Raw genomic sequence first — 288,358 nt, forward strand, 5'->3', positions numbered from 1 at the left:
GAGATTTAATCAATTCATTTGTTAGAATGTCTCATCAATGATCTTGTGATTAATACTCTGTTGCTTGATGTCAGATCGCCTCTATATTGATGTGTACTTGATCCTTCTTGATCAGATGTCTCTCTATTATTCACTATTTCCTTCCTTTGTTCTCCTTTTACTGATTCTACAATGTAATTCAGATCATAATACCTTGGTCACCATGAATGTCTTGTTTGTTCGTGCAAACTCTCCTTCTCTCTCTAATCATTCATAAAAAGTTTAGGGTTTGTCCTCCTTAAGAAGACCTAGGTGACTTAGGGTTAGGTATGAATCAATGGCTGTGATTGACTCATATTGCTGCCTAAACCTTCCCTTTACCTAATTGGATGCATGTAATACATAGGGATTCCCACTTAAGATTTTCCCTATCAAAAAAAGATCATAATCCAATCCTTAAGTCAGCTCAAAAATGGTTTACATAGTAGTTTGTGCCAATACAAACAACTATGTCAAAATTGTGTTACTTGGCATTTGAAATCCTTGGTGATTTGCACTAACTATGACTTCAATTCTATCACTCAATAACTAAATGACTCAGCATGCACTGCTTACTCGATACTTGAATCACTTGGCACATACTATTTCCTTAGCACTTGAATGACTTGGCATATGAGTGACTCTGCACTCACTGTGTACTAGGCATGCTCTAACTTAGATGTTGTGCTTGGCATATGTTACTTGTTCAACATGAACTAAGTAATATAACTTAAGTGTATAGACACTCACTTGTCACAACCAATATGAGATTAACAGTTTTTAGTTTTGAACTTATGCTAGGCTTCTTTCTCCTAATAGGATTGTGTCATCCACAAATTGTTGGTGGGTGATATGGGGCAAACCTTTTGAGACCTCCACACCTTTAAGCTTATTATCTATTTGGGCTTGTTTTATTGCTCTACCAAATGATTCTTCCATAATAATGAATAGTAATGGGGAGATGGGGTCCCCTTGTTTGATGCCCCTAGATATACTAAAGAAGTCTTCATAAATGCCATTAATTAATAATGAAAATTTGGGTGTATAAACACAATTAGTTATGAGATTAATCCATTGATGAGAGAAACCAAAAGGCTCTAGTGTTTTGCATTAGAATCTCTAATAAACTTTTTCATATGCCTTTTGTATGTCAAATTTCATAAGCATACATGATTCCTTTTTGGTTTGGGCTGAATGTACTAATTCTTGAATGATGATGATGCCATCTAATATTGATCTATTAGGGATGAAAATTGTTTGTTCTTCCAAAATTAATTTAGGTAATACTACTTTGAGCCTATTAGCTAGTGCTTTGGTCAATATTTTAAATATAGTATTGCAAAGTGTTGTTGGGCGGAAATCTCTTGGGTTTTCAAGGTTTGATTTTTTAGGTATGAGGGATATTAAAGTTTTATTAATTTCTACCAAAAGTGAGCTCAATTTTTTGGTGGTTTCAATAGATTTTCAAAAAGTCTTCTCCTAATATAAGCCAACATTTCTAAAAGAAAAAGGCTTGGAAACCATTAGGTCCGAGTGATTTTTTAAGATTGATGTTGAGGAGGGCCTCTTTAATTTCTTGTAGCATGAATGCCTTATTGAGGAAATGATTTTCCTCTTTCGTGATAATCTTAGGGATTGTCCTGAGCATCATTTTCTATGTTGCTAAGTTCAAGTAATCATAGTTGTTTAGGGTGTTGGTAAAGTAATTTACAAAAACCTCTGCAATTTGTGTAGGGTCTTCTATAACACTTCCTATCTCTTTTTTTTTTTGATATCCTATTAATGTTTTTGTTGTTTATAGAGTTGTTACGGAAACACTTTGTGTTTCAATCCTCTTCTAGGAGCCATGTTTATCATGATTTTTGTTTCCAATTAAACATTCTTCTTTAGTGAGGATATTTTAGAGTTTTAGCATGAGCTATTTTCTTTGAGATGTTTGTGGTTATCTAGTCCATGTGTTATGATTTCTTCATTTAGTATTTTGAGTTCATCCATTTCTATTTTTTCCTTGAAGATGTTGTTGAATTGGTTCTTGTTCCATTTTAATATATTTTCCTTGAGAAGTTTGAGTTTTGAGATAAAGTAGAACATCCTAGATCCTTTGAAATCACCTTCCTGCCACCACTGTTTTATTTTATCCATGAAATTTTCATCCAAGAACCACATCTTTTCAAATTTAAAAGGGTTCCACAAGGGTTTTTCCTCTTCTAAAATGTCAAGACTAACCGGGAAGTGATTAGATACTACATTGGGAAGGATGGAAGAGTAGACTATATAATTAAAGGAGCATAGGTCTCCCTTAAAGATGAATCTATCCAATCTCTCTACTATCTGACAAAATTCCTTCCTTATGTTATACCAGGTAAATGTCCCATGGGTGAGTGGGATATCAATCAAATCATCTCGTGTAAACCGATCTCTAAAGTCTACCATTTTTTGGGAGACTGTCTATATTTCTCCACTTTTTTCTTCTAGTTCCATAATTGCATTGAAGTCACTCACAATCCAGAAATTTTTAGTTTGGTATGATTTCATGAAGGAGCTTAAATAATTCTAGAGTGCCCTTTTTTGGCTATTTGAATTGGACTGTAAATGTTGATTAATATGAATTGTAGGCCTAGTTTGTAGCATTTGATTTCCCCTCTATCCAATTATAGCTTGAGGTTAAATTGTTATACTCTATCTTCTTGGGATCCCAGATAACACCAATACCTCCTACAACACTATTGGATTATATCATAACCAATTTCTAAATTCCAAGTTTTTTTCCTAATTTTTCATGTTCTATTTTTCTTAGCTTGGTTTCTTCGATCATAATGATTTCCTTAATTGAATAGATTCAAATTATGCTTAAGTAAGTGCTTCTTGTTAAGGGCATTAAGACCCCTAACATTCCAGGTAGTTAGCCTCATTGTGTCTTGGGAGTGACCTTCCCCTTCTCTATTCTAAAGATGTCTTAAATCTTTTGTTGGTTTTATGCTCTATATGTGGCTTCCTCTAAAGGGTTCTCATTTTCCAGTCTAATTTCTTGCAAGATTTTCTCACCAATGTTAACTTCTTTTCTATCTAGTTTTGTTGTGATTATCTTGATTCTTTTGGTATGATTTTCCTTATCTAAGATCCAGATCCCTTCCATGAGTTCCCATACTCCAAATTCTTCATAGTTTACTTTATTGGATTTTTCCTTTGTTACCAGTTGACTAACCTCTTGAAATTCTGATGTCCCTATCTCAATGAGAAGGGATTCTACCTCCATTGGAATTTTATTAGCAACTTGCTTGTTGGGGTTTTCATGATCATTTGTATTAGTATCAAATGGGTCCTTCTCATTCACCGGTGTTTGTCAAAACCTGTATGACCTTCTTCTTCTTTTTCTTCTGATGGTGATGTTCTCTATTTTGTCAGAAATAGCTAGAGGCATGGAACTAAATTCTAGTACTACAAGGTTAGAATCATTTTCTCTGCCTAGATGTGGAGCTTTCCTTGAAAATATTATGATTTATTTCTCATGTCTTCTCATGCTCTAGTTCTTGAGAGATGTGAGTAGGGGCTTCCTTATCTACTAATTATCTACTTCTTTTGATTATCTACTGACACTTCTCCTATATCCCATTTTGGATTCACTATACTTTCCTCCTCATAATATTCAGTTTGCTAGTTGTTAAGTGTGTTAGATGTAGTTGGGGGCAAGTTGTTGACTTCTCTTTGGTCTTCCAGTACTATGTTTGATTTGTAGTTACCTTGATGCTCTATCTCCTTTTCCAAGAATGTGAGGTGGTGGCTCTTGTGGGTTGCTTCACATAGAGCTAGATGGTCACTAATGCCACTTTTTGTGAGCATGATGTCATGTGTGAGTTTTTCAATGTTGGATAAGTTTCTTTTTAAGTCCTTAACAATATCCTTTTGTTGGTTACAAAAGACACGGTTTTGAAACTTTGCAATTCTTTTTTTCAATGTTTGCTTTGTCTGTGCTTATTGTTTTTGTCATTTTTTTGAACATCTACTATCAATTAAAGAGTCCTATCTTTCTTGGGAGTTTTGAGTCTTTTAAATTTCCTTATTTTAGTTATCTTTCACTCTTGTTGGACTTGATCTGAGGCTTTCTCTGTTGTCCTCCCTATCTTCATTCATTGTCTGTGACTGCTATCTATTTATAATTATCTTCCCTTTGATTTTGTTCATGGTCTGAATATGTGCTAAGGGGAATATTTCTTTCAGGGATGAGATCTTCTTAATAAAAATATGGTTAATGGATCTTAAAGGTCTTGCTTTGATAATTTCCTTGATATGTCCCTCGAAACTTGTTATCTTAAGTTCATAGATTGATTTATTGGTGATTAGTTTAAGTGGTTTATATTCCTTTAAACCTATTTTTTTGCTAATTAGGAAGTTTATATCATTTGAGTTTTCGAATCTGCAATTTATGCAAATTAGTTTCCTATGTTTGAACCAATGCAACATAGGCTATTAATTTGGTTGAGTTCTGATGGTAATGATTTAATTGAGACCCCATGTTGGTACTTGGATTTCCTTAACCCTAGTTTCATTAAAATTTGGTTCCCAATTTAGGAAAGTTACTAAAAAACCTTTGTAAAAGTATTGATCTACTAAGAGAAAATCCTCTTTAATAAATTTATTAAATCAATGTATGTAAATCACCTATTCTAAAACTGTAGAGATACTTACCCAATCTCCCCATAAGTGCTTTAGCCATTTGATAAGTTTGGGGATTATTGCTTTGGGACCATTCTAGAGGGTGAATATGTCCTATTCTTGGCATTCCTTCCATCGACTTTCGCTATGGGGGTCGCTGATAATTACAATGTTATGGAATGTTGTTGTATACCTAAAAAGGGAGGATCGAGATAGAAGGCGACAAAGTTGAAGGGACAAAAAGGAGGGGGACCATTGGAGGCTCCTAACATCCCATTGTGGATAGGGTTGAAGAGAGTTGGCTTTCTCGAAGAGCTAGATAAAAAAGAAGCAAGTCTATGAGGAGGAATATAAACATTGGTTAAAGGGTTGTTGTTGAGGGGTTTAGGTTTGGGAAAATTTGGAGCTAGGGTTATCAGAACCACATGGATTTTTATGAGGAATCACAATGTTAATGGATCTAATCCAATTTTTTCTAGGGTTAGAAAGGGGGCAATACTTATTAGCGATTTGGGAGGTGGAATTGAAGATTTGAGACATTCTTTCTTATTTTTCACCACTTTCTAGCCTTCCACTACTTGGTGATTTTTAACTCTCGACTTCTCTATTTTTCTACTTGCAAAAACTTTTTTTGGGTGATCAACCTTAACCTTCCAGCTTGGTAATGCATATTTAGTTTTCAGATAGTGTTCATTTTGTTGATCAGATGGGTTTTTAGCCAAGGCTATCCTTGTGTTTAGATTTAACATTTTTTCTTTTTGTAAGGAGTCTTTTTTAGGGCTCTACAGATTGCTTGATGATTCTTTTAGAGGATCAAAGCAATTATATAGCTCTATTGGAGTTGCCAGTGAATATTTCATTTTCTAAAAATAGTTTATCAGATCATAAAGTCCTACTGTTGAATTCAAAACCCTTGCGAAAGTCACATAGTCTAGCATTGCGCAAGAATAATTTTTAAGCGATTTTTGAATTATTATTTTTATAGTTATAATTATTAAGTTAAATAAATAAGAAAAACAAAAGAGTTAACAATGTAGATAATAGCTAATTAAATAAAGTAAATAAAACAAAAGTTAAAAGTGGAGTGAGATGAAAATCTGTCATAAAAGAATTAATGATGGGGCTGACAATTTTTCAGCCAAAGGTTGACAACTATGCAACCAAAAAAGTAGATTTACAAAGTTCCTACACATAGCCTATTGGCTAAACTAGCAGTTACGCATTTATCTACGTGCAATGAAGAGATGATAGAAGTATATTATTTTGTACAATGAAAATAATTGGTAATAAATTTATCAGAAAAATAAGCAATAATGAAAAATATATCACAAAGTTGTCTTCCATATGTAAATGTATTGTAGATTAAATGTGAATAACATGAAGAAACATATGTGCAAATCATGCAAAGTTGTAAAGATGAACAATGACTACCTTATTATTAAAATCAATTATTATGATATTATATTTACAATAAGTGTGTAGTTTTTAATTCAAAAAATAAAATAAAATATTATGATATTGTTTTTCATAGTAAGTGTGTATTTTTAAATTTTTTTAATAAAAGAAAAGCAATCCATATTAGTTACTTGAGCTAAAAAATAAGAAAAGCCATAATATATATATATATATATATATATATATATATATATATATATATATATATATATATATATATATATATATATATATATATATATATATATATATATATATAAGTTTGTAGTTTTTTCCTTCTTCTAATTTTAAAGCAATCTATAACTAGTTATACAAAAAGAAGATTAAAAAATAGGAAAACTCACAAAATAAGATTAAAAATAAGATAAACTATAGTTAAAAGGGGATTGACATAACAAATGACTAGAAAATAAAATCCTATTAATTATACACACATAGCCCATGGGCTAAAATATATAAACAAAGCTAATAAAATATAAAGTTGTAATAAGATATTTATATTTATATTATTATTATTATTATTTCTTAATTATATATATTTTTAGAAGTAAAATTGTAGTGAATAATAAGATATTTTTTAGTAAGTATGATGTGTAAAATTATTATTAAATAATTCAAATATAATACTTATAAATTGAATTAAATAAATATTTTCAATTTTTAATCAAATATTTAAGAAAAATATTATTTTTATACATTATATATAGTTCATAAAATTTCTTTAGAGGAATAGTTTTATTATTATAGGTAATTGGTTGAAGCCTAGACTATTTATTATTCATTTATTATTATTGTTAAGATTAATTATTATTATGTGTTAATCTCGAGTAGACTCAAACACAAGACCTCTCAGATGAGAGGCTCCCAATTTATTGATGTGTTCTAGGCTCTTGCCTTCTTTAGAGCAATAATTGTATATGTAATAATTAAAACATTTTTATTTCTACTATTTCGTTTTTGTTATATAGTTATTAACCTATATTCTTTGTAAAATCTAACATGATTGAAATCTATGCATAACTTTTACATATCTTCTTTTGTGGCTTTAAATTAAAGTATTTCAACTTCATTGCATAGGACCATGGATCTTATTTAATATATCTTTAACTAAAGGCCTTAGACTAAGAGTTTACTATTCCACCAAAGTTATATAGGGATAGATTCCAACTCTATCTATGATTTATTACACTTTTAGAAGTTTTTTTTTTGATGGAGGGTTCAGACTTGCGAGGCATGAGGCTTGCGAGCTAGCAACTAGTGAAGGCCACCACTGGAAGATTTTGGAACCTAATACGAGCCCACACGTGCCTGAAACCTCTTCGACTTAGAGCCAAGGACTAAGAGGCATCCATGCCATCAAAATCACCTAAGGCACAATCCTGACCTCATCCCTTATGGTGTCAGAGCCTTGCACTCAACAAGACTTGATCCCTGGTGGGCTCTTTGTGAGTCATTCAACTTCACTAGTAGACCAAGGACCCATTGACACACACCTTTAGAAGTTTCATCCTTGGTGGATGACAATATCAATGAGCTTACCATCATGCTCTATTCACCTAATCAAACTAAAACAAATAAAAAGATAAAAGATAAATTACTCTATGAAAACATGTGAAGAAATTGTCAATATTTTATAAGTGTATGACTTCATGTATTAACAATATTTTGATACTTTGTAGCCATGAATTCTTCTCCAAATACTCACTATTTAACATAAAATAATATACATGCTATGTTTTCATCTTTTCTCCAAATACTCACTTTAACATAAAACACTATACATGCTATCTTTTCATCTCTTCTCCAAAATATTAGCTAGGAAAGCCATCTTTGGGTGAATCACACAATCTTTGATCTAATAGTGAATAGTTTTCTTCTATTTGATTTTCTATCTACATATTTGACTTGGTCAATTCTTAGAGTTGTCTTAATACTCTCACTACCTTTTCTTGGTCCAATAATATATTTTAATTAAGAATAAATCTATCCTCTACTTTTTGACAAGAGGTGAGAACTCTAACTCGATCAACCTTGTTAAATTATAAGTATCGTAATTTAGCCGATAGGCTATTATAGGTGGACATTTCATATCAAACCTGTCTAACACTTTGAAACAACTAGTTGTTTTTTGGAGGTAGATCACAGTTTTTAATCATGTGCCAATTTTCTACTTTGATCTGATGATGAAATAAGATTTACAAATTCTCATAATCAAGTTAGATTTGCAAATCAATACAATATCTAAGAATTTTTTTTGGAATCAAATTAGATTTGCAAATTGATATAATATCTAAGCGATCTACTCTCATTCTAGAAAGACCTCATCTTAGATTAGAACCGAAGAGAGAAGCACCTGGTTGTTAAGCATCTTCTAGAGAGTAAGTGTATTGTCAGACCTATGGTGCTAGATGGCGCTCTTTAAGACTTCTATTGCATAACTGATGGCTCGTGGTTGAACAATTAATCCTTTGTTACTACTATGAATAGATAAATTTAGAAGGGCAGTCACTGCATGCTCCTAAATCTTTGCATCAGTTGATGATAACAATTTCACCAAGTGTGGAATAGTTCCTGCCTCTGCAATTAAAATCTTCTTATCTGAATTCATTTTTGCAAGTAATTGAATTTCTTCTCCAGCAGCTCTTTGTATATCGTCTCTCTGCAAGAAAGTTTTTGAGCCAAAATGGGGATACCTCTTTGATCTTCAAAACAAACAACAGAGTTGTTACTGCATGCACTGGAGCCACTGGGACCATCTTTTCTTGGTACTTCAACACCATTGAGAAACCAAGCTTCGAAGTATATAATTTGGTGTCAAAATTATGTGAGGTGGGACTTGTTGAGTCTTGGGGCATGTTTTGTGGCCTGAATCAAACCGTTTCTGAATGTATAATCAGTCACACATATCACTGCTACTACTCCCATCTTCGCCATTTGCAACTATTAGTTGATCTCTCTCTTTGTTCTTTCTGCCCTCAACAAGATCTGAAAACCCAATGAAGAGGAAAAGCCAATGCGATACAAGTGTAGGAGAATTTGTGTTATATGGAGGGATTCACCGGGTCCGATGAACTGGAAAAGATTACATTTCACATGAAGCTTATCTATACCCAATTCAATTCCTAATTTTAATTAGTATTCCCATTTATTCACAGTTGTCCTGATTTATAGGTAATCTTAGAGAGTGATTTATCTATGTTACATCGTTGAGGTAAGACTTTAAGAATATGAAATGTATATATTAGAATAAGGTTTTAGTGTTGAATGTGATAATGATGGAGCGAATTTGATGGGAGTTGTGTTGAAGGATTCAATTTGATATTTTGTGTTCTTATAGAGAATTGTATAATTTTAATATAAGATTTTGGTAAGTGATGTTTGTTTTTATATTAAAGTTGTCAAAATGAGGGGATTGTCTCAAAATTATAGGGCATAGATAAATATTACAACGTGAACAATAAGAAACAATAACAATTTATAAATAATATATTGACAACAGACTATCGGCCTATCTCCCCTTTCCTTTCAATACCAAAAGCTCATCCCACGAGCTAATGGAAAATAAAATTAGCATAATCTCATCTCGTCCCATGACATCCACAACCAGATAGTAAAATATGAAGTGATCATAATAAATCATCTATATAAGTCTTGATCAGAATAATAAGCATAAACATAAAGCCATAAGGTTGGTCATAGAGAAATCAATTCAAAAACTAATAACTAAACTATATATAATATCACATAGGGTAAAGCTATAAAAGAGATCTCTAAGGGTCCACCAAAGTCTACTAAAGATAAGAAAACAAAACCTAAAACTAGAGAAAGCCTAAAAAACTTGGAAAATCAAGCCACAAAATGCCCTACACAAAAATGTGTAACCTTATTGTTAATTGTTCTTTTCATCTTCCTTCAACTTTGTCAACATCAATCATGTCCAATCATATGAAAAATTTGTTGTAGTCAAAGAGTGCATAACTTTAGTGCAAAGTTGTCCATCGTGGAGAAGCTTTTATCGAAAATATCCAACTCCTTTTTTAATTTCATGATTTCCTCACCATCAACATCACAACCCCCATAACTACCAGTATTGGATTTCTTACCACCAACATCTTCATTAATCTTACCACCAATAGAAACTTGTATACTTCCATCCAAGGTATTAGGCAAGGAAGTAGCAGTCATAGGAGAGACATTTTTTCTTTCCTCCACATATTTGTTGATGGTGAGATATGAGATTTCGATCTTTATACTCGCAGTGACATGTGCAGAGTTGGTGTTGTTATGTGTGATATCTTTGTCAAATAAAGACTTGTCACTACCCTCAGAATTAGTCAAGTCCTTATCCTCCATGACAAATCCATCTCTCACCATCATCTCCTTCATTTCTTAGTTTAAGCAAAATCTTAATAAATTAGTAAGGGGTTTCACTAGCCTTGATTTCAAAATCCACCATATGGACTTTGGGCTCACTTTTAGGTTTCTTAAGAGTCTTGAACTCAGAGGGCCCTGCAAGAACATTTTTTTCTTTTTGTTGTTTCTCATAGGGGACTCAGACAAAGGAGAATCACAGGGGAACTAGTGAGGACTTTTAGGCTTTTTAAAGTCTTCTTCTTCTTCCCTAGATGATCAACAATGACACCTTAGGGATGGGATGGGGAGGAAGGAACACCATGGATAGAAATGGATCTTAATGGACATAGGGCATATTGGAAGTTACACAAACAAAGTGTAAGGCATTAGTTTAGAATAGCAAATTTCTTGCCTTTGTCATACACTACCTGACATCCTTAACTATAAACTCAAGAGAGTGGAGCAAATAGAATGGAAAGGAGATTAAATCAAGGTGAGAAAAGTGATTCAATAGAGGAAAGTGGTAGTAGTAATAAATGCCAAAATAGCCTTCTAGAGTAAAGTATTCCATATTAATAGTACAAAATTCATCCCAAGGCTCTAGAAGCTCCTCCATGTTGAATGTGTTGCACAATTTCACATGTTCCTTCCCCTTATGAAAGAAGCAGTTCAAGCTAGCCTTAGTGGTGACTCTAATAGTCTTATCCCATTTTTTCCCTTCTATAGAAAATCATATAGCTAGGGCGATAACTTCCTCATTCACTTTATGAGTAATGTCGCCCATTCTCACTTTATTTTCTTCCTAACTATTCTCAAAATTAAGAGAGAGGCTTTCATCAAACTCTATCATGGCTTTAATGAATGAGACAATGCCACCTTTGTCAATAGCCATCCACACCCTAGGAAACTATATATAGTTAACTAGATTAAAGGTCAAATCATTTTCAATAGTTATCCAAATACTATGATCAACTAGATAGGAATCCCTACTCTTTTCTTCACATTTAGTGCCGCAAATACTAAATGGCCTGAATTACAACAAATCTTTCCAAATGGTCTTCCATCGATGCTTCAAACCAACAAAAAAAGCACAAACAACATTATCAATAACCCACATATGACTTCTCTATTCTTGCATGAAAGGTTCACAATATTTTATGAAGAAGTAATAGAAAAACTCTTTCATGTGACAAATTACTGGTATAGATATGAATGCTAACATCGAGGATTGGGACATATACATGGATTCATTTGGATTCCTGGTGCACCTAACATGGAAAAACTTGACTATCATAATCATGAGGAGGTAGAACAAGCAAGGTCATTCTTTGACAAATATGTGAGTGTATGAAATCCCTGCACTCCATCTTGTAGAAACAACACACAACATCGATCATTGCAAGAAGATTCCTTCTTGTTGGAAACAAATATTATCTTCTTTAGAGGTATGTGTGTTAACTATGAGGAATTAATTAGTCATGTTTAATGACACACACAATGTACTGAAGCAACATGCTTACAGAAATGAGGTAATATTTTAGAGTGTTGCTACAGATCCCCTTGGTTAGAAAGTGTTAATTCATCTTTGGCTTGTGATGAGTTTGGAAAAAAAAACTTATGCTCTAGCTTAGAATGATGATAGGTTGAATATACACAACCCATCTATGATTTCAATATGGAGGGCCAATATGGATTGCCAATCAATTTTATCAAAGTTGCTTGTTCTTAAATATACAGCAAAATACAAATCAAAGGAAAAAAGGAAATAAGAGAGTTGTATTGATATGCTAACATGCATATGCAAGCAACAAGTGGGTGAAGACCATGCACTATTAACATACCATAGATTTATGTCTAAGATTATTGTAGATCGTGATATTGGAGCGCAAGAGACATGACATATGCAACAAAAGCTACAACTTTTTGTTAGTAGTTGCTCTTTTATAACACTAAATGTTGGATGTAAATTTTTGCATTAGATTAACAAAAATCCAGGTGATAATACATTACTAGAGAGTTATCTACACTCCTATATAGAATGACTTGTTGATATAGAACTAATGTCATTGATTAAAACTGCTAGATCATTCTCATTTTTGTCTATTCACAAAGGGTGCAAGTGGAAGGTTAGAAACATAAGGCAATTGTCAATGTTTTTCCTCATTTCTATAGTCCCTTGACGAGGAATCTGAATAGTTTGAGACATTTTTTTGGAGTGAGCTACTTTTGTACAAGCATTATTGTAGCATCACTATAGATATTGGTCTCACTAAAGATGACATTGTTACAAATTGAAAACAAATAAATTTAAATAACTACCATGTGTGGCATGTGGACCGCCTGATAGTTATAGAGCCTGACCATGAAGAGGATTTAAATGATACAAGTGAGGTGGATCCAAGAAATACAAGTTCCCTAGATGAATGGGAGTTGTTATCATAGATGGGACTTGCTGGTGGCAAGAAATTGAATGCCCTTGAAATACTTGGTCGATGTGACTTTGATAATATCAATAATTGGGATGAATGTTCTATACCTCCCCACTTGCACAACATTGCAGAGCATTTCATAAGTACAAACAAGACATCCCAGATGGATGACTACTTCATATTACAAGAGCATGCTCCACTATATCTATTATCTCCCAAACAAGAACTAGCACTTGCAACTATAAAAGAACATTTTAATGATAGTTCCTCAACACAACCCCTCTGCATGATTATACAAGGAACAACTAGCACAAAAAAATCATACTTGATAAATTGCATTAGACATGCACTTTGGGTTTTAGCATCTAAAAATAATAGTCCACTCCTTACTGTAGCACCTACAGGAGTTGCGAAATTTAACATACATGCCTCAACCATACATGCTACCCTTAGAATACTAATAAGAGAAATGTACCCACTGCATTTACAATCACTGCTAGTCTTTCAGGAAGAGATGAGACATATGAAATACCTCCTTATTGATGAATTTAGCTTCATAGGGCCAAAAGTGCTTTTGAAAATAAATAGTAGATTGTGTAAGGCTTTCCCCCATCAACAAAAAAATGCTTCAATTGTACATCTATAATTCTTGTTCGTGACTTAGCACAACTACCCCCTCTCATGGATAAACCAATATATGCATCACACTCAAATGTCAAATACCTTTGGGATAAATTTACAAAGGCTATCACATTGACAACCATATTTTGCAAGCAAGGTGACACTCAAGCTCAAATTGACTTTCGTCGCATGTTGTACAACATGCAAAATACAAATCTGACTGAAAAAGATTAGGTATTACTTATGCAACGTACAAATAAAACAATATATGTTTCTAAACAAAGAGCATTTGATCAGTCAATGCACCTTTACTCTACAAACAATTTAGTCAGGATACACAACCAAAAAATGCTTAAATTACTCAATCTTCTTGTTGTACTTAGTATTGCAGTAAAAACACACTTACAACCAAACCTCGATAGTGATGTTGATCGACTTCCAAAAGAGCTATTGCTATGTAAAGGCCAACAAAAAATGTTAATGACAAACCTTTGGATTCAAATGGGCCTTGTAAATGGATCACTTGGGGAGGTGATAGATATTGTGTACACACCTGGTTATAAGCCACCTGACCTACCTCTATATGTGGTTGTCAGATTTGATAATTATAATGACCCACCATGGGACCAAGGTGACCCAAATAATTTACTTATAACCTTAGGTAATTATAGACATATCCCACTATCTATGTCATGGGCACTAACCATACACAAATCCCAAGGATTGACACTTCAAAGAACAATAGTTGATATTGGTACAGTAGAATGACAAGATTTGACTTTTATAGCTATATCAAGAGTTAAAACACTCGACAACCTGTGTATAGAGCCACCATTCTCCTTTGGTTGATATGCAAGAATGAAAGATAATCCATATACCGTTATTAGAAAAAAAGAAGAGTCTCGATTGCAAAAACTCTCCCTATAGAGTGGATAGCTAACAAATATAGTACTTTTCTCTAATTTATATGACTATGTGTGTGTTTACTTCATCAATTTTTCAATTGGCTATATTTATGCATTTCAATAAAATCATTCGCTAATATAGCAAGTTGTTGTGTTATAGGTATGGTGAAAAGATGCCATATATTGTTACTTGTATTCCCTACTCATAACTCACTTTGTAATTTCAAATACTGTAGTTTATTTATGTGATTTGCTAAGAACTCCAAAGGAAGCACACTGGCCCTGTATTCAGTTGCATAGTGAAGACTGAGGAGGCACATTGGCTGTGGCAGCTAGGAAAATATGTCATCTTTGGATAGGTCATTGATGACATATTCTACTCTAGCGGATGCACCTCCAAGCCTGTTATTTTCAATAATTACAAGAACACCACAATTCTCTAGCCTCCATGTGTATTACACTCTCGACATCTATTATGTTTATGTATGATGAAATTGAATAATAAATATGTGTTCTTTGTGGAGAAACTATTGGTATCATTCTTTGGCTATACAACTTTAATTACATAAATGTTACTTGTATCCCCTATTCATAACTTATGTTGTAATTACAAATATTGTCATTTATTTATGTGATATTTTTAATGTTGTACTTTAATATTTTATCTTCACATGTACATTTTTGGGTATGCTCATGTCTAAGAATCTAGTTGATGAATAAAAAAATGACCGTCAAACTCAAAGAAGTGATCTTTATGCAATGTCTATACACATACTATCATTCATCATAATTTTTAATTAATAAAAAAAATAAAAATAATTGTATTCTAATTTATTTTGATTTATAAGATATTAAACAAATGCTCATGAACATGCAAATTTTGAAATAAAGTAACTAATTCCTTGAGTTTTTTTGGGTTTTTGTCTTCAATGGTTCTCATACAAGTATAATTGGATGGATGTAACTATATTAGATTTAATTGTTAGTTATGTCAAAATAACAACGTTTAACCTGGTTTGTTGTTGTTTATATTCCTTTTCTATCTTATTATATGTTTGGAAAATAATAGACGCGAGCATGCATCTTATATAGACTATCAATACCACAAGTCGATGACAGCCAAACTATAAACTAGCACTTGCACCCGAAGGAGCAAGGGGTATGTTGACAGTGAAAAAAGATGGTAGACTTTTACATCTATATCAAGAGTTAAATCACTAGATAACCTTCGTATAGAGCCACCATTATCCTTTGATTGATATTCAAGAATAATTACAAATCCATATGCATTTTTTCAGAAAAAAAAGGAAGAGTCTTGATTGCAACAACTCTCACTATAGTGCTAAGAGGTACTAAATATTGTACTTTCCCCTAATATATATGACTCTATGTGTGTTTACTTCATCAAATTTTTAATTGGCTACATTTCTGCATTTCAACATCATCATTCCCGAATGTATGAATTTTTTGTAATATAGTTATGGTGAAAAAATACCCCTTGTGGTGATGCAATGCAATTTATCGATTTATGCATATTTGCATATATCCAATATGTTGAATGAAACTGATTATTAAATACATGTTTTGTGGAAACTATTGGTAACATGATATGTCTACACAACTTGAATTACATATATATGTTAATTTTAACATGATGAAACTTGGTAATCTTTAATGACGAATTAAAACATCCTTCTAACCTTTTACAAAACCAAGCAAAAACTTTCTAAAGAACCTAGTTGACGAAACTACAAGGAATGTCAACTTGAAAGGTGTAAACTTTAGGCAATGTCTATGCAAGGATCACCATTTCATCAGAATTTTTAATTAATACAAAATAAAGGAAAATAAGTGAATTATGATTTTTAAATTATTAAAAAAATTCTAGTGAACATGCAAAGTTTGACCAAGCAATAAAAAACCACTTGCATAAATGTACATGGCAATGTGCTATAATTTCATCCACAACATGATGAGACTATTAACTTAAAATCTAGAAAATGTCAAGTTTTAGGTAAATATTAGAAATTAAACAAGATTAAAAGATTTACCAAGTATGATGGCTTGTCTTAAAGCGCTTTGTAATGAGTGCACATGGCAATTCAATTATGGTAGTAAAAGTAATTGACAACTGAAAGTTTACTCATTGTAACAATAGACATGCTCCCTCATAATACACATGTTCCCTCATCCAAATAAGAAGCCACTCTAAACAAGATTCATTAGACTAAAAATTAATTATAATTACTCATTGTGACAATAGACATGTTCCCTCATCCAAATAAGAAGCCACTCTAAACAAGACTCTTAGGACTAAAAATTAATTATAAAGCAACCCATGCAATGGATGGATAATTTTCAAACATTGTGATTTCTATCTTGGATTTTTGTTTTCCTTTTCTACATTTTTTATATGAATTTAAGAATATGAATATAACTATATTGGATTTAATTATTGACTATGTCAAAATAACAATGTTTAATTTATTTTTTGTTATTTACATTCCTTTCATATCGTATTAAATGTCTAAAAATATATATAAGAGAAACTATCTTATATAGACTTTCACCTTTGTCACTATTGGCGTGCTAGTCTACTCTAAATATAGAACGAATTGAATGGAGGAACACCTAAAGTCCTTTTCCATTTGAAATGCGGGCACACAACGGTCTACATCTTGTCGTTTTTTACATACTTTTCATAAAAAGCAAAAAGCACGTTTTTGTGATCACCATCCAGCAGTGTTACCGTTACCACCTCATATCTGCCCATATCTATATACACATTGACAAACAGCCTTAATTTCAAGCGTTCTGAAACCTCTCTCTGTTGTCACAGGCTTGATTGTCTCTCGACAATGCGCTCGACTATGGATGTTATGTTTCGTTAGCTGCATAAGCTTCAAACTTCGCATCGTATCCAGGTTAGTAGCTCATCTGTTCGTTTGTTTTCAAAGGGCACTTCCAACTGCAATACTGAATCAATCGTATTTTTAGAGATGCATGTTTAGCTTCCATATTTTTCCAGTGTTTAGCTTATGCCTGTGCTTTATCGTGGTGTTTGTTAAAAAGACGCTGCGGCTAAGGATTTCCCGAATAGTCATGACCCTCTTGACTTACTTTTCAGGTGTTTCTCGAGTCGTCGCTTGCGTGGTTTTGAAAAGAACATTTAAATAGAGCCCCAATTTTTGAATTTTAATGTCTTAAACAATCAATAAACACGGAAAGATACATGGATTCGTTTGGGCTGATTTTTGGGATGGGAGTTGCAATATTTGGAAGTATTTGGTCTGCCCTGTTTCTTTTACACATTTTGCTTTAGATCACTTGGCGCAAAGGAGGTAGAAAAGATGCAAACAAAATCTGCAAACAGAATGCACTGCCTTTTCTAGCAGTTTTCTCAACAGATCACTAACAATAAGAATTTGGGTGGGGGGGTGGGGGAGGGTGGGATGCTAAACTTAACGGTACTGAACCACAATCTAGGCATTCATTAATCTGGAAATATTTTCAAAATACAGCTGGCTTGACAGCAGTATTCTCCCTATGTTTGCCAACACTTTTTAAAGCACCTTCACGGTAGTTCCTAACGATGTGTACTCGTGTCGTAAAAAGAACTCTCTAAATACATCTTCTAAGCTAATCTTCTAAAACCGAATCCTATATTTAGACAACCTGCGTACATTGGGGAGCCATGCCTCCAAAATTACTGTTGGGGAGCCATGCCTCCAAAATTACTGCTCCAACACCCTACTACGAGAAATATACATTTAATATTTACACATCTCAGCATTTTTTTATTAACAGGAAAAAGATCAAATACTCCTAATTTCCTATAGGTTGACCTACCCGGGTCCCACAAAGAGTGGGCTGCATCATAACTGCTATGATATGCCTCTTGGGGGCTAGACCCAGACTGTAAGGGTTGAAATTCTCCTATTGCAACACGAGACAACTGATTTTAGATTTTGTGTTGAGGATGCTTTAAATAGACTCTTTTTGATACCTAGGTTCTGGTTTGATCGGATCAGTGGCATGGGTTCGATTCTCACTCTCCTGGCTCAAAGTTTTAAAGGCTGCATTCAAAATCCATGAAGAGTACATGAATGCGCAAGCCATTGCAATTTGCCTCAGCCCTAAGTATTTGGTTTGAATGTGTCCTTGCTAAACAAATGGGAACACCCAATTGTGCAGTTTAGAGCTTGAAGGGTATGTGGGGGTGGGACTTCTAAAGTCAAGGGCAATCCTTGGTTCACCATAATTACTTGGCCTTCACAATTGGCGGCTATCCTCTTTCAGAGTACATCTCTGTAGCCGATATTTGAAATTGGACAGAAAAATAAGCACATGGTTATCCCTGTCATGGAGTGCTCACTTTACCACATAAAATAAAATAAAATAATGCATAGATCATTTAGATGCTGATTTATGTTTTAAACTAGGGCATAAAGTGTGGTTCTGTTAATCATCTATAGATCTATAAATATGTTAAATTGTGCCTGGATTTGTTTCCAATGGAATGAACCATGATGTAAAAGATGCTGTAAATGCAGGAATTACAACTTTATTTTTTTTGTAATGTTAGATTGTTGGGCACATTATTACCTATATAAGAATCTGGCCTTATCAAGGGAATTTATCTTTGCATTAATTTTCCTAAGTACTAACAAGGGAGTGAAAAAGTAAAGAGCAGAGAGAGCATATGACAATGTTTATTACATGTTGATTGCTTTTTAGTTATGGAGGGGACACATGATGATATGCTTATTTTTCTGATAGGAATGCTAGTAGTGTTCCTTTCTATAAATTCACAAAATGGAGCCATTTGAGATAACATTGCAGTTGAAGGTCTGGGCATAGGTCATTTGTAACTGAATACGCACAAAGGAGAATTTAGAAATTATCTGTATAACTAATAATGGTGTATTTCTTTCAAAGTGAATACTTGATTAGGCATGTGAGGAGTACACAACTGTGTTGTTTTTTCTATTCAACCCATTCATCATATTCTATCTCAATGCTGTTTATTCTGCTGTTACAATTCCATCTCATATCTCCCACTGTCACTCTATCTCTAATCAATCCGAAGATATTGTTGCTGATATGATTCATCTACTGTATCTTTTCTAATTTTATTGAAAGAAAATGTCGTGCAGCAAATCTGTTAGTGTAGTTCTTTCAATGGTTGTCTCAAAGAGTTGTTGCTGCAATACTTGACTCCACGTTTGGTGTGCCTAATGCATAGATACATTGTCTTGGAATCAATATTACCTCCTGCTACCTTTTCATTAGTCTCACCTTTAAAATATTTTGTGTGGGTTTGTAACTTATTAGAGCAGCTTGGGTTTGATACCTTTGAGGATAGATGGACAAGTGATTTCTGTTTGTTGGGGTGAGATTGTCAAAATAATTGTCAAAGAACAAACTCTTACATGAGGATTCTTGCAAAATAAAGGGGTTTAATTGTCACGGTGACCTACAACTTGATTATGTAAGATTGGTTTGTGAAATAGCCTTTTGTTGCCTTTCGTATTTGGGTTGACATGGATCTAATTGGAAGCATGAACAAGAGGCTGGTTGAAAATAAGTATATTATGCTATTATATTTGGAGGCAAGGTTGAAATATGTCCATGTCATCATTTTCTATGATAACAGGCTTTTTTGCTTTGCCAACTTGGCCAATCTATAAACTTGAAGCTTTTGAGTTTTGATGGATAAATGAATTTCAACATCTTATTTTTATTGCTTTGTTTGATCGATTTGTTTAAATTTTAAATGAAATGAAATTTACCCTCGATCTTATCACCCCTCACCTTTTATATAGCCTTGTCATGATAGTTATTATGACATTTTGATTAGATTAAAGTTAACCTAGTTTTTGCACCCATACCTTTCTTTTTATGAGCCTCCCATGCATATGATCCTTGAAATTCTTTTTTGCTTCACTATGAAGAAAGTATAAGAAGGTAATTGAAGAGGACATGCAATGCATGGGGTGGAATTTAACACTACACCTATAGAAGGTGAGTATTGATGTAATATCATTCCCTACATGGTATGTGAAGTTGTTAATTTGCATTCCCACTTGAACCATAGTCATAGAGGCATTTTGGGGCTGCTTTCAATCTGTATGGTCTGCTTTGGCACATTTAAGGCAATAAATTGTTGTGTGGTGTAGCAATTCCAATATAAACAGAATAAAATTTTCAACAAATAAAAATGCAAACTTTAAATTGAAACACTTACTCACTTCCAATAGAACAAAAAGAAGATTGCATAAACTCAATAAATTGAGACCAATGTGCAATATCTCTTGTCAAATAGATATGCTCTGCAATTGACAAAATGCTTGTTATTCACTTGGACAACCTTTGCTTGCTCCAAATCGGGAAGATGAAATGACAGATTTGATCTGAGTTTCTATATTTTTGATAAGATTGATGAATGTACAGTGTTTGATCTTGGATCGTGAGTTTAACTCCATTGATGGTGGAATAATGGATGCAGAGTGGTGGTAGCTATTAGCTGTTCACAATTTGCATTGAGGTAATTAGCTAGTTATCTCATTTAATTGATTGGTTATGTATTTCAATCAATTAGTTAACTATATTTTTTGGTGAGTTAATTGATTTTATTGATTCGAATGGAGGGTTTGAACTTGGTCATGAGTTTACCTCCATTGATGGGACAGGATGTGGAGTGGTGGCAGCTATTAGCCGTTACCCATTTGCATGGAGGTAATTAGCTAATGATCTCATATAATTGAGTTTTATCTATTTCAATCAATTAGTTGACCATATTGATTGTTGGATTGATCAATTTGATCGATTTTTTCACTAAATAGGTTGATTAGATAATTAATGCTGACTGATCTGTTAACTAAATAAATTGCTTCGTTGATTGATGTTTATTGATTAGTTAGCCAGATTGATTATTTAGTTAATTATGTGGTGTAATTTTCTTTTTAGTAAGTTATTGTGGATAATAGATCTATTTTAATATATTTGTGTAAAGTTGATTTATTGAAGTTAACTAAATAATAAAGATTACATTGTTCACTATCGAGATGGGGATGGTGGTATTGAGATGAGAAAAAGTAAGACTTTAGTACTTATAACGTCCTTTGCCAAGTGGCAGTCCTTGAGAGTTAAAGACGTCAATTGATGGCTTTAACTAATGCTAAGGTCAAACCATGCTCATGCGTGATTGGATGTCAACTAGAAGAGCATGTAAATCTACTATCTTGCAAAACAAGACACACACAAAAATGCCCAAAATTGAAACTCAAAATCTTGCAGCTAAATAAAAACGCATTGGTTCCCATATGCCCAACAACACACTTTAAAATAAAATTCATGTTTCAACCAACCATGAAAATTTGAGCAACATAAAATTACTTTTCCCATTTTTTTTGAAATAAAATCGCACGAGCCCAATTAGGCAACTAAAAGTAATGAAATTGTGGAAGAACACTAGTTCTCAACCCACGAACTAATAAAGATCAGGAATGATTCAACCTATGACACAAAAAGAAAGATCCGGAAGCCCCACCTTACCAAACAATGAAACCATTGAAGCAGAGAGAAGAAATAAAATACTCCCCAATACTCGATAAGCCTTCATGTAAAATGGAGCAATCATGATCTGAATCCAATGAGCCACAATGCACAAAAATCTGATGGAGCAATCACTCCTGATCAGTAAAAGACCAATTGCTCACCAAGAGCATTAGAACAAATTTTGCTCTCCAAAATGCCAAAGAAAATGAAGTCTAATTCTTCATTGTAAGTCACAATTTGGCCAACACCTCAAATGACTAAAATAAAAATCAGTTAAGTCAATAAATTAAAACCCCCACAAAACTAACCCAAACTCAACATGGATAAAATTAACCAATTCCAATTAAATGGAATAACGCTACGACAAAATTGCTAGTAAATGTAAGATAGCTATTTAATTATAAAAGTCAACATGCATAAAGATCTAACCCAACTGTGACAATTACGATAACTATAATGCACAAACACATATACTAGTCCAACGCAATATGTAAATCAAGTCTTTACCCATATGGTACCAGAGGTATAATTATATCAATTACAGATACATTGTCCATATAGGGACAATGTTGGCTCAATATACAAAATGACAGATGTAACTATTTTCAATGCCCCAACATGCCATTATTGGTAGGGATAAAGACACGTTCAAACTTGTAGCTTAGGTAGAATGATGTTTGAAACTTGTTCACTGAAACATGCACACATCAAGTGCAACTGCACACAATATATATAGCCGAAACACATGCATATAATAATCAACGATAGACCTAATGGAACATTGACGCTCTAATGACACAATTGGTTGTATGTATTAGAATATCGTGACACTAGTCATTCCATATTTAATCCTCAATGTACACTATAAATAAACATTTTATTTAAATTGAACATTAAATAATCATTTTACTTCTTCTAGTCATTTATTAATGAAAACTCTAAACAATATATCCATTAACCTGATACTGCAGATAAACAATAATAACATTAGGATAACGTCTAAACATGATAGATAATTATAATTTGGTAATCGCAGACACATACATCAGTGAGACCATCAAATCACATCATAAGCCATATAATTCTCAATGTCTCATAAATCGAATAAATTAGATACCATCATAACCTTAGAAGGTCTAGCATCCCAAATCAGGTATTCAACAAGCCACAAGACAATGGTTCTCACAACTAGGCATAAGTACATAAGCAACTTGTTGATACAATGACATAAGTCGGATTAAGTTGATGATAACAACCTCTCAATGTGTCCAACATGATCACACAATACGAGCATATTTCCATTTAAGCATAAGGTGAGCTCAACCAATTACTTGAAACAACAAGAAACATCCAGAGCCAAGCAAGGCATCATATGAGATCTTATCCAACTGCACATAAGCACTAACACACATTAAGCCGAAGCCACATCCATTAGAATGGGAGAGGCACTACATATATAGTTTCCTAATTCATTTGTCATAGTAATTCCTAATTTCCTAATTCATGATTTATCTATGGAAATATCATATTTGGGTTCTATTGGCCATGGAGCATAGTTCCAGTTCACCCAGTTTTATTGGTCCACTTTGTCCCTACTTGTGGTTCAACCACTACCACTAGGTTTCAAACTTTATATATAATAGGCGCTTCTTTAATAGTATGGGCTTTGATCTGTTTGTTGAATCTGGTAACACAAGTTATGATGATTGATTGATTGATCCTGCTGATGAATGCCTTCTTTCTGTTTGTGGTTTCCCTTCCAGCCTTAGGTATACAACATTTTTATGGATCCCACTGCACATACATAGTCTGTACTTGAGCAATTCTTCACTTGTTGCCTTTCCCATTGCTCCAGCTGCAGTACACAAGTCTCTTTGGACCTCTAATGCTAATTAACTTATTCTTGTATTTGAAATGTGCCTAGGTCTTGAATGTTTCGGTCTTTTTGTGTATGAAAAAGTCATAGTAACTGATGTCCTTAATTTTCTTTTGGGTTCTTGCAAGACTTGCAGCTCTGAATTGACCACAATTGTTGTGAAAACCATGTCTATTAACAATCTTTATTTGTAGTTTAAGTGGTTGAGTTTTCCAATGTATTGGTACATCGTCTTTGATTTGGGCTGCTGCTTTCCACCATTGAGTGATATTGGATATGAAATTTGGTTGGTCAGCTACATACTTCTGAACATAAATTTGTTTTGCTTGGTTTTCCAAACCTTTTGGAGTATATTAGTGGCATGTTCATAGGTCTAACAAGGTATGGTAATTTGCCTTTATATTAGAAAATTGTTTGGGGAAAATCCCATTTGTTTGTCTGTCTTACCTCTTAACCACAATGTGGGTTTCACATTTCCCCCCAGCCATTTGATCTGGCAAAGTGACCATGATTAAAATCAAGATGTGATGTTGGTTGTGGTTATTAGACTCATGATGGACTAATTTGATTCTAATTTGTGTTTTAGACATAACTAATGTAGTGTGGCTTCTATTTTTTTTATTGGCCGGGGAAGTTACAAGGTGGTCATAAATTAATTTTCAGTTATGTTGTAGACATTATTACTGCGTTGTTTTTCAATAAGATAAAATGGTAAACTAGTGTTACAGCATTTTTGCATAGCAAGCCTTTTAGTTTAGAAGAGCAAATTCCAAAATACGAGTAAACAGAAATAACCAACAGCAAAAAGCATAAACAAACAACACATAGACAACCCAAATAAAAAACATAGAGTTATGTCATGTCTTTGGGAGGAGATATATTTCCCATCTTTCAAATGAAAAACAAAAATGATCTTCCATAATGTCCTCTTTAACTCTCTTACGAGCAGGGCTATCACGATTGTCATCACTCCTTTTTTCTGAAATCCTAAACAGCATAATGGAGCAAATGAATAGTACGTGCATAACCTAATATAAAACTTAGAACATTATTAATCTTCACTTCCATTGCTGCATAGAATGGAGAAGATCATGGACACATTTAGACCAAGAGTGCACATAATCAGTTTTGCTATACTCCTTGATTCCATTACCCTTGAAATCTTATTTAGCCTCTATGTTATGCCTATAAGCTATAAGTGTCATATTCCTCAACCTCTGTTTCATACCAGAATTGGAAGTCTTAGTATTGTAAGGTGCATTCATTTCAATTTTCTTCAAAGAAACTGGTTCCAGTGATACCTCTTTGCCATTGTTAATATGATCAATATCTTTTGGCTCAGCAGAGTCCTTGTAACTTGAAGCCATCACATTCGCTTTAGCAAGAGGTGTAGAGATTCACATAAACAAACACATGTTTGTCTGTCTTAACTCTTAACCACAATTTGCTTTTCACATTTCCCTCCAGCTATTTGATTTGGCAAAGTGACCATGATTAAAATAAAGATCTGATGTAGGTTGTGGTTATTGGACTCATGATGGACTAAATTGATTCTAATTTGTGTTTTAGACATAAATAACGTAGTGTAGCTTCTATCTTTTTATTGGCTGGGGAAGTTACAATGTGGTTATAACTTAATTTTCAGTTATGGTTACAATTTTCGGTTAACTTAAAGTCCAAAATACGACTAAAATTTAGAACATTCCCTTTAACTTAGTAGGCTGTGGAAGTTACAAGGTGGTTGTAACTTGAAGCCAACACATTCACTTTAGGAAGAGGAGTAGAGATTCTAAGCAGCCAGTCTATAAGATCTACTCTCATATTTCCCAACTAAGTAATTTTCTTAATAGCCATTTGTTAGTTTGTATTTTCTTTGGGAGAGTCGCCTTTTTGTTTTGGTTTTCATTTCTCTTGGAACCATTGGCTTTGATCTCACCCTCGGTTTCAATCCTACCAGTTTTAGTGTTTATGAAAGGATTTTCCAATTTTAGTCTTCACTTTATTCTTTACCAAGTTGTGGTCCTTCTATCTTAGCGGGGTGTGAACCGTTGAACTTTGTGAATTGTTGAACTCTTTGAACCACTTGTACCGGTTGAACCACTTTGAACCGGTTGAACCATTTTGGGCCTGCTGAACCATACCAAGTTCAAATTGGTTCAACAAGTTCGGCTCTTTAAAAACTATCTTGGAAAAATCAAGGTGGGACTCGACACCAATACATGCCAAAATCAAAGGACAGGATGTCATGAATTTGAAGATGGGATTTGGGCATATCTTGATGACATGAGCGAAGAAATAGGCGGTGCATGAGTCCTCGAGAAAAGAAAGGTAATTATGATGGAGCCTTGTGTGTTCTAAAATCATTTAATGAAGAGCTTTTGTAGATTGAGGCCCACAAAATCAAGCAAGCTGAGCATGTGTCGAGGCAATCATGACAAGGTAAATGAGAAGGGATGAAAAAATGCCTATTCATGGAAAATATTGCTTTGAACCTCGCTGTACCTTCTTGTAAGGCGGACAAATCTGGCTAGTATCCCTCCACTCGTATTAATTACCTATAAGTTTCTTTAAACTAGACTCATTTTGGATTGTAAGTCTGCTGAAAAATTAGCTGCGGAGAAAAGTAGAATAGTGAGTTTAGGAGGTTTGACATAGTCACTACCGCGAGTTAAAGGTAATTTTTCCATACCTTTTCTGTTCAAGTCCTAGTTCTCAGAAAATTTGTCATTTGGGGTTGGTTGAATCTTGTGCTTCCGTCACTTGAATTGAGAAATGAAGTCATCTCTGCATTTTTTTGGAAATTTCGCTAATATGGGTTGCAAGGGTCCTTTGCTACCTGATATAGACCCAGTGGGGGTCAATATAAATGAGGTATACAAAAAAATCTAGTCAAATGGGGTGAAATCATGGATAGTGGGATACTGCAAGACACAACTTTTCCTCAGGTTGTAATCAGCCTTGAACTAGTTCAGGAATGTGCTAATCTTTATGACATTAGGTCCTGCTGTATTAGGAGGAATGATGGAAGCATTTTACTTTCAGTTAACCGAGACACCATTGCCTTTGTATTTAAAATCCCACATGAAACCTTTGCTGACTTTACCCCCACTCAATCCCTTGCTAAGTTTAGTGAAAACTTTGAGAAGAATCACTCAATTATAGCCCGACATTGGATGGAAAAATTCTATAAAGGGGGTTTGAGGCCTCCTTATGAAATCCCATATACATGATTTAGTATTTATGTTGTATAGAGTTAGAGGTTTACCCGAGGCATATCTTTTCAATAGTGGATGTACCATTTCATAGATATCATTTTAGATGGGAAGCAATATCTAGATTTGGTCGAGATTATAGCAGGGTCCCTAAGGAACTAGCTTAAATTAACATAGACCATTAAGAAAGACTTCTTCATGTCCTCGTACCTCATCTATTGTCTGGCATGTACCCAAAATCTTACTTACCTGCCACATGAACGTTGGACCAACAAAGTTTCATATATAATTACTGTCCTTTATTATAGAAGAACCAAGTGTTAGATGATTATAGGAACGTAATGATGTTTTTCTCACCAAATTGTGTTTTGAATTAGCAGATAGAAAGAAAGAAAGAGGCTCACAAGAAGATTTGCAACTTGTACAAATATATGGTAGCTTGTTTACCGAATTCCCTAGATTCACATATCTAAGAGTGGGAGGATTTAATGAAGAACCCCTGAGGTTGCCCAAATATACTCTAGATTAGTTTGTTCTGGCCAAAGTTTGTCGACAACTAGTAGTGGTAAAAGTGAAATTTTGCCTGAGGATAAGAAAGACAACCTATTTCCGGTAAAAATGGGTAACCTTTCTTGCAAAACTTTAGATGATGCTTTGAATATCAGTTTTGATCTGTGTGCATTTGATTTCAAGTTTTACTTACCTAGACACGGGTTTGATAGCAAGAGATTTACAGAAAGGATCCTCGAAATGGGAGAACAATTCTCACCCAGACCCCACTTGAAAGATTATTGGGAGGATTGTTTGGACAAAATGGAAATTCAAAGAAAAAGCCACTCTAGGTTGGTATTGCCGCAGATCTCAACCTTTAAGCTGAAAGTGAACTTCAAAGGAGTCCAAGAAGATGATTCAGACCTTATTGAATTTGGAAACTTGAATCCGCAAGATCTTCCTTTACCTCCGATCAACTAGTCTGAACTAGAAATGGATGATATAATGCAAAGAACCTAAGGCGTTCTTGATTACACCAAAGCATGTCTTAAGCAAAAGAAGAAGGAAGGAGCACCCCAACCCCAAGTTGAAAGTACTAGTCAGGGATTCCCTTCTTCCCCTAGCACTATTTTGATCCTTTCTACTAATTCTGTAGGTAACAAGAAGGGTTCAAAAGGAGTAATTGGTCAACTAGTTCAAGACCAACCTATAGTCCAAAGGACTAGATCCAAGTCTAGGTTCAAGAGACAAAACATCATGGCAGCGCCACAACAAACTAGGATAGATTTGGACCAAGAGCAAGGTGAAGATTCAACAAGTAGCAAACAACAAGTTCAAGCTACTCTTAACAATGTGTCATAGGTCCTAGATTCCTTGTGTACACTCGGGAAGGATCAGACTAGGATTGAACTTTCTTCAACTGTAACCAATTGGCTTACCATCTCAGTGTGCAGAATGAGGAGTTTGATTCCAGTCTCAGTTCCTGTGAGGGTACACAGTTCCTAAAAGAGGGAAAGTAATAGCTGAAGTTGCCTTGTATAAACCTAAAGATCCTTTTGCAGACCTAGATTTCAGAGACTTTGATATCACTAGAGTAGAGTTGGGGGTGTTAAATAGAGAAACTAAGGAACATTGGCTGAACGAGTCTACTCAACATATGCTAGTTCAATCCTAGAAGGATGCCAGAGAAAATAAATAACTGAAACGAATAATCAACGCTATGGCGGAATATATTGACTCATTGGATGGTTCAGACGTTTTACCTCTTAGTTCAAGAACCCCAAGGTTTCGACCTAACATCTTTTGGTAGCAAGAGATTGTTGAGTCAAGTGCAAGGTGGCAAAGCCCTAGTGGCAGATGAGTGGATAGATGAGGTGATTCAAAAGGGGAACGATTTATTTTAGTAGTATGTAGCGATCTTTAATGAAACCGAAGCCCTGTTAAATGAAATAAGGGCATAACTACTTGCCTAGGAAATAGAGGAGAATAAGTGGCAGCAATAATCACACAAATCTATGGCATGGAGAAATTCTTCACCGAGAATTCCTTCAAAACAGTAGCATTGGCTGGCATACTATATGTGATTAAGGGAAACATGATTTGGAGATGCTAAATTTTCAGGGATGCCATTACCAATTCCCTCAACATTGAAGCCAAGATTAAGCACATGTACACGGGGTCACAAAGGATATGAAAGTAATCAGCCTTGGCAATTTGGTTCAATTTGATGCAGGGATCCCAGAAATTGAATCTTTGTTCAAACCTTTTGAAGCCCACCTAAAAGCGATCTAGGAAACAACCAGTTTCACATCTGTAGATCTTGCGAAGGTAGCACATATTGCTTTTGTGCCAACTCTTTGTATGGACCACCTACTCGAGTATACAGTCTAGCTCAACATAATGAAGTGGGATTGCAACATGTGGAAAACATGGATTTTGAGCTTAAGGACTGCTAATTCAAGTGCACTTCATGAATTTGTAGGTGTCTACTATAGCTTGAAGCTGACTAGAGATGCAAGTGGCAACAAGGAGCAAGCTGGAAATGCAAGTGAAAGTCGTGGTTCACGGCCTAGTAGGCCCTTATCTTTTATGTTTCAATATCTTTGAACACAGAGACCCCATGTCTCTTTTTGAACCTTTCCATTTTATGAATTGTTTTTGCTTAACTGTCGAGGGTGGTTGGGTTTTTAGGGAGACCCCCTCTGGCGTAACCTATTTAAGATATCTTTGAACACTGATTAAAGGTTAGGAAAAGATAGGAGGGAGAAAGAAAAACATACTAGTTTTTTTTGCTCTTTGATAGCATATAACTGAATGTTAACTTTCTTTTTGAGATGGTTAATAGAATCAAATAGTACTTAGCATTTGATAAATCTTTGCTGTTGAAATTTGAATCTTGGTGGATTGAATAGATCATTTAGTCAAATATGAATCTATGTATTTTGATTTGTATCAAGAAATGTTTCTTTGCAAACACACTTTTGAATGCTTATTGATCAAATTCTGATTTTTGCTGAAGAAAGTTATTTGATTTAGTTGCCATTATCATTCTTTGATCAATTCATAATAATTGTACAAGGAAAACTATGCGTTTCTTTGATCAGTTAATTATTCTTTATAATCTGTCATCGTTACTCGCTTGTCGAAGAACAAGTCGCGTGCCTTCAATTTGTTTTCTTGTTAAAAATGAAGTTGTGTATTTAGTTTAGGGATTCAAATCCTATGGAGAGCTATACCTTGTATGAATTTAGAGGAAATGTGGTTATGTGAACCTTTTCCAACTATTGTGGCTGATTGTTGTCTTCTTATCAAGGGGATGGAGTTATTTGTGAGACATAAATTTTGGAGACAAATCTGTTTGCCAACAGATTTTTGGTGACTCTGCTGGGGACCAAATAGTGGATAACCTGGTATACTAAAAATAAGTGTTTAGATAATGATTAATCATGGTTTGCCACATGATGCTTTTCCTGTGCTTAAGCCAAATCTAGGTTTTCATGATACCCAAGAAGACATCATGTCAGATTTATATATAGTCACATGGAATTTCTAAACTAGTGACCGTCAATATCAACAAATATTGAGATTGCTGCAAGGAGAAGAAGAACGAGTAGAAAGATTAAGAGGCATCCCCATTGCCCAAGAAAGACTGGCGGTAGATAGGGTGGCTCAAAATCCTTGGAGAAATTGAATTTTGGAGTGTCAAGTTGTTAAAATCTGGCTGAACTTAAATATACCAAGGCTAGGAGGCACGACGGGCTTACAGATCAAGATTTTGAAGCAATCCGGAACTTGAACTTTTGCCCCTGATAACACCCAAAGGAGGAGAAAGAAGGTAAAATTTGTCTGTAAACCTACCTCTCCACCTCCTGTTCATTAGCTTTCTTTAGCATTTCAAGCTCTCACCTATCCTAGAACCGTCGTACCTCTTTTCATAAATATTCAACCCCTCAACTTCAAATTACCCACCATGGCCCAAAATCCATGGGGGCAAACTAGAGGTCCTTTACACTTGGGGGGAAATCCTGTAGCCTTACCTAAAGGGGCCTAAGATATCCTACTTGTTTTTAGAGGTGATGGTAGAATATCCTCAGAAGACCATCTAAGTGCATTTGATTCAGCCTACAAAATTTTGGATGTACCTACAAAAGATGTCGTTGTTCGTCTTTTTGTCAGGACTCTTGCCGACGCCGCTGTTGATTGGTTTCATCACTTACCTCAGGTGTCCATTACTTCTTGGGATCAAATGGTAGCTGCTTTCGAGTCTAGGTTCAAGACACTCGAAGATGAACATACTTTGGTTCTTCAGCTAGCACAATTGAAAAAGGAAATACATCAATCAATGTGAGAATTTGTAGCAAGGTTCAATGAGGTTGTGCAAAAAATTCCCATGGCCTCTAGACCTAATGCCGAAAATTAGAAGGGATTCTTCCTCAATTCTATGTCATTGGATGTGCTTCCACTTGCGAAAAGATGGGGTTCAAGATTCAGCTATAGCACAAAAATCGGTTATCCAACTGGAGGACGTGCTAATTACCGTTGGTAAATGGAAGTGTGATGCTCAGCAACAAGGTTCATCATCATGAGCCTCCAGAGGTTAGTAAATGATGTTCTCACTCTAAAGAGGTAGAGACAACCTAATTCTCCTTACCAGAACCCCTACCAAGATTTAGGACGTAAGCAACATAATGCTCCTCAGGTGAAGGATTTAACATACCCCCAACCTCATCTGTAGATTGAAGCCACCCTAGGGAAGAAAACAATGTGTACCTTTCATTTGACCACAGATCACGATGGAACCACTTGCTTGGATTGGTTGAGATATTTGCAGCTAAATGCCATGAAGGATGAACTCAGAGAAAAATTGACAGAGGAAGAGGACTTGGGACCATCTGGGATTGCTGGTTCATTTTATGTGGAATATGAGTCTAACGGAGAGGACAGGAGGGATACTCTGGCTACTCTCAACAACCTTGCCTGTGTAGTCATGACAAGGAATCAAAGGTCTCCTAAATTCTCACCAGCTGGAAGTACATTAACAAGTACACCTAAGGGAAAATAACAAACTAAAGGTACTCTAGACTTGAAGGTAGGAACTGATATCAAAATCCATCAAAAGAATATAGTGAGTTTGACTCTTCTCCTTCTTTTGATATTGTAGATTTCTGTAAAACATTTACAATTACCATTTCCACTCCGGATTATTGGAAGTCTAATCCCAAAGAACTAGACATGATTAGATATGTCAAAGCTGATGTACAACCAAAATCCCAAACCAACCATTTTGAAGAAACACCACTGGTTCAATCCCCTATTTTTGTATATGAAGATGTCCCTAAAACACCATTAGGCCCTAAACCCTTACATATACTAGAAATTGACAGAGGAGACAACAAACCTAATCCTTTCTACGTGTCTCTGCTACTGAATGGTAGAAAGTTGAGTAATTGTATTATAGATTTAGGTGCTTCTGAAAATATTTTGCCTGCCCCAGTTGCAAGAGCCTTAGTTCTTATCCTCAAAAAAACCTTTGGAAAATGTTATTCAATGGATGGTAAACAGGTCCCTTTAATGAGCCAAGTAAAAGACGCCCAAGCTGTCTTAGCTGCTTGCCCGGATAAGAGGGTCATATTAACCATTTTAGTCATGGATATCTACACAAGCTACTTATTAGAACCTTTTGTAAAGACATAGGGGGAGAAATAAAGGTGGACTAGTTAGAAGCCATCATACTAGTTGGGAAAAACACAATTAATTTGGAACCTGAGTCAAAAAACAAGTTCTCTGTTTTTCCTTTCGATGACCCTAAAGCCCAAGTTTTGTATCATGAGTGCTAGTTCGGAAACTATGTTGTTCTATCGGGAGATGAACCTAAACCCTTAATAACACCTGTTGGAGAAGGATCCGTTATTTGGAAGATGGAGTTCGATGGGAGTGCCTCTAGTACCGATTCTGGCGCTGGGGTGGTGTTAATTTCTTGTTCTGGAGAATGCTTTCCTTTCTCTTTCAAGTTAGATTTTAAAAATACTAATAATATTGCAAAGTATGAGGCTTTATTGCTTCGATTACAAGAAGCTAGGTTCAGGGAAATCAAATGCCTAATGGTAAAAGGAGATGGTGAACTCATTGTAAATCAAGTGAGAAAGTTGTATGTTGTGAAAAATGCTAGGCTTAAACATAATAGAAATAGGGTCTGGGATGAACTGGAGTTTTTTGAAGCTTTTTCAATTGAAGCCATACCTAGAAGTTTCAATACTCGTTTGATTCATTAGTGGTATCTGCATCTCTACTGCTTCCTTACCTTGATTTTAAGATTGATACCTATATAATTGAGATGATTTATCGGCCAAGTGTCCTTGACAATTGACAAATTTTCAATAATGATACACAAATTGAGGAGTTTCTCACTTGTGATGGGTGTTTTGCTGACCTATATTTTAAATGTTTTGACAATTGTTGTAAGGAAACGTGTGTAGATTCAAGTAATGATGAAGATGTAATTCAGTTGAAAGGAAACAAGATCCCAAAGGGTTTGGTTTCTCTAGAACACCTGTTCTCCAACAGGGATGATAGCTTGAACAATAGAGGATTGATAAATCCTGAAGTTGCAAGGGAATATGACAAAGTCAATGTTGGGAGCGACCTTGAACCAAGATGGATAATAGTTGGTAAATTCTGTTCTCCATATGAGAGGGACAAGCTAAAAGACTTACTGCTCGAATACAAAGATGTTTTTGCCTGGGGATATGAAGATCTAAAAAAATTCAGAGATGGCCGTTTCAGACACCACATCTTGTTGAAATTGGATGCTGTACCCTTTTGACAAAAAATGAGGAATTACAACCCTAAAGTCTCTGAGGCCATCATGAAGGAACGCGACAAAATGCTAATGGCATGAATTATTTACTCAATTCATCATTCAACCTGGATAGCCAACATTGTGCCGGTAAGGAAGAAGAATTGTGAAATCCAAATTTGTGTGGATTTTCGCAATCTAAATCAAGCAAGTCTTAAAGATAATTAAAGATAATTATGCTCTATAAGCCATGGAGCATGTCCTTCAAACTGTAGTTGGTTCTAAGATGATGTCTATGTTGGATGACTTTTTCAGTTATAATTAGATAAGTATGGCTGAGGAATATTAGCATAAAACAACCTTCATTTCCCCTTGGGGAACGTATGCTTACAAGAGGATGTTGTTCGGTCTGATAAATGTAGGAGCGACGTTCTAGAAAGCTATGAATTTATCATTCCAGGACCTGAGAAATAAGATTATAGTGGTATATCTAGATGATTTCACCATGTTCTCAAGGTGAATAAAACATCACCTAAGAGATCTTCGAGTGGTGCTACAGAGATGCAGAGAACACAATATATCTCTCAACTCGAAGAAGTCAATCTGCTATATTGAAGAAGGAAAACTTCTGGGACACATTGTCTCAAAGGAAGGAATTAAAATAGATCCAAAATGGGCATGGCTAAGGAATATCAGCACAAAACGACCTTCATAACCCCTTGGGGAATGTATGCTTACAAAAGGATACCGTTTGGTCTGATTAATGCAGGAGTGACGTTCCAAAGAGCTATGAATGCATCAGTTCGAGACTTGAGAAATAAGATTATAGTGGTATATTTAGATGATCTCATCGTGTTCTTGAGACGAAGAAAACATCACTTGAGAGATCTTCGAGTGGTGCTATAGAGATGTAGAGAACACAATATATCTCTCAGCCCAAAGAAGGAAAACTTCTAGGACACATTGTCTCAAAGGAAGGAATTAAAATAGATCCAAAAAGGGTAAGGCCATTCAACAATTAAGGTTACCGGCAAACAGGAATGGAGTGAAATCTTTTTTTGGTCAAGCAAACTTCTTGAGAGCTTTTGTCCTTGATTTCTTAGAAATAACCAAACATAGTATTGATATGATGAGTGAAAAGGAGCATTTTAGATGGAATGAGGAAGGAAAAAGGGCTTTTGAGGAGATCATGATTGCCATAGCTAATGCACCTATGCTGACTAGTCCTGACTATAGGGAGGATTTTATTATATACTGCTATGCTTCAGAACATACTCTCTCTAGGATCCTTACCAAGAAAAATGATCAAGAAATAGAAGCCCCTATTGCGTTCATGAGTGTCTCGCTAAAGAAGCATGAACACAAATACTCCTTGATCGAAAAGTAAACATATGCCCTAGTTAAAGCTGTTAAAGATTTTAGGTATTATATCCTGCATTCTCACTCAATAGTACATGTTCGGGATCTAGTTTTCAAAAGTATCCTCACTCAACAAGAAGCAAGAGTGAATAAAAGGGAAACCTGGATAGCAAAGATACAAGAGTATGATCTTACCTTGAAACCCACGAAGTTGGTCAAAGGTAGAGGACTTGCAATTTGATGGCAGAAAATTAAAACTCGCTCCGGAATGAGGTTGACCAAGAACCCAAAGTATTGCTAGTAAGTCTTAGTGACCCATGGTTTTCTAATATTGCACACTACTTAACCTATGGAGAATGCCTTGAACATTTAACTTCTTGAGAAAAAAGGGATTTGAGACTGAAGGCAAACAAGCACGTAATTGCTCAAGGTGTCCTATATAAAAAAGGTTTAGATGGAACTTTCTTGAGACGCGTGGATAAAGTTCAACAATGGGAGCTCTTGAAATATTTACATGACGAGTCCTGTGGAGGACATATCTCATCTATTATAACAACATTCAAAATCTTAAGGAATTGTTTTTACTAGCCTGGTATGTTTCAAGACAACTATGCATATGTAAAAAATTGTGAAAACTGCAAACTTTTTATGGGTAGACCTCAATTAGTTGCTTTACATTTAAAACTGGTTGTGGTTAAAGAACCTTTTAAGCAATGGGTTTTGGACTTTATAGGTCCAATAAACCCAGCCTCAAGTGCGGGTCATTCTTACATTCTAACAACTATCGATTACTTTACTAAATGGGTTAAGGCCATCCCCACCAAGAAAAACAATTCTCAAGTAGTGTGTTATTTCCTAAAGGAACATATCTTGGCTCGTTTTGGTGTACCCCAGAAAGTGGTCGTTGATAATGCTACTTACTTTTCATCTCAAGAGTTGACTTCGTTCTGTTATGACCATGATATCCTCTTGGCTCATTCTTTAGATTAATTTCCTCAGGGGAATGGACAGGTGGTATCAAGCAATAAAAAATTGATATCTATCATGAAGAAATTATTAAATGAAAATGCTAAGGACTGACACAAGAAACTCCTCGAAGTGCTTTGGGCTGATAGGACCACCCTGAAAAGAGCAATAGGGATGGCACCATTTGAGATAGTCTATGGTATAGGTGCTTAAGTGTCATTACCTTTGGAACTAGCATTAGCAAAATTACAGTTGGTGGTCGAAGACAAAACAATTCCAGAGTTCATTAGAGAAAAGGATTATGTACTTGACTAAATTGGAGGAAGAAAGGGACAAATTAATTGATCATATTTCAAAACATCAAAGGAGGGTTAAACAAATATTTGACAATAAAGCAAAAACCAAGGAAGTTCATGCAAGGTGACGAAGTCTTACTATGAGACAAGCGTAGGGAGCCCAAAGGAGCTCATGGAAAATTTGAGTCGTTCTGGAAGTTGCCCTTTGTGATACAAGAAGAAATTGGTATCAATGCATTCAAATTAGCATATCCAGATGGAGAGATCTTACCGTTTACTTGTAATGGACAGGATCTCAAACTTTACAAGATCTGATTTAATATATTGTCTTCCTTGTACATACTTTCTTTTTCTGTTTCCTTGCTTTTGGTTTTTGGTCCCTTTTTGCTTTCTTATGTTTCCCCCTCTCTTTTCCTTCTTTTCCTCCCCATTCCCTTGTGTCAACCAAAGTCTTGAATTCTTTGTGTTTTGTAAAACCTAGTCCCTAATCAGAATCAATGTTAGTTCGTGTTTTCTTTGGGAAAGTCACCTTCTTGTTTTGGTTTCCATTTCTCTTGGAACCATTGGCTTTGATCGCACCCTAGGTCCAATCCTACTAGTTTTAGTGTTTATGAAAGGATTTTCCAGTTTTAGTCTTCACTTTGTTCTTTACCAAGTCATGGTCCTCCTATCTTAGCGGGGTGTGAACTGTTGAACTTTGTGAATTGTTGAACTCTTTGAACTACTTGTACTGGTTGAACCCCTTTGAACCATTTTGTACCAAGTTCAAATCAGTTCAAGAGGTTCGAAACTTTAAAAATTATCTTGGAAAAATAAAGGTGGGACCCAACGCCAATACACGTCAAAATCAAAAGATAGAATATCATGAATTTAAAGATGGGATTTGGGCATATCTTGATGCCATGAGCGAAGAAATAGGCGGCGTGTGCATACTTGAGAAAAGAAAGGTAATTATGATGGAGCCTTGTGTGTTCTAAAATAATTAAATGAAGAGGTTCCGTAGATTGAGGCCCACGAAATCAAGCAAGATGAGCACGTGTCGAGGCAATCATGGCAAGGTAAATGATGAAGGGATGAAAAGACGCCTATTCATGCAAGTTACTGCTTTGAACCTTGTTGTACTCTCTTGTAAGGCAGACAAATTTGGCCAGCATCACTCCACTCGTATTAATTACCTTTAAATTTCTTTAAATTGGACTCATTCTGGATGGTAAGTCTGCTAAAAAATTAGCTGTGGAGAAATGTAGAATAGTGAGTTCAGGAGGTTCGACAAAGTCACTACTCTGCGAGTTAAAGGTAATTTTCCCATACCTTTTCAGTTCAAGTTTCAGTTCTCAACAAATTTTTCATTTGGGGTTTGTTGAATCTTGTGGTTCTGTTCCTTGAATCGAGAAATGAAGTCAACTCTGCATTTTTTTGGAATTTTTTCTAGTATGGATTGCAAGGGTCGTTTGCTAACTAATACAGACCTAGTGGGGGTCGATATATATGTGGTTTACGAAAAAATCTAGTCAAATGTAGAGGCCGAGTATATAGGTGAAATCATGGATAGTAGGATATTGCAAGCCGTAACTTTTCCTCAAGCTATAATTAGTCCTAAAATATTTCAAGAATGTGCTAATCATTATGACATTAGGTTTTGTTGTATTGGGAGGAATGATGGAAGCGTTTTACTTTCACTTAACTGAGACACTATTGCCTCTGTATTCAAAATCCCACATCAAACCTTTTGCTAACTTTACCACCACTCAATCCCTTGCTAAGTTTTCTGAGGAGAATCACTCCATTATAGCCCGACGTTGGACGAAAAAATTCTATAAAAGGGGTTCGAGGCTTCCTAAGACCCTGAACAAGGATCACATGAAATCCCATATACATGATTTAGTAGTCATGTTGCATAGAGTCAGACGTTCACCTGAGGCATATCTTTTCAAAGATTGGATGTACCATTTCATTGATATCATTTTAGATGGGAAGCAGTATCTGGATTGGGTTGAGATAGTAATAGGGTCCCTAAGGAACTAGCTTATATTAACACAGACCATTAAGAATGACTTCTTCATGTCCTCGTACCTCATCTATTCTCTGGCCTGTACCCAAAGTCTTACTTACCTGCCACATGAACCTTGGATAGACAAAGCTTTCATATATAATTACTGTCCTCTCTTACAGAAGAACCAAGTGCTAGATGATTACAGGAAGGTTCATGACATTTTCCTTGACAAATTGTGTTTTAAACTAGCAGATAGAAAGAAAGAAAGAGTCTCACGAGAAGCTTTGCAACTAGTAAAAATATATGGTAGCTTGTTTATTGAATTCCTCAGATTCATATATCTAAGAGTGGAAGAATTTGATGAACCCTTGAGGTTCCTCAGATATGCTTTAGATTGTTTTGTTCTGGCCGAAGTTTGTCGAAAGCTAGCAATAGTAATAGTGAAATTCATATTTGAGGATAAGAAAGATAGTCAACACCATAGGTCACAAGTCCTAGATTCCTTGAGTACTCCCAGGAAGGATCAGACTAGGATCGAACATTCTTCAACCGTACCTAATTGGTTAACCAACTTAGTGAGCAGAAAGAGGAGTTTGATATGGCGAAGAAATATGCTTCTAAAACCCCAAAACCAAAGAGGATGGAAAACTTTGCCCACTTTCTAACATATGCTATAACAGGGAAGTAACAGCTGAAGTTGCTCTGTATAAACGTAAAGATCCTTTTGTGGACCTAGATGTTGGAGACTTTGAGATCACCAGAGTAAGGTTGGCAGTGTTAAATAGATAAACTAAGGAACATTGACTGAATGAGTCTACTTAGCATATGCTAATTCAATCCTAGAAGGATACTAGAGAAAAGAAATTTCTAAAACAGATAATCAATGTTATGGCAGAATATATTGACTCATTGCATGGTTCAGATGCATTACCTTTTGGTTCAAACACCCCAGGGTTTTGACCTAACATCTTCTGATAGCAAGAGATTGTTGAGTCAAATGCAATGTGGAAAAGCCCTAGTGATAGTAGCAGATGAGTGGATAGATGAGGTGATTCAAAAGGGGAAGGATTTATTTTTAGTAGTATGTAGTGAACTTTAACGAAATTGATGCCCTGCTAAAAAAAATAAAGACAATACTACTTGCCTAGGAAATAGAGGAGAATAAGTGGGCAACAATAATCACACAAATCTACAGCATGGAGAAATTCTTCGCTGAGAATTCCTTCAAAGCAGTAGATACCAGCTTACTATATGTGATTAAGGGAAACATGATTTGGAGATACTCAATTTTCAGGGATGCAATTACCAATTCCCTCCAAATTGAAGCTAAGATCAAGCGCATGTACATAGGGTTCACAAAGGATTTGAAAGTAATCAACCCGACAATTTTGTTCAATTTGATGCAAGGATCCCAAAAATTGAACCTTTGTTCAAACCTTTTGAAGCCCAGCTAAAAGCGAGCAAGCAAACAACCAATTTCACATTGTAGATCTTGCGAAGGTAACACATATGGATTCTATGCTTATTCTTTGTATGGACCATCTTTCCGAGTATACAATCCAACTCAAGATAATGAAGTGGGAGATTTTGAGCTTAAGGACTGCCAATTCAAGTGCACTTCATGAATTTGTAAGTGTCTATTGCAGCTAGAAGTTGACTAGAGATGCAAGTGGCAACGACGAGCAAGCTGGAAATGTGAGCAAAAGTCATTGTTCATCGGCCTAGTGGGCCCTTATCTTTTTATGTTTCAATATCTTTGAACTCAGAGACCGTGTGTGCCTCTTGTTGATCCTTTCCGTTTTATTAACTTATTTTATTTAACCGTCGAGGGTGGTTGGGTTTTCAGGGAGACCCCCTCTACATAACCTATTTAAGATATATGTTAGGAAAATATATCAGGGAGAAAGAAAAACATACTAGTTTTTTTGCTCTTTGATAGTGTTATTCCATATAGGATCTCTGATAGAAATACTGGTAAAGATAATTATAGTCTTACCTTTCTTAATGCTGATGCATAAATCTTCAAATTCAATCTTCAATGGCCAATGCTGACAATGTGTACTTTGAAACTGCAGGTTAAAGAACGATCTTGGGACTGCAAATATTTAGTACTTGATATTGCATTGTCTCCAAGTTCGGTGAGCATACATATCATATAGAAGAGACATGTAGTCATGACCCTACATGGTCATGATTCATACTGTAAGCTCTGATTAGTTAAGGATAACAAGCCCGATACTTGTCGAGTGTTATACACAACAATACAGCAAGCTCGATACTTATAGGGTGTGATACAAACATTGTATATATCCAAAATGCACAGCGATTATAATCATACTTTGTGTAAGAGCATATGCAGCCCAATTCATTATCGGATGCTTGCATGAAGTTAAGACATAGCAAGATCAGTGATAAGAACCCAATCCCAAATTGGTGTAATAGTAAGTGTCATCAGCCAACCCAATATGAATCGGAGGCAATCATAAAACTTAGATACTTATATATATATATATATATATATATATATATATATATATATATATATATATATATATATATATATATATATATATATATATATATATATATATATATATATATATATGCACAGGTACGTATAATTTGATGATTACTTTGATAGATACTAAACTTAAACACTCCTCTTTAGCAAGGGAGAAGTAATAATCCAAATATTAGAATATCTAATCTTAACACATTATTTGACACTACCACTCTAATAATAGAGACTCGTCAAATAATTTAAGTTTTCATGTAACGAATACTATCAAGCATAAGATAGGCCACGTAGAGTCATGACCTTACTTGGTCATGATTCATACTATAAACTCTGATTAGTTAAGGATAACAAGCTTGATACTTATCGAGTGTGATACACAACAATACAGCAACCCCGATACTTATCGGGTGTGATACAAACATTGTATATATCCAAAATGCACAACAATTATAATCATACTTTGTGTAAGATCATATGCAGCCCAATTCATTATCAGATGCTTGCATGAAGTTAAGACATAGCAAGATCAGTGATAAGAACCCGATCCCAGATCAGTGTAATAGTAAGTGTCATTAGCCAACTCGATATGAATTGGAGGCAATCATAAACTCAAATACTTATATATATCTGTGTATATGTATATATATGCATATGCTCATATATATATATACATATATATATATATATATATATATATATATATATATACATATGTATATATATACATATATATGTATATATATATACATATATATGTATATATATATATATATATACATATGTATATATATATACATATGTATATATATATATATATATATATATATATATATATATATATATATATATATATATATGCACAGGTACGTATAATTTGATGATTACTTTGACGGATGCTAAACTTCAACACTCCCCCTTTAGCAAGGGAGAAGTAATAATCCAATTATTAGAATATCTAATCTTAACACATTATTTGACACTACCACTCTAAGAATAGAGACTCGTCAAATAATTTAAGTTTTCATGCGATGAACACTATCAAGCATAAGATATGATCTCTAATTGTTTGAAACAATATCTAGAGTAATCATAACTTGTTTTGTTATTCACAACTTCTGACAAAATTAGAACACTGTCATAATAATAGGCCTATCATTTGTAAGATCTCACCTTACAAAGATTACCTTTTGAATGCATATGTCAATGAAAAATCGTCACTTTTCATTACATATCTGAATCAAAACTATACAAGTTCAAAACACACACACACACAGATATATATATATATATATATATATTGAAATTAAAACAATATTCAATATTGCAAATAAATCATACCAAGTTTTCCTCTAAAGTATTCCAACTTTATCTTTACCAGAGGCTTGGTAAATATATGAGTGGATTGTTCATTATATATATATATATATTGAAATTAAAACAATATTCAATATTGCAAATAAATCATACCAAGTTTTCCTCTAAAGTATTCCAACTTTATCTTTACCAGAGGCTTGGTAAATATATCAGTAGATTGTTCATTATATATATATATATTGAAATTAAAACAATATTCAATATTGCAAATAAATCATACCAAGTTTTCCTCTAAAGTATTCCAACTTTATCTTTACCAGAGGCTTGGTAAATATATCAGTAGATTGTTCATTAGTACTGATGTACTCTAATCTGATAATATTTCGATCCACCATGTTCCTGATGTAGTGACAGGGAACTTCAATGTGCTTGGAACTGTTATGAAAAACTGGATTAATAGAGAGTTTAATACAACTTTGATTATTACAATAGATAATAGCAGGCTTCAAAGGCTTCTTGAATAAATCAAATATGAGCTTTCGTAACCACACAACTTCTCTGGCTCCTAAAGAAGCAGCAATGTACTTTGCTTCAGTAGAACTTAGTGCAACTGAGGATTTTTTTCTGCTAAACCAGGAGATCATTCCGGAACCAAGACCAAAGCAACATCTAGAAGTACTCTTATGATTAATAGAGCTGTGTGCCCAATCAGAATCTGTAAAACCATGAAGACTGATTTCCACTTGATCATATCTGATACCCAAACCAATAGTTCCCCATAGATACCTTAAAATATGTTTGGTTGCCATCAGATGAATCTTCTTTGGAGCACACATGTATTGACTCAAGGTGTTAGTAGCATAACAAATATCTGGACAAGTATTCACCAAATACATTAAAGAGCCAATTATCTATCTATAGAGAGTGGGATCAGCAGTTTCAAATTCAATCATATCATCTTTTAATTTATGTAGTTTTAGTTCCATAGGAGTAGAAACAGGCCTGCAATCCATCATACCAAACTTCGTAAGAAGATCAATAGTATATTTCCCTTGATTCAGGAAGATGTAGTTTTCCTTTTGCCAGACATCCAATCCTAGGAAATAGTGAAGAATACCCAAGTCTTTCATATCGAACTTAGCTGTCAACTCTTGTTTACATTTGCTTATTAGATGATCTTCACTTGTAATTAACAAATCATCAACATATAATACTAGCATAAGTATATCATCTTTATCTATTTTGAAGTATAGATTGGGATCAGCTTCATTTTTAGAATACCCTAACTTCATAAGGTAGTTGTCAATTCTTTCGCACCAAGCTTGAGGAGCTTGCTTGGGCCCATATAATGCTTTCTTTAACTCACACACATGAGTATCTTTGTTGTGAGTGGTGCACCCATCTGGTTGCTCAATATACACTTCTTCAATTTCACCATTTAGAAATGTCGTTTTAACATTCAATTTATGAACTTTCCACTTTTTTGATGTAGCAATAGCTAGGATGGTTCTGACAGATGTGTATCTTGCAACTGGAGCGAAAGTTTCCTCATAATCTATACCTTCCTTTTTGAGAGAATCTGCGTGCCACAAACCTTGCCTTGTATTTCTCAATACTACCATCAGGTGCATGCTTGATTTTGAAAAGCCATCCGGAAGAGACTACTGATTTGTCTTTAGGTCAAGGTACAACATCCCATACATCATTCTTCAATATAGAATTGTATTCTTCAATCGTGGCCTCTTTCCAAGGTTGGCTTGCTAATGCATCTGTAGAGTTAGAAGGTTCTATTTTGTTAAGTTCTGTTATTAGGGCAACATAACAAGACCGAGTTCTTGTCTTCTTACTTTCTTTTAACACTTCATTAGGTTCAATATTATTTTCCTCTATAAACTTTCTGGCCCAAAGTGGTCTCTTCTTATATTTGTTACTTTCAACTTCTTTAGGATTTGATGTAGAAGGTTCATAATTATACTCCCTCTCATTCTCTGTAAGGTGACCTTCGCTTAAATCTGAGATATGTTCTGAGATTGACTCATCATTGTATTTAGACAGATTGAAGGCAGTATCTTCTTCAAATTTAACATCTCTACTGATCTCAATTGTTTTCTGTCCTGGAATATAGATTCTATAACCTTTGGAATTTTCATTGTAACTAATGAGAACTCCTTTCTTCCGAGATGCTTCTAGCTTTGTTCTTTTCTCTTTAGGAATGTGAACATAGACTGGACATCCAAATATCTTGAGATGGCTGAGGTCTAGTTTGATTCCTATAAAAACTTCTTCTGGAGTAATGTTATCCAATACTGAGTGAGGACAACGGTTTTGAATATAAACAGTAGCGTTAGATGCTTTTGCCCAAAATGAAGTATGAAGGTTTTGATCATGAATCATGGCTTTGGCTGACTCTATGATTGACCTATTTTTACGTTCTGCAACTTCATTCTATTGAGGATTATAAGGTACAAAAAAGTCCCTCTTAATCCCAACAAAAATGCAAAAGTCTTTAAAAATATCAGAAATGTATTCACCTCCATTGTCAGATCAAAGAATTTTGATTTTCTACCAGGGCTTTGAATTCTTTGAATTTAGAAAGAACTTCACTAGACTCTTTTTGTTTTAGAAAGTAAATCCAGGTTCTCTTAGAGTAGTCATCAACAAATATTATATAGTAGAGACACCCATTTATAGAAAGTGTGGACATAGGACCACATAGGTCAGTGTGAACAAGTTCAAGAATAGATTTTGATTGTGAACACTTTTAGGATAGGACTATTTGAAATTTTTGCCTAGAGCACACCCTTTACAAATTCCTGCATGGTCAGATTTAAGACTGGGTAAGCCTTTTACAATTTTACTTATAGATGGTAAGGTTCGGAAATGGAGATGGCCTAGTCTTCTATGCCAAATCTCTGCTGTCTTAGAGGTTTCATGAGATAGGGCAAAGTTTTGAAGGTTACAAAGTCTATATTGACTCCCATCTCTAATTCCAATGGGGACAACTTTCTTGATATTAGCCTTTTTAGGCCAAGACAAAACTTTGTCTTCTTGGAAAGCAATTTGATATCCTTGATCAGAGAGACCGGATACAGAGACAAGGTTTCTTTTAATTCTAGGTGCATATAATACATTATCAAGCTGAAGAGTGATCCTGAAATTTAGTTGAATTGAGCAGGTTCCGATTCCCTTGATTGGATGGGTGGAGTTATCTCCTATGGTTACTTCTTCTACCATGCATTTCTAGAAGTTTTCAATTTTGCCTTTGAAGCCTGTTATATGTCGAGATGCTCCACTGTCAATAATCCATGTGTTTTTTTTTGAGTTTAATTCACTTGATAATGCTAGATAGAATGCATGTTACTCCTTTACTAACTACTTTTATTCTTTTATCTCTGCTAGGGTTGCTTGAATTCTTTTTCGTTCAAGACAGACATTAAGTGAGTGATTAAGTTTGTCACATTTAAAAAATTGCACTTTAGACCAATATCTTTTCTTATATGGTTTATTTGAGCCTCTTTTATTTCATTTAATTGACCTTTTCTTATTTGTACTTACTTGAAGTGCTTGAATATCTCCCTCTTGGTTTAGACTTAACCCCCTAGAAATTAACCTTGACTCTTCTTGAGTACACTCATTTTTGAGAGATTCAAACTTAGGAAGCTTAGGTCGGGATCTTAGACCTCGGATAAAATTTTCCCAAGATATGGGAAGACTGTTAGGACAATCATGGACAATTCTTTTTCATCAACTTGATTACCAATAGTCGCAAGTTGATCTTTTAGGTTAGATATTCTCAAAAAATATGACGTTATAGATTCTCCATTGTTCATTTTAATGTATAACAAATCTTGTTTTAATGTCAGCAGTCTGCTAGTATTGTTAATCTCAATAGTATCTTTAATTTTAGAGAACATTTCAAATGTTGTATTAAGATTTGAGATTGAAGGGAGAATATGATCTTTCACAGAATCTATAATTATTTTCATAGCTTTTTTATTATGTCTTTGCCATGTAGTTTTCTCTTTCTCATTGTTAGGAATGACTTTATTTGTTTCTATATATTCTTCTAATTCCATTTCTCTTAAAATAATCATAACACGAGTTTTTCATGAAGAAAAATTTGTTGCCCCTTCCAACCTATCTTCTAACCTTACGTGGTTGGTCATTTTGATTTGAGAAGATTGAAGATCTTTTTTTGAGTTTTCTAAATAAATATGTGCAATTTCTGAATAATTACTTCTTATCAAAAGGACTGTAATTAATGAGTAATAATTTCCTATCAGAATGGCTCTGATACCATGTTATTGCATACAGGATCTCTGATAGAAATACTGGTAAAGATAATTACAGTCTTACCTTTCTTAATGCTGATGTATAAATCTTCAGATTCAATCTTCAATGGTCAATGCTGACAATGTGTACTTTGAAACTGCTTGGGATTGCAAATATTTAGTACTTGATATTGCATTGTCTCCAAGTTCGGTGAGCATATATATCATATAGAAGAGACATGCCCCCTTAGGAGTCATGACCCTATGTGGTCATGATTAGTTAAGGATAACAAGCCCGACACTTATCCGGTTTTATACACAACAATACAACAAGGTGTGATACAAACATTGTATATATCCAAAATGCACAAATATTATAATCAAACTTTGTCTAAGATCATATACAACTTGATTCATTATCGGATGCTTGCATGAAGTTAAGATATAGCAAGATCAATGATAAGAACCTGATCCCTGATCAGTGTAACAGTAAGTGTCATCAGCCAACCCGATATGAATCAGAGGCAATCATAAAACTCAGATACTTATATATATCTGTGTATATGTATATATATGCATATGCTTGTGTATGTGTATGTGTGTGTGTGTGTGTGTGTGTGTGTGTGTGTGTGTGTGTGTATGCACAGGTACATATAATTTGATGATTACTTTGACAGATGCTAAACTTCAACAGATAGTATATAATTGAGTGTTACCTTTCTGTTTGAGATGGTTAATAGAATCAAATTGTACTTAGTGTTTGATAAATCTTTGCTGTTGAACTGTGAATCATGGTGGATTGAATTGATCATTAAGTCAAATCTGAATCTACATATTTTGATTTGTATTAGGAAATGTTTCATTGAAACTTTTGAATGCTTATTGATCAAATTCTGATTTTTTTTGAAGAAAGTTATTTGATTTAGTTGCCATTATCAATCTCTGATTAACTCATAATAATTTTAATACAAGGAAAACTATGCGTTTCTTTGATTAGTTGATTATTCTTTATAATTTGTCGTTGTTAATCGCTTGTCCAAGAACAAGTCGTGTGCCTTCAATTTGTTTTCTTGTTAAAAATCGAAGTTGTGTATTTAGTTAAGGGATTTATTGCAAATCCTATGGGGATCTGTACCCTGTATGAATTTAGAGGAAAGGTAGTTATGTGAACCTTTTCCAACTGTTGTGGCTGATTGTTGTCTTCTTATCAAGCAGATAGAGTTATTTGTGAGACATAAATTTTTGAGACAAATCTGTTCGCCAACACCATTCAATTAACTGTATCAACTGTAGGAACAACATTAGCTTTTATTTTTATCCCACAGATTACAAGTGGAAGCAGCAGGGTAGTCAGAGTATGGAATCTTAACCTTTGTCTTTCACCATTATCAGTGAAACCTTAGGGATTTGAGAAATAGCCATCAAGAGGGAATCAATGGCAGAATAAATAGGACTACCTTATCACCATTTCCCAAAACTTGTTACCCAAGCTCGTCATAAAAAAAATATACTAAAAATATTAAGCCTGCAATTGATACCCCCTAATCACCCTGTCAGCTCACGGGGGTCACCACAATGAACTGATTCAATCATCCAAAGAAGCTCACCAAAAATGAGGACATTGCATGTTGAGCGGCCTCTATGGTGGTATAGAGGGAATGTCACCCAATGAAACTCTTGGAATAGTTATAGTCCGTGAGATAGAGATGTATAAGAAAGCACAAGGAGACCTATTTGCACGAGACTTAGGCAAGAAAAACCGGACAAAATTGATGGTTGTTAAAAATCTACGATTCCAAATCTTAATTTCTAATTTTATTACCACTTTAGAATATAGAATCTAGATTAATTAAGTCAAAGTTATAGAATTGATTAAAAATTTTCTTGTTTGAGATGTATGGTGGGAGATCTTTGGAACTAAGGTGCCAAATCTATAGAGGTTTGTAGTTTGCACCTTGAGCCAACCATCTAGTGCTTCAACACGTGAATGCAGTTGGAGCATATTTGCACATATACCCTCAAAGTGGCCCAATAGGTTGGTAGCAAAAAAGTTGAATGATCTTGTTCTTGTTCACTATAGCCTTTGCTTCCGTCACAAAATAGATTTTGGGCATTGGTACATCTCCTATTGTATTAGAGAAGGTTGATATGCAAGTAGGGTGGAACACAGAGGTTGATGATCCCGTTTTAATAATGAAGACTTGGAGTGGGTTGATCAGGTGGATTGAGAGGCAGAGGAAATGATGAATGGTAGTGGAGTAGGCTAGAGCATGAGGAGACTTAGTGCAGGACCCTGAGGCCCAGAGTGATGGATCAAACTTTGATGATGAGGATGAGTATGAGGACGAGGAGCATGAACATGTCACTGAGGTTCAACCTTAGACACAAGGAGAGAGGATGGATCTAGAGTCTTTCATGACCTATGTGAGGTGTATTCTTAGGAAGACTAGGACATAACCTACTATGAGCCTTTCTTTTGATATATGTTTTGAACTTTGGATTCCATGGATTGCATATTCCATGAATATTGTTGACATTTGACAATTACTCTATATTTTTAATTTCTATTATGTTATTCAATTTAAGTAATTTCTTTCAAAATTAGCATTTATACTCATGTGATAAATGAAAAGTTGTGCATGTGTGCAAAGTGGCTTCTATTTATGTCAAGTATTGTGTATTTGATGTTAATTAGCTCAATGATGCATGAAAAACACTTGAAATCCTAAAAAATCTTTGAATTTCATGGGTTTTTAATTTGCCGAGTTCGATTGCCGAGTTCAAGTCTAATTTGAGTTTGTCGAGCCCGAGGCTGGTAACATTGGGTAAGGATAACAATGTCGTTCCCCTCTTAGCAATGGTGACCATCATCTAAGGTGCATCGAGAAGTTTCTTAGCCTCTTTTTGTTTGGCCAGCTTACTTTGTGAACGCATTATGAATGTGTTTGCTTGTGCAATATCTATCTTATGATCTTCATCATCATAGTGAGCGTACCTAATGATGGAGTCGTCACCTGCTTGATGATCTTTGTTAAAGCTGTAACTTTGATTATCGTGCTGATCTGATCGTACAGATCACACAAATGTGATCTAGCATTAAATATATATATCTTCCTTTATAGGCATCATCGGCGTCTCTTTAGGGATAGTGGTTATTGAGGATAACCTTAACTAAAGTTAGTTAATGTCTTTACAAATCATATTCTTCATTGAGCGCTGATTATGGGAGTTATATTATAGGGCCAACCTAGCTAGGGTCATGTCTCTTCAAGGGACATGCCCTTTGGTTACTTTATATATATGAGATAGAAATGTGGATAATGAAGTACAAAGAAGTCTGTTCATTAGCATTCTCTGTCTCATTTGAATTAGTAGCAGAGTATACTTTATTGTAGAATTATCATATCAAAGGAAGGACTAATACTCATCTGCAATTGATCAAGACCATCTCCAACACTATATAGGTTATAAATCAGTTTGATTTGAAAGCAGAAACTGCAGAAACTTTACATGCTATCAGAGCCTCGTTCCTTCTATAAAGTCTAACATCTTGAAGGCAGATCAACACAAGGCAACAAAATTAAGAGGGTGAGAATATATGTTTCAAAGTAATATATTGTACTCTCAATATGCTGTGGAGGGACCAGGTCTGCAAGTTTTCCATGTGGGATTTTCTGCAATAACAGAGAAAGACATAAGTAAGGCCATGAATAATATTGTTGAACCAAATAAAAATGAAACACCAGGCTGTTGATGCACGTCAAGAGATTGATCTAAAGGTTGGAGTTGCATTTACACGATTTCAGACATGTTATAACCTTGACTCCGGTGTTATTTCTTATGGGCCCTGTCAAAAACCAACACTTGGGTTTTGTGTACAACGACATCTAGAAATTGCCACATTTAAACTAGAGCCATTTTGGATTGTTTGACCACATATTAAAAAGAGTGGTTATCAACTTCAGTTATTATTATGGGATCGAAACAAAGTATTTGACCAAGATGTATGCAAAGTCTTTCTAAAATTGGTGATTAATTCTGGCTCAGCCAAGGTTGTAGATGTTTCACAAAAGGAAGAACACAAAAGTCATCCATTTGGTTTGAATACTGTAAATTTGCTCAAGTTGCTTCGAGTGCCCTATACCTGGGGCCTCATCATGCTATGCAAATAGTTGAGCGATTGTACACACAAGGTTACATAAGTTACCCTGAATGGAGAGCACAACTTACCCAACAACATTTGATTTTGAAGGCACCCTTTCTCTCCAATGCAAGAATCCAAATTGGGGCGATTATGTGAAAGTAATTATGCACATGTACATGCAGGAATGCGGCTTATTCCTACAGTTTTAGGAATCACACTAATCATATGATATTAGTCCATTGATGCAGATCTGTGCTTGCCAGAAATTCAGAGCTTTATATAGAAGCAAATTACCTTGATTGCAAAAGGCCAAGTTGACCATGGTCGTATGGTTTAGCATGCACTACAACAATTTAGTGCCAAGTATATATATTTTGTTAATCAGTTGCACCAAATTTATGGTAGTGAGTTTGAGGTTGCAAATGAGAGGTGTATGTCTTCTATAGTTGGTGCTCGAATACATTTGAGATGACATGAAAGACACAATAGTATCAGGAGCTTGATATATCTGATCTATCTTAACCAAGAAGCTAGTATTTGGTGGAACCTTAAAAGCATCGATAATTTGCATTGTGGGGATGTGTATGTCTAGCGAAAAACTATTCCATTTGTCATTGGGAGTATTGATCAATAGAGAAAGTGAAAACATATTTGAGGCAAATAACCAAGAAGATCTAATTTTATGGCTGCACCTTGTTATTATTTAAAGAAAAGAGAGAGCATTGGAAAGTTCATTGCAGGCCTTTAGCTTTATGCAAAAGGTGTGCAAAGGTGCACAGAGGAAGTCGCCAAATGTCAAAGGGAATCATTTTGCAAGAGCATTCAAACATTTCCAGGTGCACCCTAATCATAGCAGAATATTTTTCTATTTAAGATTGAATGTCAATAGGGATATTACATTATATTCATTTCTAAATATGAGTCAAAAAATTAAAGCTGGTCGTATAAACCATTAAATTCTAAGATAAATCTAGAATAAGTGACATAAATAGAAAACTCTCATGATTTGATTATGACTCGCAACCCCTTGAGAAGTTATCTGTAAACTTGAGCTAGATAACAGGAGGGGATCTTTCAGTGTACACATTGAGAGGGAGTCTTACCAAAAGTAGTTCAACCTAAACTTCAGAGGGAGCAGATAGGAAACTTGTAAACTCTTCAGTAAGGGAGTAGATCACATTAAGTGTCATGGACTCCAGTTACTTCAATTTGGCTTGACTTAAAATAGTCATGGATAAATTGAGAACTTGCGTACATGGATTGAATCCACCTTAGAGATGCTTGAACTTAAGAGGGAGTTTATATATGGGCCTATTTTCACTTAGTTTTGCATTATAAACTCCTTTGGGGATTCATATGTATAAGCATTTCTTTTTCAAGACTAATTTTAGCCTAGGCTGCATTATTGGTTGCATTTGTTATAATCATTGGCTATAGCAAAGACTAAACCTCTTTTATATAGTTGAGTCTATAATTGGATATTTTGCATAATCATGTATTTGATATGTGAATATAGCATAGACCATATTGGTTGCATATTTGGCTAAATTTATCTATGTGATTATATTTTTTTATGATTTGTGGATAGTGGCGATCCATGGTTTGAGTCTTCTCGACTCAAGGATTGAGTACTTGGTGGACTTAATGTCCGGATACTAGTACTCAGAGCACTTGGTGAATATCATGTATTTGATATTCGGATACCGATGTAGGTGACATCATGGATTTGATATCCAATTTAGTACTTGGTGGACTTAATGTCTGGGTACCAGTACAAGTGACATCATGGATTCGATGTCGGATTTAGTACTTGGTGGACTTAATGTCCGGATACCAGTACAAGTGACATCATGGATTTGGTGTCGGATTTAGTACTATCTAACTAGAACCAAAATAAGTGATTTATCTAAATTAGAACCACCAATGTTTCAAATGCTATTAAACTTACAGCTTGGAAGGTTGCTATGACAGAAGGATACCATTCCATTATTGAGAATGATGTTTTGGCAATTGTTCAAAGGCCTGAAAGGAAATGTATTGTTTCTTCTAAATGGATATTTAAAATCAAGCATGCTACAGACAGTAGCATTAAACTAGATTCGTAGCCAAAAAATTCTCTTAGAAGGAGGGAATTGTTTATGAAGAAACCTTTGCTCCAAATTGCTAGATACACCTCTATAAGAACAGTCCTAGCTATTGTAGCATCAAAGGGATTGTCGAGAATGATGTTTGGGAAATTGTTCCAAGGCCTGAAGGAAATCTGTTGTTCCTTCTAAATGGATATTTAAAATCAAGCATGTTGTTGACAGTGACATTAAATCAAATTCGTAGCTGGAGGATTCTCTCAGAAGGAGGGAATTGTTTATGAAGAAACCTTTGCTCCAAGTTGCTAGATACACCTCTATAAGAACAGTCCTAGCTATTGCAGCATCAAAGGGACCTCTGTAAGAACAATCCTGGCTATTGCAACATCAAAGGGATGGAAAGTACATCAGATGGAAAGATTACAAAAGAGGTATATTTGGAACAACATGAAGGATTTGAAACTCATAACCCTAAAATCTTTGTTTGCAGGCTCAAGTATGAGAGAATTGACTTGGACCTTCATGAGTACACAGACTCAGATTGGGCTGGAGGTGTTACTGATAGGTAAAACACTTCAGGATGCTATTTCAGCAATGATATCTTGGATATGTAGAAAGTAGGCATCAGTAGCACAGAGTTCCACAAATGATGAATACATTGCTGCATCAATGGTCTCTCAGGAGGCAGTTTGGCTCAGAAAGTTCTTGTGGGATTATTTGGTCAACCTGTGAATCCTACTATTATTCATTGTGATAATCAGAGTTCCATTAAGCTTTCTATGAATCCAGTTTTCATGACAGGTCCAAGCATATTGAAATTCCTTACCATCATATAAGAGATATGGTAGATAGGAATTCTATAAAATTAGAATACATTTGCACTGCAGATCAGACAACAAATATTCTTACCAAACCTCGCTCTAGAGTGAAGATAGATCACTTCAGGAAAAGACTTGGTATGGTTGAATTATTATACATTTGTATTCTTTAATTCTTAATGAAATAATTTTTAAAAATTATTATTGTCAGGCTATTGACTGGTATGGGCTTCACCATTTTGTGTTCATTATTTAGGAGGTGGCGATCTTTAAGATAATGAACACTTTTATTAAAGGCATTATGAGAGATGACGATCTCTTAGATAATGTACTAAATAGTAGAGATTTACTGTCAGATCTAGATGAGTTCAAGATCACATTGTGATGTAGACATTGTTATGCCTATGAGTCACAATTTGGATAAAGAAAGAATTTTATTATTCTCCAGAGTTTATCCTATGTTCTGGTAGATCTTAACTCAGGATCATGTTTGTGATATAGGAATGCCAGTACCTATGAGTCACAACTTGGATAAATGAAGAATTTAATTATTCTCCGGATTTTATCTTGTATATTGTATTTTTTGTAGTACTGTTATCACTAGTATAACTGATATGTCATATCAGAGGTATAGTAATATGACATAGTATCATGTGTTCAATGATACCACATGCTAAGAAGCTTCAAACAGATATAGAGTATCATTCTATGCTTATTCATCGTAATTGATGATGCTAGATATGTTCTCTCAATATGATTATCAAGTTAAGAGGGAGTGTTAAAATTGTAACTTTGATTGTCATGCTGATCTAATTGTACAGATCACACAGATTTGATCTAGCATTATATATATATATATATATATATCTTCCTTTATAGGCATTATTAGTGTCTCTTTAGGGATAGTGGTTATTGAGGATAACCTTAACTAAAGTTAGTTAATGTCTTTACAAATCATATTCTTCGTTGAGCACCGTTTATGGGAGTTATATTATAGGGCCAACCTAGATAGGGTCATGTCCCTTCAAGGGACATGCCCTTTGGTTACCTTATATATATGAGATAGAAATGTGGATGATGAACGCACAAGTACAAAGAAGTCTATTCATTAGCATTCTCTACCTCATTCGAATTAGTAGCAAAATATACTTTATTGTAGAAGTATCATATCAAAGGAAGGACTAATATTCATCTACAATTGATCAAGACCATCTCCAACACTATATAGGTTATACATCAGTTTGATTTGAAAGCAAAAACTGCATAAACTTTACAATCTTCAAGATATTCAGCAGCAATATCCTCAAAAGGATAATCTTCTTGGGCATCACTAGTAGAACAGATTCATAGTAACCAGTAGCTGAGTTAGTAGGTGGTGCTTCAAGTGCAAGCCTCTCTGGAGGAGGGTGAAGTTCGTTTTGATTCTTAGCTACATAATTATTCGCTACATTAGGATATGATCTTTTTATATATCCTTGTATGGAACAACAAAGGATCCCTGAGTAATTTTCTTCTTGAGAGCGAAAAGTTCAATTGAGCTTGACGAAAAAGATTCCATAAAGGAATTGTTCTTTTTTCGGTTGAAATCCTTTCAAATTTTTCCTATGAGTATCAAGTCATCTTCAATCTCCGTTTGTGAAAGATTTTGCAAGAGCTAGGTTTGCAGGAGCAACCCTTCTCAACAAGAAACTAACTTCTGGAATTTGAGTGTTTATGGGGAAACAATTCAGATTTTCAGTACTAGATTGAGAAGCAATTGGAATCCGGTTGGCCAGCTTATTGAATTTTGCAATGAACTCTCACATTACTTCTTGTGCCTCCTTAATTTGGGCGATTTGTGCTAGCAAAGCATGCTTATCCTTTGTCAGCTTGAATCTTTATAGAAAGTTGGTCCTCAAAGAAGTCTGATCAGTAATAGAATTGGGTTCCAAATTGTAGAAACAATCAACTGCTATTTCTTGTGAAGTCTCAATAAAGAGCCTAACAGAGACATCTTCGTATTCAATGCCTAGAACTCCTACAACAATATAGAAGGCTTTGACATGTTCATCTGGATGTTGCTTTCCGTCCCTACAGAGTTTGGGAAAATTCTCATGGGAACCTTGAGAGAGGGCATGTAAAGGTGCTGCAAGATTTAATGGGCCAAAGATGCTCCTCATGAACTAGTGCAACTATAGTGATAATAGCTGGTCTATGAATAGCAAGGATAAGAGGTTGGAGAAAAAATTGGAAATTCTCATTGGGAATAGATAACCTCTTTTGGAAGGAGGAAAATTGGTAGTTCGGGAAAGAGAAGGGATTTTAGTGAGCAAATCGAATCTAGCTTGTTAAGCCCAACTTGATCCTGTAGAACTTGTAGAATTTTCAGCATTCTTTCTCTGAGTATAGAATTGTTCAAAACTCTCCAGTGTGATAGCCTATAATACTCAAACACAAATCAGCAAAGGGTATAAGACTTCAAACAAAAGCAAGAGGTTGTTGAATGCATTCGCTTCTCAGCAGAGTCACCAAAAATTGTTTGGTGGATTTTTTGCAATGGATAGTTTGTATAAATTCCATTGCAAAATAGGAGTACTAGGTATAATGTGTAAGACAAGCCTCTCCTACCTTAAAGGGAAGGCTCCCCCTTCTCACTATTCCTTGGATCAACTCAAGATAAGCAAAATGTTTAGAGATACTTAAAAAGGGTGTTACCAATACTTTTTCCTCTTGTTTCAGGAAAGAATCCACTTACTTGCAGAGCCGGTAATGGGCAAGATGGATCTCTTAAGTGCACTTTTATCTTAGTGATACCGATAAACTTGCATCAACTCATAGGCTTAGATCTGTCTATTTTTTCTATTCTATGAAAGTAAATCACTACTAGTGGGGCACACAAACTTTCAAAAGTAGACGATTTCTAAACTCTAAGCCTATAAGTTATTCCAGTTCATGGACATGAAGTAGCTCAATTCTAATAATGTGTGAATATAAGACAAAAATACAAACTATTGTCAAAGCTTTTAATTTTGTATAACCACAATTGCTCAAGAGACACATTCAAAACAAATTATTTCTCCTATTCACTTTGCTTCAAATACAAACAAGATTAACATGAACTAAAGATAACAACACAAATTGTAGTCATAGCTTCCAATTTGTACTACCACAATTGTTTCTAGAGAGAACTTCATAACAAATTGTTTTTCCTATTCCCTTCTTTTTCAAAGTTGTACTAAAAATCACATTTATGCTTGCATAAATTTTGCAGAGCTTTCTTGCATATAAAAGGATGATTATTTACAATGAAGGACACTCCTTTATTTAGGCAAAAGAGTGAGAGGAAGAAGGAGAAAAAGGTGAGGGAAACTTAGCCACCTTGACTAAGTCAAACAAAGAAAGAAGATTTATTTACATGTAGTTACATGCAGATGGATTACACAACATATCTTCTAAATTTGCAAAGCTGAAATACACTTAAGCAAACTTTGGAGAAAAATGTTGAAAATGCTGAATCAATCTTGAAGATTGTCAACAGAAGCCTTGTACTTTGTAATGCAATCACAAAGAACCGAAGGATTTGGAATTCTCGTGTTTCGTGCAATTGTGTTTACCTTGATTGTTGTGGCATTGTACTTCTTGATGGCTTGGTAGTTCTCTTCAATAAACTGCCACAAGTGTTTTGCTGAAAACTTGTAGGTTGAGATCCTGTTCATCACATGCACTCCAAAATCATCTGCTTCAAATTCAGCATGGACCTTATCAGTGAATTCTCAAGTGCTGGCTTCATCTTCCAGCAAATCAATGCTTTCAATGAACATTTTGCACCTCATCTACTTTAGATCATCCATGGTGTCAGTTTCCACAACTTTGCAACTTGTAAAGGCTTCTTGTACCACTACCACTAGTGTAACAAACGAATTTTCTTAACTAAAAAGAATGAAACTATTATCTATTTTCAATTAAATATGAAAGTAACATTTCAATTAAATTACTGAACATAACATCTTAAAATCCATTTCATGAGATATTAACTCAAATAACTTTCAACTGAATTAACTACCAACTGTATTAATTGCTTTCTAACATTTTTATATAAAAGTAAAGTAAATCTTTACTATTCGTACTGAGATTCAAAATAAAGTAAATGCATTGAGAGAGTGGATAAAACATACCAAAGTAATCAAAGAGTCTTGAACTGGTTGTGCAAGCCTCGGCTTTCGGATAAGAGGAGAAGCATTGGCTTAGGCTTAACCTCCCAACCGTAGACCATATCCATCCCCACACAATCTTTTAAAAAGAAAGATCCACCCTACCCTGGGGCTAGGCTTGGAGCACTACTAGTCCAACCATTCGAGCAATACTAGTGTTTAGAATGTCCACAGAGTTATGGACAGACATGTTTGAATAACCGGCACTACTGACATCATGTGATCTTTAGAAGGCAAACATGCCTTTAACGACCTTGGCCAAGGTTCTTGGATGGGTTTCTATTACCCAATCACCACCGCTCGACTTGACAACATGATAGATTAGGTGGACATGCATGAGCTATTTAATAATTCTTTTAAAATTTAATAAATTCATTGAATCGCTTCTGATTTTGGTTTCTTGTTCTTGCAGATTTTCTCTCACCTCTTCACCCTCTTTCTTGGCCATCCAGATAGGTGAGTTGTAGGTGTCAATTCTTAAAATAATTCAATTCTTTTGCTGAACCTCAGCTAGTGTAAAGAAAAATATAATTTCAGTACTGTCATAGTACAACTTTTTTATGACCCGAGAACCTCTCTTTAAGGACTTACAAGAAATAGTTTAATGTTGGAATCTGACTGCAACAAGAGACGTCTGGACATAGCATATATAATTGATTTCAACTTAACATGGAAAGGATGGACTCATTGAATATTCTATTCGATATAGCAATTTGAATAATGATACATTGAATTCAATGACACAATTCTTACTGTTGTATTATCGCATGCAAATATATATATAACATTTATGAATTGAAATGGCTGACCACATAACCTGATTAGGAAGACGTGGAGCTTGGCTTGACTCTATACAACTGGCTATTCTTGACATGCGTATTCCAATGTGAAGAGCTCAAATAAATAACGACTACGATTTGTCCTCCAACATTCGCAGCAATAAAAGATGAAAGAGTAATAAGAGAGCAATGGTATATATGCAGAACTCTCGACTTACATATAAAAGAAGACATTCGAGAAATATAAAGGCTTCCAAGACGCCGTGACTCTTTGAGTAGTTATAAAAAGGAAGAAGAAACAACTTCTTGAATCACCGATAAAAGATGCCAAGTGTACATTCTTGCCTCTTATAAAGATAAATAATTATGACAAAGAATTCGAAGGTGGCTTATTCAAAAGGAATAAATCATAATTTATATTTATATATACATATTTTCACATATATATATTATTTAGAAAGGTGGCATCATATTATTATTTGTATGCATATCTAAGTACATGTATCACTTTGGAAGATTATTTTATCTCCACATCTGCTCAAGGTATACGCATATATAGGTATACGTATTTTAATAGATATGAGCTTGTATAAATTAATACTATGGTGAAGGTCAACATAAACCATTAAAGGTATGTGCTTTGATTAAATTAAAATGCTTAATGTTTTAATTATTGTCTAATAGCTCATGCGTGTTGAATGATTGTATCCTGTTATGCAAGTCATTAGGTCCTTACCAAGATAGTTAGAGGTCAACCTCTCGATCAGATAAATGGACTAAGGCAGTACCCCATTCCATAGATCCCGTTAAACAATGCTTCTCCCCTTCGTCTGTTTTGCAATCACCCATACAAAATTTTCCACAATAATAACGAGTTTCCATGATAAATCCATAATAACAATTTACATAGATAATAATAAGGAAATTAGTTAATAACCATAATTCTGAAACCAAGCAACTGATAACTACTATCATCAACATATGACATGTAATGGATAATGACCATCATCATTAAACAATTATACATAATAATTCATGACAACCAATTTCATAGGATACAACGGTTACATTTAACTACCCTCTTCACATGAACAGGAAAGAAAGATCCATTCAACTCAACGACTATAATAATTTTAATTAGGTCAAAATTTGGGATGTAACAATTAGTCCTTCTTATACTTGTACATTGTTGACCACAAGTCTTTGATATTCATAGAATATCTTTGAGGATGGGATGATCTCATATGTGATCAAGACATCTAGGTTTGTTCTTGGTATTTTGTCCCAGATGCTCAAATCTTTGTCCAAGGTTTTTAGTTCTTGGTTGAAGGAAGAGTGTATATCCTTGAGCTTTGAAACAATACCTTTGAGATGTCCAAGAACTTTATGCACATTTCTTGTGGCCTAAATTCGCTTTGTGAGAATTTGTTCAAACCAAGCCTTTGTTGCTTCAGCTCTCTGATTTATCTACTCTGAATGTGATGTGGTAACAAGGGTTTGCGAAAATTATTGGCAAATGATCTCATGAAGGTGAATTTTCTCCAACTTGAGCTAGTTCTTCTTTTCAAGTTCATCATTATGCCAGGAAAGGGTAGAAACTACATCCTGAGCATCGTGTTCACATGGTCTTCCAAGTTCAATTTTGTGAACTTGTAGTCTGAACGATGAAGTTGTTCAGGCGGTTTGTCCACTAAGGGTTTTGTGATTTCAACATACGTAGTTTGGTTGTTAGAATCAACTAGGATTTGTTAGACAACCTTTGCTATGCATTGGAAGTTTTGATTTGTTCTTTGGAAAAAGATCATTAGGTGGTAACTCAATCTTCCTCCTCTTCATAGTAATACTGCTTAACCATACTAGTAAGTTGAAATCTTCCTCGTTTGAGACTGAGATGGTGGCTATGGCAAACATTGATCCTGATTGTATTTCTATTGTCATGGTACATGCCTTTGTCTGCATAGTTCGGGTCGTAGGTACCGTTTGTGATGATTCTAACATAAACACTTCAGACTTGGTGGCTGAGATATCAATTCAGAAAACTTGACCCTTTGTGAGAGTCAAAAAAGTAGAAGTCTCAAACACATTTTTGAGACTTTCACACTATTCCACTGTGAGAGAATAAGGAGGCGCAAAAGAGATAGGCATTGCTGAAATGGTCACTTCTGAAATAGGAATGGTGGGTACAAACACTGTAGAAAAGGAATCCACATCAGTATCCAATATAGACAAAAATGCTTCACCAGGGATAGATGGTTCTTCATTTCTTGGTCGTTGTGGAGGAGAAAGGATCACTACTTCTTCCTCATCTGATTCTTGTGCCTTGAGGGAGGCTGAAGAAGAATGTAATGTTTGAGTAATAACCTTTCCTCCTTTGATCTTTAGTTTGAAACATTTTCTTGGCTCTAAAGTGGATGAACCGCCTTTCTTTTTACATACAACTTGAGATTTTTCGCCCAATGAACCAAAATGATTGCAATCAATTTGATTCTCTTTAGACCCCTTCCTTTTAACCATGTATTTGTGTTCATTAGTATGGCTTGCAATTGGTCAAATATTGAAGTTGATTCCTTATGCTGCCATTGGATGGGGGTGGGAAGAAGCTTTACAACCTAACTATTGTGATATTTTGGGTCCAAGATCATGTTATCATCCTCAACCTCTTCTAAGATAGTGACTAAGTTAAGATCAATGATCTGTTGTAATGTAAGTCGACAATAATCCATTTTGGTCACCTTTCACTTTGAAGATCTATCCAGATATCCTCTATGCGATGAACATGGGTGAATGTTCTCTTCATCTCAGATTTTATCCCTCTATAGTCAAAATCTACCTTGGTTTGAGCTTCTTCAATGTGATTCACTAAAGCTCGAATTCCATAGACTTGGCCTTGTTCATTGTGGTCAATGCATACTTGCCAACCTATAGAGGATTTTGTAAAATCCTGAATCTTGGCTTGTGTTGCGTGGTTTGATATGTTCGTATGACCATGAGCTGTCTTGCCAATTCCACGAGGATAATCTTTTTAGTAGGATACCTTGGTAGAGTATAGGGTTCTCCTTCAAAGCAACCAACTCTCATTTATGTGAAAATTGGGAATTGTAGGATCAAGCACCCATACTGGTTTACTTTCTTCAAACACTCTCTTCTCTGCCAATTCTTTGTCAAAGCGACACTTAAAATGCCCATCAAAGGCATTTTGTACCCTTTTGTAGTGGTACTTACTTTGTGTGAGAGTGAGTTGTTCATAGTAGTTCCACATTGGAACTAAGGCTCTGTCTCCCTTGGTAGAGTCCTGAGAATGTCCCCATTGTTTAACAATGTAAACAAGATAGGCATTCATGTGAAAAGAGAGGGAGCTCTTCACATGAACCAATTGCTCACATATGGTGGTACTTATGATTTCCCCCCAATAGACATGCTCTCTTCTTTCAAGGATTTGGTACAGAGTCCTGAGAATTCCCTTATGGTTGCAACAATGTAAACAAGATAGGAATTAATGTGAAAAGAGAGGGAGCTTCACATTAACCAATTGGTCACATATGGCGGTACTTAGGATTTCACCCCAATAAATGTGTACTCAAAATGAGTGGATTCTTTAAGGCTACAAACTCTGCTAAGAAGAGTAATCAAGCCATTGACTTCTTGAGAAAAATCAGTCCTATGCATTACCTTTGGCCATCTAGAGAAATTTACCCTCTTATTGATTAACCGTTTATCGCTAGAATACTTGATATAATCATGTTTGTTTTCATTCCATAGCTGTAAAGAACTTCTCCTTGGTCAGGTCCACACAATCCGGACTATTTGGAACTTTGAAAGCCTTTTCTTTTCCATCTCCATCTTTGACTGATCTGGTTTTGCCATCAAAATGACTTGCACATTTCCATACAAATTCATGCTCAAGGGCTGCCATAGGGAAAGTAGAGACCAAGTGGATATTACTTCTCTTGACAAGAGGTCAAATCCTTTGCGAGAAATTTGTCATGTCAACATGCCCAATTTATGTGTCCGTGATCCCATCTAATGAGGATGAATCCTGAGATGGGGCACTATGCACCAATTCCTTGTCATACGGGTATTTCATCTTGCCTTTTCCTTTTGAATGTGTGGATTCTTTGGACATGTCGTGAGCTATAACATGAAAGTTTTGAAGAGTGAAAACGTCTAGTAATGGATTGGATCCATGAACGCTTTTGATATTTGAATCACAATGATTGATCTATGAGGGATAAGTGTTCAAAGTATGATTTAGATACTTTTTGAACACTTTGGAAGGCTGGAAATGGTTGGAGCAGCTTCTTTTTTGGGCAATAATGGCCAAAATCGAGTTTTTTAGAGTGGAATACATGTAGGTAAAATTTTGGATTTTGCTTTGAATGGTTAAGAATGCAAGTTGGGAGTATATGGATAAGAGTTTTGTGTTTTTAAATATACGAGATTCTCCCAAAATCAGGTTTTAGGATTGCATTTACATGTGAAAAACTCACTATTTTAAACTTGTGCAAATATGCAATTGGGTTTAAAAGTCTGATTACACATTTGTAAAATGTGGAGCTGGGCAAATTTGGAAAGGGATTGGATGTGAAAGCTGGAAATATGGAAAGATACTTGCATTCTTTGGAGGAAATTCCAACATTTTTCTTCACTACCAACCTAAAACAAGTAACCATCAAGCACACAAAGTATTTACAAAAACAAAGAAATGAAAATGAAGAACATACCTCTTGCTTTGACTCAACTTGATAACTTTCAGCACTTCACTCTTTATGCAAATTCGTTTTTGGATGAAGAACCTTTGCATTACAAAGAATGAGAGTCTTGAACTTATTTATCAACTTACAACAAAAAATCTAGGGCTGCAACTAAACAAATGGAAAGCAAAGAGCAAAAGAATGCATCAAATAAGCAAAATGATCAAGAAATGCAAACAAAACCCAAACCTTACGCTTACTTTGAGAACAAAGAGAAAAACTTGGAGCAAGAAGAAATTGGAATGAAACTGTCTTCTCCAAAATCGGGTTTTAGGAATGCGTTTGCATATGATGATCAAATGCCTTTGAAAAACTCTGGACTCTAGCCCTAAATCACACTTTTCATGTGCAAATGCATATTGTATCTGATGCAAATGTGCCTTCAATGTGCCAATTGCACTTCTTGGACTTGTTTACACGTTGGAAATGCCCTCTCAAAGGCAGATCACGGTTTTTGGAAGCATTTGCATATATTAATAAAAATGTGGCAAATACAAAGAGCATGAGGGTACAACTTCAAACACGTAAGAGAATCACACTTTTTAGAATGCTTTGCATATGCAAGATGAGAGTCTTGGGACAAGTCAGGCTTTTTCAGCCTCTTTGCATGTCACATTTCTCCTTCAAATACCCAAAATCGAGGTTTATATGAGCATTTGTATATTTAAAAATGCAATATCAAGAGCATATAAGTCAAACACCCAAGGAAATCGGATTTTTTTATGAGCATTGCACGTTGGGGCTTTTTATGAAAATTGGGCTTTTCCAGCCACACTTCATATTACTCATTTGCCTTATAATGCCAAATCGTGTTGGAATACATGTATGGTTATTTACATGTTTCATTTGGGCCTTCTAAGTGCAGATCACACTTTTTCCTTGCAAATGTATACTACTTTGAAGGGAAGATGCAAATCAAACTTTTGACTTTGCATTTGCATGTCACTTTGTTGCAAAAAAACCCTCATATGGAGTTGGTTGCTCTTTTTGAGGAGGATTACATATTGCATTTACATGCAAGTAAGAAAATCAGGGTTTTCACAATGAAATGCATATTTAAAATGCTATGCAAAACGACCCAGCCAAGTTGTTTTGGTAGAAAACAAGTAGATTTTGCAAGCCAATCATGTTTTTTGAAGAGAAATACAAATTGCATATTTAAAATGTCATATGCAATATGCAGCTTGCTCCAAAAAGTGTGATTTGCCTCTTGGAGTGAAAAATACAAGCAAAATCAGGCTTTATGGGTGCAACTACATGTGTAAATGACTTGCCCATAATTTTTGTTTCTATTTTGCACATGTTTAATTGATTCACTTAAGTAAATCTCAGTTTTTGGGGTCCATTACATATTACACATAACATTTTTATGTGTCATGTGTAAATGGATAGAAAAAGTGAGATTTTCTCTCAACTGATTTAAATTATAACAATAAAGTGCAACATAGCATCAAACTAGATTAAAAAGTGCACTTGATAACTTAAATGACTTAAGTTATAACTTAAAACATCAAAAGTGCAACTTTATAACTTAAAAACATATTGTAAAGTGATTCTAAGTTATAAATTTGAAAAAGTGCAACATAACATCAAAATATAAGGTCTAATATTTAAAATATGCAACCAGGGTTCTAAAGTTGGATCACACATGTACATAAACATAAACCTTAATAACTCTTGATTGACAACTCCAATTAAGTCCCAAGATATCTCGAAACAAGGGCATGATTGAGAGCAATATATTGAAGGAAACAATAGAACAAAAGCAATCCAAACAAACACGCTAAAATGGCAAAAAGGACTTTGAAGACCTCAAAAATCAAGTATAGGTTATCAAACTTAAAAACAAAAACCACTTGACGAGAACCTTTAGTAAAAGGACTCGCTATATGGATTGGGGAAGATTAACTGATCTGTTTTTGCCATTCATATAGTGAGTTATCTTAGAGAAATATGAAGCTTTAAAGGAAAAGTTTCATAGTGCCGCCTTTATTTTGTGATGATAAAATGAAGGACAACACTCTCTAAACAACATTTTGTGGGCAGTTAAACTATGCCTTTGGATGCAATGACTCACAAGTTCCTTATATCTAGGCATAAGCATCGTGGTTCATCATTGGAAATCATATTTGAACCCTTTTATTAGTTATGATAGCTACTATTTATCTGTAGTTTTGAGATGGCTCTTAGGCTTTGGAACATTTTTGAATACTCATGATCATTTTTATCGTAAAGAGAGACACAACCCTTAGAGGCATTGAAAACACCCCTGTGATTGTTGTGGTTGAAAGATGACAAGCTCCTATAAGCTTTCGGTTACATGATCATGAAGGAAAATCTTCTGTGACTTTACAAGCTATGATAAAATGATCAAGAATTGAGTATGCCTTTGTTTCTTCTCTTGGATTTTCTTGTCGTCCATTCACACGGAGAAGGTCTTTTGTATCCTCATGTAATGACCCCCAAGAATCAGGGTAAACAATTGATGGTGTTTCTCAATTTTAAATAGATAATAAATTTATTTTTGTTTTGACAATTATTGATCAATATAATAGTGTCTAAACTTCTTATTTTTAATCATGAAATAATTGTTATTTTTGGTATCACAAATTTATTGTTAATATCTACATATAAATAAAAAATAATAATTATATATATATATCAAACAATTATTATACAAAACAATCAAATATAAATATTAAGATATATACTTTTATCAAACTATTGGATAACCACACTTAATATTTGAACTGAATACAAGGTTGAGAAGTCACGACCCGTACAATTGGTCGTGACTCCCAAATACCCAAACATCTTATTTAATCGAAATCAAAACTACGGCAAAGGCATGAGAGGGAAAGGAACATATTCGACTAAGCTTCAAAGAATCTCGCTCAGCCAATGTAGTGATATCAGATTAGAAAGCAACCACATCTGACAGAGAGACTCAAACTCTGACATGGCAATACATGCCCGACTCACATCTCAGTATGCAAACCTAGGGAAAGACTCAGCAACATATCAATTAAACTCCATCTTTAGACTTGGCAAGGAGAAATATACAACTGTCATTGAAATAGAAAAGTCAGAGTGCAAATGGTCAAGGTGAACAACAAATTAGGAAATAGACAAATTCAAGCCTTACAAAGGAAACCTTTCTCTACGTCAATCAAGAGATAGTAGAACTCGGAGGGGGAAACAAGAGTCCATTGCTGTCAATCGAAGATAGTAAAGGAAATCACTGTCATCTACACAGCAGTAACTAGTAACACAATAAACACTTGAAGTCAAGTTCAAGCTACCGGGTTAAGCCAATTAAGAGAAGAATAAGGGAAACTGTGATCATTCCATCAATAAACATAAATATCCAGGGGTCTCCAATTGTGTAAATAACCAGAACCAAGGAAACATCAGAAGTAAATGAATAAGGTCAAAATAACACCAACACAAAAATTATCCATCAGAGTAAGAACAAACTCAATTCATTACAAGACCCTTGAGAGGAAGCAAGAGTAGATCTAAGTTGGAAAAGCCATTCGTATTAAGAATTAAAGGCAAAGATTAAACATCTCTGAAGGTAAGTAATACTAAAGATTAGACATATGCATATGATAGGATGAACATATCCATGGTTGTCCATAAGGCTTAGGTTGAGAGTAATCGCTCCTAAGAAGGATGGATGGATATGATTAATCATCCATAGGGCTTATCAAGAGGAAAGTCTGTGAGATGATAACACTTAGTGGAGAGCCATTCCAATATAGGAACCCTAGGAGGCACTCCCCCAGGAGCTAAGTGTTGGATCACGACCTTTCCTTAAGAAGGAAGTACCAAATAGGAAATATGATCTATGTTAAATTTCTAATATATATATATATAATGCTTAGATAACGATTCTTATCATAATTATTGGAGAACTAACATGTTTGCAGGTTCATTAGTCAGGAGATTGCGGAATCTTTTCAACAGTGACCCAGGGACATTATAGTGGTATCAGAGCCTCGATCTTGCCATCCTGAGAACAACGTTTGATGCAAACCTACAAGAGAAGAACTACGAAAACTACCATGAATGAAATGACCAATAAATTAAGAGCTTTCATGGAACAAACCAATCTATTTCTCATGAGTCAAAATGAAAGATTTCAACCAAGCCCTTCTAAAAAGCTTTGCAAAATATGGAGAATTCTATCTTTCTCCTTAGGAATAATTCTTCCCATGGAAGAGATATAAGTTCAAATGAACCGGCAATTAATGAGTCATCATCATCTAGAATTCCGAGACCCCCCTTCTTACGAAGAGAAGAAATACCAATGGAAGAGGAAGGAATAGACCAAGTCACCAACCCGCCAATAACACAATAGAAAGTGCAAGAGCCTATGCAAGCCTTGAACCCAAAATTAGGGTACTCATAACATTTGCAGAATTTTGTGAGGGACAAAAACACGAGGCCTCTAAAAGAACCAAAAAACATCTAAACAAAGAGCTTAAACATAAGGTGAACAAAGTAATACTACCAAATTTTGATGGACCAAGAAAAATAACAGCCCATGCATGGCACCAAAAGTTAAACAACTACTTTACTCTTAGCCCAATGACTAAAGAAGACACACTTCAATTTGCTATACTTCACTTAGAGGGAACAACGCATGAATGGTGGCACTATGGGCTTCTCTCTTTAGGCCATCAAAACATAACTTCTTACCAAGAATTCTCTCAAAAGCTTATCAAACGATTCGACCAAATTGAACCTGAATGGTACTTCAAAGAACTAACCCACTTAAAACAACATGGAATCGTAGAAGAATTTTCTAACGAGTTCCATAAACTTTTGGTCATGGTCCTCAACTTATCCCAAAGAAGGCTTACATACTTATTTGTTGAAGGACTAAAAGACTATCAAAAACATAGTTAACCCTTTTAAAACCTCAAACAGTGGAAGAAGGCATCTAAAAGACCAGAAAAGTGGAGTCTAATGTATCCAAAGAAAGATTTAGAACTTGCCCCCCTAAAAAGCCAAACAAGCAAAGAAGGATCAAGAAAGGAAAATAAAGATAAAACATGTTACTTTTGGGAAGAACAATGGAATCTAGGGCATCGATGTCAAGGTAAAGAAGCGGTGAAGAATAGAGATGAATTAGTTAAGAAAGGTTTGTGTTTCAAGTGCAAAGAACCATGGGCTCGAGATCACCAATGTAAGAGGGGACAACTTCATAGAATGGAAGAAATAAGCAAGGATAAGACACCAAAAAAAAAAGGTGGATGAGAAGGAATTTGGAACACTAGCCGTGGTCACCCAAGAGAGTGGGAAGAGACCTTTTCTTGTAAAAGGAACATTAAAGGGCCAAAAGGTGATTGCGTTAATGGATTCAAGAGCCTCTCATAGCTTCATCAACAAAGACCTAGTAGAAAAGAGAAGGTAAAAAACCCAAAAATTTAAAGGCTTCATGGTGATAATGGGTGATGATACCATTGATCAATGCATGGAAATCATTCCCCAATTAGAAATTACTCTAAGTAACCACACCCTTAAAACATATTTTTGTTGTTGTGAAACTACAAAATGACATCATCCTCAGAATGCCTTGGATTGACTCCTTAGAGCGCTTCACTATCGATAACCCTAACTTGAAGGTGTGTTTCAAGCATGAAGGAAAAGATATAATGTTAAGAGGATTACCTGATGGATCCTCCAGAATAGTGTCTTGTAATAGGATAGAACGCATCCTTAGACATGGTCAAGGAGAATGGATAGCAGAATGTATGATTATGGATAAAACACCCACCAAAGAACTTATGATACATGCAGATATACGTCCCATCCTAAAAAAATACAAAAAGATCTTTGAAGATATTCCCCTAGGTTTACCACCAAAAGGGGGTTTTGAAGATTCCATAGATTTAGAAGGAGCCAAACAAGTCATAACAACTCCTTACTGCCATCCACATAAATACAAAGGCAAAATTGAAAGGACTATTAAGGAATTACTAGAAATGGGGCACATTCAACCAAGTACTAGTCCATTTGCCTCTTTAGTAATACAAGTCAAGAAAAAAGATGGAACTATGAAGATGTGCATTGATTATAGAGCCTTAAACAAGAAAGCTATCAAGAATAGATATCCAATCCCAATAATAGATGAATTGATGGACAAATTACATGGTTCTCGATATTTTTCAAAAATTGATTTAAGATCTAGATATCAACAAATCAAAATGAGGAAGGAAGACATCCCAAAAACAACATTTAGATGTCATTATGGGCATTTTAAATTCCTTGTACTTCCCTTTGGCCTCACAAATGCCCCGACCACTTTTGAATCATGCATGAATCATATTTTTGGGAAGCAATTAAGGAAGTTTATTCTTATATTTTTTGATGATATACTCATTTATAGTAAAACTTGGGAAGAACACTTGCAACATATCGAAGAAGTCCTAAATATTTTAGAAACAGAGTCATTATATGCCAAGCTTTAAAAATGTGAGTTTGAATTAAATGAGATTCTTTACCTGGGACATAAGATCAATTTGGAAAGGGTAAGTGTAGATGAGGAGAAAATCAAAGCTATCAAGGAATGACAAAAACCAAAAACCCTAACTCAGCTTAGGGGATTTGTTGGTTTTTGCAGTTATTATAGACGGTTTGTAAAAGGTTTTTCCGAGATTGCTGCCGCCCTTATTGACTTAACTAAGAAAGGAGCTTTCATATGGAATCAAAAGGCGCAAGAAGCATTCGAAAAATTAAAAGAAGCTATGAGCTCCTATCCTATTTTAGCCATACCTGATTTTACAATACCCTTCGAGTTACAGTGCGATACCTTAGGAGAAGGAAATGATGTAGTCCTCATGCAAAAGAAACACCCAATTGCATTTGAGAGTCAAACTCATAGAATCAGAAAATCATTACTCTGTGTATGACATAGAAATGTTGGCCATTATGCATGCCTTAACCAAATTACGACAGTACCTAGTTTGTGGGAAATTGATTTTTAAGACAGACCATAACAATCTATGTTTCTTCTTGGGCCAAAAAGATCTCAACGATCGGCAAAATAAATGGGTAAGCAAGATTCAAGCATATGATTTTGATATAGAATATGTTGAAGGGTGAACAATGTAGTGGCAAAAACTCTATCCAGATGTCCCCATCTCAACATGGTCACTAGTATTTTAAGAGATTGGAAAGGGGATATTATTTTCGAGTATGCAAAGGACCCTGTAGCTAGTGAAATGTTAGAAGGAAAAACGCCAAAGGAAGACTTCAAAATTCGGAATGATGTTATGTTATACAAGGGAAGAGCATTCTTGATCCCTTAGTCATGGATAGAGAACAATGTCTTAAAGGAGTATCATGATAATCCCTTGTTCAGATTTTAAAACATATAAACAGATAAGAGAGAAATTTTCATGGAAAGGGTTGAAGAAAGATGTCCAGAAATATACATAACAATGTATGACATGTTAGCAAAATAAGTTCGAACAAACACATCCTGCAAGTTTATTACAATCTCTATCCATTCCTAATAAAAAATGGGAGAGCATTTCAATGGATTTCGTAACCGGCCTACCTAAGGTACAAGGGAAGAACATTTATGTGGTAGTAGATAGACTCAGCAAATATACTCATCTTTCTCTAGTTAGTTGTGAATCATCAGCATGTCAGATAGCATAACTATTTTTCAGAGAAGTATTTAGACTTCATGGACTTCCACAAAACATAATTAGTGATAGAGATAGCAAATTCATTAGTCAATTTTGGCAAGAGCTATTCAAACTAGTAGTAACTGGTTTAACTCCCAACACGAGTTATCACCCACAAATAGATAGGCAAACTGAAATAGTAAATAAGTGGTTAGAAGGATATTTGAGGAACTATGTAACTGGACAGCATAAAGCATGGATCAAATGGCTGCATTTAGGTGAAATTTCTATAATACTACCTATCACATGTCCATTGGAATGACTCCTTTCAAAGCTCTATATATAGTTATGACGCACCAACATTTACTGACTTGAGTCCACAAGAAAGTCGGGTGCCAAGCGCACAAGAATTTATTCAACAGAATGCAAATAATTTAAAAACTCTTAACGAAAACTTACAACAAGCCCATAATCAACAAAAGATCTACGCTGTTAGGAAGTGCATTGAGAGAACGCTTGATATTGGGGACCTAGTGTTCCTTAGATTACAACCATATAATAAACATCAATAAAAAAAGTGCAGTAGAAAAATTAAAACCACGATTGTATGGACCATATCGGGTAATGAGAAGACCTGGAGAGGTAGCATACAAACTACAACTACTCGAGGGAAGTAGAATCCACAATATATTTCATGTCTCAAGGCTTAAGAAAGTATTGAGAAGACAAATATAACCTTGCATAGAATTACCTCCACTGGATGACAAAGGTTAGCTTATCCTAGAATGCGAGGTTATTTTGGACACGGAAGAAGAAGCTGAGAAATAGAACTACTACTGAGTATCTAGTCCTATGTAAAAATGTACCTAAGGAAGACATCACTTGGGAGAAGGAAGAAACTATCAAATTGCTTGAGGACAAACAAAAATTGAGCGGGAGGGACTGTAATGACCCCAAGAATCATTGTAAACAATTGATGGTGTTTTTGAATTTTAAATAAATAATAATTTTTTTTTTGTTTTGACAATTACTGATCAATATAATAGTGTTTAAACTCCCTACTTTTAATCATGAAATAATTGTTATGTTTGTTATCACAAACTATTGTTAATGTCTACATATATATATATATATATAATCAAATTAGACAATTATTATAAAAATTATTATACAAAACAATCAAATATAAATATTAAGATATATACTTTTATCTCAGATATCGATTCGTCTCTCAGTGGCCTGGCTTCCGCATCCGATGCGGATGGATGCGTGGAGCGCCCGGATGCCCTGCAGGTGCTGGCCGAAAGCCATCCGCAGGCATCCAGCTTCCACGTGCATCCGGATGCCTGCGAATGGCTTCTGGCCAGCACTCGCAAGGCATCCAGGCGCATCCGCGGGCCTAGTGCCGGCTAAGCCCTAAAAAGCAATAAAATATCATTTATTTTAACTTAAACTTCCATAACAACATGTGATGAAAAGCATTTTTTAAAGTGTTTTGTCACAATAAAACCCTAAAACGACCCTAGAAGTCAACATAGAAGCATTCACAAGAGTCATTTTAGAATTTTGTTTGCACCTACAGCCACTCCTTCATTGTGAAGCTAAGTTCAGCATTTTCGAAGAGGATCGATCGAAGAGGGAGAGATAGCTTTCTCAAAGCATTTTAAACCATTCAAGGTAAGTAATCAATCCTTTCTTGAGTATTTAGATGAATTTTTTTTAGTTTTTGATGATTTTTTTCAAGTTCTTGAAGATTTTTCTAAAGTTTTTTTTCAATTTTTTTTTTTTGAAAGATATGTAGAAGCAACTTTGGGTATCTATTTTAGTAGTTTTTTTCACTTCTTTCCACTTGTATGCATGATCATTGATGTTCATAGTTGTTAGGAACTAATTAAAATTTATTTATTTTCTTATAAAATAGGTTGCAAAAAACTAGGCAAGAATGGATACCGGTGGTAGTGCTAGTCAAAGTTCAGTGGGGGGCCAAGGAGGGGAAGGGATTGATAATTTCAAAATTGATGTAGGCTCTCCTTTGTGGAGACATACAACACGGATATCACAGGTTTCAGGAGGTGGCTCATACTATTGGAAGTGCAATAATTATTGTCAAAGTAACAAAGGAAAACCTTTCAATAGCTCATATTTCCGAGTGAAGCTTCATTTTATGGGTCCTGCTGGCAAAGGATTTGGAATGTGCAAAGGCAAAAATGGTACTGGGATGACTAGTGCGTAAATACTTTCATTTGTAAGAGAACAAGAAGCTGCTGATGCATTGATCAATAGATAAAAAAAAAAGCTACTATCAAGGTCCTTCCTCAAAGAGCAAGCCACAGACACCCATTGAACCAATTGCATCCTCCCAACACCCATTCTTGTAGGTACCTGTGTCAGGAGAGGATGAGGAAGAAGTGGAAATTTCAACCTGCAAAAGAGGCCCATTGGACACTGCATTTAAAATGGGGGCAAGAGACCGCGTTGATGAAGCTATTGCACGTTGCCTCTATGCGAATGGGCTTTCTTTCAACTTGGTGAGATCACCATATTGGAAGGAAATGGTGGCGGCAATCAAAGAATCACCAGCTGACTACACAAGCCGGGGCTATGAAAAGGTGTGTACAACTTTATTGCAACAAGAGAGGGCACATATAGAGAGAGACCTTTAACCAATCAAAAAATCTTGGAAAACTATTGTGTCAGATGGTTGGAAGGATACAAGAAACTGGCCACTAATTAATGTGATTGCAATTTCCCCCAAAGGGCCAATGTTTTTGAAGGCCATTGATTGTGAGGGGCAAGTGAAGGATTCAGAATTCATTTCTAGAATTCTCATTGAGGCCATCGAGATGGTGGGTAGTGAGAATGTGGTACAGGTGGTCACTGACAATGCCAAAAATTGCAGGGGTGCGGGTGCTTTAGTTGAAAGTTGGTATGACTATATTTTTTGGACTCCATGCACTGTTCACTCCCTTACCTTGATCTTGCAGAGGATTGGCACTAAAGTAGATTGGGTGAAGAAAATATATGAAGAGGGGGAGGACATACAGATGTTTGTGACCAACCACCACATGTCACTATCCATTTTTAGAACATACTCCAAATTGGACTTGCTGAAGGTAAATTAATTTTTTTAAATTACTAAGTTTCATGGTTTTGTAATTTAGTTAAAAATTAAAATTTATATTTATATTGTCAATTGACATATTGTTAACTTGCTTAGGTTGCTGAGACCTGTTTTGCATCTCATAGAATCGTTTTGAGACGACTCCTCAAGGTAAAAGATGCATTAAGTCAAATGGTCATCGGTCATCAATGGGGTGTATGGAAGATCTCAAATTCAGAAAGAGCACAAAGGATTAGGGATTTGATCTTGAATGAGAGTTGGTGGGCTCGTGTGGCATATGTATTGGATTTCACTGAGCCCATCATGACTATGCTCCGTTTTGCTAATACAGATACACCTTGCTTAGGGGATGTGTATGATGGCATGGACACCATGGTTGAGAAGGTAAAACATATTATACAAGCACATGAGAGTGACCCCACACAATGTGAAGCCTTATGCAAACAAGTGCAAGCAATTATCAACCATCGCTGGAATTAGATGACTACCCCATTGCACCTCCTTGCATATGCCTTATCTCCTAGGTACTATAGTGAGGAGATAGCTGGTATGCCGGGTAGAGTTGCACCATTTGCGGATGCACCATTTGCGGATGAGGAGGTTGCTGAGGGGTGCCACAAAGCCCCTACAAGACTCTTCCCACTAGAAGAAATGCATGAAAAAGTGAGGGAAGAATTTGGGTTGTTTGCTTCGGGGTTAAAGCATTCTCCATTTGCACTAAAGGACCAAAATAGAATGGGAGCTATACATGTATGGTCAACCTTTCAAGCATCTTCAACCTCTTGCAATCAAAGTCCTATCACAAGTAAGTTTTTTATTTTGTTTTTAAATTTTATGTTTACACTTGCATTGTAGAATTTAGTGTTTCACACATTCTATAAAATTAATTTGCTTTTCATTTGTATGTTTTGTGACAACTATATAGGTTGCTAGTTCTTTTGCTGCTGAAAGGAATTGGAGTACACACTCCTTTATCCATTCGGTGAAGCGCAATTGGTTAGGCTCCAAGAAAGCTGAGGACTTGGTCTTTTTCCACACCAACTTGCGTCTTTTGTCATGCAAGAATGATCATTACAAGGAAGGGGCAACAAAGCTTTGGGATTTAGCCCCTGAGTGTGCAAATTTGGATGCAACACTTCATGATCTTGTTACAGTTGGAGACGGTGATGATGATAGTGTGGCACGTGGTGCATCTAGCATAAGTGGAACCATGCTTGGTTCAAATGATCTTTCAGCGGTTAGAGATGACAATGAGAATGTGGATTTTCTTGCGAATCCCTATGATTTAGAGTCAGACTCTGATTGATTGAATCTTCAGACTTCAATCATTTACCATGTTTTTAAATTTTATTTTGTTGGAATCTTGAACATGACCTATTTGAACTTAGTTTAAGAGTCAAGACTAAACGCTAATGTTGGACAAACACATATTGATATTGATATATGAATATCATATGAATTTTGAAATATCTTGAAATTTTGTTTAAGGGTTCTAGTTAACTGTTAAGTATCATAGATTCATAGTCATATTATGATTTATCAAATGATTTGTTTTTGTATATTTCTTGCATTTCTTTGCATATGTTAATATTATAATTTATATATATATGTGTGTGTGTGTATACGTTTCCTCCCGCATCCGCATCCAAAAAAAATGAAAATCCCCGCATCTTGTATCCGCTTCTGGAATCTGCATCCGAATTGGTAACTTAGACTTTTATCAAACTATTGGATAACCACACTTAATAATTGGACCAACTATAAAGTTGGGAAGTCATGACTCGTACAATTGGTCGTGACTCCGGGCTACCCAAACATCGTATTTAATCGAAATGAAAACTACGACAAAGGCATGAGAGGGAAAGGAACATACCTGACTTAACTTCAAAGAATCCCGCTTAGCCAACGTAGTGAGATCATAATAGAAAGCAACCGCCTCTGACGGAGAGACTCAAACTCAGATGTAGCAATACATGCCTGATTCACATCTCGGTATGAAAACCTAGGGAAACACTTAGCAACATATCAATTAAACTCCATTGTCAGATCCGACAAGGAGAAACATACAATTGTCATCAAAATAGAAAATTTAGAGTGCAAACGGTCAAGGTGAATAGCAAATGAGAAAATCGAGAAATTTGAGCCTTACAAAGGAAACCACTCTACATCAATCAAGGGATAGTGGAACCTAGAGGGGGAACAAGAGTCCATTGCCGTCAATTGAAGATAGTAAAGGAAATCACCGTCATCTGCAAATCAGTGACCAACAACATAATAAACACTTGAAGTCAAGTTCAAGCTATCAGGTTAAGCCAATTAAGAGAAGAATAAGGGAAACTGTGATCATTCCATCAATCAACATAAATATCCAGGGGTCTCCAATTGTGTAAATAACCAGAGCTAAGGAAACATCAAAAGTAAATAAATAAGGTCAAAATAACACCAACATAGGAATTATCCATCAAAGTAAGAACAAACTCAATTCGTTACAAGACCCTTGAGAGGAAGCAAGAATAGATCCAAGTCGGAAAATCCATTCCTATTAAGAATCAAAGGCAAAGATCGAACATCTTTGAAGGTCAGTAATACTGAAGCCTAGACATATGCATATGATAGGATGAACATACCCATGGTTGTTCATAAGGCTTAGGTTGAGAGTAATCTCTCCTAAGAAGGATGGATGGATATGATTAATCATCCATAAGGCTTGTCGAGAGGAAAGTCTGTGAGATGATGACACTTAGTGGAGAGGCGTTTCAATATAGGAACCCTAGGAGGCACTCCCCAAGAGCTAAGTGTCGGATCATGACCTCTCCTTAAGAAGGAAGTACCAAATAGGAAATATGATCTATGTTAAATTTCATATATATATATATAATGCTTAGATAACAATTTTAATCATAATTATTGGAGAACTAACATGTTTATAGGTTCATTAGTCAGGAGATTGAATCTTTTCAACCAGTGACCTAGGGACATTACGGTGGTATCAGAGCGTCGATCTTGCCATCTTGAGAACAATGTTTTATGCAAATCTATGAGAGAAGAACTAGGAAAACTACCATCTTATTGTGCCAGCCAGCCATTTTGAAACCAAGTCCCGCAGATCCAAATGCTGCTGGAACAAGATGAAGCAATCTCGGAGCCCTACTATTCATAGGCAAGCAACTGAACCCACCTATACTCGATCACGCTCTAGTAATGCAATACTGATCTCTCCTGAGCCATCAAGAAAATTCCAACATGCCACATGTATGTTGATGCCATCAACCCATGTCGATGTTTCCATCCATCCGATCCAACCAAATCACTGCCATGCGAGCAGCCTGCAACACATGTGACCTATAGATGCGATGAGTTCGGGCCAGGGAAATGTTGCCCCGACTAGAGTTCTATACTGTAGGGCCTATGCGGGGGGAGTGGGGGGGCCCCCAAGTGCCATATAGTAGAGTTCCTCTGCACGATGACGAGACACGTCTATAATGGATGCATCCGACTGCAGACACTAGCTAGTACGGAATGGACTGCATTAAGATAGTTTGGACTGCATTAAGATAGTCGAATCTAGTCTGGTAGTCTAGTCTGGTAGTCTAGTCCGGTAGTCTAGTCTGGTAGTCTAGTCCGGCTGCATCACTGGTTTGGAACAGTGAGCGCTATATCCACCCACCACTACCTGAAGCCGTAGGGGCTAGCTATGCAGGGGGGGAGGCCCCTACTATTCTATGGCCGGGGGTGCATGCACAGGAACTTTACTATGGAACTCTGCACGCACCTTCATGGAACAAACGAATCAAACTCTCATGATTCAAAACGAAAGATTAGATCAATCCAAACAAGCCTTTATAAAATCTTTGCAAAATATGGGGAATTCTATTAATAACCTTAGAAATAATTCTTCCCACGGAAGAGATATAAGTTCAAATGAACCGGATATTAATGAGTCATTATCATCTAGATTCCTGAGACCCCCCTTCTTACCAAGAGAAGAAACACCAATGGAAGAGGAAGGAATAAACCAACCCATCAATAACACAGTAGGAAATGCAAGAGCCTAAGCAAGCCTTGAACCCGTAATTAGGGAACCCATAAAATTTGCCGAATTTTGTGAGGGACAAAAACACAAGACCTCTAAAAGAACCAGAAGGCATCTAAACAAAGAGCTTAAACATAAGGTGAACAAATTAATGCTACCAAATTTTGATGGATCAAGTAAAATAACAGCCCATGCATGGCTCCAAAACTTAAACACCTACTTTACTCTTAGCCCAATGATTGAAGAAGACACTTCAATTTGCTATACTCCACTTAGAGGGAACAACACATGAATGGTGGCACAATGGGCTTCTCTCTTTAGGCCATCAAAACATAACTTCTTACAAGGAATTCTCTCAAAAGCTTATTAAACGATTTAACCAAATTTTAACTTGAATGGTACTTCAAAGAATTAACCCACTTTAAACAACATGGAACCGTAGAAATTTTTTCTAACGAGTTACAAAAACTTTCGGTCATGGTCCCTGACTTATCCCAAAGAAGGCTTACATACTTATTTCTTGAAGGTCTAAAAGACTCTGTCAAAAAGATAGTTAATCCATTAGAACCTCAAACAGTGGAAGAAGCCATGCAAAAGGCTAGAAAAGTGGAGTCCAATATATCCGAAGAAAGATTTAGAACTTATCCCCCTTAAAATCCAAACAAGCAAGAAGGATCAAGAAAGGAAAATAAAGATAAAACATGTTACTTTTGCAAAGAACAATGGAATCTAGGGCATCAATGTCAAGGTAAAGAAGTGATGAAGAATAGGGATGAATTATCTAAGAAAGGTTTGTGTTTCAAGTGCAAAGAAGCATGGGCTTGAGATCACCAATGTAAGAGGGGACAACTTCATAGAATGGAAGAAATAATTAAGGATGAGACACCAAACAGAAGAATAAAGGTGGATGAGAAGGAATCTGGAACACTAGTTGTGGTCACCCAAGAGAGTGGGAAGAGACCTTTTCGTGTAAAAGGAACATTAAAGGTCCAAAAGGTGATTGCGTTAACAGATTCAGGAGCCTCTCATAACTTCATAAGAAAAGACCTAGTAGAAAAAAGAAGGTTAAAAACCCAAAAATTTAAAGGCTTCAATGTGATAATGGGTAACCGTACCATTGATCAAAGCATGGAAATCATTCCCCAATTATAAATTACTCTAAGTAACCACACCCTTAAAATATATTTTTTTGTTTGAAACTACAAAATGACATCATCCTTGGAATGCCTTGGATTGACTCCTTAGGGCGCTTCACTATCAACAACCCTAACCTAGAGGTGTGTTCCAAGCATGAAGGAAAATATATAATTACTTGATGGATCCCCCATAATAGTGTCTTGCAATAGGATAGAACGTATCCTTAGACATGTTCAACGAGAAAGCAATTGACTCCATGGAGCACCATTCAAGTGATGGAGAACATCCCCCTCAGTATTCCAGACTTTGATTCAATATTCAAAGCATTAGACGCACCAAAATAGAGAGTGGTGACTAGGAGAAATAACGTCGGAACTTGTGATTGCAGAACATCCTTAGAGGAGATTCCTAGAACCAATGAATTGGGAATCACCGTCAGCATCCTAATCTTTCCAATAGCCAGTAGCAAAGATATGATGAATTCAATATAGAGATTAAGTCCAATCAGCACCAAAGACATTCACATTTGATAACAGAGAAACCAAAATCTAGCTAGCATAGGAGGTCATCAGGCTTAAAAGAATTTATTTTCAGTGATCCTTCAATCCATCTAGTAACATTTAAGAATCAACAATCAAAATAGAAAATTATCCTATATGCTTCATACCTAGTATTGGATCATTCAGATGGAACTATAGCCATACTAAGGATTGGATGCATATATTCAGTGATATAGATCAAAACCAGCACCAAAGGAGTTTATTATTACAAAATATTTACATCAGATACAGTATTATACTAATTTGAGGGATATATATAAGAAGGATAAGAAAAATGTGCAAGTGAAAGACATTTGCAATAAGTATTAGAAGAACAAAAATTTGAAGGATAACAACTGACATACAAACTCAGCATAAGGGGGATTCAGGAGTATTAAAAAAATTCAATTCTATGAAAAATCTAACCAAACAGTTTTACAATTTTAAAGACGTACCAAAGAACATTGTACCTGATAACAGTAGCATCATTGGTCTGATCAGGACAACCACCATAATGGCATTCCTAAACTCATTGTCCATTCAATCCTTACATGTTTGGATCACTATGGGTCCCTAAGTCCCTCTGTAGTTGCAGATCAATTTATCACAACAAAGGATCAAAGACTTATCAAATTAAGGACACAACAGATTTGTTATTTTTATTGGTTGCTATATCAAGTCCTTCTTATAAGCTTATATCATCGGAGAATAGGCCCTAAAATGTTTAAATAAATTTAAAGAGCAATTGAGTAAATTGTGTACAAATTTGGATAGAAATAAGTCTTTCTCGATTGAATTAATCTCAAAATCCAAAGAGTGAATGAGGGACATTACAAGTAGACTTTGTCCTTTGCGGGCCAATAAGTGGATTTACCATTAGTTGTTTTTCAAGTTTCTTCTTTGTTTCTTCAATCAACACTCTACCATTTTATGCTAGTTCCAATAGCTAGCCACTTATCATTTTTTTTTTCTCAATTGGCACCTTGGTTACTTTAATAGGCTCAACCAATTTGCATATGCTCCTTTTTTTCAGATAGAAGCTTAGACAATTACTGGATTATCAGAACATGATGGAGTTTAGATCTCCGTACCTGTTTTCTGGATGCTCTTCTAAGATGAAAAGTCTCAAAATTGAAACTTCAAAAGATGCGGGGAACTACCGCAGACCTAGCCATACCCACCACTTCTCATAGAAACAAGAGGAACTTTAGGAGATAGGAGCTAGAATTACTATGATTACTAAACCAAAAGGTCCAAGCAAACAAAAAGGAAGGGAGGTCCCATTTCCAATGGTCATGTTTGAAAAGTTCACAACACTACCATACACTCATGTGATCCCATTACTTAGCATCACAATGGGGAACTATATAGTGACAAATGACCATTTTTTGTGGATTTGGATGACGGATGTGATTTTGGGCATTCAATGAATGGAGACCTTTGACAAGTACACCCAAAGTTTCAAGAAGATGGAATTCTCATTTAAGGTGGATGGCAAGGTGGTTTTGTGAGGAATATCCAATGGGGGTCCAATAGAGACTTCATCAAAGAGGATGGAAGCAATTTGTAGAAATGATGAGGTCTAGGAAAAAATGTTGGTTTGGGTTTGAAGAACCAGTTTGCCAGTATGAGCCTATAAGTATGAATTAATAAGTTTATAATGTCACATAATATCATATAATATAAACAACAAAAACACCATAAACTTGTAATCATGGCATCATGATCATACCATCACAATATCATATACTTATTAGCTCAACATAAAAAAAACTAACAAATTAAAATAATAATATCAAGTATCAAAACTAACAAATTAAAATAATAATATCAAGTATCATTGTTTCAATTGATAACAATTACAACTTTATAATAATTTCCAATCATCTAATGGATTCTTGTTCTCCTCCATCTTCTTTTTCAATGCCAATGGCATTAGTTGACTCACAAATAGTGCCGAGGCCAATGGAGCAGCTGCTCCAATAACATTATCACTGTCCAAGTCCTCCAATTCAGCAATTGCAAGTTGAGAAGTGGAAGCATCCAAGGTTGTATGGTCTGCATTTATATCCCACATCTTCAACTCCCCTTCTTTGTATCCATTCTTCTTGTGTGATAGGAGACACAAATTAAAATGTGCATATATTAAGTTCTCTGCTCTTTTTGATTGCAACCTATTGCACTTCATTGAGTGGATGAAAAACTATGTGTTCCATTTTCTTTCTGATGTAGATGCACTTGCAGCCTATGAAGAAAATACGAAGTAAGCAATTACAATAAAATTATTGAAGTTATAAAATTACTAGCAACCTATGGGGACAAAGTAAATTAAAATTATAAATAAAATGTGGTATAATGTTGATTGAAAGGGGCTGCAACGATTGTATTTGTTGGTCATGGAGGTGCTGTTGTGACTTTTTCACACCATCATGCCACTGCAAATGGGCACCCCCCTCTTTTTGCTTTCCTAAACTAGTTTGATAGCACTCCTAAGGTTTTCAAGTCAATGTGACGAGCTTTAGTAACTTTAGTTGCAAGTCCTAGCTGAGTTCTGAGTCTGAATTATAGAGGGAATAAGGATGTTAAATAAGAATCCAACTCCCAGTGAAAGTCTTGACTTGCCAAAGAATGGAATTCCTTTTTATTTGAATGATCCATTCCCCTTGGCCAAACTAAAATCTGCACCATGATGAAGTGTTAATCCTGGCTTAGTAGACTTCAATTACCCATCCAACCAACATTGTCCAAATTTTGGGTGAAATTGAGTCTTAGTTGAAATCTGACGTGACAGAGGCAAATCTGATTGGAAGTTCAAATTTTCATGAGAATGAAATTGAGATGTAATGAGGAGACAAGTTCTAAGCATGAAACCATGAGACCTTTACAAATAGATCCGAAAATGAACAAGCCTGAAAATCACTAAAGAGGAGTCAATTTACAAGAAAGTGCAAGAGGGAAGTCAATGTTTGAACAGGTCACGACTTGGGACAACTTTTGGAAAGCTGTCCAATGAGAGGTTGGTATCTGTCCTCAAGAATCCGTCCTTACCTTGGATAAGCATGTCCAAAACCCCCCATTTATCCACCCTCCAGTCTAGATTCAGTTCCAACTAGACATTTCAAGGTATAACTAAGCCTCTCCATGAAAAAACAATCCGAGACAAATTTGTAAAGAGATTGACCTCTTCATAAAAGATACAGGTAGGAGAAAACTTCATAATCAGATCCCAAACTTTAGAGTGAATCAACAGAGACCATTTGATTTCAGTCAAGAGGAACTTTTGAGTTTGAAAATGAGATAGGCAATGTGAAATAAAGGAGTTTTGAAGACAAGAAAGCACAAAAATGTTTGGGGGTGGCCTGATGCTGTCTGAGGGGAGGTTGGAATCCAACCTCACGATGGACACCCATATCCAGACCTCCTAAATTCCATCCTTCATACTTGCAATTGGGCCTTGGAACTGACTGTGCCCCCCTCCCTGTCACCACAAAATGCAGTAGTCAATTTCAACAACTTGATCTTAGGATTTGAGGGTGGAATTACATTGATGTTTAGAGATCATTTGAGTTAGACAACACAAGGTTTTTAATGAGTTTTCATCTATCCATTTCACATGTTTAGCAGGATTATTTCTTGTTTGCAAGGTGAAATTGTAATCATGCTTAGTTCTGATTTCTGTACTATATATAACAAATTAATGATTAGTTAATGATATCTAATCAATTGTATCAGTCAGTCAAGATTATTTTCTGTCATAGTTATTGTTATCATACTAGAAATATTTATATACAAATTTGGAACTAGATTGCATTGAACTAAATCATATAAATTTTAAACAAGAAAGACAACCCAGCTAATGCTTCACTGCAGCTATTTGACAAGAACTCCTTCAGTATATGCAGACACTTGCTTGGTTGATCAATTCATGAGGAAATATTGGAGTTAATGTGTGTACAGCAGTTTCAGGACATTCAACATGGACTCATTGCTAGGTCAGAAAATTGTTATCACGCTCAATTCTGATTTCTGTACTTTAAATAAGAGAATGATTTTGAGTTAATGATCTGTAATCAATTGTAACAGTCAGTCGAGATTATTTTCTGTCATAGTTACTTTGTCATTATACCATAAACCTTCATTTGCATGTTTGGAACTATGATTGCATTGAACAAATTCATATAAATGGCAAAGACCACCCAGCCAATCCTTCATTGCAGCTGTTTGGTGAGAACTCCTTCATTAGACTATGAAGAAGCATGAAAATTGGTGTAAAAGTTGGTTAAAGATTTGGTAGGGAACCCTTTGCTTTGTTATCACAACATGAGTTTTCTTAAAGAAGAAAAAGTATTAAAGAATGACTTGAGATATGGTCAGAGTGGAAGGGAGAAGACCTAGCTCTTTGTTAGTAGTCATGGCTATATGAGGAAATGCTTTATACAGAAATACGATGAAAAGGGAGCATTTTTCAGTACTTTAGACACACTGCTATGCTAGAAAGATGATGTTTGAACAGCTTTGAGAGATGCGTGATGGAGGTAATGAATAAGTGCAATATGCACAATAGAGGGTCGCAGGTGGTAATAATGAAAGTACCGGAGAGAAAGGTACAAGAATAGGGGATGGCCTATCTATATGCCATAGGAAAGCTATGCTAGAAAGATGATGTTTGCACAGCTTTGAGAGATGCATGATGGAGGTAATGAATAAGTGCAATATGCACAATAGAGGGTTGCAGGTGGTAATAATCAAAGTACCCTAGGAGAGAAAGGTACAAGAATAGAGGATGGCCTATCTATATGCCATAGGAAAGGTCAAAACACCATGTGGGAAACATGAATGCAAGCTTATAAAAGGTATCGTGGAGATACAAAGTCAAGGATGACAGTAACAGGATAGGGACAGTCGCAGTAAGAGGTGACAGAGCATACTTCAAGAAGACTAAGATCCTAGAAGATTTCAAAGCTCGAGAACAATCCTGTACAATCAAGAGACAAGACAGTACAATGGTGGAGGGTCAAATAATAAATGGTCATCAATGGTGTGGGTGTCTAGTACCAGAGAGAAGTCATTATGCAGGGAGATTGAGCTAAGACATTATAATAGAATCTATGGATTATAGTATAAAAGACAGAATACAGTGGACAAGTAAAATGAAGATCTTGTGAAAAAACAATACTTTTTGATAGTGTTGTAAGAACATGATTGTGATTATGCTGTATCATGGGGATCACCCAGTTCAGGCATTCTTGGAGAAGTGATAATAAAACTTGACTATTTGAGTTCAAAACTTCTAGTTTCCTTCTTAGCCATTGAAAAAGTGAAACCAGGGAACCACTTTGCATATCAAGATTCAGCCCCTAAGTTCGAGAGTAGAATCTAGTGTCAAAGAAATCTGAGAGAGAGCACCACTGAACAAAATGACCAGAATTCTGTTCCAGATGATACTGATAAGAAGTCTGAAGGTTCTGATCATGTTGTTACAGGAAGGGATAAAGTTATAGAAGCTATACAATTCATAAGGTACATAACATTTGATATACAATTCATATGTACATAACATTTGATAATGAACAAGGAACGAAAGATAGTTTGAAAGAACTGTCATAAAGTTTATCATGGCAAATGGTAGTGGTGAAGACATGAAAAAGATAACTTTAGAGGCCACAAGAAATGCCAACAAGGTGACAGTGAAGACATGAAAAAGATAACTTTATGGTGTCAAAGGTGTAATAATCACTCCCTTATTTTTTCTTTTTAAAATTATGTGCCAACAATAGAAACATGCACTCATACATGAAGGTTAGTGTTACATGGCCTGTTATAGTTTTTGCATTTGTACTCTTCTTCTGACCCAGTTCGAAGCTATTTTATGTATTTCAAGAGAATGTTACTTTTCACCCAAGAGACATGCAATGGAGTTGCCAACTGAAATATGTTGAATTCTCAGATTGAAGGTGATGAACATACAAAACTCCCTTTTCTGTTATAAATTTCTTCTATTGAGTTTCATGGGTCTTTTCATCCAATTTCACATTTTCTTTAGTCGATAGGCTTCTCCTCTGACCAACGGATTGTTGGCCGGCTTGCAGAGGAGGATGGTTTGTTGATCGCAATTTTGAGATCATGGTTTTCGGTGACTGAACTCCTTACAAAATCATATTTCAGTGCAAGCTTCACTCCTTCACACATTAGTTCTCTGTTTTATCACTTCTCTGTGATAGATTTTCCATTTTATGATCTCCTGCAATGCTGGCAAGAAACAACCATGAAGGAATGCTTCAACTGTTGAAAAGATGCAGACATTTTAATTTGCCAGATTTGGGGAAATGACATAGGTGGTAGAACTTGGCGAAGCAAATGTTACATTTGCTATGAGAATTATGACTTCTTCCAAGCACTGGCTACAAATACCAGAATTGCTTATGATACAGGAAAGGTCACAGATTTACCTGATGTGTTCAGTGCGGCAGTTAAGGCACTTTTCACAAATCTGTCCCATGAAGCCGTTTGATCTCCTTTGCGATATTTTTCTGGAAAACGACTACATCTACATTTGATCAAATATTCAGTATGGTTCAGTCTTGGAGCAATTTGGCCTCTGTTTAGGACTGCCGAATATTTTAACATTTGCAATTCATAATCTCTTGGATTGGATGGGGAATGGAATTCTAGCAGAAGGTGTTGATGCCTCCGAAGTTATTTCCCTCACAAATAATTTCTCCTCGACCAATCAACAACCATTATTATCACATCTCCCACTGAGTAATTTGCATATCATAATTTTGAATTTTAAGCAATTTTCATCACCGTAGAGAATGTGATGAAGAAACCTTAGCCCGTATTGTCACTTCAGTTGAGATCAGAGTCCCATTGAACAATGTAGTAACAAACCCAATCAGTTTAACCTTGTCTAGATTAGTCTTGGCTATTTTGTTTCGAGTGAGGAGAGAGAAGATCAGTCCATGGCTTCTAAAGGGACTTGACATTTTGCAGCCAGAATTGAAAGGTACGAATTGAAGGTATCCACTTAAAAGGCTCTGTTATTTGCATTTTTTTTTCATTTTCATTTTTGTATAATTATAATTTCCATTGTCACATAAGAAGCATGCATTTTATATTGGTCGTAGACACTAAATTTCAGGTTTTTGAATCATTATTTTAGAGGTTTCATCACTGTGTTAGGTTGCGTTGGTATTAAGCTAAGTTACTAGGTCAAATCCAGATGAGAATGCTGGCACAAGAACCTGGTACGTTGATGCTTGAATTTTGTTTTTGGGGTTTGGATGCATTTGTGTACACACAAATATCTATCTATCTATCTATCTATCTATTTAACATGATATTTTTCTGGAAAAATGACTACATCTACATTTGATCAAATATTTGGTATGGTTCAATCTTGGAGCAATTTGGCCTCTGTTTAGGACTGCCGAATATGTTTAACATGTGCAATTCATAATCTCTTGGATTGGATGGGGAATGGAACTCTAGTAGAAGGTGTCGACGCCTCCGAAGTTGTTTCCCCTACAAATAATTTCTCCTCGACCAATCAACAACCATTATTATCACATCTCCCACTGAGTAATTCGCATATCATAATTTTCAATTTAAAGCAATTTTCATCACCGTAGAGAATGTGATGAAGAAACCCTAACCCGTATTGTCACTTTAGTTGAGATCAGAGTCCCTTTGAACAATATAGTAACAAACCCAATCAGTTTAACCTTGTCTAGATTAGTCTTGGCTATTTTGTTTCGAGTGAGGAGAGAGAAGATCAGTCCATGGCTTCTAAAGGGACTTGACATTTTGCAGCTAGAATTGAAGGTACGAATTGAAGGTACCCACTTAAAAGGCTCTGTTATTTGCATTTTTTTTTTCATTTTCATTTTTGTATAATTATAATTTCCATTGTCACATAAGAAGCATGCATTTTATATTGGTCGTAGACACTAAATTTCAGGTTTTTGAATCATTATTTTAGAGGTTTCATCACTGTGTTAGGTTGCGTTGGTATTAAGCTAAGTTACTAGGTCGAATCCAGATGAGAATGCGGGCACGAGAACCCGGTACATTGATGCTTGAATTTTGTTTTTGGGGTTTTTATGCATTTGTGTACACACAAATATCTATCTATCTATCTATCTATCTATATACAATAAAAAATGCAAGAAATATATAGAATCAAATCATTTGATAGTGTGATACTTCGTCATTGATGAATGTCAAATGACAAAGATAAATATTAAATGCCAATGGATAGTTCACAAATATTCAAATAAGCCATATCATACATGTCTATGTTCACAATTCCAATGATGCTCAGAAAATCATTACAATTATAAAATGTAGTTCATGATTCATCCAACAGAATCATAAGGATTATAAAAAAGTAATCTTCATCTTCAACTCCTACATGTTTAGGATCCTTGAACCCAAAGTAGTTCCACTTGCACTAGATGCACCATGTGTCAAGATGTAATCATCATCATCATAAGCCATAGTGATTCTAGTAAAATCTTCAATGGTTGCATCCAAGTTGGCATACTTAGGGGCTACATCTCAAAGCTCAGTGCCCCATCCTTGTAGTTGGATTCTTACACTAGTAGAATTGGCCTCTGTTTTTGACGAAAATTGGTCAAATTTTCTACCCAAATTGGTCGAATGATCCATAAATGGCCTTGTTGGTATTTTTCTCGTCAAAATTTTGACGAATTCTTGTTCACGTTGAACTTTCCATGAAAATATTGGTCGAAATCGGCGCCTACCTTTGGTCATTGTGGTCGTTGAAAATTTGATCATTGTTGGTCGAAATGAGTGTGTTTCCGACTAGGATGCCAAACCCTCGACGGTATCCTAGTCGGTCATTTCGTCGAAATCTCGACAAAGGTTGTTTGAAAGCTCGACCAACCTTGGTTAAGGTTTACAAATTGGTATTTACATTTTTCCATATGTGGTTGTCGAAATTTTGGCAAATGTTGGTCGAAAAGCTTGGCCAATCCGACTAGGATGCCAAACCCGTGGTGGTCCCCTTGTCGGTGAGTTGGTCGAAATTTCGACTAAGCTTGGTTAGGTTTCGACCAAGTTTGGTCGAAAGTTTGACGAAAATAGAAGGTTTAAAAAAAATCACACTTGAAGATAAATATCTAGACTAATCACCAACGACATCCTGGTTAGTGATTAGTCTGGATATTTATCTTCAGGTGTTACTTTGCATTCTTAATACCCAATCTATGTGAAGCCAGTACACGTATGACTGTGGAACAACCCTGGGCTAGAGAGAATGTTAGCTATCTTAGGGTGACATAGCAATGCCAATTTGAGGCACTTCAGTAGCAACAAGTAGCAGCAACAACATATGCTCAACAACAAGCCTCAACTTCCATGGCTAGTGGGATTCACCTGAATAATTCCATGGGTGCACCTCAGTTGAGTTTGAAGAAAGTGATTGAAACATATGCACAAGAACTGGACATCCAATTTTTCCCTAAAGTGGGACGCACACGTGATGGTCTTTAGGTTTATGGCTTTGGAATTGTCAGTATCTATCTCAACTCTTTAAAACAACTAGTGCTTTCACAATTTGGAGATAGATGGGTGATTGCATCATTGGAGCAGCTAGTTGAGATTCACCGTAATCGAATTCGAGGAAATCATTGATAAACCAAACATATAATGAAGAGAATACTTGAAAACTTGAATGCTGAAATGAAAGCTATAGATGATCAAACAGCTATGCCAGAGTTACAACACAATGTGAAGTTGATTTTAGATATGGTAGAGGTAGATATTCAGAAGTTTGATTAGAATTTAAGGCATGAGAGAGAGTTTGTGGCAATATACCAAAAGGAGAAACTGGAGTAGATTCAAAAAGAGACTGCACGATAGAAACAATAACTAGACAACATAGAGGATATTATGGGAGTACTGGATAGAATCCAGGGAAGTGTTGTTGTAGGTACTATGACATTGGAAGCACTTGCAAGTGTCTTTGAGAATTTACAGTCCAAATATCGGGAGGACTACAAGTTGTGCAGTTTGTCATTTATTGCATCTGCATTTGCTTTCCCATTTCTTATAAGAGTGTTTCAAGGTTGGGAACCACTTCAACATCCTTTGCATGGTGAGGCTTCTGCAAGGGAACAAGCCTTGTGATTATGGCATTTACACAGAAGCAAAACTTGGTTCTTCAACTCCTTACACTCAACTCTTCGCTGAAGTTATTTTGTAGCGAGAATAGCTGCTACGAATAGCTGAATAGCTGCTACGAATTCATGGGAGCCAAGGGACCTTGAACCTCTGCTACGTTCTCTGGAGACATGGGAGAAGTTACTACCGGCTTCAGCACTTCATAACATTCTGGATCATATAGTGATGCCCAAATCAACAACAGCAGTAGATACTTGGGATCCTTGCAGGGAGACTGTGCCAATACATGCATGGTTACATCCTTGGCATATGCAATTTGATCACTTTGGAAAACTGTATTTGATCCTACTAGCTGGGAAAAGGTGATTGTTCGTTTTATTGTACCTAATCTGATGACAGTTCTCCAGGAATTTATAATCAACCTAGCTAATCAGCAACTAGACCAATTTAACTGGGTTATGGCTTGGGCATCTGCTATTCCCATTTATCATATGGTTGCAATGTTGGAGGCAACATTTTTTCCAAAGTGGCAGCAGGTTCTGTATCATTGGCTTTGTTCAAATCCTGATTTTAGTGAAGTAGCACATTGGTTTTCAGGGTGGAAAGGACTATTTCGCCCCGAGCTTCTTGCTAATGAGAGGATAAGAAGTCAGCTAAATGTAGCCCTTGCAATGATGAATCATGCTGTAGAGGGTATGACTGTGGAACAACCTGGGGCTAGAGAGAATGTAAGCTATCTTAGGGTGATGGAGCAGCACCAATTTGAGGCACTTCAACAGCAACAAGCAGCAGAAAAATTTGCTCAATAGCAAGCCTCAGCTTCCATGGGCGTACCTCAGTTGAGTTTGAAGGAAGTGATTGAAACATATGCACAAGAACATGACATCCAATTTTTCCCTAAAGTGGGACGGACTCATGATGGTCTTCAAGTTAATGGCTTTGGAACTGTGAGTATCTATCTAGATTCTGTAAAATAACAAGTGCTTGCACAATCTGGAGATCGATGGGTGATTGCATCATTGGAGCAGCTAGTTGAGATGCACCGTAATCGAATTGGAGGAAATACTAAAATGAAAGCTATTGAGGATCAAACACCTATGCCAGAGTTACAACACAATGTGAAGTTGATTTTAGATATTGGTAGAGGCAGATATTCAGAAGTTTGATCAGAATTTAAGGCATGAGAGAGAGTTTGTGGCAATATACCAGATATCGGGAAGACTACAAGTTGTGCAATTTGGCAATATACCCTGTTCCAATTGTGCTCACAATGGCTACAAATGTCCCAATTGAATTTGAGATACCTGCCCAGTATAGATATGAAGAATAAGATTGTTGTCATGAATGAATCCAATTAATAAGAAATCAATCCATTGCCTTGAAACTTGAGGATAAAAAAGGGATCAACCATCATACCATGAAGAACTCATGCATACTATGGTGCTATATCCTGATTATACAACAAAAAAAGAAGAATCCAAATATTAGCAAGGGTGAATAAAAATGTTTTCACATTCCAATCCCTTTCAAGAAGCAGCAATTCAATATGCTGATAATCTATTTCTCTGTTCTTGTTAATTTCAATTAAGTTCAGATTTTGTGCATTGCAATTATTATTTATCGCTAAAAGTAAATTCTAATTTTGTGTCCCTTGATGACGAATTTGCATCACTTCAGAAAGACTAACTTCCATTGCATTCTTTTAATAAAATGTTCCCTAGCAGCACGCACATTTCCTCTTTGTGTCCTATCTACTATGTTTTTCTCAGACCTTTTGTTTCATGTGTCTTCTGTCATGCCCCTGCCCCAATTAACACAAGAAAATTGTCCTATTTAAGACTTCACAATTTTGATCAAAAACTGATCATACAAAAAAGAAGTGGATTCTACCCCAGCAAATTAGTCCATTTACTCGCATGCCATGAGATGAGACCAATATGCAAGAGGTTGGTGCATTGTTATTGGCTGAAGCAATCTCCTTTAAGCAGCGATCTAATGTTTTAACAACATGCGACTGAGATCAATAAGGATGTAATAACTTCAGCTAACTAATATGGGGATAACAGTAATTAAATTTAGTTAAGGACAAAATAACTCCAAAGAGACACCACTCTAGCAAAGAAGGTGACCCCCACAAAAAGGCAACCCTCCAAAAAAATACTTAAGGAGGAACTGCAGGGGGAGGAAGGAAAACAATCAACCAATCAGCTTCAGCACTCATAAAAGAGCAGAAATTAGCATCCAAAGAGGAAAATCTGCATCAAGACAGATCTATCTAACTTATAACAGCAAGCAATATATCCTGCAATAGTCTTATATTCTACAACCAGAGTAGTATGAAATGAAATAGCAGAATCAGTGCTCAATAATTGTTTGTGTGATCATATGAAATGCATATTATAAATCATTAATGTATTTATAAGTTATACCTAGCAAACAATCACGTAGAGAAGGAAATGCAAAACACAGAAGCAGATTTAAGATCACCATTTAAGCAGGCCACACCATGACAGATGACTGGTGTGTCTGCCACATGGGCCAAAGGTGTATAAAATCTGCTATTGAGCTTAGTTGAGGATTGCTTTGGGCCAACCTATTGTGCTTCCTAATTCAAAAACTATTATGATTAGATAGCAAAAATGTACATTGAATATATATATGATATGGCCTAATCTAATGGATTATGATATTTAGTAATATACACATAACTGTCCTTGTATGTTTGATTCCTAACCTTGTAGAAATAATTGGGTTTTACGAATTATATATTTATATTATATTGTTTAATATGATTGCAGGGCCTACACCAGGATTTATCTTGGTTGAAGCATTTTGTTTATTGGTAAAGTTATAAACTTAACAATTTTACACGTCTTATGTGATTTGAATTTGTGATTCTAGGGCAAGATTCAGTGCAATCCCAAAAGAGGACATTACACTCTCAAAAATAAGCAATCACCATACACAATAGGGCGCCAAAATGATCATCATCATTAATGACTATTCCAGATGATGTAAAAGAAGTCTGTGATAAAAGAATCTTAGAAATAATTTAATGGATACAATATATAAATTCTAATAGGCAAGATCTGGTTCCCAGGCATTCACCGTTGATTATACGCCCGCAGGAAAGATGACTGTAATGTTCCAAAAGATAGATCAGTCTCTGCAAATGAGCTTTAATATTCATATTAAAGTGCCATGATATCTGTGATTATGAAAATACCAAAAACATAACAAAACATTTTAATGGAAAATCAAATTATAAAATAACTATAAAATCACACATACAATCGGGATCAATAATACATTAGCAAATAACAATAGAATCCCACATAAAAAGCCAGTTAGATCAATTAGAAAATGAATGGGTTAGATCCAATCTCATTTACTTTCTAATGACATGCACACCCATTTAAATGAAGCAAAAGTTTTAAAGATGCGTTATTTTCTCTCTTTAGATGGCAACTGTTTTTAAAAACATGTAACCTTTTATAGTAGATTGGCCAAGTATTAAATAGCTTTTTCATTTCTACTAAACTGCACTATGAATTAACATTAGATAGATAGAATTCCACATGTTCAAATGTGGAATCGTAGACAAAGAACCTAAATTTTTTGATAGAACTTTGCAATCAGACGTCTTGTGAAGGAATGATATGATTGTAAAATGAGTACAAGATGAATTTCACAAAGAATACTTGATGTCCACATTTTGTCTAAACATACCATCAAAATAGCTACTAAACTAATCTACCCGAATCTAAAACTCTATCAAATTACATTGGTCTTTGCATCATGCATATGATTTGCCAATAAAATTAGTTCAGTATAGCATAAGTGTGAATAGAGTATTTATAGTCAAATTTAGATAAAATAACTCAAGCATCATCACTAAGCAGAAATTAATTGTTCAAGATTAAACATAGAGTACCCATATATGCAAGCCTTGCTAATGTGTCCTTATACTAATTTATTTGTATATGAAATAGAATATGATTTTAATGTTAGTTTTTTTAGAAGCAAAGGGAGTTTTGAAAAATGAAATAGACTAATAAGATCTCGAATAGTTCATAAACTGTGCAGATTTGACACATGCAAGAAGAGAATACTTACACAAAGTGAAGCCGAATCATGCCAGACAAGTTGAGTATTGGCCCTTCTAGTTTGTCATTTGATAGTTGATTGACAATGACACATTCAAAATGCACTTATGAGCAAAGACCTAGAACGCATGAAATTGATTAAATAATGAAGTCATGTTAGTTTGAGCTTCACTTGGTTTCGAGAATACTTTAATATTCTCAACTTAACAAGGCCAACCACTTGAAGGTGGAAGCTCATCTGGCCTCATCCCCCCTCTCGCTAACATCAATTTAAATTCACCATTAACATCTGATTAAATACTTCATTCATTCATCCATTTATGAACTATAACATTCAATCAATACAATCACATAAGATTCATTAATACTAAACACTAATGAAGAATTCATTACACAACAATATTCATTAAGATGACATAAAATTTAATATTAATACACAACATTCATAGATAATTACTTAAAACAACATTCTTTCATTATCCAACAAAGTTTATCAAACAAGGTTTACCAAAGAGCATTTAAAAAAAAACATTTCTTTTTTTTGTTTTTCTTAGATTTCTTAAGGAAAATGCTGATAAGATAAGATAATTTTATTAATGCCCAACAAAAGACTACAATGTGGGTCTATGGGATTGGAAACTTACACCAAGAAGAAAGCAGACAAATAGAGCACCAAGTGGTGTCTAAAAATGAACAAGTACAACAAAAGAAGAAGAAAGCAGGAGACATCACATAAAGGAATAGGTATCTGTCCTCACAGGGAAAAGTCCAACAATGACTGATCTGTGTGGCTACTAGAGACCCTGTGATAAAGCTGAGTGCTACGAGAGGAGTGTCGTTGGTGAGGAGATCCCTTGCGGGGTCACACAGATCTAGAATAGCCCGTGTTAGGGATCCAAGCTCAAAGAAATAAAGAAAGAGAGAAAAAGGAGAAGAGAAAGAAAGAAGAATGGCAAAGATGCTGCCACCTAGGAAATGTCAATAGCCTTTTAGGACCTACTTCGATCTCGACTCCCAACTAGCAGGGAAAGTGTCATGAGTCACAACCTTGAGGTTTTTGATCACTGCCCATTTACCCTCTTGTCTGGCAGCCACAACGAGAGCTTGAGCCTCCTTAAGTTCTGCCACCTGTGATCTGGTGAGATCCTAATCAAGATAAATCTTGATGGGGAGAGAGGAGTTTCCTCTTTGTCCTAAGCGCCCAAAGGCGGTCAGCTAGTGAAAGGAATAGAATATAGAGGGTATTGTCATGTCCAACCCAAGCACAATCCAGTGAGATGTCAGTGATATCCAGTTGGTCTTTAAGGAAGGAGTAACTTGCTACAAGAGGCTTGAGGCAAGGAAGAGGGAGACCGTGAACCCTCAAGTTTAGCTTATGGGCATGCTTGACCCTTTCATCTGCTATCTTAGTCTGGACTAGCTTCTCAATGCTTGAGAGAGTAGTAGGAGGAGGGAAGGAAGAAATGGGGTTGCTGCAAATAGATGCCCATGATTTCAGCTACTGTTCTATTTTGGTCTATAGAGAGCATTGTTTTTTATCGAGTTCCTCTTGTTTCATCTTCAAATCATGGATAGCCATCATTTGCGTTGTGTGGTCAAGTGTATCTTGAATTTTATCAAGGTCAGTGACTGGGTTCTGTTGTAGGCAACAATCAAATTTGATAGGAGCATCAATATCTTCCTCATTCTCCTCCTCTTGTGCCCGTAATGTCAAATTATGGTGCTCCCTCCTGCTTTGAGGAGCACGAGGCTGCTGCACTAAAGGGGGGCATACTACAATAACAAGTAAATGGGTTGAATTCACATACTTTTATTATTATTGTTAAAAGTATTTCATTAACTAGTAGAACATAACATGCATTTTTCTTTATTTGACAATGCCACATCATGTACAGTAACATTTTGATTGGCCGCCACCTCAACATGTTGAACACTTTGAACATGCTCCACTCGTTCACCATGATGTTCAACATGCTCTAAAATATTCAAAAAAAGGTTACACAACCAATTGTAATTGAAGATGTTTAATTCTATTGATAATTACATAATTTATTTCCAATAGAAAATTAATACCTCCATTACTGTGATGCACATTATGGCCTTCGTCATGCGTAGGTTCTGTGATAGGATTTGATGGCTGTAATGAAATGTCATGCACATTTTTATCATTGTTTGAAATATAAAACATAAATAGTCAATTTATGTTGGAAATTAACACTAAACATGAAATTTCTCACCTATTCAATTTGATTTACTTTTCATTTGACCAATTTACCTGTGTCTCATCTGGTGCACCAGATTCTTCGGTATGGCTTTCAAATTCTTGGCGTAGGCGTACAACCAGCACTTTATAGCCTTCCTTCAAGGCAATTTTTTTGTCTTCATCCGTGGGCTCTACATTGAATTTTGTGCCCTATATTTTTTGCTTAATATCGTCAGTTTTGGATATATGATTTGATTAAACAAAATTGTTTGCAACCTTATATAAAAAAAATTGATATGAAATTCCATTGCTTCAACTTACAAGTTGAGAGTGAAGTTTCATATAGCCACTAGAGCCAAGTTTGTGTTGGCCAATCTTTTGTACTCTCGCTTCTGTAGCTTTTGATGTGTCGTGCAGTCTATGAAAAGTTTTAAACATGTTAGACTATATATTTACAAAGATAACTAATTAGTGCATGATTACATTCTTTTGCATCTTGTATTATTTCATTCCACTCCATCAGTGGAATCATAGGAGGACTCTCGTACTTTGAGTTATCCTTTAGAGCCCTTCTATATTGGTCCCTCACAGTCTTTATATGTTTGGATGCTCTTTTAAGTAGGGTATTGTCAAAAATGTTTTTTCCAAAGATGTAATGAGCTGATTTTTTAATTTAGGACCTTGTTCATTCCACCTTGTTTGAAAAAACAAAATTGTTAGATCAATAACTTTAATATAGTACAATAAATGGAGGAAAAGAAAAATATTGTACCAATAATATGAAGCTACACACCTTTTACATATGGTGGGCTCAAATAGCTTCAATGCCATTTAAAAAAGAGTATTTCCTTTTTTGAAGCCTATAATTTTGTCATAGACTATCCATATCATAGAATTTGACACCCTCAAAGAGTCTCATTGTATTTTTTGAAAAAGAAAGACAAGTGAAGCAATATTAAATGATGGGAATAAAGAAGACAATTCAAAGAGGCATAAGGGTTAAAAGATAAAGAAGACAATTCAAAGAAGCAAGATTGAATGTCAAAGGCCTCAAGTAGATCGAACTTCTCTTAATCTACATGGTATGGCTCAACATGTGCTGCCAACAAAACTTCTGACGTCACAAGCTCACAAAGTTGAGAACAAAGCCTAACATATTGAATATATAAGTATCATTCCTCAACCTAAGCTAGTGTGGTGCGAGACACCTATACCTATCTCCTTTTTGAAGAGTTGTCTTTTCATTTGTTGTTGATGTAATAAGGATGTGATGTGTTAACACCATCCGTTGTGCGTTGGTTTTATCCTTTTATGTGGACAAGGATCTTTGTGGTCGTCTTATAAACCAAAAGAGGTCCTTAGTCCACTAGGATGTGTTTTGTTGTTTTGTTTGTTTTGGAGTCTAATAATTGCAAACAAGTTGTTTTTGCCTTAGCTATGTATTTTCCACCATTTCTAAGAGTTTGGAATCATTTGGCATCAATTTGGAGTCAAAATACAAAAAGTTGTCATATTTGGCAAAAATTGCAAAAATTGCTAATGCAACTTTTTGAAAAGTTGTCATGAAAAGGCATTTTAACTCCCAACGTTCATAACCACCAAGATTTGGTTTGAATCGGCTGGTTTAAGATATTTAAGGCATACAACATCTTTCCATAAGTAGATCATCAAATTGTACGGATTGTAGCAACATTTTATGAAAGAAAAAGTTGTTTTCTAGAAGGAACTTGTTTTGTACGGCATTGTATGGATTGGTTGAAGCAAATAAAGTTTATGTGAAGTTGGAGTTGTGAATTAGCTTTCATTTTCACCTAGTATTTGATCAATTTTCTTTTCTGTAGAGGAAGTTACAGTATTTTGTGTGAACATAGGTCTGAAACCCTCAAATTTAGGGTTTGAGATAGAGATGTGGCTCTAACTTGCAAGTTCACCATTGAAATTCAATGCCACTTGGTGAAATGCAAGTTAGGACATTGTACTTCATGATTCCAAAAAGGCCAAGACAAGGGAAACTTTTTTGTTGGTTGTAATTTGATACCCTAGTCTTAATAAGCCCATGTATTTAGCTTGAAAATAAACCGTTTGAGTGTGGTAACAACATAGGGAGGTTGTGGGTCCTAATATTTCACTCGTTGCTATGAATTTTGATTATATGTTTTATCAGATGTAGAGTAAGTTTCTTCTTCAAGCACAAAACATAGTCAAATGACCAAGTGCTTGAATATGACTAGAATATAAGTTATACTTTGGAATTGAACCTTACATGTATATCAACTTCCATTAGATTTGTATTTATTTGCATCTTCCAGAATGTAATGGAGAAATGATTTCATAGAAATCCAATATTATCATGCATATATCTGTACTTGTTTGTATGCTCAGAGTGAAACCACAATCTGAACATGACTTTACAATATTGAAGTGACATAACACTTAAAAGGAACCCAAACAAATCTACATACTCTGCCTTTTGTCATATTGGTTTACCATGATGAAGGTTTTCCTTATTGTCTTCATAATCTAGGTTCACTTATTCACTGACCTTCTTAGGTAGGGTTTAGAAATCTCATACCCCTACCCACTAGCCAAAAGTGACACCATTAAACCTACTTGTGACTTTTATGACAACTTCTAGTGACCTTATATGACATTTGGTGATGATGATAAGACAGATAAAAACATGGTATCCTAGGTATAAACTTGTAATAGTGTGGGGAGAAATAAAGTCTTGACTAGAGAAAGTTCTCAATCACGTGAAGCACTTGAAAAACAATTGATTCCATTTAATGAGATTTCTAATGTTATAACAAGAACAAGAATAAAACTCTACCTGCGTGAATAAACAAGAATACTGAAGAAATGTGCAACAAATGTGTGAAGGCAAACATCTTCAAACTCACATCACTCGCATACCTAGCTACAAAGCATGCATTCACATCTTTTCTGCTGTTATTAACACAGTTGAATCTCATACTCACAGACCTCCAAAGCATGCATTCACGTCTTCTCTGCTAGGATCAATTAACACAATTGAATCTCACTCTTCGATATGAACAATAATTTGGATCCAATGGAATATTTTGGCATTGATGTGATTATGTGCTGAACATTAGATATTCACCCCAACGAGGTCAAAATTCTTTAGCCCCCTCTACAAGCACCAAAAACCCCTCCCCTAGAATCAAAATCCCTTCGCTATCTCCAAGTTCAGTTCCCCGAAATACATACCTTCATAGCACACAAACCTCCAAATTAGCTCCCATCCACAATGCCCAAATTGTGAAATAAATCTCGCATGCACCTTTTTTTTGGTTTTGTTTATGAGCTTCGATTTGGTCAAAATTTTGACCAAATCAAGAATGTTGGTCAAGCTTTCGACCAAATCGGGCTCATAAACAAATAAAAATAAAATTTGAACAAGCCAAAAAAAGGCCTTGGTCAAAATTAAATGTCAAAAATTGACCTCAAATGTAGTAGTGACCACATTCAATCCCATCACATGCAAAAGCAAGTGATATACTCTTTGAATAAGTGTTGATCTCTCAACTTTAATTCTTCAATTTAGTGGTGCTCCTTTGTTTCTTGGTGGAAGAGCACCTAGAATTACTCCTAGTTCTAGCTCTACACTTTGGGTTTTTACCTTGTACTGACCTTAGCCAAGTCATTTGATTGTGTTTGGACCTTAGAATGTCATGTGTGTTTGCTCCTAGGTGGATTTGACTAGGTTCAATTCATTGTAGTTGTTTTGTTTACCTTGTGTTTAGATTGTTAGGAAACAAGATTAGGGGTATGGGTCTTATACCCTATAAGCCTAAGGAAGATATGGTTTTGAACATATTTTGTCCTCTGATGTTTTTACATCCTTTTGCATAGGTTGGAGGTCATACATTGTCGTTTGGCAAAAAGTTGAGAAATATGTCAAAAAGATGTAAATTGTTGCAAAAAGTTGTCAAATAGGTCAAAATGGTCAAGATCATGTGAATTGATGCTTTGAGGGATAAATCATGCCTAAACATCATAAATGGATCATAGTGGACCAATTTGGAAGTTCCCAAGTGATGGTTGTCAAAATTGCTAAGAAATGCAAAAGTTGTTAGCAAATTTGAAAAGTTGCTTGACAAGATTTTGACAAAATGTTGCATTTTCAGGAGAATGAGGTTGATAGTTAAGATAACTATCTAAAGCCTCTCAAGGAACCTATAAGACCATGAAGGAGACCCATAATAAGGGTTGGAAGTTGTAAGAAGCGAGTTTTCAAAATTGAAAGACATGAGTTGTTGTTCCAGATTTGATAGTTTTGAGGTTTTTCATTGCAAGAGTGCTTTAATGGATTGAACCACTTCTCTTTTAATTCGATCCTTGTATTTCATGCTTTTACAATACTTTTTTCTTTATATTGCAAGTTGATAGGAGATCATTAGGTTACAATTTTAAAATCTTTTGTTTCTAGCCAACCTGTTGGTTTCATCTTGACAACTTTGTGAGAAATGACTCCACCATGAATCCTCACAATGGAATCATCATGGCTTTGAGGGACATGGTAGTAACTCTTTGTATAGTGTATATACAAAAGGACCAACTTGGAGAAACTGGTTTTCCATATCTCAAGTGATTCCCTAGGCAAGCTTTCTATGCATGGCTAGGCGATCGCAATGCTAGCAAGTGGATTTTGGTGGATTGAATGTGTTAGATACTTCAATCTGAGAGTTGCACAAGGAGGAAAGATCTATGAGGAAACCATGTGCCAAAGGAGAATGTTGCAAGACTAGTTTTTTGTATGTATTTCATCATACCCTAGCGGAAGCTGTTTGGAAGTGCTTGAAACCCTTATTTTAAGGCATAAAAATAGCAAAGGAATGTGCAGACAGGTTGAGGACCTAAGACCCACAAAATATTATAGTATTTCCAAAATGGTATCCATATCTAGGATTTTTCTTTGAACATGTTAAGATAAATTTGGAGTTGTTTGGAGGCCTAATTCTACTAGGTCTAATTAGGACTAATTTGTCAAGTTTGAAGGAATCAATAAGGAGACTTATGAAATTTGAGTCCATAAGGTAATGGGTAGTCTAAAAACCATCAAGTTGCATCCCTCAATCCATGTTGAAGACAAAATCACTAAGTTTGATGAAATTATGAGTTTGAAGGACAAGGGAAGATGTTTCAAGGAAGGAAACAAGTTGTAAAAACCTTGGTGTAGCTAGATGGGGAAGTGAAGAGGATAAAATAGAAATCCTCTTGAGGTTAGGGTGACAAAGGAGAACCCTAATAGGCTAGAAGAGAATCCTAGGTGAGTCCTTAGTGAAGAAAAGGGGCTAGCAAGAAATCTAGCTTACGCCATCTCCACAACATAAGAAAAATCTAATTATTGCAAATTTTGTCCTACAATCTCTACACCTATTGTATCACCAACCTTGAACAACGTGACACTTCCTCTAAAGGTAGAATCAACATTTTTGATTTCTTTTCTTCTATTGGCAAGGTGAGAGACCATATAGAAAAAGTGGCATAATCTTTACTATAAGAAGCTCCCTTTAATATAGTTTCAACTTCCTTTGAATTAGGAGCATGAAGCCTCATGCTTCTCCTTACTACATCAAATGGAATTGCATCTGATAGATCCCAATCTAACAAGACTAACACACCAGCTTCATGTACTAGTTTTTTGCCTTCCTCAAGTGTGATTGCCTAGAACTTGTTATACATTTTAGTTTGAACCTTGCTAACAATGTCCTCTTTAGGAACCTTTGGCCTTTAAGTACTCTTTTTCTCCAACTTGTTATGATATTTTTCTATACTTTTTTGTCATAAGAACTGTTGGATTGAGGTGGACTTAATAAAATTTTCATCATTGAGGAACACGCTACAAGATTCCATTCTTAGATCCCTATGTAGTCTCTCATGTATCTCTCGAGATGAAAAATTAGTTAATGGAGCAATAGGTTAAGAATTTTGCAAAAAGTATCAATACAATGTTAGGAATAATTGAAGGCCTTCATCAAGAGGGGGTGGTGGTTGATGTGGATTCAATAGAGAAGTTGCAAGAGGATAATACTAGTCCCTCCAAAAGTACTAGAGCCACTTTGAAGAAGAAAGCCACCAAGCAAGACATTTAGGTTTTTGAAGAAGATAACTCTCAATGTAATTCAGTTGAAGGTAGAGGTAGTGAAGGCTCTGAAGAATATTAACTAGTTTTTATTTGGTTTAATGTCTTGGTACTAAATTCTTGTTATCTTTTTGCTAGCTTTTGGTTGTTGGCTTTAATATATCTATCTTTATAAAATATTATTTTGTAAAAAAGAGTTTTGGTTCTCTTCAAAACCTACTTGTTCCTTAATAAAAAGCATCATTGGTTATGCTTTTGGATCATGTAATCATTGGTTATACAAGTTTGGTAAGATCATAAAAATAGTTTTGAATGCAGAGAGTGTCTTGCACTATAAGGTATCAAACAATGTAACATGTATATAAAATTATGGATTGAACAAAATCTAAAGAGATCTTTATCGTTGATAATTTTGGATTCAAAGTTCGCTTTCTTGGCTTCATCTAGTCTGATCTAAAGTTCCTTTCTTTGAATCATCCAATATAATATTTAAAGTTCCTTTCTTTGGTGATATTTAATCAATGATGGTTGATTATTAATGTTGACATATATTCTTGTATGGACAAACCCAAAATGAATTTGAACCCAACCCCAAAAAAATTTGAACAAATTTCAAGCCGGAATATCGAACCCGAACCAGTACCCAAATTCAAACTGACAACTTTGTTCTCTAGCAATCTTGGACTTTGTCTCACAAACCCACTTCATCAAACTTAAATTTTTCTCTTGGTAAAATAGAAAACCAACTCTTAAGCACCCCAAAATACATATGTACACTATATACACAGTTCTCTTCTTGATTCCAAAAGGCAGCCTTCTATACGGACCTAATAATTGAAAAATGCAAGGTGGTTCAATTTTGCAAAAGCTGTGAAAGTTGTCAAATGCAAAGTTGCTTGAGAAACTTTTTGCAACTTTGCATTCTATCCAATTATGAACTTAAAAACCTTAATTACATTAAAATACTAAGTCCAAATTATGGTGAAGGAAAAATATTAGGAAAGATAATTTGGGAAGGAATGTGCAAATTGGTTGGTCTAATCTTGTGAGGATGATTTGTGCGTATATTTGTAAATCTTGTATAATATTGTAATATTTTATTATTTTTAATTATATGCAAGATACTACTAATGTTCGTATGTTTACATTTTGTATATTTATAGCCCGAATATTTGCCTGTGAAGAAAGACCATGACTGACAATATGAACCCAGAACAAAATAATGAGACAATTGTTAGATTGTGGTATCAGTTCTGAAGAAAAGTTGATAAATGTAATTGTCTTTGCAAAAAGTGTAAGGGCTTAAAGAATCAAAGAGTTCTAATCACAACAGTCCAGAGTCATTGTAGGCAACACTGTCACGTTGAAGGCAGACACGATTTTTGTCAATTGGTGAATGTTGATTTTCAACTAGAGGAACATGGAGGTTTGAATATCCAAGCCGAGGATAATGCTCCCATGGAAGAAGATGATCCTGTGACAGAGAACACAATTGAAGATGGTATTGGCATAACTGATGATGTGCCAGAGGACATGATTGAAGAATATGGTATTGGCGCAATTGATCAAGATGATCATGATGATGGTACTAGCGCATTTGATAATGATAATGAAGATGATCTTGATATACCTATACTTGAGAGGGCATACAAGCCCCTATACCATGGCTCCCAAACAACTCTTCTCTTTGCTATAGTGTTGTTGGTGAACTTGAGGGTTATGAATAGTTTATCCAATGTAACAATGTCACTTAGGTTAAAGTATATAATTTTTGCCATCTTCAATGTTACCATACCATTACTATTCACTATATTAACAAATCATATTTATTGTTATAGGTTAATAGGTGAATTTTGTTACCACCATCAAATATTCTACCTCGTTTGTACTAAGAATTATATACTATTATGAATCAAATTGGAATTAAGTATCAAACAATATAAAAATGTCCCAATGATTACATTCTATATCATAAACAATATGAATCTGCAACAGAATGCCTTGATTTTCATATTAGTAGATATCCGTCAGATCAAATAACAAAAAATGTGTCTCACAAGGTTCTTTGGTACATTCTCATTATTTAACGTCTTGAATGATTCTTGAGGTGCACTAGCTTGACACAATTTATGGATTACCATCCATGCAATAGAAGTCAAGATGACATTATACGAATGCTTGCAGATGGTTCTGCATTTAAAGACATTGAAAAAACTTAGCCACACTTTAAAGAAAAACTTCATAATCTCAAGTTTTCATTAGTAGCAGATGGTGCCAATCCATTTGAAGATATGGGGTCTATTTACTCAGTGTGACATGGTTTTGTTATTAACAATAACATTCCTCCTTGGATGTCCATAAAGCAAGAGTACATAATGTTTTTGATTAAGTAAACAGGTTTTGAAGGGTGTTTGAAACCTTGTACAAGTCTAAAGATTTTCAATAAGTGCAGATACAAAAAATACAACAGACAAAAGTGAAATTAGTCACCCCCCAAACAAAGGGTAACCAAGGTGATAAAAAAGCCTATCACCAGCCAAAAGAGAAGATCCAGCTAGGAGGCAAAAAATCAAACTAAGAGCCTAATACTACAATGGAGTTCATGGTTTCCCCTTTGATTTAGAGCCTCCCTTGCACGATCGGAGCTACATTTCAAAAGGAGGCACAAGTGGCTTAGTTTTCATTCTTTTTACTGCATTCCAACCATCCTCCACCTTAGTTGCCTTAGTAATACAATCCTTAGAAGAAACTAAACAATGGAGCCTAAGAGAATCCAAAAAAATAACAATCTCCCTAGAAGAGCCTGTAGCTAGCTGACCCCCCACTAAACTAGGAGGGGGGGCGGGCAAGAGAGGGTACAGGGTCCTAGCCCCCAACAAGACTAGGAGGAACATCCAGTACAGGGGCAGGAGAAGAAATAGGGACTTGACCATGAGACTGGACATCCTCCGCTAACTTTGGCACTGAATGAACGTCAACAGAGGAATCATCCGTAGAGTCATCCACTGAATCCAGAGACGCATCCATGGACTTAACCACCGTATAGCATTCAAAAGAGGCCCTTGACCACTAGAAAGGTGGTCGCTTTGATTTAGTCTTCACAGCAGTACAACGAGCAACAATGTGACCTGTCATGTGACATTTTCTATAGCGAAAAGGGATACCTTCATGATCCAATATTTGGGTCCAAGAGCCTCTCGAGGATTCCAAACAAACCTTTTCAGGGAGGCCCTTGGAAATATCCATCTCTACAAGGTGGGAGCACATAATGTTGTTAATGATTGTACTATGTATTTTTTTAATTTAATATTTATTTAAATTAATTTATAAACACCATATCAAAATGGTCATAATAATTATGTAATGTTTCTGTTCATTCAACTAGGTAAGGACCAAGTTAAAGATATAAACGTGTATATTGAGTCTCTTATTGACGAGTTGTTGAAGTTATGGAATGAGGTCACTATGTATGACATCTCTAGACCAATTTGACAAAGACAATTTCAATTCTATGCAATTCTTGTATGGACATGATGCCCTTGGGCTAACTCATTTTTGTGACATGTTATATTGTCAAGCTCATGTATTTTTGGTATGTTATAGTGTTTACACATTGTTGTTTTATGTTTAAGTTGTGCATGATAATTGTATATGATCTTTTAGGTCTTCGAACAAATAAAAAAATCACATTTTTCAGTTTGTGGTCTAAAAATGAAATCTTGTCGTTCAAGAAGTTTAAAAAAATAGGTGTTCGATGAGTTTAAACACTTTTTTCACAATAATCATAAGTATCAAATTATTGAAAAATATCTTTTTAATGAGAAAAAAGAGAATATTCAAGGCCACGAAGAATGACACCCCGTCTTTGGAAGTTGAAATACAATATACTAAATCACTGAGGTAATGTCATTCCGTTTGATGATTTTGGTTTGAAATTTATATTTTGAGATTGATTTTTATTTAGTAATGATGTAATTGATGCTCGTGAAGATCGTCAATGCATCAATGACCAACTTTCTAAAAGAATACAAATTTATCCTATTCAATTTAGTTGGTTGTCGTACTATAAGGACCTCCCAATCATGCATTTGTTTGATGCTATGCATATTGGAAATAATGTAATAGACACATTATGGAAAATATTGGATGAACGAATTGACAAAGAATAAATTGTCAAAATTTGCAATGACATTCATGAATCCAATCACGCACTAAAAAATTTCATTGAATTAAGTAGAAATAGAGACAACATTAATACAAGTGTTGTTCATTGATTATTAATAGAGAAACAAAGTGATGCATTAAAAGAAGTCTTATAGGATTTGCTACAAATATAAGCAGTCTTGTATAAAAAAAAAGTGGTTTTGGGTCAGTGTTGAAAACACACGATTGACATACTTTTGTCATGGTAAGTCATGTTTTTTATTTAGAATATATTTGTAAAGTTGTGTGTACTTTTTATCATATTATCTTATAGTATATTGAAAAAATTATTTTTTAATTATTGTAGTATGTCCCACCTCTATCCCTTCCACACTAGTTTGACAACAATGTTATACAAGTTATATATTATCTTGAAAAATATATGAAGTTAAAAAAATTATTTCTTAGATTTGTTGTACATATATTATATTTATGTTTTTCTTTACTTTATATATGCATATGTATATGTACACACACACACACACACACACATATATATATATAAAATCTCATTTATATGTTCTTGCGTGGTTGAAATTCTTTTAAGTGATTATCATATAAAAAAATTGATTTAAACAATATAAAATATTGGAAGAGAAAAAAATTTTAGGTTATGTGTGAAATGTAAAAGTGTCTACCTTTAACTTTTTTCAATGCTCAAAACACTACTTCTATATCAAGTTGAGGAGATTAAATTATGTGAATCTGTACAAACTAGGTCAATGTGGATAGTTGAGAGACACTTAAAATTTATGAAGGGCTTGGTTCGAAAAGAGCACATTTTGAGATTTCTATGGTGGAGGGATATATGGTATACTAGACCATGGTGTACATTAGTGAATATTTTTTCAAATTTGCAGCAAATATACATATATATTGCATTTGGGGTCCCAACTATTTTAACAAATTCAAAGGGGAGTACTTGATGGTGAAAGGTAAATTGAAAAAAGTGAGGTAATTATAAGATGTTATTGTAGTTTATTAATTCTTATAAATCTTCAATATAAGTTGTTTCTAAGTTGTCTATTTGTTTTTTTTACAGTTGGTCATGAGTGAGATGCACTATATTTGTATATTGCAAATAATCTTTGATTGGATGATGATATAGATTCAACAATCTCAAGAAAATGGTCGCTCATTAACATGAGATGATGCTAGATCATTTGTTAAAATTCATCATAATAGAAATCTCAATGTTATGCCAATGGTGCTTGATCTAACATATGGTTTAAGATGTAGAAATGTATATATAAGATTATTAATTATGGTCCATTAGTTTAATATCAATTCACAGACCGATGCAAACAATCTTGACATGTTTGAATCATTGCAGAACAAACACCACAAAGTTGTGTATTACTATGGTCATAAATTTCGCATAAGAAAAGTTAGTCAAAATGAAGAGAAATTGTGATTCTAGAATAAATGCAGTCTTTAAGATCACTAATATTTCATCTAAAAATGACATACATCTTCAAGAATCTGAAGATTAATACTATGACTTTTGGATGATATACTTGACGACTTTAACTCATTCAACTTAGTTCTATTTGTCATCAAATGTTACAGGATACAACTAAATCAAAATAATTATGATAGGACTGTTTTTTAATATGATAGTAGATTTATAATGATTAATATAATGTTATTTAAGCCAGTTGGAGACAAGTCATATGTTCTTCCAAGACATTGTGAGCAAGTGTTTTACTTTGGCCTTCCACATAAATCAGGTTGGTCATTTGTCATTAGACATGATCAAAGATGAATTTTGGTAACGTATAATGTGATAGAAGAAGAAGATACTGAAGAATAAAAAGACGAACTAAATGATGATCGTGAATGACTATTACACAATGAAGAAGAAGAAGAAAAATATGATGATTCTAGTGATGTTGATGATGATGGTGATGATGATAACAACCGTGATTATGGTGATGATCAAGGCGATGATGGTCATGATAATGGTGATGAAGATGGTGGTGGTGTTGGTCGTGACCATCATCGCCTTGATCATCTCCATCTTCATCACCACAATCATGATGATGATCATCATCACCATCATCGGTAGCATCACTAGAATCATCATCATTATTTTCTTTTTCTTCATTGTGTAACAATCGTTCGTGATCATCATTTACTTCATTTTCTAATTTTTCAGTATCTTCTTCTTATATCACATAATACTTTATCGACCTTCCTCTTGGATCATATGTAATGACAAATGACCAATTCGATTTATGTGGAACACTAAAGTAAAATACTTGCTCACATTGGCTTGAAAGAACATATGACTCATTTCTAACTGACTCAAATGACCTTGTATTAATCATTGTAAATCGATTATCATGTTTAATAACAGTCCTATCAAGATCATTTTGATTCAGTCGTAGCCTGTACCATTTGACGATAAATAGAACTAATTTGAATGACTTAAAGTCGCACTCAAGTATATCATCCAAAATGCCATAGTATTGATTTTCAAACTGTTGGCGATATATGTCATTTCTAGATGAAATATTAGTAACCTCGAAGAGTGCACTTATCCCATAATCACAAGTTTTCTTTATTTTGTCTAATTTGTTTATGTGAAATTTATGATTATGGTAGTACATAGTTTTGTGATGTTTGATCTGCAACGATTCAAACATATCAAGATTATTTGGTTCAATCCGTGAGTTGTTATTAAACTTATGAGTCATGATTAGTGATCTTATACACATCTTTCTACCTCTTAAACCATATGCTAAATCAAGTACCATTGGTGTAACATTGAGATCTCTATTATGATGAGCTTTTTTAACCACTGATGCAACACCATTCCATATTAGTAAGTGACCATTTTCTTGAGATTGTTGACTCCATACCATCATCCAATCAAGATTGTTTGCAATATACAAATGTAGTGCATTCCATTCACAACCATTTCTAAAAAAAAGAAATATACCACTTAGAAACAACTTATATTGAAGATTTATAAGAAATAATAAACTACAATAACATTTTATAATTACTTCACTTTTCTCAATCTACCTTTCTCCATCAAGTACCCCCTTTCGAATTTGTTAATAGAGTTGGAATTCCAAATGTGATCTACATGAATATTTGCTGCAAATTTGGAAAGATATTTACTAATGTACACCTTGGTCTAGTATACCATATATCTCTCCACCATAGAATCCTTAAGATGTGCTCTTTGTCGAGCCAAACCCTTCATAAATTTCAAGTACCTCTCAACCATCCACAATGACCTAATTTTAATAGGTCCACACAATTCAATATCCTCAACTTGATGTATGGGGTAGTGTTTTTGAGCATAAAAAAGGTTGAAGGTAGAAAGTTTTGCATTTTACACATAAGCTGTGATTTTTTCTCTTCTAATATTTTATATTTTTTATATCAATTTATTTAGATAATAACCACCTTAAAGAGATTCAACACGTAAAAAAATATAAACGAGATTTAAAAAAAAAAAAACAAAAAATTACATAAAAAGTAAAACAAGTTGTAAATATAATATCTGTACAACAAATATAAGAAATAACACTTCTAACCCAATGTATTTTTCAAAGTCATATATAATTTATTTAATATTATTGTCAAACTGGTGTGAGAGGGATAGAGGTAAAATGTATTGCAATAATTAATAAAAATGTCATTTCAATATATTATAAAATAATACAATAAGAAGTACATACAATTTTACAAATATATTGTAAATAGAGAACACGACTTACCTTGACAAAGGTATGCCAATCACGTGTTTACAAACCTGGTCCAAAATTACATTTCTTTGATATAAAACTACTTATATTTGTAGGATATCTTATGGATTTTTTTTTTATGACTTCTTTTAATGTATCACTTTGTTGCTTCGTTAATAATTAAGAAAGGGCATTCGTATTTATGCAATTTTCATTTCTATTTGATTTAATGAAAATTTTTAGTGCATGATTGGATTCATGAATGTTATTACAATTTTTGGTAATTTAAAAAAAAATCATGTCTTCCACCCAATTATTTTCATACTGTCTTTGTTAAATTCTTTCCAATATGCACATCATCAAACAAATGCGCAATTGGGAGATCCTTGTAGTACAACAACGTACTAAATTGACTAGGATAACTTTTTATTCCTTTAGAAAGTTGGTCATTGATGTCTTGCTGACCTTCACGAGCATCAATTACATCATTACTAAATAAAAAACAATATCAAAATATAAATTTTAAACATAAATCATTAGATGTAATGACATTATTTCGATAATTTAGTCTATTATTTTCAAACTTCCATAGATGAGGTGTCATTATTCATGACCTTGAGGTTGTCTCTTCTTTCCCATTAAATAAATGTTTTTTAGTAATTCAATACTATTATTATTTTGGAGAAAGTGCTTAAATTCATCAAACATTTGCATTCTTAAACTTTTTGAATGATGAGATTTCATCTTCGGACCTCAAATTGGACATGTGAATTTTTCCTTTGTTTGAAGACCTAAAAGATCATGTACACTTTTCATACACAACTTAAACATATAACAATAATGTGTAAGTACTATAACATGTCAAAAATATGTGATCTTAGCAATATAACATACTAGAAAAATCAGTTAGCTTAGGGGCATCATGTATTATCTATACAAGAATTGTATGAAATTAAAATTGTCTTTGTCCTATTGGACTAAAGATGTCATACATAGTGATTTCATTTCATAACTTCAACAACTTGTCAATAAGGGGCTCAATATAAATATTCATATCTTTAACTTGGTACTTACCTAATTGAATGAACAGAAGTATTACATAATTATTATGACCATTTTGATGCGGTTTTTATAAATTAATTTAGATAACTCTTACTTGAAAAAATACTTAGTACAATCATTGACTACATTATCTGCTCCCTCTTTATGGACATCCAAGGGGGACTGTTATTGTTAATAACAAAAACAAACCACACTAAGTAAACATACTTCATATCTCCAAATGGATTGACATTGTCTATTGCTAATGAAAGTTTTAGATTACAAGGTTTTTAAAATACTGACCACCTATCTTCTATGTCGTTAAATGCAGAACCATCTGCATACATTCACATAATGTCATCTTGACTTCTATTGTGTGGATGGTAATCCATAAATTGTGCCAAGCTAGTACACTTGAATTATGTTCAAGACGTGGAATAATGAGAATGTACTAAAGAACTTTGTGAGACACTTTTTATTATTATTTGATTTGACTGATATCTACTAATATGACAATTAGGGCATTATGTTGCAAATTCATGTTGTTTATAATATAAAATGTGATCATTGAGACATGCATGTATTGTCTGATACTTCATTCCATTTTCATTCATAATAGTAGATAATTCTCGATACGAACAAGGCAGAATGTTTGATGGTGGTAACAAGAAATCACCTATCAACCTACAACAACAAATATGATTTTTTAATACAATGAATAATAATTGTATGCTAACATTGAAGATGACAAAAATGACATACTTTAGCATACATGAAATTGCTACATTGGATAAACCATTTATAACCTTTAAAATCACCAACAACACTATAATAGAAAGAAGAGTTGTTTGGGAGCCTTAGTATAGGGGCTCATATGTCTTTTTAAGTATAGGTATATCAAGACCATCTTCATCATCATTATTAGATGTGCTAGTACCATCATCATGATCAACTGTGCCAATACCATCTTCTTCAATCATGTCCTCTAGCACATTACTAGCTATGCCAATACCATCATCTTCAATTGCGTTATCTGCAACAAGATCATTTTCTTCCATGGGAGCATTATTCTCGAATTGGATATTCACACATCTATGTTACTCCAGTTAGAAATCCACATTGACCAATCGACAAAAATTATGTTCGCCTTCAACATGACCATGTTGCCTACAATGACTCTAGGCTGTTATGATTAGAATTTTTCAATTCTTTAAGCCCTTACACTTTTTGCAAGGACAATTACATTTATCAACTTTTCTTCAGAACTAAAACTATAATCTAACAATTGTTTCATTATTTTGTTCTGGGTTCATATTGGTAGGCATGGTGTTTCTTCACAGTAAAATATTTAGGATATTAATATACAAAATGTAAACATACAAGCATTAATAGTATATTTTATATAATAAAAAATAATAAAATATTACAAGATTATACAAGATTTACAAATACACGCACAAATCATGTTGACAAGATTAGGCCACCAATTTTTACATTCGTTTTGAAATCATCTTCATTTCACGTTTATTTTTGAAAATGCCTTATGCACAATTTCGAAAGCTTACACATTTGTACATCTAGTTTCAACAAACTCCTTATAGTGATTTGTTCTAGTATTTATAGTCTCTTGAGCTCTCCTCTTTCAAGCCTCATTGATTAACGATGTGATTGCATGTATCCCTTAGAATGACTACTCTAGATATTTCTACTGGAAAAATTATTATTATTGAAATGACGATGCTTGTGCTACCATCCAGTGGATAGTTCTTATTTTCTAAGCACATGGAATCCCCGAGACTTAATTATTCCCACATATTAACCTAGGGCTTTCTCTAGCAATGACTTCTTGGAACAGTTTGCTAACATTGTCCTTTACTCTTAACACCTACTGTCTCGGCCCACACCTAGCTGCCCTACTTTCACTCTGTTGGCCTATTCATGCATGATTACCAGTTACTCGTAGCCTCACTTGAAATAATGTACCCACCTTCAAGTAAGCTTGGTCTTGTCCACATCAACACCACCTACACACTAAAATAATTTCATCAAGGCACGGTGATAACACTTCTATCTATTATTTTTTATCCCATTATAAGGGTGTCTATTAAAATGATCACAAAAAATGAATAAGTAAGAGGGCAAAGAAAGAGGAATGAAATGGTAAGGGTGATACAACTAGCACACGGTTATTCTAGGAATGTCTTTAGATATATTCACAAGGTGTAGGAGCCATGTGGTGTAGGAACACCTTGACCATCTCCATTGAATTTTGAGTCATTTTAGTATATTTTAAGTCATGATAGGATCAGTGAAATAGTTATTTCATACTCATGTAATTGTGTGTTCAATTAAGGTAACGTAGACCAAGGTTATGTTTCAGTCAATGTTGGTGAAAGCGAATTAATGACCCTAAAGGTGTAAAATGCCATGCAAGGCCATACATGGATTAAAATGCTCATTATAAGTCTTTGGACCTATTTGAGATGCCTAGTAGACATGTTAGCATAAAATGCCAAAATGCAAAAAGTTGTAAAATGTTGCAAAGTTGTCAAAAATGTTGCGAACAACATTTTCTTGCAAAATGATAGTTTTGGAATGTGAAGGGTCATCAAGCTTGTACGCTTGGATAGGAGTCTTTAGGAAGTTAAAAAGTCATTTTCTAAGACATATATTATGCAATTCATTGTAATGAAGAGGGGTAGCAGGGTATGGTGTGGTTTTTGAATAAGTTAATCAATTTTTGGTTATGGTGAAATCATACCGGGCACTTGTATTTAACTGCAATTTTGGTACTTTCTCCCTTACCTCGTGGATGCGATGGTTCTTAAGCTTTCTATATAGTTGAATGGAGTCTATGAACTAATGTTAATGTTAAAGGTGTACCTAACATCATTGATTTATTGTCAAGATCTCATTGCTCACTGGTTAGACAACAAACTGTGTATTTTTTTCAGAGTGAAGTACTCCAGTGACTGTATGATCTTGTTGTGTTAGGGAAGGTTTAAAGGTATTCCTTGTTGTTTGAGATTGTTCTCTCATAGATTCACACTATAATTTCTGTAGGAGCACTCTAGTTTCGGCTTTAAAGACTCAAATTTGGGCCTTGATTATGGGATAAAGGTTCGTAATAACCTAAGTGCGTGGTTTTAACTAAATGCTTGGTTTAAATTGCATTTTGCATTCACTTCATTCAATTTCTTTGTTAAAACATCAAAAAGTTTCCTAGGAGGTCAACAATGGTCAAACAACCACAACATGGTCACAAGGCATGAAATAAGGTGGAGTGAGGTGTAATGAGGTTTGAAACATCATAAGACCTCATTATTTCCTCCATTGGTGGCAAGGAAGCCCAAAGTTGTAATGAAATTGTAAAATTTGCAGAAATTGACAAAGTTGCCATGTTACAACTTTGTGCAACCTTGGAGAAATACGTAAGATATTTGCACTGTGAGGTAGTTTTACCTTTCCTAAGCTGGTAATAATATTAAAAATCCTATTGAAGCTTTTCAAAGGCAATTGTATGGGTTGGGAACAAGTTTTTGCAAAACTGAGTTTTACCAACAAATTTGCTGCTATTCATGTTTTTCTTAATTGATGGAGCAAGGTTAATGTAAATAGAGTTAGATACAGTAGTCAGCTTTGTTTTTGTATAGGTTGTAGTTGTTTTTCTTCAAGTTGTGTACATATTTATTCCAATTTGTAAAGTGCTATCAACTTTACTGTATATCTGGGCAGTTTTGTCAAAATGCAACATAACTCTTGTTTGAATGGTTGAAAATTCATGACACCTTGTGGAAAAAAAGTAGACTCACCATTCTTTAAGATACAAAAGGTTGGTCAGTGAAACTAAGTTCGTGAATTTTGCCTGCAAGCCCTAATCGGGTTTAGCATGAATCTGACTAGAAAGTATTGAAAAAAAAGGTTTCTAACAAATGTGTAAGGAGCAATATATTGACAAGGTTGCTTGTGTAGGTGAAAGAGCAATGTCCAAGGGTTATAACATGGCAAATGGAAGCTTTTACCAATTCATTTAAGCATGTTTTGAAACCATTTAAAGCATACAGCCAATAAAGACCTTCAAACTCTCAAAACCCTTAGTTTTCGGGTTCTTGTTGTACGAACAGGGTTGGAAAATGAAAGCTCCAAAATCCTATGAATCACCCAAACGGGTATCTTGAATACAAGTTAGATTTGTAGGGTGTTAAGCAAGTTTTCAATATATTGGTCAAAAACCTTATTTGGAGGGCTAATTCCAAGGGCTACTAAGAATCATCAACCAATTAATGAAATTGGGTAGGAAAGAGAGTTTGAAATTGTTTTGATTACTTACAATTGATCAAAACCAAGTTGGAGAAACATTGCCTGACCTCCTCTACAACTCTGCAAAGCCAAGAACAAGTTCAAGCAAAACAACACTTAAAAACCATGTTGGGAAAAATAGGCAATTTTGGTGTTATATAAGACCTCATTACAAAGTTGAGTAAATAATGTTGAACAGGGTTGGAGAATGATTAAAAAGGCCCATTAGGTTTGCCAAGATGCCTAGAATAGTGATTGTGAAGTTTCTCATAGATTTCACATCAATAACCTTGATCTTGATAAAGGGTTTCGTCAAGAACCTATAAGATATTTGGCATTGCATGAAGAATACAGTGAATTGGTATTAAGGAAAATGTGACAGAGGTTTTTTTATAGTTTGCATGTGTGTTATGTACCTTACATGCACTCATTTAAGGTTGAAGGACCCACTGGAAGAGTTGGGTAGGTGAGATAATGAAGATTTGGTGACAGTGCTATAAATGGCAATGAGAGCCTCATGGGAGCAAGGGCTTGAAGGATCAATTATCTCCATAGTGGCTAGGAGCCCAAAAGTTGGAAGTTTGAAGACATTAAGTTCATTTGTTCAATTTCTTTGAAGTTTTTCTGAGTCTAAAATTTGTTGTGCCAATTAGGCCTATTAGCCCTCAACTAGGGCCTGGTATTTGAGTGCCTTAATGATGAGTTGGGAAGTTATGCTTTGAAGTTTAATAGGGTTCACTAATAGGTGTCTTAATCCTCCATCAGTTCAGGCTGTTTTAAAAAGGATTTTTGAGTTTTGGTCTTAAAACCCAAAATATGGCAACAAGGAAGAGCCCCTTATTAGGCCAGTTTGTTAGCTTGGTGTATGGAGCCCACTAAAGTGCATGAAACCTTATGAATGTTTGAAATGTTTGTAATTAGTTAAGCCCCTTGGAAGCATTTGGGGTGTGGAGTTTGTGAAAGATCCTAGAGGGTGTAAGGGAGTGGGGGTGTTGTGTGGCAAGAGGGTTAGTTGTTTGGTGTTTGTGAAGAGATAGGTAGAGATATTTGGAAAGTGTGGCATGAAGAAAAGGCCAATCCCCTGATCTCTAGGCTTGTGGGAATCCCGAGGGACTGATTGTGATATGTTTCATAAGGCTTAGAAGAAGCCAAGTTGAGGAGTTTGTGAGAAGAACTTGTTTAACACCCCCCTACTTGCATCACCATGGAGGCCACCTAGTAGAGCTTTGGTATTTTTGGAGAAATCTCAAGTAGAGAAAGCCTTGAGGACCAATCAAAGTAGTTGAACAATAAGTGAGATAATTCCCAGGTGGAAAGGGTATCCTAACTTGGTGAATTGAAAAAGTGGTGGTAGTCATACCGGCTCTATAGTTCTCATGATAGCACAGTTTGGGAGTATGTTGGCATTTGCATTCTGTCATCACCTATAACTGGTGCAAAACCTTTTTCACAAACAAATCCTCATCTATATGACCAGCATTAATACAACTGTTGAAATAGTTTGGAAAGCCTGTTGATATGTGACTAAGATGTGCTATACATGGAGATGCTATTTGAATTGAGAATGTGGGTAGAGAAATAAAGTCTTGACTAGAGCAAGTTCTCAATCATGTCAAGTACTTGAAAAACAACTGAATTGATTTAATGAGATTTCTAATGTGGGCTACTTTTACATTACAATCTTCCACCTATGTAATATAGATGTATAGAGAATGTTTGTGCATTCTTACACGTTATAGAAAGAACAAGAATAAAACCCTACTCGTGTGAATAGACAAGAATATTGAAGAAATGTGCAGCAAATGTGTGGAGGCAAACCTTTTTAAACTCACACTTGCAAACCTACAAAGCGCACATTAACACCTTCTCCACTAGGTTTAACAGAAAGTAAATAAATTGTTAAAATGTCTAGAAAGTGAGAGAGACTACAGGAGATACTTATATTCACAGTTGAATCCGGATTTCAAATGACATAATGATAATAATCATTTAGAGAAAACTCACACTCAAAGACCTCCAAAGCACGTAGACCTCCAAATTACCTCCCGCCCACAATACCCAAATTGTGAAATCTCACGTGCACCTTTTTCTTTTTTCTTTTTGTTTATGAGGCCAATTTGGTCAAAATTTTGACCAAATCGAGCATTTGGTAGAAATTTTGACCAAATCGAGCTCATAAACAAAAAAAATAAAAAATTAACAAGCTAAAAAAGGCCTTGGTCGAAATTAAAGGTTGAAAATTGACCTAAAATGTACTAGTGTTAAATGACAAAAACTAAGTTGGTTTGAATATAAACCAAAATTTCACCATTTTTGAACCTAGTTGGTAATGCTTTATTGGATGGATAAAAGTGTTGTACTACAATTCTGTTTAGTGACAAAACTTGCAACTTGGATAGTTTTCACAAAATAAAAAATAAAAATGTAAACGAAATTAATGAATGTTAATTAATAAATTGTAGAATACAAGTGGTAAAAAAACAAAATAAACTTACTTGTGAGAGGATCTTGATCGCAAGATGTTTTAGGAATGAAAGTGATTGACCATGGAGGTACCACCATGTGATAGCTTCCATGTTGTATTGGTATTTAATAGCGGTTGGAATATGAATTCTTCCTTAGGCAAACAAGCCAAATTTTGTTATAACTTGTTTTTGCACTTCATCATCTAGGAAGAGTTTATCAAATGCTTGCTTGTAACCATTAGCAACTTCGCCATCTCTATATGGTACTAATTTCCCTAGCATAGAAATTACTTTCTTCCTATAGTACCTCAGAGATAGGGCATATGCAATGGGGTGGTCATCTTTTCCCAACGACAATGAATGATTGATTCCACCTTGTTGTATGAGATTTCACATTCTATAGGTCATTCTGATGGTTTTTGTATTGCGCTTTTCACTTTCTCTAGCATTGTGTCCATGCCATCATAGACATCCCCCAAACAAGGAGCATCCATATTGGAAAATCAAAGCATAGTGATGATAGGTTCAATGAATTCCAATACATATTGCACACAAGCCAACTGACTGTCGTTTAAGACCAATGTCTTGACCTTTTGGGTCCTCTCTAAATGTGAATCCTTTTTCACATGCCTCATTAGTTGAAGATAACTGTTTGCCTCAATGCCTTTGGCACCTAGAGAAGTCCTCTCATAAAATAGTATGAGATGCAAATCGAGCCTCAACAACCGTGAGTTAATAACAATATGTTAATAAATATTAAGCAAATTTATATACAATTTGATAATTGAAGATAACATACAATTTATTTAAATTAAATAAATAAATTAAGTTTAGTAATTACCTTCACCATCTCCAATTTCGACAAAGCTTTGTATATTTATTGTGACATTTGGTGGTTTTTCACACACTTCTAGATCACCTTCCCCCTCTTCGTATAATTGTTTCACTCACTCTTTTTGAGTGCCAATTTTTTGCGTCACCAAGTTGGAGTGCATGGTGTCCAAAAAAAATATTGGCCCCCAATCAAATAACCTACACCACTACAATTTTTGGCATTGTCTATGATTACCTAGACCACATTCTCACTACCCACCATCTCTATGGACTCAATGAGAGTTCTGCAAATGAGTTGTGCATATTTCACTTCCCCATTCACAATCATCTTCTTTTGAAAATATTGCCCCTTTTGGGGGCACTATAATGGCATTGGTCAATGGATAGTTTCTAGTATCTTTCCATCCATCAGAAATAATAGAAACACCCAAATCAATCCAAGAATCTCTAATTGGTTGAAGGGAGGTCTTTACATCATTCCTCTCTTTGCAACTAGGTGGTACACACCTCTTCATACATAGTACTTGTGAAATAGATTGGTGTACTATTGATTACCGACACCATTTTCTTCCAATATGTTGATTTCACCAAGTTGAAAGGAAGACCATTGGCATAGAGGCAATACTCAGTTTCATTTTCAACAATGTCATAGAGGCAATACCTCTTTTGCGGGTGGTAATTTATATTTATTCATCTTATTCTTCTAGTATAGGCAAGAATGGATTCCTGAAGGATGCAACTAATTTAGTGGGTAAATGCAGTTTTTTCCAGATCCACCTATATAAGAAGTTTGCAAATGCAACTAATTTAGTTTGTTTTGATCATTGAACCAATCTATTAGCCTCTTTTTGTTCTATAACAAATCTTGCTATTTGTGTAGAAGACAACCCCTTCTTATTTGGGTCTTTGTATACTCCCATCCCTTTACTAACAAGGCCCATAAAGAGAAGTTTAACTCGAGAATATGAGCTATTTTTTGATTGAGTATCACAATAAGTACACTTTCGAATATATGCCCCACCTCTTGAAACTTGTGAAATTCTTATGGTTATTTGACCACCGATTAACTATTGACTATTCTTGTATTTTGGTTTCATGCTATTATAAGAAATTAAATAAATTTAAATTAGAAGAAATTATGAAATACAAACATACAAGTGCAATAAAAGATACAAAACATTAAAACACAGAGTCAAACTTGTTTCTTTATTTGTTAAAAAGAACTAGTTTTTTTTTTTTGAAAAATTCATTAAAATCTAAAATAAACTCATTAAAAAACTCAAGAATAGAGTCAAATGCCTACCCTTGACACTTAGATCTCCCTTGTGGAAGCTTTTTGGCACACCATGAATGATCCCCTTTGAAAATAATTATCTGTCCTTCAAAATGTTGTAATGGAGACCAAATAAGAAGAGAGTAAAGTAGCAAATAAAATAATATGTTAAAGCAACAAATCACCTCTTTTAGGATTTTTTTAGGGTTTAATAGAAAAGATGATAATAATAAAAACTCTTTAAATATGTGTTTAAGTAAAATTTAAAAAAGTTTTTTGTTTGATTGTTGGGCATTTGGGTGCATTTAGATGCACCTAGGTGTACACGAACACATACAAAGAGAGTACAATCTTCCCATGTGTGCTCTTTGATGCATATCCTTGCACATCTCAAAGCACCCTCAAGTAGATTGTATGCTCCCTTTGCATGCTTATGCACATCTACACCAGGATCATCAGTAGGATGCATCTACACCCAAATTCTTGGGCTATGTGGACACACTTGGTAACTGTGCTTCTTCATTTGCCACTTCTGGGATTGGTAGGAATGGATGTTTGGGGGTTGCAACTAATTCAATGGGTAATTGCATTTTTTTTTCTTCAGATCCACCATTATAAGAAGTTCATTTTTCTCTTTGAACCAATCTAATACCCTCTTCTAGTTCTTTTACAAATCCTTCTATTTGTGTGGGAGACAGAGACAACTCCTTATTTGGGCCTGTGCATATTCCCATCTCTTTACCAACAAGGCCCTTAAAGTGAAGTTCAACTCAAGGATACAAGCTTTTTTTTTGTTTAGTATTACAATAAGTACACTTCCAAATATATGTTCCACCTTATGGAACTTGTGAAATATATTTTCCACCTTATGGAGATGTTATATCAATTTTCAATTTATCTATTCCTTCTTTGCCCATCGAGCTTCACTACCAACCATTCTTGCAATGTGATTTCTTGCTATTATAAGAAATTAAGTAAATTTAAAATAGAAAAAAATGAAATACAAACTTACAAGTGCAACAAAATAAATAAAAACATTAAAACTGAAAGCTAAACTTGTTTCTTTTATTTCTTAAAAATATTGAAAGATTTCACTCCAAACTTGAAAAAATCATCAAGACCTAAATTAAATTCTTTAAAACACTCAAGAATAGGGTCAAATGCTTACCTTAGATGTGATGCTTCAATCTCCTTTGTGGAAGCTAGCTATCTGGCACCCCAAGAATGATCCTCGAAAAAAATCACCCACCCTTCGAAATGCTGAAACAGAGACCAAATGAGAAGGGAGGAAAAGAGTAAAAAAAAAATGATATGTTCAAATAATGGTCTCTTTTAGGGTCATTTTAAGGTTTAGTGGTAAAGAATAACGTAAAAAGCTCTTCGAAACCCACGTTTTGAGTGGGAAAATTCACTTTTAAAAAGTTTTTGAGCTTTTTTCTTGTTGCTTGAAGTTTAGGGGCATCCAAATACTTCTAAACCCATATGCATCCTCACCAAGATGCACTCGCTCTTGAATTCCTAGGCTGCTTGGACACACTTGATAGTAGAGATCTTAAGGTCTTCAAAAATTTTAAAGAGAAAAATTGCATTATAATGCCAATAGTTTTGTTCCATGTCCCCATTACAATAGTTTTGAAGGTGTTGTTGCTTTGACTCTGAGGTTTTTGTAAATTTATCGCAAAATACTTTTGTTTTGGGATTTTCAAACATGCACAAATTGTAGCTTACATGATCATGTGGAGCTAATGCCACTTAGAAACGTTGTTTATAAGAACAATTTCAATCTAATATAAGGCCTTTTTTGCTTTTAAGGACCTCAATAGTTCTAGAAGGGTTGTTGTACACTTAGAAAACACTCATGGTATGAGAAAAGACAAATTTGGAAGCACCTTGTGTAGGTGCAAGAATAATTGCATACCTGAGATTAAAGGCATCACAAAGTTTATCTTAGATTTGCATTTGCATTAATGATATCCTTAGGGGCTATGGAGACAATTTTGAAGATTTGATTGTTTGACAAAACTTTTCTTTAGGACCACATTCCGAAGCTAATACAAGGTTGGGCTATTTATCTAATTATCAGAACCATAAATGTTAGATATATGCATATTTCATATCTTTGTGAATTGGGTTGTGAAGTAGTAGAGGAATTGCATTCAATTCAATTGTTTATTAATCCATGAACTTGCTCCTTTGCATGGAATCTGTTTAGGACTTTTGGTTTTGTTAAATAAACTTTAATACATTGAATTTCATCCATTGTTAAGGTCCTTCTCAAATACTTGGAAATTTTAGAGGTACTTTACTTTACCTTGGCAAAATTGCACCTGAAGAACACGTCCCTTCTGAATTTGTCCCTATATTTGTTTCTCCTTCTTTTAGACAATAAATGTCAACTATTGGCTTGATGGGAAATAAATGTTTCTTTCTTTATTTGATATTGATTTTTTCTTAATGTTCTATTCTCGTCCCTAATGCAAGTTTACCCTTTTGTATCTTGCTTCACTTGTTTGAAAAAGCAATTGTCACGCTCTAGGGGAAGTCTCTGTAGAACCTAATTTACAATATTATAAAATGAATCTCCTAGACGCCTATCTATTCTTCTTATGAGGACTAATAACTTGTAGGGTCCAATAATTAGCTTTTATTTCGTTGGTTCCTAACAAAATGTAGTAATTGTGTTTTGCAAACATGTGTCTATTAGAATAAGAAGAAATAAGAAATAAGTCAATTGAACAATATTCAGGCTTGCCATATATCTTTTCTTTCATGAATTGTTTGATTTATACTTGGTATTTACTTCCTATTGTACCCTGTAACAATATTCTATTAGCCACAATTAATGGAACATGAGCAATTTTTCAACTCTTCCATATTTGCGTTTATATTGCATATCTCATAAGGAAGCAATAGTCTACCTAACAATTTATGTTTTTTTCAATATCATGCTCAGTTTTACATTTATTTCAATCCATTAGATATTCAACTGGATGCATTTGCACTGCTTGTTCCCCTATCTATGCTTATCATTATCCTACCTAAATATAATATCTAGGTTGTATTTCCTATTAATTGTTATTTCTAGGATTACCAGAGTATTTTTAGGCATTGTCTTTTCGGTTTCCCATTTTGTCTTGCCTTCATCCCTAAGAGGAAAAGGACACTTCCCATTACCGATCTGATTAATCATTCCTACAGAGAGATATTACACTAAAAGTGGGTTATAAATATGGGACAAGCTAATCTTTAGACAAAATGCACTAAAGACAAAACAAAGTCACATTAAAAAAAAATAAAAAATTAATTTTAGTATTTTTCCAGATTCACGAAAACAAAGTGATCTTTTTCAATGCAATTTTTTAATTGTTTTTAAATGCTGAAATTTTCAGAAAAATGCATGATGTTTTTGATTTTCTAAAAATTGGTCAACTGTAAAGTTTGTAGGGAGGATAGCCGCGTCCTATAAATATATGCATTACATGTGCACATCCACTCACATGAGTACATTTAAAAATTATGTACATGTAGATAAAATTTCAATGGTAGAGCTTTGCTAATATTTATACTTTGATGATGATCTTATGCCAACTTTGACACCTAATTATCTTATTATCTTTCAAAGATGTTTTAAATTTAGTTACATTGTATTAGTAACTACTGAATTTAAAGTAGTTAGTGAGATATCATTATGCCACAACATGTGTATGTAATTTTGTTGTTCCCAAAACCCTTAAGGGTCTCCTATGATTAAAAATCTTAATTTGATTTTAGTGATTTTAACATATAATTTATGAACTTTAGAAGATATAATAATTGATTATCCTTTTTACCTAACATGGTAAAATGATAGCACTGATGTTGTTGGTATATTTATAAAATTGCTACGATTTGATGATGAGTTTATGAGGTACCCACAGGAAGGATGCTTATTTGATGTCTTATCATAATATCATCACACATTTCCATGTATGCATTCTGGCGATCTATCATTGTATGAACCTCTTGGTATTAGACATTTTTATCTTTATTTTTAGCCCTTTGTTTGGAATCTACTCAAATTTGTTGGATCACACAATGGATGTTTATTTGATGTCTTAGCATAACATCACTCATTTCCATGTTTGCATCCCCATTATCTATCATTGTATGAACCTCTTGGGATCAAACATTTTTACCCTTGGGATTTTTCCCCTTTTTGGAATCAACTCCATTCTGTTGGATTGTTTGTTTAAAGATCCTTTGTTAGAGCCTAGAGGGTTTCCATTCTTAAATAAAGGAAAGTTACTTTCATATGTCTTCTTATAAGAGCCAATTTTGAAATATCTAATAAGATGATTTTTTATTTAGGTCTACTCTTGGGCGTCTTATGTTGATCTGTAAATTTACGAAATAATTAATTAATTACCAAATAATTGTTAGCAAGTGATACAATTACCACCATTAAATGGTTGAACATTTTTGGAGAAGCGAAAAACCCTTGGAAAAGTGAGTCTTAGAAAAATTATTAATAAGGTCCAAAGGCTTGGTTAAAAGTGAATTCGGTTTTAATTCTCTTGAATGTACATCAAACTAATATTTTTCTAGTCCTAGAAAAATTATGTGTAAGGTCCAAAGGCTTGGTAAAAAATGAATTCAGTTTTATTTCTCTTGAATGTATATCAAGCTAATCTTTTTCTAGTCCTAGAAAAATTATGGATAAGGTCCAAGGCTTGGTTGAAAATGAATTCGGTTTTAATTCCCTTGAATGTATAGAAAACTAATCTTTTTCTATTGATATACTATGTAGTCGGACATAGTGTGGAGTACATGGCATTTCATCTTTCTCTTTCCACCTTTCTAATGAGCACATCATTTTTTGCATATGATATTCTTGGTCATGATCCTTTTGTTTTAGTGAGTAGAATCATTTTATATATCCATACTCCATGTAAGTGATTGAAAATGCTTCTGACCTTAATTGTGTGAATGTTTTTTGTATCACCATTTCATATCACACTCCATGATCCATCATAAATATTCTTCAATGTTATCCTTCATTCCATGCGTATGTGTTATTTTTGAGACCATGAATGTGTCTAGAAGCCTTTTGTCAACTACAACTCATTACTTGAAGTTTGTCATGTCTCCTTTCTAGAGTGGACATCAGAGACGATAGAGTTGGCCTATCATTAGAGTCTCGTAGGCTGGCAGTGGTGTTTAGGGACTTAGTTAGGGTACACAATGTTTGGATCTGGAGTTTCAGACAGTAGGAGAGCAGTTGAGAGCAATTCCTTAATTGTAGGAGGAGTTTCCTACATTTTAGGAGGTGGAGATGGTTTATAGTCTTGAGTTTCTATGAGATCATTCTATGGTTTCAGTTTCGAGAGATTCAGAAACGTTCCTATTTTTAGGAGTATCCCTAATTTTGAGGAATGAGACTATCAGTTATCTCAAATTATCTAGCATCAGTCACATGAGGTGACAATTTCAGTTTCACCTTGTAGAGGTGTTTTGGCTATCAGTTCGCTATTTGGAAAATATTTTAATATATTTAAATATTCTCCTAAGTTAGCATTTTAATAATTTAAATAAGGCTAAGTTATAGCCATTTTGGGGTAATAAGGGGTTTTTTGCCTCATCTGGATTGCTTATCCCTTGGTGTAATAGCTTGTTGGAAAGGTCTTGAACTTTTCTAAATATTTCTCTTTTGACTCAGAGCATTTCGGTGAACAAATTTCTTTCTATTGGGCAAAAGGTCATTTTCTGGATACTTCACCACTTTAAACATGAGAAATATATTATTTTATAACCCAATGCCACATGGAGACACTTTTAGGATTTGAGCTAAGTTTGGTGGGTTATAAGGAGGTAAAGACAAAGTTCAAAGGCATTATTGAGATATTACATTTTGGATTTGGGTTTTTGGACTCTGATTGAGCTTTCAGCATTTGGGACACCAAACCCACTTGCTTTGCTTGTTTGGGACATAGCCCCCAAAATAGTGGTTTGGGTTCTTAGCAGTCAGAAGCATCTTGGAGATTGTGCATTGTTTCTTCAGGGGAACACAGTATTGAGTTAGAGTTTTAATTGAGGTTTGGACATTTTATCCACATGTGGGCACTTTGTAGTTGTACAACCGCGCCTGGCAGCCATATTCTTTCCCATGTGTAGCACTTGAAGAGCTAGAATCTGGCCGTAACTTCTTTCTGGGCTCATATTTCTCATTCACGCCTTCAGGTTGGCTTTGTCCTTGGTTGTATTCATCTGGATATGATTATAAATCTTCAATTGGTTACTTATTAGGCGTATATTTAGGAAAATCTACTTGAAGCGACTTTGTTTTAAATATATTTGGAATACATTTTCAGAACTTGTTCATGTTATTGTACTTCTATTATTACTTATTGAAAATCATCAATAATAGAAAATAATCAAACCCTTCTGCAACTTCTGTCTAGCTCTGTAAGAAAATTTTAATAAATAGGGAAAATAGATTTAAAAATATAAATTTACAGTAGATTAGCAAAAGAGATCCATCAGGGATCTTTTAGTAGTATCAAAGCTTATATCTTGCTAGCTTGTAGGGTTTGTGAGAAATTGTCACAACAGATTTCAACAAAAGTCTTGATAATTCATTTAAACATCTAGGTACTGGCTAAAAAGTTTTGATAATTCATTTTGGCATCTGGGTATTGGATAAAAAGTTATGATAATTCATTTCAGCATCTGGGTACTGGCTAAAATGTTTTAATAATTCATTTTGGCATCTGGGTATTGGATAAAAAGTTTTGATAATTCATTTTGACATCTGAGTGCTAGCTAGAAGGTTTTGACAATTCATATTAGCATTTAGGTAGTCACTAGTTGGTGGATTGACAAATCTATACATCTAAGGGCTGAGATACACAGATTTTATACACTCAGGAGAGCTCAACTTGAGCAAGGGTTTGAAATAGACCAGGAACCTACCATGGCTAGAAATAAAAATGGGTTCTTTAAGGTTTCATCATCGTTAACGAGCACAAGTAAGATGCCTCTTGCCAAGACATTCAATGTTGCAGTTATGAGTAGCTACCATCAATATTGTTCTCTTCCTAAGGAGATACACAACCTCCTTTCCTTTATAGAATTTATGGGTGTACCTAAAGCAGATGATAACTAGCTATCTGCAAGCTCCTTTTAGTAGCAAAAAGAGAAAGAAATATTAAATGATAATAAAGAAGCCATTGGTCAAAATTTTGAAGAGATTACAATCAGGGGACAAACCATTAGAGATGTTGAAAATGTGACACCAAGGTGTGAGGTCTATTTTGAAATTTTCAACAACACTTTAAATCATGAGGTAACATTTATTTCAAATGGAGATAATGATGTTGATGATGGTATTCAACTTAAGAATGGTACACGTCATCATAAGCTTGATTTTGTGTACTTTGGGGTAGATGATATAAAACATTGTCAAAGGTTGAATAAATATTGGTTAGATAGAGCTATGCAAGCAAAGATACTTGCTCCCCAAGCAAGACAATGTCTCCAAAGAGTCAAAGAATGCCATAATCAGATAGATGATGCAAGGAAACAAAGAGAATCATCCATTAGATCTTTATTTCTTCCAATGGAAGAAGAGGCCAATGTTGATTTGGATGGAACACCAAGTTATACAGAGGGTTAAGATTATTTTGGTGAGTTTGCACAAGAGAGTAATCCAGACAGAGGTATTTTAGAGGCATTGGGTGATGAGACTTCATGCCATGATGAGTCTGATTTCTTAGACCATACCCTAGAAATCAGAGTAGTGTGTACTCATAGTTACACTGAATCCCAAGATCGTGATTTGGTTGTATGTGCAGACACATGGGGAGCTGATGAGAGTGAGCATAGTGTGGTGACAACAGTTTCATAATTGACAGAGGAGGTGGTCTCAGAGGTACAAGGTTGCAGTACTATAAATGAGGATACATGCATTAGTGAATGCATACTGGATACTCCTTGCAGTGATGCACATGACTCCGACACAATATTCTACCATAACACAAATTCAGAGGTAGTACACATGCCTGAGAACTATCATTTTCAGACTCCTCATCACTTGATTAGACAACTCAGGGTTGATGATAGGAGGGTAGACATAGTGGCTGAGCACTTTGATGTCACTCGACAGATGTTATCTACACTCAGTTGGAGTGCTCTTATGACTAATGAGTAGGATAGTGGAAGATTTTCCGTGGTAGATTTCTATGCTCTTCATAAGGCTATGGGGATATTGGAGCAAGACTTATACTATCTATGTTGTGATAGTGTGCTCCCATCTTCAAAGGATAGAGTTATTTACTGTAGGGACCTGACTCAGTAGTTTGGGAGGATTGGTTGGTGGGACCAACAAACGATCCAACATTATGTCAAGCATTTTTCGACATGGGCTATCATATCTATATTACAGAGACTTCATCCAGGATCATGGTTACAAGATGATGGTGGGTCCCACTGAAAAAGAATGGACGATAAGAGGTTTTCAAAAAATCATTACAAAATAAGCAAAATATAGAACAATGATTTGGAGTTGTTAATGATTCACACTAATAAGCAGCTAACAAAAAATTAAACATGAAGAGCTTGAGCAATTAATACATTTGTTTGCTACAAGTGAACTAGTAGCATCAAAAAATAAAAAAATACTACAACTAAATATGTCTATTGCTCTCTACGTTTTACTCAATACACAACATAAATTTATTGAAGGTGGTAATGATGACCAACTCTCCCAAGAGGTCTTACATATATTTCAATTTGTCATGCTTACAAGAAGCCTATGGATTACAGTTGGTCTCGTCAATAGATCTCTTTGAGAGGTCAAAGATATTCTATATCCCTTTGGCTCCAAGCCCCTCATAATTGCTAACATATGTTACAATTGCATTTGATTTCTACATTTGTCCATCCACCTTGGAATGCATAAAAACTCAAAAACTATTCCAATGCAGGGCAAATTTCCACTCATGGCCAAACCATTTCACATGGATTTCGATCCTTTCTCAGAATCCTTTAATAAGTTCCCTATATGGGTTCGGCTCCCTAATCTTCCATTACATCTTTGGCAAGATTCGATTTTTGAAACTATTGGGAATGCTATTGGGGGTTTCTTATATGTGGATACTAACACTTCGGATATTCTCCATTCGACTTGTGCTCGCTTTCTTGTAGACTTAGATGTCTCTAAGGGCCTTCCTGAGGCGATTTGCTTGGATTCCCCGAGGGGTTCTTGGACACAAATGTTGGATTACGAGGGTATCCCTTTTCAATGCAGGAAATGCCACTTGACGGGTCATATTGCTGCTCGCTGTGCTATTGGGAAATCCAGATCTAGGCGACCACCTTCTTGGTGGTCAAAGGCCTCCTCTAAGCACTACACAGTGAAACATTCCTCTGTTGCTCCTGAGGATTTTGAAGATGAGGCTAGCTCTGAGCCGATGGATGAGGTGGATGCTCTGGTGGATCTTTCCTTGGATGCTTCTAAGGATCCTATGGCTGAGGATTGCATTCATTCCGAGCCGGTGGTGGAGGTGGCTTTGGTCTCTACCCCTAGTTTGGATGTCCCTCCTAGGGGTTAGACGTCGTCTAATTCTCTCACGGAGGTTGTTGCGGCTTTAGCGTCCCCTGGGTTCTTCGAGTCTTTGTCTTCTGAGGCTTGGGTTGCTGAGGCTGCGAAGATTGAGGACGGTTGGATTGCGGTTAAACGAAAGAAGTCTAATGCTTCTGCCCCCCCTTTAGATAGGGTCCTTCGGTCAGGTAAGGGAAAATTCATATCAAAAGGAAAATCTTTTGTTTCCTTATGATGACTGGTTTTTGTGTTGGTGAATTGGTTGCTTTATTGGTTCGTTGGATACTGGTTTGGGAGGTTTTTCAGGTTGTTGTTCCAGTCTGTTGACTTTTCAAGTTCCAGTATTGTTTTGGTTGATTTTTTTGGTCATATCTGTTGGTCTCAGGTTCCTGTAAAACCTGTTTTAATTATTTTGCTGGTTTCAGGTCCTTTTTAAAACCTGATTGTGCTTAATGGTTTATCTTTTTGTTTGATGTAAAGGGTTTCGGGGCCCCTTCAAAACCTGTTTTTACCTTAATCTAAAACCTAAGGAAATTTTACAAAAATACCACAAACCACAACATGATTTATTACTATATAGAAATCACAAGGCTAAATGCTAGATAAAGCCATAATTGATATAGGAAATATTGAAACACAAGTTTTTGGCTTATCAATTATAACAAGTTTTATCTTCAACAAGTTAACACTCATTGATTAATGTGTCTCTATGCATTTCAATTTTATGACCTACAAAAAACCCACACTATGACACTCCTGTAACTTCCAAAATGGATGTTGCTATGTATAAGATTTCCTTCTACAATGAAAAAAGTTTGTAAACTGACACTTTTATACAACTTATTTTATTATGTAAAGCTTCATTCATGCTTTGATATCAAATACTTATTGTCATATCCCTTGCACCATATTTGGGTGTAAGTAATGGTTATATTTAATAAACCAATAGAGACTTTATTTTCTCCCATAAATACCAGGATGTCACTAAAGATGCACTTTGCCACTCATCAATTCCTTGCCAAATTTATACTCAAATATAATGTGATTACCTTTGAATATGCTATTAAATGCAAGTTGTGTCAATAAGGAAGAGATAACAAGAATTTATAAAGCATGCAAGATAGGTCCTTGTGAAAGAAAGAAGTATGTATGGTTTCATAATTTTTGTTGCTTACCATTGTGCAAGTCATCTTATTATTTTGTACATTAAGAAAAGATAGCCAAGAGAGATGGATGTATCATAGACCTAGAGGAAATGCAAAAATGTTTGTCTTAAAAGTGACAATTCAAGAATGAAGATTGTCATAAGGACGTTTTTTGGTTACTATAAGTAACAAGGCATATGACATTATGGATTTACACGTATTTGATTATCATGCATAGATACAAAGAAAATAATCACGCAAGACAAAATTTGTAGGTTGACAGTCAAGAGAAAGACACTCATGAAAAGAAAACCATTGTTCCTTTAAAACAATTGTACAATTTGAAAGGCCTTCATAAACATAGAGGTTTTTCTCAAAGAGGCATTGCATGTTCAAGGAATAAGTTTATTTGTGTTGTTATATTTCAAGAGCCAGTGATAAAGAAGAACCCATCTCTAACTATGTTAATGGGTAGTCCACTATATGAGAACATATATCAAGAAAAGGTAAAGAATGAGGAGGTACAATATTTAGAAAGAAAACATGTAACAGAGACAAGAAAACAAGTTTCATAAAATATAAGAGAAAAGATAGAGCAGAACCATAATAGTTACTTGTCAAGATAGGGTCATGGATGATAATCATGAATGCCATTATAGGGTTGTGTTGAAAGCATAGGGTCATAGTATTGAGATTGCCTTAGTCATGTTGAGAGTGAACAATAACCATATGGAATAAAGAAGTTAAAGACATGCCATATTCATTATTAGAAGGTTTGAAGTGCATCACAAAGGTAATCATGAGACCATGGGATTCAATAACACAATAGTCCTAGTAGCTGAAAGGAAGCCTTAATGACTAAGAAATAAATTTCTTGATAATCCTAATTAAAGGACACAAAAATTAGTTTCATGAGGTTGCAACTTCTATTTTGAATTTTTGAGGCTTCCATGATATTTTGGCATATACAAAGACCACTCAAGAGTAATAAATGCATGGGTGATTAGTATTATAACATTAATGAACAATTTGAATCACTTTTGGAAGTTTTGACCGACTCTTACTCTTTACATTTACCCGAAAGAGTTAGTATGATATTCGAATGCATAGTGGAGTAGAAGCTAGTTGGAGTAGATTAAGGGACCTTAAAGATTATAAGGACATCTAAGATCATCTTCCAAGAGTACAGGGGTGGTATGGAAAAAAAAATGGAGACCGTTCAACCATATAGGGAGCAAAAGCACAAAGAAAGCAAGGGGAATTTGTTTGGATGACGAGTATCAAACATTAATGCTCTAAATATAAGAATTATAAAAATATCCTTTGAAATTATTCAACAAAATTTATAGGTTCATGCAATGAAATAAGGTTGAGGATTGTTGGGGATTGGAACACAACTCTCTTCAAATGAAAAGTGAGGTAGTATCCAAGATTCTTTGCTAACTTAATATTAGAACTTGGCTGTCATGCCCAAATTTTACAAGGCAAAACACAACTAATAATTTTTTTTTAAAAAATATTTGTTGAAAATCTAATCTATCACCTAAGAGCTAGATGATGTTATCATTTTGGTTCCACATCCTAACCTTGTAATGAGATGTTGCGTATATAGGTGTGGAATGCCAATCCCTTATCGATATATTTGCTAGAACTTAATGATTTGCAAATGTGTAGTAACTTCCATTTAAAAAGATTCTTACATTTCCTAAATTTGTGCCTTAATCTCTTCAGTATCTATCAATTAGGTCGCTAGTTTAACCATTAATTTTATATATATATATATATATATATATATATATATAATTTTTTAATTAATTAATTAATTTTATTTAGTTCTTTTTTATCGTCATAATAATTATTATAATCACTTAAAATTTCAATTGAATATACTTGAAAATAAGGTATCTTCATAATTTATACTAACCCTACATAAGGCATTCTCCATATTAAATGATACTTAATACCCATACTTGTAAGTATGCATCAATCATCAAAAGAAGAAAATATCCATTAATAAATTTATTTAATAAGACATTTTCTAAACCTTTATCACCAACTAAAATATTTCAATTTTTAAAGGAATACCTGACATTGAACTAACTAAACTTATCTACATCCAATGGCCTTTACCTACTTAGCAACTAGTTTGACTACTAATTAACCTATACTTACTTTCCCTCCCCACTAACCAACTTCAAAGAAAAAAAAACCTTATACTTTACCCATAACTTAAATATCTATTGCTAACAGACACCTAAATCCTAACTTTACTTACCTACATTCACTTTACTAACTCTATTTCCTAGCCACTTTCCTCCTTAATACCTACCTACTTCCCCCTTAAAAATGTGGTCCCCCTCCTTTCCCAAGACTCATGTGACATGGGAGGAGGGGCTTTTGTTTATATCTTGCCTTTTTGTGCGCTTTCCTCTAGGTGTTTAATGTTGGGTGTTGTATATGTTTGAATGAAAAGTCCTTTTTGACTTTATCCCTACTTTATCCCATCTAATCATCTTTCTAAGTGTTATCAAATTGCACGTTTCTCCTTGGAGGTTAGGTCCTCCCCACGTGTGAGGGGGAAGAGAATTGTGGAGGCATCCAAGGTGGTCGGCCTTGGAGAGCTCCCCAAGGAATACGTTTGTTTAAAACTTGGAGAAGTATGTACTCAATTATCAAAGGAACACCTAGGCTAGGTGCTAAGTTAAGTTATTATATTTTTAGGTAATTGCATGTAGTAATAAAAATAAATAAATAAATTTAAAAAAAAAAAAAAAAGAAGAAGTAAAAAAAAAAAAAAAAATATATATATATATATATATATAATTGTGACATGCAGTCACAGTCACATGTTTGACATTACCATAATATTACTACAAAATTTTATGTTGTAAAACCTTACTTGCGTATCTCTTTAGTTGACAGGACATGGTACTTGGGCTAAGCTTATGATTATTTTATTGTCTGTAATTGGGGAGAGGAATTATTTCCTTCTCCCATACAATTTCTAGAGAGTTAAAATGCATCTACAACACACTCTCCTTTATGAATTTTTAAATTATATGATATGAGGAGTTATTTTCTTCTGTAACAACTATGATGTCAAGGTAGCTTGTTTGGTGATGAGTTGATGTGATTTCTTACATCTATATAGCCTAGAGATTTATTGGTGATAGATACTCAAAATTTTACATACTACCTATATTCCACAATCAACCATAAATGTTTTTTAAAGGATGAATATACTTGTAAATGAGATTGTTTATCTTTACAGCAAATTGAATCACTTTCTATGCATACACATGAACTATTAAGAACCTTATAGTACCATTGCATCAAAATACATAATAGAGAGCCTTAAAATGAAATCACTCAAATCTACATTAAATAATCATTACAATATTTCCCTCATATGAGAATTCCATAGGGCTTATTAATGGAATACAAAATCTAGGCAAGAACAATGGGCTAATTTACATCATTTCAATATGGTTCCCACAACATTAGATATTCTTTTACACGAAATGATCTTTTTCCTTCCTACACAACTATGATAGTGTCACAATTTTCTCTTGCAAAGACAACTATATACAAATTCTCAAGCTTCACTTTACACATTTACAACAATATACAATAGGAAGTAAATCCTTTTCACATTACAATGAAACAATAATATAAACTTAATACCATAACACATTATAAAATGGCAAGGGAAAGATTAGTCTCTCCACAATACTTGATTCTTCAACATTGCCAAGGGTAAAACCCTAATCTCTGCATAGGATTTATTCTCACAAAGCTTGCAAAACAACACAAAGCTTGGAATGATGGAGGCTCACCTCCCATCCCAGGCCTCCAAAGAGGCCACCCACTGAGCTAGGGAAACAAGGTTCAAACCAGGTTCCATTCCAATCTTAAAAATGCATATACATCACATTACAACACTTGAACAATTCCATCACAAGGGTATTTTACAATGGTTCACGAGTAGAACCTTGAACATAGGGTGAAGGTGTGCTCTTCAAATGGAGACTTGCCATATCAAACAATATCTACAATAAACATATTTCATGCCCTTTCCAAGCTTTCACAAATCAACAAATTGCATGCCCTTTTGGGGCTTTCACAATCCTCCTCCACACACTCTACCATTAGTTGTAGCTTCCTTGGAGCCCATACTCCATAAACTTCCTTTCTACACCAGACTTCCGTTATCAACCCCAACAAGATATGAATGAATATGACATACAATAGAGCCCATACTCCAAGGTTCTCAAATACATCTTCAAGCCCAAGTAACCCCTTCACCCTGGACTTCTCTTCCCTTCCCAAAGGGTGAGTGAAGCCCTCACACCTATAACAACACTCATGTACAAAATCATGGAAAATCAAAAGCAAGAAAAACCTTGAAAATCCAAATCTCATGCTCATCACAACACAACACAACATGATACAAGATGATACCACACATTTTCCTTACAATGACATTCTCACTACCACATTCGCATGAATACAATACCTAGGTTCAACTGCAAAATGGAAGAAATTAACTATATGGCAAGAAACACCAACCTTGAATTCCTTTGCAAAATGGAAATGGAAGGTTGTAGAAGAGCTCCTTCTAAGCTTCCACACCCTAAGTGTCTCTAAAATTAGAGAGTGGGTGAACACCCACTAGTTTGTCCAAACTCTCTTAAAAAGACCTCCAACCTCACTATCTCCATTTTTGGCAAATTATGAAGCCCACTTTCTTATATAGGACCTTGACCAAGTGTGAAGAAAAGGTTAAAGTCATGTGACAACTCCAATTTCGAATTGGTTGAAGAATGCATTGGTTAAAGGATCCCCTAGGCTAGCTAAGCAATAAAATGGCCAAATTTAGGCCCCTAACATGTTATGCTAACATATGGTAGCTTATTTTCATAAAAATGACACTTTGGGACGACCTATAGACCCTCTAAAATCTTTGTCAAGTTTGAATTCGAATTTTCCTTGATGGTGATCCATCCTATCCTTTCTCCAAGTGGATTTTACTTAATCATATGAAAGGTAATTAGTTTAAGGTTAAGTATAACGATGACTAGAACCCTAGGTGACATGTCATCAACACATAAACAAGTGTCAAGTGACACATTAAACCACATTACACATCACAATGGCATTTCCCTATTTACTCATGAATTTAGATCCACCACACACATGCAAGCTTACATTTATGAAATAAAATATATCATAATGAGGCTTTTAAATCTTCCGAGATTTGCCTTGGCTAAACTGTGTTCACATAAGTTTGGACCTTGTTTCCCCCAAATAATTCCATGGTTCAATTGCCTGCACACTAACTCGAACATCAGTAGCCCAATGAAAAAAAAATCATATAAAATGCATGTATATAAGTGCATGACAATTTCATATTAAATAATTCACCTTAACATCATAATCAATTTTCATTTTCTAATCATTTTCATATAAAGCATTAAGATACCAAAATATGCATATCAACATTAGTCTTTCCCTATCACGATCTATTTATTATTCTGAATCACATTACATTCCATCTTCCATCATGGTGGTGAAATGTTGAATTTATACTGTTAAGTCGACCAACATGAAAATTAGTTCTGAATACATATCTTAGGTCAAAATCACCAAAATGTAAATATTACAACTAGTATCCTTTAATTTAGTATAGTTTGATTACCAACAATATCCTGTTATCATTATGACATAAAACACATAATAGGGTGCATCAATTATTGTAGCTAATTTGGATGTTTGCATAGTCGTATAGTTTTCAAAATCAATCATAGAATAAATTTCTTACATTTTATTGGGCCATAAAATCTGTCCTCGTGAATGTCAACATATCCACCTAATACTTCTTGCACAATAATTAACTTATTACATTACATCATATCAAGTTCTATCGTGTAGACCCTTATCCAATCTTGATAACATTTTTCATCTATGACTATTAGTAATATCATAAGGGTGGGTGTTAATTCATCTTTCCATAATAACCATCTAATTCAATTATCTTAATAGATCATAAAATACCATGAATCCATTGACCTAGTTTCTAGGTTATGACATTTCGAACCTTTATTCCATATGATCTTAACTCATCAACCTAATGTAACTAAATAAGTTATTTAACCTAGCAATAACTAAAATCTATATCCATCTCAAGAAACATCTTGTAGTTCATTGTTGATAAGTGAATTATCGCTCATGACATACATAAATTCTAAAACCTCTCTACCTTCATTTTATCATAAGATGTAAGAATAACTATTCATATAATTCACATCCTCTTCACAAGAAATGAAAACATGTCATCTAATGTTCTTGTTCTTTCTAAATCCTAATCATATCCATAACATTTAGGGTTTGTAATAAGGTACTAGGAAAGGGGCCTTGCATTAGCCTTATGGATGTAAATATAAGAGCTTCCAAATTTACTTGATCCAACAATTGATAAGGAGATAAACTTGTTGAGTTGAAGCTTGACAAATTTGTCTCCACCGATCTTAATGTTCTCGATGATTTGTTACCTCTATTCTTTTCCTAGGATTGGTTGTTATTATAATGACCTATTCTTAAACTTGGACCTCGATCACATGGAGATAGCATTTCAAATAATATTATATTGGAATAAGGCTTCATTTAATTTTCCAAGGTACCCAATTGATAACTTGGTTCTATTGGAGCTATGTTAACAAGTGAGAGAGGTGTCTAAACTCACAATAAAAAAGCACAAATCTTGTTTCACTTTTTGCATTGAAGTAGATGCTCACAATGTTCTCTCATATTCCTTATTCTATTTGCATCCATATTCTCTTTGTTCTTTCTTTTGACCTTTGATTAGGCTAGGGATATTTATAAACATTTACATTTTATCTACTTCATTATCTTCACATCCATTTAGTCTATACCCTTTACATTATGAAGTTGGCATGATTAGCAAGCGAAGGAGAGTAGTTGTTGGCATTGATGTCAACTAGGGAAAGTACATTTTCAAAGGCAAAGTTAAATGGTAATGGAGATTGTTAACACATTCATTACAATACTATGTCTTCATTAGACTATTGTAGACAACTAAGATCGTGTAGACATGATATTTAAGTGGAATATTTATATATATGCTTGTATATGTGTATACATGTGAGTCATAATGAAAATGTTTTTTGACATGTGATGTTGTGATTTGATGTAGGTTTATTGCAGTATGAGTTCATGAAAGAAGGTGAGTTTGTTTTGAACATGCACACACGCACGCACATGCGTGCGCATGCACACACACGCGCGCGCGTGCAGTATGAGTTCATCAAAGAAGGTGAGTTTATTTTGAATGAAATTCAATGTAGTAACATATTTAAGTACTGGATGTATGCATAGTTGGTGAGGCTATGTGTCATTTGCAAAAGGTTGATGTTTTTAAAGGAGTTCAAAACTTCAGCATAATGTTCCCTTGATAGCCTCAACGTCAACCTTTTGCAAATTTATAAAGTCATCATTTCTAGGTTTCCTTGATAAATATTTCACATGCTCTATAACAAGTTGATGGTTACACATGCCAAAACCTTTTTATGTTTTTCCTGCGATAGATGAATACTCCCACCAAACTCCTTGTTAAGAAGAGGTGAAAAAAAATTCTTGGAGAGGTCTAACAGAAAAAGTTTTAAAAAAACCATCATGTTTTCCTAAGCATGGTCTAGTTGTTCATGTGTTGGAATATATCCTTGGAAAATAGTTCTTTCAAGCCTATCACAATATTGGAGCAATATAGATGTGACAATAATGTTTTTGGATATGTTGCTAGACATGGGTGGCCTGGTGGTTGGGTTGAATTTTCTTCACTAAAGGGTTTTCAAAGGAAGTTTTTAAAGTGAACTTGATGATATCCTCGTCAATTTGGACAACGAAAAGCTAATTCCTCTATGTTAGGACTACTATTTGGTATGATATAACAAAAAAAAGGTTAAAAATGTTTCTATTGATCTCTACTCTAGAAGCCAACTAAGTTTGAAGAAAGGAAACCTTCTATTACCATAAATATTATCTTTGAAGAAAGGAAACCTTCCCTTACCTTTTTGGTCTCAATTTGAATGAGGGCGATGATTGGATCAACAATTGCTTGCATAGTGAAGGCCTTGGCAACGATGAAGAGGATCAATTGGCCTTGAACAAAATTATCGAGTATATGGCTTTAGCGATAATGAGTTTTTGTCAGAGAGTGCAGGTTTGGCTACACCTTTGAATTGTCAAGTTGGTTGTTCAACTCAGGTAAGAGCCTCATAGAAAGTGAAGAATGGTAATTTCTAAATGTTATATGATGAGGTCTTTTTATTTTTTCCTTTTAGAAAATTTTTATTATAGTATAGTTTTTGTAACAAATTATAGAAAAGGATGGTAGGGTGGTCAACATTTATATTTCTTTTGCTAGCTTGCATTGATACAATTGCACTAGGTTTTTGGTAGATGTTGATTTGTGACCTTGTTTTTTCTTAGGTAATGGAATTAGATATTGATTTGATATTGATACTTTTATTATCAACATAATAAGTGTCACCAACCACCAAAAAATTACTAAATGATCATAATTTTATTCTTATTATAAAGATTAAATCCACAAAGAAGTTATAACTAAAGAGTTTTTCTTCTGCCAAGTCATCTCCATTATTTCAAGGTCTTCTATGCTGCATTCATCCGTGGCTCCCTCATGTTATCTTGTTTCTTTGCTAGCACTAGGGCCTCCTTTTGGGTTTCATCTACAACACCAGGGTTGTTTTCTTTGTTGTCTTATGTGTCGATTTTTTCTTTGTCGATGTTGGGGCTTCCTTAGTGTGTTTGGTTCCATTAGGGATGGGGGCTTTGGCTCTTGTCTCTGGTATTGCATTGTCGTTCTCTGTCTATCCGCTCCAGGCTATTAGTAGGATAATTGGGTTGACACAAAATACTAATATTGTTAAGGCTATGATGGCCGATTCTTCCAAGCCTATTAAAGTGGATGGGGAAGGCACCTCTCATGCCAAAGAAAGCTATGCTTACATTGTTGTAGCTGGTAATGGAAGGGCCTAGGTTGTTCCCTTCCTAGTTTGTTGTTCTATCTCTATTGCATTGGAAGAGGAGTCTATGGTAAAAATTTATTAGATTATCTTTAACTTGTCCTCTTTAGTGATTATTTGTACATATAGAGGTTTTGGCCCTTTATCCCTTGTCTTTGTCAATACATTACCAAACATCGGGAACCTCTAATTACATATACGTCTCACATTTTTCCTTTGGCTAGGAATTTTTTCGCCAAGTTCCAAGATGTTTTGGATAGACAGACTATACTCTATAAACACTTTTTCACCTAGGAAAATTGTTTCCATTTGGTGATGAAGCTCTGGCATGAGGATTTCAATCCCTCTTCGAAATTGTCTTGCAAGATGCCAACTTGGGCCAGGCTTCCTTATGTTCCCCTCCATCTTTGGGTTGATTCTCTCCTTGAACAAGTGGGTTGTAATATTGGAGATTTTTTCATGGTAGATGAGGAGTCTTGTGATATCTCTAGTCTACCTTCACTCAGATTTTAGCTAATATTGAAGTGTCTAAGGGACTACCAACTGAAATCTAGCTCAAGTCTTCCAAAGGTTCTTGGATTTAGCCTTTGGACTATGAAGGAATCCCTTTTAGATGTCCAAAAATGCTTCTTGAAGGGCATGTTGGTGCAAATTGTGATGTTGTGAAAAATAAATAGAAAAGGTCTTTCTCGTGATGGAAGGGCTCCAATTCTCATCATTTTATGGTTTATAAGACATCTCCTCTTTTGGATGGTAAAGTTTAGCCCAATAGTGAGGAGCAAGCTCAAGATGAGGTTTCTCCCCTCACACCTGCTATGTTTTCTTCTTCTTTGAAGGATGATGTTGCGACTATTTCAGCTGCTATAGATGTGCTAGTTGTCCCTCTCCCAATTGACGTGACTTCTATCATTGCTTCGTTAATGCTTGAGGATGCTATTACTAGTGTTGCCGAGGCTTCATGATGCAAGAGCATCCTGGGTGTAAGAGCAATCTTGCATCAGTCGAAAATATTTCATTTTTGTTTCTTGAATAAGGGTTGTCTCATTGTAGAGTTATTGTCTGTGAAGGTTTGCTACTTAGTAAGTTAGTCATTTGAGCTATGAATGTTCTAATTTTAGAGGTAGATGTTCATCTTGGATATATTAGCCTACCAATTGAGACTCCATGCCATATCCTGAGTATTCGTGGATTTATTATAGATTTTTGGTATGCAATTTTGTTATAAAAACTTCAGGCTCACCGTTTAAGATGTTGGAGACCCCATATGGGCTCCTAATGGGGCCAATTGGAGTTTGCACAAGTCAAGCCCTATAGATCAGAAGCTGAGGATTCCAAAAAGTGTTTATAATAGCCAATCAGAGAAATGATTCACAAGTTATGGCCTTTTGAAGTTGGGCCGATAAAAATGTCTAAAATAAGTGTCAACGGTGTATCAGGCCAACTCTATATGTAATTTTAGAGTTAGTCACTCTCAAGGGTTAGATTTTGATGTTTAGAAATTTCCTGGATGGTGTAAAAGTTCCTATTTAAAGAATGCTTGCACATTATCTAGGACATCTTTGGGTGATAGTTCGTAGCTGTGTCGCAAATTATTTTAAGGAAGGCGCCCATGTGGGTTTGCATATTTTATTTCAAAATTTTGTAATTATAGATTTGTAGCTACAATAAGAAGCCCATATTTTGTTCTTGCAAATTGTTGTTATTTCTTTATTTTTGTTATGTGTTTGTGGTATTAAGGGGAGCACCCTTCATCAAGTGGGATCAAAGTAGGAGTTCTTGAGTGTGTCAACAAATCGTCGACGGTGAGGCAGTTGCACTAGGATCATGGTTTGGGCTGAGCATGTAGACATACTGCCGATTGTGAGACAGTTTGCACTAGGATTTTAGTGGAAGTGTGAAAATGCCTCCACGAAGAGAGCATGGTCGAAGAGCTATAAGTGTTACACCCGAGGGTTTTAGAGCCATCTAGAGACAAATGCAAACATTGGAAGAACAAATGCATAGAGGAATAAATCTTTTTGTAAGAGATGAAAGCGAGGATGAGGACGAAGATGAAGACAATGTTGAAGAAGAGACTTAAGTTTTAAGCTAGAGGAAGAGAGGCTTTTTTAAGCCATCTCTAAGATTGGAAAAAGACTTAAGTTTGAGGTTCCCACACTTTTAGGAAATCTTAACCTAGAGGAGTTGATCGATTGGATCAATGAATTTGAGGAATACTTTGAGTATGGAGATATTGAGGATCTTGTTAGGGTCAAGTTTGTGAAGGTGAAACTGACGAGACATGCGAAGATTTGGTGGTAGAAGATTTATTTGGAGCAAAATAGAAGAGGAAAGGACAAAATCACACAATGGGACTAGATGATAGCTAAATTGAAGTGACAATTCATTCTCATAGATTATGAGGTTGATCTACTAAAGAAAATGCAAGGGTTGAAGCAAGTAGGAAGATTTGTTCAAGGGTATAATGAAGAGTTCTGCCGAGTTCTAATCGAAACCAGCCATGCAGAAGCTGATAAGGAGAAATTTTATGATTATCTTAATGGGTGAAAGCCAAGAATTCAATAGGAGTTGAGCCTAGTTGGAATGACCAGTATTGAGAAGGCGTACGAATTTTCCCTAAGATTTGAAGAGATGCTGAGCAAAAGGTTTGATAACAAAAATAGTGATAGAGGTCATGGTGGAAGATTTGGTGGACAATTTTATGGAAGGCAAACTGATGATTAGAACAAAGATGATCTCGGTAGTAACAATCAAAACCAAAGGGGAAACAATTTTAATTGTTTCCATGATCAGAACAATAGAGATTAGAGATGAGGAGGAAGAGGGCAAGGATCTGGAAGAGGAGGTTTTCGTGGAATATGTTTTCATTGCGAAGAAGAAGGGCATAGAGCATTTGAATGTTCCTAGTGCCAAGGAATGACAAATCAGAGAACAAAAGGCCATGCGAGAGTTGCAGATGTTGATGAAGATGCCAAATCATCTCCTTTTGAAGATGTTGAAAGAGGTGAAGTCCTAGTTAATAGGAGAGTCTTGCTGAGTGGAGAGAATAAACTTGATCAAAGGAGGAGTTTGTTTTGCACCAGGTGCAAATGTGAAGATAAGTGATTTAATGTGATCATTGATGGTGGAAGCACTAATAATTTGGTGTCGGAAAAGATGGTCACAAAGTTAAATCTCAAGAGGTAGAAACACCCACGTACATACCGTATTGATTGGGTGTAGAATGACAACAAGGTCATTGTCAATGAGCAGTGCCTAGTGAAGTTCAAGATTGGTAGCTACTAGGATGAGGTTCTTTGTGATATCATACCTATGGACATATGTCATATGTTGTTGGGTAGGTTGTGGCAATTTGATAGGCATGTTGTACATGATTGGTGAGAAAATACCTACACTTTGACAAAGGATGGAGTGAAACATAAGTTGAAGTCGTTGAAGGAGAAAAAAGAAAATGTATGTAGTGCTGCCAGAACATGTTTGGTTCATGAAAAGAAGTTTCTCAAAGGTATGAAGCGTGAACATGTGTGTTTTGTTGTAATCCCAAAAGATGCTAAAGAAGAAGTAGAGGAGGTACCTACAGATAAGATACGATAACAAAAGAAATTTTTTTTTAATGTCCAACAGGAGACCAACGAGGGTTTAAGGGATTGAAAACAATACAAAGGGAAAACGTTAGCAAGGGGGAGCACCAAATGGTGTCTGCGGAAAGAGCATGAAAGAAAAACAAATATAGTACCAAGGGAAGGAAGAGCAAGAACTAAGTACTTGTCATAGGCGAGAAGTAGTCAAGAATGGAAAGGTGTGCAATAGAACAATTAGGTGCTGCGGAAGGTCGCCTCTGACGCCTGCAGGAAGTAGTAGTAGTAGAGAGGAATTGCTGAGTATGATCTTTGTCGAGTCTCATAGATCTAGTGTGAATTGAGATAGTGCAGAGAGGCTGCTTCGATCCTTAGGCAAGAATCGTAGGACTGAAAAAGGAGGTGATGAGTTGCGTAGGGGTTGGTGAAGGGAAGAGACCGATACCCTTTGAATAGACAGTAGAATCTCCCCTAGATCGCATAGTAAATGGGACAATGAAAGATAAAGTGAGACTTGGTCTCAACCTCTCCGAGGTGACAAAGGTGACAAATCCTGTCATCCCTGTCAATTTGGTCATAAGTTTGAATATGTAGCCAGTGGGATCCCACTCTAAAGGATCCCAAGGAGATGTGAAGAGCACGAGTCCAACGGAAAGTGAGGTACTAGGGGTGTAGGATGATCCCATCCTGGATATCAAGGAAGTGCTCAACATAGAAGGCCATATGGAGACGAAGCCCACCTGGGGGATTCGTTTAGGTCGTAATAACATACTGTTTGTAGATGTCAAGTCTAACATGCTCATTCAACTCCCACTGAGGTGGAAGAAGGTGGGATGGAGTGTCAAGAGAAAATTAAAAAGGGGGAAGATGATCCATAGTGATACCAATCAATCCCAAGAGGATAGAGGCCTGGGTGTACCAACAACGAGACCTATGACCAAAGTCCGAACTTGAAACCTCCTTAGAGGAATAGTAAGCCAAGTAGGAATATCTATGACGACCATCAGGGGAATCAAAAAAGCTCCAAAGACGGTGAAGAAGCCAAACTGAATCAAAGATGGTCCCCAATTTGAAAGGGTGAGCACCAAACAATGCCAAAACGATGTTGTGTCATTTGGATTGGAGGCATCTGATAATGTGCCGAAGAAGAAGAGTTTGGAATCTCTCAACATAGGCCCAATCAGACTCCAAGAGGGAGGGGCCCCAAACAGTAGAGCCATAGAGGATAGTTGGCTTGACTAGGAAGTCAAGAAGGGACATCCTAGTCATGGTGTCTTGGAAGTGGTCTCGAAAGCACTGACGCTCAAGTATAGCGAGGGAGTCTAGCCCCTTGTTGACTCGAGGCTACATGACTTGTCTCAGGCTCAAGCGAGGTCCAAAAAACTTAACACCCAAGTATGTATATGAAGATGCAATCTCAATCTTGGTACCCTGGAAGTAAAAATGGAGGTGTGAGGTCTTCAAACAATTGAAGACCATGGCTCGAGTCTTGCCCAGGTTCACAACTAGCTCATGTGAGTCACGGAAAGAGGCCAAGCCATCAAGGAGTCGTTAAAGACCTTGGGGAAGATGCTAGGAGAATCATATCATCAATGAATATGAGAATGGAGATGAACACCTGATGTAAGTAATAACCATCACTAGGGAACAAGAAATCACAGAAGAATGCCTCAAGCTCATCGATGTAGATGCCAAAAAGAGTAGGGGAGAGAGGGCAACCTTGTTTCACCCCAATAGTGCTTTGGATAGGGTTAGAAGTTTTAGATTTGTTGGGAGATTTTCCTAATATTGTGTCTGATAATGTACCTAATTAATTACCCCTAGTGAGGAAGATCAATCGCAAGACCAATTTGATTCGAGGAGCTAGTTTGCCAAACAAGGCAGCTCATAGAATGACACTAGTAGAAAGTGTAGAGTTGAACAAGCAAGTGCATGAGTTATTACAGAAGGGGTTAATTTGAGAGTGTCTAAGTCCATGTGTCATTCCAATAGTATTAGCACCAAAGAAAATGGAGAATGGAGAATGTGTACAGATTCTCGAGCTATCAACAAGATCACAATCAAAGGCATATTTCCATTGCCAAGGATGGATGATATTATGAATTGTTTGAGTAGAGATGTGTATCTCACAAAGATAGATCTAGAGAGTGGGTGCCATTAGATTCGCATTAGAGAAAGAGATGAGTGGAAGACTGCGTTCAAGAGAAGGGAAGGTTTATACGAGTGGTAAATCATGCCTTTTGGGCTAATCAATGCACCAAGCACTTTCACGAGGCTCATGAATGAGGTACTTAAGGAGTTTCTTGGTAAGTTTGTTATTGTTTACCTAGATGATATATTGATATTTATTAAGACATTGGAGGAGCATTTGATGCATATTCGTAAGTTGTTTAATAGGTTGAGGGAAAAAAAGTTGCTGATAAATCTAAAGAAATGTAGTTTCATGAAGGACTTGATGTACTTGGGATTTGTAGTATCAAAAGAAGGTTTGAAAATGGACCATGAGAAAGTGAAGGCTATCCTTGAATGACCTACTTCAATGAGTGCAGTAGAGGTAAGATCTTTTCATGGATTGACTAGTTTTTACAGAAAGTTTATTAGAGGTTTTAGCAATATTTGTGGACCCTTGACTAAAACAATGAGAAGGGCTAGGAAATACTTAAAGTGTACTATAGGGGCAGATAAGAGTTTTACTATGTTGAAATAGAAAGTTACAGCGCAGTCTATTTTAGCACTTCCAGATTTTAATAATGTGTTTCAAGTAGACTGTGATGCTAGTGGTACTGCAATAGGAGTTGTTTTGAGTCAAGAAGGTAGACCTGTTGCTTATTTTAGTGAGAAGTTGAATGATGCCAAAATAAAATATTATGTTTATGATTATGAATTTTATGCTATAGTTCAGGCATTGAAGAAGTTGATACACTATCTTCTTCCTAAGGAATTTTTTTTGTATATTGATCATCAAGCTTTGCAATATTTGAATAGTCAAGGAAAATTGACCAGAGGCATTTGAAGTGGGTTGAGTTTTTGCAAAGTTATATATTTGTTTTGAAACATGGGAGTGAGAAGTCTAACATAGTTGTAGATGCTCTTAGTATAAGACAACTTTTGTTGACAGAGATGTAAATTGAGGGTATTGGGTTTAAGGAACTCAAGAATTTGTATCTAGAGGATCCTAATTTTGGGCAAGCTTGGAAGGCCTGTATGGAGCCTGTTACATTTGATAGGAAAAAGTGGTTGGATTTCATAATCCAAGATGGTATGCTAGTCAAAGGAAGTTGTGCATCCCTAGAAGTTTTATGAGAGAGAATCTCATGAAGGAGAAGCATAGTGGAGGATTGACTGGACACTTTGGTAGATATAAGACCATTGCTTTGGTTGTTGAGAATTATTACTAGCCTCAATTTCAACAAGATGTAGAGAAGTTTGTGTAGAGTATTTTAGATGACAAAAGGCATGAAGCATAATACTGTGTTGTATCAGCCATTACATGTAGCAGAGAATCCATGGGAGGATGTCAACATGGATTTCGTTCTTGGTTTACCAAGGACAGAACAAGGACATGATTCTATATTTGTGGTGGTTGATAGATTTTCAAAAATGGCACATTTCATTCCGTGCAAGAAGAGTAGTGATGATGTTCATGTGGCAGAGTTGTTTTTCATAGAAGTAGTGATACTACATTGTCTACCGAAGAGTATAGTTTCAAATCGAGATACCAAGTTTGTTGGGTATTTTCAGCGTACACTATGGAAGAAATTGAAGATAGATTTGAAGTTCAATTCATCACATCATCCACAGACTGGTGGACAAACCGAAGTTGTGAATCGTAGTTTGGGGAATTTGCTGAGATTTTAAGTTGGAGATAAGCCAAAAGGTTGGGATCTGATTTTACCATAGGCAAATTTTGCATATAATAATTTTGTCAATAGTAGTATTGGTCAATCATCATCCCAAAAGGAGAAGATTTTGCTGAACATTTGAAGAACATCCATGAGGAGGTGAAGAAGCACATTACAATGATGAATATTCAGTACAAGGCTAAGGAATATGTGAAAAAGAGGTATAAGGAATTTTAGATTAGAGATGAAAGCATGGTTCATTTGAGAAAGGAGCGTTTTCCAGTGGGCACATATAATAAGCTTAAAATGAAGAAGTTTGGTCCATCCAAAATAGTGAAAAGACATGTTTCTGGAAATGCCTATGAAGTGGAGCTACTTGCTAAACTAAATATTTAACCTATATTTAACATTTCATATATTGAATATCATAAAGGAGGTGACATAGATGAAGTTGCAGAAGTGCAGTGGAGTGTTCTAGCATCTAGTTCAGCTGGAAAGGAGATTGAGGAGATATTAGATAGTTGTTTTGGCAAGAGCACAAGGAACATAACATATGAATAGTATCTGATCAAATGGAGAGGGCGACCAGTAGAGGTTTCATCATGGCTAGCAAAGGAGGATGTTGACAATCTTGGTTTTCCTTTGAACATTTGAGACGTAACGGGGTCACTTCTCAAATTACCCTGGGTGTCTGATGCAGGAGCATCCTGGGTGTAAGAGCAATCTTGTATCACCCAAAAATATTTCTTTTTTGTTTCTTGAATAAGGGTTGTCTCAGCGCAGAGGAGTTGTCTGTGAAGGCTTGCTACTTAGTAAGTTAGTCATACAAGCTCAGAATGTGCTAATTTCATAGGTGGGTGTTCATCTTGGATATATCAACCTATCAGTTGAGGCTTAGTGCCATGTCATGAATAATTGTGAATTTATTGCGGATTTTTGGTGTGCAATTTTGGTATAAAAAGATTAGGATCATCGTTGGAGACATTAGAGGCCCCGGGTGATCTCCAAAATGGGGTCGGCTTGAGCTTGCAGTAGTGAATTCCCATAGATTAAAACTTGAGGATTCTGAAAAGTGGTTATAATAGCCAATCATAGGAACAAATCAAAAGTTGTGGCCTTCCAAAGTTGGACCGACCAAAATTTCCAAAATAAGTGTCAAAGGTGTATCTGGCTGATTCTATATGTAATTTCAGAGTTGGTCAGTCTTAAGGGTCAGGGTTTGATGTCTAGACACTTCCTAGGTGGTGGAAAAATGCCTATTTAAGAAATGCCCAGACTTTATCTAGGACAACTCTAGGTGCTAGTTCACAGCTCTATGTTGCGAATTATATTAAGGAAGGCACCCATGTGGGTTTGCATATTGTATTTCAGAATTCTGTAATTCTGCATTTGTAGTGATAATAAGAAACCCATATTTTGTTCTTGCAAATTGCTGTTATTTTTTTGTTTTTGTTATGTATTTGTGGTATTAAGGGGATCACCCTTCATCACTTCACATGATGCAACTATACTAAAGGGGCCTATTGTCTCTGCTATTGGGGAAAGTGTTATTGTGTTAGGTGTTGGTCTTTTTTCTGTCCCTTCTTCTTCAGGGTCCACTACCCCTATCTTGAATGGGTTTGGTGGTTCTCTAGAGCCATGCTCTTGGAAGGATGAGGCTACAAAAGTTGAAGAAGGATGGTTTATAGTCAAAGGAAAACATTCAAAGATGACCTCTACTTCTTTTGTCATGACCATGAGATCCCAAAAGAAGGGTTCAAAGCGGAAGTATTAGTTTTGTTTGCTTTTTTGTTTTGGGAAGTTCACATTTTTCTTGCTTTATCTTTTTGTGGTTGCCACTTTTGTTCAAAGGGAGTAAGTATGATTCTTTGTTCCCTCATTCTCAACATTATCTTGTTTTGTGCAAGTCATGTTTCTTCTTGTAGAGCTTAATACATACCTTCTTTAGTTGTGTTTCAGGTCCCTTTGTTTTGGAACCTGTTTTGTATAGGTTTCAAGTTTTGTTCAAAACCCATTGTCAATTAATTACACACCAAAGAGTTTTTCTTAATAATAAAAGTGATTATCTATTTTTTTGATAGGTAATGGCTTGAAGCCTCAATTATTTATTCTTTAGTTATTATTATTTGGTGACATTAGTTATTATTATGTATTAAGCTCGAGTAGATTGAACCCAAGACTTGCTAGATGAGAGGCTCACAATTTCTTGTTGTTTTGTATGCCCTTGCCTAAAAAAGTGGTTATCTATTGATAATTTATAATCAACAAATTTACTTTATAATCCATAACACTTAATATATTTGATTATAATGATTATCGGGACAAGTGATCTAGTTTACATTAAATATACCAATTTAATTATTTGAAATCAAATCTAAATTAATATGAATACGATTTATGAAAGATGTTCATTTATGAAAGTAGACTAATTTCTAAATACACATAAAAATATTATTCTATTAATTTAACACAACAATATTCTTAAGACTTGAAAAGACAACATGTTCACATTTCTCAATGAGAATTGGAAGTTGTAAGCTAAAAAAGATGCTCTTTCTAACTTCTGAGATTCTTTAAAGAAAACAAAGATATTTATTTATATATATAGTAGTTGGTATTTGTCAATAGAATCAAACTTTATAATTTACAAGAATATTGTGAGAAATAAAATCTTATTGATGTGTATCAAAACTAAAATGAACTTTTAATAAGTCAATAATTATTAGATTTCTTATAATAAATTAGAGTAATCATTTGAATAATTTAATAAGATTTTATATCTAATTGATAAAATGAAACAATGTAGTAAAATCATTATGTATTTTTAAATGAATACAAAAGAAAAGATCGTTTATAATTGTTATTTTAGTTCTTTATACTATTATCATCAATTAAAATTATTTGCCAAAAGATTACAATATTAATATATTAGTATAACAATAGACAAGAGCTTATAACACAATGATAATTTTTTAAATTTTAATTATGAAAGTAATACACATATTGATCTAACATGAAATCATTCTCTTAGAACTTTTATTAAATATGATAATTAAAAGAAAAAAATGGTTATTTTTTCTTATCTAATTAAGATTATTAACTTTGTCTTACCTTCTATTGTCATTTCTATAATTTTTTTCCTAGAAATATAAAAGATATTTTGAAATACGATATCTCTAAACATCTACTATCAATATGCTAGGAAATATAAAAAGTATTCAAATATGATATGTCTAAACATCAACTATCAATATACTAGTAAATAAGTTTGGGAATCATATGCTTGGGAATTTGATAATGCTTAAACTCCCATTAGAAATGGACAAGACCTCATATCCCCCAGCCCCACCATTGGCGGTAGTGCCTCAAATATTAATCAATTACTGAATGCGGTAGGAAAAGATGCCGTGACGTTTGAATGCTGCTGATCAATGTTGACTGATAAAGAAATGTCAAGACTCACGTCACCCAGAGCAACACATCGGCCGCCCACCTGCGAAATTACTTATTGAAAACTCCTTCAGTTCAGATTTCATCCACAAACACAAACACAAAGCGAAAATTGTCACATAACAAAATGAAAATAGCTGTGGAATCAATTTTTCCGTCCATGTTCTATGAGTGAATAACTTTGAGAAGATGTTTTTTTTATTTTAGTTTTGTTTTCAGGTATCATTCAATCATTGAAATTATTAGATCTTATTACATCATTAATTTAATTTGAGACAAGTTGTCTTTTCAAAGGTTTAAATTACAAATATTTTAAAAATATTTTTAGTGATCATATTCCTAATTTTCTATTGATCCTGTGAATTTTTCTCAGGGATAATTTTATATTTTAATTGTGGAAAATAGCAGGAAAAAAATGATGTCGATAAGATCGTATTAATTGTGACGGTAACTAACGTGTTCATTGTGTCAGAGCCATTATGGCAATGTAGTCTTGAAGGAGAGCGCAGAGTTGAGCCGAATATTTGAATGAAATCCGGGAGAGAGCCATTAGGCGGTTGCGTTATTACCCAGACCCGTATCGGTCTGATCTTGTTGGGGAAGCATCTCGCAATCAAACCACAAGGAAGGTAGGCTGTTCTTTTCAAAGGATATTTAGTATTAAATTCCTTGAATCTATTTTAGTGTCCAGAAATCTCCCGACATTTACCCAGAAATCTCCACTGATCTGATTTTGATTACCACTCCGAATCTGCTTTATCCATGTGCGAAGATCAACTTTGTCAGTTTGGGTGCAAAAATTAAGCATGTTGAATTGTTTTATCCTTTTAATAGCAGCCACAGATATGTTCAGCGGCTTGAGGCAAACCATTTCAGCTGCTGCCCTCATTATGCTTATTTTAAGGCAAAGTCAGAAGCCCTGCCGGACGTTTAGAATACCTTGCCCAATATTAGGGCTATCGAAGCAATTGAAAAAATTTAATTTCCCACCCAGTAGCCTGCCCACGCCCTACCCGCTACCCCTTCCAATAGAGCCCAGCCGACTCGGTCGCTAAGAACACTGTAACCCTTGAGCGGCACAATTTGTAGCACAAATCTTCCTGACAATACTAATTTGCATTGGCTACACCCTTTCGCTGATCTCAATTCCACTGATCGCGTCAAACACGCTAATCCCCACAACCTCTGTCTTCCTCCGCACTAGTGCTACCTGCCTCACCCTCTGGGCAGTCTTGCTTCCCTTGTACCGTTTCGTTTACCATAACCAGAATGACGCCCCTCCCTGTTTGCTTCCAAAGCTCGAGAACCTACAAACCAAACCAAAAAATACATCTTTCCTTGAAAGGCTCATAAAAAAAGATGAGATCATATACTGAAAAATCCGCTTATCTTCCCAAAAGTCAACACTACGACCATTTCCCACTTTCCATCTAGTTCTTAAGTAATTCCTTCCCTTGTTAGATGCCATTCCAAATGCAAGAGCCTTGGACCAGATTGTGTGAATCTAGGAAATCCATAATGCTCATATTATTGATAAAGTATTTACTTTTAAGATCTTATTCCAATTGTTATTATCCTAAAAAGTGCACCAGATTTTCTTGGCCATAACATCTAAGTTTCAACAATTTGATAGAATGAATGCCTAGGTCCCCATTAGATTTAGAGTTACAAACTTTATCCCAGGAAACTAGAGCTAGCCTTTTTTGTCCTCAACTCTAGACCAAAGAAAATTCCTTTGAAATTTTCAATAAAATCTAAAACTTTTCCCAACATTTTTAACAAACTAAGAGCATAAACTGAGAAGTTTTGCAAGGTAAATTTGAGAAGTTGGAGTTTCCTTGCCTAACTAAGAAGAGCCCATTTCCATCCAACCAATTTCATATTGAATCTATCAACCAACTTCACCCAAAAAGACTCTGGGGGTGTAAGCCCTAAAGGAAGCCCAAGGTAGGAGGCTAGCATATTATCAATTTTATAGTCTGGAATCCTTGCAATTGTCCACTGTATAGGGATAGGGGTGTTGCTAAAAAAATAGAGCTTTTTACTCAATTAATCAACTACTTAGAGGACTTAGTGTACACTTGGAGACAATCTTTGAAATTTTTAGCTTCCTTTGTTGAAGAGTCTTGCATCATTGTAATATCATCAACAAATTGCTCATGAAAAAAAATCAAGCCATTAGAAGAAGTTTAAGACTAGAAATCAACCCTTCCGATACACAAGCACTTATAGGTCTTCCTAGGGTATCCACCATGATAAAAAAGACAATAGGATATAGAGGATCTCTCTGTCTCAATACTTTAGAAGGTTTGATTTTTTTTAATAGGATCCATTAACAATAACCACTGATGAAGAAGTACCAACTAGTTGGGAAAAAAGTTGGATGAAGCGATCCCCAAAACTAAAATTCTTTACAACTTTGTACAAGAAGTCCTAGTCCACTCTATCATTAGCCTTCGAAAGGTCAAGTTTAAGAAGAAAACCTTGAAAATTCAAACAATTAGTCAAATGAATCACCTCATGGACTTTAATAATTGAATGGAAATTTTGTGTACTTGGCACAAGCCCATTTTGTTGAGGAGATATGATTGAAGGAAAAATTGTCAATAATCTCAAAGTCAAGACTTTAGAAAACACCTTCTAGATGGAATTGCACAAACTTATCATTCTAAAATCTTCCACCGTTTTGGCACCCTCTTTTTTAGGGAACAACAATATAAATATTGAATTGAGTTCTTTATGTAGTTTTTCTAGATCCAAAAAATTCTTTAACTACTGTACAAACCTCCATACTAACTATCTTCCATAAATTATGAAATAAAAACATTAAAAAATCATTAGGGCCTGGGGCTTTATCTCCTTGAAAAGGGAAAACAACTTTAGGAATTTCTTCCACAGATGAAATGACAACTAATGTTTTATTAATTTTATCATCCAGAATCAAAGGAATAGAAGTCAGGAGCTTGTTCTAACTAACATGACAAAGATTGGATTCTTTTTTCAAGAGGTTGGAGAAGTGAACAAAGGCCTAAGAAATATCCCCATTTGAATGAGCATCTCCTTTATCCGAAGAAATATTCAAAATTCGTTTAGAAGCTCTACATTTAGATGTAGTTAGGTGAAAAAACCTAGTGTTCTTATCTCTTGCCTTCAACTAGAGGGCTCTAGATGTTTGTCTACAATAAAATTCCTCTTTGGTTGTAATATCATGATACTTCACCAACAACACTTTTTCCTTATCAATAAGCCCATCATAATCCTCATCCATTTGAATAGCCATTTCACCTCATTTAGACAATTTTGATATCGATTTTTTGGAGAAAGATATCTCCAAAAGTCTCCTTGTTCGAAACTTTAAATTATTTTTTTAACAAAATTGAGCTTCTTAGAAATTCTAAACATTGTCGACCCTTCAACCTTAGCATTCCACCAATCCTCAACAAGATTATCAAAGTTGGGGTATTCCATCCACATCCTTTCAAATATGAAGGCAAAGTTACGTTTCATAAGAGGTTTAGCCAACAGAGAAATTGGGAAGTGATCAGACCCTATCTTAGTGATGGAAGATAGGGAACAACTGAACCTGTTAAACCAATCACTCAAAATAAGAGCTTTGCCAAGTCCAACCTGAATAATATTCTTACCCTTCTAGTGGTTAGACCACATGTAAGAACACCCGTGAAGATCAACATCCAACAAGGCATGCAACTAAATGAATTTCATAAAATCTAGTCTAATATCTAGATGAGGTTGAGTAGAAACTCCCCCCTATTTATCATTCTCATTCAAGGGAGAATTAAAATCACCTATTACCAACCACGAAAAATCCATAAGATAAGTTCTAAAAAAGACCAACCTTTACCAAAAAACCATCCTCCCATTTTTAGAATTAGGGGCATAGACATTAGAGAGAATCCAAGAGATTAACATGAGTAAACTTAGTACAAATGATATTATTTTTAGACAAAAGAACTGCACCTTGAATCATACAATCATTTCAGAAGACTACCACACCTCTTGAGTCTCTTTCTAAATCATGCCCAACCACTTTTCCACTCTTGAACATAGGAAACACTTCAACTTTATCTTTAGTCATTTTAGTTTATTGAATTAACAACACATCCGATTTATGATGCCGAATTACATTCCTCACTACATCTTGCTTATAGGGGAACTCAATCCCCTTATATTCCAAGACATGATCTTCTTTTACAACTGGGGATGTACATCTCCTGGATGGTTTTTTGTTTCCCATATGCAATAGCTTGTTTGTTGGCTAACTCCTTGGCCTCCTTTTTATTTTTCTTACCAAGACCTAATTGTTAGAAATGTTTAGAATAAATGAGAGGACATGGGGGTAGGGGGGGTGAATCAGTTACTCAGGGTCCATAAGTACCATTTGAATAATTAAACATAAAACATTCACTGCTCTACTTATTCTATTTTTTCTCGATCTCTACTATACTGGTAAACAAAATTATTGTCGCAATCATAACATGCTTTGCTGGATATAAATTTTTTCAAATGTAAAAACATATAAAGCATTCAACACACATTTGACACTAGGATTTTTACATGGAAACCCAATTTGGGAAAAACCACCGGTAATATGTCACCACTTTTTCACACTTTCAAAGTAATCTTTGTTAGGAGCCAACCATGTTAAAGGTTTACAATACACACTATTAAATGTGACCTAGTTAAAGAATTTAATCATCCTGCTAGGAGTGGCCTGTTAGATTGTGGTGACTGATCAGGAAAGTATTGCACATACTTCATAAATAGTGGGGTTCGGGGCATCGCTCCGAATTTTTTTTTTTTGGGAAGTAGCCGACATGGTAGCCGACATATTATGGCCGACATATGGCTGACATGTTATAACCCTAAAGCGGTTTAATACTTGTATAAAAAGGGCTTAGGGTTGGGTATTTTTCATATGTGGTGATACGAAATTGGTTCTTGCGGTGGTATTGAGCTGTAAGGGATTACAGATTGTAATCAGGTTGTAATCACTGGATTGTAATAAGATCGGACTTGCTGTTTGGTGGACGTAGCCCAGGGATTGGGTGAACCACGTTAAATCTTGGTGCCTTGTGTTCATTTCTATGTGTTCTATTATTTTCTGTTATTGGTTATATTTGCATGTAGTTTTTATTTCTGTCCGTGGTTTATCCTAACATGGCCTTGTTAGAGGACTTTGATCATTCCATTTAGAATGTCACCTTGTTAAAGGATTTACATAGATTGTTAAGTCCTTCAAATGACTATTAGGTCAACCTTTGTTAAAAGGATTTCAATATAAACTGTTCACAATGATTAGGAAAAAAACAATAGGGTTTTGATCTATATTATTACAACTCACTTTGTAAGTTCAGATCACTGTTCGGTTCATGTGCTGACTCACTGATAAACTCTCCACCGTCATCTCTGTTTTTGATTCGCTTGGCAACCCTTCAAGGAATTATTCTTCTCCTCTCAACAAAGCTTAAGCCATCTACTCAAATTTCACTTATCAATAATAACAACATATGTGAAAGAAATCTCCTTTAGCTTCACATCCACTCTTATACACTTGTGTTCACCTTTGTGTGACTTTGATACACCTTTCTCTTCGTGCCTCTTGTTCTCATTCCTCATAAGTTTTCTTCTCTTTACCTCTTTAAATAGGCAATTCTCGCTTTACCATTTTCTACGATTACTATAGATCTTAGGGTTTACGATCAGGTTAAATATGATTCATTGTATCTATCCATCTTCTTAATCATACTCTAGAAACTTCTCTTGAATTCGTCTATTAGGTCTTTACCAAATCCTCACCCTAAATTTAATGATGCAACTCACCAATCTAATCTTCAACCTAGTCTACATCTCCCAAGGAATCAATTGAGTCAATTGGGAATCATGATTTCTTGAAATTCATTTTCAACACTGTTACTCAAAAATCACTAAGTTTCGATTCTTGGTCATCACGTAAGTAGTTGGTCATTGTAAAACTTCTAGCTCGACATCAACTATCTTACTCGATCGATATTGATGTTAGTTCAACACTAGATTTGATCAACACATTTTATGGCTCAATTAACATTAGCATCACTCGACATTCCTTAACATTTTACTCTATTGCTTTCCTTAGATTAACTTTCTTGATATAAAGAATCACTATGTCTCATCAACAATTAACTAATCAAATGTCCATTGTAGCTTCCTTTTAATATCTCAACCTTTCCTCTAGGTGTTATTGTTATGAGAAACTTCTCAAATCCTCTTCATCAATCCAATACATATGACATTTATATTAGGTAGTGATATGTCTTATCAGTAGATTTGACATCAATGACAAAACAAGAATTGTTCCAATTGTAAGTTTCCAACAATCTCCCTCTTTGGCATTGATGACAACATCTCAATGTTAGCAATAGTTCAATATCTCAATGTATATAACTTGGTTACCATACAATCCAAAAGATTTCACTCTAATTCTCTTTACTAATTTTCTTCCTCTGAAATAATAGACCTCCCTCTTGGATACATCTCTCCTTCTATTTATAGATCTTCTAAACTGAAAGTTGTATATCTCCTTCTTTGTATATTCTCCCTCTTTATCTATTTCTTTGTATATTATTCTTCTTTGGTATATATCTCCCTCTTTGACAACAATGCCGAAGACACTAAGCTTTTCAAGCTCTAAATACATTTGAATTATGTAGATTTTGCATGTCTGGTTGATTTCTATAATCTATCTATGACTAATCTATTATGTTGTACTTAACTATCTACCTTAGGCATTTCCTAAAGTAGAGATGCGTTGCATCACTATGTAAGATATTCTGATTAACACATTTGATGCAATCCACTTGGTCTCCTTAAGTAGTTTTGTTTAGGGGAATCACCCATAATTTACCTCTAAGATATTTATGAGCATCTTTAGGTAAGGCTTTAGTGAATATGTCAATAATTTGTTTTATGGTGTGCACATATTCTAACTTCACTTCTTTGTCTTGAACTAGTTCCCTCAAGTAGTGATACTTGATAGCAATTTGCTTTGTCTTAGTATGCATAACTGAATTCTTTGAAATGTTAAGAGCACTTGTGTTACCTTTCCGTAATTGCTTTATCCACATAATGTTTGAATAGTTCACTACAATTGCCATATACTCGGCTTCAACTGTTGATTGGCAAATGCAATTCTATTTTCTTGCTTGTACATGGCACCAATCTCTTTCTTAGAAATGATGCACCTCCACTAGTGCTTTTTCTATCATCAATATTTCCTGCGCAATATGAGTCATTAAATAGCTTCAGTTCAAATCTATCACTTCTCTTGTAATATAATCCATAGTTTTTGTACGTTTCAAATATCCGATTATCCTTTTCACAACTGTCATGTGAATATCCTTAGGGTTTTTTGAAAATCTAGCAACTATCCAAACTGCTAATGCAATATCTGGTTTGCTATGAACAACATATTGTAATTTTTCAATCATGGATCTATATAATATTTGGTTCACATCAGCAGATTCATCATTCTTGGATAGCTTATGTCATGTAGACAGGTGTTCTCTCTCGCGTTGAATCTTTTATACGAAAAGTCTTTAATATCTCCTTGATGTATTTGGATTGTGTAATGAAAATATCAAACTTCATTTGACATACTTGTAATCCAATAAAGAATTTGATTTCACCATTCATAGACATTTCAAATTCCTTCTTCATTTCATCAGCAAATGATTTGCGTAATGCTTCTCTTCCTCCAAATATAATATCATCAACAAATATTTTAGATAGTAGTATTTCATTATTCTTATCATTCTTCAAATATAGGTTACTATTATCATTTGTCCTTTCAAAACCAATCTTTACCAAATAATTATGTCATCTTTCATACCATGCTCTTGGGGCTTGTTTCAATTCATAAAGGGCTTTGTTCAGTTTACATACCATATTCTTCTTGTCTAGATCTACAAATCCTTTAGGTTGTTCAATGTACACTTCTTCCTCAAGTATACCTTTCAAAAATACAAATTTGACATCCATTTGGTATACCTTGAAATTCTTGTAGTCTGAATATGCAAGTAGAGTTCTATCTCCTCCAAGTCTTGCCATAGGAGAAAGTTTTTCTCCATAATCAACTCCTTCTTGAGAATATCCTTTGCATGCCAGTCTTTCTTTATTTCTTGTTTTTGATTAAGGAAAATAGGATTTAAAAGGGCCCTGAAACCTTGAACATAGATAAAATAGTCAACAGAATAATGTTAAAGGCTATTGAGAGCAAGAAAGAAAAATAAACTACATCTCCCCAAAAAAGAAAACATAGAAAAAAGCCAGGGAGAAACACCAAAAAACCAGGGCAGGCCACAAAAGGTTAGGGAGCATCAGAGAACGTCTCTAAGCATCTTAGCAGTGTTAATTTCGAGCTCGAACAACTTGCCTGCCTCCTATTTCATCTATGAGAGCTCCAAACCAGGGGCTTGAGTTTCGTTTTTCCTAGTATTGGATCTAGTTCGTTTTCTAGCTCCTTCATCTAGAGTCTTGTCCTTAAGGGTGATGTCCTGATGCTATTCCCTGTAGATATTTCGACCTTCCCCAAAGTGAATGAACTTTTTGATATTTTCATTGTCCTTGAGAATGTTAATGTTCTGCTCAACTATGCTTTGCATAGTCTTATCCATCTCAAGGGATCTGGTGTTCATTGCATCCACTTTTTTGTCCATACTCTGCTCATCCTCGCTGACCCTGTTCTTGAGGGTATAAATCTGTCTTTCCATAGTGCTCAGCCTGTGTTTGAGCTCGTGGATTTCATGGAACAACCACTTAGTGGTCCTGTAGCTATCCACAACACTATTTTTTGTGTTGTCTAGAACATCCATCTTTGGATTCTCCTTGACTATGTCACTGAGGATAACTAGGGTTGGATCAAGAAGCTCCTCCAGCTGGATCCTACCTTCTTCATTTTCTCTAACCTGGGTTTTGATAAGTTCCCTTTTGATACCTAAATTGGCCGAGGCATGGTCAAAGTTCCTCCATACCACCTTCCTGTCCTTCCCAGTAACTGAACATCTATAGGTGGTAGTGCCCACTTCATCGTAGCCTCGATTTGGCTCCTGCTCTCTCCTGTCAATGGGGTCCTCCTCCAACTTCTCACTTTCCTCCTCCCGTTTGTCCTTGTTGTCATCTAGGCTTTTCCTTTTGCGCTTACTAGTCCTTGTGGCCTCCTTCTGTTTGCTGGCCGACACTTTGATAGTTATGTTTCTTTTTCTCTTCCTTCACTCCTTGCCTTCCACCTCCCTGATATTCTCCTCTGCCTCTGCACTTTCTCTTCCTGTGTCCATCCCTTCATTCCATTCATTATAACCCCTATCCAAAGAGGTGTCATTATCCTTTATGGGCTCAAGGAGCCCATCCTTCTCCTTGTTATCATCAATGTGAGTTCTTTTCCCTGAGCCCCGCTGCAGAATCTCTGAGTCCTCAAAGTCCATGTACATTTTAAGACTTCCCTTCATTTCCAAAGGTGAGTAAATCTCTTCAGACTCATTAGAGTCCCCTTTAATTTTCTTGCCCCCTTCCTTGTCTTTGACATGCTTGTTGATAGTCCTAGGTTTGAAATACTCATAAATTAACAACAGAAGCCCCTCACGGAGTGTTGGGTTCCTTGTTTTCTTATCTTGATACTCATTTATATTCTCATTCATTGAAGAATAAAGGTAAAAGGGAATGGAGATTTTTGCCTCGTACCTAAAATGGTTGAGCAACACAAAATGGTAGGTGCAAATGCGGTCGAACCTGGTATCAAGGGTAATGTATTTGATGATGGCCTGAAGCACAAATCTCCAAATAGGCTTAATTGACCTTGGGAGGTAGTGGTTGCCTTTCTTCACCAATTGTTTCTCCTCTTAATTTTTTGTGAACTCCGTGATCGCTTTCCTAGAAACCTTCCAGTCTCTATAGAATTTCTTGCCTATAATTTGGATGCCAGTGACATGGGAGATGATTTCTTCTGTGACCAAGAACTCCAACCCATCCATTTGAACCATGCCCTCATTCCAGTTTTTGACCATGGTTTTGGTAACCGAGGGCTTCCATTCATGAAGACATTCAATGTAGCTGGTGATTTCACCCTTCTTCAGGATGTTCCAGACCTTAGTTCTTCTCTTCCACTTCTATGTCTCATCCTTCGGCTCTCGTCTAGGACATTCCCCCACCATGGTGTTCTCCTCACCGTTGTCTCTGTAACTGAAAATATTCTAAACATGCAAGTCTTCAGCTCCCCTTGTTTTCTTGCCACTTTTATTTTGCTTGTGATTTTGCTTCCCTTTCATAGTACTTGACATGGGTTGAAGGATTTTTTGGATACAGAAGGTACTCGAAATATCGTACTTCCACACCATAAGTTTGCGTCTTGCCCATAAAATATTAATTACCATATTTAGATCACACATGTTGGTACTGATCTCAGCCCGCATACAACTAACTTTCATTATGATATTTAATTATTCCCAATCTTCCTAGGACACAATCCCTCTCAATGACTTCATTAACTTTTGACAGGATGTCAAATCCATCTATCTAGTTGGACACCTTGTTTTCTTAACTCCCCAATTTGCCAACCTGTCCGCCACCATGTTGGCCTCACAGTACTCATGTGCCACGTAGGTTTTTTCGAAAGTTTGGAGGTCCTGGATGCATTCCCCAATGATATTAGCCATCGTCCACGTAGGCTTATTTCTGCCATTGAGGCAGTCAATTATATTTTTAGAGTCTCCTTCTAGCCAAAGAAAATTAACACCCATTTCCTTAGCTAACTTGATAGTTTGATTAGCTATTATGGCCTCAGCATAATGATTGGTTTGGCTCCCAATGGGGGCATCGAAGGCTGCAATACCTTTACCATGCTCATTTCTTATGATGCCACCCACCTCAGCTTTTCCCAAGGTGGCTTTAGCAACCCCATCAAAATTGGCCTTGAACTAGCCCTTTAGCGGGAGAGACCAACAACATCCCTCTCTTTTATCTCGGGCATTAGAATTAAGAGTGGGGATGGGACCCTTAGAATTGGTGTAATTTTCTATCAGAGCATTAAAACATTTATGGAAAACCACCTTCACATTCAACTCCTTGTCCCTAAAGATGCAGTTGTTCCTCTCCTTCCACACTCCCTAGCAGACATAGGGTAAGGCCCATAGCCATAATGTCTTGGAGTCTTTAACATCCAAACCAGATTTCCATTGAACAAAGAGCTCCAGAATGTTGGAGGGAAAACAACAGGACAAATTGGAAAAGGACAAGAGAAGAGACCAGATAGAAAAAAATGAAATGACATTGTAAGAATAAATGATCAACACTCTTACTATTATTTTTACATAAAATGCACCTATTGGGCATTGTGTTACCTCTTTTGGTGAGGTTATCCACAGTAAGGATGCGGTTTTGCAGAAGGGTCTAGAAGAAGAAGTTAATCTTCAGAATAAGGCCAGGGAGCTATGCTTTTTCCCAAACTAGGGCCTGGTCTTAAAGTTGAAGAGATTCATAGCCAGAGGCGACTGGATAAAGACCATTCATAGTTTCCCCCGAAACAATAGCATCTTGTTCATGAGATAAGGGAATGTGTCTGACCAGGTCCATAAGCGGCTTCAGATCCTCAGAAACCTCAGAAAGGTCAATCCATCTGTTGTGGAGTCTGTAGTCACTCACCCTGCTTCCATATCTTTCAATGCAAACATTAGCCCAACCATTGAAATCCTCATTATCCTAGAGGGGACTAGAGCTAAGCCAATCATCCAGCCAGAAGTTGATATCTCCTCCATTGCCCACAGACCACTTGGCTTTACCAAAAGCTAAGTCCTTAGATCGCCTCAAACCATTCCAGATGAAAGAGCCATAGGGGTGAGTCTCTCTATTGATGAATTGTTTAAGATTAAGGTTGTTAGCATATTTGGACAACAAAATATCTGTCCATTCACCAATATTATTGAAAATTCTCCAAATCTATTTAGCTTGAAGGGCAGTGTTGAACTGGTTCAGCTTGCAAATTCCCAAACCTCCCTACTTCATAGATTTGCATATAGAGCCCCAAGCCACCAATAGGTATTTCTTGCTCTCATCAGGCCCCTACCACTTAAAGTTCCTTTGAATAGTTTCAAGGTGGACCACCACCTTAGAGGGAATAAAAAAAAGGCTAAGAGCATAAGTGGGTAGGTTCGGAAGAGTAGATTTAATCAAAATAACTTTGCCCACTTGACTCAAAGTAATACCTTTCCAACCTGCCAGCTTCTTGTTGAATCTGTCCACAAGATTGTCCCAGAAAGAATCAAGAGGTTTAAGCCGCAAGGGGAGCCCTAAATAAGTAGATAGGAGCATGCCAGCCTTGCACCCCAAAATATCAACAATCTTCTTCTCCCTTCTAGCCAGGGTGTTAAAGAAAAAGATCGAACTTTTGTCCCAGTTAATAAGCTACCCAGAGGCCCTAGAATAAGTGTCTAGAAATTTTTTAACTGATCTAGCTTTCTTCATAGAGGATTCACTCCCCATAATAGTATCATCAACAAACTGCTGGTGGGTGAAAACTGAAGGGCTAGAAGAAGGTTTTAGCCCTAGAGTGAATGAGCCTGCCCAAGCCTTCAGCTAGAATGATAAAAAGGATGGGAGATAAGGGATGTCCCTAGCGAAGACCCTTAAAAAAATTAGAGGGAGCACCATTCACTAGGAAAATAAAGGAAGGAGTAGAAACCAATTGTGAGAACAACTCCCTCACTTTAGAATTGAAACCAAAAGCATCAAGAATGCTATCCAAAAACCCCTAGTCGACCTTGTCATAAGCCTTAGAGAGATCTAATTTGAGAAGAAAACCCTCCTATTTTCCCACATCCAAAGAATGGATAACCTCATGGACTTCCATAATGGAATCTAGAATTTGCCTACCAGGGACAAAGCTTGACTGTTGGGGAGAGATAATAGTAGGCAAGATGTTGATAAGTCTATTGGTAAGAACTTTCGTAAAAATCTTATAAAAGGAATTGCAGAGACTGATGCGTCTAAAAGAACCAAAGGTATCTACCCCAACAATCTTAGAAATAAGAACTAGAAAGGTAGCATTAACTTCTTTCAAGAGGTCTCTAGCATCAAAGAATTCTTGGATAGTTTGAACAATATCTTCACGAATGATATCCCAGTATTGCTGAAAGAAGAAAGTGGGGAAGCCATTAGGTCCAGGGGCCTTCTCAGCTAGGAGATAAAAAAAAAACCTTTTTAATTTCCTCATACTTGGGGATGGCCAGTAAGTCCCAATTTTGATCATGATCAATGATTTTGGGGATGGATTTGATAACCTCACACTGATCATCCAAATCTAGGTTAAAGTCTTTAAAGAGCATCGCAAAGAAATATATTATGGCCTCCTCAACAATCAAATTATCTTCTTTAAAAGTCTCATTCCCCTTTTTAATCTCATTGATTTTGTTGGCTGCCCGATGTTTCATAGTTGACAAGTGAAAGAATCTAGAATTTTTGTCACCTTCTTAAGCCAAACAGCTCTAGATCTTTGCCTCCAAAATATTTCCTCTCTCCCAACAATGTTGTGGAGCTCAGTTAGGATTTCTTTCTCAGCATTGAGAGAGACATCATCATATCCCCAGTTCTAGATGCCATTCTAAACCTCTGCCAAGTTCCCCAAAATCTTTTCTTTGTCATGGAAAATGTTGCCAAAGTCAGACTTGTTCTAGTTGTGGATCTCAGATTTAATATGTCTAAGTTTCTTAGCAACCTTATACATCGCAGTCCCATCCACCTCAATAGCCCACCAATCTTTCATTTTGAGGTGCAAGTCGGGGTGTGACATCCACATTTTCTCAAATTTGAAGGGAAAAGCCTTCTTTCTATTATTTTTTCCAGGGTCAGGGAGATCGGGGAATGGTTAGAACCAAGCCTCACAAGAGCAGAAAGCTTACAGTGAAAGTTCCCCAGCCGGTCCAAAGAAATGAGAGCTCTGTCTAATCTAACTTGAATGCAAGCCTGACCAATTCTCCTGTTGGACCAAGTGAACTTGCAGTCACCAAGGTCCACACCAAGAAGAGCAAGATCCTAAATCAGATCAGCCAAGTGTTGTCTACTTTCAACATTAGGCAGAAGCCCCCGTAATTTATCTGAAGTTAGGAAAGGAGTATTAAAATCTCCCATAATCATGCATTTGGTGTCACCTAGTTTAAAAGCCAAATCTTGAATTTTGACCCAAAAAGTCCTTCTATCATTTCGGGTATCAGGGGCATAAAGATTCAACAAAACCCATCTAGTATGATCCATAGGGTTAAAAAAGTTCATAAGTAGAATGTTACCTTCATTATAAAGTATGTTAGCCTCTAGCAAGTCCTTCCAAATAGTGAGAAGACCTCCCGACATGCCCTCCGAATCCGTTGCAGAATTTCTCATTCTTTTACCAAAAGAGATCATCTTTGTCTTATCCTTTTTCATTTTGGTTTCATAAATTAAAAAAACATTTGGCCTATGGTCCCTAACCATATTCCTAACTATCTCCTGTTTGTGGATCCCATTGTGTCCACGAATATTCTAGGAAATGATCTTCATGTTTTGATTGATGAGCACGATTCCTGGATGGTTCTTTGCACCCCATCCATGATATTCCTTCTTTTTTTTCCCTTCTGAGTTGGTTCACGTTCTTCCTTCCTAAATTGTTGGATTTGTGTCCAATATCATCTTTCACCCTACTCCTAGTGGTAGCTGGAGAGGTTGTCGAAGGATCACAACTATTCTTCTTCTTTCTATTCTCGACCAAAGACCAGGGAGCCTCATTTTCCTCCTTGCAGTTATCAAAGAAAGCTTCCAATTTGGCAAGATGCCCTGAGGTAGTGTTCGAAAGTCTTTCAAGGATTCAGTTCATAGTCTTGGGGGATGCCCTATTAATTGGGTTGGTGTTGGATTTCTATGAAAGAGGAGGATTAGGTAGCTCTCCACCAGATTCCTCCAAAGAGTCTGGGACAAAAAATAAATCTTGCTCCATATCATTTGAGATCAAAGCCTCGTTCGAACCCTTCCTCTCAGAAGAGATTGCCCCCTTCCTGACCAACTCTGTTGTAGCAGTGACTTCATTGCTATGAGGAGGGCAAGCTAGCTTCTCCAGAGCATTTTCTCTGTCGTAAAGCTTATCCCTCTTGTCGTTTCCTGTTGCACCCCCTGTATTCAAGTTCTCAGGAGCTAAGACATCTCTAGGGCGATCTTTAACCACTGGTTTGTCCTTACTGACTTTTTCTGCCGCAACCCCCTGTATTCTTGTTATAAGCATTTTTCTCCATCCATATTTTTTTGGGTGCATTAACTATGTTCGTGCCTGCTTTGTTTTGGGCTTTTCCAGACTTTCCTTTCCCTTTGAATATTGGACATGTACTAGCATTATGGTCTACCTTTTTGCAATGAAAGCACATGAAAGGGACACTTTCATAGTTGATCTGCTAGACCCTTCTTCGCAAATGAGACTGGAAACATATCCTGTCCCTCAGTCACCCCAACACATATTCTAGCATATGTGAGCCTTTTCTGAGTTGTAGTGACAAGATCAATTGACATAAGTTCTCCAAAGGATCTCGCAATACCATCAAAAACATCCTCATGCTAGTATTCAAGAGGTAGTTCAAGAATCCTAATCTAAATAGGGGCCTGGGTTAGGAAATCATTTTTCAGGTCCAAGTTAGAAGTCCACTTTTGGAGGATGAGAATAGACTTGCCCAAAGACTAGTTACCCACACACAAGATTCTGGAATAGTCCTCAAAACAAGAGAACTCAAAAGTCATAAAACCCTTCGCCATGGCTGTCACCTCAACATGCCCTTTCAGCTCCCATTTGTTCCTGGCAAAGATCCTTACTAGATCTATATTGGGTCCAAGACCAATGAATTTTCCCACTAGGGTAGTCGTCATATTGAGGATGTTGTGGTCGATAATTTCTCTGGGGACTTCCAGAGAAAAGATTCCTTTCTCCTTATAAGATTTGTCAATGATTTTAGGAAAGGTCAACTTACCTGTAGTTTGACCTCGAAGAGATTCGACCAACAACCCCAGGCCCTAAAGGTCCCTCCGCTTGAAGACCTAGGAATTGGAATTGGAAGAATCTTTTCACCTAGGTGTGGCTGCTATTCATGTGGGTCCCCATCCTTTGAGGCATCAACATCTTGCCCCTCCTTTTCCTACTCTGCATTTGCAATCTGTTCCCCGTTTCCCATATTCTCCAGTTTCTCGCCCAAAGACTGGTTTAAATTTCTGCTCCTCTCTGCTCCACTCCTCTCTCCTTTGTTTTCCATTACTTTTCTTTGTTTCTTTTTACCTAACCATCTTCATTGAGTTTTTTTTGTCTAGAAACCCACTTTTTTTGAATGACATTTTTGTCCTTAGGTCTTGGCACTAAAGTCCAAGTGTTGTTCTTCTCAATATGTTCAATTTCCTCATTCATTGCCTGAATCCAATCGTCATTTTCTAAAGCATCTTTTACTATTTTAGGCTCAAATTCAAAAAGTAAGCATGTTTCATCTTTGAGTCTTTTTCTTGTGATAACACTTGATTCAACATCACCAATGATTTTTTTAGGTTTGTGATGTCTTCTTACAAACTTTGCTAGTAGATGTGGTTTCCTTCTCTGTTCTTCTATAGGTTCATCTTGGAAAATAATCTCAAGCTCATTTTCTCTTTCTTGTTCAGGTTTTGGTTCATGTTTTGCATGCTCATCATTTTCTATCTAATGATTGACATTGCCTATCTATGACTTGGATTCTTCAGTTTGTTTCTCTGCACCCACTCTCTACTACTCAGCAATTTATTGTACTACATCATTTCTTGATTACTGGGAAACTATAACTTGATTTTCTTGTTCATTTGGAGTGCTATGAGCACCATCATCCATATAGATGAACGTATTGTAGCCTGTAGGCTCTTCTTTGTATGCAATGTCACTTCTTTATACAAACTCATCAATTTTCACATTTGCACTTTCGACAACTATGTTAGTGTTAGAGTTCAAATACTTGTAAAGCTTTACTCTTGGTGGAATATCCTAATAATATACATTCATCACTCTTTGCATCAAGTTCTCCATTCCTGTTATATTTAAGTATATAGCATCTACTTCCAAAGATTTTGAAATATTTCACATTAAGAGCATATCCATACCATAGTTCAAAAGTTGTAGAATTTGTACCTTTCTTGACTTGTACTCTATTTGGGGTATAGACAATAGTACTAGCATCTTCTCTCTAATATTTATTCGACACACTCTTCTTCATCATCAATGTTTTTGCACAATCCATTATTGATATGCTTCTCCTTTCAACTATCTCATTTTGAGGAAGGGTCCTTGGTGCTGACATTTGTCTTTTAATTCCCTTGTCATTGCAAAATGTATTGAACTCATTTGAAATGAATTCACCACATCTATCAAATCTCAAACACTTCAGAATCTTCCCTGTTTCTTTTTCAACTTTGGATAAATACCACTTGAATAACTGAAAAGCATCAAATTTGGCTTTAAGGAACATCACAACCATCATGCTAGAGTAATCATCAACAAATAGAATGAAAAAATTATCTCCACAATAGCTTTGAACATCAATAGGGCCACATAAGTCAATATGAACCAATTCCAAAATATCACTAGAAGTATATGTTCTACTCTTAAAATTGGACTTGGTCATTTTTTCCAATTTACATTGTTTACACATAGCATTGTGAGGCTTCTTTAGTTTAGGTAACCCTCTTACTTTCTTCGTCTTACTGATCTTCACCAAATTGTCAAAGTTCACATGACATAGCCTCTTGGCTAGAAGAAAACATCTTCTTGTAGTGCAAACAAACATGTCTCATTAGATAGATCTAGATAGAACAAGTTACCTCTTGTCTGATCACCACTTCCAATCAGTTTACCATCAACATCATGTATCTTGGCCTTCCATTATGAAATTCAACTCTATAACCTAATTTGTTCAGATGCAAAACACTCAACGGATTATAGTTAAGTCATTCAACCCAATAAACTTTGTCACATTTTATCTTGTTAGTCAGTTGAATAGTACTATTACCTTTAACAACAAATGGAATATCATTACCAAATTTAATACATCCACCTTTGTATGCACCAATATCCTCAAATTTATGTTTATCATGAGTCATATGATTGGAATATCCACTGTCAATTATCCATCTTTCACTTTTGTTTACATAAGAGATGAATGTAGTTTTCTCATCTTCATCAGAGTCTTCTTTGAAAGCAACATAAACAACTTCATCATCATTACTTTCATATTCATTGTTAGTTTCTTATTCAAAAATATGACAAGATTTCTTACCTTTTTCATCCTTGTTTCTCTAGTAGTCTTTGTCATCTCTTCTTCCTTTGTGATTTATTTCCTTTCTTTCATCCTTATCCTCTCTATCAAGAGACCTTGAAACAATATGACCAACCTTGTTGCATGAAAAATAGATAATTGGTAGTTTACCTTTGTATTTACCTTTTCCTCTTCCAAATAATTTTACAATAAGGGATTCAAGTTCATCAATATCATCATTAGAGCTATCACTGTTACTCTTCACATGTTGATCTTTTCTTTTGCGAAGAACCAATTGTGACTTAAAGGAAAGTTCAATAGTAGCAAGTGTGTAGTTATCAAAGTTAGACATTTGAAAAGTAGTTAGTCTACCAATTATACCTTCCAAGGTCAAAGTGTTACCTGGTGTGCATCTTAGATCTTGAATACTAGAGACCTTAATGACATATATAGGGAGCAACGTCCTCCATACCTTTCTTATCATAGTTTCATCTTTGATTTCTCCATTTGCACCATAAATAGAATTAACAACTTCTTTGACTCTTATGTAGTATTACACTATATTCCCACCTTCTATCATTCTCATGTCATCAAATTTAACTCTGAGGCTCTCTGATTTGGTTCTCAAAACATTGTCATCACTCCATATATATTTTTCAATTTATCCCACATCTTCTTTGCACTATCAAAATCTTTTAAGTCATCAAACTCGACATAGCTTAGGGCTGAGGCAATCTCCAACATTGCTTGATTGTGTTCTTGCTTCTGCTTTAGTTGTTTAGCTATCAAAGGAGTACATAGTAGTTACCTTCACATACTCATTGTACTCAAAGTTGATAGTAGCATCATTGATACTAGATAGATGCAACCTGAACAAGATCTGCAATGTAGGAAAGTTATTGTTGTTAAGATTTGGTACATCTGTCTTATGCGTCATGATCTTTAGCTTTTAAGTACCTTCAAACTTTTTTCTATAAGCATTGACCCCTGATACCGATTGTTAGAAATGTTTAGAATAAATGAGAGGGGGGGGGGGAGGGGGTGAATTAGTTACTTAAGGTCCATAAGTACCATTTAAACAATTAAACATAAAACTTTCATTATTTTGCTTATTTTGTTGTTCTACTGTACTGATAAGAAAAATTACTGTAAAAACATATAAAGCATTCAACACACATTTGACACTAGGATTTTTACATGGAAACCCAATTTGGGAAAAACCACCAACAACATGTCACCAGTTTTTCACTCTTTCAAGGTGAGCTCTGTTAGGAGCCAACTTTGTTAAAGGTTTACAATACACACTATTAAATGTGACCTAGTTAGAGGATTTAATCACCTTGTTAGGAGTGGCCTTGTCAAAGGACTTTGATCATTCCATTTAGAATGTCACATTGTTAAAGGATTTACATAGGCATTTCACTCTCTTGAGAAATCAAAGAAAGTCTAGTTCCAAGGACCTAAGAAAGGATCTTTGACAAATCACAAGACGTCCAAGGTAGGATTCCTGACTCTAAAATGTTGACCACTACCTTTGCACTAATGATAATTGGTCTAGGTAATACCAGTTGAAAATTCTAGATCAACCCATTTGAAGTAGGGGATCCCACCATTCTTAACCCCAACTATCCCTCAAGGATTTGAAGAGCCATTCAACTTTGTATTTGCTACATTGTTAGAAACCCCATTTGTCAATCCTTTGTTGAGTAGAATTCGGTCCTTTGGAATTTCCACCCTTTGGGATTGAAATGCATCAAGCTCCCCTTTAGAGTCAAAAGAATCAACCACAACCACAAAGATCAGATTTCCCTCTCCTAAGAGGATCCCAAGCTACACTTTTTGGCATTTCTAGGAACTTCCAAAGAGTCTAACACAACAGAGTCCATAGATGGGACAACAACTTGAGTCACCAGTCCTGAGTCCTTCGACCCATATTCCTTCTGGAAGATCGAAAACTATTTATGGATCCACTCCTTTTTCTACCCTTGGGGGCCTTGGGGTTGAACAACCTTCTTAGCTTCTTTGGGACATTTTTTTGTCCAATGACATGTCTTATTGCAAACAAAGAAGAAAAAGGGAAGGGTTTCAAACTAAATATCCCTTTTGAGCAACCCCTTCATAGAATTGATCAAAATTATAGATGACGAGTTCTCTAATCTACAAACATTGACATAGATACAAGCAAAGATCAACCTTGATATAGAGGCCTTATACTACTCAACAACCAACAATTGGTCAAGACAAGAAGCAATACCTTTAAAAATTGATTCATTTGTAAAACTCCAAAGGTAACCCAAGAAATCTAACCCAAACAAGGATGTAAGAAAAATATTATCCTAAAAATTCGATTTTGGAGCCCATTTATGGAAAGAGAGATCCATTTTACCAATCATCTATAGTCCCACATAAAGGATTATGTTACAATCCTCTTTATTTGAGAATTCAGAAGACAAGAAACCCTTGGGGAGGGTAACAATCTCAATTGGGCCTTTCAAGTAGCATTTCATTTTAACGTAGGAATGAACTTCTTCAATATTAGGATGGGAACCAAGAAAATTACAAATAAGTGTCATCTCCAAAGCCAAAACTAAAAAATCCAGAAGGGGGTTGGGGATGAAAATAGAAAAATCCCCATTCTGGCATTCTAGTTTGACAGGTTCCACATGAATCAAGAGCTTATTGTTCAAATTTGCCTCAAACAACTTAACCCAATCTTTTTGATCCTACCTGATGGCCCCTTCATTGGTACCTTAGATCCCACATTTTTAGACACATGTATCTAGTGACAATACTAGAGGGAATTGGGACCATGACCTCAGGATCCTTGACCAGAGTCCCCAAATGTTCATCTTTCAAGATATTTTTAGAAGAACCCCCATAGATTTTTGGAACAAAATATTGTTAAGAATAAAGCCTACAACATGTAAAGAAGCCTCTATAATTCCTTCCCAAATCTCAACCTCCCACTAAACATCACCATTTTCTCGCTAAGAGATTTCAAATTCAAGCTTGCAACCGCATCCTGCCATTTTTCCGACCCCTTTGATCTCATCATGTATGGAAGGTTATTTCAAAATATTATGATTGTTAAAATGTCATCACAAATTCTTTTTACAAAACATTCAAATAATATTTTCTAAACCCTTTATTATATATATTTTTAAAAGTTATTTTTGTTTTTAAAATTTATAATTATATAAAAAAACTCCAATTACAAATACCTACTAATGTAACTCTTATAGGATAAATGTCTTCATTAATTAGTATGAAATAAAATTTTATTTTTAATTATCTATTCAACCATCTTTAGCTAGAATATAGAGAAAATAATCTGACTAAATCAAATAAGAAAATAATTAAATTATACTACTTAAAACTTTGCTTGTAATCTGTGTCACTTGTTGATTATTCTTCATACAACAGTTCTATCTTTCCATCATCTTTTCAAATCTTAGCAGTTCTAATACTTTGGTTAACTTTTCAAAAAATAATTTAGTCAAGGACTATCTTTCATTATGGAATGCTTCGTCAAGTTTTATGAAATTTACCATAAAGGAAATGCAATTTAGCTTTAAACTTGGAAATTGCTTGGTGATGGCATGTTAACACCTCAAAGGAGACAAGATTGGTAAAATGAAAGAAAAGGAATTGTAAGTCCAAATCCTTGAACGCCTTCATTCTTTTGATAACATGTAATCGGGCTATGTGATGTTGACTCTATTTAGACTTGACATTATCATGTTTTTATTCCATGGATAGAACTAGCAAGATCTGACGTTGTTAGAACATGATAGTAATGAGAAACTTAAAATTTAGACTAAGGATTGGTGTAGGGGCACCTAGTGAAAACTAATGAAATAAACTTAGATGTGCACACATGTAATAATCCCTTGAGGTAACAAATCTAGTTAGGGTGAGCCTATGAAACAGTCAAATGATGTTGGAAACACCAGTTGATGGTCAAATTGACATTCTTTCCTTCTAGGCTCAAGTATCTAAGTGAGTCAATGTTGGTCAATGCTTGGTCAAAGGTTTGACTAGAGACTTAAAATATCATTTTAGGTCAAAATCCATCTATGCATGCGATTTGGAGTCATTGAAGATTTGAGGTGTTTTATGCAAAATGATGTAAAAGCTACAAAGTTGCAACTTTTTGACAAAAGTTATCAACTTTGCAAGATCAGTGTGGGATTAGTTATGGGATGCATCCAACCAATTCAAGAGGTCTATAAATATTTAAAGAAGCCACTTATGAGAGGTTCAACCAATCTTGGTGAGTTTTGGAGTTCTCTGTTGTTCTTGCATTTCTTGTTGTTTGTACAGTCCATGTTGAAAGTATAGGAAGAACATGGTTTCATGGAATAGATTTACTTTCTTAGAGCTGGTAGATGCTACTTTGATTGTCTTGTATATAGTTGCATTGTATTAGAGTAGGTTTGTACATATATAGTGTTGTTTTGAAGTAATTTGTGACTACGGTTTTGAAGCAAGAATGACACAGTCCTAATAAACCACATGCTATATTCATCATGGATTTGTGGGCTGTCATGGACATGTACAATAGACATGTTTCTAACTAGATTAGGGTAGAGCTTCATGGTTTTCAGTATTGCAATTGAGATATTGGTTGGTTACTTGGAGCGTTGAGTCATTGAACTAAGGTTTTGATACAATCCATAGGTCTTGTGGGCATGGATACAAGAACTGGTTGCTCAAGTGAATAGGGGAGGTGATTTTAGAAGTGTTGAAGTTGGTTTAAAATCATCATTCAAGGATTTCACCATTAAACTTTGTGGATATTCCTAAAATCTAGGAAACCTTAGGTTTATTGAGGGTTTTGTGGTTAGGACACTTAGAGACAAAACCCATATGTGGAAATGTGATATTGTATGAACCATCCGAATGGGTATTTGAAATTGTAAAGAGATTTGGGGGTTTTTCAAACCATTTTTGAATAATAGAGGAAAACCTGATATTGGAGGGCTAATTGTATTAGGCCTAATTTTCCAGTTTACCAAGGTCGAAGGCCTAAGTTCACAGAATGATTGAAATCCATTGTTGGGGTTGGGAAGTTAATGTTTTTGAGGATCAATAGGGGTGTTGGACACCTTTTCTTTTCAAGATCCTGTAGCAGGAGGGGTAAGGGTGCAAGTTGTGGTGTAGGGGTTTCTTGGAGAAACCTAAAGAACTTGGGATTTCAGATTTATTTAGATTGTCGTAGACCTTGGAGGGAAGAAATCCAATCTTAGGAGCCTTGGGAAGGTCCTAAAACATGTATCCTTTGGAAGGTTAAGACACTCCCCAAATGAGTCTAGTTTTCTAGATTAGAAGAGCACAAACTTTACTACATCATAGTGGTCTTAGAGTAGGATTTAGAGAAGTTTATGTCAGATACAAAGGAACCAATTTTCTTTGGAGAGATAGAAGCTAGAACCATGCCTGCTAAGGCTTTGAATGTGGATGTTGTTAAGAAAATCATCCAAAAAATGTTGGATGCTAAAAACAAGAACTGAAAGAAGATCAGAGTAAGGTCAAAGGTAACAGAAAGATGAAAAAATGGGGAAATATTACTGATAATTAGGATGATATAGAGAGCACTTCATCCAACACTCCTTTTGCTGCACCACCTGAAGTAGAAAATGAATACAAGATGTTTGTGGAGGCTCTAAAATCTTTCAATAGAGATCACTTTGATGTCTTAGCCCTTTATCATGGGAATCCTAATGGAGAAGAATTACTATATTGGATAGATGATTTTAATAACCACTTTTATCTCAAGGAAGTGGTAGAAGAAAAGAATGTTAGGGTGACAAATGTTAGGTTGAAAGCATTATCTTTGATATGGTGGAATGTTATGCAAAAAGAAAGAACAAAACTTGGTAAGAACAAGATCACATCTTGGGAAAGAATGGTGATTAGGTTGAAGACCTAAATTATCCCTACAAATTATGAAGTCTAGATGTACAAAAATTTGCAAAGTTTTAGACAAAAGGGCCTAGATGTCAGTGGTTATACAAAGGAGTTATGTAGTCTCGGTTTAAGGTAGAAAAGACAAGCTAGGTATCTTAATGGTTTAAGACAAAACATCCAAGATAAAATTTCCATCCTAGCTCCAAGTACTGTTCGCAAGTGCTTTCAACTATCTTTGAGGGCAAATGATACATTGAAGAGGAAATGGGAGCAAAGTTAAAGATGCAAAAATTAGATAGGGTACCAAGGAAGAGGGTTCTCTAGCAGAGGACAAAGTTCTAGGTGGAACAAGGAGAATATACCACTAGAACGAAGTGAAGAGAGCCAAATTAGAGGCAATAAGGGCAACTATAGGGGAAAAAGCTCATCATGAGGAAATTTTGGAGGAAAAAGTAGAAGTACTACTCTATTCGTAGGGAAATGCTACCATAATGGACAAGCTGGCCACACCATGGAAAGATGTCCTAATAGAAATTGCAATAAACAAACAATGAAGAGGAGGACTGCACTAACTCAAAAGGTTGAGGCTAGTAGTGTGACAACACCCAAGGGCAAGGGATGACTAGTGTGTAAGGGAGAGAATTTAATGTTAATGAGGACTTCACTAAATATTTCGTAGCACAAGGAGACACCAAAAAGGAAGAATCTATTGTGGACAACATGCAAATCACATAGCAAGGTATGTAAAGTGATAGTGGATTCTCGTTCAATTGAAAATATTGTGCAAGAAGAGTATGCCTTTAATGACTCTATGAATAGGACGAAATGGAGGAGCCCTTTTGAAATTGTTTATGGTATAATCCTAGGGGATTTTTGGAGTTTAGAGACACCAGAGTTACGAAGAAGAGAAGTATTATAAGAGAAATTTTTGCTGAGCATATTAAAGATATACATGGGCAGGTTAAACAATATCTACAAAAGAGTATGGATAAGTACAAGGAGCAAGAAAAAAAGACTAGGAGAGAAGTCAAGTTCAAAGTGAGGGATTTAGTCATGGATTACCTCAGGAGGGAAATGATTCCAAAAGGACAACTCACTAAGTTACCAATAAAGAAAATTAGACCACTTAAGATACTTCATAGGTATGGTGCTAATGCCCATGAGCTTGAACTCCCACCCACCTTGGGAATCTCTCTAATTCTTAATGTATGTGACATATATGCCTATAAGGCTGTAGACAAGAATGCTAACTCGACACAAGCTCAAACATCTTAGGAAGTTGACTAGGTTATAGATCCTCCTCCACCTCAACCACTATAATTAGAAATAATCATAGACACCAAATAGTGAATTAAACAAGGAAGGGTACCTACAAGGAGTATCTAGTCAAGTGGGTTGGTCTACCTAAATTAGAGGCCACATGAATGTCTAAACATAACATCATAAAACATAGAAGTTCTATCTCTAATTTGACAACTCATGGGACATGAGTTCTTTTGTACCACACAAGTATGGTGCAGGGGCACCTAGTGAAAACTAATTAAATAGACTCAGGTGTGTGTGTGTGTGTGTGTGTGTGTGTGTGTGTGTGGTTGTAATAAACCCTTGAGGAAAAAAACTTAGTTAGGGTGAGCCTAGGGAATAATAAAATGAGGTTTGCAACATACGTTGATGGTCAAATAGGCTTTCTTACCTTCTAGGATTAGTTATCTAGGTGAATCAACCCTGGTCAACACTTGGTCAAAGAGTTGACAAGGGAATTGAAATATAATTCTAGGTTAAAATCTGTCCATGCATATAATTTGGAGTCACTTGGTGAATATTTGAGGTGTTTTGTGCAAAAGATGTAAAAGTTGGAACGTTGCAACTTTGTAACTTTTGCAACTTTTTGACAAATGTTGACAATTTAGCAAGATCAACATGGGATCAGTTATGGGATGTGTCCAATTGATTGAAGAGGTCTATAAATCTTGTAAGAAGCCACTTATGAGAGGTTCAACCAATCTTGGCAAGTTTTGGAGTTCATTGTTTTTCTTGCATTTCTTGTTGTCCGTACAATTAATGTTGATATTCTAAGAAGATCATGGTTTCATGGAATGCATTTTCTTTCTTATAGTGTTAGATGGTACTTTGATTGTCTTGTACATAGTTTCATTGTATTAAATTAGGTTTGTATATATAGTATTATTTTGAAGCATTTTGTAACTAGGGATTTGAAGCAAGAATGACACAATTCTGACAAACCATGTGCTAAATCCATCATGGATTTGTGGCGTGTCATGGACATGTACAATATACATGTTTATAACTATATTTGTCTAGAATTTCATGGTTGGTAATATTGTAATTGAGATATTAGTTGATCACTTGGAGTGTTGAGCCATTGAACCAAGGCTTTGATGCAATCCAGAGGACTTGTGTGTGTGGATACAAGAATTGGTTGCTTAGGTGAACATGGGAGGTGATTTTAGAAGTGTTGAAATTGGTTTGAAATCTTCATTTGAGTATTTCACTATTAAACTTTGTGGACATTCCTAAAATGTAGGAGACCCTAGGTTTATTGAAGGTTTTGTGGTTAAGGCACTTAGAGAAAAAACTCATATGAGGAAATGTGATATTGTATGACCCATCCAAATGGGTATCTAAAATAGAAAAGAGATTTGGGTCTTGCTCAACCCATTTTTGAATGATAGAGGAAAAGCTAATATTGGAGGGCTAATTGTATTAGGCCTAATTTGCTAGTGTACCAAGCTCGAAGCTTAAGTTAAGGGAATGATTGAAACCCATTGTTGGGATTGGGAAGTTAATGTGTTTGAGGACCATTATGGGTGTTGGACACCTTGTCTTGTAAGGATCCATTAGTAGGAGGGTAAGTGTACAAAGTTGTGGTGTCAAAAGGGGGTATAAGTGGCCACTTTATTTTTGAACTCAACAATTTTTGAACTTCAACAAGAATTTGAAGATAGTTATGCTCAAAATTTTAAGATATGAAAAAAACAAAAATAGTAGTTCTCTAAATCTAATTTCTAAACTTCTAATTTTTTTTAAAAATAGCTTAGTTTTAGGCCCTCAAAAAAGGTGGCCACAGAAAGTGGTACTATTTTATTAAAAAAAACATAACATAGTGCAAAGTGTGGGCCCCTAAAGTTTTAACTTTTTTTTTTTGAAATTCTTTAATAACCATGGTCAAAAGTTACCTAACATTGTGTAGTTTATGCTAGCTTTTTTGTGTAATTTTATAATGTGCATTTTTTTAATGAATTTTGTAAGTGGGTACATCTCAAAAATGTGAAATATCTGTGTGCTCCCCTTAGAAATTATTGAGAACTAATCTTAAATCATTTTTTTCAGTGTGTAGAACGGAGTCTAGTTTCTAAAAAACTAACTTGTTGCAAAGTTTAATGAACGAGCTAAAATTTACACCTCAATTAGTACATGTTGGTTTTTGAGAGAAAAAGGACATACTTTCAAAAAAAATTATAGTTGAAAGGCTTGAAATAGTATGAATTAGAAATAAATTATATGGTTATATAGCTAACACAAAGATCTACAATATCGTGTAACTTGGTTTTATCAATACTCAACCATAAGGAAACTTGAAGGAGAGCACGAAAGAAAAATCAATAATTTTTTGTATGCTTGTTGCGAAATACGTTTTGTACCAGTTTAGAGCCTCCAAACCTTTGGGTTAGATCCCTAAGGAAAATCCAAGCCTTAGGCTTGGTTTACTCTAATACTTTATATAGCGCATGTATAGTGCACACACACTTTGTCAGCCTTGTATTTCAATAGAGAGGATGGATAGGGAGAGAGGGAAGGATAGAGGTAGAGAGGGAGATAGGGTAGAGAGTGATAAAGAGTAGAGGATGGGGAGAGAGTAGTGGATAGGATGTAGAAAGAGTGAGGATGTGGAGAGAGCAAGGGAAAAAAGAGAGAATGGAGAGAGAAGGCTAGAGAGAGAAGAGGATGGGGAAAGAGCATGGGATAGGATGTAGAGAGAGAGTGAGGGATTAAAGTAGAGTAAGAGAGTAAGAGAGAGTAGGGGATGGGGAGGGAGAAAGGGATGAGAGTGAGAGAAATAGAGCTACAACTCAAGAGAGAGATGGAAATTGATAGAGTGTAGGGGATGGGTTAAAGAGTATGGGATACAATACAGAGAGAGAGAGAGAGAGAGAGAGAGAGAGAGAGAGAGAGAGAGAGAGAGAGTTTTCACATAGTGTGTACAAACTATGTGAAAACACCAAAAAATGGTTACAAGGGAAGTTTGGGTGCCTACCGACCCATATTCTATGTTGTTGTCTATATTCTTTTCTATTGTTTTGACAAAAAAATGGGTTTCATGGTATTGGAAGCTAGCAAACACCAAATTCAATCATTGGATACACTATTTGAAGGGTTTTTGAACATTCTTCGTATAGAAAAGGTTAGTGCACTCATTTTTTAACATTTATTGTTACTATAGAGACAAATTTCATTATAATTTGACAAGTTGTTGAATATATAGTGAATTCATTAAAATTTGTATGTTTTAATGAATTGTTATTTGGAAATGGTTAGAAATTTTAATGTATGAATAATTCATTATAATTTTACAAGTTGTTTAATATATTGTGTATCCATTGTAATAATTGTAATTTGTATATGTATTTGAATGATTTTTTATTTACAAATTGTATGTAATTCAGATGTTTGAATAATTTGACGTGTAGAAATCATCATCATGCAAGGAAGAAACCAAAAACTCAACAATAGAAGAGAGGGAGAGAGATTTGACAATTAAAAGAGATAAAATGTTACTACTATGTGAACAAAGAAAATTGTAATGCAATAATGAAAAATTGTCTTTCAAAGAGGAACATGAACCACCAATACAAAGAAATAAAGAGAAAGAATTGGAAAGACAAAGAGAAAAAATGAGACTCTTATGCTCAAGATGACAATTGAATTGTGAATCTACACCATATTGCAATGTCGGAGTGATATCATCATCTCATGTGGAAGAGATGCCAATTTCTATGTCGACGATGTACGCACTCCATCATGTCATGTTGAAGGTACAACATCAACATATCAAGTAGGTGTTATTCCATTTGTTGCATCTTATTGCCAAGGTACATCATCTTCGGTTCAAGGTACACAATTCACTCAACCTTATGTTGATGTTCAAAATGTCGAGGGAATGGAAGAAATTATAACACCTTCTAGAATTTGTTTTAGAAGAGTACATTTTTTGATTGATATTGATACTAACATTTTGAAATAAATTCTTGACAATATTAGCAAGCGTACTTGTGAAAGAAAAGCTAATCATATATGAAGATTATTATTTGAAGAATTAAATGTATCAAGTCAATGCCAAATATTTATTGAAATGATGAAGATTTTGAAATTTAGGCCCATCATGAAGATTCTTGGCCTAAGAACGATGGATGAGTCAAATGAAAAAATCATTATAAAGAATCTAATGAGTGCATACGGCAAAATGGGTTCTAAATCATGCACCAAAGATAACAATATCACAAGACACATACATATATCAACAATATTAAGTACTCAAATGAAGAAAGATCAAATCATGAGAAAGAAAAGAAAAAAATTGAAAATTGGTAGAGGTACTATAAGGAAATCCATGCTAAGATGTGAGAGTGGAAGATCCAACAAAAAAATGAGTTATGAACATTTAGCGGTAGACTACTGCGAAAGGATAAAGAAATTAGTGAAGCTTTGAAATTGCCACTAAATGTTTTTGGACAAATAACAAACGTGTTTCCCCTAATCAAATATATGTTGTAAGAAGGAGTATTGGTAGCCGAATCATGATCCACATGTGAAACAATTTTTGGATTCAACTTAGACACAATTTTTTGCAAAATTTATGGGTATGTATCCTCAAATTTGAATAAGTCAAAGATTTTTGAGATGGGTAAACCTTTTTATGTGAAAAATAAATAAAAAATACACAACTTCTTGTTGTTGGATACATATTGAATTTTCTAACCATTTTGATGTTCTTAGGCATATATGTGTGTTTTTGCTTTCTAAGTTTGTTTTGTAGGACTGTGACATAAATGAGCCAGCTAGATCTTCAAGGGAATTCATATTCATCATTTTATGTGAAATAGGGGATGATCAATAGTTTTACAAGTTATAATTTTTGGATGGTACGTACTTATTTTGTTGTTCTTTGCAGCTTTTATCAACTTGTGAAGATATGGATAGTATACATGCAATTTGAAATCAAATAGTAGATTATGGAGAATATAAGACAGTGACATATGCTCTAAAAGAAGGGAAACATGGTAAAAGATGTGTTTGTAGTCATTGAAAAGATTCTAGTGTATGAGTTTTGGAATCTCTAACTGTTGTTCTCTATTAGTGTCAAACACTGAGTCATATGCTAGATAGAGTCAGACGACCATCACTATGATCGAGCTACTCTATATAGGCTGAGTCATGAGATAGACTTATATATAGACTTGTATATACCGATTTCTATAGTAGTCAAGTAAGTCTTTGGTCACTGATTATTTTCAATCTAAGTTAAGTCTAATGTTTACTCAGAAATTAAAAGAATATTAAAGCCGAGTTACATAGAAGGTGTTGAGCATAGTAAAGACTATGCATCAACAACATATGCAATGAGAGTCGAGTATCAGAGATTGTAAATGCCAACCAACGTAGAATTGACGTTCAAGTTAGGAATGATACAAACTTTGAGGTAAACCATTTTAGGCTTACATGGGAAAGATATTTAAAACTTGTAGAGTTTTTGACAGAGAGTTTTGCATATTTTATGATGTGGATCAGAGATCCCTATGTTCTGTGATGAACAAATTAGATGGAGAAGCAAAACAGGAAGCATCTATAAAACCCTTTGAAAAATCTTTAAATAGAGATCTTAACCTAGTTTTGATATGGTGAAGAGTATAGTGATGTGAAGGATCGAACAAGATATTCATGTGATTCAAGTGTGAATGTGTGAACATTGCAGAAGAGGAAAAGAGTTCTATTATTCCAGAATAGAGCAAGTGACCTAGTCAAGCAGTGAAGGACAACAAAGATAAATAAGATCAAAGATCAGACTAGACTGAAGGTAAGAGATCCAAAAACATTTTATCAAGAGCAGACCAAGGATCAAGCATTGAATTAGTTTTAACAAATTGATTCAGGGTAAATCTCTTAAGATAATAGTTTTAACAGATCTTTGTAAATCTCCTAACAAAGTCCTTACTAAATTTTATGTATAAAATCCTCTAACAAAGTGAGATCTAATGGTCTCAAAAGCTTTTAATAAGGGAGACCCCTCACAGGGTAGACCATTGGATATGGTCAAATATTGTAATCCTAACAGATTAACTTTATTACTGCAATAGTGAAGATTTTTGGATGTCATCCCCACCCCAATTTTACCTTCAAATTGAAGTGTTTTTGGGTAACCAAATCTTTGTGTCATGTGATTACTTTTCATGCATTTGATTGATATATTAGATCTGTATGTTATTACAATTTTATTATATAAGTTATGCATGCACAAGCAATTGAATATGAGATGGTAAATGTGGTGAATGCACTATAGTATTGTGAAAAAGGGTTAAAGTGTTACATATCTTGATTCACCCACCCCTCTTAGTATCTTGGGTTCCAATCAAGACTTCCAACAATTGGTATCAGAGCTAAGTTCTCTTGGAGAAGTTTAACAACTTGGAGTTAAGATCTTGGAGATGGAGGTTTATAAATTGGACAAAGTCGTTGACAATCAGGTGATTGACATCCAACTCATACTGTAACAACTAGAGACAACAAGGCGAAAATTGAAGAAATCCCTAAAAAGAAGAAAGGAGTTGGCCATTCAAATAAAAGATCATCACTATGAAGAAGTTGACACTACAAGACTATTTGAACTTATAATTCCAAGTGGGAATGATGCAGTTCTTGCATATTTACAAGAGAAGAATAATATCCTGAATGAAGAAGTTAGAGTACTAAAAAGGGAACATGAGTTTCAATCATTTAGACTATGTGAAGTGACTGAGCCAAAGAAGAAAGATGAGGGAGACAAGGTTATTGGTGAGGAAAATAAAAGGAAAATGATAACTAGACTTGAAGAAAGGATATTTGATGTACAAAAGCTTAGCAACACTCAACTAGACATGATGAATCAACTGATGCTTGCAAATCAGGAATTGAACACAAAGGATGTGGAAATAGAAAATTTGATATCAAAAAAGGACTTACTGAAGAATGAACTAAAAACTAAGAAATAACTCGTGGAAAGATTCAACAAGCCTAATGAAGCAATGAAATACTTTGAAGAAATTATGCGGTCATCTAGCAAAATTACTAGTTCAGAACATTCATCTACTGAGCAAGGAGAATCATCCAAGAGTGGAGAGCTAAGAAATGAAAAATCTAAAGGCAAACCAACATGCTATTATTGTGGAAAATTGGGCCATACTGAAAAAATTTGGAGAAACAAAAATGGTATGCAAAATCTTAAACCTAATTTTAGTGGCTATTTCTTTTATTGCAAGAAAGAAGGACATCAAATACATGAGTGTAGATCAAGAATGAAGAATGCATCTACTACATCTAGATTTGAAGGCTATTGTTATAACTGTCAAAGGTATGGATATAGAGCATATGAATGCAAATCACACACAAAATCCTATTGGACTAAACAAAGGCACAACCATGCACTTAACAATGTATGTTCCAAATGTCACAAGTTTGGACATTCAAGAAAGTACTATTGAACTCAAGTACAACCAACAAATCATAGCAACACCAAGGGTAAAGGCAAAGTGGACATTTGATCAAACAAGGAAGGAGATGAATCAAACATGGAGGAAACATGTAGAAGATGGAAATAGTGGAATAAATGGAGTTGAGATCACCCAATCCAATGGAGAAGTTAACCACACCATCTCAAACTAAGAAAGAAAGGTATGTATGGAACTATATATTTAATTAATATATCTGATATCAGTTCCTAACATAAAATATGCTAAAAGTTCCTATTTGCATAATAAAGATGCATAAGAATAGATTTATGAAAATAATAGTACAAAAGAATCATCTATACAGACAATGTTGAACATCAGTAAAATAGTCTATATTGTCTAAGCATTGAAATATGGATCAAGTACTTCGGAAGCCAAATTGGTGTATAGGCTGAGTTAGATGAAAGAGACCAAGTTATCGAGTGAAAACCTAGTTTGAAGGCACAATATCGATAGAGATAGCTAGATTCCACCTACCTGAGTACACAACATTAATGGAGACCCTAAATCGAGCAAAAAGGAGTGTATATCAAAATTTGAAGATATTATTTCATATCTTGCATACACAATTCGAGAGCATGGAGTGATTTGAGTGAAAGGATATTCTAAGGTGATTTAAGGAGAAAATCTGAGACATATTAGTTTAATCTAGTGAAGATTTGAGTAGTGCTGAGTTATCCTAAGAGGAGAAGTTTTTGAAACCTAATAGAAAAATATGATAGCTTCATCATCTATAGGAAAGAGCCAAGGAATAAAGGTTAGTAACATTCAATTGGTGAGGAGTGACGCTTGTTTTCCATCGAAGTTTTGTGCTATTCTAGAGATTGCAATGAAAGGTGACTCAATGGGTGCATTATCTTCGATACCACCTAAGGTAATCATAATACTCGATGTGTGGAGTTTCTACATGTGCAAAATTTGAGAAGTGGGTGATAATGAGATTTGTGAGGCATATGAGAAATTGTGTGAAGGAGTTCTAAAAGAGGAAATCAAAATTGTTGAGAGGAAAGGGTTAACTCATGCCCTAGAGTTTCCAAGAAATTTTATGATAGACTGGATCAAGGTTGTACTAAGAAGAATCCATGACATGAAGTTTTGGCTACACAATGGACCATTTGACATAAGCAAGAAAATGATTCACAAGGTTACTGGTTATCCCACACTAGATAAGAAGAAGACCATGAGAAGTCTGAGTTGTGAGGAAGTTGAAGATAATATAGGAGCCAAGTGGAATGGACAAGGGTTGTCCATCACAAAAAATTCTAATCCATTGATCAAATTTGTAGTGAGCGATTGATCTTAAATTCAATCAATCTAGTAGATTGAACAACGTGCACTATAAGGTAGTGGGTCAAGCATGGAAGATAGTCATGAAAGACCATGAATATGATCTTGCCAAGTTGTAGAGATTGCAATTAGCAAAAAACCTAATATCCATCAGGATGGGAAAGAAATCACTGTATAAGTTTAGATAACTTGTTATGTGTACTTTCTTTTATATTCAGAAGCATTTTTCTGGTATTGGAGATATTGCTTGGGAATAAGGAAAACCAGCGAGAAGGCAAATAATTGCTGGTGATATAGAAACCAATGAAAAATTGATGGATTGATCAACAAGGAAATTTGAGAATAAGGTTGTGGACAAAGTCTCAACAACCATTGCCAAGAAACAAGTTCTATTACAAGAACATGTACATAACCCAATAGAACTAATACAAAATGTACAACATTTGTGCAATATTTTGTGTGATGTGCTAAGATTCACTAGTGATCTTCAGGAAAATATCCAATAAATTCAAGCTGAAATGTAGAGAACAAGTAGTACTATTTTATAGTCAACTGAATCTAGTTCAAATTATTACAATAAGTTATTGAATTCTTAACGAAAATTGGTTGAGCTCCAGGCAACTGATAGAAGCATGAGATCAAAGTTGATCTCTGTCCAATTAATGTTGATACCTCATTTGGAGGTAATATAATGAGAAATCAAATCAACACAAGATCTTTTGAATGAAGATCATAATCGTTCAGTTGCTAAAAGTTTGATTGATTTGGTGGCTAGGTTACAATTGCAAAATCACATTTTGGAATTAGCAAGAACTACTTGGGATCATGCACTTGCGATGATCAACCAAGTTCATAAAACTTTTATTGAAAAATATGGTTTGATTCCACCCATTCAACCCCAATAGAAGCAATGAGTGACAAAAACAAGGGGGAATTGTAATGATGATTACATATTTTGAATGGAGTGAATGCTAGAAGAAAGAAGGGAATTTAATTATGATTAGAATAGTCAGAGTCAGAAATTAGAATTTAGAAGGCATTCAAAATGAAGAAGGAAAACAAGGTATGACACTGAAACAATCAAACTACTTGGAGTCATGTGCATATATGTATTGATACTTTGTTTATTAATTATTTAGTGTAAGTCAAAAGCTTTGTATTTCTATTAGAACTAAGTCATAGGCTTAGGGGGAGTACTCATATTATCATTGTAACAATGTAATCATGACAAAGGAATTTTGCCACTAATGTCAAAGGGGGAGATTATTGGTATCTCTAACTACTATTGTCTAATAGTGTGAAACACTTAGTCATATATTAGACAGAGTTAGACGATCATCACTACGACTAAGCTACTCTATATAGGCTGAGTCATGAGATAGACTTGTATATAAACATGTATATACTAAGCTCTATAGGAGCCGAGTAAGCTTTTGGTTGTTGAATATTTTCATTTTAAGATGAGTCTAATATTTACCAAGAAGTTCGAAGCACACTAAAGTTGAGTTATAGAAATGGTGTCAAGCATATCAAAAATCGAGCATCAGTAGCATATACAATGAGTGTCGAGTATTAGATATAGTAAGTGCCAAACAACACATAATTGACATTCAAGTTAGGAATGATACAAAATTTGAGGGAAACTATTTTAGGCTGACATAGACATGATATTTAATACTTATACAGTTTGTTATAGAGAGTTTATGCATTTTATGACGTGGATCACAAATCCCTGTGTATTGTGCTGAACAAATCAGATTGAGACGCAAAACATGAAGCATCTAGAAAACTCTTTATGAAATCTTTAAAAAGAGAAGATCTTAACCTAGTTTCAATATGGTGTAGAGTATGGTGATGTGAAGGAGTGAGTAAGCTATTCATGCAATTCAAGTGTGAATGTGCAAACATTGCAAAAGATGAAAATAGTTTTGTTATTCCAGAATAGAACAAGAAACCTAGTCAAGTAGTGAAGGATAGTAAAGCTAAATTAGATCACAGATCATATCAAACTAAAGCTAGTAGATCCAAAAAAAACTTATCAAGAGTAGACTGAGCATCAGGTACTGAATCAATTTTAATAGATTGAGTTAGGGTAAATCTCTTAACATGTTGGTCTTAATAGATCTTTGTAAATCTCCTAACATAGTCCTTACTTTATTGTAATTGTAAATTCCTCTAATAGGGCGAGATCTAGCAGTCTCAAATGATTTTAATAGGGTAGGCCCCTCACATGGTAAATCATTGGATATGGTCAAACATTGTAACCCTAACATGTTAACTTTATTATTGTAGTAGTGAAGATTTGTGGGTGTCATCCCCACCTTAGTTTTACCTTCAAATTGAAGTGTTTTTAGGTAACCAAATCTTTGTATTGTGTGATTACTTTTCATACATGTGATTGATAGATCAAATCTATATGTTATTATAGTTTGATTATATAAGTTATACATGCATAAGAAATTGGATATGAGATGGTAAATGTGGTGAATGCACTATAGTATTGTGAAAAAGGTTAAAGTGTTACAGGTCCTGATTCACCCCCACCTCTCAGTATCTTGGGTTCCAAGTAAGACTTCCAACAATAAGTTCATGAAGATTTTTTGAGAAAATATTATTCATGAGAATGTAGGGCATACACATAAAGCTCGATGACTAGATTTGAAATTCAAGTTGTGCAAGGATATATTTTCATTGAATACCATTTCCTGGGTTGTAGTCTTCACTTAGAACTATGCACCACAACTACAAAAAGAGGTGCAAGCAAATTGTTGTATTTCTCAACAGGTTTCCATATTTGTTCACATAACATCAATGCATTCACCTACAAGTATAGAGGATGCCAAGAAGATTAGCATATTTAATTCAATAATGATTGGTCACATTCTATGGAGTTTGTACATGGTTGTTTTCAACTATTTTATGGTGATTTGGCAAACACAGGCATACCATATCGTCAACACATCATTTGGTCAAACAATTGTGCATCTCAATTCAAGAATGCACGAATGTTCTATTGGTTGAGGAGGATGCATAGGTTGTCTAGAATTCAATATATTTGGAATTGCACAGAGGCTAGTCATCAAAAGGGAGAGCACGATGGTGCAAGTGCATGCATAAAAAGAGCCTTAGCTTGTGAAGAATTGAAGTACAAAGATGTAGCAACATTGATTGTCGCAAAATCCATTGTCTAGTGGTGTAACACTATAATGGATTTAGATAACAAAGGTGAGTTTATGGTTCATATATATTTTTGGTTGATAGATAATGCAAACATTGCACCATATGAGGATTGTTGTACATTGACAGGGTCAAGTGAGTTGCACTCTTTTAGAATCTTTGATGCAGGTTCATGCAGTATTCATATACAAAAAAATGGCATGCTTTTGGCCATTATGTGTAGAGGACAATTGGGATGAGTGTGAGTTGACAGAATGGGTGGACAAATGGGATATGCGGCTTTTGGACCCAATTGACACCTATCGTCCCCTACGAGCTCTAGAAATGGTAGAGATGGATTTATCCATTGACTTTGATTGCTTGTCTGATCTAGTGCAACCTAGTAATATATATATCTATGTACATTCAATATATAACTTTATAACTTTTACCTAAGTATTTCCTAAATTAATGAGCACATTATGTACATTTATCACTGCAGAAAATATTTTTGTTGTTATTGCACCTGAAGACAATGAAGAAGGGACATATTATTAGTTGTGTCGTTGTGTCTAGGCACACAGAAATTGGATCACTCGATTATAAATGGTGAAGGTTTAGAGTACCATATAGGTGCGGTGGTTGTAACCGACATGGATTAGACAATATTCTATGAAGAATCCTAACTTGCGGTTATTTGAGGATTGACAAACAAAGAGGAAGATTCTTCATTATTTGAATCTTGTTGTCATGTGAAATATCCACTTGATCAAATATGGAGGAAAACCATATAATAAGACTCTTTTGAAGGTTCACAAGTTAGACCATGAGGCAATACTCGAGACAATAAAATGTAGAGAAGATCCACCTGGTTCATTAGATTGAATATAATTACAAAAACATTTAATGTAACATTTATATTTCATATATATTTTGGGGCAAGACCAGAGGTTTTCTCTCTTAGCTCTTTCTTATAGGTTCCTTTTAGAGCTAAGGTGTACATACGAATTAATATCTTTAATATTAAGATATGAATATTATTGTCTACTTGAAATATTTGTTGACTTATCTTAAATTAGATCCATTATTGTCTAGTTGAATTATTTGTTGAATTTTCTTAAATTAGATCTAATGTTGCAATCGAAAAATTCTAGATTATTCTATCTTCAATTTATATTTCATTTTTAACTACATATTTCTACTCGGTTACTTCCTTGTCATGTCTCGTTGATCGCTCGAGCGTCCTCGAGCATGCCAAGAGGAATTGACCTTGAGAGTCACTAAATGCCATAGGGCAACGATCTTTGACAAGGCATATCACAAAGCTTGTGCAAGGTATGTATGCAATGTTGGGTGCTACAGGATTGTGTCATCGACATCTACCATAACCTCTCTCTTTTCAGAGATTTAATTTCATTTTGATTTTGTGACACTATCTCGGGTGATGCTAAAGCTTATAGTGTTGGCTAGGAAAAAGTCATCCACTAGTGAATCTCTCTAATTGTTCACCATGGGATCAAACTGTCTGCTTTGTTAGCTCCAAGTGGCTAGGAAAACTCTAGTCCCAAGATCATCCTGCCCCGTTGATCACTTGAACATTCTCGAGCATGATGGATGGAATTGACCTTGAGAGTCACTAAATGCCATAGGGTAGTGATCTTTGACATGGTATATCTCAGAGCTCGTGCGAGGTATGGATGCAAAATTGGGTTCTCCAGGATCATTTTCTTGACATTTACAATAACCTCTCTTTTTAGAGATTCAATTCCATTTTGATTTTGCATCCCTATCTTGAGTTATGTTGAAACTTGTCGTGTTGGCCAGCACTAAGATAACTGGTGAATCACTCCTACCATTCATTGTGGGATCAAACTATCTTCCCCATTAGGTTCAAGTGGTTGGGAAACCCTAGTCCCAATATCATCGTACCCTGTTGATCACTCGAACATTCTTGGGCATGCCAGACATAATTGACCCTAAGAGTCACTAAATTCCATAGGGAAGAAATCTTTGACAGGTTATATCTCAGAGCTTGTGTGAGGTATGGATGCAACATCGGGTGCTACAAGATCATTTTTAGACACCTAGAATAACCTCTTTTTTTTTGGAGATTTGATTCCATTTTTATTTTTCTGCCCTTACTAAGGTGATGCTAAAACTTGTAGTGTGGCCAATATAAAGTCACCAACTGGTGAATCTCTCTAACCATTCATCATGAGATCAAAATCTCTACTCCATTAGCTTTGAGTGGTTGGGTAAACTCTAGTCCCAAGCATGCTCCTATCTTGTTGATCACTCAAATGTTTTAGGGCATGTTAGATGGAATTGACACTGAGAGTCACTAAATCCCATACATCAGTGATATTTGATGTGGTATATCTCAAAGCTCATGTGAGGTATCGATGCAAAATTAGGTGCTACAAAATCATGTTGTAGAAACCTACAATAACCTCTCTTTTTGGAGATTTGATTCCATTTTGATTTTTTTGCCCTATCTTGGGTGATGTTGAAACTTATAATGTTGACCAATACAAAGTTGCCAATTGGTAAATTTCTATAACAATTCATCGTAGGATCTAACTATCTACTCCATTAGTTTTGAGTGGCTAGGTAAACCCTAGTCTCAAGCTTGTCCCGCCCTATTGATCACTCGAACGTTATTGGGTGCACCAGCCATAATTTACCCAAAGAGTTACTAAATGCCATAGGGCATCGATCTTTGTCAAGGAATATCTTGGAGCTCATGCAAGGTATGGATGCAACATTAGGTGCTACAGGATCATGTTGTAGAAACCTTCAATAAACTCTCTCTTTTTGGAGATTCAATTCCATTTTTTTTTTCTGGCCTTATCTCTAGTGATCCTAAAACTTGTAGTGTTAACCAATACAAAGTTGCCAACTGGTGAATCTCTCTAACCATTTGTCATGGGATTGAATTGTGTACTCCATTAGCTTTGAGTGGCTGAGCAAACCCTATTCTCAAGCTCATTATGCCCCATTGATCACTTGAACATTCTTGGGCACACCTGACAGAATTGACCCTAAGAGTCACTAAATGCCATGGGGTAGTGATCTTTGATGAGGCATATCTCAGATCTTGTGTGAGCTATGAATGCAAGATTGGGTACTACATTATTGTTTTGTCTAGACCTACAATGACCTCTCACATTTTTGGAGAATCAATTCTATATTTATTTTGTGGCCCTATCTCAAGTTATGCTAAAACTTGTAGTGTTGGCCAATAGAAAGTCACCAACTAGTGAATATCTCTAACCATTTGACATGGGATCAAATTGTCTACTCCATTAGCTCTGAGTGGCCAAATAAACCTTAGTCTTAGGCTCATCCTACCCCGTTGATTGCTCAAACATTCTCAGACACACTGAACAAAATTGACCCTTAGAGTCACTAAATGCCATAGGGCATCGATCTTTGATGAGGCATATCTTAGAGCCTGTGCAAGGTATAGATACAACATCGAGTGCTATAGGATTGTGTTGTCGACACCTACCATAACCTCTCTCTTTTTGGAGATTTGATTTTGTTTTGATTTTTCCACCCTATCTTGAGTGATGCTGAAACTTGTAGTGTTGGCTAATAAAAAGTTGCCAGCATGTGAATCTCTCTAACCATTTGTCATGGGATCAAACTGTCTACTTTTTTAGCTTTGATTGGTTGGGTAAACCCTAGTCCCACAATCGTCCCATCTCATTGATCGCACAAACATTCTTGGGCATGCTAGATAGAGTTGATCCTAAGAGTCACTAAATACCATAGAGAAACAATGTTTGATGTGGCGTATCTTGGAACTCATACGAGGTATAGATGCAAAGTCAGGCGGTGCAGTTGTTGATACCTACAATAACCTCTCTCTTTTTAGAGATTTAATTGTATTTTGATTTTACCGCTCCTTCTTGGGTGATGTTGAAACTTGTAGTGTTGGCGAGTACAAAGTTGCCAACTGTTGAATCTCTCTAAGTGTTTGTTGTGGGATCAAACTATATACTTCATTAGCTCTAATTGGTTAGGTAAACCCTAGTCCCAATATCATCCCACCTTGTCAATTTCTTGAACATTCTCGAGCACACCGGACATAGTTGATCCTAAGAGTAACTAAATACGATAACTAAATGATCTTTGACGGGGCATATATCAGAGCTAATGCGAGGTATAGATGCAATGTTGGGTGGTACAAGATCATGTTGTCAATGCCTACAATAACCTCTCTCATTTTAAAGATTTGATTATGTTTTGATTTGGCCACCCCTTTTTGGGTGATGCTGAAACTCGTAGTGTTAGTGAGTACAAAGTTGCCAGCTATTGAATCTCTTTAACCATTCTTCATGGGATCAAAATGTCTGCTCCATTAGCTTTGAGTGGCTAGGTAAACCCTATTCCCAAGCTTGTCCCACCTTGCTGATGGATCAAACATTCTTAGGCACGCGAGATGGAATTGACCCTAAGAGTCACTAAATGCCATAGGGTAGCGATATTTGATAGGGCATATCTTAGAGCTCATGCGAGGTATGTATGCAACATTAGGTGTTAAAATATTGTGTTGTCAACACTTATAATAACCTTTCTCTCCTTTTGGAGATTTTATTCCATTTTGATTTGTAGCTCTATCTCAGGTGATGTTGAAACTTGTAGTGTTGGCCAGCACAAAGTCGCCAACTGGTAAATCTCTCTAATCGTTCGTCATGGAATCAAAGTGTCTTCTCTATTAGCTCCAAGTTTTTGGGTAAACCCTAGTTCTAAGATCATCCCACCTCGTTGATCACTTGAACATTCTTAGGCACGCTTGACAATTTTGACCTTAAGAGTCACTAAATGCCCTAGGACAGTGATCTTTGATAGGGCATTTCTTAGAGCTCATGTGAGGTATGGATACAATGTTAGGTGCTACAAGATTGTGTTGTTAATACCTACAATAACCTCTCTCTCTTTTTGGATAGTCGATTCCATTTTAATTTTTACATCCTATCTTAGGTGATGTTGAAACTTGTAGTGTTGGCCAATACAAAGTCACCAACTGGTGAATCTCTCAAATTGTTTGTCATAAGATCAAATTGTCTAGTTTGTTAGCTCCGAGTTAGTCCCAAGCTCATCCTGTCTCGTTGATTGCTCAAATGTTCTTGGGTGCACTAGAAAAAATTAACCCTTAGAGTTACTAAATGTCATAGGTCATCGATCTTTGATGAGGCATATCTTGGAGCTCATGTGAGGTATTGTTGCAATTTTAGGTGTTATGAGATCATGTTGTCGATACCTATAATAATCTCTCTCTTTTTGGAGATTCGATTCTATTTTGGTTTTGCCACCTTATCTCGAGTGATGTTGAAACTTGTAGTGTTAGCCAATACAAAGTCACCAATTTTTCAATTTCTCTAATTGTTCATCGTAAGATCAAACTATCTTCTCTATTATCTTTGAGTGGCCAGGTAAACCGTAGTCTCAAGCCTATCTTGTCCCATTGATCACTCGAACATTCTCAAGGATGTCTAATGAAATTGACCCTAAGAGACACTAAATGCAATAGGGAGGTGATTTTTGATGAGGCATATCTCAGAGCTCATGCAAGTTATTGGTGCAACATCAAGTGCTACAAGATTGTGTTGTCGATACCTATAATAACCTCTCTCTCTCTCTCTCTCTCTCTCTCTTTGGAGATTCTATTCAATTTTGATATTGCTGCCCTATCTCGGGTGATGTTGAAACTTGTAGTGTTGGTCAATACAAAGTCACCAACTGGTGAATCTTTTTAACTATTTATTGTGGGATTGAATTGTCTACTTTGTTAGCTCTAAGTGGTCAGGTAAACAGTCCCAAGCTCATCTCGTCGCGTTAGTTGCTTGAACATTCTCGCACATGCCAAATGGAATTGACCTTAAGAGTCACTAAGCATTGTGTGTCGATACTTGAAAGAATGAAAAAGATACAAGAATTTGAAGATGAAATCCTAGGGTTATAGAATCTATCACCATACAAAGGAGGTCAAAGATAGTGTAGTCAATGCATAGTGGATAAGATATGTAAGAAAATATTAAACAACTATAACTACATGATTCATAAGAAGGGCATATATAATGTGCTTCCATGAATGAATCTATCGAAGAGATGGATACGAAAGCAATCTTGGTATCAAATTCCATGAATAAATTAAAAACTTTATTTCAAGTCTTCTCATGTTGTCAAGATAAAGCATAAATAAACTAGTAGAGCAACTAGGATCATAGTGCTAGGTCCTAAAAGCTTTGGCTTATAGGCAGTTATAGCCAAGCACCATAAAATAAGGGCTAAATATGAAGCCCGAAGGGCGTGATTGGATTCATGTAAATAGGTAGGTGAGTATGGGAAAGTGGGGAGTCAAGTAGTGTCTTTAGAGTGTTTAAGTTGCTTGGGTTAAGAGTTGACCAAGCTTTGAACAAAAACTCATGAGTTAAGAAATTATATTGTTTTTAAACCTTACTAGACCCATCTAAGGTGTTGTGGGCTCTATTCATGGTCAAAGAGAAAATTTGTAAGAGTTGCTCAAGCAATTTTGCATTTTGCAAAAGTTACATTTGACAACATTGACAACAAATTGCCAAAACAAGAAACTTGAATTTTTTTGGTTATGGGTTAATGTAGGAAGTTTCGACATGTGCACAAGGGGTATAAATCACCATTACACATGCAGGAGAAGGGGTGGTGTTCAGATTGTGTGGATTCAACTTTGAAGTCATAACGAATCTGGACCATTTTCCTATTACAATCAACTTGCATGCTCAAGATCCAAATGAGAATGGATTGATTGGGCTTATTATTTTTCATTTATAGTTAGAGGATTGAATTTAATTTTCACTATTTTGATTTGGGTTCCTAAAGTTCAGTTGAAATAGGTGTTTAAAAAATTATTGGCAACTGTACAATAAACTGCCTTAGTTGGAGCAATATTGAGAATAATTGCTCTCTATTGATTTCCAATGGTCAAATCTCTATGGCCCTTTTGATTCAAGAAGATGAATTTATACATTGCATAGATTTACATTTTTGGGTTTTGGGAAGATGGTTTTCTAGTTTTAAAAGCAAAGACCAAGGCGAGTAGGAGGTTACCCAACTAGGTGAAGAACAATAAGACAAAGGTCAAAGGTGTAATAGATGGATTGAGATGACCAATCCGATGGTTTAGATGGGAATAGTGATGAGTGAAGGTACCCCAGACCAAAGGGTAAGTCATGGGAAAGCCATTTTTAATATGTTTTTGATGACTCTACTAAGTTGCTGATTGGAAGCCTTAAAACCTTTAAAAATAGGGGTAAATTGGAAAGGGGTCGTATGAACACATTGGTGACCTAAAACTAGGTGAATCTTGAAGTACTTTGAAAAGGGTATCCTAGTGCTGAGTTTTTTTGACAAGTACTTTGGAAAGTTTTGGAATTAGAGACCAAAAGGTCAACTAGGAGGCCTAATTGCTACTAGCCCTAGTACCCCTCTTAGACAAGGAAATATTGAGATCATATGTAAATCAAAGACACAAATACCTTCAAACCACTTGAAAATCATGGAATGTGATATAATGGAGCTTCTACTAGTCATGGGAGGCTGGTGAATGTCTTGATTCATCCTATGGTGGAGTTCAAGACAAAGAGTGGAGTTGAGTCTTGGAGCTTGGGAAGAGTTTCACACTAATGTGAGTGAATTGGTGGAGTAAGGGAATAGAGGAAGTTTTCCCTTAAGGTTAGGGTGAAGATAAGAGCCTAAGAAGGTTGTGGAAGGGCCGTGAGTGTCTTGGTGTATAGGGTAAGGCAGAGTAGCAATCCCTGCTCATCATAAACTCTTGACATGTTTATGATGACACTAAGATTTTAGCTTAGACATTTACATAATTCAACCAACTCAAGATTCAAATTTCAATGTTAGTTGTAGAATAGTAATAAGAATTCAAGTTCTACTATTTTCATCCCAACAAAAACACCAAATAAGTTACTCATAATCAAAAGTACTCATAACTTGTACAATCAAAATATAAATTAATATCATACCCTTATTCACATGTCAAAAGATACTACCAAAGCTTATTATAATGATTCCTACCCTTATTTTGAATGAAAATTATATTAAAATGAAATACATAAAATGTAAACAAGAAAAACAAAATATATATTATGATAAAAAACAATGTCATACATGAACAAATTGATGCATCAAAGTTGTAAGTCTAATAATGTCATGCATCAAATACATGTCATACATCAAATATATAATTAATGTATACATCAAATGTATGTTGAATATTTCTACTAACATAAACTCCAAGAGATATGTCCACTAATGCCTATTCATGTGTCTATCCCTATATCTTCTCCTTCTCACGAGGGAAGAAAACAAATCCCTAGAGGTCTTTGGTCATCGTGTGGAGGGAGATGATGGGAATGTTGGGGTCTTCCTCATATGCTCACTCATCCTCTTGTTTAGGCTCCTCTCTAATTGGAGCTGATAGAAACAAAGTATACATGAATCAATAATTATTACACATTAAAATCAAATGTATATACACAAAAATAATAATTATTTACTTACTGCCATCAAATAGTCACTCTGTACATCCACCTGAGAGGCTCAGGGATGATCGAAAGTAACAAGGCCCTACAACAATTCAATAAATATAATGAATTGATCATACTTATGAATACCATTTGAAATTTCAATACTAACAATTATAAATAACAACTAAAACTATAAAAATTGTTTCATACCTCAGTTAATGGCTTTGAACTAGCTATCATGGCAGCAACTCCATGATTGATGGACTAGTGAAGATGAGGCGGAGTCTCTGACGCCAAAAATTGCAAATCATATAGTACAATTTACATATCTTTTATAGAATATAATATAATCAAATGAATTAAATTAGCATGAAACAAATGTACCTCTATGAAGCTCATATCATGCCTAGGCTTAGAGTCCATTGTGAATGTCGATGGTCAAGTAGAGAACTAATGCACATGGATAAATTTTTTTTTGTTAATCCATCATATGATTACTTAATAAATAGGTGTATTAATTGAAATGATTAAATGGATACATACTTGTTGATTTGTCAACGACACGTAAAATGGGGTTGGGGAATCTGTACTAGGGCCATCAACACTCTTACCCTAAATTTTGAACAATGTCAAGACATGCTAATTTATTATTAATTCATTATTCATACGAAATGTGATCAAATTAGTTTATTATAATTGTAAATATTTACCTTTGTTTCAGTGCCAAATGTATCACTCAGGAAGTCATCAGTGACTAGCCCATCATCCATAGTGTCTCCAACGTGACAACCAAATGTGCATAAGGATACACATGATGTGCACATGTGACCATGGTGCCAAGAAGGGTCCTCCTCAACTAATGGACTAGTGTAATGAATGTGGGTCTGTGTCAAAGCATTGATAGTCCCTAGAGTATATGTCTCTACAAGTTCGTTCACAATTGAAGGAATAAAGACATGCTCATCCTGTGGCTTGACTATAGGTACCTTAACTGCATTAGGGTCACAATTTTCCCCTGGCCTCTCAAATGACGACCCCTTACCTCTACCATGAGGATTTAACATGTCAAAATAATTAGGGATCTCCTTGAGGAAAAATTCACAATATATTTTTCTTAAGAAATTTATTGGAACCTCATCATTATTGCAGGGAAGGACATCAAAGACCATTCACCATCTATTCAAAAAATTATTTCTAATATCATCATAGATGCACCAGTGGATGGGGAACCTTTTAGTTTTAGTTCTAACAATGTCTTCTTCTCCTCACATTTTAAACAATGCACATATGTCATCTTTCATTATGTCCTTGTTTTTTACATCTTCATAGGATAATTTGTTTGTATAATATCTTCTATGTTCTTCTCTCTTAACATTTCAAATATTTAGTTGACCACTAATAAAAGCTACCTAGCTCACAGTGGATTTAAGGGAGGATGCCAATTGTGCTCTCGTAGGATTATTTTTCCCTAAGATTTTAACCTACCAATGATTTCTTCTAATTGAGTCTTTCATCTTTTTATTTCATTCATTATATTGTCCTAGGTGCTAGGAGGAGGTCTTGCAATCGATGGAGGTAGCAGAGGTTCTTGCTCTTGCTTACAAGGGTTTTCATTTTGATTTTTTGGCAGATTTTGTTGATTAGGTTGGGGATTTGGATCATTTGATGGTGTAGGGTTTGGTGGTCAATTATTCACATTTCCTAATAAGAAACTAATTGCATTTTAAAAAAGTAAACTAACTTGAAGCAAAACTAAAAACAACATACAAAATGTTGCTAAATCATACAGAACAATGCAAAAGAAAGGTCAGAAGACATACTCAATGAACCCGATCTTGATCTCTAGTGACACATAAGCATTTTGATGAGAGAGAGAGAAAAAATTTCACCTTCTACGAAATGTAAGGCAACCAACAAAAGAAATCAGAGAAAATAATATGGGCCGCAGGTTGGAAGGGCTTTATGAGTTTTCAAATTGCATGTATGCGCTATGTGAAATCACATAAAATCGTGCGCACTATAGGAAAGTTTGAAAAAACTAATTGGGTGTCATCTTTTTGTCACCACAACTTGGTGCATTCACCCAGGAGGGTTAAGGGTGTTAGTTGTGGTGTAGGGGTTTTGTGGAGAAACCTAAAGAACTCAGGAATTGGGATTGATTTGGATTATCCTAGACCTTGGAGGGAAGGAATCCAACCTTAGGAGCCTTGGGAAGGTCCTAACATACTTAGCCTTTGGAAGGTTTAGCCACTCCCCAAATGGGTCTAGTTTGCTAGATTATAAGAGCACACATCCTACTACATCAAGGATGTCAATAACCTCAAAAGCTTAAGGAGGGCTCCATAGCAATGTAGGAAGCTCAAAATAAGATAAATACACACCCATATTCCCAATTCAAGTGTGGAGATAACATGTGTCTCAACCTTGCAATCTTTTTTTAATAGTTTAAATAGTAGTTGAGATTTTTGCACATTTTTGTGCATTGGAAAAGGTAAAATTATTTTTCCAAAGATATCTTGTCCATAGTATAATATAGGAGGTCCATTTTTGTACATGTTGTATACCACATGTCATAAAAATTAAGAGGGTACAAAAAAAGGGATAATAATTTGGACATGAGACACTATTTTAAACCCGATTCATGGATATCTTAGGCAATGCAAGTCAAGGATGTGCGACATGTGTCAAGGAGTTTTGCACATGACATTTTAAAACCACATGCGGTTTCTAGGTTCTAAGAAGCCTGTAATAGGAGTTTGCATTGAGTTTTATTTGCAAGATTGGGTTCTAGAAGGGTTCTTTAGAATTTCCTTCAAGTTTGAGTTGAGGTGATCCTCTTCTAAGAACTTGCTTTGCAAGTGTTTTATAATCTCATTAATTAGCATCTCAATAAATTTTAGTTTGTAATTCTATATTTAAGCATTTTTAGCTAGAATAGAGAAAAATGAATCTCACTAAATCAAATAATAAAATAATTAATTATACTACTATAAAGGCTGATTTTCTCACTAAATTCCATGCCATCAATATAGAAAAAATAAAGTAAAGTAAAAAAAACCTAGTTTTTAGATTCCTAAAACTACTCAATGATAAAATTTCCATTTCATTCAAGTTACACACACAATTAAACCAAAATTGTTGAATAAGAGATATTACAACCCTTTTCAAGTTACAAATAATAATACTGACCATAATGCCAAAAATCATAATCGAGTACAATAATCAATTTAAAACAATAAGGATGTCGACCAGTTGTCGAACATTTATACATCATTAGAATAATATAATACAATATGAAAGATCACAATACATCAAATCAAAACCATCAAGGTTATATGAAAATCAGGGTACTTGATACTGACTATCGATAATTGTCCAACTGAATATGTGTCTCATAAGCCTCTAAACAAAACATCCACCTACAAATCCTTAGATGAGAGTGCAGTATAAGCACTTTTTTTTTCCAAAACACATTGGTTAGCTCCCCTAGGGATCTTCCTGATATGAAAAGTGCATCAATCCTACTTGAGAAGCTTAGCAACCTGACATTTATGGATTAAAAAAATGTGGTGAAACTACAAATCTAACTACTCAACATTCTATAGTCTAAGTAGAAATCACAAATGTAGTGTGACATAGACATAATGAAGCTACTAACTAAACATACAAGTACAACATTGCAAAATAACTTTAACAAAAACATATTTTAAAACACCAAATTTACAAGTAGATGAAAAAACATTCAATTTACTTGTCTTTGTCTATTCCATATTACACACCACTTCTAAATTAAAATTTGTCTACATATTAAGAAATTACAACAAACATAATACTACTATTTAAATAAAAAAGAAATTAATTAAAAAACCCATTTAAACATTAAAATTCCCATCTTTTCATTAAGTAATACAACCCCTCAAAGAAAATAATGTTTATTGGTAATATTTTTTTTGGTACCTAAGAATATTTTAGATCTACAACCTCAACCTATAATTATCAACAAAACACATCTCTAAGCTACAATTATTCCATCTTTGATATTAATTTCAAATTAGATGAAAATTAGTTAATTGTTCTAGACTTTCTTATTGTCTATACACAAAAATACAATAACAAATAATGCTTTAGTTTTGTCAAACTTGTTTCTCCACCAAATAGCAATTTTAGACCAAATTTTAATGCTTTAGTTTTGTCAAACTTGTTTCTCCACCAAATAGCAATTTTAGACCAAATTTTTAAAAATAATTGAAGAGTTTCCATGATAGATTGATATTAACATCTATGTGTTTAATTACTTGATGTTAGAATTCATGTATATAATTATCTTTATTAAAAAATAAAAATTTGTTAAATGAACATAAAATTCTATATATTTAATTTAATTTGATCATTTTTGAAAAATATAAAATTAACAATTATTACATTAATAAGTAATTTAGTTCTATAATCAATCTTCTTTCAGATAAAGTTAAATTTCTATAGCTAATATATGTATTTTAGATATGTTTGAAAATGTAGTAGCATTGGTGATTCCTCTTCTATTTGTATCCTGTCACAAAATGATTATGTTTTTAATTTTTGTCAATATTTATACTATTTGCACTTATTTGATTAGTTTATATCATATGAATAGTAGTTATTGATAGGTAATGGGCTAAGCCTAGATTATTTATTGTTTTCTTATTATTATTTGTTGAGATAAATGATTATATGTTAAGTTTGAATAAATTATTATATGTTGTTTCCTTATTTTTATTTATTTATTATTTATATGTTAAGTAGTGATTAAATTGAGATTACAAATAAATAATGATTGGTAATACTTTTATAATTAAATTTAGTATGTTAGTTAAAATTATAATTAGACTTCATAAACTAAACTAAGCATCACATAACAAAAAAGAACAGAAAATAGACTTTGGGCCATTATAGATAGAATCCACCAACACCCATCAAAAAAAAAGAATCACCAAAAATATTTGATCAATTATGCCCACTATTCTAATCTAGTGTTTGCATCACTATTACCCATATTACTATAAAAACTTATCCCAACCTACTAGCCCAAATTGTATAGTTCTAGTTACAACACTAACAACAAAACTAATTTTTTTTATTACAAAATTTAGCCATGGAAACCATAGACATAATAGTCCTCTAGTTGAAACAAGAACACACAGAATCAAAGTTGATTTGGGATTAGATGTAACATTCTAGTACTTTGAGAGCTATTAAGATCACTGTTATTGTCTTCCATATTAACTCCCTTAGGTTCCTCGTCATCCTTCTCATCTTGCTTCTTCTTCTTATCACTTATCCTCATCTTTCTCTTTCCCATAGTCACTCATAAAACATACTTCACCATCATATTGTTCAATAACCAATTATTGGTCATCATAATGCCCCTTTTCAAAAAAACAATCATCATATAGTCCTTATAATATCCTATGATTTTCCTCTCCACATTATCCCAAATGCACTCAAGCCCCATTGCCTAAGGAGTGTATTCTAGCATCACATGCAATTTAATGCTCTCGATGGACACATTTACCTTATGCCAAGAGTTAATGAACTTCATTTAGAGAGCATCATTAAAATCCTTAATATCTTGAATATAATGAATTAAAATAACTCTTATAATGACCATTAATAATTTTCATTTTGGATTTAGTTCAAATTTACCCTGTAGCAAGAGGGCTTTTTATTGTGAAGTTTGTTATTGCTAACGGTAGAAATGTCATCCTGTGTTGTGGTTTCTCTTGGGAGGAGAGGTTCCCCTTAATGGCTAAACCTTGGTATAAAGATTTTGACTTGTCGACTAAATCCTTCATTAAGATTCCTCTTTGGGTAAAGTTGCTGAATCTGCCCCTTCACTTATGGCTAGATTTGATCCTAGAGGTTGTGGGGGAGGCCCTTGGGGACTTTTTGTTGGTTGATGCCACGTCTTCCAATGTATTGGATGATGTATGCTCACATTCTAGTGGAGATTGATGTCTCCAAGGGGCTTCCTGAAATGATTAAGTTGGCCTCTCCAAATGTGTCTTGGATTCAACTTCTTGATTATGAAGGTATTCCCTTCAGATGTAGGAAATGCCATAAGACTAGCCATCTCACTGCGCAATGCTCCTCTGAAAAGGTTAGATCGAGGAAATCCCCTTCTTGGTGGTTGGGGGCTTCGGATGACCACTACACAGTTTAGAAAGTTTCCACTGTTGGGGACGGTTTGGAAGGCTTTTCTCGGGATGATATTTCTTTGGTGAAGGATTCTATTGCTATCTCTGATGTTTCAAATAATGTCCTTATGGCAGTGGCCAAGAATGGTGTAGTAGTCCCTTCTTTGGATTTTTTAACTGTTGATTCATTTGTTGCCTCTCTTACGGCTCTGTCTCAGGATGGTGCTACTACCCCTTCTACTATGGTCTAGAAATTGATTGGTGGTGTTGTTTCTTCTCTAACCATGAGGGTTTTGGGGGTTGATTGCGGAGCTGATGACGTTACATGGCAAAAGGCTGTTGGGAAGGTGGAGGATGGATGGAGAACAGTAAAAAGGAAAAAAGTGAAGCCCTCCAATCTTTCATTTGATATGCCTTTACGTTCTGGAAGGATGGGACCGAAATGCAAATCTTGAGGTTTGGTTTTGTTTTAGGCTTCAGGTCGTTCCAAAACCTATTGCTAGCCTATTCTTTTGGGGTTGTTCCTTTTTTGTTTGGCTCTCCTGGCCTTTTTGGCATGTTGTCTCTAAGTTGTTAGTCACGGTTGAGGACTTAATGTCTATTTATTTTGTAACCATGGGGTTTCAGGCACTTGTTTCAAAACCTATTTTGGTGGTAGAAGTGTACCATGTTATCTGTGAGGCCACTTTGGTCACCTTATGTTGGTTGGTGACTTGTTTCACCTTTGGTCTATTGTATCTTTTGTTTGGGCTACATTGAATATATTTTGATTTCTAAAGGGTTTTAGGCACCCTTCAATACTTGTTTTCCTTAATAAAAAATAAAAAAAATGATGCAAATGTTCAGACTTTTCAAAAAAATAATCTTTCAAAGATTTGAAATGACATTTTTGAGGAGTAACGAGAATGTAAACAATCTTATTACTGATGCCACAAAAATTATCAATAAAAACAATGTTCCTTTAATAAACTCAAAAATCATAGCTCCTAATAAGATCTTTATCTTCTTAGCTCAAGCTAATCCAATTGCAATTGAAACCCTTATACAACTATTGACTATACACTTGTACCTGTTCTTGGTGCAAGTGCTACTGTCTAGTTGCGAGGCAAGAGACACTTAATTACTCAATTTTCATTGGACCATTTTCACTATAGTGAATTTGGTTTTGAAAGTACCTTTTAAACACTTGGTAACATTTTCGGCCTTTTGAATAATGTTACAATTGCTATACAAACATTATGTTTTATTTTGTCATAACAATCTATTAAAAAAGAGACGTAGCTATCCTCCCTACAAATTGTATAGCTGACAATTTTCAAAAAATTGAAAACATCATGGATTTTTCTAAAATTTCAGCATTTGATCTTCATGATCTGCATAGTTTGTAGTCCAAAGAAACAAAAAATTTGAAAAAAAAATAACGTGGAAAAAAAACAAGTTTGACTTTGTTTTGTCTTTAGTACATTTTGTATGGAAATTAGAAATGTTTCATAAAAAAAGCAATAAGAAATGTTTCACGTGACGTAAGCCACAACATTTGCAGATAATATTTGGATGGTTTGAAATTGATCAATGCTGATCAATGTTGACTGGAAATGGTTGACAAAAAAGAAATGTCAATTCAATGAGTGCAAGGCTTATGTCATTTCAAAGATTTGAAATGACATTTTTGAGGAGTAACGAGAATGTAAACAATGTTATTACCGATGCCACAAAAATTATCAATAAAAACAATGTTCCTTTAATAAACTCAAAAATCATAGCTCCTAATAAGATCTTTATCTTCTTAGCTCAAGCTAATCCAATTGCAATTGGAACCCTTATACAACTATTGACTATACACTTGTTCCTATTCTTGGTGCAAGTGCTATTGTCTAGTTGCGAGGCAAGTGACACTTAATTACTCAATTTTCATTGGACCATTTTCACTGTAGTGAAATTGGTTCTGAAAGTACTTTTTAAACACTTGGTAATATTTTCGGCCTTTTGAATAATATTAGAATTGCTATACAAACATTATGTTTTAATTTGTCATAACAATCTATTAAAAAAGAGACGCAGCTATCCTCCCTACAAACTGTACAGTCGACAATTTTCAAAAAATTGAAAACATCATGGATTTTTCTAAAATTTCAGGATTTGATCTTCATGATCTGCATAGTCGAAAGCAACAAAAAATTTGGAAAAAAAATAATGTGGAAAAAAAAACAAGAAGTTTGACTTTGTTTTGTCTTTAGTACATTTTGTATGGAAATTAGAAATGTTTCATAAAAAAAGCAATAAGAAATGTTTCACGTGACGTAAGCCACGACGTTTGCAGATAATATTTGGATGGTTTGAAATTGATCAGCGCTGATCAATGTCGACTGAAAATGGCTGACGAAAAAGAAATGTCAATTCAATGAGCTCAAGGCTTACGTCGCCGCCCCCGAGAGAGAAGCTATTTAAGTCTCATTCAATTCAGATATCATCCACACTAGACATTGTTACATAACAAACTAAAATAATAATAATAAAATGTGGAGCATGAAGGGCAGCAGTTTGGAAGGGCGTGTAGCCATCGTGACTGGCGCATCCAGAGGCATCGGCAGAGAAATCGCTCTTCATTTGGCTGGGAAAGGAGCCAAAGTGGTGATTAACTACGTGGGAAACCAGCAAAAAGCAGAAGAAGTGGCAGCCATTATCAACGGGAACACGAACAAGGGCGAAGAGACCAGAGCAATAATTTTCCGAGCTGACGTTTCCGTTTCTGGGGACGTGAAAAATTTGTTCGAGGCGGCGGAGAGAGCGTTCGGAGGCGTGAACATAATCGTAAACTGCGCGGGAGTACTCGATTCCAACACACCGTCCATTGCAGAGACGCCGGAAGAGGACTGGGACCGCACATTCAACATCAATTGCAAGGGAACGTTCTTGTGTTCGAGGGAAGCGGCGAACAGAGTTGTGCGCGGCGGCGGGGGGAGAATTATCAACGTGAGCAGCTCGCTCGTGGGGACTGTGAAGCCCGGCTACGGAGCCTACGCCGCCACTAATGCTGCGGTTGAGACCATGACCAGGATCCTGGCGAAGGAGTTGAGGGGGACTATGATTACTGCCAATTGCATTGCGCCAGGTGGGATTGCGACGGAGTTGTTTGTGGAGGGGAAGAGCGAGGAGCTGGTTCATAGAATCGCCATGGAGTCGCCCTTCGAGAGGTTGGGGCGCAAGGAGGATGTTGCTCCCGTCGCGGCTTTCCTTGCTACGGATGACGCCGAGTGGGTCAACGGCCAGGTTATTCGCATCAATGGAGGGATTGTTTGATGTTTCATAATGGGAAGAATTATAAGGGTTTGACTAGGTGTTGGTAAATGCTATGGGATCTTTAATGTTTGGTTTTAAATGCGTGGAACTGTGGATCAATTTTTCCATCCATGTTTTATTTTGTTTTCCTATCATCCAATACTAGTATTGATCGTTTTTATAGAAATTCTTATGTAGAAGGTTATAAACAATTGTGTTTTGTTGACATGTATTCATTGCAGTTGTATCAAGTCATGTGATAACATTCTTTAATTCAGTCTCCTGCTTATCAAGATTCGTTTATTTTGCAAACTTCTATCTTATTCAAGAATCTTTCTATTCTTAAAAGTCTATATGATTTTTGACGAATGCATTCCACACATCAACATTTCAAATTGAAATAGCTATCAAAATAAAAATTGAAGATCAAATTTTTTTATCTTAAAGAAGGTCTTTTGTTTCAAAACTTTCTAGTCAAATTTTGTTTAAATTAAGACTTTCTTAGTAGTGGGATGCTACCTGAAAGATTTAAGAAACTCAAAACTAAAAAAATTGAGAAAAAATGACCAAGCCTTCGACAAGGTTAAACTCTCCACCTTAGTGACATCCAAAGGAAACTTGTTGGATACTACTCCTGCTAAGGAAAAAGTCCCAACCAATAAATCTAACCCAAATAAAAACCATAAAGTTAACCATAGATAAAAATATACTTTTATTGATGCTGACAAAGAGGATTTTGGGGAGGAAATGAAGTCAAGAGGGAAGGAGAATTGGCACTTCTAATGACAAACAATATAAGCTTATTGCTAGTGAACATATATCCACTAGGTTGAGAAAAAATAAGGACAACGAGGAGAAAAATGTTTAGAAAGAGATGGTTTTGGAAACGAACCAAGAGTATGAGTGGAAGGATCCTAAGGAAAGCGATAATTTTGAGCATGCAGATTACGAAAAGAAGGAAGAACATGTGATTTATAAGGAGGAAAATTCCCCTAAGATAATATTAATCTTGAGGATGTGGAATAAATGGGTAATGTAGCTTGTAACCCCACCTTTTCTAAGGAAGATGAAAAAATTAGGAATAGCTCCCTTGCTCAAAAATAAGCTTCAGTGAAGAAAGGGGCTCTAATGATCTGTATCCAATGCCTACATTAAAAATTGTTAGCTCTTTAAAATGCCATTCCTAGTCCTATTACTTGTGATAAATTCAATTTTATTCAAGTACCTCTTTGTGCAAGTTAAGTGAGAACCATATGTTGAAATCTGTGTTTGGTGTGGCCACAAGGGAGAGAAGACTCGAAAATAATATCAAGAAAATGAAGGAGGAAAAAGATGAGGAAGGTCCTCATGATGATGAGACAAATAAGTGGAGAAAGGAAATCAAATGCATCACCTTGAATTGGGAGGCTATTAATTGGTTCAAATGAGTCTCCTTTTTTCTGTGTTAAGTAATAAAGTTGTTATGTTGTTTTTTATTTTATAACTATTGTTAAAATTATTAATGGTGTTAATTATTTCTATGTTAAGTACTACTAGGATAATTCTATCTTTGCCAATTGGAAGAAGATCTTATCCACTGCTATGTCTAGTTTAGCTTATATTCTAGACTCTTTTAGTTATTATCTTAGTTTAGCTAGTGGGGATTGAACTTTCAATGTGTTTTTTGTGATTATTTTGTGATTTGATGGTAGTTGGTGAATTCTCTTGTCATGGCCTCAAGTTATGCTTTCTAGTTTAGCTATTATGTGGTGTTTGTTTCTAGAATTAGGGCCCTCTACTTTCCATCGCAATAAAAAAATTACTTGAAAAAATAGAAAACTCTACAAAATTTTAAGGGCATGTATATATGCTTACTACAACCTAATTTTGTGAATAAGAAATTCAAAATTATAGGAAAATAGGCCCAAGAAAATCTTGAAATACCACATTATAAAATAGTAGATATAATTGTTGCTGGATGCAAGAAACTAATACATCGCCACTATTTAATTTAAATTTAAAACAAAAATCTTTTGGATTAGGGTTTCTATTTGGAGATCACTATAATAATAATTTTATAATTTTAATATTTGTGATTTTTTCTCATTCATATTGAGAAAACTCATGAAATTGGTATTCATTTTAGGGTATGGAGTTCAAATGTAGTTAGAAAAGAAAACTTCCTATCAATATGAATCAAATAAATTAATGCCTTACACTAATGATTATTTTTCTCTTACTTGTGTTCTTGCCCTTGATATCAAAGCCAATCAAAGGTATAAGCATCATATATTTAGTTAATTAGTTTAGTTTAGTTAATAGATTGGTCTAGTTAAATTGATTGTTATTTAATTGCATCATGAGTATGTATCCTTTATTTACATCATGTCAATGACATGCTAGTGTAGGGCACCTAGAATTGTAAATGGATGATAAAGGATGCCTTATGATGTCCATGAATGTAATAAGGTATAATAGTAAACATGTTTTTCTTGAATTGATATAATAAGTCTTGTTGAGACATTTAATGGCTTGTAAGGTCATAGGACCTAGATGGTCGAAGATGGTCAAATAACATCCTAGGAATGTATTAAGGAATCTAATATTGTCTAAGAAATTCATGATGGAATAATTGTCATTAGTGTCAAAGAATGTCATGAGAATATACAAAAATACAAAATGGTCAAATTAAGTTCAAACACCATCAATGCCAAAGGTACTATAGTCACTCAAAAAAGGTCATCTAGAATATGCACCCAATTTCTATCAATTTCTACATGTTTGTTAATCACTTATCCTTGATCATATCATCAATTTATTATTTATTTGATTATAGCAGGTATGGTGGGCCACCTTATCCTAAGTCATTATTTAATTAGAAGAACTTGTCCCCTTTTACTTAAATAAATCTCCCAAATTCCCCTTTATTCTATGTGTGGACATAAAAAATAATTTTCCTTATTTAAAAACAAAATAGAAGACTTTTTGTTTGCGCTTGAATACATACTTTCCAAGGCAATGTAATCTCCCTTTTTTGTCTTATTCTCCTCCACACATCTTACACCTCTTACAAATAACCATTGATCTTGCCTCTCATGATTCTTGTGCACAAAAGTCAACATGATACTTATTTTCCACCATAGATTTTGCCTCTTAATCAAGCTATCATACATTTTTATTTACTAGGAGGTTCTCTCCCCATTCTCTCATATCTTAGACTCTCATGTTATTGTTATGCTTCAAGATTTTCTCTAGAGCACTTGGAGCACTCACCACACTATTGTCGTTCTCGCATTGTTGAAATACTCTTGCACTCATCATAGCTTAGTTCTTGCATAATAGCTTAGTCTTTTACCTTCATTGTACTTAGACTAGATTTATTTTCTTGTACTTTCATATCATCTAGATTAGCTTGCATACTTATTGTAAATTACTTTGCCTCACATTTGTAGTCAGTTGATTCTTGAATACTAGCACTCTTGCTCTTATCTTTGAATCTTCCATTCTATGGTGCACCTTGCAAGGCTCACTACTAGCTTCATTTGTGCCAACCCATAACATCCCTTTGATTCTTGCATGTCATGTATAGGAAGCTATAAGCTTCCTCTCAAGTCTCTCTTTCCATGATATTCTTTCAGAACAAGGGTTTATAGAAGTGTGCTAAATTTTGTGCATACATTTCTAGCGCCCCCTGTGGGGCTATACCTTAGGGTTTAGCTTCATTCTCATTTTGTTGCATTTTTATTTCTTTATGCCATCATAGGCTTGTGTCTAATTTTTGTTTGCAGGAATATCATGACATTTCAGGATGTACATAGATGATATTTAATTCTACTACAAGATGACACTTAAACACTTTGCTGTTTCTAGTGCATCGTTTGTAGTCTCCATATTATATCATCTATTTTCTAGAGAAGTATCATCTCAATTTTATATAGTCTATCATTAGGACCTTTAGTCTTATCTAGATGCACAAAGGTGTATCATATGAGAGTTTTCTATTCAATAAAGTGTTACCTAGTTTTGGTTGCTTGCACAGTCCAAGTCTTAGGGGTTAGTTAGCTTTTATTTTAGTTTTTAAGCTTTCTTAACAAATTATAACAAATGGTCTTGATGGGTTCTTATATTTTTTGTACATATTTTGTTCCCTAACCCATGGTTTTGTAGGATTGCTTCCTTGAAGGGGATTGTGTAACAAAAAATGGCTACTAACAAGTGTGTTGCAGGGCTGCCCTAAGTAAAAGAAAAAATTAAAAAGATTTTATTGGGTTGACTTTCATTTTCTTATTTCTTGTATTATTGTTCTAGCTTATACTAGTTGTCATTTAATTTCATAGGCATATAATACTCATTAGTTTAGGTTATACTAGCGATGGGAGAGTATTCTCTTCAACTTTCTTGAGTGAATAAAAAAAATCACGATCCACTAGTGTGATCATGAAAGTGAGATTATAAATCACTCTTTAGTGGTCTTAATTAACCTTTCTCGGCATGTTTGGGAGAAGCACTTGGAGTAGGAGAGTATTGTCTTCCCCTTCTTTGGGTGAATCAAAAACCTTGAGCTCCATTTGTTATCCACTTTGTGCTCAAATTCCTTAAGATATTTTGTTACCTATTGAGGGTCTGCTATTGGGGAAAAAATATCAATAGGAATGAGCCTAGTGGGAACAAGTGAACTAGGCTAATCCAACCTACTATAACCAAAAAGCCATAGAAAAAGGTGAAAACCTTGGGGGACATATTGCCTTGTCACTCTAGTGAGGATGCTCATGAGATTGCAACCATAAGGAAATCACTGATTTGAAATTAGCTTGTGTTTGCAAGGCTTCTATTTTGTGTTGGATGCAAGAGGGGTGCTATGAACAAAATCCTTACTAAGAATCTAGGATTAGAAGCCATCGTTTATTAGCCTCTAAATATCTTGGTGCAAGGATTGATCCAAGTGGACTACTTAGATCACCCCAAGATTTGACTACCATATGTGTCCCTTTGGTTGTGTTAATAACACTTCCATCACAAATCCAATATCTACTGTGGGAAACCACTTTGTGTGAGGTGAGGGGGCATCGATTTGTGGGACAAGGTATTGCATAATGAGTTGCATCCTTTAGGTAGAATGTTCTTAAATGTATCTTTGAAATATGCTAGACCTATAGAAATAAATTGAACATAGATATAAAATAGTTTCTTAGGGATTTTGCCCTTTAGAATTGACATGTATTTGTATAGAAAGGCTCTCTTTTTCCCTTGTTCAATTGTTTGAAGACTACTATTGTTGTCACATTTTTCTTGTCTAAAATTGAAAAAATTCTTGTTAAAATCACCAAAAAAATCTAAAAATCAGATTTTTACATTAAAATTAGGACCCTACTATCTTACTACGATTTGTAGAAGTAAGGAAATCTGTATGATACTCTAGAAGTATCACATGGACGTAGAAAGGTATATTGTTTGTCTATTCTCAAGTCTGTCATTTTCCAGTTACTTGAAGTATCACCTAATGTAGAAACATCATCGCGCTTTACTAAGAAGTATCATATTGATTGTTGAACTATTGTCTGGCTGCTATGAAACTTTGCCCATATTTTCATCTTGCATCTACTATCTTAGAAGCTTGTCAACTAGTTGAGGTTGTTGCAGAGGACTTTACTTGGTTCCATAGTCTAAACTAGTAGATTAGAATTTTTTTTTTGCTAAGAAAATCACTTAGGTACTTTGGTTAAAATATTGATTAGTGAAATTTCATACTTGTCCAAATTATCTTTTCAATCTCTTTGTGACTTAATTTATCATTTACTTTGGCTCATTTTTTCTTGGACCATAAGTATCATACATCTAGGTAATTTGAACCCTCCACTTGGACACCTTGTGACAATTTTAACTTTGTCAATATATCTCTTTTCACTTTTCTTCTTTTACTCTTTGGAAAAGTGACGTTTTACTCATCTAAATTGGACATCAAGTGTATTAACTTGTTGATTATTTCCTTACATACTCTCTCATGCAAAAAACCAATAGGTAGCAAGTAAGACAAGGAAAATTTCCCCAATTTATCTTTGAGGAGTTGCCTTTTATTACTAGACATCCATGTTATTTGGGTAAAGAACCAAAAGTTATCTTTGAAAACTCTCGTAAAGAAACTTCTGAAGCTTGGTTTGAGCCTTTAAATCACTTTAGTATCAACTTTTAGAAACATATTTGGTCACCGAGGTCTTAAAATTGTCTCTCTTACACCATATATAGGGAGGAAAGAGACAAACACATCCGTGATCGCTTTGTGCAAAAGGAAAGACATAGGAAGGTAGGATTAGACAATAACAATTTCTTGGAAGAACATGCACAACATATGTCTGATAGAATCTATGCAAATGTGTTTGGAAATGATGGAAAATGCAATATGAATACCTTTTACAATAATGAACAACTCACTTGACACATCTTTGGAAAAAAATGGTTATGTGTTTGGGAACAATGGTAATGGATCATCCCCTAACACACATACATCACCATGCTATGATACATATGAGTCATCTCCTAGGTTGACTAGAAACAATCAACATAACTCTCTACATGTTTCTCAAGGCTATCAACATGACCATGACTCATACGAAGACATTATCGAAGAGGAGATTATGAATTTCTAATAAGATGAATGCCATTAACAACCTATGAAGAAAACATTAAAACACAATTGTGATCAATACTTACATCTAGCCTCCAAGGGGGCAAATCTTTGACATAATTTTGATGTTGAGAGATTGATCCAAAAGGAGCCTTCTGAGACTAAGATATGGAAGAGACAACTTCAAGACTTGCAAAACAAAGTTCTAGGTATGGAAAACGAGAAGAACAAGAGTAAGACATCATTCTCTATTGATTATATATGTCCATTGCCTTTTGATAAGAGTTTGTACATGAATCCTTTCCCACATAAGATTGAATTTTAACAATATGAAAAATATGATGGGAATGGGGACCATGTTAAACAATTTTACACTTTGAGCTTGGAATTTATGCATGATGATACCTACCTCATGAGGTCGTTTCCTATGAGCATTTGTGGCCAAGTGCTAGAATGGTTCATTGAGATTGCACCTCCACTTAAGAATTTTGATGAACTTGCACAAAGGTTTTTTCCAACATTACACATAAAACTTTCAACAACTAGTTACCATGTTGGAGTTATGCAATTTAAAACAAAGAGAAGGTGAAAACTTTATTTACCTTCTTACAAAGATGGAGAAAGTTGGACTCAAGATATCCACAAATAATTCTTGAAAAGGGAAAGATTGACATCTTGTGAATAACCTTGTTCCTGAATTACAATAGGATCTTAGGGAGAAATTATTTGAGACCTTAAATGCTATGATATATAGAGCTTTTTGTATTGAATATGTCTTGTTCAAGCAAGAGATAAGTACTCTCAATAAAGAAAAATCTAATAATTGCAACAATAAAAATAAGGATAAGAGTTAGAACATCTATTGGAACAAGAAAAAAAACATGTTGTTAATGATGGAGTAGTTCATAGTTCTAAACCTAAGGAGCTCATCTTTAATTTATAGTGGTATTAAAGCCATGAACCCTAAGAGGCTTAGATTCAAAATATGATAACAAGAACAAAAAATATAATGGCAATAAGGATAGATCATCATGGAATTCCAAACCAAAATAAACCTTTGCTATCTTAGGAGATTCCCATGATATCATTCTAAAAACTTTTCTTGCAAATAAGATGATTACATTACCTAAAAATTGAAAATCCTATGAAATTGATGAAAAACCTCCATAATGGAGAGAATATCACTAGTGTAACTTTCATGGAAATAAAGGTTAAAACACTAATAATTGCACCAAACTAAAATATATTATACAATCCCTGATTGAGAGAAAGAAGGTTTGTGTAGATGGATTGACCAAAAACACCAATCATAAAGATTTCAAAGAATATTTGCTTGAGTATGAAAAGGGAGAATCCTCTAAATCCAAGAATGGAGATGCAAAGACTGACTAAACCTACTCCAATGTTGATAATGTGATTAACATGCTTGAGCCTATTCTTGGACAAAATGTTAATATGCTTCAATCAAAAGGGAAGAAGAATAATTATGACATGGTTGTTGATAAAATACCTTGGGTGATCATTAGGGCTCAAAGACATGAGGAAGTGAAGCCCTTGGTTATTATTAGAGGTGTTAATTTTCCTTCATTTGAGAGTCTAAATGTCATTACTAGAACTCAACAACCACAAGTCATGCTTAGAGGCCCTAATTTGTCCCAAGAATCTAAGCCAAAGAAAAAAAAATGACTAAGACAACTACTTTCAAACAAATAACATCTTCTAGTAAGTCCATCTATAATCTTGTTGACAACCTATAAATAAATCTTGGCCAAATATCTATCTTTGAGTTGCTTGAAGTATCTCCTATGCATAAGAATATTCTAGAGAATGTAGGAGTTGAGAATCTGACTCCGATAATGTGCCAAGATCACCTGCAGTGCAAATAGCTTGCTGAAGAGAAATCTAGAGAGAAAAGAGCTTGAAGAAAATACCGCACAAGAATATTTCACAATAGGAAATTAGAATTGCTATGTGAAAATGGAATGAATTTACAATGAGAGAGAGACCGCTTATAAAGGCCTCATGGAAGCTTGTAGAACAAGCTGGAAGGAGGTAGAAGATAAGGATGACAACTCAACACACATCCACAAAAGGTGGAAAAGATAAGTATGCTAAAGGGAACAAACTCTCGTGTTGTCAACAACTAACCTCAACTACATGCATTAACCTAAGTAAGCTTAAGCACTAGAATAAATAATTAACAATTAATTAATTATTTACTCTAACACCCCCCCTTAAGTGCAACTTAGGGGAGTGCCTTAAGCTCACAAAACAAATGAAAAAATACAAAATGGGTCCCGACAACGAGGCCATTTTAGGTACCCAAGTACAATGCAACTAAATGAAACCTCTGTAAAATGGAGAAAGAGGGAAAACCCTCCTCCTCAAAGAGGTAAAAACAACGTGCTGAAAAAAAACATGAAGTGAAGGAATGAAGGCCTCAACCAATCCCCCCCAAGGACAACTTTCGTAACCCCAAGCATTGACCGTAGCTGAAGAAAGCGTGGCAATGCAAAAGGCTTAGTGAAGCTTACCAATGACTCTCATGAGGGTCCTGAGAAAACCAAGAGACTAGGCCAACCACAAAAGATAGATTAGGGTGGGTGTGTGTCAAGTACAAGAGGCTGCCAACCAACTGCCGCTACAAAGCAACATGCACTTAGGTGAAGAGCAGGAGGTAGACAAAGTGACACTAGACTGAAATGGTGTAGGAGCAGCCTTACAATCAAGCATGTGAAAGCGACGAATCATGTCAAGAGCATACTTCTGCTGATACACAAAAATGCCAGTAGGAGACTGATGAATCTGAAGACCAAGAAAGTAGTGCAGCAAACCAAGATTAGTCATCTTGAACTGGTCCATCAGTGTGCGCTTAACATCCTAGAGCATGGATGACAAACTGCCTGTAAGGATAAGATCATCAACATACAAAACAAGAATTAGAATCTCATCACCATGATGTTGAATGTACACTGTGGGATCGAAATGGCAGCAAGTGAAGCCTGTAGACAACAGAAATGAGTCCATCTTCTCATACCAAGCCCTAGGGGCTTGTTTGAGACCATACAATGAACGTCGAAGCCTGCAAACCAAGGTGGGATCCTGCACAAAACTTGGAGGCTGCTCCATATAAATCTCCTCTATGATATCACCATGTAGGAAGGCACTCTTCACATCCATCTAATAAACTGACCATCCCTGTGAAGCTGCAAGGGATAAGGCAAGGTGAATAGAATTCATCTTGGTGATAGGGGAAAATGTCTCAGAGTAATCAACACCCTCGACTTGTGAAAAACCCTTCGCAACAAGACGAGCCTTATACTTATCAATGGAACCATCAACAACATACTTAGTGTGATAAATCCACTTACAACGCACTAGTTTTCTCCCCTTAGGAAGAGAACAAAGATCCCATGTGTGGTTCTTCATCAAAGAAGAATATTCCTCCTCCATTGCACTGTCCCATTCTAAATGTCCTGTCGCCTCCACAAATGTCTGAGGATTAGTACTAACAGCATGACTGAGTAGACTTGAACCTACAGTGTGAGAATGGGTGTGACAGGATGTGGATGGGTCACCAACTAGAGATCATGCAGCCTCAACAGTAGCTCGAGCCCATTTAGGCATTTGGGGAGGATCCTATGGTGGAGGTATATCCGGATCACCATGATCATCATCCTCATCATCTGTGAAACAAAGTGGAGATGAAGAGGGAGTAGTGAGAGCTGGAGGTGAGGAATGAACTGCAGGAGGGCTCTCATCAAACTGGACATCCCGTGGAAATAGGACCTCTCTAGAATTAGGATCAAATAACCTGTAAGCCTTTACATCCTCCCAGTAGCCAACAAAAATCAATGGTCGGCTCTTCAGTTCCATTGCTTTCCTCTGAGCATCAAGTGAAAATGCATATGTTGTACTCCCAAAAACTTTGAATGATGACACATCAGGCTTGACATGGGACCAAGCCTCCTTAGGAGTGATATGTTGAAGTGCCTTGTGAGGCATCTGATTCTAAATGTAGTTGGCACAATTGACTACCTCTGCCCAAAAACTTGAATCCATGGACCTAGACTGAATCATGCAATTTGCCATCTCTCGAAGGGTTCTATTCTTCCTCTCGGCCACACTATTCTGCTGAGGAGCGTAGGGCACTGAAAGCTAATGTTGAAGACCATGCTCAAAATAGAAATCTCTGAAAGCCTGGTTCACATACTCCCCCCCCCCCCCCCCCCATTATCCGTGTGTATGCACCGAATAGAAAGTCTAGACTACTTCTCTACAAATGCCTTAAAAACTTGAAATGAGTCGAAGGCATCAGACTTGTACTTAAGAAAGTACACCCATGTGCATCTAGAGAAGTCATCAATGAATGTAAGCACTTATCTAGCACCTGAAAAAGGAGTAGGAAATGACATAAGGTCATTATGAATCAACTCCAAAGGTGCTAAAGCACGAGTGGCTCGTCCATGTGGAAAAGAATCCCTATGTTGCTTGCCAAGTGCACATCCCCGACAAACACCATCTAGAAAGGAAATCTGGGGAAGCCCAAGAACAAGTGCCTGTGTGCTCATCTATTGTAGATATTTGTAATTGACATGCCCAAAATATTCATGCCAAAGTTTTCTTACTGAATGTGCATGTGCAACTAAACATGAACTCGTGTCATCAGAAGACTCAAATCCATGAAATCTATAGAGGCGTGATGCAGAGTCAACACTCCCAGTGGCCACAATCATCTCTGGATCATGCATGTCCCGAATAACCACATCATGTGTTGAGAACTTAACTGTCTTCCCAGAGCTAGAGTGGCAAATCTGATAGATAGACAAAAGGTTCATCGAAATATCAGGAACACAAAGTACATCCCATAGAGAACCCCCGGCCAAAGCAACAGTGCTAGAACCCAAAAATGAAAGTTGTGAAGAGTTCCCAACTGCAATCTGTGTGGTGGCCCAAGGAGCAAGTGAAGTAAACAATTGAGGAGTGTTTGTTAAGTGGTGAGAAGCCCCAAAATCAAGAATCCATAAAGGCACTGAAGTCATAGCTCATGCAGAAAGAGCATGACCTTTCCCTGCAGATGGAGATGAAGATTGAGGAGCGGAAATGTGATGCTCCTTCATGGCTTCCTCTAAAGCCTCTAATCGTTTCCAACACCTAGAAACCAAATGTCCATCTTTCCCACAAAAGGTGCAGTTCTCACTCGATTTCTTCTTAGACTTGGAGGTAGACTCACCCGACTTTGAAGAATCTTTACCCTTGAGAGGGTTTGCTGGAGGATCAGATTTTGATGTATCTTTCTTCAATTTACCTTTCTTCTTTGATTTCCCCTTAGAATTTTGAGAAACCAATGCTTGGCTGGAAGAGCCAGAGCCATCCACCTGTTGGATCTTTGCCTATTCCCTAGTCAACCTGTCACAAAATGTCTCAAATGTAGGCATCCTATGTCTGTCTCAAAGGGCATCCATGGTGGAGTAGAAAGTAGAAGAAAAGACCTGATACTGCCCCTTCAACTTTGAGAGTATCAAAAATATGCACTCATCATCAATTTTATTCTTCCCACATCCCTATAAAACTACACGTAGGGATTTGAACTTCATCAAAAAGTGCTCGATAGTGGGAAAGTTGTTGGGTGACAAAGAAGTCAATTCTGCATCCAACTAAAGTGCTCAGAACTCATTCACCTATCCAAATAAAGTCTAAAATTTTTGCCAATAAGCCCGTGGAGTAGTCAAGAAACAACAGACTATCTGAAATGTTGAGTGCAATCAGTGCCATGGCTTCTTCCATCTTGTTCCTATGTTGTAGAACCTCATAAGGTCACATAAGATTAGGTTGATTTGCATCCAGACAAGACCATAGACCTCTTGAGATGAGAAGTCTAGTCATTTGTGCTTTCCAGGTATGGTAGTTGTGTGGCATGAGACAGGTCACAGATGGATTCGCCATTGAGAGAAAGAATAAGACAGAAGTAGAAGGGTCTTCACTTAAGTAAATTACATAAAAGAAAGACACCCCCCCACAAATGTACAAGAATATCTCCCAAATACCACAAAAACAACTATAGAAAGCAAAAAACTGGAAAAGAACCTAGATTCATTGATGCAGAATAGGAGGAAACACAAGCCTCTACGTTGATGCCAAAAATGGAAGCTCAAACGAACTTAGAATTTGAAAAAACTAGCACCAATGTCTCCGTCTCAGAGTCAGCTTTCCAACGCTTCTTTCAGATCAGAAAAAGACCTCCATATGCTCAAGTTATAGCCAAAAAATTGACTGCTGCTCCAAAAATGCACCTTGTTGGAAAATTACAGACACTGGCTTAAATTTGATGCCTGTACGGCCATCACGGGACTGCCCCCGAAAAAAAATCTGTCAATCAGGAAAGTGATGTCAGCGGTCAAAAAGTGACATCAAGTCACCAAAAAATGACATTAGTAGGTCTGTGCAGGAGTCCATGTGGCAGTAGCCTATTGGTGCGGAGGACCGCTAGTGGCAGTGGCGCTTGAGAGGAAAACTTGGTGGCACCGCTAGCTAAAGTGGCCCTCCAGTGGTGTTCGAGCAATGCATGGGTGGCGCACTGGCTGTGCCTAGGTGGTGGTGATGGCTGGTTGCGCTGTGGCGGGAGCCGCCGGCGCAGTGGTGGGTCGGTGGGCGGATGGTGGTGGCGGGGTGGTCACTAGGTGGCGCTTCGGCGCTGCTATGATGGTGATTTTTTTAAATTTTTCTTTTTGCCTTTTTCTTCTGTATGGTAGCATTGAGGGGGCTTCAAATTTTTTTCCAAAATGTCCTATGTCCAAAATTGAAAAGCTTTATATGAATCCTGACTACAAATAGCCTTCCGGATCCAATGGTGGTGTCCGTTTGGGTTGAAAGTGCTTCGAAAATTTGCTCTACCCTCAATTTGAAGAAAAATTGCACAAACAAACTAGGGTTTGTGACTCCAAATTACGACTTCAAAAATCCTTCGAACAAAAAGTAGCAGGGAGGCTTTGATACCATGTAGGAGTTGAGAATCTGAGTCCGATAATGTGCCAAGATCACCTATAGTGCAAATAGCTTGCTGAAGAGAAACCTAGAGAGCAAAGAGCTTGAAGCAAATATCGCACAAGAATATTTCACAATAGGAAATTAGAATTGCTATGTGAAAATGGAATGAATTTACAATGAGAGAGAGACCGCTTATAAAGGCCTCATGGAAGCTTGTAGAACAAGCTGGAAGGAGGTAGAAGATAAGGATGACAACTCAGTAGACATCCACAAAAGGTGGAAAAGATAAGTATGCTAAGGGAACAAACTCCCGTGTTGTCAACAACTAACCTCAACTACATGCATTAACCTAAGTAAGCTTAAGCACTAGAATAAATAATTAACAATTAATTAATTATTTACTCTAATAGAGAATACATTACATGTAGCTAGTTTTCCCAAAGATATTGATGTGAATCAATTCTAGACTATGGTTAATCACATTGCTACAACTCATTACCTTTCCTTTTCAGAGGGAAGATGATCAATCCTTATGCCATCCTCACAATTTGGTCTTACATATAGAAGTAATTGTTGAAGGATTTGAGCAATTCACAATACAAATCCATAGCTCCCAAGAATCACCTGCATGCAAACACCTGTCATAGAAATAGAGAAGCAAAAGCTATGGAGGATGGAATTCCTAGATCCATAGATGAGAAAATCTGCTATTATCAAAATTGCATGAATAAAGTTACAAATAGATCAATCCTTATAAAAGGATATCAAAACCGTAATAGGGTAAAATCTAGGTTGCATGATAATAATTAATAGAAGAATTAATTATTATATGCCTAAAGTTTAGCTTAAATAAACTAGAGATAATCAGTGACTTAATAATCAAATCAAAATAATTTAATGAATAAGACAATATCTTATTACTCTAATACACCCCTTAAGATAAACTTAGGGAGTAGCTAAAAACCTAGAAACTATTGTCGAAAACAAAATCTTAATAATTAAATCAAAATGATTTGATTAATAAAGGTTAAAATACTACCAATTGCATCAAACTAAAATATACTATACAAGACCTCATTGAGAGAAAGAAGGTTTATGTAGATGGATTGACTACAAACACCAATCATAAAGATTTCAAATAATGTTTGCTTGAGTATGAAAAGGGAGAATCCTCTCAATCCAAGAATGGAGATGCAAAGACTAACTAAACCTACTCCAATATTGATAATGTGATTAACATGCTTGAGCCTATTCTTGGAAACAATGTTAATATGATTCAATCAAAAGGGAAGAGGAATAATTATGACTTGGTTGTTGATAAAATACCTTGGGTTATCATTAGGGATCAAAGACACGAGGAAGAGAAGCCCTTGGTTATTATTAGAGGCATTAATTTTCCTTCGTTTGAGAGTCTAAATGTCATTACTAGAACTCAACAACCACAAATCATGCTTAAAGGCCCTAATTCGTCCCAAGAATCTGTCTTAGAAAAAAAAAGACTAAGACAACTACTTTCAAACAAATAAAATCTTCTAGTAAGTCCATCTATAATCTTGTTGACAACCTATAAATAAATCTTGGCCAAACATCTATCTTTGAGTTGCTTGAATTATCTCCTATGCATAAGATGATTCTAGAGAATGCATTACACGTAGCCAGTTTTCCCAAAGATATTGATGTGAATCAATTCTAGACTATGGTTAATCACATTGCTACACCTCATTACCTTTCCTTTTGAGAGGAAGATGATCAATCCTTATGCCATCCTCACAATTTGGCCTTACATATAGAAGTAATTGTTGAAGGATTTGAGCAATACACAATACAAATCCATAGCTCCCGAGAATCACCTGCATGCAAACACCTGTCATAGAAATAGAGAAGCAAAAGCTATGGAGGATGGAATTCCTAGATCCATAGATGAGACAATCTTGATGAGAAACAAGAGAGATTGCTATTATCAAAATTGCATGAATAAAGTTATAAATAGATCAATCCTTATAAAACGAGATCAAAACCCTAACAGGGTAAAATCTAGGTTGCATGAAAATAATTAATAAAAGAATTAATTATTATATGCGTAAAATTTATTGTAAGTAAACTAGAGATAATTAGTTACTTAATAATTAAATTAAAATTATTTAATTACTTAGACAATATCTTATTACTTTAACACCCCCCCTTAAGATAAACTTAGGGAGTAGCTGAAAACCTAGAAACTATTGTTGAAAACAAATTTGGGTCTTGGCAACAAGGCCTGATGAGGTACCCTAGCACAACCAAATCTTTGTAAAAAGAAGAAATAAAGAAAACCACATGGGAAAAATCCTACTCCAAAAAGAGATGGAAATAATGTTCTAGAAGATAGGAAAAAAAGATGATCATGAACAACACTACTGAATCATGAAGCTACAACCACTACTAAACTGCTGATCTGAAGAACCTCTAGTGTCTAGAACATGACTACATAGAGAAGACTAAGTTTGAAGAAATTATCAATTGAAGATGGAAGGTATCTTCATGGCCTCCAAAAATATGAACGAAAGAATGTCTATATGGTAAATTATCCATCTCACTGAAATGCATAGGCATCCAACCATTGCAATTGCCTAGCACATAGGATCAAATATTGAATACATAGCTCACTCCATCAAACCAAGAAAGAAATAGAACCAACATAACCCCATCTAATGCTAGTAGGTAAGACATGAACACTGAAATTGAATGCAATATCTCATGTAGAAAGAACTAGGAACATTGAGAGTGCAAAAGAAGTACAAACACCTATACTAGCACATGTCATCGACACATTATGAGGCTAATGTCATGGAATGAATAATCACTTGACAAAGGAAGATGGAAAATATGGCCAACATAAAACCCCCCAAGGCAATCTATAATGTAGTGTGAGTACAAAAAAACACAAAGATGTCCAAGATCCTGAAATGCAATAGAGTGACACTATATGTTAGTGTGTTTGCAAAAATACTACAAAAGGATGTCAACAAAGATCAAAAGAGACATAAGGCTAATACAATAGATAGTATATCACATGAAAAATTATCTAAAACAACAAAGTTGATCACCAGACTTGAAACAATCAAGATATTGATCAAAATGCAGAAAAGCAAAAACTAAATGGGATGTGCTTGGAACAGAATTTGAAAAATAGAATGTCTCAAAATATGTCTCTTGGAGTGCAAAATATAACTTCTAACTTTGACAGGCAAAATAGACCACCAAACAACATCAAAAATCTAAATAAACTACACAATCATGATGGGCTTAGAATCATCTTTCTGACACTTCTTTCGAATTGAAAAACGGAGTTTGGATGAGAAGTTATGACCAAATAACCACATGTAGGTCAAAAAAGCGCTAGAAAAGTTTTTAAAAAAATTACTGCCTCGGGATCCATGCCAAAATGTCTTGAAAAGTGTATCCAGGAAGACAAAATTACCTTAGGAAGTGCATTAGTTCCATACCAAAACTAGCTCTATTTGCATGCGAAAAAATGTCAGTTTTTGTCCAAAAAAAGCTCAAATTTTTGTGCTAAAAATCACAAAATCACTAACATAAGAAATGTGCCAAAAATATCAATTTTAAAAAAATCTCAACTTGTGTACCCCAAAATCTCAATTTTCGTGCAAAAAAATCTCGATTTGTGTACAAAATTTAGAAAAGCACCACATCAGGAAATGTGTCAAGAAATACCAATTTGTGAACAAATATCTCAATTTGCATGCTAGAAAATTTGAAAATCATTGCCTCGAAAAACATGATAAAAATTAGAAAATCATCACCTCGAGAAATGTGTCCAATCTGGGAGCAAAATTTTTAGCCTCAAATTCCAACTATGTCCAAATTGGTAATTTTTTAATATGAAATAGGGGTTTTTAGGTGCCCCGAGCTCAATGATGATGTTCGTTTGGGCTCAAAGTGCACAGAAAAATGCTGACCCCCAGATCCATACAAAATAAACTTTGTAAAATGAAACCCTCTGAACAAAAAGCATAGATTTGAAAGCCAAGACAAACTTCTCATAAACAAAACAAGGGCATAAAGATCTAGAGCTTTGATACAATGTTTAAGCTGATGAAAGATCAACCCCATAGCTCCCAAAAATCACCTGCATGCAAACTTCTGTCACATAAATAGAGAAGCAAAAGCTATGGAGGCTAGAATTCCTAGATCCATAGATGAGACATTTCTGATGAACAAAAAGAGAGATTACTATTAACAAATGATTACTAGTCTAAAGGTTAAAACCGAAAGAGAGACTAGGAACTAGATGATTACTATTTGTTCATGATTAACAAAAAGAAAGTTCCTAGATGATTACTAGTCTGAGGCTAGAATTTCTAGATCCATAGATGAGACATTTCTGATGAACAAAAAGAGAGTTATCCATAGAACTATCCAATAGACTTAGTTTTGAGGATTAATGAGGATTTTTCCAATTCTTTTAAATGTTAAAGGGAGATTTTCACTTTTGTGAGGATAAATGACTTTATTGATTTGATAAATGTTCTATTTATTTAGGTCTTATTGAATTGATAGATGATTAATGATCTGATGTGATCCTTGATATGAAAATCTATTGTGTTCCTTTGATTTCCTCCTTAATTTGTGTTGATTGATCAAAATTGCGTAGTTTAGGTCTTTACCAATTTTTGGGTGTCTACAAATGCCCCTCTTTGAGCTAATATGTGAAGCATATTAGTTCAAAGATTGTCTTGATTCTTTGAATTTAGGTCAAATTTTGATAATTGAACATTTGATTGATGATGTTTTGATGTTTCAAGATTGATATGATTTTTGATTGTCGATACTTGATGTCTGATTATTGTTGATTTTGTTGATTGATGTTGGGATGTTTTTCCTTGGATATCCTAGTTTTGTTTGATTTTATGTTTGAAATTTTGGCTAGGTTAGAATGTTTTTGATTTTTTAGAAAATTTTGATGCCCTGGTTTGGATGCCCCAATTTTATATGGATATACAGGGGGCTAAGAAATGAAATTGGAAAAATGAAAGTGCAAAAAAAAATGTAGGTTCCAATTTTATTTCTGACACATTGAGATTTGTCAGATGAAGATGATCAAGTTGGTTTAAAACAATAACCAATTCATGAAAGTGAATGAAAAGTTCTAATGTTGGGTAAAAGAGCTAAAAGATGATATAAATGCCTCTAAGGAGGGTTTAATAGGTTAAAAGATCTTTTACCCTTGTCATTTTTACACTCCCCTTTTACATTTAGCGATTTGGAGATCTAAGCAAGTGAAGATGGTGGTCCCTTTACTAGAGCACAAATTCAAGAGGGGTTGCAAGTACGAGCATCTAGCTGACTACAGTGCCCCGGTAAGTCATCGAGATCCTTTATTTTTAAGATTTTGAATTTGCACTTGAGTTTTTGAATTTTGCACAATTTTTTGTTGTAAATGTGGTAGTTTAGATGTTTTAGCTCATTTACCTATTCTTTTAGCAAATTTGAAATATTATAGCCCATTCAAACTATAATTTAGCGCATTCGAGTGACGAATTAATGCATATGAAAACCTAGCTTAGGGGAAAATTAGCACATATAGGAAAACAATAGTGCATATATGTTATTTAATAACGCATGTGAAGGTTTTAATGCATTTGAGGGATCTTATAGCGCATATGAGGCCTACGGTAGCATTTTTAAAGTTGATATCACTTTTGTCTTATTAAATGGAGCATATGAATTATCTAGTAGTGCTTGTTCCTTACATAATGCTTCCACTATATGTAATACCGCTTTTGAGTGTTTTAATAACACATTTGTCTATTTTAGCATATTTGTTTGATCTAGTAGTACAAACGTCTGAAGAAATAGTGCGAATGAGTTCTAAAGTGAATGTTCTTGTTAAAATGGCATTAATGGGGACTTGAAGAGCTGAAACATATTATGAAGCCCTAATTTAGCATAAGATAACACAAAAGGCTAGATTCTAGGTTGGTCGGGTAGTGATTTGTCACAACAAGCAAACAATATCAATTAGCGGGTCATAAAGTGATGTCTTAGGATCAATTAGATGATAGATAGGTAGAGAATGATGCCCTAGCTCAAGATACTGAGTAGGGAAAAAAAACATATCCGACATAGAGAAGGACAATGAATACGTCCAAGATAGAACTAGTGGCTGATTAGCTAGATATTGATAGTAGACTAATGTATGATGATCACTTGGGATGAAAACTGATGTTGGTGTTTGAGTGTTTGATGAAAATAGGTACGTGGGTGAAAGCTCATGGTGTGAGGATTGTATCCATGGCCCTTAGAGTTTGTATGCAGATTGTCAACCAAGGAGCTATAGGTTATTGATAGATTTGGTTTCACCTATTTGTTACAAATGCCCCAGTTTTGAGTGAACAGAGGGTTATTGATAGCTATGGCCGAGAAATGTCACTCCAACCACAACACCTTCCACATGCCCATGGGTGAGATGACAGTGACTCCTAAGGATGTGTATCAATTATTACAGATTCCAACAGTAGGAGATCTGGTGTACTATGATCATACTAAAGATAGGACTGCATTTAGAGATTTATTTGGAGATGACATCATTGGTGATGATAGTGTATCGTGGTTCCAGATGTTGCAGTATGAGCCATTGTTGGTGGTGTTGGTTGGATTAATAGGAGGATTTTTTTTGCCAGATAGACAAGGGCAAGGATATCTAGTTGGTTGGGGCCATTTGATATAGGACATGATTGATCATCCACGAAGATTTTCATGGGGTAGCTGCATATTAGCCCACTTATATCATGATTTGCATCAGGTTGTATATTCTGGGGCCTCATCGCTGTCAACAGGGGTGATATTTTTATAGTTATGGACATGGGAGCATCTGCCTATTACTCACCTAATATGTGTATGACAATAGCCTCAGGAGATGCCTTACATATATACATATTCAAGAATGATTATGTAGCCCCATTTGAGAAAGATAAAGTATTGGTGACAGATATTGGATGACATTGATGAGGTCATATGAAGACCATACAGGTTTATAGAGATGTGAGCTGAGGATGATGATGAGAAAGTATATTTCTTTGGCTTGAGATATTTTCTTGGGTAGATTCCCACGGTGATAGAGAGATTCTATTTTAGGTGGGTTGTGAGACAGTTTGGGTGGCGATAGGGCATGCCATAGGGATTAGTGCATTATGCTCAAGTTCAGGAAGAGAGGGTAGTATGGGGGCTGATCTTGGAGTATGAGGCTTGCCTTGAGGCCTTTCTCCAGATGATAGATAATCCATAGCCATGGCCATTGAGAGATGGAGAGGAGGATGCGAGGATGGAGGGAGACTATGTAGATGGTTCCGTGAGCATCTATTCCTGAGATACATGGATCTAGCAGAGTTTATTCCTGGCATTGATGAGCAGTCAAGTGGAGGAAAGGATGGGGATGAGGGTAGCCATTGGGGAAGAGGTAGAGAGAGGTCTTAGGTTGGAGGGAGGGCTAGAGGTGCAATTAGAGGACAGGGGAGATATGGAGGTCGAGACTAAGCAATAGTGGTACTACCATAGAGGATTATTGCACAAGGTCTAGGGCAAAGGCCAGTAGGCATGGGTGCTAGTAGGTTTGGAGGGATCTATGGTCATGGTGGAGTGAGGGTGAGAAGAGGTATGGGTAGTGGTGCAGGATCTAGTCAATGGGATGTTGGTGCTATCCAGTTGGAAGATGCATTGATCATGGCTGGTAAATGGAGAAGAGAAGTACAATCCTCTAGACTTGTTTCTACCTCTGACCCCATTGATCCTTTCATGTAGAGATTGATGAATGATATGGTTATGTTGAAAAGGTAGCATAATAGAGCCGGTGGCCCTTACCAATCCCCTTCCTAGGATGTCAATCAAAGGAAACAACACTGAGACCATCACAAAACCCCTTTCCTAACATCCCCTCAGCCAAGATTACAAATTAAAGAAGTACCTAAAGAAACTATGTGTTTGTTCCATCTAACCATAGATCACGACGAGAAAACTTGTACTAATTGGTTGAGATGTATTTAGATGGTGAAAGATGCTCTTAGTTTAGAGCACCCAGTCGAATGTGAAGGGGATGAGACCAAAAAATAGGTACCTATTTTTATAAATACAAGTTTGACACGAAAAGAGGAGGAGATGCTTTTGTAACATTGCAAGATCCTTCTTGCACTATCTTGACTTGAAATCAAAGAAACCATAAAAATCATACAGGGGACAATACTATTTCCATGAGCTCTAAAAGGAAAGGGCATGTACATACTGATCAAATAAGGAATGCAAACTTGAAAATCTTATCAAAATTAGAGTTGGTAGACAACACTTCCACTTTTAACATTGTGGAATTCTATAAATCTTCTTCCATCTCTATCTCTCCAGTAGAATACTTGAGGATGAACCCTAAGGATTTAGATAAATTGGTCCAATATGTCAAGAGGGAACCTCTCACAAATGCTCAATTCACTAATAATGCCATAGAGACCCAAACAACTCATGAGAAGCATGTCTTTGTGTCAGAGAGTACTGGGAAAGTCCCTAATGTAGAACCTTGTGCTCATGCCATGGAAGGAAAAGTTGAAGAAAGGAAACCCAACCTATTTTATGTGTCTCTATTCTTAAATGAGAAAAAACTTGACAATTACATTATAGATTCAGGGGTTTCCAATAACATCATGCCAACTCCAGTAACCAGAGCCCTCGACCTTGATCTCATCAAAAATTTTGGGCACTACTATTCTATGGATGGTAAGAAAGTGTCCCTTATGGGCCAATTCAAGGATGTATAGGCTATTCTTTACACTTTTCTAGATAAGAGATTGAAATTAACCATCCTAGTGGCTGATATCCCTGCTAGTTATGGGATGTTGCTAAGTAGGAAATTTTGTAAGGATATAGGAGGAGAGATCATGATGGATTGGTCTAAGGCTTAAATTCTGGTGGGTAAAAAGAAGATTAAACTGAACTAGAACCAAAGAACAAATACATTGTGGTGCCTTCAAACAACCCCAAAGCCCAAATATTGTACAAAGAATGTCAATTTGGAAACTATGTGATCCTACCCAAAGAGGGTACGAGAGAAACTGACACAATAGCCATGTGGACAATGGAATTTGATGGTAGTTGCTCTAACTTAGGATCAGGTGCTAAGGTAGTTTTGATTTCTCCCTTACAAGACTTGTTCCCATTCTCTTTTATATTGGACTTCAAGAACACAAATAATACAATGGAATACAAAGCCTTGCTTTTGGGGTTGCAGGAGGCCAAAGCGAAATGGATAAAGCAACTGAAGGTAAAAGGTGATATAAAACTTATCGTAAAATAGGTAAGAAATCAGTACTCTATTAAAAATGATAAACTAAAACATTATAGGAACCTAGTTTGGGATGAGATAGAATCCTTTGATGCTTTCTCCATTGAGTTCATCCCTTGTTCGCAAAATTCTAGGGCTGATTCCTTAGTTGTCTCTACCTCTTTACTCCTTCCACATCCTAATTTCAAGAATGATGACTATAGGATAGAGATGATTTATAGGCCTAGCGTACTAGATAGAGTAGATAATTGGTAATTCTTCGCTAATGATTTGCAACTAAAATATTTTATTGAATGTATTGGAAACTTTGCTAATGTTTTTTTTGAAGGATTAGAAAAAGACAGAAAGCCAGCATGCTAAGAATTAGATGAATCTAGGGAAGTGATTTAGTTGAGAGGCAATAAAATCCCAAGGGGGTTGGTTTCACTTGAGCATTTGTTCAGGTAGAGAGATGACAACACTATTAGAAAAGAAGATGTTCACAATGAGGGCCTGAAAGAATGTGATGAAATTAATATTGGAGATGAAAGAGACCCAAGACAGATCTTGATCGGATGAACCTGCTCTGAGAGAGAAAATGGAAGTTTTCTTAAACTTTTGATGAGATATGGGGACATCTTTGTTTGAGGGTATGAGGATTAGAAAAATTTCATAAATGAAGAATTTAGGCACCACATACATCTAAAACCTAAGGCAACTCCTTATTGAAAAAAGCTTCGAAATTATAACCCAAATGTTTCTGAAGCAATTCTAAAAGAAGTGGAGAAGATGTTGAAAGCCTGTATAATCTATCCAATTCACCATTTGACTTGGATAGTGAACATTGTCCCTATAAGAAAGAAAAATGGTGAAATAAGGATCTGTGTAGATTTTAGGAACTTAAACTAGGCTAGTCTAAAGGACAATTATGCACTTTGGACTATGGATCATGTTTTGTAAGTAGTTGCTGGGTCAGAGATTATGTCAATGCTCAATGACTATTCAAGGTATAATAAAATCAGTGTCTCTCTAGAAGACCAGCACAAAATAACTTTTATTACTCCCTTGGGCACCTATGCTTACAATAGAATGCCTTTTAGCTTGATCAATGCAGGGGCAACATTTTAGAGGGCAATGAATTCCTCTTTCAAAGACTTGTGAGACAAAATAATTGTAATTTATCTGGATGATCTAACTTTCTACTCTAAGAGGAGAAAACACCATCTGAGAGACATCAAAGTAGTCTTAAAATGATGCAAACAACATGGGATATCTCTCAATCCTTAAAAAAATATTTTCTTTGTGGAATAAGGCAATCTTCTAGGGTACATTGTTTCTAAAAAGGGTATAAGAATTGATCTGAATAGAATTAAAGCATTCCAACAGTTGTCCTTGCCTACCAATAGAAGTGATTTAAAATCCTTTGTTGGTCAAATATTTTTTCTAAGGAGTTTTGTTCTTGAGTTCTCAGAAAAGGTGAGACATATGCTAAAAATGATGAGTGAGAAACACCCTTCAGATGGTAGGAGGAAGGAAAAATGGCTTTTGAAGATATTAAGATAGCTATTTTTAATGCTCCCATGTTGGTGAGCCTAGATTTTAAGAGAGATTTTATCATTTACTATTATGCCTCAAAGCATACTCTATCTAGTATCTTGACTTAGAGAAATGATCAAAATGAAGAAGCACTGATCGCCTTCATGAGCATACCTTTGAAAAAGCATGAGCTAAATTATACTCAAATGGGGAAATTTGTGTTTGCTATGGTAAAGGCACTAAAATAGTTCAAGTATTACATTTTAAATTCTCATTCTACTTTATATGTACCTGAGATTGCAGTTCAAAGAATAGTGACTCAACAAGAGATTGGGGTAAACAAGAGAGCAATATTTGTGACCAAGATCTAGGAATATGATCTTACAATCAAACCCACTAACTTGGTTAGGGGACTAGTTTTTCCAAATTGATAGGAGAAAATAAAGAGTCTTTGCTAGGAGATGTAGCTACTGAACCCATAGTTTTGCTAGTTAGCTCAACTGATCCTTGGTTTTCTAATGTAGTATACTACTTGACCTATGGTGAATGCACAAGTAATTTGAATTACAAAGAGAAACACAACCTTAAGTTTAAAGAAGCCAAGTATGTAATCTCATAGGACATACTATATAAAAGAGGCATGGATGAAACCTTTCTGAGATGAGTGAATAGTGAGCAACAAAACAAAGTTATTGAGATTATATCATATAGATGTTTGTGGTGGACATTTCTCTTCTACGGTAACTACTTTCAAAATTCTTAGAAATTGTTTCTATTGGCCAGTCATGTTTAAAGATGCTTACCTGTATGTAAAGGAGTGTGACAAGTGTAAACTTTTTACAAGTCACCCTCACCTTGCAACATTACCATTGAGACTAGTAGTTATTGATGAACCTTTTCACCAATGGGCTATAGATTTCATAGGACCTTTAAATCCTCATCTAGATCTGACCATGTATATATCCTAACAAATATAGATTATTTCACCAAGTGGGTGGAGGAAGTCCCAACAAAGAAGGCTAACTCACAAGTAGTGTGTGATTTCTTGATGGAGTTTATATTTTTCAGATTTGGGGTTCCACATAAAATAGTGGCAGATAATGCAACCTTTTTCTCATCTAAAGAAATTTCTATGTTTTTCTATGAACATGACATATCCTTGGTGCATTCTTCATATTATTTTCCTCAAGCCAATGGGCAAGCAGAGTCTACGAACAAGAACCTCATCACCATAATGAAGAAATTGGTAAGTGACAATGCCCAAAATTGGAATAAGAAACTATATGAGGCATTATGGGTTGAGAGAATCACACCTAAGAGAGCTATTCACATGGCTCATTTTGAATTGGTCTATGGGGTAGGAGCTCAAGTACCCCTATCGCTAGAGTTATCAATTATGAGGTTGCAATCTATAATTGAGGATCCATTTTTCCAAGATTCTCTAGAAAAAAGAGTAATGTATCCAAACAAGCTAGAAAATGAGAGCAATACACTGGTGGATCATATTACCAAACACCAAATTAAAGTAAAATAGATCTTTGATATGAAAGCTAGGCCCTTCAATTCAAAAAGGGAGATGAAGTTCTACTGTGGGACAAAAGGAGAGAGCCAAAGGGTTCACATGGTAAATTTGATTCATTATGGTAGGGTCCATTTGTTATCAATGAAATCATTGGTTCAAATACTTTTCACCTAAGTTACCCAAATGGTACAGGTTTTCCCTTTACTTATAACAAACAAGACCTAAAATTGTTGAAATTGTAGTCCCTCTAAGAGTCTTTCCCCATGTACATATTCTTTAGTTCTCATGTTGTTTTTTCCTTTTTTTTCTATTGTTTCTTGTTTTTGTGCCCTTTTGGTTAGTTTTTGTTCAAAACACTCTGAGTTCTCTATGCACTTCACGTATAAAGTCCCTAGTAAGAGATCGTGTTAGCCCTAGTTTTGAGTCCCCATTGTAGTTTTTCATTTTATCCATTAACACTGAAAATCTGTGTCAACAAGTTTCTCATGCTTCCTTTTGTTCAAAGGTCATCGTGCCTCACATACGAAAGTCGAGTCTTATGATGCCTCTTTATGAGTCTTTCTCTTAAACCTCTTTGAACCCCTTTGAACTCCAGTTCAAAGTAGTTCAACCAAAGTTTTGAGACTAATTTTTTATCTTATAGGTGGAACCCATCAAGTGCAGTGGAGATGTTTGTTCAAACCACTGCGAACCTCTTTGAACCTTGGTTTAAAGCAGTTCAAAGTAGTTCTACTACTGAAGCCTTTGTGCACAAGTATTAAATATTCTTGAAAAGGTGGCAGTTCCTGGGATGTTAGACAAGGTGTCAGAATAATGATTAAAGTGTCCATTCTAATTCATCATTACTTGATACAAATGGTGATTTTTTATCATGAGTGATGAGAAGGAAGATCTTTCACTAAAAGGATAGATAGGATGTCAGAGGTTTGTAATTATTCCTAGGAAATTCTCTTAAGGTGATCATTTAATAAAATAGTCTTGTCATAGTTTTAAGTGTGCATAATAAGCCACAATGATCTCATCATAAATACCTCATTATGAGGTGGTACTTTCACCAGTATGTTATCTTACCTTTAAAAGTACCAAATTTTCCACTTAAATTGTTTTATCCTATGCTAAGGTGAATTGAAAGTGGAGTAGCAGTGAAAGAAGGGAAGTTTTCTAGTTTTCTTTTAGTGGGTTACAGGTGAGAATGTAGGAAATCTCTTGTCCCTTCTTCTATGTTGTTATTTTGAGAAACAAGAATAGTGTTGGGGTGTTTCTTTCATTTTGATTAAAATGAGGTCTATTCTGCATTTTTTTAGGAATGTTTCTAGTCTTGAATGTAAAAGGCTTGTAATTTGTAACACCAACCTAATGGGAGTCAAGGTTGAGAAGTTACAAGAGAATTTTCTTGATTAGGCTAATGAGGTTAAAGGATGTTTAGATGTTTTGATGAGTGGTTTTCTTGAAGCTATCACTTTCCCTCCTGCTCTTTTAAGCCCATAATTGCTTTAGTTATGTATTGGCCATTATGATGCAAGAACCAAAAGTACTTTGAATAATAATGGGGACCCACTATTTTCCATTACTAGGGAAACCATCTCATCAATCTTGTGTTTACCAAAATTGACTTTTTCTACTTTTGGCCCTACCTAGTCACTAGTTTGGTACCAAGAGAACCCTGACAAGTATCACAACCTCATGGCCTAAAAATAGATGGAGAAAAAGTATAAAGGATGCTCGAGGTTACCCAAAATAGTCACCAAAGAACACATGAAACCTCATATCCATGACTTGATGGTTCTACTACATTGAGCTAAGGGGTCTATCGATGTCTTACTTTTTGAGGATTGGATGCATCACTATGTAGATATTATCCTAACACAGAAGCAGTTTCTACATTGGGTAGAGTTGATAGCTAGCTCGCTAAGGAATCAACTTAAAAACTTTGAGATATCAAGAGAAGAATTTTATGTCCATTTACTTCAGTTATTGCATTACATGTGTCAATAGTAATATCACATCCATCCCTCATGAGCCTTGGAGCGAGGATATAACTGTCTATCAATATTGCCCCTTGTTACAGAAGGATAAAGTGTTAGAAGAGTTCAGGAAAGTACATGATGTTGTGTTAGAGAATGTGCATCTAAGCCTCAAAAAAACCCCAATGTTGAGGATATCCCCAGAAGGCCAAAAGCTAATCCAAACCTATGGAATCTTTTACATCCAATTTCCAAGGTTCACATACCTACAAGTGGGGGGATTTGAAGGAGAACCTATGAAGTTACCTTAGATTTTCTTAGATTGCTTTGTTATAGCAAAGATATATAGACAATTGTTTTTTGTGATTAAAGATAACCTACCTCAAGAAAAGTGGGAGTCTTTTTTCCCTATCAGACTCAGTTCTCTAGCCTATAGTACTATGATTAATGCTCTTGTAATCGGAAGTAACTTGCTCAGTTTTAACCTCAAATTTTATCAAGGGAGTAGAGATTTTGATAGTAAAAGTTTTTCAACATCGGTACTCAGTTTGAAGGGTCAGTCTCAAATAGTTCCTCACTTAGAAGATTTGTGGGAAGATTGTGGTGATGAGAGGGAGGTGGTTAAGAGAGACCATTCAAGGTTGACTCTCCCCTAGATTACCAAATTGAAGCTGAAGTTCAAGTTGGAGGGAATGAATGAAGATGATTTAGAAATTGTTGAACGAGGGTGAGAGGAAGGAAATGAGAAAAACCAACTTGAAGTGGATTGGAGAAGAGCCAGAGAGGATGATATAAATCTTAGAACTAGATCCATTTTAGCCTATACAAGCAACTTGTTGAGGAGGAAGAGTATGAATTCAATTAGCAAGAAACAAATTGAAAAATCTCCAAAGGCAGTTTCTTACTCTATACCATTAACCTCTGGCATCCCATTTTCATCTCATGTTGTAGGTAACACTTCAACTCTTAAGAAGCAAAAAGAAGTGACATCCCCTAAGCAAATCATGGCTCCTAGGACCAGGTCTAAAACCAAGTCTGGGACACTCACCCAAGAAAAGTTTCAAAGAGAAAAAACCATGGCTCAAGAACATAACAAAGGAGAAGAACTTACTATATCAGACAATCAAGATGATGATGTGCCATTGATAGAAGCCCCAAACACAGTGCGGTCTAGTTTCATGACTCCTGTTAAAGGCAATCAAGGAGTAATAGCCACTTCTACCATTCCACCCTAGCTATCTAACTTAGTAAGAAAGAAATGTAGTCTCCAACCCATGTCCATACCCATTAAAGACATAGTTATGAAGTATGTAGCTCACACCTCTAAAAAAAAAAAGGTGAAGAGCAACACATGATTAATCAAAGACCCTATAATTGGTAAAGTTATAGTGGAAGTGGCTACCTACAAGAAGGAAGGCTCTAGAGAAATTGATGCTGAAGATTTCAAAGTCACTAGTGTGGGTTTGGGGGCTATCTCTAGGGACACTGGGAATCATTTCTTCAAGTTGTCCGTGGGCCATATGTTCACTCATTCAAAAAAGGGTAGTAAGGAAAATAAGGACTTGGAGAAGCTGCTAATTACCATGGTTGAGTATATAGACTCTTTGATGAATGTTGGTGCTCTCCCATTTATTCAAAAACAATAATCTTTTGACCCTAACTCATTAGATAGTCAACAACTGGTCAGGAAAATGTAGATATAAAGGTTACTCTTACATGCAATGAATGAATAGAATCCATTGTGAAATAAGGAAGTAAATTTATCTTGTATTTTACCACTACATATGTAGAGGGAGAAGAATTGTTGGGCAAAGTCCAGACCCTCATTTCAATATGGTGGCAGATCAAAGTTAGTGCTAGGTGATCATGTTTCAAGTACACAAAGTGGAAAGGTGGTCCGCCTCACAATAGGTGTATAATAATCATGCCAAAGACCATACTTAGTAAAAATGTATTCAATCTAACGACTCTTTTTCCCCACCATGAGGTGAATTTAATTTTTTCAACCCAGAGATGTATACTTGAAATGGTCAACACAATATGTGCACTAGGTGCCTTAATGAGTCATTATTCTTATGTTGCAAGAAAGTAAAATGCAAGGAAAGAACCTACATTAGTGCTGCAGGAAACTAACACACTTAACTCTTTATTGAAATGAATATTGGAAATGCAATTAAATACTAATATATATTCCAACTCAGTTCATCTACTATAACTGTTCTTACAAATGCTGTAGGAACACTCACACAGTATGATGCTACAAGAAGAAACTTATAACTTCTACCTGCAATACTAAAGATGCTTGAAAAAAAATCTATACTACTCTAATCTAATCCACCTCCCAAGTGGGCCCCCTTGGTTGGCTTATGCTAATCTACTAACATAGAATGTAAACCAGGAGCTATTTCATTATGTTCTAGAAATTCATTACATGAGAATGATACATAAAATTGTAAAAACAACTCATTGCAAGAGTTAACAGTTTCTTGTAATAAACTTTCTTCTAACTTCTAACACTATTGGTCTGATCCCTATAAATAGAAGATCGACACTTATTCTGAAACATAAAAGAAAAAAAAACTAACTTCAAATCTGCCAGAGAAAAAGAAGAAATGGTAACATCTCATTGAACAAATAATAAAGTCTCGACAACCACTTTGACACAATAATAAATGCAAAGAAATATAACAATTCTTCACAGGTCCTCCATGTTAGCGACGATGTCCCTTGGTACCATTGTGACTCTTTCCACTGCGACTAAACCTTAACATCTTTTCTCCTTGAATGTTGTTGGCTATCTTCAACATTTCCCTTTGAATGCTTCCGACCATCTTTAGCTTCCTTTGCTAATAGGTTAGTTATTATGTAGAGATATTTGTAAATAAGTATTATCAAATTAAATTCAAATATCAGAACACACATTCTGATGGTTATATGAAATACTACATTATATATATAATATTGGCAAAATATAACATACTATCTACCCATAGGTTAATCATCAGTTCAAGTAAACATAAGTTTACAAATGTCTTGGTGGAAGTAAAACAACGTGTTTAAAACTATCATAAAATAGAGGCAATAATTAGCCTCATCATCTGCCCCCTAATAAACTGATGCTTGTCCTTAAGTATTGCATTTTCTAGTTAGTGACTTGAATTCTCCAACTTTAGTCCTTCCTTTCCTGCTACTCTTGAAGGTGTAGTAGAATCCTCATGTTCTCTCCCAAACTTCCCTCTATTGTCCTCTTGCAGCTTGTCAAGTCTATTAGCATTAATATCATATAAGGGCCACAATGAGCATTGGAGGTTGCATAGTGAGTGGGCACCATAGTTTTGGCCCAGCCTATTTCCCCAAATCTATATACTTTGGAACTCAGTGAAGGGTAGCCTCTAAATTGATAGGATTGTGTGGCTCTGATCTTTTAAGTGTCTAAGGTAATCTAGCCCACCTACTTTTAGCACCAACAATGGCTCTCTGAAAGGAAAAGTAAGGTAGGTTCTCATATTCTGCATAGACCTTGGTTCTAGCAGTGAAGATTCTATCCCTTATTCCATTTTCCTTATCCCCATAAGTTAATCTAAACCAATCCCTAAGAATTTATTCTAGTTTGCTGCTCTCAGCTTTTAATGATAGAGGTTCTATTTTTTCCTCATCTCTATAATTATTCAATTGTCTGTTATAATTAGCTTCATTATGCATCTAGGACATCAAAGCCCTTAGATGTATATCCCCTATATAGAGTAAAGGATTCCATTGAGTTTTTGTTGGAATGATAAAATTGTGCACATATAACTCACAGAGAAAGTTTTGTTGCCAGGATGGCAGAGTCTGATATAAACCATAAAATTCCTGAGCTGATTTGAATTCTACATTTATGTTCTTGAGGGTTAGCATAAGTTGGAATAAAAGGAATTGTTCCTTTAAATATGAGGTGGTGGTCTACAAGAAAGTGCTTGATCAGCCAATTTGAGGGCATGATCCATCCTTTGTTTTTGGTTTGCCAATTTCTCTTTCAAATCTATAATTTCCTCACCTAGGGAAACTATGACTTTCTTCATTTTCTTCCTCTCCTCTTCCCATAGGGCTGCAACAAACATATGTTGTCCAAACAACTGGAAAAGAAATTTTGCAGGGTAATGGAACCACTCTCCTCTTCATAGTTATTTTTCCTCTTCCTCTGTTCCTTCCATAACTGCTTTACAAAATCTATAAGTCATGTTGGTTTATAGGGAACTAGGCCAGTGTTTTAATAAACTAACTCATTCATTATGGGAACTATTTGTTGGCCTATTGGGGGATCATTTTGATTTTCATTTACTTCAACCCTACATTCCTTATTAGGGTTTTTATGAATGTTTGCAGTTTCAGGGTGAGAAGGAGAATTATCGGGAACAATTTGTACTAGGGATTCTTTAGTGGATGGTTTGGATGAAGTAGACTGAGCTTCTATTGTCACCTTAGAAATTTGTCTCCTCATTCTAGGACTTCTTCTCATAGGGTTCTCCTCTGGTATCACATCCTTCTTCCTATTTCTTCCTTTCAATGTCTCTGCTATAGGAGTAATTGCTGTAGGACTTATCTTAGTTTTCCTTTTCTTTGTAACTACAGGGTTTTCCTTTTCTACTACCAAAACTGAGGTCTCCTCTTGTAATTTCTATTTTCTCTTTGCTTAGGCAGAAGTAGGTTTTTGAGTCTCTTGAATAGGTAAAGACACATTTTCTTGTACATTCTCTTGCACATTTCCAGCTTCAGCATCTTGAGTGCTTTGTTCAGTAGGTTCATCAATGGGAACTACATTCTCTTCACTGGGCTATTCATTAAGGACAACTTGCGGTTGTAGGGTTTTAGCTTGGATAGATTTTGCGCATGACATGGGAGAGGCATCCCTAAGTCATCTTTATATGAGTAATTTAATTAGGGCATGATGGGTGATAGAATTGTCCTTCCCCTTTTGGGTTTCTTTAGCACTAATACATAACATGTTATACAAGAAATTGGGAACATTTACTGGATAATTGTGCCTTATATAACTAAGCAATTTAAAGTGATGTGCATGTAAATATGAAAATCTTCCTTCATACGTGAGGTACCTGATAATGTGCATAGCCAACTCGTTGTATGACGACAGAAGAGACATCCTTTTGCAACCTTGCTTGGTGATATCCAACTGAGGATCAATCGGTATGACAAACTGAGCTCTAGCTGATCTTGCATCATGTGTATTAGGATAATGTTCTCCTATTGCTAGTAACCTAGTTACTTCTTCTATTCACTCTTCTATAGCAACAATTGTTAAACCCCATACAATAGCTTCTCCCTCATTAAATGTTCTTGTAAATTTTGTGGCTGCTTCTTCATCAAACACAGTTAAACTTAGGAAATACCCTAACCAACCAAATACATTAAATCTCCTCATTGCCTCTACATCTTAGAGTAAAATAGTATGCTCCACTAGTTCTCGTTGCTGTAATTGTCCACGCATTTTGCTTGAAAATTGCACTCTCTTCTCTGCTTGCATTATTTCCCTTCTATAAATTCAGGCTTTCTTTTGTTGTTGTTTTACAAATCAATTTTCACATTTCATTGTTTAGCTAATTAATGTCATAAAAATTTGTTATGAGCAGTAATAATGTGGTTTATCATGGATATGTGAAAATCATTTGAAAATGGACTTTAGATCACTTGAAAATTAAATATGGGTCACATCATAGCCTGATAATAAGGAAGCATTCAAGAATAAGGGGTACAACAGCTAGACACTTGCATACTTATAGCAATTGAGTTTCATAAATAAAAGAAGTATAAAGAATTGGGAAAAAAAATCTTTATGAATAAATAGGAATGTCATTGGGTTTTAGTAACCATCCTTGCCCCCTATGAAATATGGACAAGTGTCCACACTTGTCAGACTTAGTACGGGGTACAGAACTAACATAACGCCGCCATAATATAAATAATACAGTATTATATATAACCAAAAAAATTGATGTAGTATAAATGAATAAAGATTTGAAAAGCTTATATGTGTGAGTTGATTGTTGCACATACCAAAAAGTGGCAGAAAGTACATCAATAGTGACAACATACATCAGCAAACTTATGGTGTTTATTGAAAGCATTGTAAACTGATGACGTGGAAGGTGAGTGGGTGGTAGGTAAAGAAGTGAGATGAGTTGGAAAAGAAGAAATTAGAAGATGAATGGAGAAATTTGGAACTTTATGTGGACAAAAGTTTTTATTATGGGCATGCACGAAGAAATTAATATTGAAGAGCTGTAGGCAAGAGGTCAACACCTTCTGCTATAGGAAGAGTTACCTGATGTACATTTGAATTTGGCCGTTGAAATTACTGCAGGAAGTCCTCTTTTGTTTGGGGTCATTTATATAACTTGAGTCTATGGCCATTGACTAATAACTTAAAAGGCACTAGATCAATGGTTGTTAATTGGAAGGATCCATTTGCAAAGACATGGTTAATTTCATATGGACCTAGCCATCATGTCTGCAGCTAGCCTGACATATTTTTAAATTTGGAATCATATAGCAATGCCCAATCAGCAACTTGAAATTGTTTGTTGCTAATGTGGGAGTCATGCCATTCATTCCTTTGCTTTTGTATAATTTTAGTGTGTTCTAGAGTAGCCTTGCACATTTCATCCAAAGAGTTAAGATGTAGAAGACGTTCTCTCGATGTTGCACGAAGTTCAATGTTTAGCTCTAGTGCAGTTCTTAAATTTTTATGTTCAAATTCAATGGGGAGCATTGCTATTTTCCCATATAGGAGCTCAAATGGTGTGAACTCTGTAGTAGTCTTCCATATTGTTCTATAGGCCCAAACAACTTCTTGTAATCTACTATTCCAATCCCTACGGTGCAAATGAACTATTTTTGTTAAGATAGCCTCTATCTCCCAATTTGTGACTGCTACTTGTCCATTAGTTTGAGGGTGATAGGGGCTTGATTTCTAGTGCCTAATATTATATTATTTCATTAGTTCTATGATCATATTAGAAGTAAATTGAGCACCTTGGTTAGTGACTAGTTCTTTGGGTACAACATAGCGAGTCAAGATTTTTTCATATAGAAATTTTGCAACTTTGTGATCATGAGCATGCTTCATGGCTTTGAATTCAACCCATTTTGTCAGGTAGTCAGTGCACACAAGGATATATGATTTCCCATTGGATAGAGGATCAATTGGACCAATGAAGTCCATAGCCCATTTGTCAAATGGTGTTAATGCTAGTTTTGGATTGAGAGGCATTTCATCCGTTCTTGTTGGTCGCCCCATCCTTTGACACTTGTCACACTTCCATGTATAGTTGGCTGCATCTTTGTGAAGCATAGGCCAATAGTAACTAGTTGTTAAAATTTTCAAGGCTGTTCTTTTTGCTACAAAGTGCCCTCCACATGGTTCATTATGACATGCATGTAGAATGTCATATGTCTCATCCTCCCTCACACACCTTCTCATAACTTGATCAGGTCTAGTGTAAAATAAGATACTATCAATCCAAGAGAAATGAAAACTTTTCTCTACAAGCAACTTCTTTTCCTTGTAAGAGACATGTTCTGACATTTTATTAGTTGCAATGTAGTTAGCAATGTTTGCATACCATGGAGTTTGAACAATAATATGAAATAAATACTCATCTAGAAATGCATCATCTACCAAAGTAGTGTCATTCTCATCATGGTAGATTCATGATAAATTATTAGCTACCACATTGGCTCTTCCAGGCTTATCAATGTTGGTGATATCAAATTCTTGGAACAATAGTAACCATCTTGCTAACTGGCCTATTATAGTAGGTTTGTTCATGAAATATTTAATTGCTACATGATCAGTATGAAAAAATATGGGATAGCCAGTTATGTAATGCCAGAATTTGTTTAGAGCATAAACTCCTGCTAATAGTTCTTTTTCAATCATTCTGTAGTTTAATTTTGGTCCATGAAGGCTCTTGTTAATATAATATATTGAATTTTCAAGATGTTGAGATTGTTGTCCTAGAACTGCACCTATGACATATAGTCGGAAGCATCTGTATATATGTGAAAAGGCAAAGTCCAATCAGGGCCTTGTAAAACTTGGGCTATAGTGAGAAGTTTCTTATGCTGTAGGAAGGCTTCATTGCATTTGGATATCCAAATGAATTCAACTTCTTTAGTTAGTAATGTATACAAGGGACTAGCTATTTTGCTGAAGTCTTTTATGAAATGTCTAAATATCCAACATGACCTAGAAAAGATTTTACATCTTTCAATTTTGTGCGTATGGGAAATGTTTGAATTACCTCTATCTTAGCTGGACCCACTTGTATTCCTATAGCTGATATGAAATGACCAAGTACCACACCTTCTAGCATGAGCATGAAACATTTTTCACTATTAAGTGCCATATTATGTTCTTGACACCTTATCAGAACCTTTGCAAGATTCATCATGGCTTCCTCAAAGGTGATTCCAAATGTTGTGAAGTCATCCATATATATTCCTGTACAATCATGTGATATATTAGCAAAGATGCTAATAATAGCTCGTTGAAATGTTGCAGGAGCATTACATAGACCAAATGGCAAAACAAAGTATTCAAAAGTACCCCATGGGCATGTGAATGTGGTTTTATCTTGGTCTTCAGGAGCAATACTGATTTGATTATGACCATTATAAACATCTAGAAAAGAGAAATACTTCTTTCTAGCTAGAATGTCTAGAACTTGGTCTATGAATGGTAAAGGAAAGTGATCCTTTTTGGTGGCCTTGTTCAATTCTCTATAATCTACACAAATCCACCATTTCCCTCCCGATACTATGACTAGGGATGACACCCATTTACTATCAAATATAGGATAAATAAAACTAGCATCAAACAATTTTTACAATTCAATTTTAACTATTTCTCTAAGGCTTGGATTTATCCTTCTCTAGGGTTGACGGAGTAGTAGACACCCTTCATTAATGCATATTCTATGAGTGCATAATGTAGGACTCAACCCTTTCATATCATGATAGTCCCATGCAAAAGCCTTTTCATGCTTTTGAAGTAGCTTTGTTATCTGTTCCATTTGTGTGGATGATAATTTGGGGTTAACATGAAGATTATGACCTCTGGACAACTCAATAGTAGTGGTAGACTCTATCATAGCAGTTTCAGAAATTGGACTTGTATCTAATTCACATGGTAAAAGTTGATGAAGAATGTCTTTTTCTTTTAGCAAAGTAAAATTCTCATCACATTCCTTATATGTGGTTAATTCTAGCATGGAACTTTTAGATACATCTTTTTCTACCACACAATTGTTAGTAAGAATACTCTGAAGTACTGAATCCTCTTCCTACAACTTTAGAAAGGATTGTCTATGTAACATCATAAGCTGTGCTATAGAGTTTAATTCTTCTTCTCCATCCCCTAAATCTAGCCAAACAAATGTGCTTAAATCAAGTAATGGTTGTGCTGGAGGATACAAATCAAATTTCTTTGTTGCTTGGCCATTTGATATGTCATATTTCTTGATCTACAACTTATATTTGCATCAATTGTAGCTAACCATGGTCATCCTAGGATGACAGGGTAACCAGATAAATTAACTTTGGGAGACAAAATCATGAAATTTGTAGGATACTCTAGAGAGTCTAAGGTAACGACCATGTTTTCTGTCATCCCATCAGGAGTGACAATAGAACTATCTGCAAGTTGTAGAATTGTTGGAGTAGCCCTTAATCCTTCTATTTTCAACTTCTTCATAGTATCATTGGTCATGACATATATAACATCACCAAGATCTATTAAAGCATTTTTAGCAGACTAATCATTTATACTCACATTCATAACTGGACTACCTAGATTAGAATATTTTGGAATGATCAATTTTCCTAACATAATGTTAGCCAATTGTCCCACAACATGGACTGTAGTTGGGTCCTTTTTCTTCCTCCTAGGCTTCTTCAGGCATGCTTCTCTAATGGCTTTTCCATAGATAGGAACATCTTTAATAGCTTGGAATAGGGGTATTTGGACATGCATGTTCTTCAACTGATCAACAATATCAAAAGACTATTCCTCTGTTTGTACAGGTCTACTTTGTACAAGCTTCTCTTGAAAAGGAGGTTCCACCACTGGCTGAGCTTGGGCTAAGATAGTGACATTGGTTGGGTCAACCTCTTTAGAGATTGGGGGTTCTGATGTTGCATGAGTATCTAGTATTTCAATTATAAGAGGTGGTTTAGGCATTGGTAAAGTTATACCAGATCTCAAATGTCTATTTGCAACATTCAAAGCATAAGCAAGATATTGCTGAGCATCAGCAATATACATGGGTTGTTGTGGCTGCTAGTTATTTGGATTTAGCTGAGGTTGTACAAGTAACTGTGTCTGCTTTTGAGGTCCAAGATTCATAGGTGGTGGCATTAGTGTAGGTTGTTGAGCTGGGGGTGGTAATTGTGGAGTACTAGTATTTTGGTTAGCCTACTATTGAGGTCCTCTCCATTGGTTTGTAGACTACCAATTCTCCTAGGATGGTTGCCATTGGTTTTGCTGGTTCTGCCATTGGTTATTATGTTGGTTGGACCAGGATGGTTGGGAGTTCTAAGGCCTTTGGGGCTATTGCGGATTATTTTTCCAAGCATTACTCCAATTACATTGATTATATTGTGGGGGGCCTTGGAGATTATTGTTTTGCCATTGATTACCATATAAATTTGAATTTTGCAAAGGGTCCTGAGGCATACCTTGACGTTGGGTCCATGGCTGCCATTAAGAAACAAAGAATACTTTCTCATCATCTCCATCTATCTTGATGTACTTAGTTGGAAGATGTTGGTTCTCCATGCTGGCAACCAGTTTGCATTGGCAATCCTTCTTTTTCTTCCAACAATGAGGGTAGTATTTAGCTAGTTGTAATTCAGCTTCTGCATGCTTCTTCTTTGCAGTCATTGTGTTGAGATGTGTAGCGACATCATTTATGATGTCGTACTTGAAATCTGACAATAGGTTAGATATCTCGAGCTTTGAAATACCTTGACTCATTCCTTTAATGACTGTGGAATGAGGTCCTCAACCTTTCTTCATAGTTGACCTTGAATAGTTTTGACAGATTTTCTTGAGGTCGTCCTAGGAAAATTGATATACATCACCACTAGCCATCAGGTATAGTGCTTCTAGACAATTATCATTCACACCTCTCAAAAAGAATAGCTTTTGTGGATCCTTAGAGAACACATGCTGAGGGTTCTTCTGTAGTGTATACAAGAAATATGAAACATAGTCTTCCAATGTTTCTTCCTCCTTTTGTGATATCCTAGAAATACCATCTCTTCTTGAAACAAATGCTTTGCAATACTCTTTATATTTATCTAGAAACAAAGTTTGCATTTCATCCCAAGTTCTTGCTGCATTGGCTCCTAATCCCATGAACCATTGTAAAGCTGATTTTTTCAATGTTGCTAGAAATAATTTGAGCTTATGGGCATTAGTGTTGTAGTCAAAACTATGACAGAGTATGTCAATTTCAAACAAGAAAGTATCAGGGTCTTCGGTTGCAAGGCCATAGAACTTTGGAAGAGTAACTGTGGGTGTATTCTTGAGATTATTAGTATTTATGAGGCTTGGGATAGGAAATAGAAAAGTAGGTTTTGTCATTACTAGAGGTATTAGATTATGAGGTTGCTGCTAAAAAGGAACATTGGGTACTAGATTATTAACAACTAGTGGATTTGGAGTAGTATTATCAAGGAAATTGGCCAAAATTTCAGTAAAAGGTTGAAGACCACTTGTATCTATAGGTTCCACTCTTGAGGATGATTCTGTAGGAAAAATAGGGTTTGCATCTTCAAAAGGCAACTCAACTTATTCTTCTTCAATCTCATGGAAGAAATCTACCATATTCAGCTCGTCATCTTCCTCTTCAATGCATGTAATTGAATTCTTCACACTGGTGAAGAAAGCTTTAAGGCTACAAATTTCTAAAAAAACTTAAGAACTATGACTCAAGAATGCTCCTAGCTTGACACCATCCCCAGCAACAGTGCCAAAAATGGTCTACCTCACAATAGGAGTATAATAATCATGCCAAAGGCCATACTTAGGAATAGTGTATTCAATCTAACGACTATTTTTCCCCACCATGATGTGCATTTAATTTTGTCAATCTAGGGACATATACTTGAAATGGTCAGCGCAGTATGTGCACTAAGTTTCTTAATGAGTCATTATTCTTATGCTGTAGGAAAGTAAAATGCAAGCAAATGATCTACACTAGTGCTATAGGAAACTAACACACTTAACTCTTTACTGAAATGAATACTGGAAATGCAATTAAATACTAATATATATTCCAATTCACCTCATCTACTATAACTATTCTTACAGATGCTACAGGAACACTCAAAAAGTATGATGTTACAGGAAGGAACTTATAACTTCTACTTGCAATACTAAAGATGCTTGAAAAAGAATCTATAATACTCTAATCTAATCCACCTCCCAAGTGGGCCCCCTTGGTTAGCTTTTACTAATCTACTAACATAGAATGTAAACCCAGAGTTATTTCATTATGTTCCAAAAATTCATTACATGAGAACGATACATAAAACTGTAAAAACAACTCACTGCAAGAGTCAACAGTTTTTTGTCATAAACTTTCTTCTAACTTCTAACACTATTGGTTTGATCCCTATAAATAGAAGATCGACACTTATTCTGAAACATAAAAGAAAAAAAAACTAACTTCAAATCCACTAGAGAAAAAGAAGAAAAGATAACAACTCATGGAACAAATAATAAAGTCTGGACAATCGCTTTGACACACTAATAAATGCAGAGAAATATAACAATTCTTCATAGCTCCTCCATATTAGCAGCCGTGTCCCTTGGTACCGTTATGACTCTTTCCATTGAGGCTAAACCTTAACATCTTTTCTCCTTGAATGTTGTGGGCTATCTTCAATGTTTCCTTTTGAATATTTCTGCCCATCTTCAGCTTCCTTTGCTAACAAGTTAGTTATTATGCAGAGATATTTGCAAATAAGCATTATCAAATTAAATTCAAATATTAGAACACACATTCTGATGGTTATATGAAATACTACATTATATATATAATATTGACAAAATATAACATAATATCTACCTATAGGTTAATCATCAGTTCAAGTAAACATAAGTTCACACATGTCTTGGTGGAAGTAAAACAAAGTGTTTAAAACTATCATAAAATAGAGGCAATAATTAGCCTCATCAAAAGGTATGGTGTGTTGAAGTTCCTGAGTGAAAACCCCATGAAGGTCGTAAAATCCTGCATGCTATTCATACTAAAAAGAAACATGAGTTTGAAGGATTCAATCCATAGGGCAGCCATAGAAGAAATGTGAGTGGTGGAGCTCGAAGTCACTGGGATGCACAAAGAGATACTGAAAGATATACAAATCATGAACCCCATAGGTATCTTACAATTTGATGATGGTAGCATGGATTCTGATACCTTAACCAAAAGCTTCAGTGATACTATGTCTAGGATCAAAGATAGTGACACTCCTACCTCTCGAGACTATACCATAGTGGCTAACATCGAATTGATGTTGTACCTAAATAAAGAGCTTATGCCAAGGCAGAGTCGGAGGATCAAAGAGCTAAGGTGGTAGAATGATACGTGCAGATCAAAGTTGCTTAGTTTGAAGAACCCTCATTCTCATGTGATGCAGGAATTTACAAGCACTTTCAAGAGCTGGAAGTTGGTCAAACAAACCATGGTGGATGGGGATAAACCCAACAAGGAAATTTAGTTATAAACAATTATCTGTTGGTTTCTAAGTTTTTAAATTTTTAAAAAATTTATTTTCATCTATAACTATTTTTAATTGAAAGGCTGGGTTTTGATGGAGGCCTTTTCGGGTTTGTTAAAAACTATAAATGTTGGAGCATTAAACTAGGAAAGGATTAGCTTTTAGATATATAGAAAAACACTAGTAACTTAGTATTATTTAAAAAACATTTTGTGGAGATAGTAATAGATAGAAGGCAGTGATATATGCAAATGTTATTTCTTTAAAGACTTTGTGCTTGGGAAATCTACTTGAATATATAAATCTATCAATATTTTTCCATGGTTTGAAACATAGAGTTTGAGCTAAATTGTTTGCAGTTAATTTGAGGACTGTAATGATTAATCGTGGATTATATCTATTGCTATTTCTTCTAATTGTTGTATATGTCCTATATTATTAGAAATTAGTTGATGTTACTATAGGATTCGGTTTATTCTTAAATCTTGTTCTATTGTGGAAAAATTGTGTGCTTTTCAATTACTTGTTCAATTTCTGAATTTGTAAACTTCACCTTCGTACCTAAGAGTATGCGAGAGATCCTTAAGCATTTTTTGGAAAAAGTGTGCAATTTGTTATTCCTTAGTTAATACAGATTCATTGATAATCTTTTGTAAAGGGACTTGTACCTGTAAAAATTTAGAGAGGAATGATTAGCATAAGTTTTACCAAACTGTTGTGATCATCATTGATTTTCTACCTTGGGCGTAGATTGAATTATTGATTTTTATAGGAAAAGACAATATGTTCACTAAGAGTCTTTAAGACACTAACATATTGTGTGTTATCATATAGAAATGTGTAAAAATATTCTCATGGCCCCAATGTAGGATAAATGAAAAATATGTTTTTCGTCATTAGAGCTCCCTTGCGCACACCAAGAAGGAGCCCTACATGCATGTGCTTATGGAATTAGGTGAAAATCTAATGCTTATGTAAGAAGTCACAATGATATCTCGCATAATCATACTACCCAGATCTTTGCTAAGAACCAAATGGTCACACAACTTCTTCATTTTCTTTATCACGTTGACTTCTCTTACCAAGGATTGAGTGCTCCATATTCACTGCAAATTTCTCCAATATGGGATAATAAATTTTCAAACAAAACACACCATCAATCTTGTAAAAATGCATGAATCTCTACATGTTTTAATGCCTTGCAAAGATTTTCAAATCTTGATCACAAAATTCCCCAAATGATAGCAATCCTAGAACAAACTTAATGAGGGTTAATTATTGTATTCCTTTACTAGTCCCCACAATTTTCTACTAAATATGCAGTTTCATACATTTAAAATAGAAGCCGCATTCTTGGAATCACAACCACAACTCTTGGCTTAAGGGTTAAGTTTAAGTATCTCAATTTAAATTTCCCTTCCTAGATGGACATTTGCCATCATCTCCAAAATGTAGAGTGATGGAAGAAAGTTCTACAGGGATAAGGAATTGGCTATGGAGGTAGTGGCCATCTTCTTTCTGGAAATACATTTATCTTTCCCTCTATAGCTCACTACATACAATTCCTCAAAATGCATTTGAATCATTATAATCCTTTTATAACTATGATATTATAAAATGACAAATGCCTCTCATGTTTATCCTTAAAGCCAACCTCAATTGAAGTCTTCTTTACAATTCATCCATTTAAATTGCAATATACTTCTAAGACAATGGTACCATCTGAGAACGTATAGTTTTCCTTTTAGACCAACAATGATCCCTAGATTTGCAGTCAATATGAATTTTACTGAAAATATTTCCAACTCATTATCTGGTTTATTATAGTTCAAAAGATCTACCTTAATTATGACATGCACGATCTCCATGGTTGTGATTAAAACTCGCCATTATTACTTACACCACTTCCAAAAGTTCCAATGTCTAAATGATACATTCATTCAAATTTCCTTTAATCATCTTGACTCCTCACTATGCCTTATCAATTTGATGAATTTAGTTAGACCCCAAAATGGGTCTAGCTATTTTTTTTCAAAATCAAACACCTGATTTCTTAAAATGATCCACTAAATTCGTTTCATTAATTAGATTCAGAATCGATTACTGTTTGATCACCTTAAAACTCATTTTTAAACCTTTTGTAGATTGTAACTTTTGTGCCACAAGACCTTTGAGCCTTCCTTAAAAACTAACAAAATCAAACAATTAGGCCTTGAGACCTTGTGTTTATATTCTCTGGTATATACTCTTTCAATCTACGAAATCTTGCCTCATGTCAGTCATTTAGTCAAAAGATATTGGCTGACAAAGTTGCCTCCTCCAAACTGCCCTACAAACTCACATGTCATAAATAATAAATTGCCTTCAGATTTGGCTTTGAAAATATGTCAAACGATCATATGGGGGCATGTGATCTAGGGTACTGGTTTGCTGTCACATGGAGAGTATAAGTCTGTGATTTGGGCTCATGATGAATGACTAGACAAATTTGGCTGGAGTTCAAATTTTGGTACTTGGAATTGTAGAACTGGGAACACTAGAAGAATAATGATTTTCACAAATGGAATGGACTCAAAGTAGTGTGCAAATGGATTCATTAGGATTTGAAAATTGGTACACTTGCAGTATTTTCAGTCAAGAACACAATGGGACAGTCAATTTAATTCCATATATCACGGTTTAACAATTATAGCATCTCAAATAGGGCTACCAATCATTTTGCACATTTAATTACCAGCAAAACTCTAGAAATTGCATTTGGAATCACATTTAAAATTCAGTCAAACAAATTCATCATAGGTTCAAAATTGGAACATAACATGTCTCTGAACCCTAGAATGTAATGGAAAAAGAGTTTTCTCAATAAGGTCAACTGGGTCAAAGTTATAAATGGTTAAATAGAGCTTCTCAAAATTCTAAACAATGTGCATCAGCATGACAAAGATAAACACCCAAATTTGAGGAACTCAAAACCCTATTAAAACATGTCAAAATGACTTGAAATTTGAAACATAGGTTCTGCTAAAGTGGTGGGTCATGACACTTTACCAGGTGCAAGATATTCAATTATAAACTAGGATTCCTGTCGTTGTTTCACACTCAAGCAAAAATGCAAATTTGACAAATGCTTAGAATGATGCTTCACTAAATCATTCAGAACTTACAACTAACGACTTGAAGTGCATGAACATACTAAATGAAAAGTAATGAGCACTTGTAACACATCCTATGACTCAAAACATTGGTTGGGTACACATGCATGAAAAGCTCCTATAGGGGCTTGATTGGACTTGTTTTCAGAATGGTACACAAAAATCAATGCTTCAATTTTGAGTCCTAACAGAACCAATCCTATACAAAGATAAAGAAACAAAAGATGTAGGTGAATAAAAATCTTAGATATGATATCAAACTAACCTTTGACTAATTGAATCTCCATCCATTATTGAAGCAAAGCTTCTCTCATGTTTGTACAATTGAAATCTGGATCAAATCTCATTATTATGCATAACAAACTGTAAAAATATCTCTTATAGAATGATAAGAAACCTCTTTTTGCTAAAACATTAGAACTATTGCCAAATGTTGCCAAAATCCCATTAAACTAATTTGGAGACAGAGTAATATCACTAACAGGACCTTTTCCAAGTTTGGTAAATACTCACTTCACCATTTTGTCACAAACTTATTGTGAACTATCTAAATAGAATATAGTTAAAATTTAAGTACCTCTAACATATCTACAAATAATTCTTACCCACTAACACCTATGCAAAATCTTATAGCAAAAATGGGAAGTAGACTCCAAGAGCTTTCCAATGTTATATGATAGTGCTATATTGGCTTCCCAAACAAGCCCTAAGTGTCCAACTGAAGTTGCAAGTCCAAAACACATTAACATGCCTTTTTTTTTTGCATATATTTCATCTTATTATAAAGTTTAACCTTTATAATATAAAAGTAGTTTGATGTAGAAATCTTCTTTCCATGTCTATTTAGGGAATTTTTTTTTAAATTTTTTTTTGAAACTTTGGAATTTCCTTGCATTTTTCATTTCGGGTCAATCTTGAGTTAACCGCCCTATGACACATGACAATTTTTAATTGGTTCATTATATTCCTGTCATTGCCACGCCAATGGCTCCGTAAGCATCCACAAGGTCTCGCTTTCACCACCAGCTACTCCGTAAGCATCCACCAAGTCTTGCTTTCACCTAAGTGCCACGTGGCACCTCTTGATTTGTCCTAAGATTTGCCATATTTGCTTGGGTGCACTGCCACATGGCGACCCATGATTGGGTCTCTTTATCACATTGGTTAACTGGTGAGCATCTTCCCTATGTGAGTATGTGACAATTGTCGATTTCATGACATGTGGCCGGATCTTGAATATGCTTCGTCCACCACGTGCTCACCTTTGACACGTGTCAGCTTCTCACTTTCTCGCATGCCTAGTCATCCACGTACCACGTCATTGTGACCCTCTGCCATGTGCCCTATCCTTCCACAACGTCATCGCAACCCTCTGCCATGTGTCCTACCCTTCTAGGTCAATCACCTTGGTTTGCATGCGTCATGGCTGCTCTAGTTCATCATGGGACCAATACACGTTAGTTGTTGATTAGTTGGTCTGGGTCGCCACATTATCGCTTGGTCAGCGCATTGTTTGTCAAAATTTGCCGCGTGCTAATTTATGTGCCTAAATAACTTGTGGGCCCGCATACAAGCTATATGCCTTAAAAGGGATTGCCTTTTAGGCACTTACGATTAGAGTTCTTTATATAAAACTAACTGAAAATGCATGCCCCCAATCAATGTGAGATAAAAATTCATTATATGCCTGATAAACATTCCAAATTTATTGAACCTTCACGCACCGCTGCTTGATTAATGATCTATTTATCCCTTCATCTTCAATCAAATATTAGATCTCTGATTTGGCCTATGATGGAAAGTGTATGCCCAGGATTTGCTCCGTCACCGGTAACAAGAATATGAACTCCACCAGTATCTATATGAATTTTTAGTTCAGAAAGGCGACAGGAGCAAGATAGAAAAAATGTGACGCACCCGAGAGTCTAGTCATGAACCAACTGGGGACATGTTTCTATTCAAGCAATGGAAATCAGTATCAAAAGGCATGTAATCAGGCTCGCGGTTTCCCCAGGTTCAGACACTGGCAGCTTGCATGTTATGTCTCTTTTCCAAGCGAAAGGTAGAGCTTCGCACGTGCATTGGACCAAGACGGAAGAAGTGAAGTAACAAGTAGATTCAACAGTAACTAAATGAGCACATTCATAACCTCTTGGACCTCGTTCTTTCCTTCTCATCGCCATTGATCGCAGAGAATTTCGTTGTGGCTTGTTGACTTTGAACACACAATTCCTTTTCCAGTGTTTTCTTCGACATAGGATCGAGATCCTGCGTGTGGATTCAAATGGATTTATTTTTAGTCTCCGAGGACTTGGAAATATGATTCCAATGATCTCCATCATTTTTCTCACTAGCTCTACAAATCAATACTTCCAGACACAAATGCTCATCTTACCACTTACGAAAATCGTACACCAAAAAATGGTGGGAATTATATCAAAACTTTTCTTGGCAACGGGGTTGTCATTTTTCAAGACTTAATCCAATTCATCCCTCTTGCATTAAGAAAGACATAGGAGCATCCTATTATTAATTTGATGCTTGAATGATCCACTCCCTTCATGGAAAGTAGGAGACCCTTATGTTGCATCGCTTTTAGAATTTGTTTCATGATGCTCAAGGATAAATCCAAGCACTGAATGTATTTTGGAATTTGTTCTATTCCCTTGTTCAATTCTAACCTTATTTTAGAAACACATATCCATTTGAGTTTAAAAGATAATGTATTCATAATAAAAACTTACAATGATTACAACTATTATAATCCCTTCTTTAAAACATCTTCAATCCCCAACATGCCTTATTTGCAATCTGATGGAGTAAGTTGGGCTCCAAAGTGGGCCGGGCTAAAAAATATTTTCAAATTCAAACAATTGACTTCCAAGATCCACAAATTGAACTCCCTGAATTGCCTAAATTCAATTTGAGCCGCTAATTCAACTTTTAAAACTCATTTTCTCTTTGCAAACATGTCACTTTCATGTCTAGAGACCTCTGAACTGACTTTCAAAAACTGATAAAATAAAACCATTAGGCTCTGAAAACATGCATTCATGCTCTCAGGTCTATAAATTTTCAGTTTACAAAATTTCACCTTATGATAATCACTCAATCAAAAGATATTGACTAACAAAATTGCCCTTTTCAAACTATTCATGCAAACAACACATTAGAAACATGAAATTGCGCGTGGTTTTGTTTTTGAAAACTTGTCAAACGACCGCTTGGGGGTATGAAATCTAGGCTATTGGTTGAATCTAATGTGGAGAGTATGAATTTGTATTATGGGCTCATGGCGAATAACTGAGAAATTTTTGCAAGTGCATGAAGTTGGGTACTTGAAATTGCAAAACTTGACAACCTAGTAAAATAATGTTTTTTGCAAACAATATAGACCTTCAAAAATGTGCAAATGGATTCTTCAAGATTTGAAAATTGGCACACCTAATGTATTTTCAGAGTATAACACAATGGTGAAATCCATTTAGCCACATCTATCATGGTCTTAAAGTTATAACCTCCTGAACAAGCCTTCTGATCAATCTACACTTTTAGTTACTAGTAAAACTTCAGAAATTGCATTTGGAATCACATTTGAAAATTAGTCAAAAAAATTCATCATAAGCTCAAATTTGGAATAGAGAAAGTCTATGACCGGTAGAATGCAGTGGTGGAGGAATTTCTTCAATTGGGTCAACTGGGTTAGAGTTATGATTGGTCAAAATATGCTATTGGTAAACTGACAGAAAGGGCAACTTGGCAATTTTAAGAAATTGCAAATGAAATCAACTTGGGAAACTCATCAAACAAATTCATCAGACCTTCAAATTGCAAACCTAGGATGTATTTTATGACAAAAATGCATTAGTATGACCATTTCTTCAAAATGTTAATGGGTCATAAAATATTCAAGGCTTTCTAGAATTATGAGCAATGTGCATCAACATAACAATAAACAACCAACTTTAAGGGATTCAAAACTTTATAAAAACATGTGAAATGAATTGAAATTGAAAAACATAGGTTCTCTAATATGCATACTAGACAATTCCAAAGTAGTGTGTCATGAAACTTTACCAGGTGCAAGATATTCAATTGCAAACTAGGATTCATGTCATTATTTGACACTTAAGCAAAAATGCAGATCTAGAAAATGCTCAAAATGAAAATTCATGAGATGACTTAGTATGACAACTTATCATCATGAAATGTATACATATGTACTGAATGAAAGGTGTTAAACACCTTAATCACATCATAGGCCTCAAAATGAACGTTGGGTATATATGCATGAAAAGTGTTTACAGGGGCTTGATTAGACTTAGTTTTTAGAATGGGACTCAAAATGAGTGTTTCAATTTTGAGTCCCAAAAGACTATTTCATTAGGAATGTGCTTCCTGTTTAGTTTCATTATAAGTTCTTAGGATTCAATCAAGGTTGGGTGTATAGCAACATTTACCAAGCTAACCATCACCATGACAGATATCATTTTAGATCTCTCTTGGGACTTGTTGCACATTTATAGAATATGGTTCTAGTCAATGTTATTGAGCTCAATATCTTTGATCTTAGAGTGTAAATCTATCAACTTGGATTTGGAAGGAACCCACTTAAGCTTTTATTGTATTGGCCAATGAGATATGGCATTTTCTTAACCTCTAGATGTAGATGAATATGTCATTATTATCTACATAAAAGTGTTAGAAACAATAGTCCACCAAGATAACTAGAAGGTGGGAGGGGGGTGTGTGGGGGCGGTGAATCAATTATCCAATAATTAAAACATTTATCAATGTTACATAATCTTAACCATTCAACCAAAGTAATTAGTAACCATAACAAGATGGACATATACAATTACACCAGATATGTTAACTAGGGAAACCCTTGATTAGAGGGAAAATCCCAGTGGGAATGATGCCTACAAGATGATGTACTAATATAAATATTCCTTCTTAGAGGATGGATCTTGTTAGGAGTCTATTACAAAATTTAGTACATATGAGTCCCTCTTAGGAGACTTTGAATTCCTGTTAGGAGATTCCAACCTTGTTAGGAGTTGTGGAAGACAGAAGGACCCCACTATCCAAACACCGTCTAGGGAAAGATGATAGAACTCATTGTCCAACTGATCTCTCAACTACTCCTTGTAGAATAATTATTTGTGTTGAACTTCAACTTCTTTCCTTAGTCCTGTCAACTAGACCAATCACTGTCAAACATTGTGGACTAGGTCACAAACCTTAGATCCAAGTATCAAACATTAGATCACACAATAAAACCTCAGCGACAAAGTTTCTTTCACTTTTGTTCTTCTCTTCTTAACTTCACATTATGCTCTTTGTTTTTCTTACAATCATTCACCTTTCATTCATACATGATAAAGGAAAATGTCCTTCCTTTATACCAAATCCATAAAATAATTCCCTAAGTCAGATATTACACCTTCTCAATTAATTATTATAGGACCACATTAAGAACACATTACACTTAGTGATAACATTAATCTTTCACCTTGTAATTCGAATAAATTTTCATACATGCAATATTATGATGAGCAAGCTTAGCCACGTTATCTCCAACATGTCTTCTTCACATCTTTATCTTTGGCTTTTCAAAATAACAACTCTGGTAAGAGATATAATAGGTTTACTAGAACAAGCTTCTGTAAAATCTATCTTAGAACAATCTTCAGCAAAACTTGAATAACTTCTTCCAGACTTGATATCTTATGCTTTTGAGGTTAGCTACACATACTAGACACTTAGTATAATCTCCCTTTAATATCGCTAGTGAAAGTACTCAATGATTTGTCTCTACCAACTTGATCTTTACCATTGTTCTTCTATCATATATTACAAAAAATTGCTATGTTGACATCAATGACAAACATAGTTATATATGTAACATATCAATACTCCCCCATAGGAATATCATCAACATTCATGCTTTCAAAAACATCCCACTTTGGCATTGATGACAACATAGATAAAAATATCTAGTTCCAAAAATACCAAATACAAAAGACTATTAACCTTTCTTTTCAAATCCTCTTCATCAATCATTTTCAAATCATCTTCATCAATCATGCTCCCCTATTGATACATCTCAAACTGTTACTTCTTCCAAGCTATTTTTCATGTTGTACTTCTCCCCCATTGACATCAATGTCAAAGGTTTTAGCAACCATCAAACTCCACAACAACTATTTTTGACTTTCTCAACTATCCAAAGACACTATTCAAAAACAACATTGAAAAAGAATCCTAGATGACTCTATCCATCACATACACTCTCCCATACAGGAAGCATCAACATATAATCTAGACAAAAAATAGTGCTCTGTTACACTAGACTGATGTACTCTTTCATTATCTATTTTGATGTAGGAAGGGGCATAACCCCTAGCATACCTCACAAATACTCAAAAGTCTCTTTGGGAAGACACTTAGTGGAAATATGTACAATCTTCTCTTTGGTGTTTACATATTCCAATCTAATTTCCTTTTTTGCAACTTTCTCTCTCAACATGTGATACTTAATAGATATGTGCTTAGTCTTAGAATGCAACACTGGTTTCATAGACATATTTATTGTGCTTGTGTTGTCACAATGTATGACAAAAAGTTTACTGAGTTCTATCCTTATATCCTTTAGTATCTGCTTTGTCCAAACAACTTGATTACAATTGTTTGCTACTACAACATATTCTGCTTCTGTTGTACTTTGTGAGATATAGTCCTACTTCTTGCTTAGCCAAGAAACTAATCTTCCTCCAAGAAAGAAGGCTCCACCTTTTAGTGCTATTTCTATCATCCATACTGCTTGCCCAATCAACATCAGTATGAGCATATAAAGTGAAATCATTAGATCTTTCATACCACAATCCAAACTCTAATGTTCCTTTCAGGTATCTAATCATCCTTTTGACTACTTCATAATGTGCTTCTCTAGGATCAATTTGGAATCTTGCAACAATTTCAACTCATTTTCTATATCTGGACTTGTGTGAGTCAAATATTGCAATCATTCGACCATAGATCTATACTTCTTCTTCTCAATAGTAGGTGTCTCATCCTCTATAGATAACTTGTGTCTAGTTACCATAAGTGTTCCAACTCATTTACATGTTTCCAAACCAATTTTTTTTAGTAAATCTTTCAAATACTTAGTCTGAGATGTAAGGAAACTTAGGTGCAGAAACAACTTCCTACACTAATCCCTTAAGGAAAGTATTGTGCAAATTCCTGTTAAATCCTTACAATGTTAGATTCAATATTATGTAAATAATAATATTGTAGGCAACCATGAATACATAAAGAAGATAGAGAAAGAAAACACATAAACATAGAGATATGCCGGTGGGGAAAAACCTTTTAGTAAAACAACCCCACCCCTCTGAAACCTACACAATGTATTATCTTCAGCACAGAAGGTTACAACACACTTGCAATGCAAGTTCTTTCAAGATAACAATGACACATAAGACCAATCCAGTAACAACATACCATACCAACAATACACTTTCTCTCTATCCTATCTGCAACCCTTAGAATGCTTATATCATGTGCTTTCCCTTTTAGGGAAACTTTCAAAGAACAAATATATTAGGGTTTTACCATTCTCTGGAAAATAGGAACCCAATTTTTTTTTCACATCTTTACATCTTCACCCATTGTCAAATCTTCTAGAGATAGCTCTCATGTATCATAGGAATCCGTCACAACTGTTTCAGCTATGATCTCCTTACAGATAATTTAAGATGCCAACACATACAAGTGGAGTGACACATCAACATGCCAACTAGACATGTACACTCACACTTAATTACATTATTTGCAAAAAATATATTTACAAAAAAAAAAAAAAAGAATAGGAATTGTCCAAGGTTGAGACACCTTATTCCTAACATGAGAAATAAAGATTCCTTCTTTGTCTTGCACGATCTATAATCCTATCAAATATTTCATTTCTCCTATCATGCTCATTTCAAATTCCTTCTGCATTTCTTTTGCAAACTTTTCATTTTCATCATTATTTCCTCCAAATATGATATCGTCAAAAAATATTACCAAATTCATCAATCCATCATCAATTTCTTTCCAATAGAGATTACTATCTGCCATACCTTTGCTAAATCCAAGCTTTGTCAAATGCATGTCTAACCTTGCATACCAAGTTTTGGGTGCTTGCATTAAGCCATACAATGCTTTCTTCAATCTGCATAATATGTCCTTGTCATCTATTAAAGGACAACCTTCAGGATGTTCTATGTATAACTCTTCTTCAAGTTCTCCATTCAAGAATGCTGACTTGACATCCATATGATACACTTTTAATTTCTTATATGTTGCATATGGTAAGAATAACCTTGCTACTTCTATTCTTTCCACAGGAGCATAGGTTTCATCATAGTCTATTCCTTCTTCATGTGAGTAACTTTTACATACCTATCTTGCCTTGTTCCTTACAAATTCACCTTGCTCCCGAATACCAATTCTGTTCCTATCACATTCATGTCTGCTGGTTGAGGAACCAATTCCCATGTCTCATTCTTTTCTATTTGAGGACAGTTCTTCTTTCATAGCTTGCTTCTAATAGTCATCTTTACATACTTCATCTGCATTCTTTGGTTTAACTTGAGATATCAAACATAGTTCTTCATTGATTCTGCTTCTTGTCATTACACCTTTATCTCTGCTTCTGATGATCTACTCAGGTGGATGATTATTTGTCATATTTTTATCTGAAGTAGGAGTTGTGATCTCAACTCTTAGCTCTGTTCAAGGTTTTGAGCTTTGTTCTTCCCTTAGCTCTGCTTTATTTTGCAAATCATTGTTAGTCTCAAAGAATACTTCATCATTCCTTGGCTTAGTAACAACATCATCATCTGAATTGTAATCAACTACTCTTTCTTATATCTTGAATTTCTCATCAACTCTTACATTTGCATTTTGAACAATAGTCTTAGTTCTTAGATTATAACATCTATAGGTGATGCAAGAGCATCCTGAGTCTAAGAGAAATCTTGCATCACCCAAAAATGTTTTATTTTCAGTCTTTTCTATTTTAATAAGGACTAGTGGATAGGGTGGTTACTATTTATGGGAACTTGCTAGTTTTAGTAAGTTTATTATACGAGCTTAGAATGTTCTCATTTTCTACATGAATGTTCATTTTAGAGTTATAAGCCTACCATAAAAGTATCATTTCTCCAACTTAAGTATTAGAGAAGTTATTATGGATTTTTGGTAGAAATATTTGCAAAAAAACTTCATTGTCACCGTTGGAGGCATTAGAGTGCTCAGATAAGGTCCAAAAACTCGAGGGAATGGTGCTTGCACCATTTCAAGCCTATAGATTTGGAGCTAGTGTTTCCGAAAAGTGGTTATAATAGCCAATTAGAGAAATTGTTCGAGAGTTATGGCCTTCCTCTAAGATTAGAACTGCCTCTACTTCGACATTTTCTTCTACTTTGTCCTCATCCTTGTTTTCATCTCTTACAAGAAGATTTATTCCTCTACACATTTTAGAAATATCTATCACATATATAATTGCAATATCTATCCTATGTTGCATACATACATACATATATCTATACTATGTTGCATATATACATATGTAGATACATACATGCATACATACATATATCTATACTATGTTGCATACATACATACATATATATGTATGTATGCAACATAGGATAGATATTGCAACCAGACACAATCCAATTGTACTTTTTCTTTTCAAAATTAATAAAAACACTCTATTATTGTTTGAAAGTTTGGGATTTGATCATCAATATTGCTATCTACGAAGTGTCCTCTTGGATTAATATTTTTGTTGATAGATTTAAATTGGGGAAGCCCCTCAAACAAGAAAAACTCATATTCTTGTGTGTGTTTTTTTTTATTGGTATTCATGTTGTGAAGTTAAATACAAAATTAACTTGGGTTTTATGACTTCACATTCTTCGTCCAGTGATTGATGGTAGTGTTCTCACCTCTAGATAGTTTGATATTTGTATTAAATATTGAAATTGGCTCTATTCTCCCAATGGAAAAGGTTTGACACTTTTTTCTTCTTCTAAAGATAAGTAAAGTTTTATGCAAGGTGATATCATTTATCATATCCATTTGCATATATCATATAGATATTTTATTTAGCATTCATACATTTTATTTCTCCTCGAGAACACACTTTACGACTCAAGAGTATCAGTTATATAGTGTGCAATAGTGAGCTTCAACTCAGTGAAAAGCTTGAGATAAAGGTGCACCCACCTAGGTTTGTAGAGCTCAAAGTGTGGAGATTGAAAAACCATATTTTAGTTTCTAAAGTTGGCCAAGATTGTGCTGAGATTCCCAACATTGAGAAAGAAAGGCTTGTAGGAATTCAACCAACAATTTTGAGAACCAACATATTGGTGACTCTACTGGGAAAAGTTGCTCATAATTCAAATTATGAAGTTGCCTAGAAAATTTAGTTTCATAGACCAGAGAAAGAGGTTTTTGCATTTTTTTGGAAGGAAGAACCCAAAAGATCCAGTGAATGTTCCTCTAGGAAGAGGTGGTCACTCTATTAATGAATATGTGTTCATGAATGATTAGTTATTTGCAATTGAAAAGAAGAAAAATAATAGACATTTATCCCTTAATTTATATGGGGAAGAAGATCATTTCATTCCAGAACAAAATATCTTGAATACACTCCCAAGAAAAAGAATATAAAAGACAAACAAACTGTTGATATGTCATTCACCTAGTATAAAAGCTTGCTAATAGAGAAAGAGGTTTCTATGCCATTGATCATGCCAATAATGGTGAAAAATGGGAGAAAAATCCATTTCATAATATAGGTTCATTTATTAATCAAGAACAACCTCAAGATCATCAAGTGGGTGATGAGACTGATGAGGAAGGAGATGATAATAGAGATGAGATTAATAAAAATTCACAAAAACTCATAGAAGCTCTTCAAATATTGTTATGCCCAAGAAAAGTACCAAAATCCCTGAGAACACTGCCCAAGGAGTTGTTCGAAAGAGAAGCCTAAAAAGGGATGAAATCACTAATCCAAAACAGATTGGAGAAAAGGAAAGAAAAGAAATAGGTGAGTCATCTAAATACACTCCTCCCCATAAAAATAAAAAATATACTTCATTTAACACTACATAAAAGTCCTTTCTATAATAAGAGTCAAGAGTTAGGTCATGAGATAAATAATGTACCTTTTCAAAAAAAATTAGAAGGATAGGACTAGTGGTGATTGGAGAAATAATTGTACTAATAATCAAAACAATATGGTGAATAATCAAAGAAGATTAAACTTTCACCATGGAAATTAAGGAACAAGGGCTCCAATGATAATCAAAATATATGAACAATTAGATTTTACTAGGATAGCGGGTTATCCAAATCCTATGTCAAATTATTTAAGAACTGCTATATCAAAATTCTCTGGAGAAGAGAATCAATCTACTAAAACACATGTGATTAAACTCAAAAATATTGTTGAAGAATTCAAATAACATAATGAAGATTTGTTTATGAAATTGTTTGTCCAATCATTGACAAATGATACACTGTTGAATGGTATAGAGGACTTCCTAATGAATCTATATTAAGTTGGCAAGAATTTGTTGACTTGTTTGTTGAAGAATTTGGAAATCATACTAATACCTCATTTTCCTCACATGAATGAGCTAATACCAAGAAAAATGTCAATGAGTTAGTTCTTGAATTTAATAAAAGTTTGAATAAAGTTCTAATAGAATATCACAAGATATCAAACTTGTTGATTCATTCCTTATAAAACGAGTGGTTTTGAAAGTAAGACTCACTATGAGACATTTTTACATAGGCTTAGCACATTACAAGATAAGATTGCAATTAAATTAAAAATTATAGAAAGGTTTCTAGTAAATTTGGTAAGAGAGATGGCCCAAGATTATGTGATCCTAAAGCCCCTAAGAAGAATAAATATGAAGATATGATTCACAAACTTCTAGGTATGATTAATGATATTCATATGAAGTTTAATAATAATGAAGGAATAAGGCCTAATAGGAATGACAAACCTTACTATAAGGTAGCTAGATATAGATTGAAGAACATGCCTTATAACTGTAATCACCTAAAAATGGTCATCTAGACTATTAGCTCCCTTCTCAGCGTTTTGGCTAAATTAATTTAATCATTTATCTAGACCAAATTGCTAATAATCAATTTATTTGATTATAACCTATAGTTTGACTATGCTATCCTAAGTTCATTATTTGATTAAAAGAACATGTCCCCTTTTAAATAAATAAAAGACCCCATTCTTCTAACCCACTTAAAATGCACACATAAAATCCTTTTTCTATTTTGCAATTAAAAGAAAAGGCTTTGTGACTTTTGTCTTATATGACAAGTCAACTTATATTCTATTGGTTGACTTGTGTGTGCACATGGATCACTCCTATTTTCGAATTCAACCATTGATCATCCACCATCTTCATCTTGATCTCCACCGTCCGTACATCTTTAAAAGGGAGAGAGCTTTCCCCCTCAATCCATCCTCATTTGAATATTGTTATGCTGCAGGTTTTCTAACAGGTTTTTTTGGAGCTTTGTGGAGAACTTCTCATTTCTTGTCTCATTCTCTCATTTCCATCACATTAGCATAAGATCATATGGCATTCTTAGCATAGTTGTATTTTAGTTTAACTTTGATTCCTTTGCAAATAATTAGATCACATAGATTAATAGTTGGATTTGTAACATTCCCATCTCATTATTAGCATAGCTTGCATTGTGCATCTCATCCTAATTTAGTTTCATTTTTACATTGCATGATCTAAAGAGTTCTTTGACACTAGCACTCTTGCTCTTGTCTAAAGAATCTCCCATTTTGTGGTTTACTAGCAAGGGCTGTATTTCTAAGGCTCAACTGAGAGCTCCTATATACTCATTTGTATGCCCCTTTCACTCCATGAATAGGGAGCTCTAAGTCGGCATTCGAGCTTTCCAATCTATGGAGAATTTCGGATAGAATGATTTAAAGAAGTGCACCTTTTCTAGTGTACATTTTTGGCGCCCACCGTGGGGCAGGACTGTACATTTCGCCCTACTTTTTCTTGTTTTTGCTCACGTTTTCCGTACTGCTCTGTATTTTCTTTTTTTTTTACAGTCGCAGTATTGGGCGACATTTTTCCAATATCGCGCGACAATTCACAGTACTGTCGTGCGACACTTTTTTGGAAATAGTGTCGCGCTTACAGCCTGCATATTGTCGCCCTCTGTGCAGAATTATGTCGCACGGATATGCAAATACTGTTGCCTAGAAAAATATTGTCGCCCTCTTTTACTGTGAAGTATCGCGCAACTTTTGTTCAGCAAAAAGTATCGCCTGACTTTTTTTTGCTCGTTCCTTGAGGAATTTGACCAAATTTCTTCGTAGTTGGTTTACTGTCGTCTTTAAACAAATTTCTAAACTTTTTTACAGAGGTTTAATTCACAGTTTTTATGATTATTTTGTGCTAACTTATGGGCTAACGAGTTGTGATTGCAGGTTGCTTTTTTTTTTGTGAAGAAAATATCGAAACCTTGCATACAAAAAGAACGCATGTCAAAGCTTCAAATGCGCAAGGGCTACTAACGTTGTTTGCAGGGCTGCCCAAAGCATAAAAACCCAAACTTGCTTTATTTATTTTTTTTTGTTTCCATGTGCGGCATTGAATAAATTGTTCACCTTTTATAGGCACATAAAACTTGTGATTGGAGTCTTTTGGTAATAGGAGAGTATGCTCTTCACCCTTGTGGTGAATCAAAAATCTTGACTTGCCATTTGGTTTCAAAAGCAAGGGGTAACTAAATCTTCTTGGCGTGTTTGGGAGAAAACAATTGGAATAGGAGAGTATGCTCTTCACCCTTGTGGTGAATCAGAAATCTTGACTTCCGAAAGTTGATCCACTTTGTATAGTTAAGATCCTTTAGAGGGCCTGCTCTCGGACAACCTGAGAGGGACGAACCAAGTGGGGACAAGCCAATTACCTGGCTCTTCCAACCCACTATAAACTCAAGGCTACCAAGGACACAAAACTTTGGTAGACGTAGTGTTTGTCTTCGCCTAGTGTGATCGCTTATGGGATTTCAACCATAGGGAGATCACTAGGCAAGAATGTTTAAGGTACTCTTGTGATCACGAGATCGGTTACTCATCATAAGGTGAGGTGTCCCATAATTGAGAGCAAGAGGAACACTATGAACGGAAGCCCGATCTAAAAACTCTAAGTTAGTAACTACCCTTTTTAGCCGCTCAACTTCTTGGTGCAAGGATCGATCCTAGTGGACTATCCGGATCACCCCAAGATTTAAACTCACCATATGTGTTCCCTTGGTTGTGCTTATGGCACTTCCATGACAAAGCCAATATCTCTTGTGGGCAACCACTTGGTGTGAGGCGAAGGAGCATCAAGCGTGGGCTAAGTTGTTGAGTAATGAACCGTGACTCTAAGGTAGATTGCTTGGCTATTGTTTTCGATGTTTTGACTAGTGTTAACGTTCTTGCAACATAAACATTCTGATAAAGAGTTGTTAGAAAGGCTGTTCTGATATCCCAAGTGTGTATTGACAAGGTTGTTTTTACCCTTGATCAATTGTTTTGAAGACATGTTACAACACTTACTGTTTGCAAACTTTGTTGATTACTGATACAAGCTGAGATGAAACGCTGTCTGACTGAAACGACTGTCTAATTGACAAATTGAAACAAACTCCAAACCAAAAAATTGACTTTTTTTACACAAAACTGGCACTCTGTCACACGCTTTGACGAGAAATATCGTGCAACATTTTTTTCAAAAATTATGTCGCATGTCAGTATTAAATTATGTCGCACTGTGTCTAATATTATGTCGCACTTGGTATAAATATCTGTCGCCTGGACAAAAAGTATCACACCATTCCTAAAATTCTGTCGCACGACATTATTTGCTGAACTTATGTCGCCCTCCTTTTGAAAAAGTATCGCCTAGAGTCATTTTGGGTCAAAAATAGAGTTTTTCGTCAGATTTGTTTGGTCTAAGGAGCGTCACGCTAGTCACCCTTGATCCTGGTCACGTATCAGTGTGTGAAGAATTCATCCTAAGTTGAAAAGATGGGTTTAGTTCGTTGAATGTAAGTCTTGAAACATCTTGATAAATCACTTGTCAAAATTCAGCTATTATCTTTCTAGCTATCCACTATTGAGCTTCTTGCTCGTCCGCTCGGCACGAGTCACCCGTGTTGTAAGATCCTGAGCACTGTTTGACAAGCCATCTAATCACGTTTTGACAAGTGACTAGTCTTGATCGTAAAAGCTTCAAATTCGGCTCGCTTTTCTTGTCCTACTAAACAAAGACAACTCTTTACATGCCGGTCACAACTAGATATCAAGGTGGTAAAAATAGCCACATGCCTTTCATTTTCAAACAATTGGAAACACCACCCAAATGTCCTCGCAAACAACTTTGTGATAAGAACCTCGAATTTGATCAAACACAAACAGCTAACATTCGGCACAACCCACTTTATAGTTTTGAAAATCCATTTGGTACACCCTTTGAGACACCCGAGGGTACGAGTGGTATAGTCACTATGGTGCATCCTGATGAAATTAAACGTCGCTTAGAAGAACAAGCGCGTGAAACCCAAAAGACTTTGGAGGCTATATATGCTACGGAGAGAGAAAATCAAGAAGCTGAAACTGACAATCAGGCATGCTACGAAAGATATAAAGGAGCTTGTCCTCGAAATCCCTTTGAAAATAATGATGGTAATCACACGCTTCCAAGGACTCCTAGAGCTGCTGCCGGTGCATGTCCTTCACCTAAACCATCTCATCATGATAGTGATGAAGAAGTAACTAGCGAAGATGTGATCAAATTTCAACAAGATGGCTTCGCCCAAAAACTAATGCTCAGAGCTTTAGAGGAAAATGGAGACCAATACTTCCGATACATGGCAGCTAGGGGATGGAAACTCCCTCAAGGTTTTAATGTTGAACATATTATCCCAAAACAAGAGCCCACTGAGGCTGAAATCTTAAGGGAAGAAATACAAGAACTAAGAAAACAATTTACAAAACTGCAAACTTCAAAAGAGCCACCTAAGAAATCATTTGTTGAATCAATTTGCGCTCTTCCATTTGATAGGGTTCTATACATGCTACCATTTCCTAAGGATATAGAGGTTCCTAAGTATGACAAATACGATGGAAATGGTGACCCTCACAACCATGTGAGACATTTCTATGCTATTAGCATGGACTTTATGCATGAAGACACCTTTCTTATGCGTTTGTTCTCTAGAAGTCTAAGAGGACAAGCTATGGAGTGGTTCACAAAATTGAGTCGTCCTCTTAAAATATTTGACGAACTTGCACAACATTTCATCCAGTAATATTTGTACAACATTCAACATCCTGTGATAGTGCTAGACTTATGCAACATCAAACAAAGACCAAGAGAGTCTTTTGCAATATACCTTCAACGATGGAGATCTTTATACTCTCGGTATCCTCGGCAAGTGCCCGAGGCTGAAAAAATTGACATCTTTGTCAACACGCTTGTACCCAAATTATACTTTGATCTAAGAAAACAGTTATTCACATCCTTCAACGCCATGGTAGAAAGTGCATATCGCATTGAGGATGTTGCTATCAAAAAAGGTGATATTACCATAAACAAGGATAGGATTAACAATGAGAACACTAAAGACAAAGGCAAACCTTGGAACAAAAACAAGTATGTTGTCAATGACGGAGTAGTGGACACCCCTAAGACTAAGGAACCTGCATTTAACCTTTCCAATGCCATCTATGCAGCAAAGCAACAAGAAGGTTCGAAACCACAAACCTTTGACAAAGGCTCTAAATTTGCAAAGAAGCGACATGTTTACACACCTATGGTCGAACCTTATGAAGTGGTTTTAAAAACCTTAATTGCAAACAAATTGGTCACCTTGCCAGACAACTCACGTCCTTATGATCCACCCGTTAGACCTCCATGGTGGAGAGAAGATCATACTTGCAGCTATCACCGAAGTAAGGGACATAACACAGAGAATTGCTTCAAACTCAAAGATGTAATTCAAGACCTCATCGAAGCTGGCAAATTTGTTACAGATGACCTTGTTAAGAATACTGATCATAGGGCTTTCCAAGAACCATTACCTGAATATGAAAAGGGTGAGACCTCAAGGGTAATTGCCAAAAAGAATCATGACGCCAAAATCAGTTATGCTTACGCTGACACTGATAATGTTATAAGCATGCTTGAGCCCATTGAATAGGTATGTATGACAAGCTCCAACAATGACAACTGGCCAAATTATGATGCTGAAGATGAACGACCAAAAGTGGTCTTAAGGACACGATCCACTCCTCAAAATCATACTGATACTAGACCCAAGGCGGTACTCCGAGTGGCTGAGTCTTCATCTTCTCAAGGTGAACCACTCAACGCTGTCACTAGGGGACAATCTAAGGTTGTCCTAAAAGTTTCTAATGATCCTAAAAATGCTTCATCGTCTAAACAATCAATTACTTCCAAAATCTCCAACTATGATCTTGTTAGCCAACTGCAACGCACGCAGACACAAATCTCCATTTTCGAATTGCTAGAATTATCTCCTTTGCACAGGGATATCCTTGAGAAAGCTTTACGTACTGCCAATGTTCCCACAGATATTGATGTAGAACAATTCCAAGCTATGGTTAACCACATCTCCTTGCCTCACTATCTCACCTTTTCTGAAGATGATGACCGAGCTCTCAGTCATCCCCATAACCTTGCTCTTCATATCGAAGTTCAAATCTTTCATACCCGCGTCCGTCGAGTCCTAATAGACAATGGTGCAGGGTTAAATATCATTTCGTTCAATGTAATCCAACAATTGGGCATGTTTGAATTTGCCATCGATCCTAAGCACAAGATCACTATAAAGGCCTATGATGAGGTTGAAAGGCCTTCTAAAGGTCTAATTGTACTACCAATCAGAGTTGGTCCAGTTGAGAAGAATGTCGTCTTCCAAGTCTTAGACATACCACTTGCATACAACTTGTTGTTGGGACGACCATGGATTCACGATATGCAAGCAATACCCTCTACATACCATCAATTCATTAAGTTTCCTTTTAATGGTACTGAAGTAGTTGTCCTCGGTGACAACTCCATGTCTATCAACACATTATCTGCTGCCGAAACGCTAGTCCTGCACAATCGCTCTTCTCATGAGCTAGCACCATCTTTCACAGAATGTGAACAAAAACTGAAAATGATGAGCCTTGGTATGGGCGAGTATACTTTGGATTCTATTGCTGCCTTACCAATTTCCCCTCGGTCTTATGGAAAACCAACTGTTGCAAAGAAGTCTTATGCTTCTGCTATGACACTTTTTGGCACTTTTGTGCAATCTTCCATACCACTGGAAGCAGAGAAGGAAGAACAAGCCATTAGGGACTGGATCTACAGAGAAGAAGAAGGCGAGGAGGTTACAATGACTATCCCTATTTCTCCCAAAAAATATGGAAAATGCTATAAATTTCTAACAAAAATGGGCTACCAGGGCCACGGGTCCTTAACTGGTTGTAAGAATGCTCTAGTTGAACCTTTAAGTCACACTCAAGGTCATGATGCTCGAGACACCGCTGGTCTAGGCTTTGGGCTAGACAATAATACACCAAACTGTAGTCAAAGATTACTCATGTCTAGTGAATCGGAGGATGATGACTCTCCCATAATTGTTACTACTACACAAGACGAAGACTTTATTCCTCTCACTTCCCTCCTTTGGGGAGAAGACATAGTTGCTGCTAATAATGAAGAAGCTTCTACCTCCCAACAACAGGAACAAGAAGGGTCTACTTCTGAGGACATAAATAGAGGATGAATTAGGCAGAATATTGCTCATCTCATAAATAGGGGTCAAAGTACAGATTCTCATGAGTATGAATGGGAAAGCCTCTCTGATGCATCTTGCGAGCTAGGGGTGGATGTCATTCATGCCTATGCAACCCAACCCGATGTAGTCGAACGGTCTAGTATGAGGTCAGATGAGTTTGACTCACAACATGTCTCAATGGGTCACGCTAGTTCCTCTAGGACTATTCCTGAGCTGGACTCTTTTGCGACATTTTCTATAGGCTCAACTTCACAGGTCACCAGAGATGACTCCTTCCATATCAATCACATTGAAACTTCTCCCTCACTCTCACTAATTTACCCAGAGCTCATAGATTGGTCTATCCAAAATCAAAAACCTGAAATACGGTCTTTCCAAAATGACTATGAGATCGCTTGTTATCTAAACGCAATTGAACCTGTCATTTCTTCCACCAGCGAACCCGCGATTAACATGACGGAATTAGATATCAAGTACCTCAGTCAAAAAATTAAAAGAAAAAATAAGTGATCAGACGGCGAAAACCACATTGTGGTGGTGTCTGACCCTCAAAAAAGTAAAAATAAAGACGTATCTAATGGTGAAAACCTCTCTGAGGCACCTGCAGATGAGGTACTTGGTAGTCTGCCAAGCTATTTCCAGGATAGATCTTTGGTTCTAGTCGAACCTACATAGCCTATCAACTTGGGAACAGAAGAATGTCCTCAAATTATCCATGTAGCTCAATCTTTTTCAGAAAAAGAAAAGACACAATTTGCTCAGTTCTTTCAAGACAAGAAGGTCAACTTCGCATGGACATACTCTGACATGCCAGGGCTTGATACAGATCTCATCATGCATCACTTATCAATCTCACCAGATGTCAAGCCTGTCAAACAGAAGTTAAGAAAAATGCATCCACATGTGGCTCTACTGGTCAAGACAGAGTTAGAAAAACTATTGAATGCAAACTTCATTAGGGCCATTGATTATGCTGAGTGGATTTCCAACATTGTACCTATCTCCAAGCATGACAAATCCATACAAGTCTGTACTAATTTTAGAGATCTCAATAAAGCATGCCCCAAGGATGACTTTCCACTACCAAACATCGATATGATAGTGGACATGACTGCAGGTTATGAGATGTACTCGCTCATGGATGGATTTTCTGGGTACAACTAAATAAAGATAGCTCCAGCAGACGAAGAAAAGACAGCCTTTACATGTGAATGGGGTACCTTTTGCTGGAATGTCATGCCTTTTGGGCTCAAAAATGCTGGCGCTACATATCAAAGAGCAATGACAACCATCTTTCATGATATGATGCATAAAAACATGGAAGACTATGTTGATGACACACTGGCGAAATCAAAGAAATGAGACACACATCTCAAAGACCTTAGTTTGATATTGGACCGTATGGAACAATTCCAACTTAGGTTGAATCCAAAAAAATGTGCCTTTGGTGTCACTTCTGGAAAATTGCTAGGTTATATCATCTCAGCAAAAGGCATTGAGGTTGACCCTGAAAAGGTCCAAGCTATCATGGATATGCCTCCACCAAAGACTATCAGTCAGCTTAGAGGTCTACAAGGACGGCTACAATCCATAAGAAGATTTATCTCTCAATTAGCTGATAAGGCTCAACCTTTCAATAAAAATCTGCATAAAGGATCTACCCATATTTGGAACAGTGACTGTCAACAAAGCTTAGACCAAATCAAAGGCTACTTGGCGAAACCGCCAGTTTTGATGCCACCCATTTTAGGAAAACCTTTGATTCTGTACATTTCAGCTACGGATTCTTCTCTAGGAGCACTCTTAGCCCAAAGTGATGAGATGGGTAAAGAAAGAGCCATATACTATATTAGTCAAACTTTGGTGGCTTATGAACTAAATTATACAAGTATAGAGAAGGCATGCCTTGCTGTAGTTTTTGCCTCCCAAAAACTTTGGCATTATATGTTGGCCCATACAGTTCACTTGATTGCCAAGATAGATCCTTTGAAATATTTATTAAGTAAAGCTGCACTTACTGGTCGCCTTGCTAAATGGATGATGATTCTTTCTGAATTTGACATTCAGTATGTTGAACGTAAGGCAATCAAAGGACAGGCCATAGCTGACCAGTTGGCTGACTTCCCACTTGAAGATGTAGCACCTCTACAAATTGAGTTTCTAGATGCCTCAATCATGAACATTATTGACAAAACATGGAAAATGTTTTTTGATGGATCCCATACACAGAATGGAGCAGGAGCAGGGGTGTTGTTTGTTTCCCCTCATGGTTATACGATCCCAAAATCCTACAAATTATTGTTCCCATGTACAAACAATATTGTAGAGTATGAAGCATTAACAAACGGGATCAAAATGGCCCTTGAATGGTGAATAACTGAGCTACACATCTATGGGGATTCTCAACTAGTTGTGAACCAAGTGAATAATGAATATCAAACAAAGGATGATAAATTGATCCCTTATAAAAAGTTGATAGATGCTCTAAGGAACTATTTTACCTTTGTAACATTCCAACAAATTCCTAGAGCAGAAAACAAGGCTGCTGATGCTATGGCCACCTTAGCATCTATCCTCCAATTACAAGAACATGAATCGCGATTTGAGTTCCTGGTGGAAGAATTGCGTCATCCAGCCTATGATTCTTCAGATAACTAGGTGATTTACATTGTTTTGGGTCACGATTCCTCCCGCTATGCGGCTATTTTCTCCTACCTACGTGATTAGGTTATTCTCGAAACCCTCACGCGCAACCAAAAATGCCAACTCCTTCGTAATGCCTCACACTACACTTTGGTCTCTGGTGACTTGTATAGGAGGGGTCTAGACAGAACGTTGCTTAGGTGTTTAGAGCTAGAAGAGTCTGAGAAGGCACTTGCCAAAGTCCATGATGGCATTTGTGGGGCGCATTCTAATGGCCTTGCACTTGCTCGAAAACTGCTTAGGACGGGTTATTACTGGCCCACCATGCAAGCTGATGCTGTGTGCTATGCAAAGTCTTGTCAGAAATGTCAGCTCCATGGTAACTTGATACATGCTACTGGGCGAGAGTTAATCCCTTCTGTGACATATTGGCCATTTTAGCAATGGGCCTTTGACTTGGTAGGAAAGATCCATCCAAGCTCATCCAGCAGTCATAAATTCATCATCACAGCAATGGAGTATTTCACTAAATGGGTTGAAGCTTTACCATTATCTGCTACTACAGGAAAACATGTTGCCCTATTTATACTAAATCACATCATTTGTCGATATGGTATCCCATCCTCTATTGTTACAGATAATGGAGGACAGTTCAAAAATAAAGACTTAAAACAGCTGTGCAAAAAGTTTCGAATTAAGCAACACTGGTCTTCCATTTACTATCCCCAAGGGAATGGCCAAGCTGAGGCCTCTAATAAAACACTGCTGAAAATCCTACACCGCACAGTTCACAAGTCTGGGAAAGATTGGCACTTGCAAATAAATCCGGCACTTTGGGCCTATAGAACCTCTATTCGTACTCCTACAAGGGCTACACCCTTTTCTCTAGTCTATGGCTCTGAGGCTGTTCTCCCATTAGAAGTCGAGATACCTTCTTTGCGTGTCTCCTTACATGGGTTAATAACCGATGAAGATCATAGAGCTATGCGAGTACAGGAATTAGAGACTCTGGATGAACGGCGCAAGGCTGCTTTTGATCACATGAGAGCTTATCAGAAGCGCATGTCTACACAATATAACAAAAAGGTTCACCCTCGTGAGTTCCAATTTGGTGAACTCGTGCTTAGAAAGAATCCAAAAAATCAGCAAAATCGAGAATAGAAAGGGAAATTTGAACCTAATTGGTGAGGTCCTTACATTATCACAGCAACATTTGGGTCTGGTGCTTACCAGTTGTCTACTTCAGAGGGTGAAGAACTTGCAGAACCTATCAACATCCTACACTTGAAGAAGTTCTATACTTAGAGGCTTGCTACTCAGCTATCTTGTATATATCTATGATGCTGAAAAAAATCCTAAAAATGAAAAAATGTCCTGAAAAAATGATCATCTTAGTGAAAACCTAGCAATAGGCACTTCGATGTATCACCAAAAAAAAAAAAAAAAAAAAAAAAAGAAAAGAAAAGAAAAAAGTCCTGAAAAAATCTATCAAAGTGGTGAAAACCTGGAAACAGGCGCTACTTGAAACCCTTGCACCTATGTCTATCAATCTCAATCATCCACTTCGCTACACATTTCCTAGCTTGGAATTGTTTCTTGTCCTCATCTTGGGGGCATAGCTACTTAGCCTATTGAGGTATTCTTGTGCATTAGGGTTTCTTTGACAACTCACAACATAGTGTTTCTCAACACTTCCTCCACCTTGACATCAAGTGTTTTTCAACACTTTACAGATAGTTTACCTACGGTCTCCGATGTCGCGATATTTCTCACTATCAAAATCAAGTCTGGAAGAAATGGCCAAGTGACTTACACATACGCACTTTAACACTTAAACGACTGAGCTATGCTGAAATTTATCTACCTTGTGTGCTGTCTATGATGATTTCTTTGTCATGTATTCCCTCCCTAATAGTCTTTCACAGATGTCATTGACTAGAAGACTGGGGGCATGGGACATATTTTCTTGATTTCTGCTTGTGGGTATACTTTTGTTTGTCTATAGTGTTGTAAGCATTCATGCTTGTCCTATTCAACACTTTGACTTATAAGTGTATCATCCTTGACTATTTTGCAAGACCGCACTCAGGGTTTATCGTAGCGCTTATGCCTTGATACAAGTGTAATCTTGCTAAATTAAACTTAGGGAATCTAATCGTGTAGTTATCTTGACTTACATGTCTTTGATGCTTAGATTGGATTTCCACATACCTATCTAATATCGATCATATTCATATCCTCATAGTTATACTAGTGATGGTTGTATGATCTCATGATGTCCCTAATAAATGCTCAATAATGAAATTAAGAGTCTAAATGTTATGTGCTTCTTGCTGGTAAACCACTTTGCATATTAGCTTGCATTTTAGGCTCATTTTGTAGCTTAGTCTTGCATTCTTGCATATGGGGTAAGCTCTCTCTACATCTTTTTTGTGGACATATCAGCTAACTCCTTTCATATATTTCTTTCTTCCTGTTCATGTCTTTTCACCTTCTTAATCTTTCGCTACATTTCTTTACCTATCATCACAAGGGGTTAATCCAAAAAACTCATCACATACGATCTATCCAAGTGTCACATTTTCACGAAAGCATTTTACCACCCATATGAGAGATAAAAAAAAATACACATAAGCATATACACATGCATGAGCTGGAAACAAAAAAACTGAAACATCACATGAAAGCTGAAAACATACATTTTTGAGACAAGTACACAAGAATATCAATAAACCCAGTATCTCATATATATATCAAATGTGTCATGGTACATATACAAATGTGAGATCCAAAATCTGGATATATGTCTCAAAAATACATAAGGTACAAATCAAAACACAATGTCACGTCTGACTGCCACCCTCTGCGACTGGTGCTGGTCCTAGTGGAGGAGTCTGTCTCCTATCTAGTGCCTGCACTGCACCCTCTGATCTGCCTGCTCGCTCTGAATAATCAGGAAGACCCTGTCCTGGTGGCACCACACTCCTATAGGCGGCATAATAGTAGGCAGCTCGGGCACCATGATGCGCTACCTCTCATCTCGCAGCATCCCGCTCTCGACGCAACTCATCTGCTCATGCTCGCTCATCCATCAGCTACAGATCCTCGCACGCTGCTCATCTCCTCCTGCTGGCTGCTCTGTAGGTGCCTCCACCCCCACCGCTCGCCGCCGCCTCAAGGGCACCTCCTCCTCTCCTCCTGCCGGCTGCTCTGCAGGTGCCTCCACCCCCACCGCTCGCCGCCTCCTCAAGGGCACCCCCTCCTCCTCCAACTCCGAGGACCCCTCTGCCGCATGCCTCGCCTGCACTTGCATCCTCGTCCGCCTTGCTCGGGAACTCTCCCCCTCCATCTGCCTCCCCCCTCTCCCTCCTCCTCCACCTCCTCCTCTGTCGCCACCTCCACCTCCCACTTCTGCAGGTGCTGCATCTAGATGTGTGAATCGGGGGAACGGGTGCCTCTGCATCTCATAAAGATACCCCGGATCAGCCCCTGCATCTGCCACATCTGGGCGATAATCCCAGGGAGTTGCCACTAGTGCTGCGGTATCCCGAACTACTATATGATAGTCCAACATTTGCAACCATCCTAATCCCTCATCTATGCGCATCCGGGCATAGGTAGTAGTCTCCACTGATACCACCTGTCACTCTGCAAATTGTTGCCATACGCGACTAATCAAAAACCGCTCCACAATGTCTGTGCTCCGACCCACCAGCGGTCTGCTATACCGCATGTAATCTAACTCCCATGAATCTGACCATCGCTGACACTCCTGGTATGGTCACCATGTGAATGCTGTCAGCTCATCAAACACGCGTCGATAATAGGTCACATCTCCACTATGTCTCTGTGTGATGAAACTGCTATAACAAAAAATGTATGGCTGGCTGCGCTCTCGTGGCTGCACCTGTGGTTGGATCACAGCAATGTGCTCCCAAGCCCAGATCTGCACTAACACTGCTCCGCATGCCCATGATCCACCCTCATGATACACTATCTCATGAAGCTCGTGGTACATCTCTACCAATATCGCAGGCCCCCATGCCATCCTACGTGGTCGAGAGATCAGATCATATACCAGCCGACCCCATCCTAGTGGAAAGCCCTTCTGGCCCCGATCTGTCACCAGGGCCTGGGCTACCAAAGAACATAATAAGTTGGGCAAAGGATAATCATATCCATACTCAGTCATCAATCTCTCCCAACTCAGGTGACGATCCAAAATGGTCACATCCTAGAAAAGCTCCTGAACTCACGCTCGCCCCTCTGTCGGGGTCGTATCATAGTACACTTGTACCATCATGAAAACTTAACATCAGTACACTTGGCATACAACATTGAAATGGCTAAATCAACAAACTACTAACCAAGTAACTTACCAGCTCGCCATGGCATGGCACTCGCAGAATGCGATATACATCCTCCAAAGTAATCGACGCCTCGCCGGTCGGTAAGTGAAAGGTTTTGTGCTCGCTATGCCACCTCTCTGCCAGAGCAAACAACAAACCGTGGTTTGCCTGAATATGGGGCATCCGTATAACCCAGCGCAAGCCCATAGCCACTACCACAGTCTGCTCCTCATCGCTCAAATGTTGCACAATGCGTAAACCAACCACCCTGGGAGCTCTAATCTGTAATGCCTGGAATACCTCCTGTCCAGGTAAAACAAGCAATCATCAGTAATAGTCACATGACAAAGAAAAAAGCATTCAGAAAAAAAACAAAACTATCTATACAACATTTTTTTCAAAAAAAGTATGACACTTTTTTTTTGAAACAGTGTCGCGCGACACTATTTTAAATAAGAGTGCGACACTTTTTTTGAAACAGTGTCACGCAACACTTTTTTCAATAGTAGTGCGACATTTTTACATGGTGCGACACTTCGCACCACGTCGTGTGACATTTGGGTGTCCTTCGAGCGACACATTTTCCTAAGCAATGTGACATTTTTTTTCGAAAAATGTATCGCGCGATAATACTTCTAAAGCCGTGCGATACTTTAAAAAGTATCGCGCGAATTTTTTTCAAAAAATCTTGAAAACGTGTGAAAAACTCACAAAAAGCTCGAAAAAGCAACAAAAAGATAGTCACTTACCAGCGCCCCATATCGCTCTGGCCGGTTGTGCAACCGGCTGCGCTCAAAACGGTGTCGATGAAGAGGAATGTTCACCTGAGCCATGATGCTACGTGGACCACACAAAATCTCTCAAATCATAAAAAGACAAATGAATAGTGAAAATGGCACTTGGACCCCTTTTATAGCCTCCAACCTCATGTTGACCTAATTTTTTTACTCCTCAGAATTGCGCAAAAATTGCACCCCTAGCTAATTTCGACGTCCTGGATCCATTTTCGGGATCGAAATCAAAATCCGAGTTCATCTCGATGGTCAAAATTGTCTTTTAAAATTCTACCTTCTTCTGAGCAGTTAGCTGACCATTTGAGGTCTAATCTTTAAATCATCATTTCCATAATTCATATTTACTTCTATTCACCTTTTCACATCTAAATCCTCTTTCCACTCGATTTGACCTAATTTTTATGCTATATCCTTCAAGGTCAACTCTAGTCAAACTGGGGCATTTTATCAATTTCTTATAGTCATTCTTGGGTTCTAATCATTTATTTGTCATCTTGGACATTGCTTTATTCTATTTTTCTCATGTCTAGCAAGTTTTTGCATCCCCTTACCTCATTTCAATTTCAATCCTGAGGGGGTAGAAATACTCTATTGCTGATTGTTACAGCTATCTATTTCTTAGGAGCATTTGTTTGACCTTATCACTTGCTCTCAACCTATTTGCTTTGCTAGGTGTTAAAATTATTTTTGGATCTTAACATCATCTTCCTAATGTTCAGTACTATCACTATCAGGCTGTGCATTTAGGACTTTCTATCTATTTCTACATTTCATTTTTTGGAATCAGATATCTATATCTATCATTGCCTACTTGGCTTCGATTTTCTTTGACATAATGTGTTCCCAGATCGATCATGCATTAGTCAAAGAGTGGCAAATGTAATCACCTAAAAATGGTCATCTAGACTATTAGCCCCCTGCTTAGCATTTTGGCTAAATTAATTTAATCATTTATCTAGACCAAATTGCTAATAATCAATTTATTTGATTATAACCTATAGTTTGACTATGCTATCCTAAGTTCATTATTTGATTAAAAGAACATGTCCCCTTTTAATTAAATAAAAGACCCCATTCTTCTAACCCACTTAAAATGCACACATAAAATCCTTTTTCTATTTTGCAATTAAAAGAAAAGGCTTTGTGACTTTTGTCTTATATGACAAGTCAACTTATATTCTATTGGTTGACTTGTGTGTGCACATGGATCACTCCTATTTTCAAATTCAACCGTTGATCATCCACCATCTTCATCTTGATCTCCACCGTCCATACATCTTTAAAAGGGAGAGAGCTTTCCCCCTCAATCCATCCTCATTTGAATATTGTTATGCTGCAGGTTTTCTAACAGGTTTTCTTTGGAGCTTTGTTGAGAACTTCTCATTTCTTGTCCCATTCTCTCATTTCCATCACATTAGCATAAGATCATATGGCATTCTTAGCATAGTTTCATTTTAGTTTAACTTTGATTCCTTTGCAAATAATTAGATCACATAGATTAATAGTTGGATTTGTAACATTCCCATCTCATTATTAGCATAGCTTGCATTGTGCATCTCATCCTAATTTAGTTTCATTTTTGCATTGCATGATCTAAAGAGTTCTTTGACACTAGCACTCTTGCTCTTGTCTAAAGAATCTCCCATTTTGTGGTTTACTAGCAAGGGCTGTATTTCTAAGGCTCAGCTGAGAGCTCCTATATACTCATTTGTATGCCCCTTGCACTCCATGACTAGGGAGCTCTAAGTCGGCATTCGAGCTTTCCAATCTATGGAGAATTTCGGATAGAATGATTTAGAGAAGTGCACCTTTTCTAGTGTACAATAACATATCTTGGAAAGATGGAAAACCAATAAGGAACAATAGAAATCTAAATCCTTTGAAGAAGAATAACAATTGTGTTGAAAATGGTGTCTTGTGTGAAGCTTGCAAGCTACCCCATATGCATAGTAGAAGAAGAAACTCACTGATGAGATGATCAAAAAATAGTAAATATATTATCATTTGAACCCTTTTTGGGAGAATATGGCTCTTCTAAAGAAGAATACATTCCTAATATCCACACAAAGAGAATAAGGCAATAGTATACCCAACAAGTCTTTTCAGATAATGATGAAAAACCTATAATGAAGCTATCAACTGATGAAGAAAGAAGGACTCATATAATTTTAGTATTTGAACAAGCAAGGAGTAATTACAAAATAAGAAAGAAAACTATAAATCCATATATGAGAAAGAAGGCTAAAGTGCCCATCTTACATAAGAAGAATAAAGAATAGGTGATGACCAAGGATCAACAACAAGTCAACCCACAAGTAAATCATCCTCCAGTAGGGAAGAAATTGGGAAGTAGTAGCTTATTCATTTCTAATACTTTATCATAATTAAAAGTTTTAGTTCCATTTTTAGAAATTGTTAAAATTCCTCAATATGGAAGAAGTTTTAAATATCTTGTATGAAACTAACAAAGATGGGTATGTCAAAGATCATAGTGTTGAGGAAACAACAGTTATTTATCTTAGGATAAATATTAATGAGAGTGCTCCACATGTAGACCCTTCTTATCTAACTCTATTGATTAATAACTAATTGGTGAGAAATTGTATGGTGGATTTAGGAGAAGCTATGAATGTAATGCTAATGGATGTTAGAAAAGAATTGGGATCGAAAATAGATATTACTTATGGGAAGTGCTATGGCATGGACAACATGTCAATTGCTATGGTTGGTGTAATAAAAAATGTTGATTTTATATTCCCTGCTTGTCTTGGTATCTCCTATAAAACAAATATAACTCTGGTGGAAGTTCCCACCTATTATGGCATTCTACTTTCAAGATAATGGTCAAATTTAGTTGGAGGAAATATGTAATTGGACTTGTCTAATGCAATTGTTTTGATAAATGGCCAAAACATTAGAATTGATAAGGAACTAAGATTTGATTACCTCATTGCAAGCTTTCATCCTAATATTAGAATCAACTTCTTTGAGACATATATTGATAAATTCTATTTTAGTATAAATAAACCCATACAAATTATAAAAGATGCTAATGGGATTGCTATGCAAGAAGGGGACAATAAAATATGGAACATGTATTTTGATGGAGCCTATAGTAAGGTAGGTAATGGTGGCAGATTAATTCTTACATTACCATAAGGTAAAATGTTGATGCACTCCTTTTTGTTGAACTTTGAATGCACAAATAATATTACTAAAAATGAGGCTTTAATCCAAGGACTAAATATGAAAAAATTCCATAAAATAGAGTCCATTTTAGTATTTGGAGATTCTAAATTAATAATATATCATATTAGAGATAAATTTATGACAAGAAACTCAAGGTTAAAATGGTAGAGAAATTATGTATGGATTTACTAGATTTTTTTGATACATTTTCAATTAATTGGATTGATAGAACTAATAATTTTTAGCTGATATGATGTCCAATTTAGCTATCAAACAAATTGACATTCCATTACGAGAAGTTGTGCAAGTTGAAATGAAAAATAGACCATCTATTCCTAATAATGTTCATAACTGGAAAGTTTTTAAACATGCCAAAGATTTGACATGTGAGGAGGATTATCAAGATGTTCGTATTAATTGGAGTAGCCTTTTTGGAAATCAGGATGGAATGCATACTATTTTTGGAGAAGAGATTGTACAACTTAAGTCTAACAAGGTACCAAAAGGATTAGTGGCTTTGGAGCACATCTTTGATGAACATGAACAACTCAAGACTCATGCCCTTGCTACTATATAGAAATAAATTGAGAAAGTTAATCTTGAGAATGAACATTATCCTAGGGAAGTTTTTATTTTAAGAAACCTATCAAATAGAATAATGTCATAATTAATTTCTTTATTAAGGATGTATGGGCATGTTATAGCCTAGTCATATGGTGATTTAAAAGCATATAGAGAAGACTTGTTCCAGCATGAAATACTTTTGAAACTAGATGCCAAACCTTCAAGGAAGAAGTAAAGACCAATAAACCCCATGCTAGCCCCTAAAATGAAAGAAAAACTAATTAAAATAAGGAATGCTGTTATAATCAAACCCATCAAATATTCCACACAGGTCTCTAATTTAGTTCCTATTAGAAAGAAGAATGGAGATACAAGATTGTGTGTTGATTTCAAGAATCTAAATATATCATCCTTAAAAGGTAATTATGATTTTCAAAACATGGAAGTTTTATTATAAAAATTCAAGGAAATACAATAGTATAAAATGGTGTTTACTATTCCATGGGGAACATATGTTTATGCCAGAATGTTGTTTGAATTGACAAATTCTGGAGGAACTTTTCAAATAGCAATGGATCATTGGTATCTCTAACCATTGTTGTCTATTAGTGTCAACCACTTAGTCATTTACAAGACAAAGTTAGATGATCATCACTATGACCAAGCTGTTCTACATAGGCTAAGTCATGTACATAAGAAAATATGTACCGAGCTCTATAGGATCCGATAATTTCTTTATTAAGGATGTATGGGCATGTTATAGCCTAGTCATATGGTGATTTAAAAGTATATAGAGAAGACTTGTTCCAGCATGAAATACTTTTGAAACTAGATGCCAAACCTTCAAGGAAGAAGTAAAGACCAATAAACCCCATGCTAGCCCCTAAAATGAAAGAAAAACTAATTAAAATAAGGAATGCTATTATAATCAAACCCATCAAATATTCCACACAGGTCTCTAATTTAGTTCCTATTAGAAAGAAGAATGGAGATACAAGATTGTGTGTTGATTTCAAGAATCTAAATATATCATCCTTAAAAGGTAATTATGATTTTCAAAACATGGAAGTTTTATTATAAAAATTCAAGGAAATACAATAGTATAAAATGGTGTTTACTATTCCATGGGGAACATATGTTTATGCCAGAATGTTGTTTGAATTGACAAATTCTGGAGGAACTTTTCAAATAGCAATGGATCATTGGTATCTCTAACCATTGTTGTCTATTAGTGTCAACCACTTAGTCATTTACAAGACAAAGTTAGATGATCATCACTACGACCAAGCTGTTCTACATAGGCTAAGTCATGTACATAAGAAAATATGTACCGAGCTCTATAGGATCCGAGTAAGTGTATGGTCATTGAGTAGTTTAATATGAGACGAGCTCAAAAATGACCAAGAAAGTTTCAAGAATACAACTACCAAGTGACATAGTGTGTGTCGAGCACTATATAGGCTGAGCAACGAAGAGTTTACACAAAAGTTAGGAATGGAATAGATTCTCATGTAACACATTTTAGAGCCAACACGGAAGGAACATTTACTATTTGTAGAGGTTGTTACAAAGATTTTTATGTGTGAATGATGTGGATTACATATCGCTATGATTTTTGATCACCAATTTAGATGGCGAGTCTATTGTGGAACCATCTAGAAAACTCTTTAAATAGAGAATATCTTAACCTAGATCAGGTATGCATGTGCAAGAAAGGGAAAGGAAAAGAATGGAGAAGTGTATTCATGCAAACAAGGAGTAAAGTGAAGGATCAAGATCAGATTAGAAGTTAAAAGGTTTTTTTTATCACTTAACAGAGCAAGTGGCCTATTCGTAGAAGTGAAGTGAAAGGGAAAGACAAGATTATTAGATTAGAGGAGAGGATTAGTTAGTGAGGAGAAGAATTGAAATCAACTTACAAAGAAAATTGAGAGTCATGAACTAAATTAGTTTTAACCAACTTGAATTAGGGTAAACCTCTTAATAGAGTGGTCTTAACATACCTTTGTAAATTTTCTAACATATTGCTTACTTTTTTGTAAGTGTTAAATTCTCTAGCAAGGTGAGACCTAGTAGTCCCTTAAGCTTTTTATAGGCTAGACCCCTCATAGGGTGGATCATATTTTATGATCAAACATTGTAACCATAATAAGTTAACTTTATTACTACAATAGTGAAGATTTGTGGGTTTCATCCCCACCCTAGTTTCACCTTCACCATGGAGGCTTTTTGGGTAATGAATATTGTGTTATGATTTTATTTTCACACATGTGATAGATTAGATTTAAATGCCACAACACATTTACATTACAATTTTTACATGCACAATTTTACTGATAGATGTGAATGAATTGGAGAAAGTTTTAAGTGCTTAAGATTCTAATTCAACCCCCTCTTAGTATCTTTCTAATCCTATTTATACCTCTATCATTCAAAAATTGGTATCAGAGAATTGTTTGTCTAAAGGAAGCTTAATAGCTTGAAGATTAGATCTTAGAGATGGAGGATTTCAAACTAGACAAGGTTATTGACAATCAGGTGATTGACATCCAATTCATACTATATAAACTTGAGAAGGAAAGACAAGATTTGAAGGATTCCCTATGAGAAGGAAATGAAATTTCCATCTAGATAAAATGATTTTCTTATGAAGAAGATGAGACTGAAGGACTATTTGAACCAATCAATCCAAATGACAAAGCATCCATATATATACTTGACAAGAACAAACTCCTAAATAAGGAACTAAGAGGACTAAAAAGAGAACATGCAATCTAACGAATAAGACTATGTGAAGTGACTGAACAAAAGAAGAAAGCTGAAGAAGACATGACTATGGTTGAGGAAGACAAAAGATTAATGGTGACCTGACTTGAAGAAAGGATATCAGATGTGCAGAAGTTCACAAAGACACAACTAGACATGATGAATCAACTAATGCTTGCAAATTAGGAACTGAATCACATGGATGTGGAAATTGCAAACCTCAAATCACAGAAGGACATACTAAAGAATGAACTAAAAAATGAGAAAGAATCTATGGAGAAATTCAACAAACCTAAAGAGTGAATGAATTAATTTTAAGAACTTATGAAGTCATCATGCTCTTCTAATGAATTAGGACATTCATGTACTAAGAAAGGAGAATAATCTAGGAACAAATAACTAAGGAATGCAAAGTCAAAGGAAAACCAACATGTTATAATTGTTGGAAACTTGGTCATACTAAAAATATTTTTCAAAGCAAATATGGTATGCACAACCCTAAACCTAAGTTTATTGGGTACCATTTTACTACACGAAATAAAGAAATCAAATACATGGGTGTAGGTCAAGACTGAGGAATAAAACTAATACACCTAGATTTGAAGGATATTGCTATAACTATCAGAAGTATGGGCATAGAGAACATGACTGCAAATCACAAATAAAACCATACTAGAAAAATTAGAGGAAGAACAATGCAACTAATAATGCATGCTCCAAATGTCACAAGTTTGAACATTTAAGAAATAATTACAGGACTCACATACATTTAGAAAATCAAACAAAAGACAAAGGCAAAGGAAAAATAGATATTGAGAAAGTTAAAAAGGAAATGAATGAAAAATGGAAAAAGAGAACAAAAGATGAAAATAGTGGAACAAATGGAGCTAAGGTCACCCAATCCAATGGAGAAGGTGATCATGTTAGCTCAAACTAAGTAAGTGAGGTATGTTTGGAACTGTATACTTAATTGATATATCATACATATGTTCCTTACATGTAAATGTGCCAAAAGTTCATATCTAGATATATAAAGATGTATAAGAACAAATTTATGAAGGATTGTCGAGCGTTAGTAAATTGTCTATGTTGACTAAGCATTGCAATATAGACTGAGCACTTTAGAAGAGGAATTATAGAGGTTGAATGGAATGGTAGAGACCGAGTGATATGGAAGATACCAAGCTATAAAGTAAAGACCTAGTTAAAAAGACATCAATATTTGAGAGAATTGGCTTCTACTTACCTCAGTACAAAAAATTAATGGAGACACTATTTTGATCAAAAGAAGGTATATATCAAAATTTTAAGACATTATCTCTTATCTTAAACACAAATTTTCAATAACATGGAGTGATTTGGTGATTTGAGTGACAAGTAAAAGATTTCAAGAGTGATTTGGTCAAGAATCTTAAATGAGTGGAGATCTAAACTATACTAAGTAAACCAAAGAAGGAAAGAAATTCAAAACCTAATAGTGAACATGGAATCTTCATCAACTACTAGAATAGGCAAAGAAGTTAGTAGAATTCAACTTGTGAAGAGAGACACTTGACCTCTACCAAAGTTCTATTCTATTCTAGAAATTATGATGAAAGAAAATTCAATGGGTGTACTATCTTCAATATTTTTGGAATTCCTTAGAATAACTTGGGGGTGGGGGAGGGGGGGTGAATCATTTATCCAAGGTCCATATGTACTATTAAAACTTTGCACAACTTGTGAACCCATAAAACATTTATCATCATGCATGTATCCACAAGATTATGCAATCACTTAAAAACTTGTAGGTTACTATCAAATCAATTTGCAAAAATGTAAACATGGAACATAACAGATTCAATAATACACCTAACATAATGATTCACGTGGAAACCCAATTTAGAAAAACCACTAGTAACATGCTACTCTTTCTCACTCTTCTGAAGTGATGCCCTATGAAAGGCCAACCCTATTAAAGTTTACAATACACAAAATTAAATATTACCTTGTTAAAGGATTTCAATCACCCTGTTAGGAGTGAGCCTTGTTAGAGGACTTTAGACGATTCACATGGAATGTCACTAGGTTAAATGATTTACAAATGACTGTTAGGCCAACCTTAATCCAAAGGATTTACCCTAGATTGATACAATTATTAGAGAGTAATAGTAAGGCTTGATTTGATAAAAACTTACAACTCCATTTGTAGATTACAGATCTCTATTTCAGTCCTCCATTCTGCTTGGCTTTCACACACTTTAGCTCTGATAGCTTGTTCACCCTTTAAGAATCCATACCCTTAAGCCTTCCTTCTTAACTTGCCAATGTAGACATTTCTCTTTAGGGTTTATTTTAGTGGAGAATATTTTCCAAATGGCTAATCTCACTCATTGGGGACTCTAAATTTGGCAAAATTTTTGGCACTTTTTGGGTGGCAACATCTCCCACAATTTATGAAAATTAGGTCGCATGCTTAGACCAATCAGTAATAATGATACATAAACATTTTTATTTTGATGATAACTTTCCCAATGGAATCTAATCTTTCCACATGGTAAATTAAATGTTTTTTCCCATAATCTTCGAGGCATGTCTTGATTGATGGTCACATTTGCCAATCAATGGTAGAACTTTAAGTCAAGTTATAAGTAAAGTACATATATTTGAAGGGTGTCTCTATTCTAAAGACTTTCTTAGGAGATTTTTATCCTTCTAATATTTGGCCCGAAATAGATTATACTGTGGAAAAGTCTCCTTATTTCAGAAACTTTCTCTAAAACTTGTCATACTTTAACTTTTTAGCCCAAAATGGGATTTAAATTGTTGATTTAACATCATCTAATGGTCATTCAATAGGGTTAGTGTATCTTGGATGATACAAATTTAAGGTTTCTATACATTTTTACTTTTGGTTGCGATTCTATGCAATAATTAAAGATTCGCCACTGTTTTACAAAATTATTATAATATGGAAAAAAATCACCAATAATTTTTTTTTCTGATTTTGAAAAAAAAATCACCAGTGTTGAGATAATGGGTGTTGCACACATTGCATAATATTGTTATTTTATTATTTTATTTTATTATGTAATGTAGTACCTAGATGGACGTGCAACATGTAAAGATTCCCATGGAATATTCTTGATGAGTTGTATTGAAACATTGTGATAATATTTCATGTAATTATTTAATATTGGGAAAAAAAATTAAATGCCCAATATTAAATGTGGGATCATGGGTTAGGTAGCACATGGTTTTAGCACATGGTTTATGTAATACCACTTGGTAGTTTTGTGGGACTTGCTACTATATAAGCAGCCACAAGGGTAGTTGTTGGTGTGAAGAGAGAGTGACAAGGAGAAGACAAAAGGCAAGAGTGAAGCGGGACAAGGCTTGATAGGTTAGCCGAGGGAGAATTTGTGAAGGTTGAAAGCATGGCATGGGATGTGTGGATTCATGCTTGTTCACATGGTTTTCTCAGTTGTGGCTATGGCCATGAAGGCTTCCATGGTTGTATGGCAATGGTATTTTTGCTAAATAATACATGGTGATGGATGCTTTTGGAGGCTGGGTTTTTTTCCCTCAATGAGGGTTTCTTAGGATATATCTTGTGTCACATTTTATGGGTATGTTGTCTATTCTCTTGCATATGGATTTTAATTCCGTGTTTATTTCAGATCTATTATGGGTTATGTGGAAACGGTTATATTCTTTATTGCCAAGTTTCCTTACAACCAGTTCAAATTAATTTGTTTCCCCTAAAAATGTCTAATTTGCCATGATTTTATACATTTTTCCAAAGGGTGGTATCCTTAAAATTATCCCTACTTCTCTTAGGCCACTAAATGAAGCAATACCCTAGACTCCTTGTCTTTCTTAGGTTCTCACACATGACAACCTTTTCTTTTAACTAGCCATCTCTATAAATAGAGAATTAAGATCTTTTGTCATTCATCCTCCATCATCCAATTTAAGGTTAGGATAGATTAGGTAGGATTCAATGAATC

At 35.4% G+C, this 288,358-nt stretch overlaps 2 long non-coding RNA genes and 2 pseudogenes across 11 annotated transcripts; all 4 read left to right on the top strand.

Moving 5' to 3' along the window:
• Positions 1–17,192: 17,192 nt before the first annotated feature.
• LOC149569178 (uncharacterized) lies at positions 17,193–180,274 on the top strand. Of its 9 annotated transcripts, none has more exons than XR_016361736.1 (5): positions 17,193–17,358; positions 20,943–20,981; positions 21,085–21,172; positions 83,719–83,817; positions 96,376–96,756. It is a non-coding gene; the product is annotated as an uncharacterized LOC149569178 (long non-coding RNA). The 9 variants fall into 9 exon arrangements; XR_016361735.1 differs by lacking the exon at positions 96,376–96,756 and adding an exon at positions 123,647–123,956 and having other exon boundaries at positions 17,194–17,358; XR_016361734.1 differs by lacking the exon at positions 96,376–96,756 and adding an exon at positions 92,873–94,245 and having other exon boundaries at positions 17,194–17,358.
• Positions 83,863–86,902, top strand: LOC149569179 (uncharacterized). The gene is made up of 2 exons (XR_016361726.1): positions 83,863–85,779; positions 85,915–86,902. It is a non-coding gene; the product is annotated as an uncharacterized LOC149569179 (long non-coding RNA).
• On the top strand, positions 89,988–91,438 carry LOC149569180 (septin and tuftelin-interacting protein 1 homolog 2 pseudogene; annotated as a pseudogene). Its single transcript, XR_016361727.1, has one exon. The product of XR_016361727.1 is annotated as a septin and tuftelin-interacting protein 1 homolog 2 pseudogene (transcript).
• Positions 180,275–205,464: 25,190 nt separating the features above from the next.
• On the top strand, positions 205,465–206,579 carry LOC149569181 (short-chain type dehydrogenase/reductase pseudogene; annotated as a pseudogene).
• Positions 206,580–288,358: the final 81,779 nt, after the last annotated feature.

The sequence above is a fragment of the Cupressus sempervirens genome, chromosome 3, assembly GCF_028749045.1.
Source record: "Cupressus sempervirens isolate cs-2001-9-10 chromosome 3, ASM2874904v1, whole genome shotgun sequence".
Classification (NCBI taxonomy): domain Eukaryota; kingdom Viridiplantae; phylum Streptophyta; class Pinopsida; order Cupressales; family Cupressaceae; genus Cupressus; species Cupressus sempervirens.